At 49.5% G+C, this 286657-nt stretch overlaps 1 protein-coding gene and 1 long non-coding RNA gene across 41 annotated transcripts in view; one reads left to right on the top strand and one right to left on the bottom strand.

Annotated features, from left to right (window-relative positions):
* The window catches only part of LOC108589940 (uncharacterized), a 22103-nt gene extending 140 nt beyond the window's left edge, over positions 1–21963 (bottom strand). Inside the window, exons 1-4 of one of the 2 annotated variants that reach the window (XR_004738660.3) lie at positions 21669–21963; positions 5728–6061; positions 2227–2310; positions 1–82 (exon numbers count right to left, since the gene is read on the bottom strand). The exon at positions 1–82 is cut by the window's left edge and continues 140 nt beyond it. This is a non-coding gene — a long non-coding RNA (uncharacterized LOC108589940). Of the gene's footprint in view, positions 83–2226; positions 2311–5727; positions 6062–9487; positions 9784–21668 lie in introns of those variants that run through there. The other variant, XR_004738659.3, reaches the window with a different exon arrangement.
* Positions 21964–152547: 130584 nt separating this feature from the next.
* On the top strand, positions 152548–279296 carry BCOR (BCL6 corepressor). Of its 39 annotated transcripts, none has more exons than XM_078362772.1 (16): positions 152548–152631; positions 252108–252232; positions 253567–253645; positions 254566–257409; positions 258066–258119; positions 258596–258782; positions 264976–265239; positions 265722–265964; positions 266516–266844; positions 267200–267454; positions 272075–272241; positions 273624–273769; positions 274770–274847; positions 275056–275212; positions 276414–276701; positions 279121–279295. In XM_078362772.1, the coding sequence occupies exons 2-16, from the start codon at positions 252147–252149 to the stop codon at positions 279221–279223; spliced, it is 5280 nt and encodes a 1759-aa protein (XP_078218898.1). In that variant the 5' UTR covers positions 152548–152631; positions 252108–252146; the 3' UTR covers positions 279224–279295. The 39 variants fall into 39 exon arrangements, with proteins under 39 accessions (XP_078218898.1, XP_035145549.1, XP_078218892.1 ...); XM_035289658.3 differs by having other exon boundaries at positions 265620–265964; XM_078362774.1 differs by lacking the exon at positions 152548–152631 and adding an exon at positions 183831–183996.
* The last annotated feature ends 7361 nt before the right edge of the window (positions 279297–286657 follow it).

The raw sequence follows: 286657 nt of genomic DNA, 5'->3' as shown, positions 1-286657 counted from the left end.
ATTCCTCTTGCTCAAGGAGGCTGGTCTTTTTGCTCCTTTCTGGCCTTCAACTGATTGGACGAAGCCCACCCACATCATGGATCTGTTCATCAATTTCAATGATAATCTGTTTATCAATTTCAATGTTAATTTTATCCCCAAACACCCTTCATGTTAACACGTAAAATTAACCATCACAGCATCTGCATAAGAAAGAATGTGCTTGCAGAAGGGTCTGCTTAAGAAGAATGTGCATGCCATTTATAAAAGGGGAGCTCAAAGAGACCATGTGTGGCTTGGCCAGCACTGCTCAGGGAAGCCAACCTCCTGACCACTAAAACACTTAGGCTTGTCCAGGGAGGCAGATGGAAATAGATACCTCAGGCATTGAACCTAAAACTGTCTCATTCTACTGCCTTGACTAATCTCACACTCACTGAGCTGACTTCTGCACTGTTTGGCTTTCCTTCTAGCTTTGCCTAGAAATAGAGTTGCCAGATTTAGCAACTAAAATACAGCACTTACCTAAAAAAAAAAAAAAAAAAAAAAAAAAAGGAGGCTTCATTGTTTATCTGAAATGCAAATTGAACTGGACAGCCTGTATTTTAACTGGCAACTCAGCCTACAGGGAAGGTTTGCTGACAACTGACTGGCAGAACTTGGTCCTCCTGATGTTTTCAGAAAAGTACTCAACACTAACTGGCTCACCCTTATAAGTACATTCCACACATATTGCAGTCATCTGTTTATTGTTTGTCTTCCAGCCTGTGAGCCACTTGAGAGCAAATACCGTGTCTTGTCGGTCACTGAATCACAGTGTCACCTGGTATAAACAGTACTTGTTACAATCTCTGCAGTTCTTTTTTTTTTTTTTTTTTTTTTTTGAGACAGAGTCTCGCTCTGTTGCCCAGGCTGGAACGCAGTGGTGTGATCTCAGCTCACTGCAACCTCCGCCTCCCAAATTCAAGCGATTCTCTTGCCTCACCCTTCCGAGTAGCTGGGATTACTGGCATGCACCACCACGCCCAACTAATTTTTGTATTTTTAGTAGAGATAGGGTTTTGCCATGTTGGCCAGGCTGGTCTCAAACTCCTGACCTCAGGTGATCCACCCACCTCGACCTTTCAAAGTGCTGGGATTACAGGTGTGAGCCAACTTGCCCGGTCTCTGCACTTGATTTTTGAAGTAATTCCACCTGAACAATGTGATATTATGTCTGTGTCAGTTAAAACTCCAATTCCAGGGGCAGTCAGTCATTTGCCTTCACCAAAAATCCCCTCTCCAGCTAATCAGCTGGCTTTGTATCAGAAAGACCACATCCAAATGCAAGATCACAAAGGCTCCATCAATACCTGAGGCTTTGCTAATTAGCAAAGTGAAAGTCAAAAACGGATATTCATTGATGAAATTGGTGGCTTGTTAATTAGCATGATGAATGTTAGAAATAGACTCTTGTTCGTGAAATTAGAGGTATTCAGGATCTATGAGTTTACTCGAATATACTGGAAATACTACTCTCCACCTTTAGATAAAGAGATTATCAGAATCTAGCAAGGTCTGTGCCCTGCACCTTAGAGATGGCACCTGAGGCTTGATTTGACCTTTAGTTTTAGAGGATTTCTGGTTCCCTGATGCTTCTGGAATGTTGCATCCACCTTGAGTGACCTTTCATGCAACGGTAGGCTGATAGCTGGGACTTCCTCAAGCCTAGAGAAAAGGTTGCATCAATTGTGTTTGTGGCAGATTGCTAACAAATGCTTGCTTAATAAATGTGGTAGAGTTTGGTCAGATATTTGCTTTTGTGTGAGCTGGTGGTGAGGTTTCTGGAGGCAGTGAGCTAATCTTCACTCTCTTTGGAGATATATGAGTTATTAAGAGATTTTTTTCTTTTTCTTTTTCTTTCTTTCTTTCTTTTTTTTTTTTTTTTTTTTGATGCAGTTTCACTGTCTCCCAGGCTGGAGTGCTGTGATGTGATCTCATCACTGCAACCTCTGCCTCCTGGGTTCAGGTGATTCCCGTGCCTCAGCCTCTCCAGTAGGTGGGATTTCAGGCCCACACCACCATGACCGGCTAATTTTTGTATTATTAATAGAGATGGGGTTTTACCATGTTGGCCAGGCTGGTTTCGAACTCCTGACCTCAAGTGATCCACCCACCTTGGCCTCCCAAATGGCTGGGATTATAGGCATGAGCCACTGCGCCCCATCAATTATTAAGAGATTATCTCTTAGCTCCAAACCCACCTACCTTTATGATGCTAGGGCTGGGATTTTGCAAACCACATTTCTGCTTTGCCAGCTGCTCCCTCTTGGGCTCTGCCTGTAGGAGGTGCTAGAGAGAGAGAGAGAGAGACTTAAGGCTAGAGAAGGAAGAGGGGAGTTTTTTTTTTTTTTTTTTTTTTTCCTTTGGGCTTCTCTGGCTTCTTCCCTTAGCTTCCTGATTCTGTGAGTGGCATCCCTCACACCATGCTTCTTCACTGTGGCAGCAGCAGTTCCTTCCTGTAGCAGCAGCTGAATCCAGCTTGCAATGCCCACAGAACCAGCCTCATCATCTCCCACCCCAGAGATGCTAGCTGGCCAGCTCATCCTCCTTAGAGGTCTGGATCCCACCTCTGTAGGGCCCCTCCTCTGAGCTCAGAAACACCAGCAGTAGCCAGCAAGTGCTTCTTCTGCAGGCTTCTGAGTTTCAGCCCCATGTGATCACTCCTCCAAGCTTCTAGGTTTTAATAATTCCAACTTTCCCCCCTTTATCTCCCAGATGTGGCAGATGCTTCCAGAAATTGCTACCTTCATGATACAATAATAGAGTTCTCTGTTTTGCTTTTTGAGTTCTTTAATCACTAGTCAATAATTCCTTATACTTAGTTTGCTAAGCATTCTCTGTATTAAATTCTGTTAAAACAACTGTTGTGGTTTTTGTCTTCTGCCTCATACAGGAGGCTATATTACCTTCTAGAAAGAACTTTAGGGTTATGCCTGACTAACTTGGCTTAGGTCAGCACTCAACAAATATTTATGGGACAAATAAATGAATAGATGACTGAATTTCTTGCTGTAAATTAATAACGACTTCCTGAGTTTTTAATACCAAGCTTGTGATTTTAATTAACATGAGTCAGTCCCCAGAGCGTTCTTGTTTCTTTTTTTTTTTTTTCTTTTTGTGGAGGCGGTCCCACTATGTTGCCCAGGCTAGGTTCAAGCCAGCCTCCAACTTCTGCCTCCCTAAGTGTTGGGATTACAGGTGTGAGCCAACCAGGGCCACAGCAGGGATAAACGCACCCTCTAGAGTCCTCCTCCAGCTGTTTTCAGGGTTAAATCAGCTCTATCCTGGAGACTGCTCGCCTAACCTAAAAGTCCACTTCCCTCTGAATCAGACATCTTACACAACAAACCACCTGGACTTTCCTGGGGGAGGTGAGGCACCTTTGTTTCTTAACCCTCTACTCTATCCATACACAAAAAGTTAACAGCTACAAATATTTAACATCCCCAGAAGGCATCACTCATTCAAAGAAAGGGAGAGGCTAGCAGATAATGGAGAAACTGTAGAACAGCCCCAGGCTCAAAACCATTACTCCAGAGCCAAGTAAGGCCCCAGTCCCCCATCTCTGCCTTGTTCCCAGAGAGCCCTGTTTCAGTCTTGGTCCCGTGCATTCTTGGACAAAACATTCCATCTTCTACCCATTTGGCAACAGTTATTTGGGCATGAATACCAGGCCTTCTACTGACTGCTGGGGCTACAGAGTTATACCATCTCTGCTCCTATGGAGCTCACAGCAAAAACAAAGAGAGAAAGGGTGCATTGATCACACACTGAAAGGAGCCAGAGGTCAGCGTAATTTCTTGTTGTCTGTGTTGCACCTGGATTCCCCTGGCTACTTCTGTACTGTTTTTGACTATCCCCTGGCTTCAGAGTGCTTTTGTTTCCAAAACCTGTAACTTATCTGGAGGCCTGCCCATGGCTACTGGAGCAACTTTATTGAGGAGAGCTGAAAAATTTCTGGAAATTGACTTGAAAATGTCTGGAAATTTACTCTTCCCCAGGACAGAGCAGTCCTTAGCCAATGGCTGGTAGATGGAGGGATATGAAAGCCCAGCTCCCTTGCCTATGCGTGGGACCCCTCTGAGCTATAACTCAAACTCCAGAGCCCCCTCACCCCCAAGTCAGGCTGAGGCTACCCCCTGCGAGACTGAGATGGAATGCTTGTTTGGATGCTTCCCCACCCTAGGCCACTGATTCATCTGTCTCAGGTTTGGAGCACTGGGGCAGAAGATTACCAGCTGACTTCCACAGGGACCTTCCTCTGTGTCAACTGAGGGAGGAATTGTCAAATTCCAGATAGGAATCCCCCCACTCCCTCTGGCTGGTGTATTTAGACACCAACTTCCAGGCAGCTCTGAGAGCAAAAGGAGAGATTGCTGGTGTGCCCACAGCTCAAAGTCATGACAGATTCCCCTCCTCCCATTCAGTGCCCACCATTATCCACAAGCACTGGGAGGCCTCCACTAGCAACTCCCCCAAGCCCTCAGTCCTGGACCTCTCTGCCTTCCCCTACAACTGTTTCACCCCCAAAGATGACTCTAGAGCAAATCACATATTAATTCAGCTGAAGGGACAAGGAGCCATTACAGATCCCAGGAAAATTCAACAGACAGATTTCAGTGTGTGAATCCAAAGGAATTAGACAGGTGATTTACCTCCCACCTGCTAAGCAAATACCGCAGATAGTTTCTGTAGCAGACAGTATTGTTGTTGGTCCATATCTCCAAGGCCCACCCAGAGGGAAAAAAGTTATCTGCGGGCATTCCTGTACTTGCCAGGAATCCAGTTTCCACTTAGAAGCTGGGGACCTTGGGAAAATCCCTATATTCCTCTAAATTTCAGTCTCCATAGCTGAAAAACGGGAATAAGAACACCTACCTTGCAGGACTATTGTTCAGGAGTAAATCTGATGTAATATGGAGAAATACTTAGACTATGAAGCCTTAGTCAGATATTATTACATGGCAGAGAGGAGTGGACAGCAGGATAAACAATGGAGCGGAGTCAGAAAAGCACAAAGTCTGTGGAGGTGACAGTGAATTACAGAATCAGGATAACTAAAGCATGGGATCTATGTGTGATGATTAATTTTACATGTCAGCTTTATCAGAATAAGGGGATATTCAGATAGCTAATAAGATATTATTTCTGGGTGTGTCTGTGAGTTTCTGGAAGAGATTAGCATTTGAATCAGCAGGCTGAGTAAAAATCACCCTCACCAATGTGGGTGGGTGATAGAGTTTGGATGAGTGTTCCCGTTCAAATCTCATATTGAAGTGTAATCTACAATGTTGGAGGTGGGGCCTAGTGGGAGGTAATTGGATCATGAGGAAGGATTTCTCATGAATGGTTTAGCACCATCCCCTTGGTACTGTCCTTCTGACAGTGAGTGAGTTCTCATAAAATCTGGTCATTCAAAAGTGTGTGGCACTCCTCTCCCCTCTCTTGCTCCTGCTCCAGCCATGTGACATGCCTGCTCCCTTTTTGCCTTCCAGCATGATTGGAACTTTCCTGAGGCCTCCCCAGAAGCCAAGCAGATGGCAGCATCATGCTTCCTGAACAGCCTGCAGAACCGTGAGCCAATTAAACCTCTTTTCCTTATAAATTACCCAGTCTCAGGTATTTCTTTATAGCAATACAAGAACACTCAAATCCAATCCATTGAGAGTCTGAATAGAATAAAAAGGAGGAGGAAGAGCAAATTACCTCTCTCTGTCCTTGAGCTGGGACATCCCTCTTCTCCTGCCCCTTGAACATCAGCACTCCTGGCTCCTGGGTCATTGGACTCAGACCAGGACTTATAACATCAGTGTTTCTGGGTCTCCAGCTTGTGGATGGCAGATCGTGGAACTTCTCAGCTTCCATAATTGTGTGAGCCAATTCCCATGATAAATAAATCTCCCTAAATGTATTTCCTATTGGTTCTGCTTCTCTGGAAAATCTCGATTAATACACCATGGAAGATGTTGCAAGTTAGACTCTCCAGAAGCAGATGATGGGATGACTTTTGAGGTGCAGGATGTTTATTAGAGATCAAGTTCTGGAAGAAAAAAAGAAATGGGAGAAGGCAAGACAGGGCTGACTGAGAAGCTGAACTGTAACGCAGACCCACATAGCTTCAGCCAATCCAATGTAGAGCTCTGGAGCAGGGATCATCGGCAGAAATGCCCAGACTATTAAACCCTTTTATGCTTTCTGCTAAAGTAGTCACCAGGTGTGGGCTGCCCACGGGAGGCTGTGGTCTGGAGTGAGCTGGCTCTCTGCAGCTGAGGCAGATCAGAAGAACTGACAGCTGGAAGCTGTTTGCTTTCTGCACACCCCATGAATAGACAACAAGAACTTTCTTGGAGTCTCGTTCTGTTGCCCAGGCTGGAGTGCAGTGGCATGGACTAGGCTCACTGCAACCTCTGCCTCTCGGGTTCAAGCAATTCTCCTGCCTCAGCCTCCCGAGTAGCTGGGATTACAGGCATGCACCACCATGTCTGGTTAATTTTTGTATTTTCTTTTTAGTAGAGATGGGTTTTCACCATGTTGACCAGGCTGCTCTCAAACCCCTGACCTCAAGTGATCCACCTGCCTCAGCCTCCCGAAGTGAACAAGAACTTTACTGAAGGCAGATTTGGTGACACAACTCTGTGTCTACCACAAGAGGGATAAGGGATAATACCAGAAAAATTGTCATCCTAACCATTAATTAATTCAGTTATCACTCAGAAAGACAGACACAGTCAGCCAGACAACAAACTATCATCAAGGACTTACTATGTACCAGGATTAAACTCAGTGCTATGGAAAGATGCAAAGACAGTAAGACAGGTACCTCCATGGTTTGGATTTCCCCAGAACAGATCCTGTGATAAGAGGATGAGTGCTGGCTTGTGGCTTATTTGGGAGATATGAGAAACACCAGAAGAGAAGTAGGGAAGTGAGACAAGGAAGGAAGTCAGACAATAAATGGCGGGCTTTGCTGGCTACCACTGTGGGCAGCTGGAGCTCATTTCTACAGGTGAACTCTGTGTAATGGCTAAGAGCACATGCCTCAACATTATCTACTCAAGGGCAAGGGAGCTGAGGTAGATAAACACCAAATCCTCAGTCATTGGTTGAGAGCTGCTCTCAGAAGGCAGCTGGTACTTTCATCCTGCCCTGTGCTGCTGGGCACAGAAATAGTGCGTGCTGAAAGGATCTGGGGCACTGGCAGTGGCTGGTGCACTCACATTAAGCACTTTTACAGCCTTCGGGGGGAGACTGATCATCAGAAAAAAAGCCTGGCAAATGCAATGATGAGAGGCATGCTTGAAACACAGGGCCCTCAGGTGGCTGAACACCTGAGCTGAGTCTTTTCTTCTTTTCTTTTCTTTCTTTCTTTTTGTTTTTTTTTTTGAGACAGAGTCTCTCTGTTGCCCAGGCTAGAGTGCAGTGGTGCAGTCCTGGCTCACTGCAACCTCCATCTCCCTGGTTCAGGTGATTCTCCTGCCTCGTCCTCCCGAGTAGCTAGGATTACAGGCACCCGCCACCATGTCAGCTAATTTTTGTACTTTTAGCAGAGATGGGGTTTCACCATGTTGGCCAGGCTGGTCTGAAATTCCTGACCTCAGGCGATCTGCCCATCTCGGCCTCCCAAAGTGCTGGGTTTACAGACTTGAGCCACCACACCTGGTCATGATCTGCATCTTAAAAGGCAAGAAAAAATTGTCTTAGAAGAAGGGGTTTCAAGTCATCCAGAGTGACTGGACATGTCATCCAGCAAGTGAAAGAGGAGGAATGGAAGGATAAGGGAAGGAAAGAAGGTGGTGCTAGATCACACAGAGCCCGAGTGTGGCTTGCTTCTTCCTATGGAAGGATTGGGGAGACTTGCTGGGATTGTAAGCACAGGTAGGTCATGAATCTTATATACTCTCTAGATAAATTACTTTAGGTACAGAATAAAAAATGGATTCAAGATAAAAACATGAGGACAGGGAGCCCCAGAGAGAAACTGTGAAGGCTGAACACAGGAAAGTGGCCATGGAGAGACAGAGAAGGTGACAGAATCAAGAGAGATGAAGAATACACAAGGCCTAATGCTAACAAAAGAGGAGTCCTAGGAAGGCATCTATGCTAGTCTTTGTTTCCCATGCAGTGTTCTAATCAAACTTCTCAACTTTCTACCACACCTGGAGGGACTATTTATCTGGGTCCAGGATATAGGAAGGAGATTTTCGTAAGTTCTATTACAGCAAGATCACAGCCAGAAACTGGCTGTGGGTAATTAAGGTGCAAGTACCAGTCTTGTGTTATTAACCTGAGAACATTCCATGCCCAAAGTCAAAAGGCCTAATGTCTTGATTTAAATTCATTTTCGATGAGAAAATTCACCAAAACTTATTTTTCAAGGTACTCAAAATGTTAGAAACTGCTAGTCGGTTAGAGATAGTCTTTTCAGTTGGTGGCTCACCATATCATTTTTAGCTCCTTTTTTTCTCCACTGACCTTTTAATCCTCATGGCCTGCCTACACTACAGTGTTTGGGTTGCTGTTGCTCTTTTTTCCTAACAGACCCCAAAGCAATTCATATCTCATTTGGGTAGGGTAGGAAGTAAAGATGGTCATGGTATTCTTGTCTTTCCAGTCTGATATATTGGTAAGGTAAAAGTCAAAAGTAAAAACTACCCTGAAAGTTGCATATACCCATTCTTACTTGCATCTCACTGATCGGAACTTAGTCACATGGCTATATCTAGTGGCAAGGAAAGTTGAGAAATGTAATTTTTATTTTAGGTGGCCATTTAACCAGCTAGAAAGCTTAGCCTTCCTTTTAAAGAGGAAAAGGGGGAGAAGGGATATTGTGGAGCAGCTGCAAGTCTCTGCTGTTAGCTATTGCTTCCTAATCACCCCAAAACTTAGTAGCCTAAAACAACTACCTTTTTACATCCCACAGTTCTATGGTTCAGGATTTGGGGCTGCAGTACCTTGACTGGAGCTGGAAAACGCAAAATTGACACACTCACATGTCTGATGGCTCATTTGGGGTGGTTTGCATGGCTGGGGCTCATTGAGATGGTTGGCCCTCTCTCTTTTCATGGGGTTGGCCAGGTTCACTAATGTAACTGGGAATTTGGCTCTCCTCCTAAGTGGCTTCTGTCTCCAGAAGGTTAATCTGAGCTTCTTCACATGGTGGCTGGAAATCCCCACCACCATGGCAAAAGGGGAAGCTACCAGAACTCCTAAGCCCTGGACTTAAATGTCTCACATCCTCACCCAGACACAAACACATATGTCACTTCAGCCATATTCTGTTGATCAGAACAGCAGATTCAAAGGCTGGAGATGTAACTCCACCTCATGATGGAAAGAGCTGCAAAGAAACATTGCAAAGGATGTGAACACTGGGAGACGTGGTTCATTGGGGGCTGTTTTTAAGAACCTACCACACTGTAATTGGGGGTAACATGTTATGTTTGATCTGTCATTTTACACTACTTACCACTGTTTATAAACCATTCCCACAGAGACTGAGCTTTTCCTCTTGAATTCTATAGTAAATACTGGTGCCTTGATTTGGTTATATGTGCATAGCATGAGGATCTGCAAGAAATCAGGAACTGGAATAATCAAATGGAAATGCAAGAAATGAAAAACACTGCTGTTCCTTGGATGGGCTCATCAAGAGACTGATACAGCTGAGGAAAGAATCAGCAAATTTGAAGATAAGTCGGTGGAAATTATTCAAACTGAAACACAAAAAGAAAAAAGTAATAGGAGAAAAGACGTAACAGAACATCAAAGATCTGTGGAAAATTATTGAACAGTCTAAAGTACACGTAACTGAAATCCCAGAAGGAGAAGAGCAAACAAGACAGGAGAAATATTTGAGGGAATAATGGCTGAAAGTTTTCCAAAAATAAATGGCAGGCACCAAATTATATATCCATGAAGCTCAGAAAAGACCAAGCAAGGTAAAACAAAAACCAAAAGCAAAACCCAACAAATAAACAAAAATCTAGGTATGTATATCATTTAAACTACTGAAAACCAACAAAAAGAACAATTATAAAGGCACTCAGAGAAAAAAAGGCATATTGCATAAGTAGAACAAAGATAAGAACCATGGCATACTTCTCATCAGAAACCATACAAGTCAGAAGACAATAAAATAACATCTTCAAAATGTTAAGCAACAACAAAAGGATACATCAACCTCAAATTCTACATCCATCAAAAATATATTTTAAAAGTAAAAGAGAAATACTTCCTCAAACAAAAACAGAGAATTTATTGCTGGCAGAACTGCTGTATAAGAAATGTTATAGGTAGGAGGAATATGATATGATACAGATACTTGGATCTACACAAATAAACAAAAAGGGCTGGAAATGAAACAAATAAAGGTAAATAAAAATTAATTTTAAAATGTTTAAATTGCTCTAAAAGATGACTGTCTAAAGCCAGCACAGCAGCAATGCATTGTGTTTTTATAGAATATGTAAAGGTAGTGTGGGATGGGGGAAAGAATTGGAAGTACACTCTTTTTTATACTATATATGAAATAGTATATTATTTGAAGGTAGATATTGATTAATTAAATATGTATATTGTAAACCCTAAAGCAACCATTTAAAAAGTTTTTAAAGCATTACATGGCTTAACATACTGTCCTGGATTGTCTGTCAAAAACTTAGCACCATTTTTTTCTTCTACGGTCTTCTATCACAGTATCTGGAAGCTTGAAACTACATTTTCCAGCATTCCTTGCCAAATGGGTTACCAGTTAGATTCTATCAATGAGAAGTATCGTTGAGTCTCATTATTCACACTAGTTATGATCTATTCAATTCTCAAACCACTGAATTAACAAATGCTGAACAATTGCTCCTAGGGGAGATATGCAGTTAGGTTCCTGCAAGCCTCTGGTCGAATATTTTTGTGAACCAGTCCATATGTAACCTTGTCTTTTGTGTGTTTCTATTTAAAGACATCTTATTAAATATATATAGTTGGTACATTTACATTGAACTCATAGCCAACAGCCCTATAACTCATCTTGAACAAAGCTTTCTCTTCTTTTTTTTTTTTGAGACAGAGTCTTGCTCTGTCACCCAGGCTGGAGTGCAGTGGTGCAATCTTGGCTCCCTGCAACTTTCACCTCCGAGGTTCAAGGGATTCTCGTGCCTCAGTCTCCTGAGTAGCTGAGACTACAGGTGCCTGCCACCACACCCGGCTAATGTTTATATTTCTAGTAGAGACAGGGTTTCACCATGTTGGCCAGGCTTGTCTTGAACTCCTGACTCAAGTGATCCACCTGCTTCGGTCTCCCAAAGTGCTGGGATTGCAGGCACAAGTCACCACACCTGGCCAGAACAAAGCTTTTTTAACACAAGTTTCCTCCATAAGGCACATCATTGCATTCTTGTGTTTAGGAATGCTAGACAGCACAGCAGCACTCCACTTGGGGGCCATTTTAAACAGTAAAATCACCAATAAAAAGCACAAAAATGTGAAAAACATGGCACTAGCCAGGCCACCAAAATAACACTTGTTTATAGTACGAGAGCTCAAATTAGCAGGCAGAGAGGTGCCTTATTCACCTCAACCGGGAACATGGGCTTTAGGTGAACTCAAGTTTTTTGCAGCTCTTTCCAAGAGTGACTGTGAATGGACTGTGAGTATTGATTTTGGGGTTACAAATCAATGTTAGTGAGCAGGTGAATTTGCAAATATGGAACCCACAAATAATGAGGATTGACTCTACTGACACAAGACCTGGAAGGCTGGAGAGGCAGAAGCCACAATTATTTTTGCTTCTCCTGCAACAGCAGACAGACGCAAGGGGCACAGGAAGCAGAAATTTCACAGCTACTTCCAGGCATTTCCCCCAGAATCAGCTACCTTGGTCCCTCAGGCCGGCGTGCTCTTTCTTCACTGTACTTTCTGATGCTCTGGAAGTTTGGAGAAAATCTGACAGACTTTTGCTTTTCCAGCTCTCCCAACTGGTTTGCAAGTACCTAACCTTCAGTGTTAAATCCCTCTCTATTTGAAATTCCAAATGCCATCTGTTTTCCTGACCGAATCCTGACTAATGCACATTCCCTTAGAAAACATACAGCTTGGAGGAAGATTGAAATAAGTATTAAATGTCCAACTAAGTACAAGTTGTCACAGCTCAAGATTTGCCCCATAAGGCTGGGTGTGACCTGATTCAAACTCAAGGGCTTTACCAGTCACTTTAGCCTCTTCATCACAGAGGGGCATGCAATGACAGAAGAGCTTTGTCTTCGAAAGTGCTGGCCCACTTCCTATTTATATTTTCCAGGGTAAATCCTAATCTGAGGCTGCTAAGACACTGAAACCAGGATTTGTGCGCACCTGATTTACGAAGGAAGTGCTTCCAGAACAGACCAGTAAGCCAGTCAAGAAAACAGGACAGGGAAGAGAAGAAGCCAAGCCAGGGCACACACTCAGGGGAGTCCCAGCCTCAGCCTGATACTGCAGATGAGCTCTGGAGTGTAAATTACACTTATGTGTTCATCCTGACCCCGGCCCAGGGAGCTGGGCTTTCATGCTCCTGCACAGTTAAGTCACTGTAAGGGCCATCCAAATTTTCAGGTGTAGACAACATGGCTCCATGAGCCCAAGGGCAGGGCTCTGAAGCATTTCACATGGGCAGGCTGTTAGCAGCAAATGCGCGGAGGAGTCAGAGAAGAGTCACACAGAAATCATCAAAAGGAACCAAAGAGGTCTGTGCGAAATACAAATGTGTCTTCTCTACCCTTTATTTCATGAAGTAGAGAAAAGGCAGAAAAGCAGGGTGATGAAGCCCCAAAACTCGAAAGCTGTGACAGAAACTAAGTTGACCCCTGATATCCACTTTTCTTAATATAGAAGCCCTGGTTGTTAGCTGAGTCCATGGCTGCCCAGAATAGAAACCGTATTTTCCAGCCTCCCCAATAGCCATGTGGAGCCAATGTGGGTTGAGAAATTGATTTGGGTATGACTCCCATGAGGACTGTTTAGAGGAAGGGAGGCCCTTTTTTAACCCCCTTTCCTCCTGCTGCCTGAAGTGTGGTCCTTAAGGCTGGAGCATAAGCAGCCATCTTGAACCGTGAGGCAGAGATAGGGTTGCCAGGTTTAGCAAATAAAAGTATTTACTTTTTAAAATATCTTACAATGTTAATACTTCATTTAATTTTAAGATTTCATGCTTGGGACCAACCTGGGCAAGAAGGCAAAACCCTGTCTCTACAAAAAATACAAAAATTAGCTGGGCATGGTAGTGCACACCTGTACTCCCAGCTACTTAGGAGGCTGAGGAGGGAGGATCACCTAAGCCCAGGAAGTCAAGGCTGAGGTGAGCTGCGATTGGGCCACTTGCACTCCAGCTTGAGTTATAGAGTGAGACCTTGTCTGAAAAAAGAAAAAGAAATTATTTGATTATTTAATATTGCATGGGTCGCATACTAAAAAAAATTATTCGTTATTTATCTGAAATTCACATTCAACTGGCTGTCCTATATTTTATCTGACAACCCAAGGCAGAGATCATGTGTTGAAGATGGTAGAGTAACAAGAAAGAAAAACTTGGGTGGCAGATGGTTATGGAGCTGTTGTAGTGGAATTAGACTGTATACCTCAAAACTTCGTGGGTTTGGGGGGTTTTAGAGACAGAGTCTCGCTCTGTTACCCTGTCTGAAGTGCAGTGGCACAATCATAGCTCACTGAAGCTTCCAACTCCTGGTCTCAAGTGATCCTCTCTCCTCAGCCTCCCAAGTAGCTGGGACTACAGGCACATACCACACCTGGCTACTTTTTAAATTTTGTAGAGACAGGATCTCACTGCGTTGAGATCACTGGCCTCAAGTAATCCTCCGACCTTGGCCTCCCAAAGTGCTAGGATTACAGGCATGAGCCAGCGCACCTGGCCCTGAATCTTTGTTTTTGTAAGAAAGGATGTCTATCTTGTCTATGCCTTACTCAGATTTTTTTTTTCCTGTCTCTGACAGCTGAACCCAATCTAATAAACACTAGCTCTGCCATGAACTTATTGGGTGACCCTGGTGATATGGCTTGGATGTTTTTTGTTCCCTCCAAATTCTCATGTTACAATGTGACCTCCGATATTGGAGGTGGGCCTGGTGGGAGGCGTTTGGGTCATGGGGAAGGATCCCTCATGAATGGCTTGGTGCTGTCCTTGAGGTAATGAATGAGTTCTTACTCTATGAGTTCACGCAAGATCTGGTTGTTTAAGAGAGCCTGGCACCTCCCCCCCGTCTCTCTCTTGCTCCCTCTCTTGCCATGTGATACATCAGCTCCCCCTTTGCTCTCTGCCATGATTAGAAGCTTCCTGAGTCCTCAACAGGAGCAGATGCCAGTGCCATGCTTTTTGTACAACCTGCAGAAACGTGAGCCAAATAAACCTCTTTTCTTTATAAGTTAGCCAGCCTCAGGTATTCCTTTATAGCAATGCAAAACTGACTAACACACCCCAGGAAGTTACCTAACCTCCAGGTTAACATCCGTTAAATGCGAGTGATCATAATCCACACCTTAGAGGGCTGCTGTGAAAATGAAATGCTGCAAGCACCTCAAGTGGTCAGACATGGCTGGCAGGCCTCGGTAAGTGTTTGCTGTGATTGATTCAGTAGAGTCCTCCCTCACTTGCAAATATGATCCCCAGCTCACCCCCACTCCCAACAGCATTACTGCACAGCATCCTGGCTTGCATTTTTGCCCTTGAAGACCACATTCTATCTTCTCTGATGGTCAAACGCCTCCTGATGTATTGAACTACCTCTTGGCCTCAAGCACTGACTCCTTAGGAAGTGGCTCCTGAATCTATTTCTTCTCAGTCTTGTGGGGTCAAAGACACACACACACACACACACACACACACACACACACACAGAAACTGTGTCTGAATGTGCTACATGAAGTCTTCAACAGTCTATCTTTGCTTAGAATTAGACATGAGAAAAACCACTAGTGCATTCTTGCCTTCCTCTAAATTTAGAAATCTGAAAACATTGTTCATTATGTCAGATATTTGGTGCCTTCCTGTGGGCCTGGAGATTGAGAATTAAATCTCGACATTTCCTTGCATGAGAAGAGTGTATGGAACATTAGACAGCAATCCCCAGGGACATTTGTACTTATAAGACAAGATGTTTCTTGCAAAGGGGAACCAACCAAACCAGTGTACAATTGCAGGCTTCACAGCCACTTGCTCCAACCCCTGGCTGCCTGCAGGCATCTGTTTCCAATATTTGTACCGGTTCTATGCATAAGCCCATTCAAAGTCACACAAATTCTGTCCAGAAAGCAAGGAAAGAACCCACTCAGGTCTGACAACTTGTAGCTTTCCTCCTGTCCACGTATTCTAATGGCCTGATTAGCAATTCTATTGTATTTAATTTGCACCCTGGGTAATTCACTGTCAGCCAGAAGAGCCATCAGCTTGAAAAATGGCACCAAAATTAAAAACCAATAGTCAAATTTCAGTTGGAATGGGCTCTCCTGGCATAATGATGAAGCTGGATTAACTAGAGTCCAGCCTGCTAAGTGCAAACATTTTAGTTACTAATATGCTGCTGGGGAGTTTGAGCCCTGGCCTTTCTGCAGCGTGGGAAACAAGCAGCCAAGTTAGAAAATTGAGAATGAAAAATGTGTTGGTTCAGTCAAACCGTCAAGTCAAGTGGCTGTTTGCCATCTCCTAGCCATTGCGATGGTTTTACTTTATTTTCTTTCTCTCCCTCTCTGTTTATTTTATTTTATTTTATTTTAGAGATGGAGGCCTTTCTATGTCGCCCAGGCTAGTCTCGAACTTACTGGGCTCAAGCAATCCTTTTCCTTCGGCCTCCCAAAGTGCTAGGTTTACAGGTGTGAGCCACTGCCCAGCCTATTGTGATGGCTTTAAACATGTCCACAAATTCTATGGCAGTCCTCCCATCAAAGGGTGGAGGAGTCTAATCCCCTGCCCCTCCCCCAAAGCTGGCCTTCTTGATTCACGTGGAACAAACAGAATACAGTGGAAGTCATGCTGCTTCCAATGTATCACTTGGAAGTGAGTAGGTCATAAAAGGTGATACAGTTTTTGTCTGATTCTCTTTCTTGGAAGCCCTGAGCTGATATGTAAGAAGCTCCATTTTCCTGAGCCGCCATCTTGGAAAGGTCATGTGGCAAGACCACATAGAGAGGAGGCCCAACGAGCCCCCATCTGTTTCCACGCCCAGCAGTTTGAGTCTTCCCAGCCTAGGAGGCAGACGAGTGAGTGAGATGACTCCAGCTCCAGCCACCAGGACTTTGCAACCCTAGAGACCCCTAGTGAGAATTCCCAGTCAATGCCCAGATTAGTAAGAAATGTAAGCGACTGCTACGATTTTAAGTCACTATTTTGGAGTGGTTTGTTGTGCAGTAGTAGATAAGACCACCCAGCATCCCTCAGTCTTCCTGCTTCTGCCTCTTGGTGGCAACTGAGGCCCATAGGGATCCCTGGTCAAGTGAACCCACCTCACATCCAGCCAAATCTCAGATCTACCCATTGTCTCCATTAGCCTGACCTGAAACTGAGCAACTGAGCCAGGAGTCACAGGAACAAGTCTTCGCCCTACTGTTCGCTCCCTTCTGGAATTTTCCCCCACCTACGTGCCAAAGATTACTGTCTATCCCATTTGGGAGGCATGTCCTAGTTTGGGTAATATGGGGTAAACACATGCTCTGACCCCTGCTTAGAGAAGCTCATGGCCAAGCTCCTCTCCCTAAACCCCCATTCCCAGCAGCTAAGATCCGCATCCCCACCAACACTGAACATCATAAAGAAGCAGGAACAATGTCACCATGCTGGCAACCTCCAGGGTCCAGTAGTGACAGACAGCATCCTACAGATACTCTGCTAAAAAGTCCCCTCCCCCCATGCACCCCTCCACCTGATTGTTCTTGGCTGTGAGTCCTGTTACCTTCCCTCAAGTCTTTGACCAAAGCCTTCCAGAAATCCCTTTCCTATGGGGGTCAGCTATTGTTGGTTTCAGCTGCTTGAAACCAGGAACCCTAACTCAAAGCACCCTCATCCCAGCTGTGCCCAGTACACGAGTCTAAAATTAGTAAGAGGTAGTGAACTGCTCCAGGCCTCACTAGGGAAACCATTAAAGTTACCAGGGTCCAAGACCACAGTGAACCCCAGTACATGTTCCCTTCAATTCACCAGCTTTGGCATGGAAACTAACCAGAGATAACCTTTGTAAATGACATTTATTCTAGGGTTATACAATGTTCCACAGGATTATCCAATATAAATGTCTGTATTCTATCTAGACAAAATCTCCCTAGTAATACACACACCACACACATGCATATTCCTTTGGGTTAGAGGTAAAAGTCCACAGCACCTTAGCCTCTGGGCAGGTACCTAAGATAGTTCATCACTGTCTCATAGGTCTGTGTAGCAGATGCCATCATCATCATTGCCTCTTACAAAACCCCTTGCTCTTACCTTTTGAGTGCATTCAGGCCCAGCTTCCCAGTGGCCACCCCTGCATTTCTTCATCTGGGGACTTCCACCACTTGCCAAACCACTTTGCCTGCCCCCGAGGCAGGCTGGAAGTATGGGAGTTAATGCCCCTGAGAACAGCCCCAAGGAATGACCGATACAAATTGGTCGGATAAACACTCCAGCCTCCTTACCCGTCAGGTGGCATAACTCGGAAGCCTGTGTTTTGCACTGTCACCCTCAAAGGAAAGGAGTCATACTCGCTGTCTTAGTCTGCGAGGGCCAGCATAACAAAGTACCACACAACTGGGGGGCTTTCACAACAGAAATGTATTTTCCTATAGCTCTGGAGGCTGGAAGTCTAAGATCAAGGTGTCCACAGGGTGGATTCCCTCTGAGGTCTCTTTCCTTGGCTTGTAGATGGCTGTCTTCTTGTGTCTTCACATGGTCTTCCCTCTATGCGTGTCGGTGTCCTAATCTCTTCTTACAAGGACACCAGTCAGATTGGATTAGGGCCTGACCTAACAACTTCATTTTAATTACCTCTTTAAAGACCCTGTTCCCAAATGAGATGACATGAGGTCCTGGGGGTTAGGACTTCAACATATGAATTTGGGACAGGGGACAGAGTTCAGCCATAGCAGTTACCACAGGGGCACCTGGCTTGATCATGCACCCTTCGTTAGCCATCCTGCCTTACACCTCATGCCCCTGCTGGTGTTTCTTTCTCCCAGGCTTGCTTCTGGGAAAACCCAAATAAAGACAGTATGGACACTGCCTCCCTTGCGCCAGCCCCTGCCTAGGCTGTCACTGTCACTGTGGATCAGATCTACTACCAGATTGTCATCATGGTAAGTCTGGAGTTCCCATACAGCCTATACTCTGTGCTGGGAACAAGTGCCATGAAGCTCTAGGAGCTCAGGCGTCTTATACTTTGCAGTAAAGAATTCCCTGTATGTGATTGGTTCTCTTGGCAGTTTTGCTCTTCACAACTTCGCTGTGATTGGCTACATGTAAATTAGCTAAGCCTAGTGCATTGATCCTAGTTATGATTAGTGCACATGCCGGTTCTGCACCACACACCCACCCAGCTGGCTGTAGGTTTGATATGGATATGCAGATTAAGCAACCCTAATTTGTTAGTGCTGATAAGATGCTGGACACAGACAGCCGTCCTGTGTGGTGCTGATAAGGTGCTGAGACCAGAACCGAATTTATACTCTCACAGACTCCCACAGAGACCATCCCAGCACAGTCAGGAGCCAGACCCACTGGGTTGAGAAACGGTGACAGAGTCAAGACATCTGGGGGCCTGGTGGCATTTCCTACCTTTATATTGGGTGGTTGGGTGTCACCTCACTCTAGCCTGCCAGTGTGACTCTCCTGATATTACCTTGTTCCACAGCACCACCACCACCACCTCACAACTGCGCCACATAATACAGTTTACAGAATGTCTCCTCCTGCCTCAGCTCCTTTGTGATGAGCCTGCAAACTGATGGAACAGAAATTGTCATCATCACATCATCATCCTTGATATATTTCTATTTTACCCCTCAGGGCTCAGAAACTCTCTCTGTCCCACAGCTCAGGGGCTATGTTACTGAAACTAGAGTTGTAGCCTCTGGTGTCTACACCTGGTCCTCTCCCAGTTGCACTGTTGGGGCTCAGGACACACCACCCCAAAACATGACTGCAGGAAACCAGAAAATGCCACCCCAAAATATACCTCTTTGGCATATTGATTATTTCAAGCTGGTTATTTTGAGAAACTGCAGACATAGTAGTAGCTCTGAAAAACTCCTATTTTGTAAAGGACATTTTCATTAGTAATGGCATCTGTAGCAGGAAGAGAGCTGCTCAACTTTTATGTCCTGAGAGACTTCTATCTGCCTAACAAGGCAACCTTTATTCTCCGGACATTTCTTCTTCTCACTGGCCCAAAATTTGTCTCCAGCACCCCCTCCAAAAGCCCGGAACCCCTATTCCTTTCTGTAGCTCATGAAATGATACAAGCTTCCATCATCTGGCCTTCCTTTGGGTCTCATAGCTTTATGGGACTCCTGTGCAAATGTTCGTAATTAAAATGTTTTTTCTCCTGCTAATCTGTTTCATGTCAGTTTAATTCATAACCCAGCAAAAAAATCTAGATGGGTGCATGTTGTGAACTGAACGCGAGCCCGGGAATCTCGTCCAGCGAGAGGGTCCCAAACCTGGAAGAGAGCGCTCGCCGGAAAAAAAGCAGATAGAAAAGGCGAGGTCTGGAGGGCTACATGCGCTATGCTCACGCAGCAATTTTTTTTTTTTTTTTTTTTTGAGATGGAGTTTCGCTCTTGTTACCCAGGCTGGAGTGCAATGGCGCGATCTCGGCTCACCGCAACCTCCGCCTCCTGGGTTCAGGCAATTCTCCTGCCTCAGCAATTTTATTTTTGCAACGTGTTTCACTATATACTTTTCTGAAGTTAAAGTTGTTTATGCCAGATCAACATACTTAAGTTACAGTAAGCAAGTTACGCCCAGTAAGTAAGTTAAGCCCAGTAAGTAGGCTACGTCCAGTAAGTAGGTTACGCCCAATAGGTCAAGGTAAGTAAGTTACAGTCACGCCCTGTAAGCTATGGTAAGTAAGTTACAGTTACGCCCTGTAAGCTATGGTAAGTAAGTTACAGTTACGCCCTGTAAGCTATGGTAAGTAAGTTACAGTTACACCCAGTAAGTTACGGTAAGTTACCAAGTGTAAATACTTAAGTTAATATTTTACAATGAAGGTAACAAGGGTCCAAAATGAACACAATCAAGCAATAAACCATAAGAAGCCAAAAGTGGACACATTGCCTCCCAAGTCCTCATATCCATAAAGTAATGTCTATTAATTATTTAGAATAACATAGTCCCTCTCTCGGTTCCTGCTTTCCCTCAGCTTGACTCCCCCAACCGGGGATCTGTGTCAGGGCTCAAGCTCACCATATGGCGAGGCCCATTTCCTAGGGGCCTCACACAGGAGCGATCCCCACAGGTCTCCCTTAGTTCTCCCTTTTGTTTTTAGATGCAACTCAAAAAGTTTGAGCCGCAATTGTTGAAGGGAGAACACAAGGCGAAAGAGTACCGGGAGAAGGAAATTGTCATGAGTCCAAATTCCTTGTAAATGGGCCTTAACAAGAGGCCACTGTCATTTAGTGTCATTATAAGGAATATTAGTCACCAAGAATAATTACAGTTTGTTCCAAAGCATTAAGTTTTTCAATTTTCTTATCAACATCCATTTGAGTTCCCATCATCCTACCAAGGTCCAGAAACGTTAAGGAACCCCAAAACCTTCAGGCATTTGATCATCTCATCCATGGTGATCTTGTCCGTGATCTCTTTTACACCCGGAGGGTAAGCAACCTTCCCGTCGGCACTCACAATGCCACAGAGGGCAGTGGCAGGCTTGGGCTGTGTGGTGAAGTCCATCCTGGGGGACAACTTTTCTTTCACAGTCCTCTACCAGCCTCTCCTCCTCAAGCGGGCGGAAGGTGCGTCAAGCACTCGGGTCTCTGTCAGGTGGTTGCGCCGCCCTCCCTCGTGGGGTTGCACACAAAGCGGCTCCGCGGGTCCCACCACCGCCAAATTCCCAAGGGCCGCCACTGCCGACTTCTCTCTGGCTGGGCCAGGGCCACCGTCGCCTTCGCTGACTTACTTCCTGCCGAGCTGGGGCGGCCGTCTCTGCTGACTTCTCTCTGGCCAGCCCAGGGAGCTGCGCTGGGGCTGGCGGTGCCGAGGAGCAGCCGCCACAGGAGGAGACGCGGGGCGAGTGAGCGCTGGGCCCGCCTGCCCGCACCTCACACCGACCTGGGTAGCCTCCTCGGACCTGGATGCCCCTCGCAGTGGCGCGCACTCGGCAGTCTGTGTCCCGGGAGCTAGCACCTCACACACACACCAGCCAGTCACGTGAGTGGCGCAAGAGCACGCGAGTGGCGCAAGAGCACACGAGAGCAGTGCATGCTCCATGCTCCCTCAGTTTTAAGTTTAATCTCAGAATCCACAACCCACAGACAAAGCTCACGCACTATGTGCACAAATTCCTCAACAGTTTTAAGTTTAATGTCACGACCATGTGACTTAATCATATGTTGCAAAAGCTGTCCAATTTATGCTCTTTAGATTCTATTTGCCTCACGTTTTACTCCAGATGAAAAGGTTATTCACTCACTTACTCTGCAGCTTCACCTCTATAGTTTGTAGGCATCACGGTTGTCCCTCGTGTCCAGGCCCCACGTTCCGGGCGCCAGCTGTTGTGAACTGACTCGCCCCACATTGGGCGCCAGCTGTTGTGAACTGAATGTGAGCCTGGGAATCTCGTCCAGCGAGAGGGTCCCAAACCTGAAAGAGAGCACACGCCGGAAAAAAAGGAGATAGAAAAGGCGAGGTCTGGAGGGCTACATGCGCTATGCTCATGCAGCAATTTTATTTTTGCAATGTGTTTCACTATATACTTTTCTGAAGTTAAAGTTGTTTATGCCAGATCAACATACTTAAGTTACAGTAAGCATGTTACGCCCAGTAAGTAAGTTAAGCCCAGTAAGCAGGCTACGTCCAGTAAGTAGGTTACGCCCAATAGGTCAAGATAAGTAAGTTACAGTCACGCCCTGTAAGCTATGGTAAGTAAGTTACAGTTACGCCCTGTAAGCTATGGTAAGTAAGTTACAGTTACACCCAGTAAGTTACGGTAAGTAAGTTACCAAGTGTAAATACTTAAGTTAATATTTTACAATGAAGGTAACAAGGGTCCAAAATGAACACAATCAAGCAATAAACCATAAGAAGCCAAAAGTGGACACATTGCCTCCCAAGTCCTCATATCCATAAAGTAATGTCTATTAATTATTTAGAATAACATAGTCCCTCTCTCGGTTCCTGCTTTCCCTCAGCTCGACTCCCCCAACCGGGGATCTGTGTCAGGGCTCAAGCTATGACACAGGTGAGGTCCCATTTCCTAGGGGCCTCACACAAGATCGATCCCCACAGGTCTCCCTTAGGTGCAGGGAAGAATTTTTCCTTCCCCGACAATGCCTTGCACCCTGCTTCAACAAACACGTGGCTGGCAATGCTGAGGCAGCCCCAGTCTCCACCCCCTCTGCTCCACGTCCTGGGGAGTAGCCTGGGCAAGGTGGGTGGAGTGGTGCCCCCGGACTCTCTCGAAGGTTCTGCAGCCTCACTCACACACCAGCCTGATTCCATCTCTCCCCAACCCCAGTGTGGTTTTCAGTTAGGGCTTTTCCCAAATCCTGACCTTGGCCTCGCCTAGAGGTCCAGCTGTTTCCAATTGCAGGAGCTGAGGTGGGGGTGGGCAGGAAAGGTCCTATTCCCACCAAGTCTCAATGTAGCAAGGAAATGGCAGGCCCTGACAGAGCTGTGCTCAGAGCACTTTGGTGCCTCAGATGGATTTATTCAAAGTTCATAATTACCCTGAAATCTCCTAAAATGAAAACATGATTGAAGAATTAAACCTGGTAAACAAATTAGTCAGAAAGAAAACTTCCGCATAGCAAATGACAAAAACCAAAAAATCCAATCCAGCAAGTGAACGGGCTTGCACTGTAATTGGCAGCCGGCATTGCACACAAGCCTGGGCCCTGGCAAAGGCAGGACTGGGGAGCAGCCGGCCCCTGCTGCAGGGGAGCCTGGACCATGGGAACGCTATGGTCAGTCAGGTGGCCAGGACCTGCAGAGGGATGTGGCAAGAGCCTCTAGTGAGCCACAGCTGCGTGGGAAGTTGTGGCTGCAACTGGGCTCCACTGAAGCCCACGTTCAGGGGCTATGAGCCTCCCTCCGGCCAGGGCTGGAGAGAAGACAGCTGTGGAAAGCCCAAGAGATGCTTTCTCAGGCTGAGACGGACTGCTTCTCTTTTCTGTGCCCCTCTCCCCATCTCATCCCTCAGAACCACCGGGAATTGGGCTGAGGGGAGGGTCTACACACAAGAGATCTTCTTTCTTTCTTTTTTCTTTTTTGTCTGTGAATCAGATCTATTTCTCAGGAGCCACTAAACCCCAGTTTGAGGCTTTCTCTCTCCCAAACAGGAGGGGTGTCCTGGTTACTGTTGCTGTGTGACAAGCTACCCCCAAACAAAGTGGCAGAAAACAATCATTTGATTAGACTCACAGATTCTGTGTGTCAGGAATTCAGCCAGGGGACAGCAGGGACTGCTTATCTCTGCTTCATGATGTCTGGGGTCTCAGCTGGGAGACTCTATGGCTGAGGGTGGGGCTGGAATCATCTGGAGGTCTCTTCACTCATAGGCCTGGGGATGCAATGCTGGCTGTTAACGGGACCCCAGCTAGAATTGCAGATCAGAACACCCACAGGGAAACTATCTGGGCAGTGGTGGGCACCTGTAGTTGAAGCTACTCGGGAGGCTGAGGCAGGAGAATTACTGGAACCCGGGAAGCAGAGGTTGCAATGAACCAAGATCGTGCCACTGCACTTCAGCCTAAGCAACAGAACAAGACTCCATCTCCAAAAAAAAAAAAAAAAAGAAAGAACACCTACAACTGACCTCTCCATGTGACCTGGGTTTCCTCCCAGTGTGGTGGCCACAGGGCAGTCAGATGGCTCGTATGGTAGCTCAAAGCTTCAAAGGCAAATGTTTCCACAAAAAAGGCAGTCACTGCCTTATAGTTTCTGAGCCACCATTGGAAGTCATGCAGCATCCCTTCGCCATGCTCTCTGGGTTACAAGTGAGTCACAAGCCCACCCAGATTCAAGAAGAGGGGCACAAGAAGATGCCACAAGAAGATGCCACATCTTCAAGAAGATGCCACATTTTGGTGGGAAGAATTTTAAAGAATTTGTGAGGTTTAAAACCTACGACAAGGAATTCCTACTGGTGCAGCTCCTCTTGGCAAGATCCTATCACACTGCAGTGACAACTGATCCTTTTTCTTGGGTTCCAACCCCTGTTCTGCCTCATGGGATCTGCAGTGGGCTGAATGGTGGCCCTGCAAAACCTATGCCCGTGTCCTAAACCCAGAACCTGTGCATGTGACCTTATTTGGAAAAAGGCTCTTTGCAGATGTAATTAAGCATCTTGAGATGAGATGATCCTGGATTATTCGGGTGGGCTCTAAATCCAATGACGGGGTCATTACAACAGACATACAGAGGAAAGACACACAGAAAGAAGGGGGCAAGAAGATGGAGGCAGAGATTGGAGTGATGCAGCCATAGCCACGAAACACCTGGACCCCCCAGAAGCTGGTCGAGGCAGGGAAGGACCCTTCCCGAGAGCCTCCAGAGAGGGTGTGACCCCACCAACACTGTTTCAGACTGCTGGCCTCTGGAACAGCGAGAGAATCCATGCCTGTTGTCAGCCACCCAATCTGGGGTACTCTGCTCCAGCAGTCCCAGGAAATGAATACACCATCCATGGAACCCTGGCCAAGTGGCCTTCCTTCACTGAGTCTCAGTGAAATGGGGATAAATGAAATGGAGATAAAAATAGTATCTGCCTCCTTGGGTGGCTGGGAGGATTAGGGAGATAAGCAGTGGAAAGTGCTTAGCCCAGTACCTGGCAGTATTCTAGCGTGGTTGTTACTAACACAGTCCAGAGAAACAGATGGAGGGCCATTAAAATGAAGTAAAAACAGATTAGAAAGACAATGGAATGAAACACAAAAGTGGATGATGCCGTACCTACTCTCTCCAAGAGTTCTGTGCCCCCTGCCTCAGACTCAGGTGTGCCCAGGACCACAGGAGCCACTCCTTCACAACCATGTGGCCCACCCTGCCAGCTCTCTCCTTCGCTGCCTGTCCACAAGGATGCTTCTCTGTTCCCCTGGCCTGACGGTCCTTGCTGGTGTGGTCGCTGCTGCTGGGCACTCTTAGACCCTGAGGTGTCTGCAACATCTTGACTCCCCACCTAGACCGTCATCATCTCCAGGGCAGGAGCTCTGCTTCTCCCTTTAAGCTATTAATGCCATTGCCATATAGAGCAAACACAATTATCAAAGCTGGATGACGGAATCATGGGAGATCAGAACATTATTCTGGCTACTTAAGTGCATCATCTTAACTTTTCCATAATAAAGCACTAAAAAAAAAATGCCAACTGTCTCAGGGCAGGTTCCTCAGGAAGCAGACTCAGAAGTGGAGTTTAAGGGGCAGGGGGGTTATTAGGGAGATTGGCACCATGGCCTGGGAGACGGAGAGAAGAGAGCAGGATTGGACAGAGGGAGCTGACAGCTATGAGGCAGGCTCAGTGACGAGCCTCTGCTGACCGCCAGACCTTGGGGAGCCCCGCAGCTAGAATGACCCTCTAGAGTTGGGCTCCTTTCCTACGGCTGTGGAACAAATGACCACTTACTTCTGGGCTTACAACACATTTATTCTCTTATAGTTCTGGAGGTCAGAAGCTTAAAATCAAGGCATCAGCCGGGCTGATTCCTTCGGGAGGCTCTCGGGGAGAAGCTGTTTCCTTGCCCTTTCCAACTTCTAGAAGCCACCTGCATCCCTTGGCTCATGGCCCCTTCTTGCACCTTCAAAGCTAGCCATCACATTTACTCTGACCTCTGCTCCTGTTGTCATGTCTCCTTTTCTGACTCTGATCCTCCTGCCTCTCTCCCTTATAAGAACCCTTGCGGTGACATGGGGCTAGCCAGGATAATGCCAGACAACCTCCCCATCTCAAGATCCTTAACTTAGTCACACCTAGAAAGTCCCTTTTGCCCTGTAAGGTAACAAACATATTCACAGGATCTGGAAACTAGGACATGGCCATCTTGTGGGGAAGGAGTAGAAATTATTCAGCCTGCCATAGAGTTGTCCAGATATGCCCAGAAGTGACTAAGCCTTTATTCCCCCATATTAAAAGGTCACTGGAAGGGTATGACATTCAGGAAGACACTCTCTGTAGATGAGACAGACCCTTAAGGTCCCGACAGCTGGAGGGAGCCTCTGAAAGCATCCCTGCAAACTGGGACAGCAAGTCCTTCCTTGAAGGGGGTCTGAGCGGTGCCTCACAGCTCCTCCTGTAGCACTCCAGCCCGAAATCCTAGCACAGGAATGAACACCAGGTAGGCCCTCAACCTTGGGCTTTAGGTGTATAAGTCGCCACCAAGAGGCTCACCCTCAGAGGACTCCCCAGGAATAGATCATAGTGACAATGGCACCCCCGACCGAGCAATGCCATCTGCCCAAGACCTGCACCAAGCCTGGTGCTTGCACCACTTCACTGAGTACCCACCCCAACCCTGTTACTCTTCTGATTTATTTGTACAGAGAAGGAAACCAAGGCTCAGGAAGATGAAGTCCTTTGCCTGAGGTCACACAACCACAGTCAAGGCAGGACTTAAACCCATGTCCTTCTCGATGTCCAACACTATGACATCATCCAACCGAAGTGTTGCAGCTATGCATGGAATGAACCAGAAACTCAAAGACCAAAAGGGTCCCTTTCACTGTCACTAGGCCTTGCCTTGTCAATCTGGATATGTCCTCGTGTGACTCTGCCAAAATCTCTCCAGGTGGAGGGTGGTCCTCATCCTGTCCCCACCTCACCAGCTGGCACAGAGAGCCACACCAGTGTCTTTAAGAGATTCTCATGTATTTCTGCTGGGAATGAGAAAAGGTGCAGCAACTGTGGAAAATGGTGTGCCAGCTCCTCAAAAAGTTAAACAGAGAATTACCATATGAGAAAAAAAGGATTACCATATAATCCAGCAATGTCACTTCTGGGCATATATCCCAAAGAGCTGAAAGCAGGGATTCCAACAGATATTTGTACACTCCTGTTCATAGCAGCATTATTCTTAATAGCCAAAAGGTGGAAGCAACCCAAATGTCCATAAACAAACAAAATGTGGTATATTCATACAATGGGATATTAGCCTTAAAAAGGAAGAAAATTCTGAAACATGCTACAACACAGATGAATCTTCAAGACAGTATGCTAAGTGAAAGAAGCCATGGGCTGGGCACCGCGGCTCACGCCTGTAATCCCAGCACTTTGGAAGGCTGAGGCAGGCAGATCACCTGAGGTCAGGAGTTGGAGATCAGCCTGGCCAACATGGCAAAACCCTGTCTCTACTAAAAATACAAAAATTACCCAGATGTGGTGATGTGTGCCTGTAATCCCAGCTACTCGGGAGGCAGAGGCAAGAGAATCGCTTGAACCTGGGAAGGAGGTACAGGTTGCAGTGAGCCAAGATTGACCCAGTGCACTCCAGCCTGGGCAACAGAGAGAGACTCCATCTCAAAAAAAAAGAAAGGAAGAAAGAAAGAAAGAAGCCAGATACAAAAGGACAAATACTGTATGATTCCACTTATATGAAATACCTAAGTGGTCAAGTAGACATGGAGCATAGACTGGAGGTTACCAGAGCCTGGGGGAAGGGGGCAGCAGGGAGCTTCTGTTTAAAAGTCCCGAGTTTCTGTTTGGGAAGGTAACAAAGCCCTGGAAATGGATGACGCCAATGGTTGTAGGACAATGTGAATGCTTATGTTACATATATTTAACAACGCTTTAAAAAGAGGTTTTTTTTTTTTTAATTGAGACAGAGTCTCAATAGGGTGGGAATCAATTGGTTTCCCTTTGACTCATATCAGCATCCTCCTTGGCCACAGATGGGCCCAAGGGCCCTCTGGCACAGTGGTACAGACACAGGGGATTCTTGAAAAAATTGTGACAGATGTGGTAGGTGCCTAAGCATACGCCCTAGGTAGTCACTTTCATATCTCCAGCTGTTTGCATCGGGGTGGCCCTGGCTGCAAGGCAGGCTGGGAGGGCCAAGGAATCACCAACACCAGGCAACAGCCCTTAACTCATGACTGATGGGACAGGAGGATAAATGCCCCAGCCCCCTCACCCCTCAAGTGAGACAACTCTGGGCCAAATTCCTTGCTGATTCCCAGGGGATCCCTGGCAGGATTAAGGCTGTTTCCCACCTGCCATTCACTCGCCCTCTACAGCTTTGCTTCCCTTCCTTATCTCTGTCCCCTGTGCCCCTGCTGCTGTCTCTCAGGATCACGTCTCAAATAAACTCCTTGCACTCAGGGTCTGCTTCTCAGGGAACCCACACTAGGAAGAAATACAGCACAGAGAACATATTAGACTTGCTCCGGTGAAATCTCAGGAACTAGATACATGGTTGTTGACATGTGAAGCCTAGTGTATTAGTCCGTTTTCACACCGCTATAGAGGACTACCTGAGACTGGGTTAAACTTATGAAGGAGAGAGATTTAATTGATTCACAGTTCTTCAGGCCTAACAGGAAGCATGACTGGGAAGCCCCAGGAAACTTACAATAGGCCGAAAGGTGAAGGGGAAGCAAGCACGTCTTACCATGGAGGAGCAGGAGAGAGAAAGAGAAAAGGGGCAAGTGCCACACACTTTCAAACAACCAGATCTCATGAGAATTCACCCACTGAGAACAGCAAGGAGGAAGTCCGCCCCCATGATTCAATCACCTCCCACCAAGCCCCTTCCCTGACACGTGGAGATTACAATTCAACATGGGATTTGTGTGGGGACAAATGCATCTTCAACTGCCATGGAAAAGGAGATGGGCATTTCTTCTCTTTCACTCTTTCTGCCTCTCACTCTCCTTTATCTCTTCAACTTCATCTCTGCCACTCCCTCCAGCACATTCCACAATACAATGCCCACTCATTCTTCGAATTACTTATAGTTCTCTGCTCTATCAAGTTTCCATTCCTTTCCCCGGGTTGTTTTCTCTACTGAAATGACCTTTCACCCTTTGTCCACCTGGAAATCTCCTATTCAGCCTTCAAAACCCATGTCAGATATCCCTTCAGGAAACCTTCCTTGACTCCTTGCATCCCAGGAAGTAATTTACTCCCTCCACCTGTCACCTCTGTGCTTCTTCACTTAGTGTTGTCATTGAATTTGTTTCTTCTCTCCAACAGGACACCCTCCCCAACAACAACACAGTGAGCTCCTTGAATGAAGACCCTGCTATACTTGTAGCATCTGGAACACACAATGCTTAACACATATTAGAAACTCAGTGCTGAAACTTAATATTGCTTATTCCCCTTTTATTCTGCATGAGAAATTTGAAACATATGTATTAGAAAGATAATCCTTTTACATGCCTGTAACCCCAGCACTTTGGGAGGCTGAGGCGGGAGGATTCCTTGAGGTCAGGAGTTTGAGATCAGCCTGGCCAACATGGTGAAACCCTGTCTCTACTAAAAACACACACACACACAAATTAGCCTGGCATGGTAGTGGGTGCTTGTAATCCCAGATACTCGAGAGGCTGAGACACAAGAATTGCTTGAACGCGGGAGGCAGAGGTTGCAGTGAGCCAAGATGATCCCACTGTACTCTAGCCTGGGTGCCAAAGTGAGAGTCTGTTTCAAAAAAAAGAAAAACAAAGGTAATCTTTTTAAGACCTAAGTTGGATCATGTCACCCCATTTTGCTCAAAGTAAAAGCCAGAGTCCTGACAATGGCCACCAAGATCGTATAATAATCCGCTGCAGCTCTCACCTCTGCGCCTGCATTTCCCATTTTCCCTCTCCCTCTGCCCCAGCCACACTGACCTCCTTGCTATTTCTGAGGCATTCTAGACAATCCTGCCCTAGGGCCTTTGCACCGCAGTTCCCCTGCCTCTGCCTAAACCACTATTTCTCCAGATAATTAGTCTAGTCTACTTTCTTACCTCCTTCAAGCCTTTGTTCCGATGTCACTTCTTCTTCTTTTTTTTGGGACAGTCTCGCTCTGTCACCAGGTTGGAGTGCAGTGGCACAATCTTGGCTCACTGCAACCTCCACCTCACGAGTTCAGGCAATTCTCCTGCCTCAGTGTCCCGAGTGGCTGGGACTACAGGCGCATGCCTCCACACCCGGCTAATTTTTGTATTTTTAGTAGAGACAGGGTTTCGCCATGTTAGCCAGGCTGGTCTTGAACTCCTGACCTCACAAGATCCATCTGCCTCAGTCTCCCAAAGTGCTGGGATTACAGGCGTGAGCCACTGAGCTGATGTCGCCTTCTCCATAAGACTTCCCTGACCACCCTAGCAATACACTCACCACCCCTGGCTCACTTGCCCAGTGCCCCTTTCTTCCTCTTCCATCATTTTACTTTTGTCTGTAGCACCTCTCTCCTTTTTAGCAGATGAGAAAAGTTACTCAGTGATTACGTCCTGCTCCCACTCCATGAGAGGTGAAATCTTGTATCCATCTTGTTCACTGATATATCTCCAGTGACTGGACCAACTCCTAGCACATGGTAGGCACTTACTAAATACTTATTCAATGAATGAACCTAGGTTATCCATCCCTCTTGGATTAGAAAAAAAAACCAGTTTATCCAAAACAGTTTCATGGAAATGAAAGTATAAAAGCGGCCAGAGCCCCCCATTTGTCTGCCTCCCACCCCAGGAAATCTCAGAGTAAGGGTCTCCTTCTCCCTAGAGTTTCTACCCTGAATGCTCCTCCATCTCCCAGACAACTGTGTTCTTTTTTTTTTTTTTTGAGATGGAGTCTTGCTCTGTCGCCCAAGCTGGGGTACAGTGGAGCAATCTCAGCTCACTGCAACCTCCACCTGTCAGGTTCAAGCGATTCTCTAGCCTCAGCCTCCTAAGTAGCTGGGACTATAGGCAAGTGCCACCACAGCTTGCTAATTATTTTTATTATTTTGTATTTTTAGTGGAGACAGGGTTTCACCATGTTAGCCAGGATGGTCTCAATCTACTGACCTCGTGGTCCGCCCACCTCGGCGTGCACCTACCTCGGCCTCCCAAAGTGCTGGGATTACAGGCGTGAGCCACCTCACCTGGCCATGACAACTGTGTTCTTACAAGGAAATTCTTCCCTCACAGACACACATTATCAACGCCCTAGCAGAGCCCGGAAAACTATGGTGTTAAGACAGAGGGACGACAGCCCCAGGAACAGGCCAGCCAAGACCCCCATGGCCTGTTGGTGGCAAGGAGGTGTCCTGTCCTGGAGTGTCCCCAGTAATAAAATCACCTCCCTTTTAGTTTGGGGGCTTTGCTGCCTGCACAGCCTAAAGAGGAGCTCATCAACAGCAGAGGGCACGTTCTGAGCAATTAAGGAAAGTTCCACAGGTTGACAATAAGCACTTACATGGGAATGCCTACCCTTTTCAAAGGAACAAGAAAGAATTCTCTTAATGATCCCTCCCTTCACTGGGTGAAGTTCTAGGCAACCAGGCAGGACCTGCATTTAATTAGATACCAGGAGAGCGTGATTCACCGCCCATCACTTACAAGCATATCAAGATTTCAGGTTTTGCAACTGAGACTCGAAATGAAACTGTTTGGGTTTCTCAGACCTTGCTGCAGCGTGCTGGCTTCAGCTTCGGCTTTGAGAACTGGTGATTTAGTAAACAACTTGAGCCGGGGGAACCCAGCTCCCCTTCACCAGCAAGACTTGCCTGGCCCAGCCTGGGGAGCAGAGGCAGCAGCTGGAGAGCAGGAATGAGAGCAAGGAAGGATTTCTGAGCGTAGAGGACTGCAGAGATGGTGGGGGGGGATGTGGGTGGCGGCAAGGGGATGGCTGGCCCATCAAAGGGCCCCCTCAGGCCAAACCCATGGAAAGGGCTTTGATCTCCTAATCACATCTATTTATCTTGGGTCCAGCCTGAGACAAAAGAACCACCCTGAAGGGCTGGCCTTTGAGGGCAAGCCTGGCTCCTGAAGACTGCTCCAAGCTCCAAGCTGGCTTCTCAGTGGGTTATTGAGACCTTGGGCAACCAACAAGGCGAATCCGGCATCGCTGAGGTCCAGGGACCCAGAGAGCTGCCAGCAGCGAGAGGGGGAGCGAATACACTGGACCCAGGCCTGGAAAACCAAACATCATGGCCAGACCTGAAAGTGACAGCCAGATGCAGAGGAGACAGCAGTACCATCAAGGGGACTTAATTGTCGTCAAAGACCTCCGACTGTGGGTATTGGAAACTGGGGACTGAGAGGAAAAGAGAAGCAGAGTTCCTAGGTCTTTCATTCACATCTCAGCAGCAGCAAGAACAGTAATAGCACTTACTTCATGTCTGCCACTGTTCTTAACACTTTCCCTTTATTAACCCAGAGCTATGCTATCATCGTACCCATCTTACAGATGAAGAGACTGAGGCACGGAGAGGTTACGTGACTCACGCGTGGTTACGCAGCTGACATACGGTTCCGTTTTCTCCTTTCCTGCCTCCCTGACCTCTGAAATGGAGGGGCAGAAACAGGACCTCATGGACTCAGGCTCTTCCTCTAAGCTCGCTGGTGTCTGAGTGCTCATTTATTTTGTCAAATGTGACAACAAACCTCTGCCCTAAAGCCCCCAGCACAGGGGTGTTTCGAAGCTGGAGAGGTACCGAGAATGTGAAAGTGTTAATAACAATCAAACCAAAGTGCTAGGCAAAGTGGGTCTCTTGTTTTTTTTCCTCTTCGGACTCCTCTTGGCTTCCTGCAAGATCAAAGTTATGAGAGGGGTGTGGTGGGAGTGGCTTGAGGAGCAGAGCTGACTGGCCGAGAGGGGCTTGAGGTGTCATGAAAGGCGCTGGGGCCTTTTCCTGGCTAGGAAGGGGCTGTGAAGCGACTCTTCTTTTAGGACCAAGCAGGGGAACCCTTCGTCTTCTAACTCCAGGAGGCGCCATTCACATAGGATACAGTGCTAATGGTGACTCCCGGAGTCATTCCACAACCCCGCTGGACTAGGTGCGAGAAACTTCTAGAAAGGACACTTCTGCCTAGGGAAGAGCGGCAGACCTGACTGCGGCCCCTGGGCGTGGGGAGCAGGAACTGAAAGGCCTTAGGTGTTGGGGCTGGGGGCCGTGGTAGGGAAAGTGCAGAGGCTGATGGAGGAATCTGGGGAGGCCAGGGCTGGAAAAGTGGGGTGGAGGCAGGCGTTAGAGACAAGATCAGGGAAGCCCCTTCCCCCACCCTTCACCCCCCTCCCCCGCCCCCGCCCGGGCTGTGGGAGGGAGACCCTGACCACATCAGGGGTGTGTGGCGAGGAAATGAGGCCTCCTCAGGAACGAGCTGCAAATGAGAACCGTATGGAGTTTCGGGATCCCCGAAGGAACACAGGGAAAGGATACAGTTGCGTCCATGGGAAAGTTATTATCATCTCCGCTGAAGTTAAACATTCGCGAGGGTCTGCTTTCCATCTCCTCCGCCTGGGAGCCTGGAAGGGGGAGGCGCGTCGGGGGCTTGTCAGGAAGGCCTGGCCGGTCACATTTTCCGAGGGGAGTCAGGGACAGGGAGAGGCTGTTAGAGGCAGCCAGGGCCCCGGGGAGGTCCTCTCAACCTCCAGCCTGTGCTCCTGCCCTGTGTCTGGCTGGCTCTTTCTCCAGTGCTCAGGAATCCATTCTCCTCTCTCCTCTCCTGGCCGCGCTCTGCACGGGTGTCGGGCTGGGCTTCACCTCTGCAAGTACCTGGGCAGATGGAGAGGAGGAGGAAGGAGAGGCCCTGGCCTCCGAAGAGGAAAACGGGAAATGGGGGACTCAGGGAGTTTCAAAGGAAGGGCTTCGGGCTTCTGGAAAATTCTCCCTCTTCTCAAAATATACTAGAAATGGAAGTGAGTCAGGCGGAGCGACGGGAGGACCGTCTTCCAGGTGTTGGGCTCACCGGTCCTTACTAGTGACCTTTGAGATAATAAATCTGCCTCAGAAAATGATCTTCGTGCTGCAGCTGCCCTTAGAAGTCAGAGAGAAGGTGGACTTTCAGGTTTCACGGGAAACAAGGAGGACACCTCAGCCTCCAAACCTTCAAAGCTCGAGCACCTTCTCAGGCCCCTCAGAGGCCCCTGCCTCAGAGATGGCTCCCTTCCTCCTCCTCTACCCAGGGATTTGTCATTCCCTGAGCACAGAGGGCAGAAGACTGCCTGCCTGCCTGGCAGCTCCTCCCTACCCTCTGGCCTGTATCCTCATTGAAGTTTTCTCTCATGAGTAAGAATGAGAAAAGGCAGGAGATTTATAAAGGCTCTTTTCTTTTTATGTTTTTTAACTTTTTTTTTTTTTTTTTTGAGACGTAGTCTCACCCTGTCACCCAGGCTGGAGTGCAATGGCCTGATCTCTGCTCACTGCAACCTCTGCGTTTCGAGTTCAGGCGATTCTCCTGCCTCAGCCTCCCGAGTAGCTGGGATTACAGGCACACGCCACTACCCCTGGATAATTTTTTGTATCTTTACGGGGTTTCACCACGTTGTCCAGACTGGTCTCGAAGTCCTGACCTCCTGATCCACCTGATAAAGCCTCTTTTCTGACACTCCATTTCTCCTGCTTTTCTGGACAGACAAACATCCACCTGGGTGCCAGTGAGGATCAGTCCAAGCCAACAGTGGCCAGCCTCTGAGAGTCTCCCAGGCACACCCCCAGGGACAGGAAGGAGACCTCAGTTGTGGTGGAGCAGACGAGCTGTGAAACCCAGGCCCTGGCCCCAGTTCTGCTCCCTCCCGGCTGTCAAGCCATGTAACCTCTCAGACTAGTTTTCTCACCTGTTAAGTTGAGGAGAGTAACACTCAGGATTAGCTGACAAAACACATGGAGCCCATGGAAGGCGCACGCCAAATGAAGTTTCCTCTTCCATCTGCACCCCTGACTCTGGAGCAGCCCTGAGGAGACATGGGCATTGAGGACTGGCATGGAAATGAACTGGCACTTGAGTTCAGGTGCAACTAACAGAGACGTAACTACAGAGGCTTACACAAATTTGAGGTTGTTTTTGTTGTTGTTGTTTGTTTTTTCTGTTTTTTTTTTTTTTCTGTCTTTCTGTCATCCATGCTGGAGTTCGGTGGTGCAATCTCGGCTCACTGCAACCTCCGCCGCCCAGGTTCAAGCGATTCTCCTGCCTCAGCCTCCCGAGTAGCTGGGACAACAGGCGTGCGCCATCATGCCTAGCTAATTTTTTTTTCTTTTGTATTTTTAGAAGAGACAGGGTTTCACCATGTTGGCCAGGCTGGTCTCAAACTCCTGACCTCAAGCAATCCGCCCACCTTGGCCTCCCAAAGTTCTGGGATTACAGGCGTGAGCCACCGTGCCTGGCTAAATCTGAGGCTTAATGTTTCTCATCAAATGAAGTCCAGAGGTGGGCAGTTCGGGGTTGGTATGGTAGCCACCAGGGACCCGTGCTCCTTGGATATTTGTTTTGCTTTCACCAGCATGCGGCTTCCATCCCCAAGACCGGGTTAGGAAGAAGGAGAAAGCAAAGGGCAAAGGGGATCCTCCCAGCTGAAGGAGCCTCTTTGAAGATCTACCCTTATATATTGCCAGCCACTGCTAAGCTTCAAGTGAGGCTGGGGGTATCGTCATTCAGCTAAACACAGTGCTGCCCCTAATAAAATCCAAGGGGGACTCAGAGAATGCAGAGCTGACATTCACAGGTATAGTGGGATAGTTGTTAAAATATTGAAATATTTTTATACTGATGGTTAATGGTCCCTTCCCCAAGCCTCTCCTTCAATATCTCTCCTTGTGGCTCGGGTCCCTCCTTTATCTCCCCATGACCCAGCAACAGAAGGATGAATGCCAGGCCTGGCAGAGGGCTCAGCTCTAAGCAGGCATCTGCTCTGATGGGCTGTTGCCTATACTATACAGGGCCGAAATCTTTGAAACATCACCCTTGGAAGAATGGGTTCCAGGCAAGTGAACGGCTCAAATGATCGTTTCTAGGAGCTTCTCAGGAAAAAATGGAAAAGAAATGAGTGATAGCTCAAGGACACAGCACTTCTACTGAACAAGGCCTGGTCTGATCTCTACGACAAAAGCAACCCTTAGAACTGGGTCCCATGCTGCAGAGGGCCCTGCTCTGGCAACTCTAGTAAGGCAAGCAGTCTACAGGACCAGAAGGACACCGGCCTGGAGCCATTTTCCACTCTGGACATGCTCTGGGATCCTAGGACCCAGAATCCCTGCGTGACAGCCCTAGGCCTGCTATCAGGGGATTCCCAGGCCTCCCCATGTCCCAAGGGCACATGTCACTGTCTGTTCACACCCTGTCTTAGTCCTATTCTGCTGCTGGAACACAAAATACCTGAGTCAAGGTAATTGATAAAGAATGGAATCCTATTTTCTCACAGTTCTGGAGGCTAGGAAGTCAAAGGTCAAGGCACCCATAGATTAAGTGTCTGATGAGAGCTGCTCTCTGCTTCCAAGATGGCACCTCTTGCTTTGGCCTCCCAGAAGGGACAAACAGCTCCTTCACACCTCATGAATGGGTCACAGTCCCATTCATGAAGGCTCTGCCCTCATGACTTAATCACCTCCTAAAGGCCCCACTTCTTAATGCCATCACACTGATGATTAAGTTTCAACATATGACTTTGAGAGGGACACATTCAGACCACAGCCCACCCTTAGGTCAGAGTGGTAGCCGAGGCATGACTGTTTAGAGGGGGAGTGTTTGGGGTAGACAGGGGCAAACAGACAGAGTGGAGACAATTGGGCTGGTGCAGGGGCTGCATATATGCACATAAGGCCTCTCCCAGTGGGGGACAGAGCCTCAGAGGCAGGAGGAGAAAGGGGAACAGACAGGGGCCAGGGGCCAGCTCTTCCCACACTGCTGTGCTCCCATACAGAACCATGGGGGAATCTGAGAAGTCTACATTCAAACCTGGCCTTTCCCATCACTGGGAAATTATATTCATCAATAGATTGGACTTGATGGTTTGGAAGCTTGATTTTAGTCTTTAAATATTCACAGATATGGTATGTGGGCTTCTGGGTGTACTCTTGGCCTGGACTCCAACAAAGTTAAAGGCGACCCTGTCTGAGCTGATCATCCATTGTAAGTCTGGTCTTTGTATCTCTGGGGAGGGAATCATCAGAGTAGGGGGCACACCTGGATGGAGTGAGCCAGAAGTGAGCCCAAGCAGCACCATCAAGGCAGCCACGGCTCAAAACCCCCCACCCTTATTTTCCTATCTATTGCAAGAGCCCTGGGCGTTCCTCATAGCATTGGGAAGCAGGACTGCAGCTTTAAACGTCTGGCGTCGTGTTTGAGAAACATCTCTGCAAGCAACATATAGGGAGCATCTTCTAGGTGCCAGGCTACGGGGATACAGGCAGCATCAGCAGCCACCATTGCCACTCCTAGCAGAAGAGGTGGAATAATGAACCATCAGCGTCCACTGTCAAGTCTAGGTTTGGACTGCCATTGGAAGAGTGCTGTGTGTGAGGTTACTGTGGGTTAACCAGACAGATAGCACCACAGGCAAGAGGGCCCTGTGAAAAGAGACGTCAGATGTAAAGACCTCAGGTCCATCTCCACAGGAAGCCTCCTTCACTGGTGAAACAGAAATCAAGAGCCTCAGGAATGGTCTCAGACCTGTGCCTTTCCCCACAGGAACTGCTGCAAGTAGCACTCTCCCTCCATCTTTCCAAGCAGTGACTGGCAGACTCAGAGCATGGCACAGTGGCTCTGAGGAGGACCTGACTTTCTTCTTGGACTTGTCCCCATTCTGCAGCTCAGTCCTCCCCCCCAGGAGTCCCAGGTGCAGCACCTCCCTATCCCCCTCCATCCTTTTATTTTTAAAATTTGAGACAGTGTCTTGCTCTATGGCCCAGGCTGGAGTACAGTTGCGTGGTCTCCACTCACTGCAACCTCTGCCTCTTGGGTTCAAGCAATTCTCATGCCTCAGCCTCCTGAGCATCTGAGACTACAGGCACGTGCCACCATGCCTGGCTAATTTTTGTATTTTTAGTAGAGATGGGTTTTTGCCATGTTGGCCAGGCTGGTCTCAAACTCCTGACTTCAAGTGATCCACCCGACTTGGCCTCCCAAGTGCTAGGATTACAAGCTTGAGCCACCACACCTGGCCCCACCTGCATCCTTTAACACCAACATCGTTCTCTTTCCCTGAAGACAATTCCACTGTGCTTGCTTTCTGAAAAGAGGTCACAACTGAGACCAGCCACACATACCCAAAAACCTGCAGTCCCTGGCTCCCAGGGACTAAGAGTCATTCCCCTAAAACTCTACAGCACACTCAATGCACTGGCACAGCTGAGCATTCTTTGGGGGCGAGGGTCCGAAATTTTCATGTGTCTCCCTGCAAACACTCAATGATCTCTGATTTCTTGTGGGTAAACACTTTTTAATATATATATTCAACTGCCATTTTCAATGAAAATTTTCTTTTTGCTAACTTTTAAAAGTGTGTTATAGACCTGGCACAGTGTCTTATGCCTGTAATCCCAGCACTTTGGGAGGCTGAGGCAGGTGGATCACTTGAGGTCAGGAGTTCGAGACCAGCCGGCCCAACATGGTGAAACTCTGTCTCCACTAAAAATACAAAAATTAGCCGGGCATAGTGGTGTGTGCCTGTAGTCCCAGCTACTTAGGAGGCTGAGGCAGGAGAATCACTTGAACCCGGGAGGCAGAGGTTGCAGTGAGCTGAGATCATGCCACTGCACTCCAGCCTGGGTGACAGAGTGAGACTCTGTCTCAAAAAAAAAAAAAAAAGGTATATTATAAAACATTTCATTGCTTTGGAGAAGTAACTAAGTTTAGGACAGCTAAGGGATAGATGGGGAGAGAGAGAGCACATGAGATCGGGGGTTGGAGGGGACGGGGTGGGGGGAGAGAGAAAAATACCACTTCCTAAGAGAGAAATATCACTTCCTAAGAGATGCTTCACTAACACCCCAAACAAAATCCAGACCCTCTATTATCTTGTCTCTTGGCATCCAGTGTTTTTCCTTCAGAGCATTTTCTTGATTTGTAATTATATATTTACTTAGAAGGTAATTTGTTTTCTGTCTGAGGTTAACGACTGTGCCTGTTTTATTTAAATCAAGCGTATACCCATTGTCTAGCACAGTTTAGACACCCAGGAAATGTGTGTTAAGTGATGTAATGAATTATTTAAAGGGTGGGTCAAAAAGCAAGATTTTTAGAATTTGCAGAGGGGTGATATTGGCTTCCATAGGCTCTCCAACCAAATGCAATTATTGGTTGTGATTTTACCCCAACAGAGAAGATCCAAGAGGAGGCTGATATTGCTCTGAGCCCTAACTATTCACCCAAACTCCTCCTGCCCTTCTTCCTAGCTGTCCCGGTTGTAATAGCTGTATAACAAATTTTCCCAAGACTTCGTGGCAAAAGGATAAAAATAGTTATGGCAACCAACTCACAGAGCGAATGACAGGGACAGCTTGTCAGAGACAGCTATTCTGTGAGATCTGGAGCATCAGATGGAAGACATGGAGGCTGGGGGCTAAAGAATTATGTGGATTATCAGCTGGAGCTTCAGTTCTTCTGGTGATGCCCTACCTCTCCATGTGCACTGTCTGCTGGGCTGATCTGGACTTGCTCACAGAGTGGTGGCATTGGCTGAGTTCTAAGGGAGAGCATACCAAGAGCAAGAGAGAGCCAGGTGGAAGCTTAATCATCTTTTATTTATTTATTTATTTATTTATTTATTTATTTATTTATTGAGATGGAGTCTCACTCTGTCGCCAGGCTGGAGTGCAGTGGTGCGATCTCAGCTCACTGCAACGTCTGCCTCCTGGGTTCAAGCGATTCTCCTGCCTCAGCCTCCTGCATAGCTGGGACTATAGGCACACGCCACCATGCCCAGCTAATTTTTGTATTTTTAGTAGAGACGGGGTTTCGCCATGTTAGCCAGGATGGTCTCGATCTCTTGACCTCGTAATCCACCCACCTCAGCCTCCCAACGTGCTCAGATTACAGGCGTGAGCCACCGCGCCTGGCCCTGAATCACCTTTTATGACTCAGCCTCAGGAGTCACAAAGGAACACTTCTACCCTACTCTATTCATCTTGGCAATAGCAAAGTTCCACCCAGGATGAAGAAAGAGGCTTCAGACTCCACCTGTTGATATGTGATACAGTTGGGATATTTGTCCCCACCCAAATCTCATGTTGAATTGTAATCCTCAGTGTGCTGGAGGTGGGGCCTGGTGGGAGGTTTTTGGATCACAGAGGCGGATCCCTCATAGCTTGGTGCTGTCTTCATGATAGTGAGTTCTCATGAGATCTGGTTGTTAAAAAGTATGTGGCATCTAACCTCTGTGTGCTCTCTCTCTCTCTCTTTCTCTCTCTCTCTCTCTCTCTCTCTCTCTCTCTCTCTCTCTCTCTCTCTCTCTCTCTCTCTCTCTCTCCCCCTGGCATGCATGCCCACACTCCTGCTCTGGTTATGTGATGCGCCTGTTTCCCCATTCCCTTCTGCCATGATTGGAAGCTTCTTGAGGAACCCCAGAAGCAGATGCTGCTATGCTTCCTGTACAGCCTACAGAACCACAAGCCAATTAAACCTCTTTTCTTTGTAAATCATCCAGTCTCAGCTATTTCTTTATAACATTCAATAACGGCCTGACACAATGGGAGAATGTCATGGTTCTAAAAGAACATGTAGGACTGGAAATATTATTGTGGCCATTTTGAAAAAATAAGATCTGCCACATGCCCATCATCAGCATGCCAGTCCTGGGCCTCATGCCCTCAGATGCCCCTTCCCTGCCCTTCCCCTTCTCTGTTCTGTGTGCATGTTTCCTGGCATCCAACTGCATTCAACAACTGAAGGCCTTAGAAGGAGACTGTAGGACAGGAGGAAGGGAAAAGCCAGGGTATTTCTTCTCATTGCCTTTGGCCTCAGCAGCTAGAGCGCCTCTGTGAACCCAGACCCCAGTGGACAGGCTCACAGCATATCTAGCTTCTGCCTGCTGACTCCAGCTGCTGGGCTCCAGTGACCTGGTTCTTCACAAAATCCCTCCAGCTTTAGGGTGATTGAAGCTTCCTGCAGTTACTTATCTCTGGATTGTCTCACAGTCTCCTGTTTGCCTTTTCAGGTTTTCTATCATATGTGTAAATAATTTTGTGCATTAACTCCCATCAAAATACCTAGAGTAGTTTCTGTTTTCTGGACTGGACTTTGACCAATGTAAATAGCAAAGACCAATGAGTGCTTGCAGGAGAGTGGAGAATTTGTATCAGAAACCCTGTGATCAAGCCTTGGCTCCATCTGTCACTCAGATTGATTCACTTTGAAAAATGTGTCTTTTTTCTTTCTTTGGAGAGAAATCCAAGATGGCCGTCTAGCAGCAGCTCAGAGTTGCAGCTCCCAGTGAAGGCGCAGGGAGTGAGTGGATGACAGACTTCCAGGCCAATTTTTGTTGCTTATGGACCAGGAGATTCCCAGTGGAGGAGCCCCACAGGTTGCCAGTGCGACTCTTTTGGCCGGTGCGGCTGCTTTGCCAATGTCCCGGCCCAGCGGTTCTCAGTGTGGAGTATGCGGGACTGGGTGCCCTTTTAGTTGGCGTTTGGAGCTCCGAGAAGGCAGAGTCACCCATCCAGCTGATTGGGAGGGGGACTGAAGCTGGGAGCCAGACCCGGAGATTCCCAGGCAGAAAAGCACCACGAATCTCAGTGCCGCTGTTTCAGCCAGCGCAGTCACCGCACGGGAAATTGCATAGATCCCAGCGCCTTTTCAGTGGGTGACTGGGGCACCTGGGAGAGAATCGACCATTTAATAAGGAAAAGAAAAAAAGGGAGTTCCGAGGCGGGGAGCCAGGTGATTGGGTTCAGTTGGTCCCACCACCACAAAAAAACAGTAATTGGAAACCCTGATGGTTGAGAGTTTCACAGCAAGCACAGCTGAACCCTGAGGGAATCTGTGGGGATCGCTCCCGTGTGAGGCCCCTGGGAAATGGGCCTCGCCATACAGTGAGCTTGAGCCCGGACACAGATCCCCAGTTGGGGGAGTCGAGCTGAGGGAAAGCAGGAACTGAGAGAGGGACTATGTTATTCTAAATAGTTAACAGACATTACTTTATGAATATGAGGACTTGGGAGTCAATGTGTCCACTTTCGGCTTCTTATGGTTTATTGCTTGATTGTGTTCATTTTGGACCTTTGTTACCTTCATTGTAAAATATTAAGTATTTACACTTGGTAACTTACTTACCGTAACTTACTGGGTGTAACTGTAACTTACTTCTCATAGCTTACTGGGCGTGACTGTAACTTACTTACATTGATCTATTGGGCATAACCTAATTACTGAAAGTAACCTACTTACTGAAAGTAACCTACTTACTTACTGGGCGTAACCTACTTAATGGGATTAACTTACTTACTGGGCGTAACTTAGTGGGCGTAACTTGCTTACTGTAACTTAAGTACGTTGATCTGGTGTAATCAACTTTGACTTTAGAAATGTATATAAGGAAACATATTGCAAAAATAAAATTGCTGCTTGGACATAGCCTAAGCCAGCCCTCCAGACTCCGCTTTTCTATTTTCTTTCACTTCCGCGCACTCTCTCCCTCAGGTTGAACGAGACATCTACGTTAGCGGTCTTGGGGACTCCTGCAGGTCGGTAGTCCCCCGGCAGACGTGCTGGACCCCGACAGAACCCAGGAAGGTCCAGCTCTGTGGGGGTGGGGCGTCCGCTGAAGGAAAACAAAGAAACAGAAATAACATCATCACCAACAAACTGGACGGCCACTCAGAGACACAATCTGAAAGTCAGCAATTACAAAGATAACAGGTGGATAAATCCACAAAGATGGGAAGAAACCAGCACAAAAAGGCTGAAAACATCTAAAATCAGAACGCCTCTCCTCCTTCAGGGGATCATAGCTCCTCATCAGCAAGGAAACAAGGCCTGATGGAGAATGAGTGTGATGAATTGTCAGAATCAGGCTTCAGAAGGTGGATAATAAGAAACTTCTGTGAGCTAAAAGAATATGTTCTAACCCAATGCAAAGAAACTAAGAACTTTGGGGTGAAAAAAGGTTTGATGAAATGCTAATGAGAATAGACAATTTAGAGGGGAATATAAATGAATTAATGGAGCTGAAAAACACAACACAAGAACTTCGTGAAGTATGCACCAGTTTTAACAGTCAAATTGATCAAGCAGAAGAAAGGATATCAGAGGTTGAAGACCAACTCAATGAAATAAAACGAGAAGACAAGATTAGAGAAAAAAGGATAAAAAGGAATCAGCAAAGTCTCCAAGAAATATGGGACTATGTGAAAAGACCTAATCTACATTTGATAGGTGTACCTGAATGTGACAAAGAGAATGAATCCAAGCTGGAAAATACTTTTCAGGATATTATTCAGGAAAACTTTCCCAACCTAGCAAGGCAGGACAATATTCAACTCCAGGTAATACAGAGAACACCACAAAGATATTCCTCAAGAAGAGCAACCCCAAGGCACATAATTGTCAGATTCACCAGGGTTGAAATGAAAGAGAAAATGCTAAGGGCAGCCAGAGAGAAAGGTCAGGTTACCCACAAAGGGAAGCCCATCAGACTCACAGCAGATCTCTCGGCAGAAACCCTACAAGCCAGAATAGAGTGGGGGCCGATATTCAACATCCTTAAAGAAAATAACTTTCAACCCATAATTTCATATCCAGCCAAACTAAGCTTCACAAGCGAAGGAAAAATAAAATCTTTTGTGAACAAGGAAGTACTTAGAGATTTCATCACCAGCAGGCCTGCTTTACAAGAGCTTCTGAAAGAAGCACTAAACATAGAAAGGAACAACCAGTATCAGCCTTTCCAAAAATATACCAAAAAGTAAAGAGCATAAACATAATGAAGAATTTACATCAACTAATGGGCAAAACAGCCAGCTAGCATCAAATGACAGTATTAAACTTACATATATTATTACTAATTCTAAACTTAAATCGACTAAATTCCCCAAGCAAAAGACACAGACAGGTAGATTGGATGGAAAGCCAAAACCCATTGGTATGCTACATCCAGACCCATTCCACATGCAAGGATACACAAAGACTCAAAACAAAGGGATAGAGGAAGATTTACCAACCAAATGGAGAGCAAAAATAAATAAATAAGTAAACAGCAGGAGTTGCAACTTTTGCCTCTGATAAAATAGACTTTAAAGCAACAAAGATCAAAAGAGGCAAAGAGGACATTACATAATGGTAAAAGGATCAATGCAACATGAAGAGCTAACGATCCTAAATATATACACTCCCAATACAGGAGCACCCAGATACATAAGACAAGTTCTTAATGACTTATAAAGAGACTTAGACTCCCACACAATAATAGTGGGAGACTTTAACATCACATTGTCAATATTAGACAGATCAATGAGACAGAAAATTAACAAGGATATCCAGGACTTGAACTCAGACCCGAAACAAGTAAACTTAATAAACATTTATAGAACTCTCCACCCCAAATACACAAAACATACATTCTTATCAGTACCACATCACACCTACTCTAAAAGTGACTACATAATTGGAAGTAAATCACTCCTCAGTAATTGCACAGCATTTCACAGGTTTAAAAAAAAAAGAAAATGTGTCTTTCTCCTTGGTTCAAAAACAGCAAACTTAAGAGTCTTTGAGGCCCATATGTTCATAGCCAGAATTTTCAATTTCCTCTTCAGACATTTAGAGTAGTTATCTGATAGCTTTTCACATTCTTGAGTGTACTTTGGACCCACAGCCAAGAATCACAGAGTCAAGAACATTGGCCTGACAATGTATGTGATGGCATATGATAGCCCATCTCCAGGATGGCCACTGATCCCACCTCCTGTTATTCATGCCTTTGTGTATCCCTTCCCTGACCAATAGGATGTTGTGGGAATAGTGAGTATGACTTCTGAGGCTGAATTATTAAAGACTTTGTGGCTTTGGCCCTGTTCTCTCATGGATCAACCTATCTGGGAGAAGCCAGCTGCCATATTGTGAGGATGCTCAAGTAGCCCTACAGAGATGCCCATGTGATAAGGAACTGAGGCCCCCTGCCAAGAGCTGTGTGAGTGAACAATCTTGGAGGTGAATCCTTTGGCTACAGTCTTCAGATGACAGCAACGCCAGCCCACATCCTGGCTGCAATATCATGAGAGACCCTGAGCTAGCACTATCCAGTTAAGCTGCTCCTGAGTTCCTAATCCACAGAAACTATGAGGTAATAAATGTTTGTTTTGTTTTAAGCCATTAAACTTTGATACAATATGTCATACAGCAATAAACAACAAGTACAGTACAGTAACATTATAATCAGCTCCAAGGACAGAAACATTGCTATTGACCCCTGGAAGGTGGGCATCCCCACATCCAGTAATGTATTCCAGACAGATGAAGAAGCCAAACATTAGAACCCTCAAAAAGTACTAGAGAAAAATACAAAATAAGTTTTTACATTATTGGGGTGAGAAAAGCCTTCCTAGGCAAGCCATGAAATCCAGAAGTCATGGAAAAGACTGATAGATTTAACTACATAAAAGCAAAACCTTAAGCTGGGTATGGTGGCATGTGTCTGCAATCCCAGCCACTTGGTAGGCTGAGGCAGGAGACTTGCTTGAGCCCTGCAGTTTGAGGCCAGCCTGAGCAACATAATGAAACCTTGTCTCTTAAAAAAAAAAGGAAAACCTTGTGTATGAAAAAAGCAGCATAAACAATGTCTGCAATAAATGACAGGCTGGAAGAAACTGCCTGGAGAAGATAAAGGTAAACGTCACCATGTATAAGGAGCAAGTTTTATTGGGGAAGTTTTCAAGTAAACACTCGGCAGCATGAGGTATAACCCATTGTGATCCAGGGGAGCAGCCCAGGCCTCCCCACCCTGGTTCATCATCTTTTAATTGTGTAAGCTTGGAGTGGCTTTACATACAGGAAATAAACAGTCAGAACATGGGAGCAAACATATTTGAAAAAGGAGAGCCCTCTGTCCAGAGCAAACTTGGGTTTGTCACAGCCACTCCAACTAGGAGGAAGAAGGAGCTCTCATCTCAAGCAGGCAACATGAGAAGGGTTCTGGAGTCATCAGTGGACCATTCTGCTTGTCACTCTACAAAATGTTTGCAACATACATCACAGACAAAATGTGAATATCACCAATAAGCATAGAGTTTCTATAAATTAATTAGAAAAAGTCTCATAAGAAATAAGCAAAATATAGGAACACAAATCACAGATGAAGAAGTATAAAAGACCCATAAACATACAAAAAGATGCTTGATTTTGCCCAACGATAAGGAGAATGCAAAATTAAAACCAAAATGAAATACTATTTTTAACTTATTTGATTGACAGAAGAATGTAAACAATTTACAATAACCAGTGTTGGTGAGAGTAAGTCGGTTCAACATTTTTTAAAAAGCAAGCAATTTGACAATATCTCTTACAGTTATAAGTACATAAATCCTGGGCTTGAATGGAGAGTGCAAACCCTGATTTTGAATTATAAGATGTCAGTACCGACAGGAATTCCAGAGCCCATCCAGCCCAAAACTAGGGCCACCATCAGTGAGAGGTGTGCCCGCACCAGAATGCACTGCTCTGACTTCTACATTAGGGTCCTCTCCAAGTGTTCAGCGAGGATGATGTAACACAGGCAAAAACAGTTATTAGTCAAAATTTCCAAGAGGCAGTAACCTCTTTTCTTTTTTCATCAAATCCAATTCAGTTTGCCAATTCCCTGAGTGACCTTGGGGAGGTTGCTCCTCCTCTCTGAGCCTCATTTCCTTATCTTATCAAGGGCTTACTGTATGCTTTGCACTGTCCTTGGTGCTTTACATGTGTTAACTCATTTAGTCCCCGACTAGAGTCCTGTGATGCGATGACAATGATTGCTATCCGCACTTTACAGATGAGGAAACTGAGGCAGAGGTTAGTAACTTGTCCAAGATCATACTGATAGTAAGCAATGGAGTCAGTTTCAAACTGGGGCTATGTGGCTTCAAGTGCATGCTCCCAACCAGTAGGTAATCCTGCTTCTCACGTGGCAAGGTTGTGCTACATGCCCTCTAAGGTCCCTTCTGGCACACATGTGTTAAGGATCTACCCATTTACCTCCTCTGGAATCAGTCAGGGAGAAACCAGAGCTAAATTCTCTTATGTAGGTACAACAAGAATGACAGAATGTACCCAGTGCCAAAGACACAGGCCAGCCACAGCCCTCTCATCTACTGAAATTTCAAGGTCAATTTCTTCAAGTCCCTAAGAAAATCCTCTCTGAATGGCGGTGTATCCTCCTGCTTTCTGGCACATTTTGCAACTCCAGACATCACGGAAGCAGCCAACAGGCACCATCAGAATCCTGAAAAGAGAGAAAAATGTAGGGGGAAGGGTAGCGATGATAGAACTTGCCATTTTTAATCCATCCATCTCTGTTGCTGTTTCTCTCAGTGTCTGTTCTTTTGCATAAAGGGTCTACTTTTCCAAATGTGATTTTTAAACTGCAACAGAGAAAAAACAAAATAAACACAGAATGGTCGGCCGAGGGCCCGCACTTTCTATTCCCTGGTTACAAAGTAAAATTAGCTAGCTGGTGGCCAGGGCCCGGAGATTTATTTTGGTCTGAAGTCAACCCACAGATTAACAATATTGGCAAGAACTACATAGGAGGGGAAAATATTTTGGACAAGGCTGCATATGTTTGCAGATACATCATCTCCCTCTGCGCAATGGCCAAGGTTACAGAGAATAGGAGCCAGGAGCAGGCTGCCTTGTCTCCCTCCTGTGACCCTTCATTCCCCTCTGCACGATGCCAACACATGCCCTCTGGGAGCAGTTGCACCATGCTCCGAAGGACACAGGGAAGGTAGACAGGGAAGCACACTCCAGATCTGCTAGAAGAGGGGTTTGTTCATCTTTTCTTTCTTCCTTTCTTCCAAGGCCCATGTTCCATTCCAAGGGTAATTCTCAAGCAACAGCTATTTCCGGATTCTCAAGGAATAGCAGAGGGTAGTGTCAAAAAAAATTAGCCCAAATTGGAAATAGACAAAAGAGATTATTGGGTGTTCTTCCAGTGCAAAGCTGGGTTTGCACTCTTGATTGCCCCTGTAGGGGCAAAGGTTAACTTTTACATATTTGTCTGATAGAAATGCAAATAATTTCCAACCGGGTCATCTCATCCTAACATTCTTCTGTTAAATTGCCTATAAATCCTAGTTCCTCCCATTCTCATGGGGATAAGTTTTAACATCTTACAGGTTTCTTCATTAATTAATGCGCTAAATCAAATCTTTGACATGTGGTCATTGTGTATTTGCACGAGAGTCAAGTTTTTTAAACCTTTTGAAAATTCTATTTTAACAAAAGAATGTTTGTGTCTGTTGACATGACATTTTTCTCCTGCCTTCTTGTTATGCCAACACAAGCCCATAGGCCAATATCCCACACTCCTCCTGGTGAACTCCAGATACAGACAGCTGGCAAGCATCCCTGCCCCCAGACCTGGAGATGTGGCTGCAGATGAAACGCTAGTCTCTTTGCCCACTCATCTCTGCCTTTCACTGGAGTGTGCTGAGCCTTCGAGGAACAACCACGGGTAGAGAGAAGTTTCCAGGACACACAGGAATCACAAACCCTCTTCTGTCTTCAACATGTTCATGGGATTGGGGAAAGTACGTCATCAATTCTTTGAGGAAATTTTTTGTATCCTTAAATTGGGAGTAGTCATTTCCACATTGCATATCTCACAGGGGGGTTTCTAAAGGGCTTTTCAAACTTTCATGTGCATATGAGTCACTGGGGGATCTTCTTAAAATGCAGATTTGGATTCAGCAGCCTCCTGGGTGATGGTGACGCTGCAGGCCCTGAGGCTGATGTAAGAGCCTGACCTTCAAAAACCACAGGGGACAGCATAAATATACTGAGACACTCTGGGTCATTACCATTTACACTTAGGACTCCACTCTCACATGGCATGGGGCTCAAAGGTCTGAAGAAATACCAGGAACCACCAGCTCCTAAGCCCTAAGCCCACCACATGCCTGATCTCAAGCATGATTTGACCACAAAGAAAACTGAGTCCCGGAGAGGTGGCGTAAACAGCCCAGCACTAGTCACATAACGATGCCGACTTTTGCAGCCAGTTCTAGCTGAGCCCTAATCACACTACCACACAGCTTCCTCCCTCCACCACGACCTTGCAGGGCTAGGCTCCTGGGCCAATCTGTAGGGGATTCTGAAAGTGAAAAGGCAGAACTCATCTCCTTTCCATGTGGTCTCCATTCTCCTTGATTCCCTGGATAATTCCTTGAGTCTCTCACTGAAGCTGCCAGAGAGAGGGAGGGAGGGAGGAACTTTCTACTAACTTCAGAGTAGAAAAATGCTATTAGAGAATCTACTATTTGACTAGCTTTGTTACAGGAAAGGGGTCTCAACCTAGACCCAAGAGAGGGTTCTAAGTCCATAGAGCAAAGTGGAAGCAAGTTTACTAAGAAAGTTTATTAAGAAAGCAAGTTTATTAAGAAGGAATAAGACTGGCTACCCCATAGGCAGAGCAGCCCCAGAGCTGCTGGGTGCCCGTTTTTATGGTTATTTCTTGATATATGCTAAACGAGGGTTGGATTATTCACGACTCCTCTTTTTAGACCATATAAGGGTAGCTTTCTGATTGCTATGGCATTTGTAAACTGTCATGGTGCTGGTGGGAATGTATCAGTGAGGACGACCAGAGGTCATTCTCGTCGCCATTTTGGTTTTGGTGGGTTTTAGCCGGCTTCTTTGCTGCAACCCATTTTATCAGCAAGTCTTTATGACCCGTATCTTGTGCTGACCTCCTATCTCATCCTGTGACTTAGAATGCTTTAACCATCTGGGAATGCAGCCCAGCAGGTCTCAGCCTTATTTTACCCAGTCCCTATTCAAGATGCAGTTGCTCTGGTTCAAACGCCTCTGACAGCTCAATCCTTGGTCTTTGAGGGGAATGTGGAAAAATTCAAAGACCCAAAATAGATTCCTGCCCTCAAGGAAATTATACTCCAAAGGAGAGCTATCATGCATATGCGTTACTGCAATGGGAATTCAGATCGGTCCTGCCAGGACTTTTGTGTAGGAAATACCTCTCTCATCTCTGCAGGATCCCTGTTTATCAGCAGAACTTCTGGTCTGTAAAGATAACCCTTCAGAACTTGCTTTTACTGGACTGGGAGTCGGGGAGGACAAAGCAGATGGCGGATGGGGGCGGGGCTGAGGGGGTGAAGGAAGGGGAATGAATGGCAATTAGTGTTTGTTTCAGTAGATGGTGTGTGCTCCTAGGGACCCAGGAACTGGGTGCTCCTTTGCCAAATGTAAATATCAAACCAATAAATGCTAATGTAGCATGAAAAAGTGCTGATTTGGGAGAAAGTTCCAATCATTTACAGAGCTTGTCGCAGAAAGTGCTTAGGTGTTCCGGATGCAAAGAGAGCTGGGGAAGGAAGTAAGAGGCTGGAATTCATAGTTCCTCTCTGGGTCCTGGTATTACCCTGGCCACCTATTCCTGGAAGAGGAAACCAACAAAGAGGGGCATGGTAGGGGGAGGGGAGGTCCTTGCAGTGCAGTGAGGGCAATAAACAAGACAAAACCAGAAAGGTGAGGTCAAGTTCATGAACATCTGGCACCAGAAGAGGGAGAAAGCAGAGAGGCCTGTTATCAAGTTCTCTGTGAACTTGACACTTGCCTTGATGGGCCTTTGCTTAAGATCCTTGTCGTCCTGATGGTCTGACTTCAGGGACCTGTTTCTGATTGATGGCTCTGATCTTGCTGTCCCTCTCCTCCACTTTCAGTCGATCATGCTACCCACACTCCTAACACACTTCTCTCAGGATCCCCCACCCAAAAAAACAAGATGCTTGCAACTTCACCTGAAGCCTGCCACACCTGCCCACCTCACAGAGGAGCTCTGCAAATATTTGTGAACTGGATTCAATAGAAATAGCTGCTAAGGAAGTTATGAGACTAGAAAGCATGAAAGTGTGTTGGAGAGAAGACTTGACTAGCTAGGGGTTAGGACCACTGGATTCCAGGCCTGGTTCTGCCATCTCCTTGGCCTGAGAGAAGATACCCGACTTCTCTGAGCCTTGAGGCCTCAGTGGCTTCATCTGTAAAATGGGGATAATTCCCACTGGGACAATTAGATGAGACAAAGATATACGTGCAAGTGCTTGGTAACCTGCAAATCTAGAGAGTCATTACTGCGTGTTTCTCAGCAGAGTCAGTTGCCTAGGAGACAATCCGCAGTGGAGACCTCACCCAGACAGGCTGCAGCCAGACTCCCTGTGTGAATGACATCATGGCCCAAACTCTGTCGGGCCCCAGGCTTCCTGGAGTCTCTTTCTGGTCCCAGGACACTGAGTAAACACCGTAAGCCTCCTTAAACACAGCTGCCTCTAAACATTCAGAGGGAAAACCACTCACCCACCCGTCCCACCTCCTCCCCTCTAATCTAATCTGGACATCTAGTCTGGTCAGATTTACATCTAAATATCTCTCCCCAGTGCCTCTTTCCTTCCCTTACATCATCTCTTTCTCAGGGCTGAGGCTTTGGTTCAGCTCTCTGCTTCATTTTCTTCCCTCCAGCCCCATTTTCCTTCTGTGGCTGCCTCAATTATCCCACTGCCCTTCTATTGGCTTTAACCCAGCCTTACCTGGCCCTGCCCTCACAGCCCATCCCTGCTGTTCAGCAGCCCCAGTACCTGTTCCTTATCTTCCCACTCTAGGGCCTTTGCACCTGCCACTTAACCAGAACAGCAACTCTGACCAGTCCTTCTTGGCCTAGCTAGAACACTGGGCCCCTCAGCTACCCTTGGCAGGATGTGAGTTCTTCCCATATGCTCTCTCCTCTCTCTCAGGGCACACACAGCTCTTTGCCTTGTGGAACAGTTATTTGGGTTCCTATGAACGTGGACTCTCTAGAATGCACTCAGAAGGCCAAAGCTGAGTTCGAGAAAGAAAGTGTCTGGAAAGGAGGGGCAGTGGGACCTGATACTTGGTAGGCCTGAGTTTTCTCTTTCCAATCAGGTTCTTCCAATCAGAGGTATGTGGATCTTCTTTAAAACCTGAGGTCAGGCCAGGCACGGTGGCTCACACCTGTAATCCCAGCACTTTGGGAGACCGAGGCAGGTAGATCATGAGGTCAGAAGTTCAAGACCAGCCTGGCCAACATGGTAAAACCCTCTCTCTACTAAAAATACAAAAATTAGCTGGGTGTCATGGCACGCACCTGTAGTCCCAGCTACTTGGGAGGCTGAGGCGGAGAATTGCTTGAATCTGGGAGGCAGAGGTTGCAGTGAGCTGAGACCATGCCATTGCACTCCAACCTGGATAATATATTGAGACTCCATCTCAGAAAAAACAAACAAACAAACAAACAAACCTGAGGTCATTGCCAACATAGGCAGAGTCACCAAAAGACCTTGCAGAAGAATGTAAAGAACTAGGACAGAATACTTAAGGCAGCTCTCAGTCTTCGGAACCTCACAGAATGCTCTGAGCCAGGCATCAGGCTGGGCTCTGGAGATTTAGCAGGACTAAGACAGATGCAGATTCTGCCATCATGGAGAACCCTGCTCTAGGGGATGCCAGCCACCACGCCTGAAGGACACTTTACACAGACCTGTGGAGGGCCCATGTGCGGAGAACAGAGGCCCTCAGCCAACAGCCAAATGAGTGAACCACCTCTAAAGCCAAGACTTCAGAGAACTGCACCCCAGCCAACTTCTGACTGCAACCTCTTGGGAGATCCTAAGCCACACTGCCCAGCCAAGCTCTGGATTCTGAGTCACAGGAACAAGGGGAGTCTTTTTTTTTTTTTAAGACTTTCATTATTTTAAGCCACTAAGTTTTGGGGTGATTTGTTACCCAGCAACGTCTAGTACTGTGCTACAGATAATTGGACTCAGGTTGGATAAGGTGTGGAGAAGTCATTGTTATATCATGATGGCAGCTACCATCCCCTGAATGCCCACTCTGTGCCAGCCATTGTGCTATAACTTGACACACTGTACATAACCTGCTCCTTACAAAGATCCTGAGACAGAGCTTATCCTTCCCAATTTAGAGATAGGGCACACAAATGTCAAGCCACTTGCCCAAGGCCACACAGTCAGTAAGTGGCAGAACTCTCTCTGGCACCACCCTCTGGGACACTGTCCTATGGGTCTGTGTGAAGAACCACCTCTCCTAGATTCATCTCTTCCTCCTCGTGTGTCCCCATCGGCTTGGGCTTGGGCCAGTGTCTTAGTCTATTCAGGTTTCCATAAAAAATACCATTAACTGGGTGGCTTAAAAACAACAGAAATTTATCGCCCACAGTTCTGTAGACTGGAAAGTCCAAGACTGAGGCACCAGCAGATTCAGTGTCCAGTGAGGGCCCTCTGTGTCATAGATGGTGCCTTCTATGTGTGAGGACATGATAGAAAGGACAAATAAGCTCCCTTGGAACTCTGTTATAAGGACACTAATCCCATTAGGGCAGAACCCTCACAAACTGATCATCTCCCAAAGGCCCCATTTCTTAATACTATTGCACTGGGGATTAGTATTAACATATGAATTTTCGGGGGACACAAACGTTTATACCATTGCAGCCAGCAAGCTATGATTAGGACAGAGCAAGCATTGTCTAATGAAGATAGCTCTGTAGGATGGATGCCCTGGGCCCAAATTGCTCCCACCCCCACTGCTCCCACCCATCAAAGGCAAAAGCTTTAGGAAATTGGCATGCATAGCAAAATGTATTTTCCAAGAATAGCTATAACAATATCATCCACCCCATGTCCTCTTCTACAATGTGACATTGACATTCTCCATTGACATGGAGAAATGAGATCTGTGTCCCTTTCTCTTGAATCCAGACAGGATTGTGACTGCTTCAATCAACACAGTGGAAGTTCCCAAGACTGGGTCATAACAGCCCATGCAGCTTCCACCATCTTTCCTGGAACAATCAGACTTTAAGCCCTGAGTTGCCATGTAAGAAGTCCCAGTATGCTGAGGCTACCATGCTGTGAGGAAGCCCAAGCTACATGGAGAGGCCACCTGAAGACTCTCCAATCCATAGTCCAAGTGTTTGACTAGTCCAGGCACCAGACATGTAAATAATGGAACATTCAGATGACCTCAGCTCCTAACCATCGCATCATCTCTGATCTTTAAGTCTTTCCAGCTAAGGTCTCAGACACTGCAGGGCACAGTCAAGCCATCCCCTATTGTGCCTTGCACAAATTCCTGACCCAGAGAGTCCATGAGCATAATGAAATGTTTGTTTGAGGTCATTGAATTTTGCAGTAACTTGTTACATAGCAACAGTAACTGAAACAATATACCATAAGAAATGAGTAGAAGGTTAGGTCAGTAGGTCCCCCAACCTACATATTCAGACTTGCCACCACAGCTTCTCAGCTCTGAAACCCAGAAACCTTTATCCCCCTTATATTAACTGTCCCCACTTACCACTGAAAACTGAAACCACATTATTCCCTCTCCCTGGGATTCTCGCCCCCCAAATGAACTCCTTGCACAATGACCTCCCACATGAAATGAGGCCGACCTATATAACCAATAAGATGGTGTAGAAATGATAAACTGAGACTTCAAGGTTAAGTGACAAAAGACATTGTTGGCTCAGTCTGTCTCTCTTTTCAGTCACTTGCTCTCAGGGAAGCCAGCTACCATGCCATAAGGGCACTCAAGCAGTCCCATTGGACGGGCCCACATAGCAAGAAACTGAGCCCTCCTGCCAACAGCCAACACCATTGCACGGTCTACGTGAGCAAATCACCTGGAAAGTGGATCCTTCAGCTCCAGGAAAGCTTTCAGATGACTGTTGGCAGTGCCGGCCAATATCCTGGCTGCAACCTCATGAGACATCCCAAGCCAGGACCACCCAGCTAAGCCACTCTCAAATTCCTAACGCTCAGAAACTGTGAGATAATAAATGTTTATTATTTTAAGTCACCAAGTTTTGGGGTAATTTGTTATTCCCTGTCCCTATGTTAAACAATACCAGGACCAGGCATACGTTCCTGTCCCCATGTTTAAATAATACTGAAAACAAGCAAAAATAACTTCGCTACTTGTCCTAAGAAATATTTGCTTCTGGAAGATAAGATGGAACCAACTAAAATAACTTGTCAAGACCTCCAGCTAGCTAGCCAATCAAGACTTACTACAGGACTTTTGCCTTGCTGCGTTCACCAGCCGAAAGCTATTTCTTCATAAACCCTGCCCAATCCAGACTTCTTGCCTTGAAAGACCCAATTTGCAAATCACCCAGTCTGGGCTCTAAAACACTATAAATACATGTCCCCAGTTTCCCCACTTTGAGACACTAGTAACATTCTGTCAAGGGGGCTCTCTCTTACTAAAGCAGGTCTAATAAATTTAGCACTGCTTGATTTTTTCTGGGTCTTTTTTGGGGAGTTGATAGTCAGCATTATATACCCTGCAAACTGGGATGTCCACTTTTGGGTGTTCTGTTTGTTTGTTTCTTTGTTTCTTTGTTTGTTTTTAGAGACAGGGTTTTACTTTGTCACCCAGGCTGGAGTACAGTGGCTCGATCATAGCTCACTACAGCCTCAACCTCCTGGGCTCAAGCAATCTTTCTGCCTCAGCCTCCCAAGCAACTGGGACTAAAGATGTGCAACACCACACCCAACTACTTCTTAAAAATGTTTAGTAGAGATGAGGTCTTGAACTCCTGGCCTCAAGCAATCCTCCCACCTCAGCCTCCCAAAGTGCTGAAATTACAGAAGTGAGCCATAGTTCCTGGCCTTCTTATGGATTTTATTTGCTCATCTGTCTCTGTGCCATCCACTTGCTCACTAGCCACATGTGGCTACTTCAATTGAAGCTAAAGAAAATATAAATAGGCTAGGCACAGTGACTCATGCATCTAATCCCAGCACTTTGGGAGGCCAAGGTGGGCGGAGAGGAGGTCAAGAGATTGAGACCATTCTGACCAATATGGTGAAACCCCATCTCTACTAAAAATACAAAACTTAGCTGGGCGTGGTGGCATGTGCCTGTAGTCCCCGATACTCCGAGGACTGAGGCAGGAGAATCGCTTGAACCCTGGAGGCAGAGGTTGCAGTGAACCGAAACTGTGCCACTGGACTCCAGCCTAGCAACAGAGCAAGACTCTGTCTCAAAAAAAAAAAAAGAAAATATAAAATTCAGTTCCTCAGTCACACCAGCCACATTTCAAGTGCTCAGTAACCACATGTGGCTGGTGGCTCCCCTATTGGACAGCACAGACAGAAAACCTTTCCGTGCTCATGGAGAGTTCTACCGGACAGCATTGCTCTGGGGGAAAGTGGGTCATTTGCTTCAGAGGATGGCTGCCCCCAAGGAAGCTCTCTGAAGCAGACAAGTTGGGGGGTGGCTGCAAACTGAGGGCTGGCCGTTTCCCAGAAAAAAGTGGACTGCCAAGCTGGCCCCTTATGGGCTCGACACGTGTCTGTAGGCATGACTCCACCAGGCAGGCTCTTCCTCCTCTGGTCTGCAGGAAACCATCAAGCTTCAGACTCATGGTGCACACAGGCACGCTTATTTCTGGGAGTGCACGTGATTTCCGCAGAGCAGCCCTGGCTCAGCTGGGAAGGAAGATAGATGGTCTGCAATCAACACACCGCCTCCCTCAGCAACCCAAGGGCCTGCAGCTGCGCTTGTTTTCTGATTTCAGGTCTGAAAAGTGGCCTGCTGGCCATCAGAACCTCCTAGCCAAGTCTCCTGGGTCCTTGTCATCCCCCAGGTTGGAGACATGGGGAGAAGTCATAGAGGAAACCATGGCTCCCTGTGTGGTACCCCTAGAACCAGGACTGGGCCAAAGTGTGAATTAGAAATTAATCAAATTATCGGACATTTTTCCTTTCCTTTTTTTTTTTTTTTTTTTTGGCTTTGAGAATTTTTCTTTCTTCCATGGTAACTCTTCCTCGTTGGAGAATGTCATTTAAAATAATTCTGTCTTTAAAACTGTGGGATGAGGGAAAGGAAAATGTCACCTCCAACCAGGTCTTCACCATGCAAATCAAGGACATTTCAAAATGCTGGCAATCTGCTAGGGGACTTCAAAGGTGTCCAGGTCCAATTACACTTCATTTGGGGTGCGAATTGAGGAACTCTGGGGGAGGTGGCCCGGGTGGAACATGTCAGGGTCGATACTGTGGTAATGAACCTAGGCCTTTGTTCCTGGGAGCCCAGCTGCTGTCAAGTGGGCTGTTTCCTGAAGGGCGGAGGTGTTTCTGTGTCCCCTGCCAGGTGCGGGGAAACAGGGTAGAGACTGTCGCTGCCACTTAAAACAAATCATTTTGGGGTGAGCTTTTCTTTCTCTTTGCTTTTAAAAACCAAAGGTTGATCACAACTTAAAATGAAAGGGGGCGGGGGGAGCCTGCAGCCTAGGTCAACATCGAAATCTTTTCAAGTGCTACAGATAGCCACACTATGGGCCTCATACAATTTGTTTGAATTGGGGTCTGGAGAATTACTCTTCTCTAACTTATGACTTAGGTGCCGCCACGACTTCGGTGGCAGAATATGTTTGGATGGACATGGGAAGAGGACTGAGGAGAGAGACCCTTAGCATTCATTCTGGAATGCTTTAAAAATAACGTTTTTTTAACAACGATTTTGCTTTTGCTAGCTAGTTAAAATGGAACCGGCTGGCGTTACGGGTTTGGGAAACTCAGCCCTGTGTGGGCAAGGCTGATGGCTTAAGGGCATTCAAGAATGATTCATGCAATTTCTTCCAGTCCAAAACACCCCTCAAAAAGACACAACATATTCAGAAACCTCAAACAAGGCTGGGTAGGAGGAGGTCTGCCGGGTAGATTCCTAGCAGGGTGTGTAAGAGCAATCAATCTACTGCAAGTGCAATCGGGATCAAAAGCCGGCCTCTCCTACTTGTTGGGATGCTTATGCAATTCATTATTTTACGTCCTTGGTTTCTTTTTTCAAATGCAGATATTCCAGAAAGGTAACACATTCAGTTACTCACACCTTTCAGTTACTCACACCTTAGTGCAAATGCATTCATCAGAAACTTTTTTTTCTTTTGAGACGGAGTCTTGCTCTGTGGCCCAGGCTGGAGTGCAATGGCGAGGTCTCCGCTCACTGCAACCTCCGCCTCCCGGGTCCGAGGGATTCTCCTGCTACAGCCTCCTGAGTAGCTGGGATTACAGGCACCTGCCACCACGCCTGGCTAATTTTTTGTATTTTTAGTGAAGGCGCACTTTTACCATGTTGCCCAGGCTGGTCTTGAACTCCTGACCTCGTGATCCACCTGCCTCGGCCTCCCAAAGTGCTGGGATTACAGGCATGAGCCACCATGCCCGGCCAAGAAACATTTTAAATGGCAGCGGAACCTGGGTGCTGCTGCCTGTGAGCAGGGAAAAAAAGTGCAAATGCTGGAGCCACTCCCTGCAGATGCTGTTTTCTAGGGTGAAGCCCTAGCATGAGTATTACTTTTTAAAGCCCCCCAACCGATTGTCAATATGTAGCCAAGTTGAGAACCCCAGGATAGAGAATTGAGGCTAAAAGAAGATGGAGGAGCGGAAGAGAGAAAAGAAAAAACAGTTCCTCTTTTTTTTTCCCCCTTTTTTTAGAGGGTGGGGGCGGTCTTGCTCTGTTGGCCAGGCTGGTCTCAAACTTCTGGCCTCAAGAGATCGTCCCGCCTCAGTTTCCCAAAGTGCTAGGATTATAGGCGTGAGCGACCACACTCGGCCCACATAATAGCTCTAATGAAAGACCCAGGTTTGGCCGGGCGCGGTGGCTCACGCCTATAATCCCAGCACTTTGGGAGGCCGAGGTGGGCAGATCATGAGGTCAAGAGATCAAGACCGTCCTAGCCAACATGGTGAAACCTGTCTCTACTAAAAATACAAAAATTAGCTGGGCATGGTGGTGCTCGGCTGTAATCCCAGCTACTCCGGAGGCTGAGGCAGGAGAATCGCTTGAACCCGGGAGGTGGAGGTTGTAGTGAGCTGAGACCGTGCCATTGCACTCCAGCCTGGCAACAGAGTGAGACACTGTCTCAAAAAAAAAATACCCAGATTTGAGTCCTGGCACTTCACTTGCTGGTGGCTTGGTCCTGGTAAAGCTACTTATCCCCCTCTGAACTGCATTTTCTTCATCTGTTAAATAGGGATAATAATAAACAGTGACTCTCGAACTTGAATGAGCATCAGAATCACCTGGAGGGCTTGTTAAAACACAGATCCACAGGTCTCAGCCCATCTCCAAAGAGTATGACTCAGTCAGTCTGGCTTGAGCCCCCAGCATCTGTTTCTAACAAGCTTCCCAGTGATACTGCTGGGCCAGGACCATACTTCTAGAACCACTGATATCAGGGACAATTGAGCTGGTTATTATTAGCGTGCAAATTTAATCCACAGATGAGGCCCGAAGGCAATGGCAACACCGTGTTCTCTCTTAAAAGGGGTCAAGAGCCAAATAGGGCTTGAACTTGCACATGAATATTCACAAGGTTTCAGCATTTTGCTGCGATGCAGCCCACATTCAAACTTGAGGCCGAAGCTACCAACGGACCATTATGGAGAGGACTGCTCCAGAAGCAGACTTGTAGCTGGTCGACAAAGACCCACTCACCTTAGAAAAAAGCATCCCTGCCCTATGTCATTCCAAAGAAGCCTGGCCTGGTCTTTCTGGAGCCTGCTGTGGGCTGGGACCTGGTCACTAAAAGCAGGTGTAACTGATTAAAGCTGCTGTGTCGCCTGAGGGGGTGAGCCGGCCCTTCTGAAGCACAATTTACACTGTGAAACCACGAAGGGTGGGAGGAGCAGGAGGGGGCACATTTCCTCTTTAAAAATGCTCAGTCTTTGAGCTGATGCTCAGAGCAGGGCTGGCCTAGGCAAGGGTTTGAAGTAGGGATGATCACTACTGATCACTACTTGTCTTTTTTTTTTTTTGAGACAGAGTCTGGCTGTGTCTCCAAGGCTGGAGTGTAATGGCGCAATTTTGTCTCACTGCAACCTCCACCTCCCGGGTTTAAGCGATTCTCCTGCCTCAGCCTCCTGAGTAGCTTGGATCACAGGCATGCACCACCACACCTGGCTAAGTTTTGTATTTTGTGTGTTTTTTTTTTTCTGAGACGGAGTTTCGCTCTTGTTACCCAGGCTGGAGTGCAATGGTGCAATCCTCCCTGGTTGAACCTCTGCCTCCTAGGTTCAAGCAATTCTCCTGCCTCAGCCTCCCAAGTAGCTGGGACTACAGGCGCATGCCACCATGCCCAGCTAATTTTTGTATTTTTAATAGAGACGGAGTTTCACCATGTTGGGTAGGATGGTCTTGATCTCCTGACCTCAAGTGATCCACATGCCCACCTCGGCCTCCCAAAGTGCTGGGATTATAGGCGTGAGCACTGCACCCAGCCACTACTTGTTATTTATCTTCTATTCCCATCTCAGCCACTCACCCCTGCTTCTCCTGTCCCACAGCCTGGCCTCCTTGTGTTGCCAGCCTGGGATCACTGCCCATCTTTGCCCCAGACTACTCCTACCTCCTCCTATCAAAACGCTATCAGGTGGAGAGCAGGGGCTCACACCTGTAATCTCAATACTTTAGGAGGCCAAGGTGGGAGGATACTTAAGCTCAGGAGTTTGAGAGAAGCTTGAGTCTCTACAAAAAAATTTTTTTTAATTAGCCAGGTGTGGTGGAACGGGCCTGTAGCCCCAGTTATTCCACTCATATGGGTTGCATCTTCCATTTGAGGGCCTCTCACCCTAAGTCCCACAGTCACCAGTACCCTAGCTTCCAGGACAAACCTGGATGATTTCCTCCCAGACTTGCCCAGATTATTCTGGCTCACCAGTGCTTTACATTTACCTGGCCACAGCTGAGACATATTCCCTCCTCCCTGGACCATGCAGTCTGGCCCACCCCACCCCCAGTGTGGGTCACCTATGATGATGCCCCCCAAAACGGTGACAATTCAAGAGTGCCTGCTTCTCTAGGGTCTAGGCTTTGGGGGCCCAATTTATCACAACTTGAAGTTACTGTTTTAAAATTTATCTTATTTGTTAATTGCATCATCTGTTAACACGATATATCGCCAGGACAATCACTGGCGATCTTGTTTACTGGTAAAGCACCAGCCCTAGCCCAGTATTTGGAACATTTTGATTGCACGTATGGGTGGATAGCTGAGTAGGTGGATGGATGGATACAGGGATGAAGGGAGGGAGGGAGAGAGGGATGAATGGTTGGATAGATGTATAGATAGATGGATGGTTGGATGGATAGATGGGTAGATGAGTGGGTGGAAGATGGGTGGATGGATTGGCCCCCACATAGACGCGTTTACTTCTCCTGTAAATACCACAAACCTAGACCAGCAGTTGTCAAACCTTTAGGTCTTGCAACTCCTTGACTTACTTATTTATTTATTTTTTTGAGACTTGCTTTGTCGCCCAGGCTGGAGTGCCAGTGGCACAATCTCGGCTCACTGCAACTTCTGCCTCCCTGCCAGCAGCTGCATGAGTGAACCTGGACGTGGATTTTTCCCTGGCTGAGCCTCAGAAGATCGCACCCCTGGAACACACCCTGATTAGTCTCCTAAGAGACCTGCCTCAGCCTCCCTAGTAGCTGGGACTACAGGCAGGCGCCACCATGCCCGGATAATTTTTGTATTTTTAGTAGAGACAGGGTTTCACCACATTGGCCAGGCTGGTCTCAAACTCCTGACCTTGTGATCTGACCACCTTGGCCTCCCAAAGTGCTAGGATTACAGGCGTGAGTCACTGTGCCCGGCCAGACTTTTATTTATTATCGAGGACTCCAAAATGCTTTTGGCTATATTGGTCTTATAAATATTTCCCACATTAAAAATGAAAACAGGAACATTTTTAATATTTATACATTGATTGATCTAAAAATAACAATCATGAATATATTACACGTGTGGTGGGCAGCCTCTAAGACGATGCCCAGTAATTTCCCACCTTCTGTCACCCACACCCTTGAGTAATTCCCTCCCCTTGAACACTAGCTGGACTTACAGACTCACTCCTAATAGATCTATTGTCCTATAGGAAGGTGGCTTCCAAAATTAGATTATAAAAAGACTGTGCCTTCTGTCTTGGGTGCCCTCTTTTCTCTCTCTAGGAGGAGCCAGCTGCCTTGTCACGAGGCAGCCCTGTGGACAGGCCCTTGTAGCAAAAAACCAGGCCTGCCAGCAGCCGCATGAGTGAACCTGGACGTGGATTTTTCCCTGGCTGAGCCTCAGAAGATCGCACCCCTGGAACACACCCTGATTAGTCTCCTAAAAGACCTGAGCCAGAACCACCCAGCTAAGTTGCTCCCAGATTCCTGACCTACAGAAACCGTGTGAGATAATAAATGTCTGTTGTTTTCAGCCATTACATTTTGGGGGTAACTTGTTACACAGCGATGGATAAAATGCATGGTAACGTCAATAGCACAATTTTATTTTAAAATAACCCTATTTTCCAAAACAAACCGACAAACAAGTTTCAGGAGAAAAGAGGCATCGTTTTACGTTTTTGCAAACCTCTTCAATATCTGGCCTAATCGAAGACAGCTGCTTCCTCATAGTGGCTTGGGCACCCACTGTGTTGTGATATGTTGTTTTTGTTGAAGAAAATCCAGCCTAATGGAGCTTTGCAGTTAGAAAAGAACAGTCTGAAAAGGGCTCAGGGAACCGCAGGGATCCTCAGACCACACTTTGGGAACTGCTGACCTAGACAATCATAGACCCCAAAAGATTCTAATTCTAGGGCCCTCACTTCCAATCTTGGTTTCCTGTTTGGGACCTTTGCCATTTCTCCAGGTGCCCGAGCGACTTAGTGGTGCCGGAGGCCACCCAGGAGGTCTGGCACCCCTTCCAAAGGGGATAAGGTCCTCCGAGGCCTAAAAGCAGAAGACCCTGATGAACTAACTCCCAGTCTTGGCTGTGTCATGCCCAAGATGTCACACAGAGTGGAGAGGATGCCTCTGACACCCAAGGTAAAAGTTGGGGCATCTGGAGCTGGGGAGGGCAGAGGGGCTTGTTCTCTGCACGGTGAAAGCTTCTGGGACACTGGGGTTTGCCAGATCCATGGGGATTTCCCCTTCTCCTCCCCTTTCCTGCGCGTGTCCCACTACCCTCACCCCCCCGTGAAGTTTAGGGCCTGTTTTCAGCCCAAGCCGGTCTAATTTTCGCTGCCTAGCTGGTCAGAAAAACGCACGCAGCTGTAGCAAAGCATAAAAATAGCTTCCTCCGTGACCAATTTCTTCCCACTTCCCTTTCTCTCTCTCCATGCTCGCCTCCCCGTCCCCACCTTCTGTGGAAGCAGGAAGGTCCCTGGAGAGTGCCAGCACTACTGAGACAAGCCATGCGCCCCGGCTTCCCTCCCAAGCAACACATGTTCCTGGTTCTATTTTACCCTGGCCCCCCGCAGGTTCGCACAGGCTTCCCTGGGGACCGGGCGTTGTCAGATGGGTCCCCGCAGGCCCAGCGTCCGTCCACCTCGCTGGGCAGACTTTCTCTCCAGCGCACAGCGCCCCAGACATCTGCGCGCCAGGTGCCTGCCAGCGGCACGCGGGTCTGGGGTCCCAGCCTCGCCCGGAGCCAGCCAAAGGCCTGCCCGCGAGCGATCCGGATCTTCTGGCACCTTAGAGGTTAAATGGGAAGCCTCCAGCTGGAAGGAAAAAACGCCCCGATGCTATGCGCGGAGGCTCCAGGCGGTGTCCCCAGCGTCCCGGGCTTCCTCCGCGCAGGGCGGCTGTGCGTCCTGGAGGCGTCCGCGGCAGAAGATGGAATCCAAAAGTGGGAATTCGTCTTTCTAGTTTTGAAGCAGGAGCAGACAATCAAACCTGCAGCAGCTCAGCTCCCCAACGCGAAGGTCTAGCCAGCCTTAGGCGGGGAAGCGTTTCTAGAAATGTCTACGCCCGGAGCCACCAGCGGGAACCAGGAACGCGGGGTATGGCCCGGACCTGCCCGGCTTCTCTTCCCTGAGCCTTTGGGACCATGCCGGAGAGAGGACAGGCCACCTATCGCATTTCAGGAGTGGCTTGTAGGGTTCAAGGGCCGTTTGCCTCCCTCTACTGCAGTTTGGAAACAGAATAAAGCGCCCTAGCAAAGCCTGGCGAACTTGTCCAAACCACACAAAAGTTCAAACCACAGAAACTCCAACTGGGCACCGAGCTCAGGGCTGGATTTATCTGTCCCCAGAGGGCTTTGCTCTGCCTCGCAATTGATTAGGGCTCCTGAAAACCATTGAAACAATTTGTCTCGCCCACCCAGCCTCAAGCCCCTGACGGACTGGAGTGGAGCCTGGATTGTTCTGGCAGCCAACCCCAGCCCAGATTCCACCCAGCTTGGCGGCGCCCAGGGCCACCTGCCCGGCTCCACACTCCACAAAGGGTCCCCATTTTGTGGTAGGAAATAGAATGGCAGAGAGCAAGAGGGTGAGAGACGGGGAGATGAGGGATTTGGATCTACGAGGGGACAGAAGCATTGTGTCCACTGAACAGGGTGGGGGGCTTTCCAGGAGCCCCCTTTACTTTCACGCACTCTCTCCAATTCTGCGTTCCACTCCTTTCTCTGCACCCGGAGCCCTGCAGCACGGGTGGCCCAGTCCTCAAGCCCAGCCTTGCCTTTTGAACTTCTTCCCAAGCAGCCTGTCCCTGTAGAATTTACATACTCTCAGTTGTTTTCTGTGGAAACTCTTAACTTAGGAGGCCAATGCCACGGCCATGAGAACATTCTTCACCACAGAAAGCAAGATCCTTTTGTCCACCTGTTCTTCAAATCTGATCGGAGGGGAAGGAAAGGTTTTGTAAATAATCTTGTGGAGATTTCACTGGGAGGAGTCAGGAATTAAAGAGTGTGCTTTTTTTTTTTTTGAGACGAGCCTTGATTTGTCGCCCAGGCTGGAGTGCAGTGGCACAATCTCCACTCACTGCAATCTCCGCTTCCTGAGTTCAAGTGATTCTCCTGCCTCAGCCTCCTGAGCAGCTGCGATTAGAGGCGCACATCACCACGCACAGCTAATTTTTTTTTTTTTTTTTTTTTTGAGACGGAGTTTCCCTCTTGTTACCCAGGCTGGAGTGCAATGGCACGATCTCGGCTCACCGCAACCTCCGCCTCCTGGGTTCAAGCAATTCTCCCGCCTCAGCCTCCTGAGTAGCTGGGATTACAGGCACACGCCACCGTGCCCAGCTAATTTTTTGTATTTTTAGTAGAGACGGGGTTTCACCATGTTGACCAGGATGGTCTCGATCTCTTGACTTCGTGATCCACCCACCTCGGCCTCCCAAAGTGCAATTTTTTTTTTTTTTTTTTTTTGAGACAGAGTCTCACTCTGTTGCCCAGGCTGGAGGACAGTAGCACGATCTCACCTCACTGCAACTTCCGCCTCTCGGATTCAAGCAATTCTCCTGCCTCAGCCTCCTGAGTAGCTGGGGCTACAGGCACATGATACCATGCCTCTGACACCCAAGGTAATTTTTGTATTTTTATTATAGACAGGGTTTCACTATATTGGCCAGGCTGGTCTCAAACTCTTGGCCTTAACTCATCTGCCTGCCTCAGCCTCCCAAAGTGCTGGGATTATAGGCACGAGTTACTGCGCCCAGCTAATGTTTGTATTATTAGTAGAGATGGGGTTTCACCATGTTGGCCAGGCTGGTCTCAAACTCAAGTGATCCGCCCACCTCAGCCTCCCAAAGTGCTGGGATCACAGGCGTGAGCCACCACACCCAGCCTAAACGGTGTGCTTTAACATGAATTAATAGTGATCATGGTGGAGCACAGTCACAGACAGGGGAGGATCTCTGGCAGCTGACCTTCTGGGCTCACACCACGAAGTCCATCATCCTTCCCAGCTGCCTGTGCCATGCCTGTGGTGCCAGTCATTGCTCTAGTGGTAGGCAGGAAGGCAGAATTCCCCCAAATAAGTACAAGGACCTGATGAGCCTTTGAAATCAGGCGACCCACCCAAAGAACCTGAATTCTTTCACGTTGTTTCCTGCCCCAGCAACTCTATGTAAAGCAACTGGCTGAGAGCTTGTACAAATTAGGGTGGCTTGTCACAGGGTTTCTATCACATTTAGTCACCTCTGAAAAAAGATACCCATTTTTGGAAAACACCTAGCATACATAAAGGACTTTACCATCTTGTTTCATTGCATCAATAATCTTGTGAGCAAATGGGGTTACCCCGATAGCAGTTGGAGTTCAATTGCAGGAAAGGGAGAACCTCTCCAGCTATTTTTTCTTTTCTTTTTTTTTGAGACGGAGTTTCACTCTTGTTGCTCAGGCAGCAGTGCAATGGCATGATCTTGGCTCACTGCAACCTCCACCTCCTGGGTTCAAGTGAGTCTCCTGCCTCAGCCTCCTGAGTAGCTGGGATTACATGCATGCACCACCACACCCGACTAATTTTTGTATTTTTAGTAGGTACTGGGTTTTGCCATGTTGGCCAGGCTGATCTCCAACTACTGACTTCGTGATCCGCCCACCTTGGCCTCCCAAAGTACTGGGATTACAGGCATGAGCCACCGCACTCGGCCAAACCTCTCCAGGTATTTTAAGCAAGATGAGATTTAACACAGGAAATTAGGTGCTGACAAAATTATTGGCAGGGTGCAGGGAGCAGTCTCTGGGCTCCCCAAACAACCCCGCTGAACTGGTCCACCAAGATTGCTGCCATCTCTGCCACTATCAGAAAGGTGGGGTGCAAGGGAGCCCACCTCGGGAAATGTGAATTTCCTGAGTATATACCATAGCTGCGATCCAAACATCAGGAAGCCACTGCCCCGCAACCCCTCTCAACACCCACAAAGCTGGCAACCGAGGAAACACTAGAATGTTGTTTCACACACACACACGCGCACGCCCCTCCAGCAGGTACCGCCAGAGCAGCACGCAAGAATGTAGTCTCTGCCTCACATCTGCCATCCTAATCTCACATGAGTGCATCTAACTGGTAAAACTGAGTTCTCATCCATAGTCTCAGCTGCAAAGGTATCTGGGAAATGCAGTTTTTAGCCTTCCAGTCTCTGCAGTCGGCGGGGGCACCATAGGAAGGGAGGCTGAGTACCTGCCACCATGCCTACATTTTGCAGATAAGAAAACTAAGGTTCAGAGAGGTTAAAGAACATGTCCAAGGGCATATGGCTGGTAAATCGCAATCTCTCTGACTCCAAACCCTGTCCTTTCAACCATTACATTGAACCAACAGCCCGTTCCATTCGGGGCTTTGGCAGTCTTGGGGCGTCCTTTGGCCAGATGGCTCACATGACAGCAGAAGCTAGCACACACCTTCTGCGTGCTCAAAGGCTGGACAGCAGGCCCCGGCCTTTGAGCACGCTGAGTTGTGAGGCCCGAGGGTTGTGAATAGCTTATCTCAGGTTGACAGAGAAGCCTCTTTTTTTTTTTTTTTTTTTTTCTGAGATGGAGTCTCACTCCGTTGCCAGGCTGGGGTGCAGTGGTACACTCTCAGCTCACCGCAACTTCTGCCTCCTAGGTTCAAGCGATTATCCTGCCTCAGCCTCCTGAGTAGCTGGGATTACAGGCACATGCCACCATGCCCAGCTAATTTTTGTATTTTTAGTAGAGATGGGGTTTCACTATGTTGGCTAGGATGTTCTTGATCTCTTGACCTAGTGATCTGTTGCCTCGGCTTCCCAAAGTGCTGGGATTACAAGCGTGAGCCACCACGCCTGGCCAGGAGACTCTTAATCGAACCCAGGATTCCTAACTGCATGTTGTCTACTCCCTGTCCTCACCCCCACCCCCTGACATTGACATCTGGAGGAGAGGGAAGATACACGCAGGCTGCCTCCGGAAACGTGTTTTCTTCGACACTCAGCAGCCATGCATTTTTCCAGGTGAGGTACCTAGCTTCCAACCTCTCCTCCCAAGTTTGGAGAATCCTTTCTTTCTAGTTGCCTCCCACCAGAGAAGCTGAAAATGCCAGGTAGGCACTTTCCTAGCCACCATTGCCATTGGCATGGGCTCCTGCCTTAAGCTCAACCCATTGGATGCCCCCATCAAAGGCCTGGAATTGGAAGCTGGTAATACAGAGATGCGAGGAGCATAGAAGTCCATTCTGGTGGATGGTGGCAGTCACCAAGGCAATGGCATTCCATTTCCTGGGGTGGCAGGGACCATATCCACGTCCCAAGGTGGCAGCGAGGTCGTCCCTAGATTGGCCTGACTTTGGTCGTAGTCCTGACTGCTGTGCCGCCTCCTTGGTCTGCTCACGGAACTGGATTCTTCAGCCCTCTTGGTTATTTTGTGAGTTCCCCAAGATCCTTTTGATAAAGTCCTTTCTGCTTAAAGAAGCCAGAATTGTTTCCTGTTGCTTGGAGCCAAGAGCTCTGGCTGTTACAGCTGAGCCGCTAGATTTTGCCTGGCTTCCCTCAGCAAGACCACACAGGACACTGCTAATTCCTGGATCCCTCAGGCATACCAGTCCACTTCCTGGGAGCTCCCCTATCCCAGGACCTTGCCCTGCTGATCTTATTTTAAGAGAACTGGCGTGGTCTGACAGAGGGTCCCACATCCATCCTGGACAGCTGCATGGTGAAGCTCCTGGGCCCTATCTCACACTCTCCCCATCGAAGGCTTTCTCATTGACCATGACTTTTCCCTGGGCACAAGTGACAGCCCCTCCCTCCCCACCCCCACAGCTCCCCAGAGTCACCAGTTTGGCATCCAGAAAACATTTCCGCTTTCTCCAGAGACCTTGCTCTGTCAGCCTTCACTCCTAGCTGAGGCAAAACAGCTGTGAGCCCTGCTCAGACTGCAAAAACGCAGGCTGGGGGCACTGGGGCCTCTGCAAGAATGATGGCTGAAAGCAGCACCCCAGGTTCAAGGCTAGGGCTTTGCCGTCAAGATAGGGTGTGAATAAATGGCTTACTCTCTTGGGGCCTTGAAAAACGAGGAGAGTGAGGCCCTAGCCGGAGCAAAGCCAGCACTGCTCACTTTCAACACTGAACTAGGAGCCGGGAAGGACTGTGAGGAGGGCGTTCCTCACCTAAGGTTGGGGCCTGGGATCAAACCAGCGGGCGGAATTGCCCGAGGCTTCATCCAGTCAGAGGCAGATAGGAGCAGAAAGGGCTTGGGTTCCCACAGGCAGCACCATGGGACCAGCTCAAATCAGCTTCTGGCAGAGTGCAGACGGGTCAGGGGAGGGGGCCCATCTCAGGGGACAGCCCAGCCGGTAGGCAGACCGGAAGTCCACTGGGATAACAACAGCTTGTAAACTTGGGCTTATCTCAAGGACGTTGTCTTTGTTCTCGTGATCCCTTGCTTTCCCAATAAAAGTACCCTTGAAAATTGAGCTGAGGCGCAGAAGGGCATGGGGGTCATGAGGCCCGAAGAGCCAGGCTGCTGCTGCAGGAGGGTCAGAAGGGATGGGGCCACCACCAACCTGGCTGGGACTCTGGAGGAAGCAGGGTTAGCTCCCTGCTTCAAGGGTAGGGGAGCAAAGGGCAGGGGGAGTCCAGCAGAAGAAGGGTGCTTCACCCCCCTCTGTCTGGAGCAGGAGAGGTACGATGACAACATCACAGAGAGTACCAGGGATAGGGGTGGGCTGGAGACAAGATGGAAATCACCGAACCACTAGGCTTAGGCAGTGGAAACACAGACGCTGGCCTCAGCCAGTGCTTGAGGAAGGAGCATGGATCCGGAGTTAAGCAGGCTAGGGTTCAAATCCCACCTATAGCATTCAGTGGCCATGGCATCCGAGGCAAGCCTTTGTGGCTAGACTGTTACATAGGCAGCCCGCAAGGAGCCACACCTCCCACATCTCGTGTTGACTCTGAGTTTGCCCATGCGACTTTCTTTGGCCAGTGGAACATCCATGAGCATGACGAAAAGCAGAGGAAGGATAAGTGCTCACATATTGAGGCTTGTCCTCTTGGAACACTCCCTCCTGAAGCTCCGCTACCATGCTTGAAGAGGCCCAAGCCAGCCAGATGAAAAGGTCATGAAGAAGAGAGCTCAGGCCACCCAGCCAATAGCCAGCACCAAGGCCCTAGTCATGTGAGAGGCCTTCTTTGACCTTCCAGCCCAATCTAGCTGCTAATTGATTGTATCCTCATGAGAACCCCAGCTGACACCACACGGAGCCCAAGAACTACTCAATCTACAGAATCATGGGAAATTATCATTCACTGTCATTTTAAGCCACTAAGATTTGGGGTGGTTTTGCACAGTAAAAAAGAACTGAAACGCTGGTGAACCTTTCTGAGCCTCAGTGGCCCCTCCACAAAATGGGGAGATAATATTTGCTGCCAAAAGTTAGGAGTAAATTTAAGACACAATAACGATCATTTATGGAGTGCCTGCTGTGTTTCAGGTACTGTGGGAGATGCAATATGTATGCCATTTAGAGCAGAACTCAGAGGGGTTGAGTAACTTGTCCAGGTGGCCCAGCCAGGGGCTCTAACCCAGGTCTCTTGGGTTCTAACCACTATGGCCTAGCAGGGCATCTTCTATTGGCACCGATGAATGGATGACCTTCCAGGGAAGCACCAAACAGTCACACCTTTCTAGAGCTTTGTCACTGTCAAGTGCTTAGAGGAAGGAGGCAGGAGGCATGCTCATAAGGCTGGCATCAAGCCCAGGTCCCCTTGAGGGTGGATTAACATGGCTCCATGGGGTGGTCAGTCCTGTGCTCTTGGCCCTGCCTCTGTGAGCCCTGGATCACAAGGGATGACAGAACTCAGAGCAAATCCATTTTCACTTCTAGGAAAACAGCTAATGGGGATCAGTAGCACTGTGGTCACAGCCAAAAGGCAGCTTGTTTCTCAAGAGACAGGAAGTGCCTCGGCCAAGGGTGCCCTGCCCCCACCACTGGAGTGCCTCAAGGATCCAGAAGCCAGCCATTTGTCCCTCTGTGACACAGCTCTCTCGATACACACACACACACACACACACACACACACACAACCGGAGGGGAGGGAGGCAGTGACTGTGTGGGGGGAGGGGGTGCCTGGCTTACAATGGGGTGGGTGTGAGGCATGACCAGAGGCCCCTACCTCAGAGGCAGCTGAATGTTACAGGGAGGCTCCCCAACTGCCCAGAACTGGTGAGTGACAATGAACAGGGTGGCAGAGGGTTCTTCCCTTACCCTCAACCTTACCCCAAGCTGATGGCGTCACTCTCCACTCTCCACCCTAAGGCAGAGGTCCAAGGTGAAGTTGACGTGGGGGCCCCCCAGCTGATCAAACAGATCCACATCAGCCTCCCAACTGATCCACATTCTCTCCTTTCCTTGATTCTACCTATCTGACCGAGGAATAATTTTTTTTTATTGCATTTTAGGTTTTGGGGTACATGTGAAGAACATGCAAGACAGTTGCATAGGTACACATGTGGCAGTGTGATTTTCTGCCTTCCTCCCCTTCACCTATATCTGGCATTTCTCCCCCTGCTATCTCTCCCCAACTTCCCACTCCCCGCTGTCCTTCCCCATTCCCCCCAACAGACCCCAGTGTGTAGCGCTCCCCTCCCTGTGTCCATGTGTTCTCATTGTTCAACACCCGCCTATGAGTGAGAACATGCGGTGTTTCATAAGAGTCTCTTGCTGTCATGCAGGCAGGCATGCAGCAGTGGTGCCATCTTAGCTCACTGCAGACTTGAACTCCTGAGCTCATGTGATCTTCAGAGTAGCTGGGCCCACAGGCGTGTGCCACTATGCCCAGCTAATTTTTTGTATTTTTGTAGGGACAGTGTCTCCCCCAGGCTGGTCTCAAACTTCTGGACTTAAGGATCCTCCCACTTCAGCCTCCCAAAGTGCTCAGAGTATAGGTATGAACCACCACTCCCGGTCCCCAAAAGACTTTCACCTTTAAGGGGTCCCTTTCAGAAGTGCTGGCACAAGGTACGATTTGTGGGACAAGCTGATCCCAAAGTACATTGCTGGAGTGATCCCAATTTTGCTTAAAATTATATATTTATATATAAATATATAAAAATGACTGGCAAGAACCACCTGAAAATATTGACAATAATTACCTCCAAGTGGTAGGATGTGGTTTTTCCTTCTTTATATCTGTCTTTATCTTTGACTTCTATGAAGGGCATGAATTGCTTCATAATCAGGACATAAACTGTTATTGTCTGTGCTGCTTTTTTTTTTTTTTTTTTTTTTTTTTTGAGGTAGAGTCTCACTCTGTCACCCAGGCTGGAGTGCAGTAGCACAATCTCAGATCACTGCAACCTCCACCTCCCAGGTTCAAGCAATTCTCCTGCCTCAGCCTCCCGAGTAGCTGGGATTACAGGCACCCATCATCATGCCTGACTGATTTTTTTTGTATTTTCGTAGAGACGGGGTTTCACCATATTGTCCAGGCTGGTATGGAACTCCTGACCTCAGGTGCCGCCTCAGCCTCCCAAAGTGCTGGGATTACAGGCGTGAGCCACCACGCCTGGCCATTTGTGCTGCTTTTACAAATGCAAGAGGCTTAGAAAAGTCACACCTTAAAACCCCTCCCACCCAGCACCTTCCTTTTTGGTTCACACCTGGATTGTCAGCAAGTGGCTCAGGACACATTAGTTTTCAAAGAGGGTAGAGATGGGGGAGAGATGGGCGGGGAGCTACCGCAACCAGGAAGGCAAAAAGGGTGGGGTCAACGAGCTGGAGCCTGCGCAGTGAGTACCTAGGGCTGTTCCCACGCTCCTCTGGGCTGGAGAGGTTGTTAGGATGGAGGGCCACCACTGCCTGCCTGGGGTGGGGATGACAGGAAGCCCTGAGCTGGAATTAGCATTGAGAGGCCAGGCTCATGCATGCTTCCTGGGTTCACACATATAGTGTCAGTCTTACCTCGAATCCGAGTGTGGATCAAAGGAGTTGAGGTGGTGCATATTCAGTGCTTAGTACAGCTCCTGGCACACACTAGGTGCTCAATAAATGCAATTATCATCATTAAGAACGAATGCATGCCCATCAGCACCAACTATCTTGGGTGAGCCCAGCACCTCTCTCATCCTGTGCCAGAAAAAGGAAAGAGCCCTGCCCCATTCCCAGCCAGTGATCTCCTGTCTTGCCCCTCATCAGATCCTACCTTCTTCATAGCTGGATACATTTTTTCCTACCCTTGGAGGAATTTCTAGGATGGGCTGTTTTTGGCCAAAGCAAGCTGTGCATTGTGATGGGTGACGAATGCCCAGATGATGCCACCAAAGGCCATTAAACGGCCCCAGATGGTTGGGGGTGTTTGTTTTGCTTCCCATCCACTCCGCTTGGAGCTATGCCAGTACCAATCCAGAGTGGAAGCCAAGTGTTGCAGGAAGGGCCTTGCACAATTAGAAATGGGGACGTTCCCCCAGGCAGAGGAGTGGGGCTCAAATTGAACTTTTCTGCCCTCTTGCACTTTCAGGCTTACAGGGTCCAGTTGCTCTCTCCCTGCTCTAACTCACACACTTACTCCCAGGAAAGAGTTTGAGGTAAATCATTTACACTTTAGTATGAATTCAAGTGTCAAGTGTCCCAGGGCCTTTGGTTTCATCCTGGAATGAAAAGCTTTATTCTTTTCCCCTGAAATGCTACCACATGGGGGGTCTTTGGCCTTAAATAAGAAAATGGAAGATCAGGCATGGTAGATCACACCTGTAATCCCAACACTTTGGGAGGCTGAGGTGGGTGGATTGCTTGAACTCAGAAATTTGATACCACCCTGGGCAACATGGTGAAACTCTACTTAAAAAAAAATAGAAAAACATTAGTCAGGCATGGTGGCCCCAGCTACTTCAGAGGCTTTGGTGGGAGAATCACTTGAGTCCAGGAGGCAGAAATCAGAGTGAGCTGAGATTGTGCCACTGCACTCCAGCCTGGGCAACAGAGCAAGACTCTGTCTCAAAAAAATAATAATAATACAAAGAAAAAAAAGAAAATGGAGGCCAGACAAGGTGGCTCATACCTATAATCCCAGCACTTTGGGAAGCTGAGGTGGGAGGATCACTAAAGCCCAGAAGTTTGAGACCAGCCTAGGAAACAAAGAAAGACCCCCCCCCATCTTTATGCTAAAATGGTAGAAAGGGCCAGGTGCAGTGGCTCACACCTGTAATCCTAGCCCTTTGGGAGGCCAAGGCAGGCAGATCACTTGAGGTCAGGAGTTCAAAACCAGCCTGACCATACAGTGAAACGCTGTCTCCACTAAAAATACAAAAATTAGCTGGGCATGGTGGTGTGCACTCCTAGTCCTGGCTACTTAGGAGGCTGAGGCAGGAGAATCACTTGAACCTGGGAGGTGGAGGTTGCAGTGAGCCAAGCTCATGCCACTGCACTCCAGCCTGAGCAACAGAGTGAGACTCTGTCTCAAAAAAAAAAAAAGTAGAAAGAGAAAAAGAATAACACAGGGCTCTAAAGTCATAAAGGAAAAGATGGACAGATGTGACAACACAAAACTTTGCAGCCAAGTGTGGTGGCTCATGCCTGTAATCCCAAGACGTTGGGAGGCTGAGGCGGGTAGATAACTTGAGGCCAAGAGTTCAAGACCAGTCTGGACAATATAGCAAGACCACTCTTTAAAAAATCAAAATAGGCTGGGTTTGGTGGCTCACGCCTGTAATCCCAGCACTTTGGGAGGCCAAGGAGGGCACATCACAAGGTCAGGAGTTCAAGACCAGCCTGGCCAACATGGCAAAATCCCATCTCTACTAAAAATACAAAAATTAGCCAGGCGTGGTAGCAGGCGCCTGTAATCCCAACTACTCAGGAGGCTGAGGCAGAATTGCTTGAACCCGGGAGGCAGAGGTTACAGTGAGCCAAGATCACAGCATTGCACTCCAGCCCAGGTGACACTCTGTCTCAAGAAACTTGTGCAGCAAAAATGCCCCATCAACTAGAGGTTGCAACCCCGTGTCCTGCAAATGCAACCCAGCCCAAATAGGTGGTGTCTTTTATAGCGCTTACAAGTTTTTGAACGAGTTGCCAGCATTCTGACATCTGTAATCCCAGCACTCTGGGAGGCCAAGGCAGGCAGATCACCTGAGGTCAGGAGTTGGAGACCAGCCTAGCTAACATGGTGAAACTAAAAGCACAAAAATTAGCCGAGCATGGTGGTGCACGCCTGTAATCCCAGCTACTCAGGAGACTGAGGCAGGAGAATCACTCGAACCCAGGAGGCGGAGGTTGCAGTGACCCGAGATCGCACCACTGCACTCCAGTCTGCGTGACAGGGCGAGACCCTATCCCCCCAAAAATAAAAATAAACTAAATTGGAAAATTTCTTGTAAAAATCCATATCTGTAGCATCTCCTGAAAAATCAGAAGATTTGGCATGCAGGTTTCCACCTTCCCACCCAGCAATGGTTGGCTGGAGCCCAGTGGGGGCTCCCGATGGCAAAGATGCCCTCCACGCCTGCTCCACTCATTTGTGCTGCTTGCCCAAGATTTGCCATAAACAAAAGGAGAAAACAAAAGACACTTTAGGAGACCACATTTGCTACACATCCAACAAAAAGTGAATATCCATTATATATAAACAAGAAACACGCAAACGGTTCAACAGAAACATGGGGAAGGGGAGACTGTAAACGGGTAAGTCATAGAAAAAGAAATCCAAATGTCCAATAAACATGAGAGATGCTCAACTCGCTGGTGACCAAAAAATGCCAATTAAATTGAGAGGATCCTTTTTTTAAAAAAAAAGCCATCAAATTGGCACAAAATCAAAACGCTTTCCAGCATCCGCTATTGGCAAGGATGTGGGGAAAAGAGAACTTGTGTGTGTTAACGGTGAGCGTGAAAACTGGTGCAATCTTTTTAGGAGGGTGATTTGGCAGTTCCAGTCATTATTTGAATTATATATACCTTTAAAGAAATGTAAATACACTTTTTATTGAAGTACAGCATGCCTATAGAAAAGTATACAAATTGTAAGTGTGTGTGGCTCAGAAAGTGAGCACACTCATGTAATCATTGTATAGCTCAAGATGGAGGACATTATGACTTCTAGCCAGGCTCAGTGGCTCACGCCTGTAGTCCCCAGCACCTTGGGAGTCTGAGGTGGGTGGATCACTTGAGGCCAGGAGTTCAAGACCAGCCAGGGCAACATAACAAGACCTCGTCTCTACAAAAACTAAAAATAAAAAATTAGCCAAGAGTGGTGGTAAGCAGCTGTAGTCCCAACTATTCAGGAGGCTGAGGTGGGGGGATCACCTGAGCCAGGGAAGTTGAGGTTGCAGTGAGCTGTGATTGCACCACTGCACTGCAGCGACAGAGCAAGACTCTAAAAAAAAAAATTAAAAAATATAAAAAATATATTTTAAAAAATATTATGAGGCCAGGAGAGGTGGCTCACACCTGTAATCCCAACATGCTATTCTGGAGGCTGGGGCAGGAGAATCCCTTGAACCTGGGAGGCAGAGGTTACAGTGAGCCGAGATCATACCATTGCACTCTAGCCTTCGGCAACAAGAGTGAAACTTCATCCCCCTCTCAAAAAAAAATTAGCTGGATGTGGTAGCACGCATCTGTAGTTGCAGCTATTTGCTGAGTTGGAAAGATTGCTTGAGCCTGGTGGGAAGTTGAGGCTGCAGTGAGATGTGACTGTGTCACTGCACTCCATCCTGGGTGACAGAGCAAAACTTTGTCACACACAAAAAAAGAATACATGTCCAAGGGTGTTTATTGTAGCATTAAAAAATAGTAGAGTCAGGCCAGGCACAGTGTCTCACACCTGTAATCCCAGCACTTTGGGAGGCCGAGGTGGGCAGATCACGAGGTCAAGAGATCAAGACTAATCTGGACTACAGGGTGAAATCCCATCTCTACTAAAAACACAAAAAAATCGCTGGGCGTGGTAGTACACTCTTGTAGTCCCAGCTACTCCGGAGGCTGAGACACAAGAATCGTTTGAACCCAGGAGGCAGAGGTTGCAGTGAGTGGAGATGGTTCTACTGCTCTCCAGCCTGGGTGACAGAGCAAGACTCTATCTCAAAAAAATAGATATAGGTATGGTGTGATTCAATGTTGTAAACAAACAAAAGCTGCAGCAGCACTTTGGATGTGGACATTTGCATGCATTAACTATTTGAAAGACCTGTTCACATAGGGTCTAGGGAAGCGGAAGGCCTGAGGGAGGAAGAGGAGTGAGACTTTACATGTATTTCACAGATCTCACACTCATCTACTTTTCTCTGCCCTCATTGCCACTGTCTTGTATTAAGTCACGATACTATGACCTCTGGTCTTGAAAACACAATGGTCTGCTACTGGTTCACCTCTTTTGTTTTTGAGACAGTTTGCCGTATCACCCAGGGTGGAGAGCAATGGTGCAATCTCGGCTCACTGCAACCTCCACCTCCCGTGTTCAAGCGAGTCTCTTGCCTCAGCCTCCTGAGCAGCTGGGATTACAGGCGAGCGCCACCATGCCTGGCTGATTTTTGTATTTTTAGTAGAGACGGGGTTTCACCATATTGGCCAGGCTAGTCTCGAATTCCTGACCTTGTGATTTCCCCACCTCAGCCTCCCACAGTGCTGGGATTACAGGTGCGAGCCATCACATCCAGCTTCTGGTTCACCTCCTAAGTCATCTCTACCATCATCAGCAAGGCGGAAGACAATCTGAGGAATGCCCATGGAAATACTGGCCTCAAGAGTACACCATCGACACTCTAACCCAGGAGTCAAGAGGCCATGGTGAGACTGTCCATGACACAGTGTCAACTGCAAAAAGTATCTTGCACAAAACGAGGCAAGATCCCATTTTTAAAATAAATTTTTAAAGGTTAAAATAGGCTGGGTGTTGTGCTTATGCCTGGAGGCCGAAGTGGGAGGATCACTTGAGCCCAGGAGTTTGAGACCAGCCTGGGCAACATGGTGAAACCCTGTCTCTACAAAAAATACAAAATTACCCAGGCGTGATGGCATTTGCCTGTAATCCCCAATCTCTACACAAAATAAATTATCTGGGTGTGGTGGTGCACGCCTATAGTCCTAACTACTTGGGAGGCTGAGACAGAAGGATTGCTGGAGCTTGAGAGGTGTAGGCTGCAGTGAGCCATGATGGCACCACTGCACTCAGCCTGGGCGACCAAGTGAGACCCTGTCTCAAAAGCAAAACCAAGTTAAAATAATATGAGTGAACACACATGCACAATGAAATATTTGGAAGCCGGGTAGCACAACATCTCTCGCTCACCACAAAGCTGGTGACACCTGGGGAAAGGACTCTACCATGGCACCCCCATTACCTTGCACATATCCACGTGGGCCATGCAGGCAAAGGCTTGAACTGCAGCTAATATGAGTCTTGGCAGAACACAAGAAGACAGGAGGCCTGTGAGGAATTGCTCAGAGGATATCTTCCACTCGCCTCCTGGAGCAGTCTGCTTGGGCTGCTGTAACAAAGTACCATGCACCGTGTAGCCTCAACAACTGATGTTTATTGTCTCACAGTTCTAGAGGCTGGAAGTCTGAGATCAAGGTGTTGGCACGGTTGCTTCCTTGTGAGGACTGTGAGGGAAGGATCTGTCCCAGGCTTCTGTTCTTGGCTGTCGCCGTGTTTTCACATGGTTTTCCCTGCGTGTGTGTCTGCGTCCTAATTTCCTCTTCTCATAAGGACGCCAGTCAGATTGTATTAAGGCTCACCCTCACGACCTCATTTTTAATTTAATCACCTCCGTAAAAAGCCTGTCTCCAAACACAGTTACAGTCTGAGATCCTGGGGGTTAGGACTTCAACTATGAATGAATGGGGGAGGGGACACAATTTAGCTCCCAACACCTTAGAATCTCTCCTTAGAGACTATCAGGAGACAGTTTCTCTTCACCTGGGTTCTGAGGAGGTCTGAGGCTTCCTGCCCCACCACCTGATAGCGTGGCAGGCCTAGTTGGATACAGCCAGTCTAGAATGAGCCCTTTGGCAAGGGGGCAGCCCTCAACTTCTGTGGCAGGCATCCTGTCCCTTTTGTGTCAGGGTCGTCCTTTTTGGTGTGGGACAAGGACCCAGGAAAGCTGGCACCTTTGGCTAATCTTCCTTTCACTGTTTTTTTGTTTTGTTTTGTTTTGTTTTGAGATGGAGTTTCACTCTGAGCCAGGCTGGAGTGCAGTGGCGTCATCTTAGCTTACTGCAACCTCCACCTCCCAGGTTCAAGTAATTCTTGTGCCTCAGCATCCCAAGTAGCTGGAATTACAAGCACCTGCCTCCACACCTGGCAAATTTTTGTATTTTTAGTAGAGACGGGATTTTTCTATGTAGCCCAAGCTGGTCTCGAACTCCTGACCTCAGGTGATCCACCTGCCTCGGTCTCCCAAAGGCTGTGATTATAGGCGTGAGCCACTGCGCCCGGCCTCCTTTCACTGTTTATGTGAGTAATGACTGTTGGAATGTAAAAACGGCTACTGCATCTTTAGCAGCCAGATCTCCCAGGCCTTGGTCTCAGCTTTGCCTTGTCTTGTATGTGCTTGACAATAGACACTGGAACGAGCTGCAAAAACAAAAACAAAAAATCTTGCTACCAGAGGTGGGAGAAAAAGGAAAATAGGAAGAATGGCTCCGAATTCTGAGGCCCCCTGCTCACCCCCATTCCCCAACCGCCATACCCCCACCAGTACCCAGCCCTCTTCTGCTGGGGTTGCACAGTCCTTGCCCCAACTCTGGCTTTGGGGCCTCTGTAATTTGGACTTGCTTGCCATTTTACAAATGAAGTAACAAAAGATAAGACACAACTATATGCCAGTATATGTGTGCATTTAACTATTTAGAAGAGTGCTTTACACATGAACGAATAGGATCCATAACCCTTGGGGAAAGAGGGTGCAGTGCAGGGAGGGGTGGGGAAGAGATGCTAACATTTTCTCCATATTTTATGTGACAGGCCCCACAGGCGAACTGTCAAAGGTGGGAAGACTGGCCTCTAATGGGCAGAATTGAGTCCGCTCACAGTTCATATCCTGTACAGGCTTCAGGACTGCCAACCCCTGCTCCAGCAAATAAGAGTTTAGACAGGTGCGGTGGCTCACGCCTGTAATCCCAGCGCTTTGGGAGGCCAAGGCGGGCAGATCATGAGGTCAGGAGATCGAGACCATCCTGGCTAACATGGTGAAACTCCATCTCTACTGAAAATACAAAAACTTAGTCCCAACTGCTCAGGAGGCTGAGGCAGGAGAATTGCTTGAACCCGGGAGGCAGAGGTTGCAGTGAGCCGAGATCACACCACTGCACTCCAGCCTGGGCAGCAAGAGTGAGACTCCATCTCAAAAAAAAAAAAAAAGGAATTTAGCTGAGGGCCAGTGGCTCATGCCTATAATCTCAGCACTTTGGAAGGCCAAGGTAAGTGGATCACTTGAGCTCAAGACTTCGAGACCAGTTTGGGCAACATACCAAAACCCCATCTCTACAAAAAATACAAGAAATTAGCTAGGCATGGTGGTGCATGCCTGTAATCCCAACTACTGGGGAGGCTGAAGTAGGAGGATTACTTGACCCTGGGAGGTCGAGGCTGCAGTGAGCTGTGATTGTGTCACTGCACTCCAGACTGGGCAACAGAGCAAGACTGTCTCAAAAAAAAAAAAAAAAAGTTTAAAGAAATCAAAACTACAACAAGATACTACTTCATACCCATTAGGATAGCTGTTATCAAAACAAAACAAACAAAAACACAGAGAATAACAGGTACTGGCGAGAATGTGGGGAAATTGGAACTCTTGTGCATCGCTTGTGGAAATGTAAAATGGCGCAAATGCCACGGAAAACAGAACAAAAGGACAAATGCTGTAGGATTCCACTGACGTATCTGAGGTCCCTAGAGTAGTCACACTCGCAGAGACAGAAGTGGGATGGTGGCTGCCAGGGGGTGGCTGGGAGGGAAGGGGGAGTTAGTGCTGAATGGGTGCAGAAGTCCAGTTTGGGAAGAAGAAAAGATTCCGGAGAAGGATGGTTCTGCTGGTGGCACAACAACGTGAATGTACTTGATGCCACTAAACTGTGCAGTTAAAGTGGTTGACATGGTCAGTTTTTCACGCCTGTAATCCCAGCACTCTGGGAGGCTGAGGTGGGCAGATCACTTGAACTCAGGAGTTTGAGACCAGCCTGGGTAACATGGTGAAATCCAGTCTCTACAAAAAATACAAAAATTAGCTGGAAGTGGTGGAGCATGCCTGCAGTCACAGCTACTCAGGAGGCTGAGGTGGGAGGATCACCTGAGCCCAGAAGATCAAGGCTGCAGTGAGCTGTGATCGCACCACTGCACTCCAGCCTGGGTAACAGAGTGAGACCCTGTATCAAAAAAAAAGATGGTAAATGTTGTTATGTATATTTTACCACAATAAAACATGATATAAAATGATCTCTTCTAAAGTAAACTTCATACTACACACACACGCACTCACTCACACACATACACAAACCAGTCAACTAAAGATTTGAGAGGTTTTGCTTTCTCGAGATGGAATTTTTTTAAAATAGAGTCTCACTCTGTCGCCCAGGCTGGAGTGAAGTAGCACGATATTGGTTCACTGCAACCTCCACCTTCCATGTTCAAGCAATTCTCCTACCTCAGCCTCCTGAGTAGCTGGGATTACAGGCATGTACCACCAGGCCTGGCTAATTATTTTCTATTTTTAGTAGAGACGGGGTTTCACCATATTGGCCGGGCTGTTCTCAAACTCCTGACCTTGTGATCCACCCGCCTCAGCCTCCCAAAGTGCTGGGATAACAGGCGTGAGCCACCGTGCCCAGCCACCACTCCTTCCTTCTAAGTGTCGCAGCAGTTCTTCATTCACGTGCATCTTCCAATGTGTCTACTTTACTGTTTCATGTTAATGGCGTTGCATGGGTGCATGTCTTCTCTCCTTGACTAGAAGTTCCTCAAAGGTAAAAACCGATTCTTAGCCTCCTCTGAACCTCTTTAGCTCTGACATCAATGTCTAGTACATTGCAAGGGGTATATGCATCCAGACAATGGAATTTTATTTGGGGCCAAAAAGTAATGAGCTATCAAGCCATGAAAAGACATGGAGGAAACTTAAATACCAATCACTAAGTGAAAGAAGCCAACCTGGAAAGGCCATATGCTGTGTGATTCCAACTATATAACATTCTGTAAATTGAAAAACCATAGAGACAGTCAAAGGATCGGTAGTTACCAGGTGTTATGGGGCAGAACAGGAGGGACGAACTCCAGTAGCAGAGGGAATTTTTTTTTTTTTTGAGACGGAGTCTCGCTCTGTCTCCAGGCTGGAGTGCAGTGGCGCCATCTTGGCTCACTACAACCTCCACCTCCCTAGTTCAAGCAATTCTTCTACCTCAGCCTCCCAAGTAGTTGGGATTACAGGCACGTGCCACCATGCCCAGGTAATTTTTGTATTTTTAATAGAGACAGGGTTTCACCATGTTGGCCAGGATGGTCTCAATATCCTGACCTCGTAATCCACCTGCCTCGGCCTCCCAAAGTGCTGGGATTACAGGTGTGAGCCACCACGCCCAGCTGCAGAGGGGATTTTTAGGGCAGTAAAGCTACTCTGTGTGATACTGCAATGGTGATTATGCATTTGTGGAAAATTGTAGAATGTATAACACAAAGAGCGAACCCTGATATAAACTATGGACATTAGTTAAGAAGTGTCAGCATTAGTTAATAAGTATCAATAGCGGTTCATCAATATTGAACCAATATTGTAATGCAAGATAGTAATAATAGCAGAAACTGGGGCGGGGGGTACTACATAGAAACTCTAAATTTCTGCCCAGTTTTCCTGTAAACCTAAAACTGCTTTAGAAAATAAAACCTATTGGGTTGGGCATGGTGGCTCACATCTGTAATCCCAACACTTTGGGAGGCTGAGGAGGGTGCATCACGAGGGCAGGAGATCCAGACCATCCTGGTGAACATAGTGAAACCCCATCTCTACTAAAATACAAAAAACTAGCAAGGCATGGTGGCGTGCACCTGTAGTCCCAGCTACTTGGGAGGCTGAGGCAGGATAATCGCTTGAACCTGGGAGGCAGAGGTTATAATGAGCTGAGATCGCATCACTGCACTCCAACCTGGCAACAAAAGGAGACCCCGTTTCAAAAAAGAAAAGAATATAAAAACTATTAATTGTGTGTGTGTGTGTGTGTGTGTGTGTGCGCGCGCGTGTGTGTGGAGGGAGAGAGAGAGAGAGAGACATAATCCAGTGAATGATGTTGGTTCATCCTCATGGACACAGCCAGTTATAAAAAAGCTGGGAATATTTCCCCAGGACTGGTGATTTACAGCTCAGTAAAACTTAGCTGAGAGTAAATTAAAGCTTCTCCTTCAGCCTGGGCAACATAGCAAGACACCATGTCTACAAAAAAAGTTTTAAAAATCAGCCAACCATGGTTGTATGTGCCCGTGCTCCCAGCTACTTGGGAAGCTGAGGAAGGAGGATCACTTGAGCCCTGGAGGTCAAGGCTGCAGTGAACCATGATTGCACCACTGCGCTGCAGCCTAGGTGACAGAGTGAGACCGTGTCACTAAAAAATAAAAATAAAATAAAAATAAAAATTAGAGGACAAGTAAGCATTTACTTGTGAATTAAAATGTATGCACAAAATTGCTAAATTTGCTCCTAGGTGTGTGTTTGTGTTTCTTTATGTTTCCCCCTAGTGTATCATGTTTTGTATTTAAATCTTAAGTAATTTTCAGAGAACCAGAAAGTGTCCTTAATATGGTATCTGCTGTCCCCTTTCTAGGCCATGTCAGTTACCCTATTGCTGCAAATCTGGCTGTGAGTCCCCCAGCCACTGGCAGACCCTGACCTCCAAAGGGAAGGAATAGACCATGTATCACTTGGCTTCTTTTGGAGAACTAGGAAAGGGAAAAGGAAAACGTCCACCATTACAGCAGTATTAGCTCCCTAGAAAACAGTTTCTGGGCTGAGCATGGTGGCTCATACCTCATACTGAGGGAGGCTGAGGTGGGTGGATCACCTAAGGTCAGGAGTTTGACACCAGCCTGGCCAACATGGTGAAACCTCATCTCTACTAAAAACACAAACATTAGCCAGGCATGGTGGTGGGTGCCTGTAATCCCAGCTACTCAGGAGGTTGAGGCAGGAGAATCACTTGAACACAGAAGGTGGAGGTTGCAGTGAGCCGAGATTGTGCCACTGTACTCCAGCCTGGGCGACAGAGCGAGACTGTCTCAAAAAAAAAAAGAAAACAGTTTCTGGAGAGATACTGTTCAGGGAACTGCACTGCAGAGAGAAACACAAAGGCTCTGATGTCAACAGATATTTATCGAGAAAGTGTTCGACCAAAAGGCAGTGGGGCGGGACAGCTGTTCCTGGCAACCACTTTGTTTCTGTGATACGGTGATAGACCAGGGCAGACACACATCCCTCGCCTGTGTGCACCTCAGCGCCTTCCTGCCCCTCCAAACCTACGATGCGCGATGTGAACAGGTTGAAAAATCTCTTTGTATTTTCCACATATCCAGCCTTCTTTTGTTGGCTTTAATGGATCTGCAGCAAGCAGTACTAACTAATGTTATTTTCTTGGCATTAAGGCTCCTGACCTCGGGGTGCAAATATGCAGAAAGGAGAGGCAAATTAGTGTCTTCAGCCGGTGGTCCTGACACTCGGGTTTCAGTAGGCGCTTCCTGCTGCTCGTGGCTCCCAGGTGATTGTGCTTCTCAGCTTCATGTGGCACCACCACCCCCTATTTCATTTATCATCCTCTCCCTCTGATGCCAGCTTCTGATTAGAGGGTTAGAAAATAAGCCCTGGGAGGGAAGTAATTACTTAAGTGGGGGACAGAGAGGCCAAGGAATGGCTTGGCAACAGCTCCATGCATTGCGAGGGTCATTACTGCAGGCCACGGTGACCAGTGGTGTCTTAGGTCATGTTCCCTGGAAGCAGAGAGCCCTGGACAGGGATTTTTGTGCAAGTGAATGATAAAGGAGGGAGGGCTCTCGGGAGATAAAGATGAGGATGGAGAGAAGCAGAGCAGGGCTGAGGAAGGCAAGTGAAGATGCGAATTTGGCCAAAGTCTAGCCTCAGCCTGGGGGTGGGGGGTGGCTCTGGAGCATGAAGGCATCATAATGACACTCCTCCCCACAGTTGACACAAGGCAGCCAGGCTGCCCATGAGGGCAAAATGAGGACCTAAGCCCAAGTGGTCATCTCTGGGTGAGACCAATAGCAATTCCCCAGAGAAGGTTGATGCTGGGAGCCTCTGGTCTGGGGATGAACGCACTGGCCAGTACAGGGACTCTGGCTGGACACCAGCAGCACCCACGAAGGGCTGGCCTCTCAAACGACAGCAGAAGAGAAGTAGGATAGACATATGAAACAGCTCTGGAGGCCATGGGATGCTCTGAAGCTCCTTCCAGCTGCCTGTCGCTGGAAGGAATTAGACAGGGAATGGCCTCCACTCACGTGGGTCTTTCCAGGCAGTCACAAGCAGGATGTTTGGGCTCAAAAAAGACCCAATCTGAGAATGTCACTGATAACTACAATTTGTGACCCTACTGTCAAATGCTGGCCTGAGAGACCTAAGGGGCTCCACAGAAAGCTTCCAGATTAGCTCAGCTCTCATAACAGTAGCAAGGGTATAGCTGCTACTCCGCCAGGTGTGATTCTAAGTGCCTTATGTCTGTTAACCTAATTTAATCCTCACAGCAACCTTGTGGGTGAGGTGTTATTACTTACCCTCCCCATTTTACAGATGGGGAGAATGAGGCCCAGAGAGGTTAATTAACTTGCCAGAGTTACACAGTTGGCAGTAGAATAGCCAGAATCTGAACCTAGATGGTGTGATTCATGTGGACAACACCATCACTCTGCTGTCTCTGGCTGTTCCTCTAGCAGGTGGGGGTGGGATGGGGCAGTGTTGACAGGTGCTAGAAGGCAGGAGACCACCCTGGATGCTTTTAGAGCAGTATTTTCATAAAGCTTCGCATACATCAGTATCGCCTGTAAGGGATTGTTACGATACAGGCAGTCCAGAGGCAACTCTGTAAGCCCCACAATGATTCAGATGCAAGTGCAAAGGCCAGGTTCAAATCCTGGCTCTTCCACTTACTACCTGTGTGACCTTGGAAATGTTCATTAACCTCTCTGACTCAATTTTTCTCAACTCTAAAATAAAAGTAGGCCAGGTGTGGTGGCTCACGTTTATAATCCCAGCACTTTGGGAGGCCAAGGCAGATGTATTGCTTGAGCCCAGGAGTTCGAGACCAGCCAGGACAACAGTAAGACTCCCATCTCTATTTATTTTTTAAAATAAAATATTTAAAGGCGAATATATAATAATAATACTTTTTAAGATTTTTGTGAAGTTTAAACTGTGAATCACGGTTGTGTATATTAGGCAAAAGTCCGGTAGGCCAAACTATTAACAGTGGATATCTCTGGGAAAGGAAATAAGGTGGGGGCATAAAGAAGATGGGGGCGGCCCTGTCGCTCGGAGCGTCTGGCCAAATACAACCAACTCATGAGGATCAAGGAGGTTCTTGGGGACAAGGCTATATTTGCTGGACGAAAGTTCCGCAACCCGAAGGCCAAGTGAGAACCAGGACTCCACTGGACAGCCCAGGTCTTCCAGACCTGCTTCCTGAAATGAACACTGGTGCCAACCAAAAAAAAAAAAAAAAAGAAGAAGATGGGGGCGGAATGGGAGAAAAGTTCACTGTTGTTTTTGAGAACGGAGTCTCACTCTGTTGCCCAGGCTGGAGTGCAGTAGCATGATCTTGGCTCACCGCAACCTCCATCTCCTGGGTTCAAGCAATTCTCCTGCCTCAGCCTCCCAAGTAGCTGGGATTACAGGCATATGCCACCATGCCCAGCTAATTTTTGTATTTTTAGTAGAGACGAGGTTTTGCCATGTTGGCCAGGCTAGTCTCAAACTCCTGACCTCAGGTGATCCATCCACCTATGCCTCCCAAGGTGCTGGGATTACAGGTGTGAGCCACCGCACCCAGCTGAAACGTTCACTTTTTACCCAATGCAATAAATTTTAATTTTTTATAAAGAGAACATATTCAAGTATCAAGCATAGAAAACTTAGTTAATCAAAAACAAAAAGGGCCAGGCATGGTGGCTCACATCTATAATCCTAGCACTTTGTGAGGGCCGAGGCGGGTGGATCTCTTGAGGTCAGGAGTTTAACAGCAGCCTGGCCATCATGGTGAAACCCCGCCTCTACTAAAAATACAAAAATTAGCTTGGCGTGGTGGTGCACACCTGTAATCCCAGCTACTCCAGAGGCTGAGGAGGGAGAATCACCTGAACCCAGGAAGAGGAGGTTGCAGTGAGCTGAGATTGCACCATTGCACTCCAGCCTGGACAACAGAGCGAGACTCTGTCTCAAAAACAAACAAACCAACGAACAGAAAGATGAAATAGAATCGTCTATAGAGAGTGTATAGCACATAGTAGGTGTCCAATCAACAGCGGCTGCTACTAGTGGTATCATCAACCACAAACATTTGTTGAATGCCTATTATGTGCAAGTCATCATCTTTAGTCTCCATCAGGAGGCAGAGAAGCACAAGGCAATGCCCCTGCTCTTACACATACAAAAAACACCCCAAACACCCAATGAGAATGTTTACTTTGGATCCAAAAAGTGCTATAGAGAATAAGGACTTTGAGGAGCTGAAATGAGAGATCATTTCCAGCTGGCCTCTTTAGGGGAGGTGGGGCTTTAGTCAGGCTTTGAAAAAAGGGGAAGATTTCAATAGACAGAAAAGGGGGGAAAGAACATTCCGATGTCACAAAAAGAGATTCGTTCAAAAGGCAAAGAGACTTGCTAGGCATGCGCAGAAGATGCTGAGTGGCCATTTGGCTTGGCTTGGCACGGCTGGTCTGCGGGATGCGATCATGCTGGATCTGAGGCGGGCAGCGGGGGCCTGTCATAGCTGGCCTGCCCTCCCTCAGCTGAAAGAACACAGTCTCTGGCTCCAGCCCTTCCGGTGGTTGGAATGGACTGAGGCCAAGATGGATTTTCTTAACAATTCTTGACCCTTGTGGACTGAGCCTGGAATAGAAAGCAAAGTAGCCACAAAGATTTTAAAAAAAAAGAAAGTCGATCCTCTCCCTGAACTGCTCTGTTGCCCAAGTATGCAACAGCCTGCACAGTGAATCATGCGTGCAGAATGGAGGGTGTGTGTGTCTGGGTGCAACATGTGCATATGCCACGACGTGTGTTGTGCAGGAGGACTGCTTCAGAAGATGCATGCTGTAATGACCCGCGGTATTTCCTGTGATTGTGTGATATACTGCATTGAGTTATGAGTGTTGTGTGTGCTAACCACATCCCTAAAAGCTCATCTTTCCGAGCAACTGGGAAGACAGCAGAGGAAAGCCAGCAGCCAGCAAATTTAGCATCCATAGAGCGTGCCATCTGCCTCCGATGGTCAGTATCAGGTGCCACAGAGGAGTGTGAGGTGGTCCAGGCTGGCAGTGTGACTATGAGGCCAGTTGTTCAGGCAGGGCATTGAGGTGGTCGGGAATAAAGCTGGCAGCATTTAAATTCCCGACAGTCCAGCATTTTCCCTTCATCAGCAAAGTCCCACACCATGGGTGTGCATTTGGCTGCCTGAAAAATGTACCCCAGCGTCTTCCTAGATCTGGTCCCTGTGTGTATATACACAGTGTGTATAGAGAGAGCCCAGAGATAAACACTTTTTTAAAAAGTTAAACCTTGATTAGCTGAATACCATGAGGCCTTGGGAAATTGAGTTTAGGAAAAATTTGGATAATTGGAACAGCGTATAATATCAAGAATGTTAAATACACAAGTAAGCTGAGCACGTGACGTTTATGGCAAGCTGTGATTAAAACGAAGTTTCTGATAATCAAAGTTTTAATGGCAGAGGCTCATTTGAATTTCTTCTGTATAAAAGGGAGATTAGATATCATGTGCATGGAATATCTTGTGATACTTTCCATTCTTCTCAGCTCCAGTTGGGTCACATAAATGCTTTTTAGATACTTATTTCCTAAGAAGTACCCTGTCCTTTGGTCTGCCCCAAACTAGCCAAAACAGGACTTGCCGCAGATGTGTTTATCAGATTGGGCTGCGAACTTGAGGAGAGGAAAAGTCTGTCTATCGTCTAAGTAATTTCAAAATCAAAGCCATCCCAGGCGCACCAGAAGCCTAAAGCAGCCAAGAGATAGGCCAAGTTTATAAACTTCCATAATATGTTTATTGCAAGGATGGCAATTACCCAATCTCCCTGCCCTCCTGGGTCTTAGATCAGAATATTTCCACAAAAAGAAATCTGTGTTTGACTGCATTTAACCAGTCGTAATTCCAGATGTCTGTAATATTCTAACCCCAGGCATGGGGGTGGGAGGATGATGTTGGAGCTTCTGATAATTCTGTTGCATTCTTGTCCTGCTCCACTGTGTGGTGGCATGTCTAGTAGGGCTGTTTGTCCCTCCTCCCTCTCCCTAACGATCAGGTGGCACAGGAGCAGTCATTTTATTCAGGGGGAATGACCATCCCCAGGCACAGGCGGACTTTTCTGACCACCTCTGGAAACCCAACACGTCACATCAGAGACATAATTTCTTAATGAAATGGCTGGAGTGTAACTAATTTATGTTAAGATGGAAAATGCTGACAGGGCACAAAGGCCACTTGTTTCTGCTGTCGCAGGGAACACATGTGGGCCACATCAGTCAGGAATGAATCAGACCAGCATTACAGGGCAGTCTGCTAAGAGAATTGCCTCCTTTGGCTCTCCTATAAAGTGTTAAAGATATTTACTGTGTGCGTACATGCGGCCCTGCTCGTTGGAACATGAACTTGTGTTGAGTTCCGTCATTTGTCCCAGACCCCTTCCTGAGCATGAATAAGAAAAGCAGGATTGTTCTACAGAATCATCATTGAGATTTACTCTACCCTTCTCTGTAGGGCTCCTCTGGCAAGCATTAAACATCACAACATCCCGTTAAAGGGAATCAAGCTACTCATTTCACATGCAGTAAGAGTCACACACAAATCTTACCTTGGTGACACCTTGTTTGTTTGTTTTTTGAGATGGAGTCTTGCTCTGTCACCCAGGCTGGAGTGCAGGGGCATGATCTTGGCTAACTGCAATCTCCACCTCCCGGGTTCAAGTGATTCTTCTGCCTCAGCCTCCCAAGTAGCTGGCACTACAGGTGTGCGCCACCATGTCTGGCTAATTTTTGTATTTTTAGTAGAGACAGGGTTTCGCTATATTGGCCAGGCTGGTCTCAAACTCTTGACCTAGTGATCCACCCTCCTCAGCCTCCCAAAGTGTTGGGATTACAGGCATGAGCTACCTCGCCCAGCCTCTTGGTGACACCTTATAGCCATCAGGATAGGTTTTTTTCCCCCCAGCAAAGCGAGAGTGAGCCACGTTGGTGAACTCAACCTAAGGCTTGGGTGTAATGTGGCCAAAGAGGTGAGGGCTTCTCCTGATCCATCATGGGCTGTGGGTGGAGCCTTTAGGTCTGGTGCCTTTGTCCTCTGCTTAAACCTGGGTTGAGAGGTATCAGTCATGCCCAGCAGAAGAGAAAGTGAGAGGCAAGAAAAGTTTCTGCACTAGTCACTATGCCAGAAGGTCCCCAAGGTTGGGGGACACACACACAAAGTGGTAAGCAAGAGAACCCTTGGAGTGGCACTGTTAGGGGCTGACTTAGTGTCTCCCTAAATTTCTAGGTTGAAGTCCTAACCCCCAATACTTCAGACTGTCACCTTATTTGGAGATAGGGTCTTTAAGGAGGTAACTGAGTTAAAAATGAGGTCATTAGGGTGGAGCCTAATCCAGTGACCGGTGTTCTTATAAAAAGGGAAAATCTGGATACAAACATGCATAAAGAGAAAATAAAACGTGGGCCAGGCAATGTGGGCTCGAACTCCTGACCAACATAGCGAAACCCTGTCTCCACTAAAAATACCAAAATTAGCCGGGCATGGTAGTGGATGCTTGTAATCCCAGCTGCTCAGGAGGCTAAGGCATGAGAATCACTTGAACCCTGGAGGCAGAGGTTGCAGTGAGCCGAGATCACACCATTGCACTCCAGCCTGGACGACAGAGACTCCATCTCTCAAAAAAAATAAAAATAAAAGAGAGAGAGAGAGAGAGAGAGAGATGCTGTGAAGAGTCAGGGAAAAGACAAGCAGAGGAGAGGAGGCCTGGACAGACACTTCCTCACATCCCTCAGAAAGAGCTAACCCTGCCCACTTGTGGATTTTGTACTTTGCACCTCCAGGAACCATGAGGCAGTAGATGCCTGTTGTGTAAATTACCCAGTCTGTGATACTTTGTTACCGCAGCCCCAGCAAACAAATACAGACAGGAAGAAAATATCAAAGCCTCAGAACTTCCGTTTAACTCACTGTGGTAGATTGGCTTATTGATCCCAATTGTTTACTCACGAGGAATAGAATGAATCTTTTTTATTGTGTAACTATGCAGTGCCTCCCACTACCAACGGAATAGTCTTCTGCACTCCAGTGAAGCTGGGCTCAGTCACGTGCCTTGTTTCGCCTGATGGAATATTCACAGACAAGGCTTGCAAGTGGGCACTTTAAATGAGTTGCACCTTGTGGTCTGCCCTCTGGAGCCTCTGCCAGGAGAAGAACGTGTCCTGGGTAGCTGTGGTCACATCAGCCTGATCTCCAGACCTGCACAAAACTTGCAACCTAGAGCCAAGCGCAGCCAAGATCAATCAAATCCCTCAGTCCTTCAGGACCACAAGCAAGTGGGGGAAAGTGCTGATTGTTGTAAACCACTGAGTTTTACAGTGTTTCTTATGCAGCATTATTGGAGCAATAGCTGGCTATTACGGTCCAATACGGACCATTGCAGATTGACCCTGGTCGCTTATTCAGGCTCTGTGTCAGCATGCAGCATCCAGTATGGCACGCAAGGGATGCCGAGGGAAGGGTGGGAGGCCCAGAACTTAGAGGAGGCATTGACAGCATCCCCTCACACAATTTTTCACTTCCAGCAAATGGCCTGCTATGAGTACCATGCTGAACAGATTTACGGATTATATACATTATCTAGCTCTAAGTCAACTAATCATCACAAAATGGGCAAAGGGCTTAACACGGTTCCTCTAAAGAAACGGTGGCTTGAAGATAACATTGTGGACACAAGCACAAGCAAGGAAGAAACTGACAACGTTTGCAGTTCTGTGAGGATGAGTGAGAGCTCTGCAAGTCACATTATGAGCCATGAGGCCTATCTCACCTGATTTGAAAAAAATGTACGTTTTGAAACTTTCAAAAATAACGAAGATAATTTGAAATGTGGATTATCAACCTCTATTCTTAGCAATGGAACTCAAACGCGCATGTGCACACATGCACACACACACACACACACACACACACACGGCCTTGTGATCTAGTAGACATTAGCACATGAATGTAATTTATAAATAAATAAATATACATATAGTGGAGAGAGTGCTAAAAAATGTTTCACTGGGCTGGGCATGGTGGCTTACACCTGTAATCCCAGCACTTTGGAAGACTGAGGCGGGTTGATCACCTGAGGTCAGTAGTTTGAAACAATCCTGACCAACATTGCAAAACCTGGTCTCTACTGAAAATATGAAAATTAGTCAGGCATGGTGGCGCATGCCTGTGATCCCAGCTACTTGGGGGGCTGAGGCAGGAGAATCACTTGAACCCAGGAGGCAAAGGTTGCAGTGAGCCGAGATGGCACTGTTGCACTCCAGCCTGGGCAATAAAAGCGAAACTACGTCTCAAAAAAAAAAAAAGTTTCACTGTTGGTGTTGACAACACTTGAAAGTGAGATCATGCTATCAAATAGATTTTTTTTTTTTTTTTTTTTTAGAGTTGAAGTCTTGCTCTGTCACCCAGGCAGGTCTTGAACTCCCAGGCTCAAGCAATCCTCCCACGTCAGCCTCCCAAAATACTGGGATTACAGGCATGAGCCACTGTGCCAGTTCAAAGATTTATGAACTTATCGTGTGCATTGATTTTTTTTTTGAGACGGAGTTTCGCTCTTGTTACCCAGGCTGGAGTGCAATGGTGCAATCTCAGCTCACCTCCACCTCCTGGGTTCAGGCAATTCTCCTACTCAGCCTCCTGAGTAGCTGGGATTACAGGCACGCACCACCATGCCCAGCTAATTTTTTGTATTTTTAGTAGAGACGGGATTTCACCATGTTGACCAGGATGGTCTCGATCTCTTGACCTCGTGATCCACCGGACTTGACCTCCCAAAGTGCTGGGATTACAGGCTTGAGCCACCGCGCCCGGTCCCTGCGCATTGATTTTTGTTATTGTTTAGTGTTGAGGAGTTGTTATTGTGCTGTCATTGAAAATGAAAAAGACCTGTTCCATAGAAGCAGAATTTTTTGTCCTCACCTCTTTCTAAAGCCTGAGAGAAAGAACGATGTCACGGAAAAAGCAAGGATGTACCATGGAACCATCCAGAGCCTGGAGCTGAAGTCTCTGTGGCAGAGAAGGTGCCCTGAAGCACTCCCTGCCCCAGGCTCCTCCCAGCTTCATTAAGTCCTAAAAGAGTACACTATTCCCTGGCAGCAACTCCAGCAGCACCATCTCGGGCATGGAGACCATGAGATGGGCCCTACTCTAAGCCCCAAGAAGTTGAGGCTGCAGTGAGCCATGATCATGCCACTGCACTCCAGCTTGGGCAACAGAGCAAGACCCTGTCTCAAAAAGAAACAAACAGAAAGGTGGATTTGTGGTTTGCAGATGGAGTGGGGACAGTGGTTGCCCCTGAGGTCTCCATTATGAATAATTCTCTTCAAATTCATGGGAAGCCACCCATACCTGGGCATTTCTGTGAAGAGACTGAGGTAGAGAGGATGAGGAGGGCTGTGTTGGTCAGGGTCCAAGCAGGGATACAGATTCTGTATTGTGCAGTAAGGGCTTCGAGCAGGAGTTAAGACTTCACCCTGCACAATTCTGGGAGAGTGTAGGAGATGAAGGGTCTTAAAGGAGAAGTTGGGCATCAGAAAAGATTCATTAGCCAGCCCTCCAGAAGCCAGGTATGCTCAGGTGCCTGAGTGGGGCTCAAGGAGAAAAAAGCCCGTAGAGACTATGGCTCTGTGTCTGGTGGTGGACTGTGGTGGCTGTGGCTCAGTAGGGCTGGTAGCTGGGGAAAAGAGTTGGATGCAAAGCAGGAGAGAATGACATGCTAGCACCTTCCAGCACCTTCTGTCTTTCACTGCATCTAACCAGATGACCAGAGAGGTGTCACAGCTGCTTCTCCTCCACCTTCCAAATGTTGTGCAAGTTTGTTTTCTGACCAGCACTAATCTGGAGCCATAAAAGTAAGTGGATTCTGGGAAACATGCTCCAGATTAGGCAAGGTGACACGATACAAAACCACGACAGGAGTCAAGGTTTGAACTGATCAACAAAGTGTCTCCCATGGCCCCGTTACACAGCTAGTTTAGAAAGGAAGACTGTGCTGCTAGTCCTCAAATATTTCTTTGTCCCAGGATTGACAGGAAGACTTGGCTCAGGAAGAAAAAGACCTTTACAGAGTAACATCTTCCAAACATCACCGGCAGGTCAAACTCAACACTATCCTTATGACTCGCTTATCACTCAAAAAGAATGATTTCAGCTTGAGAGACCCAAAGAGAGGAACACAGCTCAGGGCTTGTAGCAGATTGCATTTTCCAAAGATGGCCACTGTTATGAACTAAACTGTGTCTCCCTCAAAATTCGTAGGTTGATACCCGAACCCCAATGTGACTGTATTTGGAGACAAGGTCTTTTGGGCGGTAATGCTGATTAAGAGAGGTCGTGAGAGTGGGACCCTAGTCCAACAGGACTGGGTATCCTTATAAGAAGAGACACCAGAGATCTCTCTCTCCATGCACACAGACAGGAAAGGCCATGTGAGGATACAATGAGAAGGCGGCTGTCTACAAGCGAGGAAGAGAAGCCTCATAGGCACCAACCCTGCTGACACCTTGGACTTCTACCCTTCAGAACTGTGAGAAATACATGTCAGTCTCTTAAGCTGCTGCATCTGTGATATTTTGTTGTGGCAGCCCAAGCAAACTAAGACAGCTACCACAATCTCCCATCCCACAGACTCTTCTTTCGATATTACAATGACACCCCAATGACAATGGCCCTTCCAGTGGTGGGGTCTATACCTGCTCCCCTTGAACCTAATCAAGACTTCATGACTGCCTGGGCCAATAATAGAACATGCCAGAAGTGAAGCGATGTGACTTCTGAAGCTAGGTCATGAGAATGCCATATACCTTGTTGCCTGGAACACTCATGCTTCCATGCCATGAGGAAGCCAAGAAGCCACATGGAGAGGCCACATGAACAGGCTATAGTCAACAACCCCAATTGTGGTCCCACTGGACAGCCAGCATTGACACCAGACTTGTGAGAGATCAGATCACAGAGCCTTTGGCTGATTCTGGCCTCCAGCCTTTGAGCACTCCTGATCCTTTAAGCCACTCCAGAGAATGCTCCATGGAGTGAAGACAAATTGGGCTCTGCCGAGATCAGATTTGGGAGCAACATGTTACCAAAACACCAGGGGTTCTGTCTAGGTCCTGCTGTTCCTGCACAGGAAGCCAATCACTGAAACAAGTATTGCCAAGGAAAAAGGTTTTAATTGGGTGCTGCTGCTGAAGAGATGGGAGATAGTGTAAAATCCATCTCCTCTGTCATTCCAGCACTTTGGGAGGCCAAGACAGGTGGATCACCTGAGATCAGGAGTTGGAAGACCAGCCTGGCCTAAACGGCAAAACCCCATCTCTACTAAAAATATAAAACTAGCCATGCATGGTGGCAGGCACCTGGAATCTCAGCTACTTGGGAGGCTGAGGCATGAGAATTGCTTGAACCCGAAAGGCAGAGGTTGCAGGGAGGCAAAATTGCACCATTGCACTCCAGTCTGGGCAACAAGAGTGAAACTCCCTCTCAAAAAAAAAAAAAACAATTCATCTCCTTGGCCTACTAAATTTAGAGTTTGTTTAGCAAGGAAGAAATGTAACTATATGTGAGAAAACAGGAACTCAAGAGGGGCAAGAAAGCAATCATGATTAATGAGGAGCCTGGCATTTCATTGTCTGAATGTGATGATCTGGTCAGTTTCAGTTCTTTGATACTTTTTGAGAGACCTGGAGGTCCTTTCCTGAGGAAGCAACTCAGATAAAACAAATAAAGGTTTCCAGCTTTAAGACCAGAAAGGTCCATTTCTATGTTTATCAAAAAAAAAAAAAAAAAAAAAAAAAGCTGTCATCTGGGAGTGGTGGCTCACGCCTATAATCCCAACATTTTGGGAGACAGGTAGGTGGATCACTTGAGGTCAGGAGTTTGAGACTGGCCTGGACAACATGGCAAAACCCCATCTCTACTAAAAATGCAAAATTAGACGGGTGTGGTGCTGTGTGTCTATAATCCCAGCTACTCAGGAGACCGGGGCAGAATTGCTTGAATGGGGGAGGCAGAGGCTGCGGTGGGCCGGGATCCTACCACTGCACTCTAGCCTGGGTAACAGAGCGAGATTTTGTCTCAAAAAAAAAAAAAAAAAAAAAAAACTGTCTATGGGACTATTGGGTTTGTTTCAAAACTAAATGATTGGTGTTTCAAGACACTAATTTTGGGGTGGTTTATTATGCAGTAATAGATAACCAGAACACTGGTCATCCAGGAGAGTATCTGAGGGAAAATGGAGCCAAATCAGTATATATCTGCTTTACCTCCTTTGCATGGGATTGTGGTGATTTCAGGCTGCCAAACTGAGCCAAACCTCCAGCATCAATACAGCGCCACAGGCAGCCAGATGAGTGTTTCTCCAAAGATCGCACCCACTTAGACAATTTCTGTTCCTCTTCAGGCAGCTCTGAAAGTCTTCCCAAGGAGATTTTTTTACTATGATAAATGTTGATCAAACTCTGGACAGAGTTTAAAGAGGGCATATGTGCAGAAAGAAAATGGTAGAATCAGGAGGTTGAGCTGGAGGCTAGAATAATTAAAGGTTAAACTCCAGGTATGCATTTGGTATTTATAGAATTTTCCATGCTTGATGTGAGGGTTTTAAAACCAGACTGAGCAGGGAAGCTCTTTCAGCTCTGAAAGGAAGGAAAGGATTTTAGCACAAGGAAAGGAGCCTGCCTAGTTCAAAGTTTTATAAAGGCGGCATAATTAAGCTACATTGCTGCTTCAAGTGATACTGTAAAGGTGAAGCGGACTGGGCGAGTAGGCTGTGCAGAACAAAACAAAGCCAAACCAAACACTTTGTTTCCATACCAGGCACCCAGGGCTGTCAGCAGGGGTCTCTGGGTTCTCTAAAGCTGTTGTATGCCTCTGTTGCTCCCTGCAACCTGGAAGAGCCTAAGTCTTGCTTATATCACTTGACATGGGTGGAGGCAAGTCCGGGAGGTGGGCGTTCCTGGTGCATTACGGGTGCTACCCACGGATGTGCATGAAGGGCGTAGGTGAAGGCAGAGATAGCAAGGGCCTGGCACCCAGCTCACCTCCCTGGCAAGCCTCTCAGCTACTCACTGAAGCTGAATGCAAACTCATCGGAATTCACTTCTGCTTTTCTTTTAAGTTTCTTCTTGCCTCCTATTTTCCCCGCTCCTATTTTCAGCATTGAACTTCAGAAAAACTTCCCTCTGTCATTCAGTTTGTTATGTGTTTTGTCTCCTTTTGCCTTCCTGGAGCTTTGATAGGGATGGGATGGGGCTGGGGGAGGATCAGAGGAAAGCAGCTCTGTAAGGGGTGTCTGTGCTGTGGGCTCAAACTGCTTCTCCCAGGAGAGATTTCCAAATATGCCCCCCTTTAATCCAGGCATGTTGGCACACATCTGTAATCCCAGCTACTCGGGAGGCTGAGGCAGGAGGATCACTTGAGGCCAGTAGTTCAAGACCAGCCTGGGCAACATAGCGAGACACTCCTCTCATTTAAAAGAAAATATCACACAAATATATCCCACTCCAAACCTTTTTGAGAGGATGCAAAGGTCTGTTAAGAGTTGTCTAAATGGGCCCTTCATTTCTTCCTGAAAATTGAGTTGCTTAAAAAAAAAAAAAAAAAGGCTGGGCATGGTGTCTCACACCTGTAATCCCAGCACTTTGGGAGGCCAAGGTAGGTGGATCACTTTAGGTCCGGAGTTTGAGACCAGCCTGGCCAAGATAGAGAAATCCCATCTCTACTAAAAATACAAAAATTAGCTGGGCATGGTGTTGCATGCCTATAATTCCTCAGGAGGCTGAGGCAGAAGAATGGCTTGAACTTGGGAGATGAAGGTTGCAGTGATCTGAGATCATGCCACTGTACTCCAGCCTGGGTGACAGAGGGAGACTCCGTCTAAAAAAAGAGAGTTACTCAAATGGACTATTATGCAGCTATTGAGAAGGATGATTATAAAGACTGCATGGCAAACTGGAAAAAGGCAGAAATGCTATAACATTAAATGAAATATCAGAACTCCAAACTGTCTAAGGCACCATCACAGCTATGTCAAAAGTGTACTACCAGCAGCAGAGACTCAAGCATACAGCACTATTCACAGCTGCAAAAAGGTTAAAGCGACCCGAGTATTCACCAACAGATGAGTGGATGAACAAGCCATACAATGGAGTACTATTTAGTCTTCAAAAAGAAGGAAGTTCTGACACCTGCTACAACATGGCAGAACCTTGAGGACACTGTGCTAAGTAAAATAAGCCAGACGGAAAAGGGCAACTACCGTTCGGCTCCACTTCTATGAGGTACCTAGAATAGGCAAATTTATAGAGACAAAAAATAGAATGGTGATTGCCAGGGGCTGAGGAAGGGGACATTGGGGCATTAGTGTTCAATGGGGATAGGGTTTCTGCTTGGGAAGTTGAAAAGATCTGGAGACGGATAATGGTGATGGTTGCACAACTTTGTGAATGTACTTTAATGCCACCAAACTGCACTTCAAATGGTTAGGGTAGTAAATTCTGTGTTATATATCCTTTACAGTCAGAAATTAATTTTTTAAGTGGACAGGCAGGTTGGTGATTGCCAGGGGCTGAGGGAGGGGGAATAGGGAGTAACAGCTTAATGGGTACAGGGTTTAATTTAGGGATGGTGAAAATGCTTTGGCACTAGAAAGAGCTGATGGCCGCACAACACTGTTCATGCGCTAAATGCCGTAACTGTTCACTTTTAAACACTTAATTTTGTGTTATGCCTCAGTTTTGTGTTGTTTTTTAGAGACAGCCAGACTGAAGTGCAGTGGTGCGATTATAGGTCACTATAATCTCAAGCTCCTGAGCTCAAGCCATCCTCCCACCTCAGCTTCCCAAGTAGCTGGGAGTACAGACACGTGCTACCACACCCAGATAATTTTTTTTTTTTTTGAGATGGAATGTCACACTGTCTCCCAGGCTGGAGTGCAGTGGGGAAATCTAAGCTCACTGCAACCTCTGCCTCCCAGGTTCAAGTGATTTTCCTGCCTCAGCTTCCTGAGTAGCTGGGACTATAGGCACGTGCCTCCACCCCAGGCTAATTTTTGTATTTTTAGTAGAGATGGGGTTTCACCGTATTAGCCAGGATGGTCTCCATCTCCTGACCTCATGATCTGCCCACCTTGGCCTCCCAAAGTTCTGGGATTGCAGGCATGAGCCACTGCGCCCAGCCCACACCCACCCAGACAATTTTTTTAATTTTTCGTGGAGACAAGTTCGACCGTGTTGCCCAGTCTGATTTTGAATTCTTGGGCTCAAGTGATCCTCCCGCTTCAGCCTCCCCAGGGTGCTGAGATTATAGTTGTAAGCCATCGTGCCCAGCTTGCCTCAGTTTTTTTAAACAGTGGATTAGGAGGAGATTGGAAGGAAACATGGAAAAACGAAAGCTGTTTCATGTGTTATGATGGGACTATTAGTGAATTCATTTTGGTTTCTGAAAAACTTGTTGAAAAACGGGACTGTTAGTGAATTCATTTTGGTTTCTGAAAAACTTGTTGAAACCCAGTTTGTACAGTGTATTCCTTTATGCACTTAAGAAAAACCTGTCAGGTAGAAATTCTATCATAAAAAAAAACAGACTTAATCAACTAGTAGAGAAAAACTTCTTACTTTTTCTGAAGACTTCAGGGGCAAGATTGTACCAAGAGAAAAAGTGTAAGAGGGCTGTGCGTGGTGGCTCATTCCTGTAATCCTAGAACTTTGGGAGGCCAAGGTGGGCAGATCACTTGAATCCAGGATTTCAAGACCAGCTGGATAACATGGCAAAACCCCGTCTCTACAAGAAATACAAAAATTAGCCAGGAGTGGTGTTGAGAGCCTGTAGTCCCAGCTACTCAGGAGACTGAGGCAGGAGGATTATTTGAGCCCAGGAGGCAGCAGTTGCCACTTCACTCCAGCTTGGGTGACAGAACGAAACTGTGTCTCAAAAAAAAAGTATGAAGAAAAAGAAATTGACAATACTGCTTGTTACTTTTAAAATACGTACTGTGTAGCTGGGCGTGGTGGCATATGCCTGTAATCCCAGCTACTCGGGAGGCTGAGGCAGGAGAATCACTTGAACCCATAAGGCAGAAGTTGTGGTGAGCCGAGATCACGCCACTGCACTCCAGCCTGGGTGACAGAGCGAGACTCCATTTAAAAAAAAAAAAAAAAAAGAATGCTTCTAAAATACATATTATATGTCATATATTTATTATTAATAATTGATATATATTAATAATCAAAATACAAGAGATGGCCAGGTGCAGTGGCTCACGCCTGTAATCCTAGCATTTTGGGTGGCCAAGGCAGGAGGATCACTTGAGGCTAGGAGTTCAAGACCAGCTTGGGCAACATGGCAGAACCCCATCTCTACCAAAAAGAAAAATACAAAGATTAACCGGGGTGTGGTGGTGCACGCCTATAGTCCCAGCTACTCAGGAGGCTGAGGCAGGAGAACTGCTTGAGCTTGGGAGGCAGAGGTTGCAGTGAGCTGAGATCGGGCCTCTGTACTCCAGCCTGGGTGACAGAGCAAGACTCTGTCTCTGTCTCTCTCTGTATATATGTATATATATATATATGTGATCTGTATCTATAGAGACCTGTAGAGATAGGTCTTTCTCTCTATATATATGAGATATCACAGTATTTCCTCACCAATCAATCAAAAAAATATTTTTAGTATCCATGGTGTTCCCAGGGTGATGTTGGTCCTTGAAGAAAGGTCAGAGATGGCTCTTGTTTTTGTGGCGTGACGCTGTAGTGCTAAGTCATGTGATGCTGCCTGTGAGTGCATAAGTCAGAGAGAAGCCGAAGCACACATAGGGAATGAGGGGTACCTCATCTGGACTTTAAGGATTGGGCAGGCAAAGTGGAAAGAGGTGTTCTTCTAGGTGTGAGGGAACAGGCAGGGGCAGGAGCGCCAGTGCCTTTGATCAGGAGAAGGGAGATGAGAGCAGGGTGGTTTGTGGAGGGGCTTGGGGCTGCCAGGAGCAATGCTTGGCTTCTGAGCAAGTGATGAGAGCCTTATATTAAGAAGTTTGTTCTGCCAAAATGACAGTAGGCTCTAGATCCTTTGCCCTTGTACCCAGGGGGCCCAAATACGCTATAGTACCAGAGCCTCCAGCCCCAATTACAGTAGTAGCAGCACAGAGCAACTTTGAAAACCCTGTTCTCTCATTGACGGTTTATAGTTCCTCGGCCCCAAAGGCAACACTTTCAGAGAATAACAGTATGTCTAGTTAAAGATGGAGAATTAAGACCGGATGTGGTTGCTCACGCCTGTAATCCCAACACTTCGGGAGGCCAAGGCAGGCAGATCACCAGGTCAGGAGTTCGAGACAAGCCTGACCAACATGGTGAAACACCATCTCTACTAAAAATACAAAACTTAGCCCGTCACGGTGGCGCGCGCCTGTAATCCCAGCCCGGCTGAGAATGTGCATCTCTTAGCAGTTTCCACTTGCAGTTGATGCTGCCCATCCCCTGAGCACACTTTGAAAAGCACTGCTCTAGAGGGAAGTCTGAAATCGGCAAGTCTCTTCCATACACATAAGCTTCCCCTCAGCTTTTAAGTGCCCTACTGTAATATGTGGACTGGTAACTGGGGGTCACCAGGCATTTAATCTAAGGAAAACCTCTAACATACATGATCAAGACCCAAACAAGCAGATAAAGCAAGCTGGAGGAAACAGAGACTATGCTGAGAAATGTAAACTACACACACACACACACACACACACACACACACCCCTATCTATCAATAAGGTCCCAGAAGAGTCATTATTTTAATAGCAGTAAAAAGCAGCATTCAGGGAATATAAAGGAACGTTCGGAGAATAAAAATTGAGTTATTAGAAATTTAAAATATGACAGCAGAGATGAAAAATTAACTAGAAGTATTGGAATGTGACGTTGGGAACATTTCCCAAAAAGTAGAGAAAAGAAAATGAGATGAGAAATAGAAAAGTTTTTAAAAACATGATTAGTCTAGGCTGGGCACAGTAGCTCACACCTGTAATCCCAGCACTTTGGGAGGCTGAGGCCGGCGGATCACTTAAGGTCAGGAGTTCGAAACCAGCCTGGACAACATGGTGAAACCCTGTCTCTACTTAAAAATATATACGGGGTCCAAAGTGGCTCCCGCCGGAGCTCATGGCGCTCGCGAAGGCGAGGTCATCAGTTCAAGGCTAACCTGAGCAACCTCATAAGCTCAAACTGATTGACAAAAAAAAAAAAAATATATATATATATATATATATATATACATACATAAAAATTAGCCGGGTGTGGTGGCAGTTGCCTGTAATCCCTGCTACTCAGGAGGTTGAGGCAGGAGAGTCACTTGAACCTGGGGGGCAGAGGTTGCAGTGAGCCAAGATCAGGCCACTGCACTCCAGCCTGAGTGACAGAGTAAGACTCCGTCTCAACAACAAGAAAAAACAAAAGCAACCAGTCTTGATTGGAGCTACTCAGAAACCTCCTGGTAAGACAGCCCCAAAAACAAGAACCTGTGTGTTAGGACACAGTGAGATGAGACCCGGTACACTGTGAGAGCATTTGCGCTGCAGCAATCTTCTCTAACCCAGCGGCAGACAGAAGGTGAGAGCAAAGCTCAGTTACCACAACCCAGCTGGAATTCCGACTATCTGTGCAAAGATGAAAAGGCCTGGCTCCCACCTCTGCCTTCCTCCACCAGCAGCCACATCCTCATGCATATTTGGGAAGACAAAATTCTGTGGGCCAATTTTACCATACTAAAAAGAGAAAAGAATCATCCATTTTCCAACTCCCCTATCATTATTTCAAATGGTGTCAGAGTCTCCCAGTGGGAAATTCCAAATGTCCAAATCTGGACACTGTCACGTGTGGCAGAGAAACTGGTCATTGGCAATGGTCATTGCTCTGTTGAACAAGAACTTGCTGGAGGAAAATTAGATGCCACAGATTTCTTGTTCATTTTCTTATAGGGAAGGTTTTTGCTGTTACACCACAGCGTGACAGAATGTGTTTGCTGGCTAAGGATTTTTCACTCCTGCAGTGATTTATTTGAAGTTGAAATAACACCAAAATGGAGAGCAAGTGGTTCCACTGTAAGCTCTGGTAAGTGCAGGTAAGCGTCTGTCACCTTATACGTCTCCCTTCAGTAGAATTTACTGCCTTTAGTGATTTGCATTAGGTAGCGCAATCTCAGTCAGTCACTTTCATTGTGTAACATGTAGGACCAATCAGGATAGATAGAAAAATTCTCAACAGGTTAAAATAAATAACAAGGCCTTAGAAATAGAAATTCCATTTGACCCAGCAATCCCATTACTGGGTATATATCCAAAAGACTATAAATCGTTCTACTATAAGGACACATGTACACGAATGTTCATTGCAGCACTGTTTACAATAGCAAAGACCTGGAATCAACCCAAATGCCCATTGATAATAGACTGGATTGGAAAAATGTGGCACATATACACCATGGAATATTATGCAGCAATCAGAAATGATGAGTTCGTGTCGTTTGTAGGGACATGGATGAATCTGGAGAACATCATCCTCAGCAAACTGACACAAGAACAGAAAATGAAACACCGCATATTCTCACTCATAGGTGGGTGATGAAAAATGAGAACACATGGACACAGAAAGGGGAGTACTAAACACTGGGGTCTATTGGGGGAAAAGGGGAGGGCCAGTGGGAGGGGGAGGTGGGGAGGGATAGCCTGGGGAGAAATGCCAAATGTGGGTGAAGGGGAGAAGAAAAGCAAAGCACACTGCCATGTGTGTACCTACGCAACTGTCTTGCATGCTCTGCTCATGTACCCCAAAACCTATAATCCAATAAAAAATTTAAAATAAATAAATAAATAACAAGTCCTCTCTATGGTCCAAAAAACTATATTCTGCACCAAAAAAAATCTCAGCCATCACTCCATGGCAGTGGTCGCTAACCCTCAGGTCGAGGACCACTACCGGTCCATGACTTGTTAGCAGCTGGCCCGCCCAGCAGGAGGTGAGCAGTAGGCAAGTAAGCATTACCACCTGAGCTCTGCCTCCTTTCGGATCAGCAGCGCCATTAGATTCTCATAGGAGCATGAACCCTATTTTGAACTGTGTATGTGAGAGATCTAAGTTGCACACTCCTTATGAGAATCTACTGCCTGATGATCTGAGGTGGAACAGTTTCATCTCAAAACCATTCCCCCACTGCCCCACCTTCCTGTCTGTGGAAAGATTGTCTTCCACGAAACCAGTCCCTGGTGCCAAAAAGGTTGGGGACCACTGCTGTACGGTATAATTGAGTCCTCCAAAGAAGAATACAGCTTTGTATTCCAGGCTTTGGCCCCACCCTGCTTCCTGCCACTCACCCTTGACCTAGCAGCCATAATGAGCAACTGCCCCAGCATCCCACTGTGAGTTCCTTCTGTAAGTCTGGAAGATTGTCTCCAGCTTCCCAGTCCACTCCCAATGCATCCCCTCTATCCAAACCAGGGATCGCTTCCTGACTAAGCCCATGCCCAGGCCAGCAGCCCCCTGCCCCCATACCCTCTTATGTAGGCATCCTCCTCCCACTGTTCCAAGACTGCTCACTGCTCATCTCCTCCTAGACCATGGCCAAAGGAGGGTGGAGAATATAGATTATTCATCTTGGAATCTGAGCAACTAGCACAGAAGCTGGCATCAAACAGTGATGAATAAATGCTTGATGAATGAATGCGTAAGTGAATGAATAAATAAATGCATGAGGGAATGCGACCTAGGCGTTTTAGTAAATGTCACACAAACTTATTGCGTCATGTGAATGCCAAAAAAATGCTAATACCAAAGGCTTATGGTGTCCATTGAGGTGTGTGAGCAACATTACAACTTTAATTTCTCTCTTATTATTTACTAAGAACTAGACATACAATTGTAATGTAAGTATTAATTGAGATTAATTCCTTTTTAACTTGTAGATTCAAATCCATGTGAATAGCTTCCATTTATGCTTGCCATTGCAGACTGCCACTCACGAAGGCCCTTATCTGGTCCATAAACTGAGTCGTGGTCACAGGTGGCACTTGCGTGACTCTAGCAGAAGAGTTAGAATCCTGCTTCCGCCTCCACTATCAGCATACTGTGACGCATTGCAGCTTACAGGTGCCTAGTGATGCGGATTTACTGATCATATGACCTAGTTTTAACTTAATTCCCAGATGAGCCATGGAGCTTAAAAAGATTCCTGAGAAGAAATCATGTGTTAAAAATAATAATAATGGCTGGGCGAGGTGGCTCACTCCTGTAATCCCAGCACTTTCGGAGGCCGAGGTGGGTGGATCATGAGTCAAGAGATAGAGACCATCCTGGCCAACATGGTGAAACCCCATCTCTATTAAAAATACAAAAATCAGCTGGGCATGGTGGCGTGTGCTTGTAATCCCAGCTACTCAGGAGGCTGAGACAGGAGAATCGCTTGAACCTGGGAGGCAGAGGTTGCAGTGAGCTGAGATTGCTCCATTGCACTCCAGCCTGGGTGACAGAGAGAGACTCCATCTAAATGGAAATACACACACACGCAGTAATAATACAAGCACGCCCAAACAAGATGGAGGCAGAGCAGATGTTTTGCCCAGTATGAGCTCATTGTTATTTTTTATTTTTTGACACAGAGTTTTGCTCTTGTTGCCCAGGCTGGAGTGCAGTGGCGCGATCTCGGCTCACCGCAACCTCCACCTCCTGCGTTCAAGTGATCTGATGCCTCAGCCGCCCAAAGTGTTGGTATTACAGACATGAGCCACCACACCTAGCCGTATGAGCTCTTTATCAGCCACATTATGAGGCAAAAACAACCATAATCTAATCAGATCTGAGATGAAACCAGACCTCAAGTTGAAAAAAATCAAAGGACAGTTTGAAACACTAGCTTCCAATCACCATAATTTTAATCAGCCTGGCCTTGTGTGTACGTCATATGTTGGGACTATCTGGTGAACGGCAGAAGCCTCCAGAATCCTGGAGGCTTAACCATAAATAAATACATCAGATTACAAAAGAAACCAGTGACATTGAAAGCAATATCAAATGATTAAAACAAAGTTGTGATAGATTAGAAAGACATGTGCTGCTTTATTAAATCATTGAATAACAAGATCCTGTAGCAGGTCTAATAACTACAATCATTTCATAGTGTTGATGAGCATAAATGACATTTCAAGATTCTGCAACAATGGGAATATGATTTTTGATTTTTTTTTTTTTTTTTTTTTTTGAGATGGAGTCTCCCTCTATCGCCCAGGCTGAAGTGCAGTGGTGAGATCTTGGCTCACGGCAACCTCCACCTCCCAGGTTCAAGCAATTCTCCTGCCTCAGCCTCCCGAATAGCTGGCACAGGCTCATGCCACCACGCCCGGCTAACTTTTTTGTATTTTTAGTAGAGATGGGGTTTCACCAGTTGGCCAGGCTGGTCTCAAACTACTGATCTCAAGTGATCCACTCGCCTCGGCCTCAGTACGTGCTGGGATTACAGACGTGAGCTACCACGCCTGGCCGGGAATATGATTTCGATCAGGGACAAACTCACAGGTACTGCTAATACTACTGTGGCTTGTAAAAATGAAAATGTCATTTTCCTCCATGATTTCTATCCTTGAACCTCAGGTTAACAGCCCCCTGGTCTAGAGCAAGGTAATGACTATTGGTCCTGTTCCTCACAACCTCACTGCCAAGTGTTCTGTTCAAAATCATTTTTTCAAAAGATCATAATCAAGGCTGGGCATGGTGGCTCACGCATGTAGTCCCAGCACTTTGGGAGGTCAAGGTGGGAGGATCACTTGAGCCCAGGGGTTCAAGACACCAGTCTGGGTAACATGGTGAAACCCCATCTCTAAAAAAATTATAATAAAAAAATTAGCTGGGCATGGTAGCATGTGCCTATAGTCCTACCTACTTGAGAAGCTGAAGTGGGAGAATCACTTGAGCTGGAGAGATCGAGGCTGCAGTGAGCCATGATTGCACCACTGCATTTCAGCCTGGGCGACAGAGTGAGACCCTATCTCAAAAAAAAAAAAAAATAGCTGCAGGTGGTGGCATGCACCTGTAATCCCAGCTACTTGGGAGGCTGAGGCAGGAGGATTGTTTGAGCCCAGGAAGTTGAGGGTGCAGTGAGCTATGATTACACCACTATACTCCAGCCTACGCAACAGAGTGAGACCTTATCTCTAAAAAAAACTAAAAAGTTAAAAATAAAAAAAAATATGTATTATAGCCAGCCCTTAACGGCATTAGCAGTCACACATAACAACATTTCTTACAAACTGGCACAAAAATTGTCGGGCAATCTGCTCTTGTAACTTAGTGAAGTGCCAAGTCTCTGCCCTTAGGCATGCCAACAAGTACCTTGCATGAAAGGTACACTGGGCACAGATGTGACAATATGTAAGTGGCAGGATTCAACTAACCCTCCAGTTAGAACAGGTTCAGTGTCTTCTGCTGGGTAGCAGGCCAAAGGAGTAAACAAAATCTGTGGCCTGGGACATGACAACTGACTGTTTGGTCTTCTAGATTCATAGATCTGCTTCTGATAATGGCAGAGGTGGTGCTACGGTATTTTAAGTCAATCCCTATGTCTTGAATATCAATGAATATTTATTTCTAACATTCTTTTGTTGTTGTTTTTGTATTTTTGAGTTGGAGTCTTGCTCTGTTGCCCAGCCTGGAGTGCAATGGCATGATATCGGCTCTCTGCAACGTCTGCCTCCCAGGTTCAAGCGATTCTCCTGCCTCAGCCTCCCAAGTAGCTGGGACTACAGGTGCATGCCACCACACCCAACTAATTTTTGTATTTTCTTTGTTTTAGTAGAGACAGGGTTTCATGGTGTTAACCAGGATGGTCTCGATCTCCTGACCTCGTGATCTGCCTGCCTCCACCTCTCAAAGTGCTGGGATTACAGGCGTGATCCACTGTGCCCTGCCTATTTCTAACATTCTTTATGCTTATTGGTGAACCCACTGGCATAGATTTCTCTATTTGTGTATTTGAGAGATGGAGTCTTGCTATGATGCCCAAGTTGGTGTTGAACTCTTGGCCTCAAGAGATCCCCCTGCTTCAGCCTCCTAAGTAGCTAGGATTATTGGCATGAGCTGCCATGCCTGGCAACCCTATAGTATAGATTTAGATAGCTAATGTGCTTGTGCTAGCTGTGTCTGAAGTGTGGATTTCTGTTTTGGGCTTTTCAGATGCTAAGTAGGCATTCTTCATTAGGGTGTTTTAGTGTTAACTCACCTCTTTGACAGTACAGATTAAAGCAACAAAAATGCACATACATGTCACACAATCTATACTGAAGTACTTCGTTATGGATTGAACTATGTCCCCCTAAAATTCATAGGTTAAAATCCTAACCCCAATGTGATTGCATTTGGAGACAGGGCCTTTAGGGAGGTAATTAAGGTGAAATGAGGTTGGCCGGGCACGGTGCCTCAGGCCTGTAATCCCAGGATTTTGGAAAGCTGAGGCAGGTGGATTGCTTGAGCCCAGGAGTTTGAGACCAGCCTGGTCAACATGAAGAGAACACCCCCTTCCCCATCTCTACCAAAAATACAAAAACTTAGCTGGGTGCAGTGGCAGACACCTGTAATCTCAGCTACTCAGGAGGCTAAAGTGGGAGGATTGCTTGAACCTGGGAGGTGAAGGTTGCAGTGAGCTGTGATTGCACCACTGTACTCCAGTCTGGGTGACAGAGTGAGATTCCAACTCAAAAAAAAAAAAAAAAAAAAACAGGCCAGACACGATGGCTCATGCCTGTAATCCCAGCACTTTGGGAGGCTGAGGCGGTTGGATCACCTGAGGTCAGGAGTTCGAGACCAGCCTGGCCAACATGGGGAAACCCCATCTCTACTAAAAATGCAAAAAAAAAGTAGCCAGGCGTGGTGGCAGGTGCTTGTAATCCCAGGTACTTGGGAGGCCGAGGCAGGAGAATTGCTGGAACCTGGGAGGTGGAGGTTGTAGTGAGCCCAGATTGTACCACTGCATTCCAGCCTGGGCAACAGAGCGAGACTCTGTCTCAAAAAAAAAAAAAAAAAAAAGGGAGGCTGCGGTGGCTCACACCTGTAATCCCAGCACTTTGGGAGGCTGAGCTGGGTGGATCACTAGGTCAAGAGATCGAGACCACTCTGGCCAACATGGTGAAACCCCATCTTTACTAAAAACACACAAAAAATTAGTTGGGCATGGTGGTGCACACCTGTAATCTTAGCTACTTGGGAGGCTGAGGCAAGAGAATCACTTGAACCCAGGATATGGAGGTTGCAGTTAGCCGAGATCCCGCCACTGTACTCTAGCCTGGTGAAAGAGCAAGACTCTGTCTCCAAAAAAAAAAAAAAGAAAAAAGTTACAGCTGAGTTGGACCTTCAGCCAGGAAGGAAGACACCATCTTGGAAGCAGATCCTGCAGCCCCAGCTGTTCGACTTTTCTCAGCTAAAGTCCCAAACATCATGGGACAGAACCAAACTCTCCCCTCCATGCCCTTGCCAAATTCCTGACCATAAGAATTCGTAAGTTGGTATTTTGGTTATTGTATGCCGCTAAGTTTTAGGGTATTTGTTGTGTAGTGATGAATAAGGGGAAGAGGTACTCTTACCGAAGGGAGGAGGATGGAAGCTGCATAGGCAAAAACAATAGCAGAGAGTGGATTTGCCCTTTGTTTCCACAGAAGGTTCTCTGCAAGATGTGGCCTGTAGCCACATCTTAGTTCCTTCCTCCTTCCTGGCTGGAATGGCAGGACCAGCTATGTGGGTGCATGAGCCACACAGGGCACTACACTCAAAAGGTCCCTGTGTTTGGTTGAATGCTCTGCTGTACTGAAATTCTTTTTTTTTCTTCAGATGGAGTTTCACTCTGGTTGCCGAGGCTGGAGAGCAGTGGTGCAATCTCAGCTCACTGCAACCTCTGCCTCCTGGCTTTAAGTGATTCTTCTGCCTCAGCTTCCTGAGTAGTTGGGATTACAGGCATGCACCACCATGCCTGACTAATTTTGTATTTTTGGTAGAGACAGGGTGTCTCCATGTTGGTCAGGCTGGTCTCTAACTCCTGACCTCAAGTGATCTGCCACCCTCTGCCTCCCAAAGTGCTGAGATTATAGACATGAGCCACTGAGCCCAGTATGAAATACTTAATAATCTTTTTTTTTGTTTTTTGAGACAGTCTTGCTCTGTCGCCTGGGCTGGAATGCAATGGCACGATCTTGCCTCACTGCAACCTCTGTCACCTGGGTTCAAGTGATTCTCCTGCCTCAGCTTCCCGAGTAGCTGGAATTACAGGCACCCCCACCATGCCCGGCTATTTTTGTATTTTTAGTAGAGAGAGGGTAGGTTTCACCATGTTGGTCAGGCTGGTCTGAAACTCCTGACCTCGGGTGATCTGCCCACCTCAGCCTACCAAAGTGCTGGGATTACAGGCGTGAGTCACTGCGTCTGGCCTTAATAATCTTTTAAACAAGGGGCCCTGAATTTTCATTTTGCACCAGGCCCCACAAGTTATGTAGCAAGTCCTGGCTGGAACCTGAGCAGCCATGTGGAACCGCTGAACCATAAGATAACTTTAGGAATGGAGGACACACAGCACAAAGATAGAAGGATGTAGAAAAAGTCTGAACCTGGAAGAATTACGTAAAGAACAGCTTACCATATCAGTCTTGGATTGCCTTCCTCCGACTTTTATGTGACTAGATTTCGATCTTGTTTAATCCACTGTTATTTAGGGTTTTCAGTCATGCACAGTTGAAACTGATCCCTACTGATGCAATGTGGGAGTATGAACTCTGAGTCCCCTGGTTTCCATTCCAGAAACATAGCTGTCGACCAGCTGCGGTGGCTTGTGTCTATAGTCCCAGCAGTTTGGGAGGCCAAAGTGGGAGGATCACTTGAGCCCAGGAGTTCAAGACCAGCCTGGGTCACAAAATGAGACCCCATCTCTACAAAAAAAAAATGATTTTTAATTAGCGTGGTGTGGTGGCACGTGCCTGTGGTCCCAGCTATACAGGAGGCTGAGGAGGGAGGATCACCTGAGCCCAGGAAGTTGAGGCTGCAGTGAGTTGAGATCATGCCATTGCACTCCAGTGTAGGCAACAAAGCTCAGAAAAGAAAAGAGGAAAGAAAGAAAGCTACTGCAGCAAAGACTATGCTTTCCTACCTCCCTTGCAGCCTTGGGAGAGATGGAGTCTCTCTCTCCTTAGCTGGCTTTGTGGAAGCAAGCAGCCATGTGGGGAAATCCCATGTGGCCTCAAGGAGATAAGGACGACAGCCTCCAACCAACAGCCTAGTGAGACCCTAAATTCCAGGGTGTGGCCATGAGACTAAATTCTGGTCAATGGGATGCAAACAAAAACTTCAGGAAGTTTCCTTACATGGAGATCTTGTGCACCCCTTTTTTACCCCTTCCTCCTTCCTGCTGGCTGGAATACAAGTATAATAACCAGAAATCTACAACTATCTTGGGTCATGAGCTACAGCCCCTGCTGAGAATGTAAGAGCCATATGACTGAAGGAACTTGAGTCTCTGACAACTTTGTGAAGCCACCCCACCAGCTTTGGACTGCTAGCTCTGGACTTCTCTTTAGAAAAAGAGAAATAAACTTCTCTCTCTTTGTTTTTTTTTTTGTTTTGTTTTTTTTTGGTTTTTTTGAAATGGAGTTTCCCTCTTGTTGCCCAGGCTGGAGTGCAATGGCGGGATCTCAGCTCACTGCAACCTCCGCCTCCCGGGTTCAAGTGATTCTCTTGCCTCAGCCTCCTGAGTAGCTGTGATTACAGGAGCCCGCCACCACACCCGGCTAATTTTTTTTTGTATTTTTAGTAGAGATGGAGTTTCACTATGTTAGTCAGGCTAGTCTCAAACTCCTGACCTCAGGCAATCCACCCGCTTCGGCCTCCCAAAGTGCTGCGATTACAGGCGTGAGTCACTGCGACCGGCCAAAAAGCCACCATTATTCATGGTTTCTAGTTCCTTGTATCCTAAACTGATTCAAGCTGATACAAATACAAATCTAGGGCTTTGGTCTCCCGAGGCTACAACTTAATTATAAATTGGTTCTCAAGTATCTTTAGGTTTTCTTTTCTTTTTTTTTTTTTTTTTTTTTTGAGGCGGAGTTTCGCTCGTTACCCAGGCTGGAGTGCAATGGCGCAATCTCGGCTCACCGCAACCTCCGCCTCCTGGGTTCAGGCAATTCTCCTGCCTCAGCCTCCTGAGTAGCTGGGATTACAGGCACGCGCCACCATGCCCAGCTAATTTTTTGCATTTTTAGTAGAGACGGGGCTTCACCATGTTGACCAGGATGGTCTCGATCTCTTGACCGCGTGATCCACCTGCCTCGGCCACCCAAAGTGCTGAGATTACAGGCTTGAGCCACCGCGCCCGGCCTAGGTTTTCTTATTTAGACAATAACTTTTTTCTTTTTTTCTGAAACAAAGTCTCGCTTTTTTTCTGAAACAAAGTTGCCCAGGCTGGAGTGCAGTGGCACAATCATGGCTCACCACAGCCTCAGACTCTTGGGCTTAAGCAATCCTCTGCCTCAGTCTCTCAAGTAGCTGGGACTACAGGCCCATGACACCAAACCCAACTAATTTTTTCGTTTTTAAAAACCTTTTGTAGAGACAGGGTTTCCCTCTATTGCCCAGGCTGTAGATAAGATCTTAAAATCTTTTGTAATACTTATATTTTTTAAAGTAAGCTTAAATAACATGGTAATGACAACTTATTCAAGGGAAATAGATGATTTTTTTTTTTTTTTTTGAGACAGAGTCTTGCTCTGTCGCCCAGGCTGGAGTGCAGTGCCAAGATCTCGGTCCACTGCAACATCCGCCTCCCCGGTTGAAGCGATTCTCCTGCCTCAGCCTCTGGAGTAGCTGGGATTTCAGGCATGCGCCACCACTCTTGACTAGTTTTTTTGTATTTTTAGTAGAGACAGGGGTTTTACCATGTTGGTCAGGCTGGTCTCAAACTCCTGACCTTATGGTCCATCCTAAAGATACTTGAGAACTAATTTATAATTAAGATACTTGAGAACTAATTTATAATTAAGTTGTAGTCTCGGGAGACTCTCAAGTAGCTGGGACTACAGATGCCAGCCACCACGCCCAGCTAATTTTTGTGGTTTTCGTACAGATGGGATTTCACTGTGTTGTCCAGGCTGGTCTCAAACTCCTGACCTCAAGATATCTGCCCACCTCGGCCTCTCAAAGAACTGGGATTACAGGCATGAGCCACTGTAGCCGGACCCAGATGATTCTTTTTTTTTTTTTTTTGAGACAGCGTTTCACTCTTGTTACGCAGGCTGGAGTGCAATGGCGCGATCTCGGCTCACTGCAACCTCCGCCTCCTGGGTTCAGGCAATTCTCCTGCCTCAGCCTCCTGAGTAGCTGGGATTACAGGCACGTGCCACCATGCCCAGCTAATTTTTTGCATTTTTAGTAGAGACGGGGTTTCATCATGTTGACCAGGATGGTCTCAATCTCTTGACCTTGTGATCCACCCGCCTCGGCCTCCCAAAGTGCTAGGATTACAGGCGTGAGCCACCGCGCCCAGCCGGATGATTCTTTAGTGACTTCTCTCTGCCTGGAGGCTGTGAGACATCTGCTCTCTAGGCTTGCATTAACTTCCATCAACACACTCAGCTCTGACAGCTCTGAGGGGACTCACTCACCTGAGTATTAGTTATCTAATGCTGCATAACAAGTCATCCAAAACTGTAGTGGCATAAACCAACAATAACAATGTATTCTGTCTCTTGATTTCTGTAGGTCAGGAATTCAGATAACCTACAGCAGGGATGGATTGTCTTTGCTCACAATGTTTGGGGCTTTAGCTGGAGGAGTTGAAGCTGGGATGCTGGACAATATATTTCCATGGTGGCTCACTCACTTGGCTGGGCGTGAGGGAGTAAAAATGTAGTGATTAGAAGAGAGTGAAAGGGGCCAGGCGTGGTGGCTTCCATCTGTAATCCCAGCACTTTGGGAGGCTGAGGCTGGTGGATTGCCTGAGGTCAGGAGTTCAAGACCAGCCTGGCCAACATAGTGAAACCCTGTCTCTATTAAAAGTGAGGGAATCTGTGGGGATCGCTCCCGTGTGAGGCCTCTGGGAAATGGGCCTCGCCATACGGTGAGCTTGAGCCCGGACACAGATCCCCGGTTGGGGGAGTTGAGCTGAGGGAAAGCAGGAACTGAGAGAGGGACTATGTTATTCTAAATAGTTAACAGACATTACTTTATGGATATGAGGACTTGGGAGTCAATGTGTCCACTTTCAGCTTCTTATGGTTTATTGCTTGATTGTGTTCATTTTGGACACTTGTTACCTTCATTGTAAAATATTAACTTAAGTATTTACACTTGGTAACTTACTTACCGTAACTTACTGGGTGTAACTGTAACTTCTCATAGCTTACTGGGCGTGACTGTAACTTACTTACATTGATCTATTGGGCATAACCTACTTACTGAAAGTAACCTACTTACTGAAAGTAACCTACTTAATGGGATTAACTTACTTACTGGGCGTAACTTAGTGGGCGTAACTTGCTTACTGTAACTTAAGTACGTTGATCTGGTGTAAACAACTTTGACTTCAGAAAAGTATATAAGGAAACATATTACAAAAATAAAATTGCTGCTTGGACATAGCCTAAGCCAGCCCTCCAGACTCCGCTTTTCTATTTTCTTTCACTTCCGCGCACTCTCTCCCTCAGGTTGAACAAGACATCTACGTTGGTGGTCTTGGGGACTCCTGCAGGTCAGTAGTCCCCCAGCAGACATGCCGGACCCCAACATAAAAGTACAAAAGCTATCCAGTTAGGCCTGGTGGCTCACACCTGTAATCTCAGCACTTTGGGAGTCCAAGGCGGACAGACCACAAGGTAAGGAGATAGAGACCAGCCTGGCCAACATGGTGAAACCCCATCTCTACTAAAAATACAAAAAACTAACTGGGAGTGGTGGCATGCACCTGTAGTCCCAGCTACTCAGGAGGCTGAGGCAGGAGAATCTCTTGAACCCAGGAGGTGGAGGTTGCCGTGAGCCGAGATTGTGCCACTGCACTCCACCCTGGCAACAGAGCAAGACTCCGTCTTAAAAAAATTAAAGTAAAATTAAATAATAATAATGACAAAGGTAGTAGGCCGAGCAAATCATGGGCTCTCCTACCCATGGCTTTTGAGGAAGGTGCTAACCAAGAACAAACAGTGAAACAGATCCAGTGATTTACAGCTAAGAACGTGCACTTTGGAGACAAACGGTCTCAGGTTCAAATTTTGCCACTTAGTATTGTTGTGACTGGGAACTCCCTGAGCATTTCTCTCAGGTGAAGATTAAACAGAATATGACAGGTAGGTAATAATGATGGCAGTACCAATGAGCGTGTTTAGAGCGGCTCCCATTAAATGAGTGCTTACTCTGTTAGGTGATCTCACCAATCACTATACTGAGTGATCTCATCCAATTTTTACAACAGCCAAGTAGATGGGTACTACTAACAAATGTACACTTAAAAAGAAAAGAAAATAATAAAGAGATTCAGGATATGTCTTTCCTTCCCATATTCATTCACTATGGATCTGGCCTCATCATCACCACCATAAGAATAACCATCATCCCCTGGGCACGATGGCTCACATCTGTAATCCCAGCACTTTGGGAGGTTCAGGTGGGCAAATCATGAGGTCAGGAGTTTGAGACCAGCTTGGCCAACATGGTGAAACCCCGTCTCTACAAAAAATACAAAAAATTAGCTGGGCATAGTGGTGGGCAACTGTAATCCAAGCTACTCCGGAGTCTGAGGCAGGAGAATCGGTTGAACCCGGGAGGCAGAGGTTGCAGTGAGCTGAGATCGCTCCATTGCACTCCAGCCTGGGCGACAGAGTGAGACTCCATCTCAAAAAAAAAAAAAAAAAAAAGGGATATTCCCACTCCCCAGAAGTTGGTTGCACGCAAGACTTCTACTTACAATCTATTGGCCAGAACTTCATCACATGGCCACACCTAGCTTGCAAAGGAGGGTGGGAAATATAGGAGTTTTTTTCTTTCTAGGAGGCCATGTGCCCAGCTAAAATTCTATTAAAATGTGGGGGGTGGGGAGGTAGTTATTTAGGGACGGCTAATGACCTCTGCCATGGGGTTCTTCCAGCTTGTTTGGAACAAGAAACAATTCATTCTCTATGTCAGTGTGTAACCTGGGCCTACCTTCCCTTCTGAGTCAGAGGCAGCTTAATAAATAGGATTCAGAGCCTTGCAAAGCCTGGTGACTAAGTAATCACTGGCCTGGCCTAAATCACATGTATCCCTTACTAATGGTAGGCTGGAAGGATGAAAATGAAACTCAAAAGCCAGGCCCGGAACACATTCATGTTCCCTCTCGCTGGTTTGGTTCACTGATTAGCCCGTTAACTGTCAAAGGTCTGGGTTTCCTCTGGCTCCTGTCCCTACTGAAATCCAGTAAGGACCAGATGTCAGCCACTTTGTTGGGGACGTCCTCTTGAGGAAATACCTGGAACTCCAGCAATGCACAGTATTAAACTTGTTCAATTTTAGAGAGGATGTAGAATAAATAAGCTTTTAACAATCCCCATAACTCTGCCAGACTACAGAGGTTTTCTCACCCACCAGCCCTGGGCTTCTAGGTGGAGGATGGGCCTTCACAGACTCCACTGCTGAAAGGAAAAGGAGAATGTTTGACAGGCTTTTATGGGAGGCAAATGCTGCCAGGAGTTTAAGCCCAAATAGACATTTTCTTCGAATGCTTGACTCAGTGGTTTAATTTTTAAATACGGCTGTAGTTGGTAGAACTGAGATGCAAAGAGAAATTGCCATTCCCTGATTAACCCTTCTAGCCACTGGATGCCACTACTGATTTGCTTGGTTAACCAAAATGCAAAAATGCTTTACTATGGGGCCTTGGGTGGATGGGGATGCATAGCCTCAACACAGGAGTACTTTGGGCCAAGCGTGCTGGCTCACGCTTGTAATCCCAGCACTTTGGGAGGCCGAGGCAGGTGGATCACCTGAGGTCAGGAGTTCGAGACCAGCCTGACCAACATGGTGAAACCCTGTCTCTACTAAAATTACAAAAATTAGCCGGGAATAGGGGCTGGCACCTGTAATCCCAGCTACTCCAGCGGCTGATGCAGAATTGCTTGAATCTGGGAGGCGGAGCTTGCAGTGAGCCGAGATCACGCCACTGCACTCCAGGCTGGGCGACAGAGTGAGACTCTTGTCTAAAAACAAGAAAAACCATAGAGTATTTTGGTAAAGCAGGAAGTGAAAGTCCAAAAAAACGTCTGTGTATATATATTCCCTTAGATGTATGTTGGTTATTTTTTTTCTCCTGACTTCCTCTCACCATCCTTGATCTTTCTCTCTTAATGAATTTCAGAGGAAAGCTTTAAGTACTGCTTCAAAAAATTACAATGTTTTCTAAAGTCTTCAATAGCTCTCAAAAAGAAGAGAAATATGCACAAACTCTATTGCTCCATGATGTTTGCAATAATTTATATATCATGTGATCATCATCAATACAAATGTTTGTAAAGTGCCTACTATGTGCCTGGGAAATATAAAAATAAACAGGCTTCCAGCCAGCAAGGGTCTGATATTTTCATCTCCCCCACCAAAGATGATGGAGCATGGCCATGTGACCTAATCCTAGACAATGGGACCTGAAGTAAAATCCACTGATACAATACTCACAGAGAAGGCAGTGCCAAGCTCTCTAAACTGAGCATGTGGTGCCTGGAACTGCTTCAGTTGTGTTTAGACCATGAAGAGTCACCTGCAATAAGCCAAGTCTAGCAGAGCAGAGATGGAAAGCCCCTTAGTTTCTAGACCTCCTGGAAACCATCCTGCCTCAGGAATTCTTTTGTGAGATAATAGTCTCCTTTTGGCCATGTGCGGTAGCTCATGCCTGTAATCCCAGCACTTTGGGAAGCTGAGGAGGATCGCTTAAGCCCAGGAGTTCAAGACCAGCCTGGACAATATGGTGAAACCCCGCCTCTACTAAAAACTTTTTAAAAAATTAGTTGGGTGTGGTGGTGTGAGTACTCCCAACTACTCAGGAGGCTGAGGTGGGAGGACAACCTGAGCCTCTGGGCTCCTGAGGTGTAGGCTGCAGTGAGCCATGACTGTGTTGCTGCATTCTAGCCTGGGTGACAGAGACCCTGAATCAAAAGGAAAGAAGTCTCCTTTTCTTCAAGCCACTTTAAGTTCAATCTGCTGCGCCTTGCAGCTGAAGGCGGCCCATCTGATGCCCTCACTGTGCATACTAATTGCTTTAAAGATGTGAGCCAGTGTTGTAATCTTGGCTCACTGCGATCTCTACCTCCTGGATTCAAACAATTCTCTTGTCTCAGCCTCCTGAGTAGCTAGGATTACAGGTACACACCACCACACCCAGCTAATTTTTGTATTTTTAGTAAAGACTGTGTTTCATCATGTTGGTCAGGCTGGTCTCGAACTCCTGGCCTCAAATTATCTGCCTGCCTCAGCCTCTCAAAGTGCTGGGATTACAGGCGTGAGCCACCACGCCTGGCCGAGGAAGACATTATTAAGCCCATTTGAGGGATGAAGCAATGGAGCCTGAGAGGTCGATACCGCATCCAAGGTCACACTGATGGAGCCATATTTTAAACATAATCAGTGCCCCACGAATACCGGATGGGAGAATGGCCACCCAAGCATGGGGTGCAGCTGAGTGGCTGAAGGGCACAGCCCATCTTGGGGCCCAGAAACACAACCCTGTGTGAGGCACACCCTGTTCCAATCCTCAGAACACACCTTCACTGCCCAGCCTAAGCATCTTCAAATTCATCCCCAATAACGTTTTTCTGTGTGTGTCACCGAAAATCCACTAGTCAAAATCCAGCTTGAAGACTACCCTTCCATCCAGGAAGTGCTTCCTAAGCTGTAACCTCAGCTTCCCTTCTTGGAGTGCGGTTTGTTCCCTGACCCCAGCACACGACAGCTCTGCCCTCTTCCTCCTTTTTAGCAGGAAGAGGAAACAGTGCTCTTGCACTCAGCACCCTGCCCTCCAGGAAGAGCCTCAGTTATGAAAAGTAATCGCATCCAAGACAAAGGCTGTCCAGCGTGGCTCCGCGTGGCCGGCTGCACTGAGATTCAGGGAGCTCGGTTTCAGCAGTCCTTCACGCTCCCCAGCCAAATGGAAAGCCCACGCAGCAAAGTTGTGTTCGGCGTCCATTACATTACAGTACTCACTGTTCAGCAGGCACATTTCTCTCTAGCTGGTGACGCAGCTCGGAACCAGGATTCACCTGGCGCCGACAGGCAGCCGATCCCTGCCAGCTTCCCGAGGGCGGTGTTCTAGGCGAGGAAAATTGCTCCCGAGATTGCTGAAGGCCCCTGGGGAAATGACAAGGAGAAATTAATCTTCCATTGCTAATCTCCCCACGTGGCTGTTGCCTGCAGGAGATGGTCTCCCGGCTCCTGCAGGGGGTGCCTAGATCCCTCCACACTCCCTTTGGTACAAACAAAATACTCACAGGTAGATGTTGAATGAAGGAAACCAGCTCTGCGGTTTTAGGATGTGCAGACCACATGTGGAGATGAAGAACGGACACGTGACTTCCATCCTCATCATCACCATAGCTAGTTTAATTAATCTGCACCAAAGGCCCCAAGGACTAGATATGATTATTTTCATCATTTTACAGAGGAGAAAAATGAGACACAAAGAGGCTAAGTAACTAGTTCAATCCAGGCTGACTGGTTGGCAAATATATGCTCACAGTCCCAAAGCAATAGTGCCTCTCTAAGGACAGGCTCTCTAGGGTGGCTTCCGTGTGGCTCCCCAGCTGAACTGTATGCCGTTGGGCAGGACAGGTCATCTGTTTCCTTGGTATTTCCCCTAGCTCAGAGTCATCTAGGTTCTCAGTGAGCACTAGTTAACAACTATACACAACTCAGTCTAAAAAAGCCAGAAGACTACTTTTCATGGGCTTGCATTCTAAGCCAAAATGAGACAGAAAGTAAAGAAGAAATATCACTCACAGGGGAATCAGGGTATAGTCCCCCAAATGTGGGTAGATCATTTTCATTTTCCTTCAGGGCTTGCTCCCTTTGTAAATCTAAGTGAAAAAGAAGGAAACAGGCCAGGCACGGTGGCTCACGCCTGTAATCCCAGCACTTTGGGAGGCTGAGGCGGGTGGATCATGAGGTCAGGAGTTGAAGACCAGCCTGACCAAGATGGTGAAACCCGGTCTCTACTAACAATACAAAAATTAGCCGGGCACAGTATCGTGCGTCTGTAATCCCAGCTACTTGGGAGGCTGAGGCAGGAGAATCACTTGAACCCAAGCGGCAGATGTTGCAGTGAGCCAAGACCGCGCCACTGCACTCCAGCCTGGGTGACAGAGTGAGACTCCGTCTCAAAAAAAAGAAGGAAATTGAGACTGGAAAGTGAGTGAAGAAGGCCTTCATCCATAGACTTGCCAGTGGTCTCTAAAGCTGCCTGTAGTCCTTACACTTGAAGTTCCAGAAGGCAAGAGGTGGACTGCAGCTTCTCCAGCCCTGCTAATCACCCTAAGGCAGCATCTACAGGGTGCTTGTGCATCCTGCTAGTGAAATGGAATTCTGAGAGGGGAAAGAAGAGAACTGGGACTCTGAGGCTGTGCTGTTCCAACATTTGCTGGCCTGTTACAGAGAAGTCTGACTTACTGGCTCCATTACTAGGAAATCTGTGAAGCAGCTTCCACTAACTCTGGCACCCTGAGCAACTCTATCAGTTAAGAATGCTTGGCCGGGGCGAGGCATGGTGGCTCACTTTGGGAGGCTGAGGAAGGTGAATCACCTGAGGTCACGAGTTCAAGACCAGCCTGGCCAACATGGCAAAACCCCATTTCTACTAAAAATACAAAAATTAGCCGAGCGTGGTGGCGGGCACCTGTCATCTCAGCTACTTGGGAGGCTGAGGCAGGAGAATCACTTGAACCCGGGAGGTGAAGGTTGCATCTCACCATTGCACTCCAGTGTGGGCGACGAGCAAAACTCCGTCTTAAAAAAAAAAGAGGCCGGGCGCGGTGGCTCAAGCCTGTAATCCCAGCACTTTGGGAGGCCGAGGCGGGTGGATCATGAGGTCAAGAGATCGAGACCATCCTGGTCAATTTGGTGAAGCCCCGTCTCTACTAAAAATGTAAAAAATTAGCTGGGCATGGTGGCGCGTGCCTGTAATCCCAGCCCAGCTACTCAGGAGGCTGAGGCAGGAGAATTGCCTGAACCCAGGAGGCGGAGGTTGCGGTGAACCGAGATCGCGCCATTGCACTCCAGCCTGGGTAACAAGAGCGAAACTCCGTCTCAAAAAAAAAAGAATGCATGGCTAGGCACAGTGGCTCACGCATGTAATCCCAGCACTTTGGGAGGCCTAGGTGGGCAGGTTGCTTGACCTCTGGAGTTCAAGAGCAGCCTCAGCAACATAGTTAAGCTCTGTCTCTACCAAAAATACAAAAAATTAGCCAGGCATGGTGGCTCACACCTGCGGTCCCAGCTATTCGGAAGGCTGAGGTGAGTCGGGGAGGAGGAGGTTGCAGTGAGCCGAGATCACAACACTGCACTTCAGTCTGAATGACAGAGTGAGACCCCCATCTCAAAAAAAAATGCGTTAGGGTGCAAGGAGCTGAGAGCTCCATGAACAGCATTCTGAACATGCATCAGGGTTATTTTTCTCACAAAAGTCAAGAATGAGATTCAACAGATGTGAGTTTGGTGACTTAAAACATCAGGATCAGCATTTCTGTGATTCTTTTGGCCCAAGATGGTCCAAAACATGGCTGCTGCAGCTCTTGCATAGTGTGATGTCATGATAAATATTTCTTTTTGTTCACAGATCTTGGCTTATAACTCCATCGCCCTTGTTCCAGTCTTTTGTTATATTGTTGGGTGTGTTGAGCCTCAGATATGCCCTTCTGCCTTCCTTCCGCCCTAATCTTTTCCTACCTTTCTGATTGTGGGTCTTAAGACTCTCTCATGACAGATTCGGCACCCCCATACCCTGGGGGAAGAAATGCTGATGTCATGAAGCTTTCATAAAAACCCAAGAGGACAGGGTCCAGTGAGCTTCCGGATAGCTGCACACATGGAGGCTCCTGGAGGGTGGCTCATCCGTGGAAACTCCACATCTCTTCTCCCATACCTCGCCTACATGCCTCTTCATCTGTATCCTTTGCAATATCCTTTCTAATAAACCGTTAAACGTAAGTAAGTATTTCTCTGAGTTCTGTGAGCCACTCCAACAAATTAATCAAACGCAAAGAGGGGGTCACAGGAACTCCAACTTGAAGCCAGTCAGTCCGAAGTTTCAGAGGCCTGGATTTGCAACTGGTGTGTGGGTTGGTGAGGGGCATTCATGGGGACTCAGCCCTCAACCTGTGGAATCTGACCAATCCCCAGGTAGATAGTGTCAAAGCTGAATTCAAGAAGACCTGGCTGGTGCCCACTGCTTGGTTTGTGGGGAAGCCCCTCCCACACTTGGTCACAGAAGTCTTCTGTGTTGACAGTTGTGGGTGAGAGTAGAGGAAGAACATGGTTAGAGACAGTTTTCTCAACACACACGGTCAAGGCAGGAAGGGGGAGGGGGAGATGGGGCAGCACCAAAAATATCTGTTCCTTTTCTTCTTCTTTTTTTTTTTAAGACAGAGTCTCACTCTGTTGCCAAGCTGGAGTGCAGTGGTGTGATTTCAGCTCACTACAACCTCCACCTCCCAGGTTCAAGTGATTCTCCTGTCTCAGCCTCCTGAGTAGCTGGGATAACAGGCACACCCCACCATGCCCAGCTAATTTTTGTATTTTTAGTAGAGACAGGGTTTCACCATGTTGCCAGGATGGTCTCGATCTCTTGACCTCATGATCTGCCTGCCTCCGCCTCCCAAAGTGCTGGGATTACAGGCGTGAGCCACTGTGCCCAGTCTATCTGTCCCTTTTCTAAAGAAGTGAAATCTTCCCAAGAAACCTTCCAGAAGACTCCAGCTAATGGCCCAATAGCTGGCAATGAGTCCTATAGCCACATATAACTGCAAAGAAGGCCAGGAAAAGTGGGCATTTAGCCTTTGCTCCTCGTATGGCAGGGGTAAGCAAGTAGAAGAGTGACAATGCGCGTTGGTTTTGGTTACCCTCAACCACCCGGAAGCAGAGGCTGAGACTGGGACTTGGGTACGGATAGCTTATTTGGAAGACAGGCCAAGAACCACAGTGAAGGGAGTGGAGGAGGCAGGACGGGGACGAGAAACCAACTTGGGGTGTGTGTGAGCAGGTGGCCACCGTGGGCAACTGGGACCTGCCCCACTGAGGACCTTCTGAGGGGCCACGTGGAACACGCCTGACAGCCTGTCCCCCTCAACACCCAGCTCAGGAAGTCTGGGACATGGATCCACAGACTCCCACCCCACTGCTCCAGGGTTTCTCCAGCCAAAGCTGTTGGCTCCGTGGCATTTCCAGCAAGCTTCCTCCTGCCAAAGAAAGCCCATAGGCAGAAAAGAAGAGGCATGTGCTGTGGGCATTCTAGAAACTCCCGCAGCTACAGGTGAGCTGAGAGGTTGGCTGAGGGGATGCAAGGATGGGCATCAATAGTGCCTGCCACGGCCACTGACACCAGGTACCAGTGAGTCATTTGTAGTGGGTGGCCTGTTTTCCCTCCCTCAAAGCCCAGTGCTCAGTAACCTCGACCCTGCCTTCATCCCCCTCTCTGCCAGGTCCTTCTCTATATCTACACCCTCCCCCACCCGCTTACCTTCAGATAGGTCCTTTGGTACAGCACAAAGAATGGGATGAATAATTCATGTAATAATATATATCAATAACAATAATATGTATAGATCAAGTCGGGAGGATTGCCCGAGCCCAGGAGTTTGAAATCAGCCGGGGCAATGTATTAAGTTGGCGTAAAAATAGTTGTGGTTTTTGCCATTCACTCCGGCCTGGTGGACAGAGCAAGACTCTGCCTCGAAAAACAAAGAAAAACCACATTTACATGTCTCTTTATTGTTCACCAGGAACTTATGTGTATTATTTTGTTTAAAACTTAACTTTCTGCCAGGCCCAGTGATTCACGCCTATAATCCCAGAACTTTGGGAGGCTGAGGCAGGTGGATCACCTGAGGTCAGGAGTTCGAGACCAGCCTGGCCAACATGGTGAAACTCTGTCTCTACTAAAAATACAAAATTATCTGGGTGTGGTGGCACACGCCTATAGTCCCAGCTACTTGGGAGGCTGAGACAGGAGAATTGCTTGAACCTGGGAGGCAGAGGCTGCAGTGAGCTGAGATCATGCTACTCCACTCCAGCCTGGGCGAGACAGAATGAGACTCCATCTCAAGAAAACAAACAACTCATGGACCAGGCACCGTGGCTCATGCCTGTAATCCCAGCACTTTGGGAAGCCGAGGCGGGCCGATCACCTGAGGTCAGGAGTTCAAGACTAGCCTGGCCAACATGGTGAAAACTTGTCTCTACTAAAAATACAAAAATTAGCTGGGCATGGTAGTCGGCACCTGCAATCCCAGCTACTCGGGAGGCTTAGGCAGGAGAATCGCTTGAACCTGGGAGGCGGAGGTTGCAGTGAGCCGAGATGGTACCACTGCACTCCAACCTAGGCAACAGAGCAAGACTACCTCAAAAAAAAAAAAAAATCACATTTCCTAGAGAGGAAGCAGAGGCTGAGAGAAATGATTTGCCCAGGGATATTCAGCTATTAAGTTGATTGTACTGAGTACCTTCTAAATATTCATACTTTAAAGATCAAGCTATTCCTACCTCCCCCATGAATATTTGTGTTGAATGGACTTTTTAACAAAAGAAATCATTTCAAGTTGTGGGAATCGTGGGCATTGAGGAACCTGCTCAGAAATAGGTTCTAGAATAAAATCCAAACACTTACTTACCCTAGCCAACAGGGCCCAGCGTGATCTGGCACTTGCCACTTTCCTTCATCATCTCAATTCTCTCCTCCCGTCCACCTGCCCCCACTTCCACATTCTTCACCAATTACACTCCTGTCCACTGAGCAGACCACATTCTTCCCTGCCTCTGAGCTTCTGTTTTTGCTGTTCCCTCTGCTTAAAATACTCTCTCCCCTGGTTCTATTATTACTGACTGACTCCCACAGAAGCTCTCAGGTTAAATGCTACTTCTTGTGGCCAATAAGACATGTCCCTAAAAATCCATTATTCCTTGAGAACTTCTCATTTTTCACTGAACACATGATTTGCCAGCATAAGGCCTACATTTCCCAGTTAGATGTGACTCTGTGACAAAGTTCTGGCCAATAGGGTGTAAAATGAAGGATTGGTGGGGTACAGTGGCTGATGCCTGTAATCCCAGCATTTTGGGAGGTCAAGGCAGGAGGATAACTTGAGGCCAGGAGGTCGAGATCAGCCTGCGCAACATAGCAAGACTCCATCTCTACAAAAACTACAGCAATTTTTCAAGCGCAGTGGCTCACACCTGTAATCTCAGCACTTTGGGAGGCCTGAAGTCAGGAGTTCGAGACCAGCCTGGCCAACATGGTGAAACCCTATCTCTACTAAAAATACAAAATAAGCCTGGTGTAGTGGCACATGCCTCTAAACCCAGCTACTCGGGAGGCTGAGGCAGGAGAATCACTTGAACCCAGGAAACTCTGTCTCAAAAAAAAATTGCAGCCATTTGCCAAGCATGGTGGTGTGCACTTGTAGTACCAGCTACTTGGGAGGCTAAGATGGGAGGATCACTTGAGCCTAGGACTTTGAGACTGCAGTGAGATATGATAGCCCCACTGCAATCCAGCCTAGGCAACAGAGCAAGACTCTGTCTCTAAAATAAATAATAAATAAAATTTATTAATAAAAATAAAATGAAGCATTGCCTACAATGTGCAGTAAGTGTCCTTAATGAGAGCAGTCTTTCTTTCGTTGCTGCTGCATCTTCCCTGCTGGTTGAAATGGGTACCAGAAGGCTGGAGCTCAAGCAGAGGGTATCAAGGGTGGTTGCAAGCACATCGAACATGGTGCCAGAGCCAGAGCAGCTACAGTCAAAGAGGCCTTGGGGCCTTGAGGCCAACAGGGCTCAGGGCAGCCTCCAGCATTCTCAAGCATGGGGAAATAGAACTCTACAAATTTCGGCTGGGTGTGGTGGCTCATGCTTGTAATCCCAGCACTTTGGGAGGCCATGATGTGTGGTTCAAGACCATCCTGACCAACATGGTGAAACTCTGTCTCTAATTAAGAAAAAAAAAAAACAAAAAACCCAGAATGCACTGAGAAGAGAGGTTGTAGCAGATTGTATTCTGAAAGTGGCCTTGCCATTATTTATGACCACACATCCTCTCCCAGAACCTTGCCACTCCCTCCTCAATAGGTGGGGTCTATTTCTCTCACCCCTTGAAATTGGGCAGGCCTTTGTGACTATCTTGACAAACAAAATGTGACAAAAGTGACACTACATGATTTCTGAGGACTGGGTCATGAAAGGCAAATTGGTTTCTGCCTGGCTCTCTCTACTCTGTCTCTGTCCACTGGCACTTATAACTCAGCTGCCATGCTATGAGGAAGCCCAGGCCATAAGCAGGTGTCATGTGTCCCAGATGACAGCCCCAGAGGAGGTCACAGATGACAGTAGCATCAATTGTCAGAGAAAACCCTCAGTTGATCCCAGCACTCACCCTTCAAGCCATCCCAGCTGACAGTATGTGGAGAAGAGATAGCTGTCCCCACCAAGCCCTGCTCAAATCACAGATTGTATGAGAAAAATCGATGTTGTGTGTGTTTTAAGCTGCTGAGTTTTGGAGTGATTTGGGATGCAGTTGGAGATAGATACGGGGACAGGCAGAAGTCAGTGAGTACCGGTGGGGGCAGGTGAGTCCCTTCCTCATGCCAGGACCAGGGCTTAGCCTTTGATTGCCCCAGGGGAGAAGGAAAGGAGGAGGTGGAGGACCAGCGAGAATCCCATTTGCCCTGGGACTACCTTTAAACTGGCAGCACTTGAGGTGGTTAGAATTGGCACACTTACCTCTTCCATCGTCAGTGGAAATGGAGACTCAAGAGCCAAGTTTAGTTTCAGGAAAATAAAGAGCATTGCTCTTTGCACACCAGAGTTCGTGACCAAGCAAAAATTCCCAGCCACTTTACAACTTGAGGCAGGGACACTTGCAAACACAGCTTTGATTCGAGCCCCTGAGCAAACACTAAATTGGGGCATACCAGGCTAGCTCTGCAGAGGCGTTTCCAGTTGGAAACCATGATTTAGTGGTCAAAAGTCATGGGCCCAGGAACCAAGGGGGCGCCTAAGTTCATTCCTCTAGTATCTCCAGCCCACCTGAGGCTTCTCAGGGGAAGGATTAGTGTTGAGCCAAGGCCCTATCTCCATGAACAGCCCCCATCCTCAGGGCATTCCCAGGATGTGCACAGCTGGAGCAAGGGCTGGAGGAAATCTCTGGTTGCAAAAGAGCACTAGAAGGTGCAGGCTGGACCTCTTCTGAACAGTCTTGCGGCTCCACCTGTTTATTGAGCAGTTCTTGGCAGCTGCTCAGAGGGTCATATGCCAGCCTCATCACTTTGTGGACAATTCAGGCAGAAGGCGGCGGGATGGGCCAGCTGTACCTCCAGGCTTCTCCAGCCTTCCAACCCTGACATACATGTTTTATGACTCAAGAGTTTTGGGAAGAAAATCTTGCCTCAAATATTCCTGTTGCAATCTACATCTCGAATTTTCACAAAACCTATTTTTTTACTTTGAGATAGCTGAAACAGAGAGTCTGTCCCCAAATGTCTTTGGAACTTTCTGGCTTACTCTGTGTCCAAGTTGAGCAGTGTTATATTTTCCTTTTTTTCTCAAACAAATTAGGTGCATATTCTCAGGAATAACACATGGTTGCCATTAAGGCTCGTGATGTTTGGGGTTTGGTGCAAACCCACATTTTATCCATTGAACTATTTCTTGTTTCCAAAATAGTGAAAAGAGCTATACAACACAAAAGCAATTCCATGACTAACTTTCCATCTCTGTCGAGCAGTGATTAAAAGTGGAAAATAATACAAGACTTAGGTTTCTTTCCGGAAAGGCAAAAAGAAAAGGAAGTTTGTTGGGATGGTTTTTTTGTTTTTGTTTTTTTAACACCATAAACTACCAGGAGGAGAAATGGTGAGAATGCTGGGGGTTCCAGAAAGTGCAAGAAGCCGAAACAAGAGGCCTTTTTCATGAGGGGCAAGGGTTTGGTGATCACTAAAATCCTCGAAAAATATAAGGTGTTCACAACCCGGATACTTGGTGTCATTGTTTAGCCTCTGATGGCTCACTCACCTCCAGTAGAATCTAAGAGACTCCCCAAAGGTCTAATCAGGGAGGACAAGAAGTTGGTGGCTGAGCACTTTCTGTTCTTAAGAATTTGCCAATCAACCCTACATGATCTACCCTTAATTCCCCGAGGAGTTTTTAAAAAATAAGTTTGAGGCCGGGCGCCATGGCTCATGCCTGTAATCCCAGCACTTTGGGAGGCCGAGGCAGGTGGATCACCTGGGGTCAGGAGTTTGAGACCAGCCTGACCAACATGGTGAAATCCCGTCTCTACCAAAAATTTAAAAAATTAGCCAGGCATGATGGTGCATGCCTATAATCCCAACTACTTGGGAGGCTGAGGCACAAGAACTGCTTGAACCTGGGAGGCGGAGGTTGCAGTAAGCCAAGTTCCAGCAAGGGTAACAAGAACAAAATTCTGTCTCAAAAAAAAAAAAAAGTTTGGCTGGACATGATGGCACACACCTATAGTCCCAGTTACTCAAGAAGCTGAGAGGTAGGAGGATCGCTTCATCCAGGAAGGAATTCGAGGTTATGTGAGCTGTGTTCACATCACTGCACTGGGCAACGAGCAAAACTAACTCTTAAAAAAAAAAAAGTATTTCTCAGCTCCTCTATATTTATTCAGAAACTTCCCTTACACCCTTGCCCTGTTAAACAACAAAATGAACTCAACTTAAAGGGCCAGGCACGGTGGCTCACACTTGTAATCCTATTACTTTGGGAGGCCAAGGCAGGAGGATTGCTTGAGTCCAGGAGTTTAATACCAGCCTGGGCAACATAGTGAAACCTTGTCTTTTTTTTTTTTTTTTCTTTTTTTTGAGACGGAGTTTTGCTCTTGTTACCCAGGCTGGAGTGCAATGGCGCGATCTCGGCTCATCACAACCTCCGCCTCCTGGGTTCAGGCAATTCTCCTGCCTCAGCCTCCTGAGTAGCTGGGACTACAGGCACGCACCACCTTGCCCAGCTAATTTTTTTGTATTTTTAGTAGAGACGGGGTTTCACCATGTTGACCAGGATGGTCTCGATCTCTTGACCCCAGGTGATCCACCCGCCTCGGCCTCCCAAAGTGCTGGCATTACAGGCTTGAGCCACCGAGCCCGGCCTGACCCTGTCTTTTTTAAAAAAACAAAAAACAAAGAACTTAACCTCTAACGGTGGCACATACCTGTAGTCCCAGCTACTTGGAGGCCGAGGTGGGAGAATCACTTGAGCCTCGGAGGTCAAGGTTATAGTGAGCCCAGATCACACCACTGCACTTCAGCCTGGGTGACAGAGTGAGATCCTGTCTCAACAACAACAAAAATAAATTAATTTTAAAAAGGCCAGGCACGGTGGCTCCCAACTATAATCCCAGCATTTTGGGAGGCCAAGCTGGGTGGATCACTTGAGTCCAGAAGCTGGAGACCAGCCTGGGCTACACCGAGTCAGGGTGGATGAAAGAGGTTTTAGGATAGCTAAATGACTGTGGGAGGACTGCTCCAAACTTATTTTTAATTTATTAAAAATATTTATGTATTTATTAGAGGCGGGGTCTCGCTCTGCCACCCGGGCTGGAATGTAGTGATGCACTCGTAGTTCACTGTAACCTCAAACTCCTGGGCTAAGCGATCCTCTTACCTCAGCCTCCCAAGTAGCTGGGACTACAGGTATGTGTCACCATGCTCAGATAATTTAAAAAAGTGTTTTAGAGATGGGATCTCACAATGTTGCCCAAGCTGGTCTCATACCCTCAGCCCTCAAGGTATCCTCCCACCTCAGCCTTGAGAGTAGCGGGGATTAGAGGTGCAAGCCACTGCGCCAGGCTGAAGAAATAGTTCAAATGAGAATATCTATATCTCTGCCAATCTCAATTCTCATAGTAAAAATATTCAGCATCCAAAGAATTGTCAAGATAATTAACCTGTTTAATTCCTGGAACAGTAAATACTGCTTTCTGTTGCAAGACATAGAAACCTCCACTGAACTGGATTAATTTTTTTTTTTTGAGATGGGGGAGTCTCGCTCTGTAGCCCAGGCTGGAGTGCAGTGGCAGGATCTCAGCTCACTGCAGCCTCCACCTCCCAGGCTCAAGTCATCTTCCCACCTCAGCCTTCTGAGTAGCTGGGACTAGAGGCATGTGCCACCATACCTGGTTAATTTTTGTAATTTTTGTAGAGATGAGGTTTCGCCATGTTGGCCAGGCTGGTCTTGAACTCCTGAACTCAAGCCATCCTTTTGCGTTGGCCTCCCAAAGTGCTGAAATTACAGGCGTTAGCCACTGCACCCGGCCCCTGGCTTAAATATTGATTGGAGGATGGATTGGTTCACATGACCTAAGAGTCCAGAGGTATCTTACTTCAGACAAGCCTTGATCCACACCATAAAATCCCCAAAGCCCTTGCACCGTCTCAATTCACTGCTCTGCCTTCCAAGGCTCAGGCTTCAGTCTCAAGTTTGCTACCTGAGGCAGACACTATTGATGCCCTGTCCCTTATCCCCTTGGCCTACCTGAGTTCGCCTGCAGCTGTGATGGACATTTTGCTGTACTCTGACAACTTGCTGCCTCAAGCACCTACTTCTCTCTGATGCTCTGCCTGATGCTTTCTCTTGCACCAGGGCAGCTGGTTCTACTGAATGCAGGGAATTGATGCTGGGGAGACATCCCCTCTCCCTGCAGCTACAAAAGTGGCTTATTATATTTCTGTTGGACTGCACTGCTGTGGATTCTTTAGCAAACTACAGCCTGTATGCTAAATCTGGCCAGCTGCCTGTTTTTGCAAATAAAGTTTTATTGAAAAATTGCCACACCCATTCTTTTATATATTATCCGTGGCTGCCCTACAGCAACGGAGTTGAACAGTTGCAACAGAAACCATGTGGACTGCAAAGCCTAAAATAGTTATTCTTTGAACCGTTATAGAAAAAATTTGCCAATCCCTGGTAAAAAATATTGGCCCTAAAAATATCGCTAGGCCAGCCAGGCAGGGTGGCTCATGCCTGTAATCCCAGCACTTTGGGAGGCCAAGGCAGTCAGATCTCTTGAGGCCAGGAGTTTGAGACCAGCCTTGTCAACATGGCAAAATCCTGTCTCTAATAAAAATATAAAAAACTAGCCAGGCATGGCGGTGCGTGCCTGTAGTCTCGGTTACTAGAGAGGCTGAGGCACAAGAATCATTTGAACCTGGGAGGCAGAGGTTGCAATGAGCCGAGATCAAGCCACTGCACTCCAGCCTGGGTAACAGAGAGAGGCTCTGTCTCAAACAAAAAAAAAAAAAGAAAGGCCAGGAGCAGTGGCTCACACCTATAATCCCAGCCCTTTGAGAGGTCGAGGCAGGTGGATCTCGAGGTCAGGAATTCAAGATCAGCCTGGCCAACATGGTGAAATCTCATCTCTACTAAAAATACAAAAATTATTTGTGCACGGTGGCATGTTTCTGTAATCCCAGCTACTTGGGAGGCTGAGGCAGGAGAATCACTTGAACCCAGTAGGCAGAGGTTGCAGTGAGCCGAGATCTCGCCACTGCACTCCAACCTGGGCTACAGAGGAAGACTCTGTCTCAAAAACAAAACAAAGAAACTCCAGGTTGCATAATTCTTACTGGCTTTCAAAAAAGAAGAAAGTTTGGGAGTTTTGGAGGAATATATGAAAAATATATATAAGAATTGCATGTGCACATATGTGACTAGTGTGTATGCATGTGTATTTGTGGTGAAAAAGGGAGGATGGCAGCCATGTTGAAATTAATGCATACAGCAACATGGACACTTCAGTAGGACTTTGAAGTCCTTGCTCTCAAGTGATGACTGATCCAATGTGATTTGTTTTTTTCTTTTTCAACTTTTATTTTAGGTTCAGGGGGTACACATGCAGGTTTGCTACCTGGGTATACTGCATGATGCTGAGGTTTGGGGTATGAATGATCCCATCACCCAGGGAGTGAGCATAGTACCCAACAGTTAGTTTCTCAACTTTTGCCACCTCCCTTCCTCCCTGCTCTACCAGTCCCCAGTGTCTATTGCTGCCTTCATGGCCAAGAATACCTGATATTTAGCTCCCACTTAGAAGTCAGAACGTGCAGTATTTGGCTTTCTGTTCCTTCATTAATTCACTTAGGACAATGTGATTTTCAACTAAAATAAAAAGTATTTCTAACAAGCTTTTAACAACTTGCCAAACAGGTATAAAAAAGATTGTTATTGGGCTCAAGGTGGCAAAGTAACTTGTCCAAAGTGACATAGCTTGTAGGTAATGGAGTCAGGTCTCCAGTCTTTTACAGAAAACCATCTTAAACCTCCAAAGAAACAATTGAAAATGTTGCTAAATAAAGTAGAGGTGACGGAATGTAGCTATTATTTTAGCCTGCACAGAATATCATACCCCTTCTTTTGATTCCATCCCCATCACCCTTGGGGAATACGTTCAGCCATGAGGCTCTGGTGTGGCTGGCAGTAATGATATCCCCACCTACCCCTCAGGAGTTAACACATCACCTAAGTGACAGTTATCCCACTTCCTCCTGGACAGAGCTATTGTTGCAAGGGGCAGGTCTATGGTCCAATCTTGGTCAATTGAAGAACCGTCCCAGTTTTCTTTCTTTCTTTCTTTCTTTCTTTTTTTGAGACGGAGTCTTGCTCTGTTGCCCAGGCTGGAGTGCAGTGGCACGATCTCGGCTCACTGCAACCTCTGCCTCCCAGGTTCAAGCGATTCTACTGCCTCAGCCTCCTGAGTAGCTGGGACTATAGGCGCCCGCCACCACACCTGGCTAATTTTTGTATTTTTAGTAGAGACGGAGTTTCACCATATTGGTCAGGCTGGTGTAGAACTCCTGACATTGTGACCCGCCTGTCTCGGCCTTCCAGAGGCCAGGATTACAGGTATGAGCCACCGTGCCCAGCCGATGTTCCAGAATTTTCTAAAGAGGAAGTGGAAGAATAGCTATGAGAGTGACGTCCTGGGTTCTTTTCTTCTTTCTTTTCTCCTTCCTTCCTTCCTTCCTTTCCTTCTTTCTTTCTTTTTTTCCTTTCTTCTTTCTTTCTTTCGACAGGGTCTCCAAGGCTGGAATGCAGTGCTCATTGCAGCCCCAAACCCCTGAGTTCAAGTGATCCTCCCACCTCAGCCTCACAAGTAGCTGGGTCTATAAGTACATGCCACCATGCCTGGCTAATTTTTTTTTCTTTTTTGTAGAGACAAAGGTCTCATTATTTTGCCCATGCTGGTCTCAAACTCTAGAGCTCCAACGATCCTCCTATTTTGGCCTCCCAACATCCTGGGCTCTTTATTCCATTTATTATTGCCATCTAACAAATTATGTCAAAGCCCAGCAGCATGAAACAACCATTTTATCATGCTCCCAGATTCTGTAAGGGTCAGGAAGCCTTACAGGGCACACAAAGAAGGCTTGTGTCTGCTCCCCAATGTCTGGGGGATCTGCAGGGAGGAGTTGAAGGCCAAGAATAATTGGATGACCCATGGCTGGAATCATCTGGAGGCCTCTTCACTCACATGTGGTGGATGATGCTGGCTGCTAGCTGAGGCCTCAGCTGGGGCTCTAGGCCAGAACACTTTCATGTGGCCTCTCCATGTGGCCTGGGATTCCTCACAGCATGGCAGCCAGGATGCCAAAGGCAAAATTCCAGCAGACAATGCAGAAGCTATTTTATCCTTTATCACTCTGCCTTGAAAGTCACATGGTGTCACTTCCACTGTAGTCACAGGCCTACCCAGATTCAAGGGCAGAAAACACAGACCCCACTATGTGACTTGGAGTTTCCAAGTCACATTGTAAGATGAGCATCTGGGATACGGGAGAGACTCTTGCTGCCATCTTTGGAAAATGCAATTTGCCATTCTCTTGGTAGCCACGTCCTCTGCAAGAACAAGGTCAACTGCCTCAGGGAGAGGGTATGGGGAGAAGATCTGGCAGGTGTGTGGTCCCCTGTGCCAACATCTGAGGCCCTGGCTCCCACAATCACTCCTCAGATTTTAGAAGCTACCCCAAAACATTCCCAGCCATCTGACCCAAAAGAAATCCTTTGGGTCATGAGTTCTGGCTGAAAAAAATAATTGTTGATTTTGAAACTCAGAATATTTAATTAATTCATTCATCCAACAAATAGAAAGGAAATATATAACAAGGTAATGCACTAAGAACTGGGGAGGGAGACAGCACAATGAGTAAGACAGCCCTGACCCACAAGGAGTTTGCAGACTGTGTTAGTCTGCTCAGTATGCCATAAGAAAATACCAGGCCAGACATGGTGGCTCACACCTGCAATCCCAGCACTTTGGGAGGCCAAGGTGGGTGGATCAATTGAGGACAGGAGTTTGAGAGCAGCCTGGCCAACATGATGAAACCCTGTCTTTACTAAAAATAGAAAAATTAGCCAGGCATGGTGGCATGTGCCTGTAATCCCAGCTACCTAGGAGGATGAGGCAGGAGATTCGCTTGAACCCAGGAGGCAGAGGTTGCAGTGAGCTGAAATCATGCCACTGCTCTCCAGCCTGGGAGACAGAGCAAGACTCCATCTCAAAAAAAGAAAGAAAGAAAGAAAATACCAGACTCAGGGGCTTAAACAACAGACATTTATTTTCTCAAGTTTCTGAAGGCTAGAAGTCCAAGATCAAGGTGTCAACAGAGTTGGTTTCACCTGAGGCCTCTCTCCTTGGCTTGCAGACAGCCGCCTTCTCAGTATATCCTCACATGGTCTTTCCTCTATGCAAGCACCCCCAGTATTTCTCATGTTTCCAAATTGTTTCCTCTCATAAGGACACCAATCGTATTGAATTAGGTCCAGCATTAACAGCCTGACTTAATCACCTCTGTAAAGTCCCTATCTCCAAATAAGTCACATTCTGAGGTTGGAGCCTTGACATATGATGTTTGGGGAGACCCAATACAGGATCCGAACACTAGTAGCAGCATATAGCCATTCTTATTTTTCTGGTAACCTGCCAGGATCCACAGGCTATTAGGGATGATAATTACAGGTGACTGGAGTATCGTTCAACAAATATTCACTCCCCCTCCCCTCCCTCTTGGTGTGCCTCCCTGACCCATTGACTTTGGGCTTGACTGTGTGTCTTGCTCTACCCAACGGAACGTGAGCAGATGCATGACCAGCACAGGTTTTACATGTGCCTGCACAGTTTGGCCTGCTTTTTGCCCTCCATTGGTCTTCCAGAAGAAAAGAACAGTCCAGGAAGCTGCTGGTCCAAGGGGAAGGACAGAACACGTAGAGAAGACGTGGACTCAAGTCACAGCGTGCAGCCAAACTCAGCCAAGAGCAACAAAACCCCAGCCGACCTTCACATCAAGGAGCAGTAAATCCAAGCTTGAAGTCACTGAGTTTTGGTACATTTAAAACTGTTGTTATGCAGCATTATTGCAGTAATAGCTAACTAATTTAATAAGTAATAAAATAAATGACTAGGGCCGAGTGTAGTAGCTCATGTCTGTAATCCCAGCACTTTGGGAGACTGAGGCGGACAGATCATTTGATGTCAGGAGTTAGAGACCTGCCTGGACAACATGATGAAACCCGTCTCCACTGAAAATACAAAAATTAGCTGGGCGTGGTGGTGCAGGCCTATAATCCCAGATGCTCGGGTGGCTGAGGCGGGAGAGTAGCTTGAACCCGAGAGGCGGAGGCTGCAGTGAGCCAAGATTGTGCCACTGCACTCCAGACTAGGCAACAGACTCTCTCTCAAAAAAATAAAAATAAAGGAAAAAATGACTATACCATGTAGACAAAAAGCTTTTTTCTATATGCTGAATTGGATTTTATCAAAGATTTCAAGTAGACTTCATTGTTTTCTAATGGTTAAACAGACAGACATAAATTATTTTGATTATCTACCATATTTGACAGGGAGGGGAAGTTTTTCCCAAGCACATTGCATATGTTTTTACTCTCAAGAGGATTATTACTGTTCCTAAAGCAGTAGCATCGTGCTAAGTGCTGACCTAGGATCCCAGGAAGTGCAGTTCATGCCCAGAAACCTTAATACTAGAGTCACCCAAGGACCATCAGGCACATGAGGTTATGAGCTAAGAATGTTTTGAATATGTGAAAGAGTTGGGAATAAATGTGCGATTATGCTGGTGATTAAAAGCCCTGGTTAGGCCAGGCGCAGTGGCTCATGCCTGTAATCCCAACACTTTGGGAGGCCGAGGCAGGCGGATCACCTGAGATCGGGAGTTCAAGATCAGCCTGACCAATGTGGAGAAACCCTGTCTCTACTAAAAATAACAAAATTAGCTGGGCACAGTGGCGCATGCCTGTAATCCCAGCTACTTGGGAGGCTGAGGCAGGAGAATTGCTTGAACCCGGGAGGCGGAGGTTGTGGTGAGCCAAGATCGCTCCATTGCACTCCAGACTGGGCAACAAGAGCGAAACTCCGTCTCAAGAAAAAAAAAAAAAAAGAAAAAAAAAAAGCCCTGGTTCACATATCGTCAATCTCAGGTATGAGTCCAAACATATTTCCAAACTGAAATTTCTCAAAACTTGAATAGCCCTGGGATGTCCACATTCTCATTTCTTTTCTCTTTCTCTCTCTCTCTCTTTTTTTTTTTTTAAAACGTAGTCTTACTCTGTCACCAGGCTGGAGTGCAGTGGCGAGATCTCAGCTCACTGCAACCTCTGCCTCCCGGGTTCAAGTGATTCTTCCGCTTCAGCCTCCGAAGTAGTTGGGACTACAAGCATGCAGCACCACGCCTGGCTAATTTTTGTATTTTTAGTAGAGACGGGCTTTCACCATGCTGGCCAAGACAGTCTCAATCTTGTGATCCGCCCGCCTTGCTCTCCCAAAGTGCTGGGATTACAGGCGTGAGCCACCACGACCGGCGCCAGTTTCTAATCCCATGAATCTGCTCCCCAAATCGGAGGTGTGTCTTAGACCCAACAGGGTTCAAACACTGGTAGCAGCATTTAGTCATTCTTATTTTTCTGATAACCTGCCAGGATCCAAGATTTATAATCAACTGCATGGTATTTTGAACATTAGTTGAAATTACACTTTATATGGTCTCTAGATCATCTGTTTTATTTCATTTGGGTTCACCCGTTTCCATTGCATCTATAAGCAAAGGTCACGACCTCTTTTGAAAAGGGCTCAACGGAAGGGAAAATAGCAAGTCTACGTGTTGAAGTAAAAGAATTTGGTTCATAAAATAAAACTAAGGCGACAGAAGGCAAAGGGAGTTTCCGCTGTTTGAAAAGGGGCTTTCTCAGCACAAGCTTGGAAAAAAATGTTGATGATTTATGCAAATTAGAGAGGAAATGTGCCCCGAGGGATCTTGGCACAGAAGCTCAAGTCGGAATTCTGGATTCGAGGCTGGCTGTGTCTCCAATTCACTCTGTGACTGGGGCTGAGCCATTTAACCTCTCTGTTTCTAAATACCCTCATCTATAAATGCAGGCTAACAACGCTGTTCTTCCTGCCCCTGAAGGGGAGGCAGTAAAAATGAATGAAATGTCGGGGAATTACTTCTAAGAGCCATCGATTAGAAAGAGAGCATATGGTCTTAATGAGAGCTTGTTTCTACCACAAATTTTTCCCAGTTCCGTATGATCACTATGGCTAGAGTGCTGCAGAAATCAACCTCTCTTTTCAGCTCTCTTCACGTGCCGCTCTTAAAATCACAGAGGTCTTTAAAGCAAACTCCTGCTTGCTCTGGGTGTGTATTACGAGGCTGCGGCTCCTGGCTCTCTTCTACACAGAGCCACGCAGCCCAGATTTGTCGAGAAGGTGGGGATTTAAAATATTCTGCCCCATTGTCAGACCATGTGTTGGAACATGTGTCAGATCACGTGTCTTGATCATTGCTTCAGAAAATATGGTCGCTCACACCTTCATGGGAACGGAAGCACCTGCTTGCTTCCTAAAGTCCTCTTTGGAAATGGGTGGGAATAAGCAATAAAGCTGTAGCGAGACCAGTTGATGGATTGAGAAGTAGATCTATAAATGCGGAGTGGGGAGGAAGAATGCTCATTTGACTCAAACATTGCCGCATGCCAGGGTGGGGAGGGGCGGGTTATCTATTTATTAAGTAGCTAAACTGGGTTAAACACCGAGGATACAGAAGGTTACAGGAAAAAGTTCCTGGTACAGAAAGTAGTAGACATCATCCCTGGCCTCAGCCGCTTGTAGTCTAGTGGGAGAGAGAGATGGGTAACAGCTGACAAGCTGAGAGCGTGCTTTTGTGCTGTAATGAGAGAAAGAACAAGTGGGAACTCCAGGAGGGCTTCGCAGAGGTGGTGACACTATAACTGAGGATCGAAGGATGAGCAGGAGCTCAGCAAGGGAATTAAGAAGGAGTAGGCGACCAGGCTCAGTGGCGAGCACCTGTAATCCCAGCATTTTGAGAGGCTGAGGCAGGTGGATCATTTGAGGTCAGGAGTTTGAGACCAGCCTGGGCAACATGGTGAAACCCGGTTTCTACAAAAAAAAAAAAAAAAAAATTAGCCAGGCATGATGGTGTGTGCCTGTAGTCCCAGCTACTCTGGAAGCTGAGGTGGGAAGGTTGCTTGAACTCAGGACGTTGAGGCTACAATGAGCTGAGATTGCGCCACTGCACTCCCACCTGGGTGACAGAACAAGAAGACCCCGTCTCAAGAAAACAAAAAATAAAGAAGGAGGAGGCTGTTGGGCACGGTGCCTCACTCCTGTAATCCCAGCACTTTGGGTGTTTGGGGGGCCAAGGTGGAAGGACTGCTTGACCCAGGAGCTGGTAACTAGCCTGGGCAACACAGCAAAATCCCGTCTTTACAAAAAATTTTTTTAAAATTGGCCAGATGACCAGGCACGGTGGCTCACGCCTATAATCCCAGCACTTTGAGAGGCCGAGACAGGCGGATCACCTGAGTTCAGGAGTTCGAGACCAGTCTGGCCAACATGGAGAAACCCTGCCTCTACTAAAAATACAAAAAAAACTAGCCAGGCGTTGTGGCTGTTGCCTATAATACCAGCTACTCAGGAGGCTGAGGCAAGAGAATTGCTTAAACCTGGGAGTCGGAGGTTGCAGTGAGCTGAGATTGCGCCATTGCACTCCAGCCTGGGCCACAGAGCTGGACTCCGTCTCAAAAAAAAAAAAAAAAAAAATTGGCCAGATGTGTTGGTGTGAGCCTGTGGTCCTAGCTACTCGGGAGGCTAAGATGGGAGGATTGCTGGAGCCAGGGAGTTCAAGGCTATAGTGAGCAGTGATCATGCCAATGCACTCCAGCTTGGATGATAGAGCAAGATGCTATCTCAAAAAAAAAAAAAAAAAAAAAAGGAAGCAGGCATTCCAAGCAGAGGGAAGAGCCTGTGCAAAGCCCTTGAAGCTGTGGGTGCCCACCCATATTCCTCCATCCACCCTGGAAGACACCTGGAAAGACTTCCCAAGTACAACAAGGACTTCCTGTTACTCCATCTGAGGATGTTCTCTTGGCTCAGAAGCATGCTCAACTAGACACTGTATGTGGGGGCAGATCCTAAGAGCTCAGTGTCCCAGAAAAAACCCTCAACTCATGAGGAATGGGAACAGTGATGTGCTGGGGCAGCAGTACTAGCTCTGGAGAGCCAGATTATTAAATATTTGGAAAAGTACGGTGGCTCACTCCTGTAATCCCAGCACTTTGGGAGGCCGAGGCAGGTGAATCACGAGGTCAGGAGATGTAGACCATCCTGGCTAACATAGTGAAACTCTGTCTCTACTAAAAATACGAAAATTTAGCCGGGCATGGTGGTGGGTGTCTGTAATCCCAGCTACTTGGAAGGCTGAGACAGGAGAATTGCTTTAACCAGGGAAGCAGAAGTTGCAGTGAGCCAAGATCGCACCACTGCATTCCAGCCTAGGCGACAGAGTGAGACTCCCTCTTAAAAAAAAAAAAAAAAAAGAAAGAAAGAAAATTTGCCAGCCAACTGCTAAACACTGATAGCCCGGAATCAGCTCTAGTAGGAATATTTATACCATGGCTATCGGCAAACACTACAAATTGGGACTTTTACAATTCTACCAGAAAGCTGGTTTATTAGCACACCCCTGTGTGGGAGTTGGTGGATAAATACTCCTGCTTCCTCACTCCTTGTTGGGACAGTCATAAAGGGTGTGCTACACAGGACCCCCAAAGGTCACCAGCAGAACTGAACCCCAATTGCTCACATAGGTAACCTGTTCACAAATGCACCCTTTACTAGCCTTCCTCCCTGCTCTGTCTTAATTCCCATCCCCTCACTGTGCTTCCTGGGATTATCTCACTTATGCTCAAAAACCCTTGGCTCAGAATCAGCTTGTAGAGGTACCCGAATTAAGAAAGGCATAGAAGTGAGAACATGGCACATTAGCAGTGAGCAGCAGAGTGATCATGGGGGCTATCCGACCACCACACAGAGGATATTAAACTTAGTCAAGGTGTCTCAAGGTCTTGGAAGAATTTAAACTGGGAAAGGATGGCAAGATCAGCTGTGCATTTTAGGAAGGTCACCCTGGAGGCTGTGTGACAGATGGATGCAAAGGGAACAAGACTGGAGGCAAGAGAGCTGAAGACTAGGTCAGTGAGAGTCCAAGAAAGAAATGATGAAGGTGTCAGACAACCAGAGGAGATGCCATCCACACAGAACACGATGGAGCTGTGCTTGCCACAGCACTGCTTGTGGACAGAACCCTAAGCATGCCTGGGTTCTGTAGGAACAGACACCTGAACATCAGACTGAGAAAGAAATCCGGAGGGTGATGAGGAGGACAGACACAAGGAGGGCAGTGTCAAGGAAGCCAGAGAAAAGAGGATATCAGGGAAGAAGTGTGACCAGTGTCACAGGCCAAGGAGAGGTGATTGTGAGGAGTAAGTAGGTAAGGGTTTAGTATCTGATATAAATTTCTCATTGAATCCTCACAATAGATTTGCTACATTAAATTCAATGACCTTGGGCCTGGCGCGGTGGCTCATGCCTGTAATCCCAGCACTTTGGGAGGCAGAGGCGGGCAGATTACGAGGTCAAGAGATCAAGACCATCCTGGCCAACATGGTGAAACTCCATCTCTACTAAAATACAAAAATTAGCTGGGCATGGTGACCTATGCCTGTAGTCCCAGCTGCTAGGGAGGCTGAGCCAAGAGAACTGCTTAAACCCGGGAGGCGGAGGTTGCAGTGAGCCGAGATTGTGCCACTGCACTCCAGCCTGGTGCTTAGCAACAGAGTAAGACTCTGTCTCAAAAAAAAAAAAAAACTCAGTGACCTTGATGAATTCATGTATTATTTTTTTCTGACAAAAATGCCTTTCAGAATGAATTCATTTATTAATTCTTTTTTTTTTTTTCTTTTTTGAGACAGAGTTTCACTCTTGTTACCCAGGCTGGAGTACAATAGCGTGATCTCGGCTCACCGCAACCTCCGCCTCCTGGATTCAGGCAATTCTCCTGCCTCAGCCTCCTGAGTAGCTGGGATTACAGGCATGTGCCACCATGCCCAGCTAATTTTCTGTATCTTTAGTAGAGACGGGGTTTCACCATGTTGACCTGTATGGTCTCGATCTCTTGACCTCATGATCCACCCGCCTCGGCCTCCCAAAGTGCTGGGATTACAGGCTTGAGCCACCGTGCCCAGCCTCATTTATTAATTCTATTAGTTGAATTATAGGTTCCTTGGTATTTTCTGTGTACACAACCATGCCATCTGCAAATAATGATAATTTAATATCTTCCTTTCCAATCTGGAGACCTTTTATTTCTTTCTCTTGCTTTATTGCAGTGGCCATGACCTCTAGTATAATCATGAACAGAAGGAATGATAGCAAGCATTCTTGTCTATCATTGTTCCTGATCACAGGGTGACAACTTTCAATATTTTACCATTAAATATATTGTTTGTTGCAAGTTTTACGTATACATATTCTTATCAGATACAGGAATTTTCATTCTCTTCTAAGTTTGCTAAGCACATTTACCATGAATGAATGTTAAATTGTATTTACGGCTTCTGTGTGACCTCAGAAAAGTTACTTAAACTGTAAACTGTAAAATGTCCTACTGCTTTGTGTTAAAAATACCTGGTTTTAAATTCCATCTGTACCATTTTTTAGCTGTGACTCTGGGCAATTTAATTGAGCTTCCTCTTATAGAAAATGCAGATAATTATAGTAACTCCCTCATAGGAATCCAAGACTTTTCATAAGTTCAAGAGCCCAAAAGGCTGGTTTTGAACCAGGACTAGGGTTTAACATCCAAAGCCCAGGTGGTTAGCTTTCAGATAATCTGCAGAGGCTGATGTTCCTCAGAGGTTTTCCATCCCCTAGTCCCCACCAGGATTTGCTGGAACCCTTCTGATGATGAATGGGAATAGATCCGAACTCTCCCATCCACAGTCACACTTTGCCACCCAGGACTAAAGGCACAGATTTTACGAATGTACTGATCAGTCCACTGTGATAGCCAGTCTCCAAAGATGCCCCTTCATTAATGACCCATGCCTGTTGGTATTCACACCCTTGCATAATGGCCTGATTTTAAATCTGGGTAGGCTTGTAACTCTTTTGTAACTAAGTGAATCAACAGAAGTAATACTGCATGACATGTAAGGCTAGCTTCTGTCTTGGTCTTTTGGTTCACTCTGCAAGATCTGGGCCACCCTGGAAGATGTGCTGCTATCCTAAGATCACCACACTGGAGAAGCCACGGATGGGAACCACATTCTACAGTTCCAGCTGGGCCCAGACTTCCAGCCTTCCCCACCAAAGCAGCACATATGTACATGAGGCTGATTTGGCCCCGTCCAGACCACATCCACCACCTGAGTACCACAGAGTGACTCCAGTTTGTTGGGGTCTGGCACGTCTGCCAGGGGACTACCAACCTGCAGGAGTCCCCAAGACTGCCAACGTAGATGTCTTGTTCAGCCTGAGGGAGAGAGTGCACGGAAGTGAAAGAAAATAGAAAAGCGGAGTCTGGAGGGCTGGCTTAGGCTATGTCCAAGCAGCCATTTTATTTTTACAATGTTTCCTTATATACTTTTCTGAAGTAAAAGTTGTTTACACCAGATCAATGTACTTAAGTTACAGTAAGCAAGTTACGCCCACTAAGTTACGCCCAGTAAGTAAGTTAATCCCATTAAGTAGGTTACACCCAGTAAGTAGGTTACTTTCAGTAATTAGGTTACGCCCAATAGATCAATGTAAGTAAGTTACAGTCACGCCCAGTAAGCTATGAGAAGTAAGTTACAATTACACCCAGTAAGTTACGGTAAGTAAGTTACCAAGTGTAAATACTTAAGTTAATATTTTACAATGAAGGTAACAAGGGTCCAAAATGAACACAATCAAGCAATAAACCATAAGAAGCCGAAAGTGGATACATTGCCTCCCAAGTCCTCATATCCATAAAGTAATGTCTGTTAATTATTTAGAATAACATAGTCCCTCTCTCGTCGACTCCCCCAACCAGGGATCTGTGTCCTGGCTCAAGCTCACCGTATGGCGAGGCCCATTTCCCAGGGGCCTCACACGGGAGCGATCCCCACAGATTCCCTCACCAGTTGACCCCATGTGGAACAGAAGAGTCATCCATCTTTGTCCCGCTGCAATTCCTGACCCACAGACCATGAGATATATTGACATGGTTGCTACTTGTTGGAAATAGATGCTCGTTGAGGCAAAGAAAAATGAGCACTGAGACAAAGGATCTCTCAGCAATGCAATTTTTACTTCCCGGACTGCAGGAGGGGCTACTCTCACTAACCATGGTGCCACAAGGGTACAAAGAGCAAAGGAAAACACACAAATTTATCCCTTACGCATTTGGGGTCGTCCTTACTGCTGTGTCTGATCTCCGTTGCTTGGAGCCAGACCTCACAACCTAAACTAAAACCTGATTGGCTAACAACCTAAAACGTTTCTAAACAGATAAAAGCAACGGAGAACTGGGACATGCCTGTGAGCACGACCAGCACAGATATCTTGGTTAAAGTACAAGGACATAGAATGTACTACATGCCTGTAAGCATGGCGTGTCTAACAGCTACATACGATAGGGCTTAACGAAGAGTTATTAGAACACTTATTCTTTAACAATAAGGGAAACGTTAGAAAGGAACTTTTCTACTTCCCACAATTCCCCCACCACCTCTGCAGGCCCAAGGCCACTGCCTGCAGCCTCCTTTGTCTCCATACTAATTTTTCTTTGTGACACCGAGTATCTATTCCCAACACTACTATAAACCACTAAGCTTTGGGACTGTTTGTTGGGCAGCAATAGATAACTGGAATATCCACCTTATAGGTTTAGTCTTTAGTCTAGAAATGCACTAAGCAAACTTGTCCAGTGCTCAAACCTATGACATCCATCTTATGCAGCCCTATTCTACCTACTGGAGTTAGCCAGATTCAGATAAACAGTATTTAAGTATCAAGAAAACAGTGTGAGAAGGAAGACATTTCACTCTAAATTTCCTGCATACTTTTGTGCCTTCAATCCTTCTAGTAACAAGAAAGGGCCTGGCGCGTTGGCTCACGCCTGTAATCCCAGCACTTTGAGAGGTTGAGGTGGGCAGATCACTTGAGGTCAGGAGTTTGAGACCAGCCTGACCAACTTAGTGAAACCTCGTTTCTACTAAAAATACAAAAATTAGCTGGACATGGCACCGGCAATCCCAGCTACTCAGGAGCCTGAGGGAGGAGAATCGCTTCAACCTGGGAGGTGGAGGTTGCAGTGAGCCAAGATCATGCCACTGCATTCCAGCCTGGGTGATACAGCGAGACTCAGTCTCAAAAACAATAACAACAAACAAGAAGGGGCATAAACAGATAATCCTAATTGCAATTGGTAACACTGGCACTACCATGTCCAGTAGTATTTTAAGGCTGAGGAATCAAAGGCTCAGAGAGAATAACTAACTTGCCCAATGTCACACATTAGTTAAATGCAAAGTTGAGGCTGGAACTGCAAACCAAGCTCTTTCTTTCTTTCTTTGGTCTTTATTAGGAAACTTTAAGTTGGCAATCAGGGAAATCCATTCAATGGTAGCACAAGGAATAGAAGGGAACTGATTGGAGGAACACAGGAGCAAAAGGGCAGCCAGGCTTCCCAGGACCAGGACCCAGGCACCGAAACCGCATCAGGAGCCTATGTTTGCCCTCTTTCTGGAGTGAAATGTTTCTGAAGGAGCTCTACTGCACTTCGGCTTAATTCTTCCTTGCCTTTCTGCAGACTGGCTTTCCCTGGCCTGGCATACACAGACTCAAACACAATGGCTCTGTGGTCAGAACAGACTACATAATCTGCAGAGCTCAGAACAAAATTAAAATGCAGGGCCGGCCAGGCACTGTGGCTCATGCCTGTAATCCCAGCACTTTGGGAGGCCGAGGTGGGGTGGATCACCTGAGGTCGGGAGTTCAAGACCAGCCTGACCAAAAAGGAACAGCCTCATCTTTACTAAAAATACAAAAATTAGCCGAGTGTGGTGGTGGCATGGCCTGTAATCCCAGCTACTCGGGAGGCTGAGGCAGGAGAATCCCTTGAACCTGGGAGGCAGAGGTTGCAGTGAGCTGAGATTACGTCATTGCACTCCAGCCTGGGCAACAAGAGCAAAACTCGGTCTCAAAAAAAAAAAAGTGGGCTTCAGACCAAGAAATCGTTCTCTCCTTCCAGGCCCACTGCCCCAGTCTATGGCAGGCAGCCTCCAAAAAATCACAACTTTCGTGCTGGGATGCTGTGCACCTGGTTCAGAGGTGGGGGACGGGCCCCTGCCAAATGTGTTGTGGCCCTGCTAGCCCGGGGAGGGAAGGGTGCCACCTTGTCCCACCCCAAGATGCCATGAAGCACATCTGACCACAATCCTGATCTTCTCAATTTCAGCACCAAGGCCCCTGGGAGGGACAGAGGGCAGCAGCAATCCCAAGGCCACAGTGGTTTGTGGGAGGCTGGGCAGGGATCAGGGCCCTCAAGGGACTGGGGAGTGGGGATCTGAGGACCCATCTCAGACAGGTGAGCCAGGAAGCAGCAGGAGGTAGGTCTCTGCATGAGCAGAAGCACCAAGATTCTGGTGTATGCTTCACCTCATCAAACTCACTTGCAAAACACACATCATTTTACTCAGAATTAATTAATTAATTAATTAATTAATTTATCTATTGAGACAGAGTCTCATTCTTGTTGCCCAGGCTGGAGTACAATGGTGTGATCTCGGCTCACTGCAACCTCCACCTCCCGGGTTCAAGTGATTTTCCTGCCTCAGTCTCCCAAGAAGCTGGGATTACAGTTGCCCACCACCACATCTGGCTAATTTTTGTATTTTTAGTAGAGATGACGTTTCAGCATGTTGGCCAGGCTGATCTCGAACTACTGACCTCAGGTGATCCACCTGCCTCGGCCTCCCAAAGTGCTGGGATTACAGCCATGAGCCACCACGCCGGCCCAGAATTTCAAGATGGCAGCTACAGAGCAATAACCCCAAGCATGGGGCCCATGCGACTGCATGCTTGCCCATGGAGCCAGCTCTGTCCTGACTAACCAGCCTTCTCTCTCCCAATCTACCGCTCCCAGGAGAAAAAACTGAAGTAGCTCATCTGGTAGTAGCTACAGCTACACAGAAGCTGTTGACATCTCAACCCCCAACGACAGGGGTGTGAACCAGGACTAGACCCCAAAAAGTCTCTACTGAATCTTCTCTACAGATATGGTTAATGTTCTCATATTCTCTGTGAGACTAGGAGCAAAAGTGGCCAGTTGCTTACACCAATATCCACCCCTGCTCTTCCTTCATCATTTGAGATAACAATGTACCCCAAGCTAAAAGATGACATTCCTCAGTGCCGTGAACTGAATGTTCGTGTCCCTCCCAAATTCATATGTTGAAATCCTAACCCCAATGTGGTGGTATTAGGACATGGAGCCTCTAGGAGATAATCAGGTCATGAATGGCATTAGTGCCCTTATTAAAAAGACAGGAGAGGGTTTGCTTGTGTCCTCTCTCTGCTGCTTACTACCAGGAGAGGATGTGATGAGAAGATAGCTCCAGCAGGCCCTCAACTGCCAGCACCTTGATTTCTTTTTTTTTGCGGGGGAGAGGACAGTCCCACTCCAATGCCCAGGCGAGAATGCAGTGGTGAGATCTCGGCTCACTGCAACCTCTGCCTCAATAGCACGATCAAGGTGCGATTCTCAGCACCTTGATCGTGATCTTGGACTTGTAGAACTGTGAGAAGTACATGCTTTTTTTGTTGTTGTTATAGTTTAAACCACCCAAACTGATCATTTGTTATAACAGCCTGATCTTATTGAGACATGTAGCCTTTCTTGCAGCAAGAGGTGGCCAGGCTGGGCACAGTGGCTCATGCCTGTAATCCCAGCACTCTGGGAGGCTGAGGAGGAGGATCACGTCAGCCCAGGGGTTTGAGACCAGCTAGGACAACATAGTGAGAACCCTGTCTCTACAAAATATAAAAAATTAGCTGGGCATGGTGGTCCCAGCTACTTGAGAAGCTGAGGTGGGAGGATTACTTGAGCCCACGGGGTCAAAGCTCTAGTGCGCTGTGATTGCACCACTGCACTCCAGCCTGGGTGACAGAGCAAGACCCCGTCTCAAAGAAAATAAAGAAGAGAAACAAAGAGGTAGTCAATGAGATGTAAGTGGAAACCATTGGGTGGGACTTCTGAGAAATCTTCATAAAAGAGGCTGACTCAGCTGGGAGTGCTCCTTTCCCTCTCCTTGCTGCTAGGACTTAAAGCAGTGGGTGGAATGATCAGATAAAGGAGATGAGCTGGGGGAGAGGTGGGGCCCAATGGTTTATCGAAGAGTCCAAAAGGATCTGAACTAGGGTAGTTGGATGAGGAAGAGGACAGGATAGATGCTAAGGAGATAGACACTGCAGGATTTAGGGACTATATCCTCTACCCTGTTTGCTTGTGTGCCAAGAAAAGTAGAATGTAAGCTCCATGAGGGCAGTGACCATATCTCTTGCTTACCATTGCATGCCTAGTACAGTGCCTAGCATACAGTAGGTAATCAGTAAATGTCTAATCAATGAAGAATGAATGAAACATGCTCCATACATCCCTTGGGAGCTTTACTCCTAATTGGAAGCAGGTTCAAGGGGACAAGAACATCCATACCTCAGGGGCCCCTTGTACCCAGGTAATGATTCCTAAGTATGGTTTCTCTTGCATTGTGTGCACCCATCATCCCCATGCTCAGACCCAGGCTGGAGTTTCTCAGGCCCTCAATGAGACATAGGAGTACCTGTGTGCACCAAGCTTTTCCCAACACTGGCTCCTGTGTGGTTCGAAGGCCAAGTTCATGCCACTGTTTCCACAACATCACTTCCTCTGCAGCATGAGAAAAGAGGAAGAACACTCGCTATGTGACTCTGCTCTTCCTCCAGGGAAAGCACAAAGCTGTTGGAAACAATAAAAGCAGCCCTGTGTAAAGGGGAGACTTTTGTCTGTGTGGTCAGGGGTTGCTGCGCCTGCGACTTCCTGCAGGGATATTTGGCAGCTTCACAGATAAATAAATGCTCACATTCAGAATGACCAGCCTAGAACACTTTTATGAGCCTTTTCTCCTCCCCAGGCTGCACACAGATAATAAATCAAATTAGCATCCCAAACCTCCGGTTTACCATCACTTGTCCAGTCCCCTCGGCATGAGGGGTGAGTTTGGGGGAGGCTGTTCTCAACTACAACCAAGCAATGTGGGATTGAGGCCTGTGGCCTCCTTGGGAATCATCAGATGCTTCCAACCTGGGCTGGCCACAGGTGGAGGTCATGAAGTCTTGCTGGTCACTCCAGACCAGGCTGTAAAAGAGGCGCAGAGGCCAGGTGCGGTTGCTCAAGCCTGTAATCCCAGCATTTTGGGAGGTCGAGGCAGGCGGATCACGTAAGGTCGGGAGTTCCAGACCAGCCTGACCAACATGGTGAAACTCTGTTTCTACTAAAAACGCAAAAATTAGCCAGACATGGTGGTGTAGGCGCCTGTAATCCCATACTTGGGAGGCTGAGGCAGGAGAATCGCTTGAACATGGGAGGCAAGGTTGCAGTGAACCGAGACTGCGCCAATGTACTCCAGTTTAGGCGACAAGAGCAAAACTCCATCCCCTCCCCCCCAAAAATATGTGGCAGTACAGCCTTATAATCAAGATTGGGTTGTAACTTGGAGAAAAAAAAACACATCCTTATAATCAAGATTGGGTTGTAACTTGGAGAAAATATACATTTCCATTTCTCGGTTAATAATCTTAGGAACATGAGCAAAAATAGATAACTATGAGGGTGGGGAAAGAAAAAAGGAAGGAGTGAGGGAGGGAAGGATAATAGTCAATAGGTATTGGATGGATCAAATTGGAAAGGAGAAAGTTCACTTTCAGGTAACCTGAAGTGGAATTTGGCCTCATTTCAGATTGCCCAACTAGTGACACAGGATAACTGGTAAGGTTTAGAAAATGAAGTAGGGCGGCCGGGCACGGTGACTCGTGCCTGTAATCCTGGCACTTTGGAAGGCCAAGGTGGGCGGATCACGAGGCTGTCTCAAATAAAGAAAAGAAAGAAGGCCAGGTGTGGTGGCTCACGCCTGTAATCCCAGCACTTTGGGAGGCAGGTGGATGATGAAGTCAAGAAATGAGACCATCCTGGCCAACATGGTGAAACCCTGTCTCCAGTAAAAATATAAAAATTAGCTGGATGTGGTGGCATGTGCCTGTAGTCCCAGCTACTCGGGAGGCTGAGGCAGGAGAATCGCTTGAACCTGTAAGGTGGAGGTTGCACTCAGTGGAGATTGCACCACTGCACTCCAGCCTGGCGAGAGACTCCATCTCAAGAAAATGAAGTAGGGAGAGGGGAGATTTTCTAAACTTTACACTACCTACTCCCAATATGTGGTATGAACATCTACTCTATTGAGCTATCTAAATATAAGTGGGTTTGTTTGTTTTGAGACGGAGTTTTGCTGTTGTTACCCAGGCTGGAGCACAATGGCGCGATCTCGGCTCACCGCAACCTCCGCCTCCTGGGTTGAGGCAATTCTCCTGCCTCAGCCTCCTGAGTAGATGGGACTACAGGCACGCGCCACCATGCCTGGCTAATTTTTTGTATTTTTAGTAGAGACGTGGTTTCACCATGTTGACCAGGATGGTCTCGATCTCCTGACCTTGTGATCCACCCGCCTCGGCCTCCCAAAGTGCTGGGATTACAGGCGTGAGCCACTGCACCCGGCCCTGTTTGTTTTTGAGACGGAGTTTCGCTCTTGTTGCCCAGGCTGGAGTACAATGGCACAATCTTGGCTCACTGCAACCTCTGCCACCCAGGTTCAAGTGATTCTCCTACTCAGCCTCCTGAGTAGCTGGGATTACAGGCATGCGCCACCACGCCTGGCTAATTTTGTATTTTTTAGTAGAGACTGGGTTTTTCTATGTCCGTCAGGCTGGTCTCGAACTGCAACCTCAGGCAATCCGCCCGCCTTGGCCTCCCAAAGTGCTGGGATTACAAGCATAAGCCACCTCGCCTGGCCAAATATAAGTGTTTTTAATGCATCCTTTCTTGGGCCACCAGAAGGACAGCACAGAGCACCAGAAGTAGCTCTCCAAATCACAGATGTGGTCCCATGGACTAGGATCGCCAAGCTGTCGGTTAAAGTAGATGATGACTGTCTACTTCGAGATGCAGCCTCACAGCTGGTGAGGGCTGCAACTCTGAAGCCAGCTGCACAGGGTGGTCCGTGAATTAAAAACTAACCACAGAACTGTAAGCCACACTCCCCCAAACCCTGACCAGCCCATACGGAAGCCAAGGAATCACGTTTGGTGGGTGTACACTCCTCCTCTGTTGCTTATGTGTTCAGAATCACATCGATTGCAGTTCCAGGCTGCCTGACCCTGAGCAGAATCCTACAGAACAGGAACAGGGTGGGAAAAAAATGGCTGAGACCAAGTTGAAGCTGCTTTGGCTATGTGCCCCAGCGAGTTCAAAGGACTACCAGGCTGGTTGACTAGGGGGTAGGGGTAGAAGGTTAATATATTTTTGAATAAGAGTTTCCTGTTACCTGCAAACACTAAAAAAAAAAAAAAAAAAAGCCAAAAAAACAGCTAGAGGTTTATTATGGCAAGACAATCCTCTTGGGAAGAACAATGGTTAGGGTTAGGGCTGTTTCATCACTTGTCAGTGATTCTGTCAATCATTTATTTGGACACCCATTCATTCCACCAATATTTACTGAGTGCCTACTGTATACCAGCTACAATGTTACACGCAAAATATAAACCTCAAAAACAAACACTGGGCTTTGTAGACAGGTCACAACTATTGATACCAAGGTATGCACTGTTAACATACTTACAGCATATGTTTAGCCACCCTGAACTCAGAGACCTGGGTTCAAATCCTCACTAAGTCACCTACCTAGCTCGGTAACTGAGCTTTACCCAATTTTACACGACTGATCTTTCTTTATGCCTCAGTTTCTCACTCTGTAAAGTTGGAGGGCTTGTGAGGAACTTAGCACAGAGCATGGGAGTGGGAGCTACCATTATTATTTAGTGCAGTCCTCCCACCCCAACTCTGCCTGGTGCCACAGTCCACCGCTTGGTGGTATTTTCGAAGCTGGCCAGGCCTTCTGCTGCTGACCCTGGAAATCGGGTCACACTAGACAAGGCTGCATGTGCGGGGAGAAGGCGGGGTGGGGGGGGGTTCTTGGCACGCGGCTGCTAGCCTTTCCCCAAGGCCTCAAGATAGTCTAAAAACTCACCTCGGAGGAGGGGAAAGAGTGTGAAGTGGCTCTTTCGATTTGAGACACCCCCTCCCGGAGAACTCGCCCCCTCCCCGCCAGCCCAGTGCAGAGTGAAATCTAAGAAGCCGCGGCTGCTGGGTTTGAACGGAATGCCGGAGTCGGTGGAAGACGGAGCTGGTCGGCCCTAAGGTCAGCGAGTTGTTTTGAGTTCTCGTACCCGGAAGGTGGGGGATGGGGATGGGGAGCAGGGAGTAGAGGACGCCAGGGCCCCCGAGAGACCCCGCGTCAGAGCAGAAATTGTTTGTGCTCCGGAACAGGCAGCTCAGCGGAAGCCGCGACGGGGGCGGGTCACGTGCGGCGGTGGCGGCGCAGCTGGCAGGGGAGCCAGGCTGGGACAAGGGCCGGGCCGGGCGGGGGTGGCGCGGGGCGGCGGTTCTCGCCGCGGAAGGTGGAACCGGCTGACTCGGGGGGCTGGGAGCGAGCGGCGCCCGGAGCCCGGAGCGAGGGAGGCGCACGAGTTATGGAGGGACCGGTGTGGGAGCCAGGGCGCTCGGAGCTCCGCATGGTGCGGCACGGGCGGGACGAGGAATCACGGGCGAGGGGGGCAGGGACACGGAAGAGGGCTCCCCGGGAGAGAGCGGAACCGACACGGAGGCTGTGCGGGCGTCTGAACCCCAAGAATGGAGGCGCCGCTCTTGTAGTCGCTGGCCTTGTTTTCGTCTTGCACGCAAATCCCGGAACGACCGGAGCCTCCATTCCCCCCCGAGTCCCAGGGGCGCCCCATTAAGCACAGGGGAGGGTGCGTCCCGCGGGGCTGCTCCGGGAGGGGAACGGTGAGGCCGAGGCCGGGGAGAGCTGCGAGGTGGCTCGCGGGGTTGCGAGCCGGAGCGGGGCTGCACACCACACAAACAGCCTCCCCTTCCCCGGAAGAGCGGGCAAGGGAAGACTTGGACTAACTCGGGGGCTCCCCTGGACTGTCGGAGCCAGACGGGGACCACGAGGCTGGAGGGGGTGCTATAGAGAAACCATCGGCCCCACCTAGAAGACATAGGTGGCCTCGTGGCCGGTGGTGAGGGATCTCACGCTTTCCCAAAGTGGCGCGCGCTACTCCAGCGTGGGAGGGAAGGACAGAAACTTGGCCATTTGCCAGAACCCTTGAGGACGCCTGATTTTAGTGTCCACCCCGCCGCTCCAGTGGCCCAAAATGTACTCCCTTCCGTAGTTCAAGAGGTTCAGATCTGAGGCCTGGAAGAGTAGGGTAGCGTGGTATGGCCTCAGATGGGAAACCCACCCACGTTCTTCTCAGGTGCCACGCGGGCAAGGCGCGGAACAGTTTTCTTGCAAAGTTTCCCGCCCCTCACCCCAGTTGAGGAAGGGCGGCTCTTCCGGAGGTGGGGGCGGGGAACGGCCTCGGAGCGGGGAGTGGTGCTAGTTCCTCTTCCCCGCGACCGCTCGGGCCGCCGGCGTGTTCGCGTCCCTAGACGCTGCGTCCCAGTTTGCTACAACGTGGGCTCGGAGTCGTGGCAGCGGGTGCTGTGCAGAGTCTAGGACGACGCGAGACGCCATTTGCATCACCCCCTCCCTCCTGCAGGTTGGCAGGGGGCGGCGGTGTAGCCCGCCGCGGAGCGTATTCCTGGCAGTGACACTGATTAGATGCTGTGTGGATACGTGCACAGAATCGGGGTGGGCCTTCACCTCTCCGGTGCGCGCACACTTTGTTGGAAAAGTTACGGGTTACCCCCCTCTCTCGCCTCACAGCTGCTGTCTCCAGAGCGGAATTAGACGAGCACATTTGCTCTGCCGGAGGGAGAGAGGATCGCGCCGGCGCGGGGAGGCCGCCGGGCCCGGGTCGCGAAAATCCAGCCCTGGCTTTGCGTCGAGCTGCTGAATGCCGCGCTTACGCGCGCGGGGCCAGCCGGGGCCTGGTTTCCATCTGCCCCTTTTGCCTCCGTGTTAAGTTCGCCGGGGAAAACCCAACGATCCGTGCAGAGCCCCTCAGAGGAGAGCCCCCGCCCCCCGCCCCCCGTATACCCCCAGCCCGATCCCGACCGATGGAAAAAATGACAGTATAGGTCAGAGCAGGCTACCCGCGAGTATTAATGCGGGCGGCCTCCGTTCCCGGTGCTTGGGGAGGATGGGCTCTTTGCCAGGAAACCGCCGGAGGAGGAGCCATGAGGGCCGCCTGCCCCTTCCCGGGCTAGAAACCGTGGATTCTCTGAGGGACCAGACAAATGTGGTCAGACAGCTGCGGGAACTTACCCCATCTAAATACAAGTTGTCCATGTATATTCCAAGCAAGATCATTTTTGTTTCAATTTAATACACGTTGAGTCAGTTAGAAATACTCTTGAGAACTGGTCAGTCGGTAGATACGAAACTTGCTCTTTGCCTGGTACTAAATGTGTGCTGAGGAGGTGCGGGACTGAGCACTATCGGCGCAGCCAGTGTATGTCCTAAAAAGACAGGGTGCCCTTTGCGTTCCACCTTCCAGGACCGTAATTAATAGAACGCGAAGAGAGAATTTATTTTAGTTGTAGTTTCTATTTGGCGGTTGCTTACTCCTTACAAACTCCTGCCTGGGGTTGTCGGTACTTAGTAATAGGCGGTCCTGCGTGTTGGCTTTTAGAGCCCACGTTTTTCTCTTGGCTTTTTATTTTCCTGAGTACACGCTGCTGGGTGCAGGGAGGGGGCAGCCCAGAAGTGTGCTGCCGCCGCCCTCGGCGTCTCACTTGCGCATCACGCGGCCTCGGAGGAGGGGAAATGAGAACTCTCCGGGTGGCGCTCGAGAACTGGAATTCTGATTTAGGACTGCGGGTTTGTTCCGGAGGCTGGCTGGGAGCGGCTTCTAGGGGCCGGAGGCTGTGAAGGGAAAGCCCCAGAGGTGACCCTGAGGCCTCAGGAGCAAACTTGGAGGGGCTCGTGTTCTTTGTCTTTCTCGGGGCTGGCGCTTGGCACGCACAGTTTCGATAAGGATCTACTGAGAGCTAGAGCGCACTGCCAGCACATTTCAGTGATTAGGCAAACGCCGGTAGCCACTTAAGGCAAAGGCCATTTGCGTTGTCTTTGAAAAGGAAAAAGCTGCCTCACCTAATGAATTATGGGTGACCCTGGAGAGGCCAAGCAGGGGAGGCTGAGGCCTCCTTAGGCTCTTATTTGCCGCAACTCCTCCCCTTCGTGCCAGAGACCCCATTTCAAAGGTAATGGAAAGCCTTTTGAAATTACAAGTCTGACCGATTCTGTCTGCAGAAGTAGTGCTTGCATCTGTGCGTCAGTGACAGTGGCCCGACAGCGGCCCAGGGACAAGGCCTGCCATACGCCAGCTCTGGACCAGTGTTAGACCAAAGTACACCCCCAGAGAACAAGGTTTTTGGCCAACTCCTCCGAGAACTGATTTAAGGAGGTAGCCTTGTGCCATCAAAAAAGGTGGCGGGGAAGAGAAGGCTGGAGGTCCTGGAAACCAGTCCTCTTCCCCAGGGCTGCAGGGAGAGGGTGGGTGATGGTGCCTGAGCCCTGACCCAACTTGCCCTTAATCCAGTCTAAATGAGCACCATTGAAGAGGACTCTCCTTCCTATCCACCACACACACACACACACACACGACTCTCCCTCCTATACACACACACACACCTACCTTTAAAGGAAGGTGTAGTGGAGACTGAGCGCATTTGGCCTTTTTTTAGTGACCATACAGTAGTGCCCTTTCCACCCTGCCAAGACCTCTGGCTCCATGTAAGCCTCCAGGAAATTTAAACTGGAACTTGTTCTTACTCCCTCCCCATCCAGTGGAACGGAGTAGCTGATCATGGTAACAAACACATGTAGCATTGCAGTGGAGGCAGAGTTCTAAGCACCTACTGTATGGAGGCATGTTATCGTCAGAACAAGCCTATGAGGTAGACACTAGCGTTGGCCTTGTTTTACAGATGAGAACTCCAAGGTTCTGAACTGTCAAGCGGCTTGCCCAAAGCTGCACAGCTTAGGATAGGGCCTTATGATTGACCAGAGGGGTAGATTGGGCTGTGTTGCTTCTCTAGCCTTTTGTAATGAAAGTGAGCTGTTTGGAGAGGACTGCCTGAACCCCAACCTTCCAAAGGAAAATAGGAAGAGACTTAGAAGGCCCAACATTTGGCCTTTATTTTGCAAAAGAAAGTTCCGGAGAGTCGTACAGAGGCACGTTCCTGTGGCCCCTCCGCGGCAAGGAAGGGGTCAGGGAAGGCAGTGCCAAGGCCCCCCAGCCCACCTAGCCTCAAAGCATCCGGCGGTCACGTCCACCGGAGGTGACTGGAGACTGGGGACAGCCGATTGCCAAGGAACTCCTTATCGCCCAGTGTCAGTACTCCCGGGTGCTGGAGCTAAACGTCCGCCTGCGGGGGCGGCTGGTTCACACCAGCCCCCGGGCTCCCGACGCGCCCTTGCGCTCCACCCGCGGAGCTGGCTAGATGCCTGGCAGGGGCTCCGAAGCTCCGAGCTCCCCACCGCTTGTGCCGCCAGCTGGAGGCCTGGAACCCCACGGCCCAGGACTGGAGAGCCCAGTTCCTCAGTCAAGGTTGGGACTGCTGGTTTCCGGGTTGCTCACGATCACTCTCCCCTAAACACCCGTCCAGCCCGGGCACGCGCGCAGGCACACACACACAAGGCTTGCGCGCAGCCCGCCTCCCTAGCCTCCGATTTTCCTTCCTCCTCCCGGCTCGGGCGCTTCGGAAGCCCGTGGCGCTAGTGTGCTGCACCAGGGAAGAGTCCCGGTGGGAGAGACCGCACTGCCCTCTTTCCCCCCAAGGTCTGCGCGCACGCTAGCACCCTTGCGGCGCACAGTCAGGCCTGTGGGTTCCCATCTCCCCGGGAAGTGACGGCTGCTGGCTAGATCCTGTTCGCTCCGTATTTCGCCATGGCCCGGGGGTCAGAGGAGAGGGCCGGGCGGTGGGGCCTGCGCGTGGAGGAGGGTGACGGTAAATCCCCTCTCCCGCGACGGTGGCTGAGCCTCTGGCCACTGCTAGTGGGAGTCTACCGTACTCGCATTGGCCGCAGCTTGACGCCCCTGCGTGCCGCGGGCCGGTGTGGGTGTCCCCATTCCCCCAAGCCTTTACTTTCAGCTCGAGAAACCTAATGGATCTGCGGCTGGGCTGGGCTGGGCAACGCATATGCCCAGCTGCCCTGGCTACCCCCACGCCCGGAGGGGCCCAGGCTGGCCTGGGGGCTGGGCGACCAGGTCGCACTTGGCCGCGTTGAGAGAGGCTCTGTGAGCCCGAGCCCGCCGCCGAGGCGAGGGAGGGAGTGCAGCAGCCCGCGCGCCTCAAGGCAGAACACACGCCTTTCCCGGAACCTTGAAACCCAGGGGAGTCGCTGCCATCTTCGCGTGACGAGCAGCTAGACGCCGGTGATTAAGTGTTTCTTTCCGGCTCCCTCCCGGGTTGCGGCTCTCCTCCTTTCCACAGGGCTGGAAGAATAAAAACCTGGGGAAAAACCACACACAACTGCGCTGTGGTCTCGCTCGCCATGTCCGCACTGGTTTTCCAGGGTGCGCCTACGCGGGACGCTCCCTGCCCCCCTACTCCACGCCTGACCGGGGGTCGAGGGCTGCATGCCTGGGTTTCTATCCGCTCTAGCGCAAATCTCGGAGTTTGATGGGGAGGGGGCACACATTGCTGAAGCCACCTGACCCCCATTTTCTTCACCATCTCTCCCCCCCCAGGGGATTAAACCTAAACACATGAATCCCCCACCCACACCCGGGACTAATCCTGCTGCGCCTCCTGGGATTAACTCAGCTCACAGGTCCATAAAACACTTCCGGCGCAGCCAGAGGGTCTGTCTGCAGAAACACTTTAAAATTGTCCTCCCGGGCCTGGAGTCGGAATTGACTGGGTGAGCGAAGTGAGTAAACAGACAGTTGTAAGAGACAATCCCTGAGGTTTGCAGGCTGTGAAAGGGGCTGCCTAAAATATGGGCTGTCCGGGCTGCCTGTAGCAGGAGGGTGGCCCGGGTCCTAGCAGACAGATCCCAGAAAAGGATGCAATATTTTCTAAATGACATTGACCTGGAGAAAGGAGGGTGTGCGCAGGAGCAGGCAGGTTTCACCTGGCTTCTGGCTCCAGTTCAGTGAAGAAGACGAGCTTCCAGAAATTGTGGGGGCGAGTGGCCAGTCTCTTCATCTGTAAAATCAAACAGTAACACCTACTCTGCCCCCTTCGGATGGGTTTCTGAGGACCAAAGTGTGAAGGCACTTTGTAAATGCAGCCTGACCCGCCAGCTTCACTGTGGTCAATGTTCAGTCTCATGCAGAAAAACCAGTGACTTACCGATTAGAAAACAAAGTCAAAATCAGCCCTTTCTCAAATCCACGCAACAATGTTCGAGATAAAGGGAACCCCAAAGCAGCCTAATATTTTGAACCTCCTTTTACATCATTTCAAGATAAGTTTCTGAAGTAATGAGATAATCTTTGGAATGTTCTAAGAAAAATCTGTCCAAAACGGGGGGTTAATGGGGAAGAAAGGGAGGCTTTAAATTGGGTCAAATCACATTTTAAGAAGGCCAGCAGAGGTGGCTCACGCTTGTAATCCTAGCACTTTGGGAGGCCGATTCAGGTGAATCACCTGAAGTCAGGAGTTGGAGACCAGCTTGGCCAACATGGCAAAAATCCGTCTCTACTAAAAATACAAAAAAATTTAGCCGGGCGTGGTGGCCGGCGCCTGTAATCCCAGCTACTTGGGAGGCTGAGGCAAGAGAATTCCTTGAACCCAGGGGGCAGAGGTTGCAATGAGCCGACATCGCACCACTCCACTCCAGCCTAAGCAAAAGAGCGAAACTACATCTTAAAAAAAAAAAAAAAAAGAAAAGAAAACCGGAAGAAGAATATAAATTCATAGTAGCTTCCTGGCTATATCCCCTTCTGTTAGTCTGGAGAGCAGATGCCCGTTGCTAGCCACTTCCTCAGACCCAGGACCCCGGAAGGAGGTCTTGACTCAGGCCTGGTCAGCTAGGTGCAAGGTGTCGGTATCTGGGATGGGGACAGTGAAGAAAGGCGACCATTTTGCTTTAACTGAACATCAGAAGACCTAGGCCTGCTACTGCGTCTTGAAGGCCTGGAGTTGTTGAAACTGTGTGGGAGGGGGTGCCTCCTGACCTTCTTGCCCGCAGATGGGCTCACTCAGCGTGACTGGCCCCAGGTGGTGCCCAGGCGCGCTGGGGATGAGGCCCAGGCTGCGCCTTCACCCTGCATCGTAGATAGCGAGCAGGGGCCTCCGGCTGGACCGCCCACCCGCCTTCCTCTCCCTTCCCTGGCCTTGGGGCTTGGACCAGGGTTAACCCTGGTTTCTCCTCCACCCCACTGCCCCTCGTGCAGCGCCCTCTCGCCCTGGCTCCCGGCCCAGATCCCGAGGCCTCCCTCGCCCTGCAGTGTCGGTTCTTCCCCCTCGTGATTCATTTAGCAGCGGTGCAGAAAGCCTGTTTACCTCCGCAGCCCTGGGCGACTCGATCTGCGTAAAAAGCCCCAACGCCAGCGCCGACCAGTAGGGGGGGGTTGTCCTATAGATTATTTCTCCTCCTGGTTTTTGTTTTTTTAAACCAGAAGGCTTGGTTGGAGAGGGGGTGGGGTGGTGTGTTGCTGCTGTTTTTTTAAAACACTGTATTTGAAAGAGAAACAAAAGCCGCACAAAAGCCGTTTAGGAGGTACCAAGGCAGTTTTTACATATAAAAAGTGCAGCGAATACCAAGGGGCCCCCAGCAGTGATAAACTAAATGGTTGGCCGATTTCGACAATTAGCAGTTAATCTGTTATCTGCTATCAGCAAACAAGTTTTGAGGCTCGGAGGACACCGAATTCCTGTTCCAGTCGACAGCGTTGTACTCGAATCTATTGAGCACATCAGATGCTCCCAGTTTTTCTTAGAGCGAATCCAGCTTTAGCAAACATGGGTTTCCCAGGTTGGAGGACCTACTTGAACCAGAGAAAATTATCTTGGGCAGCCTAGAAGCCTCCGCTTGCATCGCCCCTCGAGCCCGAGCTCATCTGTTTGGTTCAGATTTCTCCAAATCGGTTTTCACTCCCTGATTTCGCGGACCTTCTAATTTTGCACGTAGTAGGCCTTCGATAAATGTGCACTGAATGGCAGAAACTAACGTCAGGCTCTCGTCCGGGAAGACGGCCTGACGTACGGCTTAGCCCTCGGAACCCCGATTCGGGTTCCCAGAGCCCCCGGGCCGCCGCAGCCTTCGCTCAGCTTTGCCCTGCGCGGGCCAGGGCGGGCGGGGGAGGCCAGGAGGCACGAAGCGCCTGGAGCCTGCACGATGATAAATATTGCGCAGACAGCCCATAAATAATTTGCATTATGTTCAGCTGACAACGCGGGGCGATTAATTTTAATAGCTACATATTTGCCTGGGCTGCTGCTTTCGTAGGCCCCGTAATGAAAGGCGAGAGGCGGCCCTGGCTCTGTGCTCGCGGTCCCGGAAGGTAGCCGGGGGTGCGGGAAGGCCCGATGCGGCGTCTCCTCCAGGCAGCCCCCCGGGGATCCCCATCCCCTGGGCCCCCCTCTCGACTTCCGTGCAGTGCAGAGGCGAGGTGTGCGCGCACTGCCGGAGCACCCCCGAGGCCTCGAGCAACAGGAGCCACCATAATGACGCACATTTGTCTGTGTGGGGAGAGCCACTTGTGGACTGGAAGACCCTCCACGTGGCTTTGTGCCCCACCCGGACCAAGTCTGGAGTTTCAGGCTCCACTTGGGCTGGGAGGGGGTGTTTGCCGCCGCCAATTCGCAATGGGCCCCAGCTCGGCCGAGACTTTTCCGCCATCCCGGCAGAGACAAGGGACAAAGCCCGGCTGCCCACCCGTCCTCTCCGAGCGTGTAGGGTCCTGAGTCCTCCCACGCAGCAGCTGTCCGGCGCTCCGCGGAAGGCCCCCACTAAAATGCTTCCTGAGTTCCTCTATGCAAAGGACCGCACACATAAAGGATGGAAGAAAGGTTTTGGTGGAGCTCTTTAAAAGAGGGGGCAGGGAAGGAAGCGCGGCCAGGAAGGACGCGGCCGCCGCGGTCCCGCGGTGGCCGGGTGCGCGCGTGTGCGTGTCTGTGTGTGCGTTTCGATGACAAAGCCCCGCCGCCGCCTGCAAGCTCCTGGCTGCCAGAGCTCTGGTGGGGGAAGGGAAAGGGAGGAGAGGAGCCAGCGCTCCCGTAGGTAGCGGGGAATCGTAGCTTCTCAGGAGAAAGAGTTCATTCATGAGCTGTAGGAGCCCGCTTGGCCCGGCCAGGTGGAGCCTCCTGAAGCCAACACCTGTGTATTTTCCTTTTTGGAAACAGCCGAGCCCATAGATCATTACCATATTTTAATTGCTTTTCGCAAAGGTCATCTCTAATTATGGGTTGCGAGGCGGGTTGGCCAGGGGTCCGTGGCCCTTTATTATCTGTGTGGGTGGGTGTGTGTCGTCGGTGAGACAATGCGCCAGCTCTTATCAAAATGCCAATCCGAGGGTGTCCGTGCGCGCCTGCGAGGCGGTCACGACGTGCTGGATCCACGCAGACCAGGCTGCGTGCACAATAAAAGCCGAGCAGGCGGCGGAGGGCCGCGCAGACCCACGGGTTTTCTTTTTAGAAACAGTGGTGCGAAGAGACTTGACAATAATAACACGCAGCAGGATTAAATCAGAGCGGGAATACGAAAATGTATTTTCGTTTCTGGAACCGCGGACTGTGTTTAACCCATCCGTTCCTCCCCTCCCCAAAGTGTTTTGAGCCCACGTGGAGTTCCGGGCAGGGACAGGTGTGGGGCACGGAAAGGCTTAGGATTGCCCGATGACGTTCCAGGGCAGCCACGTTAATTTCCTATTAATCTCTTCCCTTAATTCAGCATGGTTGTCAGTTACAGGGACGTGAAACATCCTTAAAGATGTCTGTTTCATCGGAAACAATACCTGGCTAGTTGAAAAGGGAGAATGCAAACGTTGAGGTTTTTTAACTTTTTAAAGTTTGGATCGCCTTAGTTTTTAATCACTTTCAGAAACCCTTGTGGCAAAAGCCTATTTTAACTTCCTCAGAGGGAGAAGAGCAGTTGAGAGGGTAGATGGAGGGTCAGGGGTTCTTGGAAGGATATTTTGGAGATAGAGGGAGTTGGAGATCAGTGAAGAGCTGTGGGTCACCGGTGGGCAGCAGCTACTCCGAACTTGATTTTCTCAAAGGAGCCTGGCATTTCTGAGCCACGAGGCTGTGTCTGGGAGTTGGGCCTGACAAAGCCAGAGGCTGAGGTCAGGAGCCTTGGAGAGTTGAGAGTTTTGTACTGGCCCTGCTTCCTGCCTGCCCCCACACCTGGCCTCCTGGCCTCACCAGCAGCCAGCTCTGCCCTGAGGAAGGTAGAGCCAGATGACTGGTCCAACCCCCGAGAGACCGCCTGGCTTTCTCCTCCCCTGTAATCATAACCAGATGCACTTAAGAGCCTTTCATCAGAGGAAGCCCAAAGCCCTTTAACAGGCTTCAATAAAAGCCTTTCGAGGGCCTACCAGCCTGCTCAGCGTCGGGGCCCCTGTGCCCATTTCCCAGCTGAGCCAGCCTGGGGCTGCAGTCAGGATCTAGCCCCTCCCCTGGGGCCCCAGAGGCCAATGAAGTGTACTCAACCACGGCAGCCTCTCCAAGCAGGTAGGGTGCCAAGATTCCTGCCAGGTGTGTGGGTGCAGACCCTGTTAACAGGAGGAAGAAAGGCATGGGAAGGAAGCCAGCAGCTAGTGGCTGTCTTAAGGAAGGACAAGAAGGAGCAGCCTTGTGAGAAGAAACCAGAGGGGCTGGGAAATAGAGGTGGAGTGAAGGGGCAGTGATGTTGGAGATATTCAGAAGGGCTCCCATGGTACTTCCACCAACCTGAGTTCGGAGCTCAGAGCTGCTATCCCACTGTGTTGCAAACTGTGAACTCCTCCAGGGGAGGGACTATCTTATTTACCTTTGCAGGCCTAGCCCAGGACCTGGCACAAAATAAGTAATCAAAATGGGAGATCATAAGCTACAGGAAAACTCTGGAGCAAGATACATCTAGGCTTGAGATGGGAGCTCTGCCTCCACTGGTTGTGTAGCCTATCTGAGCCTCAGTTTCCTTATCTGCTATGGATATGAGAATGCCTACATCAAAAGATTGGAGAACGATTCGATGAAGTAGTTGCATGTGAAGCACCAGAAGTTTTCAGTAAATATCGTGCCCTAGCTGGGTGTGGTGGCTCAAGCCTGTAATCCCAGCTACGCAGAAGGCAGAGGTGGGAGGATGACTTGAGCCCAGGAGGCTGAGGCTATAGTGAGCTGAGATTGTGCCACTTAGTGACAGAGTAAGACTCTCTCTTTCAAATAAAACAAAGCAAAACTAGATAGATAGTAGATAGACAGATATAGCTCGTGCCCTTGCTCTTGAAGAAGTGAAGAGAGGATTTGGGTTGATATTGTTTGAATTGTAAGTAGGAAGGTTTGTGTTACACCCCAGCTTGGCACAGGTCTCACTGACCTAGGATTTGGGTCAGAAGAAAGAATTGCTTCTAAACTGTATGAATTGGAGCCACAAGACCCCACTGTCTAACAAGGCAAGTAGCCCCAAAGCTGTGAACCTGGGAAGCCAAGCCAGCCTTGGTCTCAGGCTCTGGGGAAGAGGCAGGTCCTAGACCCTTGGACTCTCCTGCACAGGGTTGAGTTGTGGCTGGGCCCTATTAGTACACTGCGGGCCAGGCTGCTGCAGATGAGTGGCTGGTACATAATCCCAGTTGTTCTGGCTTTCTGTGGTCAGGAGGAGAACTGCCCCTTCACCCTTGACCTCTGCTCCAGTAATCATAGCTGTATTTTATCTTTGGCGGGTTCATCCCCTGGCATTTGGCAGGGCCGGCAGGGGAAAGGGGGTTGCCTGCATCTCTTTGCTCTTCCTCCTATTCTGATCTGCTCAGTAGCTCCCCACCTCTCACCCCCTACCCTACCCGACACAGTCTGGCGTGGTTTTCTCCCCACTGCAACCTGCTTTATTGATCATTTTTGCCTGTTCCCTGGTTGCTCTGCTTCTTTGAGAGTGGGAGTAAGACCTGGGCTCTCCCCATTCCCCTCCTCGATCCTCCACATACCAGATGTCTTGCAGCCCCTCCTCTGGTCTCCCTGAGCTCGGCACTTCTCCAGGAGGGCAGCCTGAGGGTCAGGGTCCCTGGGCCACCTGGGTATCTGGGGCCTGTGAGCGCCTGGCTCAGAGAAGGAGGAAAGGGTGGGGGACAGAGGCCAGCTGCACTGCTGCACACTCCTAGCTGTGTGAATGGAAACTCCTGCATTTGCTGTGTAATACAAATCTGCTAGTCGGGGTCAGAATGAAAAGGTGTGGGATTTGTAGGGGAATTGGGAAGAAACTGAAGTAAGCTACCACTTCTTGCATAATTCATCTCTCCCTATCCCTGAGATGAGCACCTTTCAGGAGAGGCAAGAAAAACAAGAAGAGAAGGGAGAGCAAAACCAGCCTAGTGGAAATACTTGGCCCCTCTTCCTTTCTGCCTAGGGAAATGGCTCCCTTGTGCAGCCAGTGTAGGTCAGGAGGGGACCACAGATAGGATCCTTTATCCAGATCCTTCAGGGGAAATGTAAGATCAGATTTGAGGAGGACACAGGTCACTGTCCTACAGGGATTTCAGAAAAAACAAGACATTGTGTTATCAAAGGTGGGGGATTTGAGTTATGATCAGAAATTTCCTTTTTTTTTTTTTTGTAAAATGAAGTCTTGCTCTGTCGCCAGGCTGGAGTGCAGTGGTGCAGTCTCGGCTCACTGCAACCTCCACCTCCTGGGTTTAAGTGATTCTCCTGCCTCAGCCTCTCCAGTAGCTGGGACTACAGGATTACGCCACCACGCCCGGCTAATTTTTGTATTTTTTTGGTAGAGAAGGGGTTTCACCATGTTGGCCAGGATGGTCTCGATCTCCTGACTGCATGATCCGCCCACCTTGGCCTCCCAAAGTGTGGGGATTACAGGTTTGAGCCACCGCGCCCGGCCCAGAAATTTCCATTTATTTATTTATTTATTTGTAGAGATGGGGTTTCTCCACGTTGGTCAGGCTGGTCTCGAGCTCCTGACCTCAGGTGATCCGCCCACCTCAGCCTCCAAAGTTCTGGGATTATAGGGGTGAGCCACCACACCCGGCCCAGAAATTTCCTTAAAAAAAAAAAAATTTCCTGCCCGCCACACTATTGTTTTAACAAAGTTATCTTCTTCCATGGATTTAGCAATATGTTATGAAATTGATCTCCTCCCCTAGAGCGTGTCAGCTGCAAGGGAGCTCAGAAGCAATTGAATTCTGCTCCTGGAATCTGTGGGTCCAGAATTTGGTGAAAAGACTCAACAGCTGGAGACAGGGAGCCTCCAGAGGCGTCTTCACTTGTATGTCTGGCTGTTGGCTGGGACCTCAGTCATGTCCCATAGCAGTACCACAGGGCTGTCCATGTGGCATAGGCTTGTCCATGTCCACAGCATGGTGCCTTAAGAGTAGTAGGACTTTATGTTACAAAGCGGCTGCTCAGGGCTCCAGAAACCGGCATTGCAGGAAATAAGGCGGAAGCTGCATCACCTTTTCTCATCCACCCTTGAAGTCTTGCAGCCTCACTTGTACTGTATTCATTGGTTGTGATTGTGGTCACAAACCCACCTAGATTCAAGGAGAAGGGACAAAGATCCTAATTCTCACTTGGGAGGAGTGTCAAAGAACTTGTGGCCACTCCTGGGGGTGGGAGTGGGGGTGGGTAGGTGGTCGGGGAAACCATACCAGGCACCTTTGAGAGCTAAGCTTAATTAGCAGTGGCTCTAAACAGACTAGTCTATGTTGTGAACTGAACGCGAACCCGGGAATCTCAGCGAGAGGGTCCCAAACCTGGAAGAGAGCGTGCGCCGGAAAAAAAGGAGATAGAAAAGAGCGAGGTCCGGAGGGCTACATGCGCTATGCCCATGCAGCAATTTTATTTTTGCAATATGTTTCATTATATACTTTTCTGAAGTTAAAGTTGTTTACGCCGGATCAATGTACTTAAGTTACAGTAAGCAAGTTACGCCCACGCCCAGTAAGTTACGGTAAGTAAGTTACCAAGTGTAAATCCTTAAGTTAATATATTGCAATGAAGGTAACACGGGTCCAAAATGAACACAATGATACAATAAACCATAAGGAGCCGAAAGTAGATACAATGCCTCCCAAGTCCTCATATCCATAAAGTAATGTCTGTTAATTATTTTGGATAACATTTAGTTCCTCTCTCAGTTCCTGCTTTCCCTCAGCTCGACTCCCCCAACCAGGGATCTGTGTCCGGGCTCCAGCTCACTGTATGGCGACGCCCATTTCCTAGGGGCCTCACAGGGAGCAATCCCCACAGGTCTCCCTTAAGTCTACATTGTAATAGGGGTTTCTACCCTCAAGAGGCCTCATAAATTATATGGGGGGCAGGGGAACTTGGAGAGCTAAAATTAGGCCGGGTAAAAGACATAGAGCCTATAAAACAAATATGGATTTTAGGAAAATGGAAACTATATCGAGACAGCTGTTTCTATGAGCTTGTCCAGCGTGGGAAGGATTGAGGGAGAATCCACTGGTGGGATCAGATGGGTTTTTGGCTCTTCTGCATGGAAAGGGAAACAGGTAAAAGATTAACATTCTATCTGCCACCATTCTTAGCCCATTGTCTTGGGGAAGATCTGGTAACCCTTCATCGCTCCCAACAACATGATTTTCACTATTGCTTTACAAGTCACCTCCCCCTCTAACACCAGTGTAGCGCTATCTTTATATGGTACAAAGCTAGGAATGTAGTCACTGCATTTCCCAAAGTGTGTATGGAAAAAAGAAGAAATTACTTTACTACTTACTATTTGTGCCCTCCCCGAGGTGTGGTTTTAAATATCCAGCGTGGATAGTGTTGTGACTGAAAGGGCCTGGGTACATCTCTAGGGCCCCAGGTTCCCATTATCCTTGTCTCTAACCCCTGAATGGAGAGTTTGACTTCTAATTTCATGCTAGGGCTTTCACAGGCAACATAATTGTATTTGCCTCTGCCTTTGATCTGCTATTTGATCTGCTATTTTATTGTGGTTCGACTAGGAGACAGATAGAAACGTGGTGGAAAACATGATTTTGTTTTGCTTGGGAATTGGCAGTTATTATTTTCTGTGGCTCCCTTAACATGACCCATCTTCCCTAAATCCAAAATCTAATCATTTTCCCATTTCTGAAAATCCAAAAGGCATGTGTACCCTCTGACCTGCTTTCCTCTTCCCTCCTGAAGATTTCATTTTCAGCAAGGCTTCGTGGGCATGAGGTTCAGATTTTAGATCTCAATGCAAATTGAAGCCCCAGAATTAGTGGAGTACACCCGGGTGAACTCCACCACACCTGCCCCTTTCCTGACCTCACTGCGACTTCCTGGGATGTATCTGGTTCACCCTAGCCTCCCTTGAGGTGATTCTAGGTCTGCAGGGCCAACTCCTATTCTGGGACCCAAACAAAGAAACCCACATTCAGCAGGTGGGTCAGAACTAAGTGACGTTCAGGGGCTGGCCCTTGAAATAAGCTGGCTTCTCAGGCAGGGTCACTGGATCACATTGTACAGTTTGTGTACTGCACAAAGGCCTATATAAGGTGTATATACACCCTCTTTGTTTTGTTACCTCTCATCTGCAGGCACTGGTTCATAAGTTACCAGGTCCCTCCTAGGCTTTATTTGGAGTGTAGGTGGGAGAAGGACAGGAGTGTCACCCTACATATGTGTCTTGTTTAGCCACCAAGGTGGGATTTGATTTTTGAGGAGAGGGAGTTTCTTTCTTTTTTTTTTTTTTTTTAAACAAACATGGGGTTTCACCATGTTGGTCAGGCTGGTCTTGAACTCCTGACCTCAGGTGATCCACCCGCCTTGGCCTCCAAAGTGCTTGAGCCAGCACGCCCGGCCAAGGAGAGGGAGTTTCTTTGGCTTATGAATATGAAGATTTTAAGGTATATTGTTCACTGCAGACCTTTATGTACTTGGTGTAGGTGTTTGAATGTAAGACCCTAACATTGGTACAATAGAGTTTGCCATCCTTATAAGCTACCTGTGAACTAAAATTCAAAATAATGTGTAATGAATGAGGAAAATTTGCATTAAGAAGCGGAGAATCGGCTTGGTGTAAGCTTGGTGGCTCACACCTGTAATCCCAGCATTTTGGGAGGCCTAGGTGAGCAGATTGCTTGAGCCCACGACTTCTAGACCAGCCGGGTCAACATAGCAAAACCCCTTCTCTACCAAAAAAATACAAAAATTAGCCAGGCGTGGTGGTACGAACCTGTAGTCCCAGCTACTCTGGAGGCTAAAGTGGGGAGAATCTCTGGAGCCCGGGAGGTGAAGGCTGCAGTGAACCCAGATCACACCACTGCACTCCAGCCTGGGCAACAGAGTGAGACCCTGTCTCCAAAAAAAAAAAAAAAAAAAAAAAGCCAGGTGTGGTGGCTCACGCCTACAACCCCAGCACTTTGGGAGGCCTATGTGGGCAGATTGCCTGAGCTTAGGAGTTCACAACCAGACTGGGCAACACAGTGAAACCCTGTCTCTACTAAAATACAGTAGAAAAAAAAATAGCTGGGCATGGTGGTGTGCATCTGTAGTCCCAGCTACTTGGGAGGCCAAGGCAGGAGAATTGCTTGAGCCTGGGAGGCAGAGGTTGCAGTGAGCCGAGATCATGCCACTGCACTCCAGCCTGAGTGACAGAGCGAGACTCCATCTTAAAAAAAAGAAAAAAAGGTAGAGGATTATCTGAAGAAAGCAATTCCAATCAAAATTAAACAACTCCAAAAAGGAACATTTCTAGTGTCAGTAATGGGCTGGTTGAGGAGGTCTTTGGGAGATTTCTTTTTATTGATTTTTGTTTTTTTTTTTGAGACAGTTATCTCGCTGTGTCACCCAGGCTGGAGTACACTGATGTGATCTCAGGTCACTGCGACATCTGCCTCTCAGGCTGAAGCAGTCCTCCTACATCAGCCCCCTGAGTAGCTGGGACCACAGATGTACGCCACTACACTTGGCTCGTTTTTGTTTTTTTTAGTAGAGACAGGGTTCCACCATGTTGCTGAGGCTGGTCTCAAACTCCTGAGCTCAAGCGATCCTTACACCTCGGCCTCCCAAAGTGCTGGGATTACAGGCATGAGCCACTGTGCCTGGCTTGTATTTCTTTACTCAGTCATACTTGCCCAAAATTTATGAAGCCAAATAATACGTAAAGGCCTGGTACAAAAAAGCAGTCCTCTGTGGGCATCTCCCTCTTTACCTGTTTCTTATTTCTAAATAATATATAGATGTGGCCTTCTCTTAATTCATGCCATCTGGGTGAGGTGGCTCATGTTTGTAATGCTAGCATTTTGAGAGACTGAGGTGGAGGCAGGAGGACTGCTTGAGGATAGGAGTTTGAGACCACCCTGGACATAGTGAGACCCTGTCTCAATAAAACATAAAAAAATGCTGGGTGTGGTGGTGCATGCTTGTAGTCCCAGCACTGTGGGAGGCTGAGTCAAGAGGATCATTTGAGCTCAGGAATTGGAGGCTGCAGTCAGCTATGATCGCACCACTGCACTCCAGCCTGGGTAGCCAACCCAGATACTGTCTCAAGAAAGAAAGCAAGAAAAAAGTAGGCTGGGTGAGGTGGCTCACGCCTGTAATCCCAGCTCTTTGGGAAGCCAAGGTGAATTGATCACTTGAGGTCAAGAGTTTGAGACCAGCCCGGCCAGCATGGTAAAACCCCATCTCTACTAAAAATACAAAAATTAGCCAGGTGTAGTGGCTCACACCTATAAAGTTACTTGGGAGGGTGAGGCATGAGAATCCCCTGAACCCAGGAGCTGAGATTGTGCCACTGCACTCCAGGCCAGCCTTGGTGACAAAGTGAGACTCCGTCACACACACACACACACACACACACACACACACACACACACACAAAGGTAACCCATGCCAACCGTCTGATGGTAGAGGGGGATTTCAGATCTCTATACTATACTTTCCCTTCTCCATTCTTGCCATAGCACTAGAGCACAATGTCTTACTAAATTCATATCCAGTGTTTACTTTGTAACCACATATATATAATTCGTTTTTGGCTGGGCGCAGTGGCTTACGCCTATAATAATCCCAGCACTTTGGGAGGCCCAGGTGGGTAGATCACGAGGTCAAGAGATTGAGACCCTCCTGGTCAACAAGGTGAAACCCCATCTCTACTAAAAATACAAAATTAGCTGGGCGTGGTGGCGCATGCCTGTAAACCCAGCTACTTGGGAGGCTGAGGTAGAGTTGCTTGAACCCAGGAGGTGGAGGTTGAGGTAAGCCGAGATCGTGCCATTGCACTCCAGTCTGGGTAATAACAGTGAAACTCCGTCTCAAAAAAAAAAAAAAATTCATTGTTGAGTGAAATGAGCTTCAGTGATTGCATTTCCTTTCTTTTAGGATTTTTTTTTTTCCTGGAGTTAATAATTGCCTCACTTTTATATTTGCCTAATTTTCTTTGAGCTATGACTAATTTTCCCATACTGTCCAACCTCTGTACAAATAATCTCTGGACAATTTTGTGCACATCCAAATCTTGAAAACCATCTGCAAATAGGCTGATCTTTCTTGTTTTGTGTTCATTTTTTAAATCCCCATTTTCTTTAAATCTGAAACCTTTTTCAAAAAGTTTCCAATCTTCTGTTTAGTTTTATTTTCTAAAACTTTTATGAAATGTAGTGGGAGTTTTTACTGATTTCAAATGGGGTATTGTATTTTAGTGGAAAATTTCGTCTCTCCCACCCAGCTAATGTCAAGAGCTGAGAAATGAATCCAGAGTTTCTGATATTTGATATTTCGCTTAGTTGAAATAAACTTTCATCATTTTTCCTAAACAACACCTTTCAGAAGTAATGAGTGTTAGCCCCAGGAACCCTGGAAATATTTTGTAATAGTAAATCTTTACTCTCCCCTGTCCCCTCGGAACTGATTCTACATTTTTAGAAATAAAAGTTATTTCTAAAATAATTAGCCCTTACCCAGGTTATTTACTGCAAGATTCATGCCCTTTATTTACGTTCATCTCACGGTGCCTTTTATTTGTGTTCAGTCATTTACAAGTCTGCCTTTCCAACTAGATTGTAAATTACTTGAGGGGGCCAGAGGTGTCTTTTAAAAATTCACTTTTGTACTTTTGGATTCCCCTAGGTCCTAACACAGCGCCTCGCCCTTAGCAAGCTCTCCATAAGTGCATGTTAAATTCAAAAAGTGGACAAATAAAGTTCCAGTCTTCTCCAATCAGGAGCTCAAAACCGTGGTAACTTTCAAATCCTCTCTGGCCCCAAGAGCGCCCTGTGAACGGCGGGGACTGTGCGCGGGCCTCGCCCCGCACCCCCAGCTGCCTCCGCAGGTTGCCGCTGCGGACAGAGTTCTGGGGTAAGCGGGGAGAGGTGATCACACGTTGATCATCGCAGGAGTCCGGTAACCAGAGGTCGTTTCTCAGGATTAAGATCCACTTCGGCGTTTCGGGGAGAGGCGACACCACAGGCCACGCTTTCACCAGGGAAGGCTACCCCACTGTCCCTGGCCTGGGGTCAGCGTGGCCCGCAGTGGCGAGGGGGGCCTCGGGAGGGAGCGCCCCTCGGCAGCCCGGGAACGCCCGTGCGGCCGCCCCGGCCCGGCCTGCGGCTCTGCGGTCCCACCGCCGGGGGCAGCGCCGCCCGCGCAGCTCGGCCAAGATGGCGGCCGGCGTGAAGCCGCCCTCGTCCGAGGGAGAGGCGGCGGCAGTCCCCAGTCAGCCCCGGCGGGCGCTGTGTTCCCAGGCGGGAAGCTGCTCCCTCTTGACCCACGGGGACCCCGAGGGCCCGGTCCTGCCACTTCGCCCAGACAGGCCCCTTGCTTGGAACCCTACTTGGACGGGCCTTGGCTGGGATCGGGACGGCCAGGAGGATGGCTGCCTGGCCAGACATGGTGGACAGGGGACCACTGGGTGCCAGCCCCACACCCAACACATTTCCTCCAGCCCTGGGACACCTCTGCTACGCAATTTGATGATATCAGTAACCGCAGGTCGGGCTGCATGCCCGGTAAAGACACAGGGCTCACAGCTCTCGAAATCAGGAATGTCTTGGAAAATCTGCTACTTCTGGTTATGAAATCTACGGTATTCTCTAGTAAATGCAGTAAAGGCTACAGAATGTGTGCGGTGCCTCACATTTGCTGTGACATCGGTATGCGTGCTGCGTAGGCTGCCTTCCTCCTAGGACACTCCAAAACCTGAGGTCCAATTTACCAGAAATGGCATTGATGAATGCGGTGCATTCTGAGTGATCTCCCGCGGGGTTTAGGTTGGGAGGTCAGAAGGGCCCCCAAAGGGAGCAGCTGATGCAGGTAGAATCACAATGGCAGAAATCGAGAAGTCCCCAGAAACGCTTCCCCATTACCCTTTGTAAACTGGGTTGACACCTCCCACCGGTTCAAGGTTCCATCCAAAGTTTACATGTTGCTTATCAGCTCAGCTTGAGAGGCTGAATGTGAACTTTTTGGTTTTGTTTTAGTGAAATAAAGTCGTTCTGCATAACATTTGCACCGGCTTGTTATTCTTATGGAAAATACTTCCTCCACCTACCCTGGGCAGCAGCCACACCAGCCTTTACTTCCTTCTGCAGTCCCTCTTTTAATTACCTCTCTCTTGCTCCGGTTTAGGCAGCCCCCGGCACTTTGTTCAAGTATAGCAATAAACCCAAGGCTGGGCCTAATCCTCTGTGGTCCTGACCTTCCCCACAGCGGGCCTGGAGTCTGGAGGGCCTTCCTGGTCCCCTGATTAGGGCCAAGGACGCAGCTTGATGTGTTTTGTTTGTGTTTTCTCCCCTCTGCACACTTGGTACTTTTCAGAGTGCTTCACTAAAAAATAAATCAGATAAAAGAAAAACTTCAAAGCAGCCCTTTGGAGCCAGGCCTCCGTGAGCTGGGGTCACCCCACCACCAAGCCCACCATTCGATTTCTAAACCGTAGCCAGGACCAACGGGTTACTGCGCTGACCTTTTGCACACCAATTCCTCTCCTAGCGCTAGCTCGGTGGCCAGGGAGCCTCAGCTGCACCCACCTCCTGCCGGTCCAGTCCCGACGCCCCTCCCGGGACACGCGGTAACCTTAAACGGCACGCCAGGCGGCTGGCCGAGCTGGTTCGGTGACGACTCCCTGGAGACAGCAGCTTCGAGCAGCAGGCCCCAACTGCAGCGCAGCTGAAGGAGTTAAGCTGCCCCAGGCGTGAGCGGACCCAAGTGGGGCCTCAACAGGAGAGAACCGTCGGGGGACCCCGGGCAGCCTCAGCCTTAGGATTCCCAAGTCGCAGGGGAGAAAGGGGAACTCGCCTCCCAAAGGGGCTGTGTGGGGGACCCAGAACACCCCTGTCAGGGGTTAGGAAGACGCCTTGAAGCGGGGCCCAGAGTGAGGCTTCTGAAGTGGGGTTGGGGGGAAAGAGGCGGTGTGCCCTCAAGGCCACCCGGTCATTAAAGGCGCTTCTATACAGTACAAGCAAGCTAGCAGCTGTAGCACCCGACCCTTCGACTCCAGCGGCCCACGGTGCAGGTAGGCAGGGGAATAGAGGCTCTGCGTGAAGCCCCAGGTGCCCTAAGGCTACCTCCTCATATCCTGCCGCTGCTGTGCTGTCCCAGCCCTTCGCCCCTCGCCTTAAAAAAAACCCCGCCATGCGGGCTAGAACCTACGTTGCACGGGCTCCTGACCCCGGCTCGCCAGGCTCAGCCTAGTCCGACCCCGCCTCGGCTTCACAAAGGCCACGTGCGGCCAGGGCCAACAAGGAACGGCCACGACTTAGATCTTTAATTACGCTAGGAGTCCCTACCCTCCCCCTCAACCCATCGCCAGCTTCCAACCCTTTAATCAATTTCACGATATTAAATATTAATTTCCTGCCAGCCACGCTTTCTCAGAGGAGGGGGAGGGGATGGGCAGGGCAGCTCCGAGGCTGGGATGGCTTTGCAGGGTGTAACCACGACAGCAGGGCGCGGAGGACGCGCGGACTCAGTGACCTGTGCCCGGAACTCTGAGCCACTGGGTTTTCGCTCTGTAGCTGGGGAACTTGGAGTGTTCTGAGCGCCCGGGTGCAGGCCTCCAGGAGGGGCAGCGAGGTGCGCGAAGAGTCCGGTGTGCTGGGCGACCGCTTCCTGCTCCGCACCCCCCCCACCCCAGTCGCGAGTCAGCCTCACGCGGGCCCGCGGCGCGCTGCGATGATGGATCGCGCCTGGCGGGGGTGATTTGGTGTTGATCGCACATTATCACTGGCAGGTTGGACTGGCTGCTGATGGACGACTTCTAGCGGCGGCGGCAGCAGCGTCTTCAGACACCGCGCTGGGACTCGCTCGCTCGGCTAGGGTCTCTTCCCCCCACCCCCGCCACCTCCCTACTTCCAGGCATCAGGAGGGCCTGGGAGTCTCCTCGCGCCCAAGGCCGCCCGCTCCCGTCTGGGTCCGGGTGTGGGCTGTTGGCCGAGTGAGGAGAGGAGCCAGGACGCCTCTCCCACTCCTCCTTCCCTTGCCGCCTGCTCCCCACCCCCTTCCTGCTTCCCCACCGAAACCTGGAGGCCCTGGGTCACTTCGCGAGTGATATCCACGCTGCCTGACCCTGGCCGCGGGGGTGCAGACTCCTCGGCCCCGAAGCCCCTGACCCTCTCCCCTAGTCGCAGCAGCCGCGGCACTGCGGTGCACCCCTTCTCGCCTCGTTTAGAAGTGCCTGCAGATACAAAAGCGGTTTCGTAATGCCTTCCGTCTGCGAGAGCCGGAGGACCTTGGCTGACCTTTCGAAAACTGATTGCAACTGCCTGTTAACAGCCCGTACTGACCGCACTGAGCTGAGCGGAGGACAATCATTTAAGTGACAGACGGCGAGGTGGCCCCGGCTCAGTCGAGCGGCCTGGTTAAGCCCGCCCCGCCCCTCCTCCGACGCCCCCACCTCCCGCAGCTACTCCCCCAGCCCCGGGCGCACTGCGGGCCACGGCGAGCGCTCCGGCGAGTGGGGAGGACGCGCGCGCGCGCGCGCGTGTGTGTGTGCGTGCGTGTCCGCGATTACCGGCCGACGGGTTAACCCTTTGCCGAGCAGCCGGCCCCTTTGAGGCCGAGCGCTGCCGGCTTAATCTGCCATCTGCAAAAGAGGAATGAATAAAAGGGCCGTCTCCGCCGACTTTCCCTAATGGATAAACTCTACCCTCCTAGCGTGACCCAGGCTGCGTCCCTGCTGCTGCTAGGGAAAGATCCCGACCTTTGGCTCTTCTGCCGCGGCCCTGGGTCTCCTCCCTGCACTCCTCTCCCTTTGCACAGGCACAGACACAAGAAACAGCACGAGGGGTCCAAAGGCTCCCAGAGACTCGCGGTGCAGTGGATGTGGGTGTTCCCGGTGTTTTCTGTTTTGGAAACTGGAGAAAGATGGGAGGGGGACGTAGCGAAAAGCCGAGGTGGGGGAGGGGAGGCTGGTGACAGGGCACCTCGGGCTTCGCTCGCTCCCTCTCTCTGGAGAGATCGCCAGCTGCTCTCCAACAGGCAGCGCCCTGAAATCTATTTAAAGAGAGGGAAAGGGGAGGAGAACAAAGCGGGAGGAGGGGGACGGCGAGCGGAGCCTGGGCGAAAGCGAGCGAGCAAGGAGGATCCGCTGCTCCGCGGGCACATCAAGCGCTCACATCTGTACACTCCGCGATCGATGGGGAGAATGGATAATATTTGTCAGCTGCAGACCTTTCTCTTCCCGGTTCCTGGGGAGGGGAGAGGGTGAGGGAGGGGGAGGGGCGGACAAGCCAGGCGAGAGAGGCCGCCTCAAGGACAGCGCGCTTCCCGCTGCAGCCACACGGAAACCCAGAGCCATGAAAGCCAGGGGATTTTTCTCTTATTATCATTATTAATTATTTTTTATTATTCCACAGCAGCCAGCGAACGCTCGGTGGCGCCCCTCCCCCGCTCGCCTGCCGCCTCCCTTTGTTGATTCTCAGCTGCGAGCGCGGCGGGCCCAAGCCGCCGCCGCCGCCGCCGCAGAGCAAGATCTGCTCTTGCGCCCTGGGTCGCAGCTGCGGCCCAGGAAGCCCGGGCTGCGTCCCCGCCCCCTGCCCCCCACGGCGCGGCAGCCCTGGCACCCCCTCCTCGCCTCCCGCCCCGAGGCCAGCCCACCCTCTCCACTGCCTCTTGCTGCGGTTACGCGTCCCCAACTCAGAGCAGAGGAGCTGGCTGTTGCGGCCCCGAACGTCGGGCCGCGCGGGGACTTTCGCCACCCCCTAACTCCCGCTCTGCACTGATGCCGCTGTCCTTGCACATGGTCTTCATTTTGCTCACTAGCGGCGTGCTTCCTCTCGGCTCCTCTCCTCGGGGCTTTTCGGAGGGATGAGGGAGGTTTAGAGGAAGTTAGAAACCCAGCGAGCCCAGGGGAAAGGGGGAAAACCCTTGCTCTTAGTCTCAGCTTCCGAGTCTGAGGGAGCGCCCCACGGGGGTGGGGCAGAACCTGGGTGCTCTCCCCTTCCTGGGATGCGGGAAGGGCTAAGTGAAGGGTGGCGGTCGGAGGAGCGACAGATTTGCTTTTGCTCATCCACTTTCCTGCTCAGACCGGCCTGGGTAGCGCTGACCCGGCACTCTCGGCAGAACCCGGATGGGAGCAGATTGGACAAGCGGTCATCAAAGAAGACCAAAGACATCTCCGGCTGTCCCCCACCCTCGGGCTTCGGATGGGGTTGGGGGTGCCCCCGGGCCTTTGCTTCCCCTAGAACCCCCAGGTTGGAAGCCCAAAGCCGACGCCTCACAGACCCGGGGTTCAGGCCACCTCTCTAGGGCGGAGGTGTGCAGAAAGCTCTAGTCCGAGTTTACTTGCGGCCTGGCTACCCCTCCCCTCGCCGCTGTCGTCCCGCGATTCCGGGCCAGCCTGCGGTGGCGTCCCCGACTGTTTCGCGGTCCTGGGCAGGGCAGGAAGCTGGCACGGCCGCCGGCTGGGCAGGCGCCACTTGGCTGGGCCGGCCGCTCGCTGGAACTTGCGCGGCACCTTCGCGCCGAGTCGAGTTCCTGGGTCTCCAGCCTGGTCACCCTGAGCGGCTTTAGCCCCAACTTTGGCCATCGACCTCCCGCGGAAGTGTCCCTATCTCCTCCTCTCCGCCCTCTCGGCTTTTCCCTTCCTCAGTCTGTCTCAGGAGCTCTCTAACGCAATCAACCGCCCTTCCCGAGATTCAAAAAGAAGTTTTGTGTTTCCCCGGGGGCAGCAGCCTAATGCTTCCCTTGTTTTCCGGAACAAAGCAGACATTCAGTGAGGAGGGGGCAGGCGCTGACTCCCTCCCTCCCCGCAGCACCCCGCACTCCTGCAGGTTCAGAACGTTGGCTCCGGGGCCCGGGTGGCGTGGGGGTGGGGCGGGGACCTTCTTTCTCTAGGCTCGGCCACAAAAGCCTCGCTCGGTAGCCGGAGAGAAAGCGGCGTGGTGTTTGGGTGAGGTTCCCAGACCGGGCGGGGAGGGCGCGCACGCGGCTGTTTACAGTGAGCCTGTGCTGCTGGAAGCTCACCCGCCGCTGCTTGACAGCGTGGGGCACCCGCCAGCTGCCAGCTCAGAGGAGATGCGCAGCGGCGAGCCCTCCGGCACTCCACTCGAGGCTTCCGCAGCGCCAGGGCCATGGCGCGCAGGGAAGCTCCAGGTCTCCAACCTCCAGTTCCACCGGCCCACTTACCCCTCCCCCCAGCAATGGCCTGGATCGGGTAGTATATCAAAGGGACTGGGGTGGGGGGTGGTGAAGACCGCACTAGGGGCGCTCAGGGTTGTCGACGCGCCTGGGTTCTGAGCAAACCCTCCGCCCCCGCCAGTCCCCTTGCAAGACTAAGTTCTCTGGCCCGAGTGAGCGCAAGACAAATACTCTCGTGACTTGGAGGTGTTTCTCCCTCGGGATAACGCCTTGCAACCCCACCTGCCCCAGCCCACCCTGCCCAGTGGACTTCCCTCCACCCCACTCCGTGGGGACCGCTGCACTAGGTGTGCCCACGCGCGCCAGGCCTTCTGTTCGGTGCAGCACTGCCTTAGATCCCGCTCCACCTCTTCCCCTTTCCTGGGCCTGTGGCCTGCCCCTGGCGCCTCCAGCGCGGCCTGAAACTTGATCCCATGTCGAAAGGACAGTGTGTAAACACCAGGCGCGCTCCGAGAGCCCGCGGGAGGGGCCGAGCGAGGGCCGCCGAGGCAGCTCCCAGGCCCTGCGCCCCCTCCTGCCTGCTCGCCCTGGGCACGATCCGCAGGGGCGCCGCTTCGCTCTCTGCCTCCCCAGTTGGCTTAGCTAATTGGAGCCGCCGCCGCGAATTTTCTAGATCGCAACCGTTCACTCGTGGCTGCCTGCGCCTCCCCTCCCCCTCCCACAGCTGTTATCTCGGCCGGCAACTTGGTGGTGGTGGGGACCCGTCCCCCCGCTGATCCTGGCCTCATGCTCCGAGTTCACCCCAGCAGTTGGGTGTGTGTGTGGTTTTTTTCGGGATGTGTGAAGGGAGGTAGAGTCTTATCGGAACTGTGAGGCTTCATGCCAGAATCCAAGGCTGGGGTACTAGCCAGAGGATCCTCCCGGCAGAAAGCCATGGTCCTCCCTGTCTTACACCAGGAGGTAGTGACAGCCCCAGAGGGGCTCCAGGAACAACTCTGCTGGCAACTTCTGTTCATTCCAGGAAAACATCACAGAAGAGTGAGGTGATGGGAGGCAGAAAGGTCCTACCTCCTGCTTGCCCCCAATCCCTGTCCACACTTGGGCATTTGGGACTTAGTGTGTAGGTTTCTCCTATAGCAGAGCTCACCTGCACCTTGGGCCTACTCCACCTACAGGCCACAAGACTGCTTTTCTTCTTGATTTGGAGTACTTGGTGGGTGGGTGGGGGGGTGTGCCACCCTTAGTGGGTTCTGGAGGTACAACTCCCCCAAGCTGGGTCAGTTCTGAACTTGTGCCGGGAGGCCCTCTTGGGTCTTGGTCTTCCCCCGCCACCCCCAGCCGCAGCCTCCTTTCCCCTTGGCCAGCTGTGTCATGCCCTAGCCACGAGTCTATGTTAGCTGAGAATTGTCCTCCCATATGGATCTGTAAGAGGCCCAAAGCTGGGCCCCATGGCTGAGGTGGGAAGAGATGAAGCAGTTTGCTGGTGCTGGACTCACAAAGATATTGTTGATGATGCCAGAGCAGTTCCCAGTCTCTAGCATTGCCTTAGAACAGCTTTTCCTCTCAGTAGAACTTTTGCTAGTGGGTTTCACAGGCTCAGGGCCCAATCCTGTAAAAGTAGCTGCACTCCCAAGCCCGGACACACATAAATACACACAGGCAAACTCCCAGGAGGCTGGGTGTAGGAACCGCACCAAGGGGATCTGCAGCAGCTGGAGAATGTCTGCTTTTCCTGTGACAGTTCTGAGAAGGGCGCCTGTTCCCTCCCTTTGATGGTTCTCTGACAACTGTTAGGGAACAAAGAGTGGAGGCCACGGGCTCATTAACTGTCATTTTCCAAAACCTCTTTCCTCTGCTTCTAACTTTTGCCCAAATTACTACTTTGGGGTTTTCCTGAGGTGTTCTTGCCATCTATTTATAACTAGAGCAAGATTTCCAACTCAATCCTTATTGATTTTAACTATGATTTTAAAAAAGGGAATCTATGAAATCATTATAATTTGGTGTCTAAGGTGACATTTCAGTAGGTCAAGTTCACGTAGTTATTGGCATCTAAAATCCCCCTGGCCTTTCCAATTGGATAACCTGTGTCTCCCACTGTCAGTTTCTCCTCCCTTTCTGTAGTGGAAAAAAATTTATTCCTCTCAAAGATGTTTATTCTCCTTCACTCCTACTCCATCAGTCTGTGAGAACTTTGTTTCTGTTTAGGTTAGGGTAAGGTATATTTCCATGTTTTGATAAAGAAGAGAGTAATGCATGTTCTTTTTCAGGCCTGAAATGATAATTATGCTTCCTGGGAGCTTGCTCTTCTCCTGGCTGTTTAACAGACAATCTGGATTCTGGCTCTGGAGCAGGAATGCTTCGATGTCCCAGCCTCCCCCTCATCCCCTTTCCTCTGTCACCACTCAGCCATCACCAGGCCTTTAGGCGGGTCACACGGCCTGAGGATTTCTGTTCTGAAGCCTGGGAGTGCCTCAGAAGACTGCAACTCAGAGTCTGGTATCACGCATTCACATTTCTTTTATGGTGCAAAGCATATTTGGAGCCATTGGAATTCCTGTTCCATCTCTCTGAAAGCTTATGCCAAGAGCTCCCCATGGGGCCTATGTTGATGGATGTCAGAAGGCCCAGGGAGGAGTGAGCCATCATGGTGGGAAGAGTTGAGTGCCTGCATGTAAGACTCAGACTCGAACCAAAGCAAAGTGCAAACAGCAAGGAAGAAAAGCAACTCTGTGCACCTGGCTGATGCCCTGCTTGGAAACAAACCGTAACTCCCCACCCTCCCATCTCAAAGCTAGTAGAGCCTAGGGGCGAACCATTCCTTTGGCCTCCCTTTAGCTCGACTTGGGAATGGCGCAGTTAAGCATATCAGGAAGCTGAGATGCATCCACTGCTCCTCACTTCCCCTGGCGCTGGGCTCAGCTTGGCTGAACTTGCTGTTCCTGTCTTTTTAGAAGAGCTGCTTGTGTTCCCAAAGCAGGATCGCACTGTGCTGCCTCCCCAGGGGTCCCTAGCTATTGATTTTTAATATCCGTGTTCAATATTGTGTATTAAACATTGAATCCATGCACAAGAGGATGTGATGCAAATCACCAGCCGTGCCTGAGACTTTAATAGTTGTTTTATTGCCCGGAAACCACAGTTGGACGCAAGGCATCCTGCAACCGAGGCTGGGGGGCAGGGATAGGCTGACAAGAGGGCTGAGCGGAGCAGAGCAGAGGATAAGAAATCTCTGAAACAGGCACTGCTGTAGGCACAGCCAGGCACTAACAGCTCCCCCCAGGCAGGCGGGTGGGGGGCCCGGCTCCAGGCTGCTGTGGAAAGAGCAGGGGCTGTTGTGTGAGACCCGGGCAGAGGAAGAGGTGTGGGGCTGTGCTCTTCCTTCCTGGCCTTCCCTAACTGGACTGTGCATTCCTGTCCAGCAGCCCTCCTTCCCCTCCATGCAGATGCTCACCCAGACACACATACACAACCATGGAACAGGAAAGTTAACTTTGGGGCAGGAAACCCCAGGCCTTGGGCCTCTTCCACCACTCCTAGCTCCGTGACCTTAGCACAGACCTTTCTCAAGCTGCTGGGCCCCATTTCCCTCCTTTGCCAATGGGGGTGATGCTATCTGCCCTACTTCCCTCACAGCCCTGGTGGTGAGGCCACGCCGCGCATGAGATAATATTCGGGGAAAAGGCTTTTGTAAACTGTCAGGCCCCACGTAGGCAGGCTGAGGGATTAGTGCTGGCTTTCCCTTTATACTCCCTCTCTCCTGCAGGCTGTGTCTCCTGGCTGCCTTCTTTCTCTCTCAGACGAGCCTCCTCCCCCATGAAGGGCCCTCTCCTCTGCTTCCTCCGCCACCTCTGCTTGATCTCCCAGGCTTACTGCTTTGCCTGGACTCTGCATTCAGGCTAGGCAATCCGGTTTGGAGGAGGCCCAGCAGGGAGAAAGGAAGGGTGAGAACGACTAAGTGTGAGGTCGGGGTAGGTGCAGCCAGTGTGTGCAAAGCCAACAGCCTGGGGAGGGAGGAGAAGCACACTCGGTGGCTGCGGCTCTGGGTTTCGAGGGGCCGTGGGGAGGGGCAGTGGGTGGGGGCGCTGATCGGGCCTGTGCGGGAAATGGTGGGGGGGTAGTCGAGGGGAACCTGAGTCTGGGAGTCTCGCTTCACGTTAAGTTGTTCCTGGTTATGGGAATTCCGGCTTAATCCCAATTGCTGGAAGGCCAGGGTGTGGGCAGTGCCTTCAGGGTATTGCAATTGGGAAGGCCAAATGGAAATGCGGTGGAAAGTGGCAGCCCTCCAGCGCAGCCGAGTCAGATAAACAGTTGCCCGAGGCCCTGGGAATGGAAGCACCAGCTCTCTCTGATGGCCTTGCAGGCGCCCTGAGAAAATTTCGAGCGCCTCAAACCGGCTACCTTTGTCCTGGGCTCAGGGAGGGGCAGAGAAACTAGAGGAGTCTGTATTCTTGAAGACCACCCTGGGGACCCCACTGTCTGCTGGGAAGTCCCCAGCCAACTGTAGGCCCAGGCCCGACAGAGACCAGCTCTGGCAGCAGGTCCTGCCAAGAGTCTGTGTCCACGTCCTAAGGCGAGAGAATGGGGCTATGCCAGGTTGGGCCTGGCTGTGCACGCCTCCGCTTCGGGACTCAGGCGGCTGCTGCTGCCTGCGTTTCCGGGTCTGCGGCGGAGCCTCCCTGGTTCTCTCCTCCCGCTTTGTCTTGCTGCCAGCTTCTCGCCAGTCCTCGCCAGTCTCCTAGGTCAGCGGGTCGCGCCCTGCCCCTCGGTGTGCGTCTTTGAGCACATGTGCTGGTCTTCCTGCAACCCGGGTCAGCTCGGCCTCTTTCCGCGGGGTACTTGGCTTTGCCTTTGGATCGCTGCGAGTGTCCACTTCTTGAGCTCCCTTCCTCCCCACCTCGCCTTGGCCAGACGCATCCCGCGCTTGGCGATCCCCGAAATAGAAATATCCCCGGGTTTCTGGTTTAGCTCCACCAAAGCAAACTCAGGAGGGATTGGGGTATCCCTCACTGCGTTTCCCGCAGCTCTCAGCCCTCGGCCGAAACTGGTGGGGTTTTTTGTTGAGTTTTGTTTTGTTTTTTGAATGAGACCTACTTTGCAGAGTTGAGTCGGAACATTTCTGCGGCAGACCTCGAGGTCTGTGGCGTTCTCCCAACTTTCACGACTGTAAGCCCCCCAAAAGAGAATTTGGGAACATGGTTCTGCCGCTGACCCGAAAGTTGGCGGGACATGTGGGCTGGGACGAGAGTGTCCAGAGTGCACATGCCTGTGCGGATCGCAGGGACTCTCGGTGGATTAGCCTCCAAAAGCGGGAAAGCGCCGCGTATGGGTGCTAGGGCTGGGGTCCAGCGGGGACCTACAAACACCCCAGGCGGCCGAGCAGGTGAAGGAACCGTTCCGAGCCCGCCCCCTCCTCCCGGGCCCGCACGCCGCTGCCCTTTGCAGCCGAAACAAGGTCCAACTCCTTGAAAGTAAACTTGCCGCCAGGGGACAGGGGCGCGAAGGAAGGAGGGGGCCGACAGCGGTGTCTGAGTTGGGGAGACCAGGAAGGCTTGTGTCAAATTTCAGCCCCTAACGACACTGGGTGGCGAGGTGCCAAGGCCCTGGGAACGGCAGCGGGGGTTCTGGGTGAGAGCGACCGCGCCGCGGGGCCCAACTTGCGAACCCTGAGGCACCCGCAGGGCCCAGGGAGACCGCGGGGGCGGGGGCGGGGAGGGGGCGCTCCGAGAGCCTCCTGAGCTGTGCGGAGCGCAGGCATCTTCCGCAATCCATTCATGCACTGAAGCGCGTGCAGAGCTGCTGATCGCTGCCATTGTTACTCGCGGGCGGTGTGGGAGCTGAGCCTCCACTCTGGCGAGAGATAAATGGCCTCTGACAGCCCCTCCTCGTCAAGAGAGCTCCTCGGATTTCACCGCGCGGCGGCTCTCAGGTCTGTGCCTCGCTCGCTTCCCGGTGAGAACCTTTAAATCAGCCTCCCGGCCCTCCCTCTTCCCGGACACTGTCCCCCGCCCGCTCAGGCCCCGGCAGGGCCCCGGGCGCGCTGCGTGCAGTCTCGGGGGCGTCCTCCCCACCTGGGGGGTAAACAGGGTGGGGGGCTCAGGGGGGACCTCCGGACTACGAGGGGAGGCGCCGGGCGCCCCAGCCTCGGCTCCGCGCCTCCGCGGGAGCGGAGCCCCGCGCCCCGCCTCCGCGCCCACAAGATGGATCAGGCTACCGTGCGGAGAGCGGGCTGTAAATATTTAAAAAGTCTCTCGCGCGCCGGCGGTAATGGCTTTCGCAGTCGGAATGTGTGCTAGGGGAAGAGGAAGGGCGACGTGTACTGTGTTGCAGGGTGGGGAATTGTTCCTACGCTTCCCCTTAGGTCCGGGGTAGGCTGCACATTCAGGCTTCCCGATTTCCCGCCCTACGCCTCTCCGCCGCCGCGTCCCACGATAGGGTCGAGAAGGCCAGTCTACAGAGAACTTGAGCATAGCAGGGCGACAGAGGCCTGGTCGAGGTGACCCCGGAGCCACCCTCCCCACCAGGGTCTTCCAAGCTTCTGGGTAGCGACTGGTCCCAGACCCCTAATCCAGGTCCGCTTCTCGCTGCTGCACAGGGGAGGGCGGGAAACGCAGAGATTGGCGCCCCCTGAGTTTGAGTGGTCGCAAAAGCCTGGGCCGGGGTTTTTGCAGAGGGGGCCTGGACCCTGTTTGTGCCTTTGCTACCCTCCCCAGCCCCTCTTAAACCTTGATCGGCTCTCCAAGAGACCCCCCACCCCCATCTGAATCTGAAAGTAGCTTTGGGGCTGCTGGGACCGAAACCTGGGAGGAGGCAGCACGGAGAGAATGCGGCAGGGAGGGGGTAGCCCCCAGGCTTAGTGGAGGTCACACGTGGACCTGAACGGGGACTCTTTTGCCTCTCTGGTGAGTGTGGGCCTGGGATCTTTCAGGCCGAGCCTTGCCGGATGGAGGAGATGGGGGAGGGGGATTCAGCCTTCTGGATCGTCTGGGAGAGGCTTAATGGGCCCACCACAGGGTGTGTGCCGGGTGAGGCTGTCGCCTTTGCCAGCGGCCACTCCCTGGTGGGGCGGAGAAGCCGAGTTGCCCAGAGCTGGGGCGGGCCGGGCGCCGCGGGTTCGCGCGGAAGGTTCCAGGGGTGTGGGCCCAGGCCGGAGCTGTTCCCCTGCGCCCTCCACCCCGTGGGCTCTGGGACTCGCCAAAGTGTGGGTGCTGGTGGCGTGTCAGGGCGAGCCGACCTGCTCTCCGCGTTCGAGCGCTGGGAGCTCCCGACTCCTGGCAGCTCCGTGCACTCCGCTTCCAGGGGCTTGTGTTGCGCCCTTCTCGCTTGTTTGTCTCGTGTGAGCCTCGTAAACCGCCCTGATTTATTACCCAGACTAAATGCTTAATTTGTGAATATGAAACAGATTAAAAGGGGCGGGGGGAGGGGGGTTGAGGTCGGCATATTTTAGCAATCAGACCAAAGCAGCCCGGCAGATGTTTCAAATTTGTCGACATTTTCAGGCTCATGTGGAAAGCTAGCCAGAGTGGTCAAGAGGTCCTTTCTCCTTCCTTCAACCTGAGAACTTGGCAGTGATCAAAAGGAGGTGATTAGTAGCTACAGAGAAAAGACACCAGCAGGCAAGGAGTTAACAGAGATTGAGCTGTTCACCTCCAGGATTGGGATAGGGGGGAAGGGGGGTCAGAAAGGCAAGCTGATCACAAAGGCTAGGAGGAGTCCTGCCTAAAAAGGCTCAAGTCCTGAAAGCCAACTCTGAAAAACAAAGTAGAGGTCCGTTAAAAGTTAATTCAGTAAATGAACTTCATTGGTGATAAAACAAATAAGAAAGATGGAAACTCCAACTGAAAATAGCCAAAAGATAATAAAAAGAAATCGCTTTGATGTGGCCTGAACATGTGCCTGCATCTTTGGGCAGGTCCCCAAAAGGATCCACCTAACACAGGCTTCTCCCAAGTACCCTCTCCCTTTGAAGACCCCACATGTATAGGCAGTGATTTTTTTGGCGTTTGTCATTTTGGGGCAACTTAGCACATCAAAGGCCAGCACCGTTTTGTTTTCAGCTCCTCGGTTCCAGCCGCCCAGTGAAGCAGATACAATTTCTATAAATTGGCCTTCTCCTCCAGGTTTCGATTGATCATCACCATATGAGATTATTGAAAGTCTAATGTCTTATTTCACTTTCTCCAAGGGGTGAGAAGGGGAACCATTTATTGGAAGTCAGGCCACGTGAAGACTCTGGTGTTGTGCAATAGTAATTTCCATTAGCCTGGATTTATCAGCCTCCTGATACTGCCACGCATCTCCTGCAGGTTCCCTTTAACCACCTTCCCCTCCTCCTCCCCCTCTAGGTCTCAGCATCTGTCCAGGTTAACAGGTAGAGTTCAAACCAGAGCCTTCCTATTGGGAAGGAGAAAATGGCTGATGACCAAAAATTAGGAAACAAAATTTTTGTTTTGTTTTGTTTTTTCGAGACGGAGTCTTGCTTTGTCACCCAGGCTGGCGTGCAATGGCGCGATCTCGGCTCACTGCAACCCCCGCCTCCTGGATTCAAGTGATTCTCCTGCCTCAGCCTCCCAAGTAGCTGGGACTACAGGCATGTGCCACCACGCACGGCTAATATTTTTAATTTTTCATAGACACGGGGTTTCACCATGTTGGCCAGACTGGTCTCGAATTCCTGACCTCCTGAACCACCGCGCCTGGCCAAAAGATGTGTTTTTTAACATATATGTTATAACTCAAGAATCCCCTCTTTGGCCTTTGTTTTCTACTCCAAAGATTTTTGTTCTCCTTTGGCCTCGATACCATCTTTTGTTTCATTAAAGTTGATTGTGGTTCCTCTGTCTTGTCCCCAGCCAGACAAAGGCTTAGGGAAAGTCAAAGACCATGTTAATTATATGTTTCTTGTAAACTGACTTTTCATTTCCCCCTAACACATTTAGTTGGCTTGGTGTTTAGTTTAACACTCAACTGCTGCAAATATGCTGCTTAAAAATGCTGCTTTTATTAAAACAAATAAATGAATTCAAAGACCTTTCTAATTTCAACTCACGTAGGCTAGAAAACAGAAGAGAAAACTGAAAGCAAGAGAGAGGGAAAGGCGGCGGGGAGGGGAGAGAAAGGAGAGCAGGAAACACACACACATACACACACACACACTCAGCATTCCTCCTGCCATCCCTCCGGAAGCCGTGTTAAACTGGTCCATACAATCGTCCCTGGCTGCCCCCTGCAGCTCTCCAGTCCTCCTGGATTTTCTATCACTTGGCGCCTAAGGCGATCATTAGCTGAGAATGGACAACCTCCTCTACCTGCCGGCTGCTCGTCACTTACCATCTGAGGGAGGCTGGCCCCATTTGCTCAACCCGAGAGGGGTCCTTGGTTTTTGCCCCTGGGTGCATTGGTGCCTAATTAAACTCTATCCAGAGCAACGTGCACTAAATATACGTAGGCTGAGAGGAAGCTGGGAGGAAAAAGCAGTCATTACCTAGGAAGAGAAAGAATCTTTGGAGAGAGAAGAGGAAGAGACCCCTGCGATGGCACTGTCTATTTACCCTCAGCAGGGCCTTGGAGTGCACGTTCACTCGTGGGCTGAAATCAAGGACAAATGGAGATTGGGAAAAAATCCACAGCCTGGACATATCTGAACAGGGCCTATGTCACCACAGGGCAGGAGGGAGGTCTGCTGTCGCTCCGGACAGTGCTGGTTGCAGAAAAATGACTTGAGTGCCCTTGTGGCATCGGAGTTATTGCTCATGTACCACAGGCCCCTCATACGCAGGAGCTGAAGCTGTATAAATGGCCGTGGGGACAGAAAGGAACAGATGTGACAAGACTCTAAGGACTAGGTGTGTGTTGTGAAGCCAAACAGACTGTGGAGGAGCAGCTGAAGACAAGAGACCCTACTAGCACTGGGGCCCAGGCAGGATCGAAGTGTCCCGCCCTGGCACTAAAATGATAGCCAGCAAACAAGAGTGTGTGCAGATGTCATACAAGAGCCACCAGGACTTTCATGGAGCCCCATTTAACCCAGTGGAGGAAATCAGTTGAGAGGGTGAAAACACTAGCTCAGGGTGACATGTTAGTGGCAAAAGTGAGACCAGAACGGAGAGCTCCTGAAAACAGCCAGAGGAAAAAAATGACTTCTGGTTAGAGAAAGATCCAGAGTGCTCTTGGTCACTGAAGAGGCCTGGTAGTTTAGTCATTTGGCATTTATTAAGCGCTTGCTGTGTGTAAAGCGTTATGCTGGGCATCAAAGGAGGCTACCGGCGCTATGAGCCCTCAAAGGACTGAGCAGGAAAGACGCTGCCCTTTATATGTGCCTGGTGACAAAGGCCATGAAAGACAGTGGGTGAAGGGGCTGGGGAAGGGGAGGAGAAAGCCACCCACTCTGGGTTCCACTTTTTTTGTTGTTGTTGAGACGGAGTCTTGCTCTGTCGCCCAGGCTACAGTGCAGTGGTGCAGTCTCTGCTCACTGCAACCTCCGCCTCCCAGGTTCGAGCAATTCTCCTGTCTCAGCCTCCTGAGTAGCTGGGACACTACCACGCCCAACTATGGGTTCCACTTTTGAAGACAGCGGTTTACAGGTGGGCATCGAGGCCAAAGCCCATGCCACCTGTAGCAGTGGACCCCTCTGTGTCCTCCCCAAGCCAAGCCCTACCTGACTAAGCAACTGGGCCTGTGAGATTGTCCTCCCAGCGATGGTGGGGTGGAGAGAGGCCATTGTCGCTTCCCCTTCCTTGGAGGTCCTGACTTTGTTGCCCTAGGCAGGCCAAGAAACTTATTCTAATTCGAAAGAAAGAGGGAACTTTTCTAGCTAGAACACCACACACTGCAGTTCTCGCTGTTGCCCTGAACAAGCAGAAGAGCACAGCTTATCCCCAAAAGCTCCTGGACAAATGTGGGCTCTCTGGAGGAGCTGGTAAGGGAATACTCCTTCCCTTAACAAAACAAACCTGAGAATCTCCAAGGTTTAGCACTGCATGTGGAGTCTCCCAGCAGAGAAGGGGGCTGGCTTAAGCGCTGCCTGCATTCCACCTGCCCCTTGGGGCGCTCTCAGTGTGATCACAGGTGCCCTTCCTCCAGCCATCTGGCCTTGGCCCAGCCTCTGCTCTTGGTTTCCCTAAGCAGAGGCGAAACACGCTGGAACCTTCAAAGCACATTCCTAAACACTAAGGGAGAGCTGTGGGGAAGTGAAAACAAAGAGGCCAAGGAGCTCTGGAGCAGTTCAGCTTCCAGAGTCTGTGGGCCAACAGGGCTGGCCCAAGTTCAGTCAGACTTCCTGGCTCTGGGCCAGCCAGAGCTGGCAGCATGCCCTCTTCAGCCCACTACTCAGGCCCCATCGCCCCCCAAAAACCTGGGCACACCCCAGAGCAAGCCCAAGCCCCAGGAAGCCCTGCTGCCCCTTGGCAGCCTTCTCAGACCTCCCCCTCCCCGTTCAGGTTGTGGGTTGCTAGCTCCAAGAGCCAGGGAATGGCCTCCAAAATCCCTTCACCCAGAGCTTCCCAAGAGTGGGTTGCCAATGTGTCAAGACGGGGATCCCCCAGCCCCTCAGAGTGGACCGGGGGTGGCCCAATCCCTTGCCTGGCAGCTTCAGGCCATGTTGGGCAATTGTGGACACTCCGTCACTGTTTAATCTTGTGCAACAGAAAAATGTCACATTTTGTGCTGCGAATCACTGCTCATTCGTCAGAAGTGTGGCATCTACGCTCCAAGAGTTACCCACACCTACGAATAGGAAGGGTAGTGGACCACGTGGTCCTTCATGGACGGCGAACATAGCATAGTCAGTGACTCAACAAGCATTCGCTCAAGCCTTTCTTGTCTGTCCCGAGCTCTGCTTGTGGCTGTTGGGGGTGGCTCAGGGAGACCCCCGGTTAACAGAACCCAGGCCCCTCCTTAGAGAACATAAAGTCTTCCCAAGAGGGATAAGTCCCATGGAGCCGAAAACGTCATTGTGCTTACACTAAAACCAGGAGAAAGAGCAGTTCCTGGTATTACTCCTTAGGCATAGATTTTTTTTTTTTTTTTAAGACGGGGTCTCCATCTATCTCTTGCCAAGGCTGGAGTGCAGTGAGGTGATCACGGCTTACTGCAGCCTCAACTTCCCGGGCTCAAGTGCTACTCCTGCCTCAGCCTTCCGAGTAGGTGGGACTACAGGCTCGTGCCACCACAGCCAGCTCATTTGTCTTTCTTTTTTTTTAATAGAGACTGGGTCTCACCACGTTGCCCAGGCTGGTCTGGAACTCCTGGGTTCAGGTGATCTTCCCACCTCAGCCTCCCAAAATGCTGGGATTACAGGCATGAGCCACTGCACCCCACTTGGGGATAATTTTTTTTGTTTTAAGCCAAAGGGCAGTTGGTGTATTTCTGCCCACTTTACACTTAAAGCTGAAAAACCAAAGACTCCCTCAAACTCCCAGCGGCTGGCCTGCTGAATGGGACTTGGAAGCTGGGAGTTCCATGCTTTCTCTCCCAAGGCTCCGCCCAGGTGACATTAAGTTCATGGCAGATGTTATGGGTAACACCTGCACTTGGCAGAAAATTCTAAGGCTATAAAAGGATGTTTGGTACTCTCCCACCCCCTTTTCTCAGTCACTCAGTTTGCCACTCTGAAGGCAGTGACTGTTCCCAGTTTCTTGTTTACCCTTCCCAAGATAGTCTATTAAAGCAGATTTTTTTTTTTTTTTTGAGATGGAGACTCACTCTGTCGCCAGGCTGGAGTATAGTGGCACGATCTCCGATCACAGCAACCTCCACCTCCCAGGTTCAAGCGATTCTTCTGCCTCAGCCTCCTGAGTAGCTGGGAATACAGGCATGTGCTACCACGCCCAGCTAATGTTTGTATTTTAGTAGAGACGGGGTTTCCCCTAATTGGGCCAGGTGCGGTGGCTCATGCCTGTAATCCCAGCACTTTGGGAAGCCAAGGCGGGTGGATCACCTGAGGTCATGAGTTTGAGGCCAGCCTGGCCAACTTGGTGAAACCCCATCTCTAAATATATATATTTTATAATCAGCTTCAATAGGCTGGGCATGGTGGCTCACTCCTGTAATCCCAGCATTTTGGAAGGCCAAAGCGGGCAGATTACCTGAGGTCGGGAGTTCGAGACCAGCCTGACCAACATGCTGAAACCCCGTCTCTACTAAAAATACAAATATTAGCCGGGTGTGGTGTTGGGCACCTATAATCCCAGCTACTCGGGAGGCTGAGGCAGGAGAATTGCTCAAACCTGGGAGGTGGAGGTTGCAGTGAGCCAAGACGGTGCCATTGCACTCCAGCCTGGGCGACAGAGCAAGACTCTGTCTCAAAAAACAAAATTTATGTTGAAAAAAATCTCAAACCCACAGAAAACTTGAAAGAGCAGTACAATGAACACCCATATATGACGGCAGGTTTTCAAAAGCACTATATTTATTCAACACGCCTACTCTTGGAAAGAATTCAAAACCCCTTCAAAGATCTGAATTAGTTTATCTTAAAGTGTTACTTAGGAGTACTTTGCCCTCATAGACATGATGCCTGCTTGTTCATTCCCCTCCTTCCAGCCCCCAGCACCTTATTAGTGTGCTTCATGCATAGTGGGCATTTCCTAAAGCTTGCGGGATTCAATAGCGAAAACTATGTCATAGTTAGTGTGGGGAAGCCAGACTGCCTGGGTTTGAAAACTAGCTCTACGACTTGACCAGCTGTGTGACCTGAGGCAGTTACTCTCACCACCCCACTTCTTCTATCTGTGAAATGAAGGGTAATAATAGAATATATTTAATGATGTTGGGAGAATTTGCTGATGGACATAAAGCATTTAAAATAGTGCGTGGGCCAGGCATGGTGGCTCACACCTGTAATCCCAGAACTTTGAGAGGCCAAGGCAGGCAGATCACCTGAGGTCAGGAGTTCAAGAGCAGCCTGGCCAACATGGCAAAACCCTGTCTCTACTAAAAACACAAAAATTAGGCAGGTGAGGTGGCAGGTGCCTGTGATCCTAGCTACTTGGAAGGCTGAGGCAGGAGAATCGCTTAAACCCAGGAGGCGGATGCTGCAGTGAGCCGAGATCACACCACTGCACTTCCAGCCTGGGTGACAAGAACAAGACTCCGTCTCAAAATAAATAACTAAGTAAATAAAAATAAAATAGTGCCTGGCATAAGTGCTTAATAGGTGTTAGGACACTTGAGGCTTAACCATATTTGGTATTAACTTTGCTTTGGTGATTGTATGTAAGTCATTTGGCCCTGAGTTGATGGCCTCGTGAGTTTTCGTTGGTAACCCAATAAAGCCCAAGGAAACCGGGAATGTGGCTTCATCATGGTCCCTTGCCTGATAGGATTGCCCATGCTTAGCACATAAGTGGCAGGAGCTTCTTGTGGTCAGTTTCCACACTCATGGAGAGTTTCTAGCCATGCTTGTTTAAAAAAATATTTGGAGGGAAAGTCTCCCCACACCCACTTCCCTTTTACAGCTCGGCTAGTTGCTGCCCTGCTTATAGAACCACCTTGGAAGAAAGAGCTAGCATTTGCTTTACGACTGACTCGTTAACAAGATCTTCTCCCTCAGGGTGAAGCCTAGGCTCACAAAAACCTGAGGTCACAAAGTCAAGGGTTAGAGAGAGCAAGTAGGTGTGACCCCAGAAACCCTCACTGTCCGGCAAGCCAGAGAGAGTCTCGCCCCCCACCCCCAGACAAAGTTGTCTGGAATGTTCTTCACATCGGAAGTGTTGAATGGTGGATGTCTTAAGAGCCAGAGGCAAGAGAAAACTGGGGAAAGAGAAAGGAATTTGTTTATGTGTTTTATTTTCGAGATGGAGTCTCACTCTGTTGCCCAGGCTGGAGTGCAATAGCGTGATCTCCGCTCACTGCAACCTCCACCTCATGGGTTCAAGTGATTCTCCAGCCTCAGCCTCCTGAGTAGCTGGAATTACAGGCATGTGCCACCATACCTGGCTAATTTTTGTATTTTTTTAGTAGAGATGAGGTTTCACCATGTTGGCCAGGCTGATCTCAAACTCTTGACCTCAGGTGATCTGCCTGTCTCGGCCTCTCAAAGTGCTGGGATTACAAGCATGAGCCACCGCGCCCGGCCAAGAATTTGTTTAAAGGTATACTTTGCTCTGTGCTATAAAAAATACTACACCTAATGTTAGGCTTTGACAGCTATAATATCTGACCTTGACATTGTGGTGTTTCTGCCATATAATTTAATTAACGTGTGATGCCGGCACAATGCCAGAGAGTCAAACATTCTGACAGCTCTTGGAAGCCACATAAGTCCCTTTGAAGTTCCCCCCAGTTAACTGACACACAGAGAAACCTCCTAAGGTTGAGGACAGCCCCTGATACAGTATGTAGAAATGTAGCTGCATCGTGGTTCTACTGGAAGCCACCTGCTGGTTTGTCACAGTTCTGGAGGCCTGCTGTGGTTGGTTTCTGAGGGCCCCAGCCATCAAGAGTGGCTCCTTGGGGAAGAAGAACTCATCCTTCATCAGGGACAAAATTGGGAGGTCTCCTGTTTGCAGATTTGGCTCCAGAAAATGTTTTCTTCTTCCTCAACTTTGCTTACTGCAAAGTCACTGAGCTGCACACAGAAACGTAAATTAGACAAGAGGCATATTAACTAAGGAGACACAAGACCATATAAATCCATTCTGCACATCATTATTTAACACCCACCATACACCTACCAAAGCTTTGGACATTTATAGCAGGAACAAAAACAGTATCTTGGACATCATAAGACTACATTTTACTGGGGAAAGAAAAAGTACATGAGCAATAAAAATACAGAATATTGCAGGTTTTAATAAATACCTGGAAGAATTAAGAACGGTATGGGGCTAGAGAGAGATGGAATGTTCTTTTCTGTAGTTAGTTATTTTGATCTACAGCAGGTAGAATGAGTATTCTTTTAGATGGTAGATTATGCAGTATGAGTCTTGGGTTGGCGGAGTAATGCGCTGAGGCAACATATCAATAACCTCTGGCCACAACACTGTTGTATCACAAACCACCACAAAACATCAGTTTGGGAGGCCGAGGCAGGCGGATCACGAGGTCAGGAGTTCGAGACCAGTCTGACCAACATGGTGAAACCCTGTCTCTACTAAAAATACAAAAAATTAGCCAGGCGTGGTGGTGCACGCCCATAATCCCAGCTACTAGGGATTACTGAGGCAGGAGAATTGCTTGAACCTGGGAGGCGGAGGTTGCAGTGAACTGACACTGCACTCCAGCATAGGCAAGAAGAGAGAAACTCTGTCTCAAAAAAAAGATCAGTAAGCTCTTATTTCTAACATACGAGTCAGTAGATCACCTGTGGTTGGTTGGTCTAGACTCTGCTTAACAGGGCTTGACTCCAAGTGTGGATTGAATCTAAAGCTGTTCCATGTGTCCCTCAGCTTCTAGGGACAAGTGGGGTACCTGAGATGTTCTTCTCGTGACAGTGGCAAAAGTGCAAGAGGTGGAAGTGCAAATGCAATGACTCTTAAGTCCGGGACTCAAAATTTTGCACACTGTTACTTCTGCCTAAATCTATTGGCCTAAAGAAGTCACGTGGCCTGACATCCGTGGGATGGGGAGGCACGCTCTACCTCTAAAGGGTGTGGACACAGGGCCGGGTGAAGAACTGGGAAGGGTAATACAATCTGAAACAGATGGTTCAAACCCAAACTATGTATCTCTAGCTATGACATTTATATGTATAAATACATATATCAAATGATAAAACCGCCCTTGTTGAAACCTTCTGTTTTAGATTAAATTTAAATAAATCCATGCAATCATTACATTACCGTCCCGGAGATGGTTTATGATGGCACCAGAGGATTCTGGTTCACTGCCGCCAATCTCAGGAAACCTGGAAGTTGGGCCACCAGACATCCCAATGCGGAGAGAGAAAAAGGCCATGCAGGTCCAGGCACAGTGCCTCACGCCTGTAATCCCAGCACTTTGGGAGGTCAAGGTGGGCAGATCACCTGAGGTCAGGAGTTCACACCAGCCTGGCCAACATGGTGAAACCCTGTCTCTACTAAAAATACAAAAACTAGCCGGGTGTGGTGGTGCATGCCTGTAATCCCAGCTATCAGGAGGCTGAGGCAAAAGAATCGCTTGAACCCGGGAGGCAGAGGCTTCCCTTGCAGGGAAGGTACAAGTGGGAAAGATCAGAGGAGCCCCAGATGGAGCAAGTTTCCTTGCTTGCCTCTAAGCATGTCTTGGAGTGGCACAGATGTGGCATAGGATCCAGGAGGTGTGACCCCTGGGCCTCACTCTACCACCAAATAGACCTTTAGCCAGTCTCACGGGCTGTGCAGGACACACCTTCATCTGTTGTATGAAGCTATATGAGCTGGCTAGAGATTCCTGTTCTTCCTTGCAGCTCCTTTACCCCCCAGTTCTGCCTACCTTCCTCTTACTGTTCTTGAGTAATGTGGGAGGGATTCCTAAGTGTCTCCGCAGAAAGCGATGACTTCTAATTTTGGGCCTCCTTTCAATGAATTCCTCCAGGGCTCTGCAGTCAGCCAAGTACTGGAACCTAGCCCTTCCCTTTAGGAAGGAAAGCTCTTGGTTCAATTGATTCCGACAGTTAATGGAATCTCATCACCATTGCCCAGAGTGATTCTAATCAAAGGAGTCCACCGTCTAAAAATTCAAGATAGCAGCATCAAGGTTTACCTCTTGTAAGCAAAGAGACTGGGGCACTGGGGGAGATGTGTTTTATGATGAGGCCCCATGTGGATTCAGCCTGTCTCTTATTTGGGAGAATTCTGGCTTCATCTCCAAAGGTGTGTGAGTTGATCCATCCTCTGTAACTAATCCTAGCCTAGAACCGGGAGGGGAACTGCGTTTTCTAATTTTCGGGTTTTGGTGTTTTCCTTTTTGAGATAGGGTCTCATTCTGTCACCCAGGCTGGAATGCAGTGGTGTGATCGTGGCTCACTGCAGCCTCAACTCCCACCTCAGCCTCCCAAGAAGCTGGGATCACAGGTGTGTACCACTACGCCCAGCCAATTTTTTATTTTTAGTGGAGACAAGGTCTCACTGTGTTGCTCAGGCTGTTCTCTAACTTCTGGGCTCAAGTGATCCTTCCACTTTGGCCTCCCAAAGTGCTGCGATTGCAGGTGTGAGCCACTGCACCCGGCCTGGCCATGTCTTTGATCTATAAATAAGAGTAGCTTTGGGAAACTGAGAAAATAAAAATCTGGATCAAGCGTCAAGTCCTTTGATCCCTCTCTGATCTGGTCCTGGTCTGCCCCTCTCCTCTGGTTCCACAGCTGCCAGAGAGCACACCCACGGTGCAGCCCAGTGAGTCCCCCTGCCCACTCATGCCCTCCTGATTGTTCTGCCCTTGGAACGAGCCTCAGCCTCTGAGCCCTGTGCCTGGAGTGATCCCTTTGCTCACCCTGACTCCCAGCTCCAGGCTCCACCTCCTCTGCAGAGCCCCTCCCAAACTGCTAGGTGGTTACATTTCAGTCTAATTTTCCCAGATGCCTTTGTGCTTATTGTCACAGACACAAAACTTATCATTTGGTTGCTCTGGAATGGTGTTACGCCCTATCTCCTCGGTTCAGTTGTAAACTCTTAGAGCACAGGGACCACAGAGCCTACCGACGTGTTAACACACAAGAGTGTACTTATTGGTCGGATACCCTCCAATCGATTTCTGTCTTTTAGTGGTGTGGGAGTAGAAAAGACTTCCCAGATGTTAGGGCCAAGAAGGGTGAAATTGAGGCAGGGCTCGGTGGTTCACGCCTGTAATCCCAGCACTTTGGGAGGTCACGAGGTCAGGAGTTCAAGACCAGTCTGGCCAACATGGTGCAACACTGTTTTTACTAAAGATAGAAAAATTAGCTGGGCGTGGTGGCGCACACCTGTAATCCCAGCTACTCAAGAGGCTGAGGCAGTAGAATCGCTTGAACCCAGGAGGCAGTGGTTGCAGTGAGCCAAGATTGCACCGCTGCACTCCAACCTGGGTAAAAGAGCAAGACTCCGTCTCAAAAAAAAAAAGAAAAAGAGAGAGAAAGTTGAAGTTGAGATCAGATCATGAGGGATTTTCCGAAACTGCTGTATTTTGAAGAAAGCCTGTTGGTCCCCTCAAGTTGTCTGTAATTACCTGGCTAAGCAATGGGTTTCACTGTCCGGTTCACGCACTGACTGCCTCAGGGTCACCTGGGGTGCCAGTTCAGAATTTGGAGTCCTAGCCCCACATCTGAAAATACTGACTCAGTAGGCCTGGGGTGGGGCCTGGAAATGTCTATCTTTAACACGCCACTGCTTACTCTGATGCCCAGCCAGGTTTGGAAACTAGTCGAATCTGAAAAGAATGTTCTCTTCTTGGAAGTGAGAAAATGTCAGGGGGCACCGTGAGAAGGGGCTATGATTTGGATTCTGAGAAACCAGGTTTGAGTCTCAGTTCTGCCACTACCAGGTGTGTGACCAGGGGCAAGTTATTCAGCCGCTCTGCACCTCAGCTTCAAGTGGGAACACCACGGATCTGGGTTTTTAATTGTGTAGTTTTTTTTGTTTTTTGGGGTTTTTTTTTGAGACAGAAGTCTCACCCTGTCGCTCAGGCTGGAGTGTAAAACTTCGATCTTGGCTCATTGCAACCTCTTCCTCCCTGGTTCAAGTGATTCTCCTGCCTCAGCCTCCTGAGTAGGTGGGATTACAGGCATGCGCCACCATGCCTGGCTAATTTTTGTATCTTTGGTAGAGATGGGTTTTCACCACGTTGACCAGGCTGACCTCCAACTCTTGACCTCATGATCCGCCCACCTCGGCCTCCCAAAGTGCTGGGATTACAGGCGTGAGCCACCGTGCCCAGCTGGATTTGTTTTGATTACTAGTGCCATGCAACAAATTACTCCAGAACTTGGCCACCTTAAACAGCTCTTTGACTGGGCATGGTGGCTCACACCTGTAATCCCAGCACTTTGGGAGGCCGAGGTGGGCTGATCAGTTGAGCCTAGGAGTTGGAGACCAGTCTGGGCAACATAGCGAGATCCTGTCTCTACATAAATACAAACATTAGGGTGACAGGATTCCTCGAGCTCAGGAGGTCGAGGCTGTGGTGAGCTGAGATCCCGCCATTGCACTCTAGCCAGATACTTCTCACTTGGAGTATCTCATTTGGTTACAGTCACACATCAACAGGAGCTGCAGCCATCGGAAGGATATCCAAGATAGTGCACTCCTTTAGCAATCGGTTGATGCTGGCTAGTGGCTGGGAGCTCTGCTGCTGTTGACTGCGGCACCTATGTTGTGACGCTCTGCCATGGTGGTAGACTTCTTACTGACTTCTCTCAGTAAGTGCCCCAAAAGAGCCAGGAGCAAGCTGCATGGCCTCTTCTGACCTTGCCTTACAAGTCTCAGAGTGTCACGTCTGTTGTGTTGAAAGCAGTCACAAGCCCACCCCGACTTCTAGGAGTAGAGACAGAGACCACTCCTCTTGGTGAGAAGAGTGTCGCATAACTAGCAGGCATGTTTCAAACCACCACAGTATGTCGTGGGCTTATTATGAGGATTCAGTGAGATGATCTTGCTGAGGTGCTGGGCAAACATGAGTTCCCCTTCTCCTTTTTTTTTTTTTTGAGATGGAGTTTCACTCTGTCTCCCAGGCTGGAGTGCAGTGGCGTGATCTCAGCCCCCTGTAACCTCCGCCTCCCAGGTTCAAGCAATTCTCCTGCTTCAGCCTCCGAAGTAGCTGGGATTACAGGCGCCTGCCACCTCACCTGGCTAATTTTTTTATGTAGTTTTAGTAGAGATGGGGTTTTACCTGCTCCTCTTGGCCAGTCTGGTCTCAAACATCTGGCCTTGTGATTCACCTACCTCGGCCTCCCAAAGTGCTGGGATTGTAGGCATGAGCCACCATGCCCATCTCCCTTCTCCTTCTAATTTGAGGCCTGGAAGCTCAGGGTAAAGCCAGTTGCCAGGTGCCAGGTCTCCTATCGCTTGCAGTTGTTCATGTCTACTTGGCCATACGAATGGGGAGAAGGAACCGTTTTTCTCAGTTTCTAGTCATTTCTAGTCCCGTTGGATAGTAAATGCAGGGTGGCACTACGGGCGTCTTCTCATTCGGACCAGCTCAGCTCTCAGGAGGTTGGGTTGGCCAGGTCTCTGTGGTTCACTGCCATCCTCGTGTCAGACTTACCCACGTGCCTGATCTTAGCGCAAGCTCGTTGGGCTCCGAATGGAACACCTGGCTGAGGACTGAGTGTTTTCAGGTCAGACAACCTGGTTTGCAGCCTGGGAGGCTCACCTGTTGGAATGGTGGCTTGAGCGGCAGCTGGAGAGAAGGAGCTCTGCTTTGGTGGATGTGGGTCTTCTGTCTCACGGTCATGAGTGGGCCCCTTTTCTGACCTTGCTTTCTTCAACTCAGGTCTGGAGACAGTGGAGGAACTGAGGAAAGGTCACATGGAGACCACTGGGGCCGGTGCTAGCTCCCCGGGGAAGATGAGGGTGGTTTGCATTATAGATGGCCCAGGATGAGGAGGCATTAAGAGGGAGGCTGGGTTCCAGGTGGTGCCAGAGAGGGTAGGATTTGCCAAATAGGGTATCATGGGAAGGCAGGACAGGGAGGAGCCATTGTGTGCGTGCTGCAATTTGCTGGCATTTGTGGAGGGGGCTGTATGCCCCTCTGACCTACACCTTTATTCCTGAAAAAGGCAGTTGGGGCTGGGCTTGGTGGTTCACGCCTGTAATCTCCGCACCTTGGGAGGCCGAGGCGAGCAGATCACCTGAGGTTGGCAGTTCGAGACCAGCCTGAGCAACATGGAGAAACCCCATCTCTACTAAAAATACAAAATTAGCCGGGTATGGTGGTGCATGCCTGTAATCCCAGCTACTCAGGAGGCGGAGGCAGGAGAATCACTTGAATCCGTGAGGCAGAGGTTGCAGTAAACCGAGATTGTGCCATTTGTACTCCAGTCTGGGCAACAAGAACGAAACTCCGTCTCAAAAAAAAAAAAGAAAAAGGCAGTTGGGGCTGTGTTTAGCACTCCGAGGAGCCTGCTCTCTCTGGCCCTCCTCCTTTTCCTTCTGGGGCTCCTGAACCTCCCGACTAGCACCCCTCCCTTCATTACCACCAAGCCTCACATGCAGCGGCTGCCTCGCTCAGAGCAGATGAGGGTAGACTCAGAGCTGCATGGCAATGTGACACATGATGGGGCTCCTTCTCTGTGCCCGACACCTAGCCGAGGGCTAGAAATAGTCACACGTCTTCACGATGTCACTGATGAACACACACCACGGGCCTGAGGGAGTGACGTGCGAGTCAGCACCCCAGAATCCCTGGCAGGGCAGGTCTTGGAGGATCGGGAAAGCCAGGGGAAGCCTCCCAGATTGAGTCATTAGGCTAAGTCATAGTGCGGGCTGCCCGCCTGTCACGTCTCCATGCCTCAGTTTCCTCATCTGTAAAAAGAGAGTAACTAAGTGCCCACCTCATAGTGTGGCCATGAGGAGGGAATTGGGGTGCGCCCTTCTTTTTTGAGACGGAGTTTTGTTCTTCTTGCCCAGGCTGGAGTGTAATGGCATGATCTTGGCTCACCACAACCTTTGCCTCCCAGGTTCAAGCTATTCTCCTGCCTCAGACTCCAGAGTAGCTGGGATTACAGAAATGCACCACCATGCCTGGCTACTTTTTTTGTATTTTTAGTAGAGGCGGGGTTTCTCCATGTTGGTCAGGCTGGTCTCGAACTCCTGACCTTGTGATCTGCCCACCTCGGCCTCCCAAAGTGCTAGGATTACAAGCGTGAGCCACTGCGCCCAGTGGGGTGCACCCTTACTCAGGCTGCTCTCCCTCTGTTGAAGATTTAGATGAGGAGGGTCAGGGAAGGAGGGCAGGTGCATGGGGAGTTGCTGGGGCAGAGGAGGCAGAGTCATAGAGGAAAAGGCCCAGAGAGAGGTAGAGGAGGTGCCTGCTGCATGGGTGGAGTCTGTTCTTTTTTTTTTTTTGGATGGAGTCTTGCTCTGTTGCCCAGGCTGGAGTGCAGTGGCATGATCTTGGCTCACTGGTTCAAGCAATTCTTGTGCCTCAGCCTCCCAAGTAGCTAGGACTACAGGCGTGCACCACCATGCCCAGCTAATTTTTGTTATTTTTAGTAGAGATGGGATTTTGCCATATTGGCCAGGCTGGTCTCAATCTCCTGAGCTCAAATGATCCGCCCGCCTCGGCCTCCCAAAATGCTGGGATTACCGCTGTGAGCCACTGCACCTGGCTTCTTCCCCAGTATTCTTGCTACTTTTTTTTTTAGATACAAGGTTTTGCTCTGTCACCCAGCCTGGACTGCAGTGACATAATCATAGCTCACTGCAGCATCAAATTCCGAGCTTAAGTGATTCTCCCATCTCACCCTCCTCAGTAGCTGGGATTGCAGGTGAGAGCCACCACCCCTGGCTAGTTTTTAATTTTTTTTTGTTTTAGAGACAGGGTCTCACTGTGTTGTCTAGGCTGGTGTCAAACTCCTGGGCTCAAGGGATCATCCTGCCTCAGCCTCCCAAAGTGCTGGGATCACAGGTGTGAGCCACCATGCCTAGCCAACAGACTTGCTTCTGAGACTTTTGGATAGAAACCCTTCTAGAGTATGTTTCAATGGAATATATCAGTTTGCTATTGCTGTGTAACAAACCACTCTAAACCGTAGTGGCTTAAAGCAACAAGAATTTCTTCTGTCACAATTGGGTAAGTTGCCTGGGCCGTTCCTCTGCTGGTTACACCTGGGTTTACTCATGCAGCTGCAGTCAGCTAGCCAACAGCTGTGGGGAGGTCCAAGATGTCCTCATGAATAGTCTGGCAGTTGGTGCCAGCTGTCAGCTGCAGTGAACTGCCACTCTTCTGCCTGTGGCCTCACATCCTCAAGTATGTGAGATTGGCTTCCTTACAAGGCAGCCTCAGAACTGCCTGAGAGGGTGAAGCAAGGTCTCTTAAGGCCTCGCCTCAGAAGTCACACAGTGTCACTTCTGGTGCATTCTATTGGTCAGAGCAAGTCACAGTGCCCGCCCAGATCCTTGGGGAAGAGATGGAGATTCCACCCTGCATTAGTCTGCTGGGGCTGCCACGACAAGGTAACATACAGTGGGTGACTTAAACAACTGGAACGTATTGTCTCACTGTTCTGGAGCCTGCAAGTCCGAGAACAAGGTGTCAGCAGAGCTGGTTTCTTCTGAGATCTGTCTCCTCGGCTTGAAGATGGTCACTTTCTTCTTGTGTCTTCACATGGTCTTCCCTCGGTGTGTCTGTGTCCTAACCTCCTCTCTCACTCTCTCTCTCTCTCTCTCTCTCTCTCTCTCTCTCTCTCTCTCTCTCTCTCTCTGACAGGGTCTTGTTCTGTCACCCAGGCTGGAGTGCAGTGGTGCCATCTCAGCTCACTGCAACCTCCGATTCCCAGGCTCAAGCATCCCCCCATCTCAGCCTCCGGGGTAGTTGGGACCACAGCCACACGCCACCATGCCTGGCTAATTTTTGTATTTTTAGTAGAGACAGGGTTTCTCCATGTTAGCCCGGCTGGTCTTGAACTCCTGGGCTCAAGCCAACTGCCCACTTTGGTCTCCCAAAGTGGTGGGATAACAGGCGTGAGCCACCACTCCCAGCCAGATGATTCTTTTGTTGTTGTTGTTGTTTGAGGCAGAGTTTTGCTCTGTTGCGCAGGCTGTAGTGCAATGGCGTGATCTTGGCTCACTACAACCTCTGCGTCCCGGGTTCCAGCGATTCTCCTGCCTCAGCCTCCTGAGTAGCTGGGATTATAGGCACATGCCACCACGCCTGGCTAATTTTTTGTATTTTTATTAGAGACGGGCTTTCATCATGTTGGCCAGGCTGGTTTCGAACTCCTTACCACGTGATCCACCCGCCTTGGCCTCCCCGAGTGCTGGGATTACAGATGTGAGCCACCACTGCCGGCCCCAGATGATTCTTTAGTGACTTCTTCTGTCTGCCTGGAGGCTGTGAGACATCTGCTCTCTAGGCTTGCATTAACTTCCGTCAACACACTCAGCTCTGACAGCTCTGAGGGAACTCACCCACCTGCGTATTAGTTATCTAATGTTGCCTAACGAGTCACCCAAATATGTAGTGGCATAAACCAACAATAACAATGCATTCTAAGGGCCGGGCGCAGTGGCTCATGCCTGTAATCCCAGCACTTTGGGAGGCTGCGGTGGGAAGATCACAAGGTCAAAAGATCGAGACCATCTTGGACAACATGGTGAAACCCTGTCTCTACTAAAAATACAAAAATTAGCTGGGCGTGATGGTGTGCACCTGTAGTCCCAGCTACTCAGGAGGCTGAGGCAGGAGAATCTCTTCAACCCTGGAGGCAGAGGTTGCAGTGAGCCAAGATCACGCCACTGCACTCCAGCCTGGCGACAGAGTGAGACTCTGTCTCAAAAAAGAAAAAAAAACCTATTCTGTCTCTTGATTCCTGTAGGTCAGGAATTCAGATAACGTACAGCAGGGATGGATTGTCTTTGCTCACAATGTTTGAGTCTTTAGCTGGAGGAGTTGAAGCTGGGATGCTGGACAATATATTTCCATGGTGGCTCACTCACTTGGCTGGGCATGAGGGAGGAAACATGTAGTGATTAGAAGAGACTGAAAGGGGCCAGGCGTGGTGGCTCCCGTCTGTAATCCCAGCACTTTGGGAGGCTGAGGCAGGTGGGTCACTTGAGGTCAGGAGTCCGAGACCAGCCTGGCCAACATGATGAAACCTCATCTCTAGTAAAAATACAAAAATTAGCCAGGTGTGGTGACGAGCACCTGTAGTCCCAGTTACTAGGGAGGCTGAGGTGGGAAAATCACTTGAACTCAGGAGACGGAGGTTGCAGTGTGCTGAGATCACACCATTGCACTCCAGCCTGGGCGACACCATAGCACTCCAGCCTGGGTGACAGAGCGAGACTCCCCAGTCAATTTCTCCCAAATCGGCCACCTTCTCCAGGCAGCTATTAGAGCTGCTGCCCTTAATGCATCAATCCCTGGCACACAGCAGGCTGCAGGGACCACCTCCTCTGCCTTTGCCACCTCTCTTCCCGCTTGTTCAGCTGGCCTTGAGCAGACTGTGTAGATGGCCTTCCAGAACAGGACCAAGCAGGCAGGCCACATCTGCTTTTATCCCCTCCTTCCCTCACCCCACCTCACCCCTGCCATGCATACCCCTCCATCCTCTGTCTGACTCAACGATCCCCACAAGATGCCTAGAGTGTCTTTCCCAGGGCAGCCTCCCTTAAGGCTATGTCTCACTTATTTTCATAGCTCTGTACGTACATGTAGGGGGTGTTTCTGAAGTGTTTGTGGGCCAGGCACAGTGGCTCCCACTTGTAATCCTAGCACTTTGGGAGGCTGAGGCGGGTATATCACTTGAACACAGGAATTTGAGAAAATACAAAAAAACACCAAAAAAATTAGCCAGGTTGTGGTGGTGTGTGCCTGTAGTCCCAGTGACTTGGGAGGCTGAGGTGGGAGGATGGTTTGAGCTGGGAGGTCAAGTCTGCAGTGAGCCACGATCTCGCCACTGAATTCCAGCCTGGGTGACAGTGAGACCCCCGTATCAAAAAAAAAAAAAAAAAAAAAAAAAAGAAAAGTGCTACCGAAATAGAATTGATTTCAGAACCTTTTTAAAAAAAAAATTGTAAGGGCTAGGTGCCATGGCTCATGCCTGTAATTCCAGCGCTTTGGGAAGCCGAGGTGGGCGGATCACTTGAGCCCAGGAGCTTCAGCCAACATGATAAAATCTTGTCTGTACAAAAAATACAAAAATTAGCTGCGCATGGTGCATGACTGTAGTCTCAGCCACTTGGGAGGATTGCTTGAGCCTGGGAGGCAAACGTTGCAGTCAGCCAAGATTGAGCCACTACACTCCAGCCTGGGTGACAGAGTGAGACCCTTCCTCAAAAAAAAAATTGTATGTAGAGATGGGGTCTTGCTATGTTTCCCAGACTGGTCTTGAACTCCTGGCCTCAAGTGATCCTCCTGTTTCAGCCTCCCAAAATTCTGGGATTATAGGCATGAGCCACCCTGCCTGACCAAGAGTTCAAAGTCTTTACAGTCCCCTTAAGTCCATAGCTCACCATATTCCCCTGCGTTCTCCCAAATCCCAGTTACAGAGAGGCCAGTGGAGATTCTGAAGGTGTCTCCTACAGTAACTTCTCTGGTGCTCATTCTTTCCTTCCCAAGGGCCCTGGCCCTTTCCCAGAATTCATTACGTGGCAGCCCTTTTTCACCATGTGGCATTCTTAAGAGCATGTGCTTTGAACGTTGAGCCTGAGTTTTGCTTGCTATGGATTGGTAGAATGGTAGTGCTAGGAGAGAGGAAACATTTCTGCTTCCTCTGAACCCTCTTACACACATGAGTGCACACACGTACACACACACACCAGGAAAGCTTCTCTTCCCCCAGCCCACGTCTCCTCCCAGTCTGTGCTCTTGCACTTCCAGAGCCAGAAAAATGCAGGAAAGACGCAGCTGCAGATGTAGCCACCCCAAGAGAAATCAGAAAGTGTGGAAGAAAACAAGAAAAAAATGGCGTGGAGTTGGGAGAGAAGAAATGCCATGTTGTTTGCAGCTCTGCTGTGCATGCAGTACTGCTGAGGGAGGTACCCTTGGTGACACTGGAACGGGAAAGGCTCACAAAGCTGACACTGGTTGCCAGAGCTGTGGTTCTTCAGGGCAGTCCAACTTCAGTTCTATCTCTGAACACCAGCAGGAATTGATGGTGAATATGCAGAAATCTTCATCCAAAAAGTATGCTTAGTCCGGGTGTGGTGGTCATGCCCATAATTCCAGCACTTTTGGAGGCCAAGGTAGGCAGATCACTTGAGATCAGGAGTTCCAGACTAGCCTGACCAACATAGTGAAACCTCATTTCTACTAAAAATACAAAAATTAGCCGGGCATGGTGGTGCACGCCTGTAATCCCAGCTACTTAGAAGGCTGATGCAGGAGAATCGCTTGAACCCAGGAGGTGGAGGTTGCAGTGAACCAAGATTGTGTCACTGCACTCCAGCCTGGGTAACAGAGTGAGATTCCATCTCAAAAAAAAAGGCTGGGTGCTGTGGCTCACGCCTGTAATTCCAGCACTTTGGGAGGCTAAAACGGGTAGATCACCTGAGGTTAGGAGTTCAAGACCAGCCTGGCCAATGTGGTGAAACCCCGTCTACTGAAAATACAAAATTAGCTGGGTGTGGTGGTGCATTGGCTGTAATCCCAGCTACGCAGGAGGCTGAGGCAGAATTGCTTGAACATGGGAGGCAGAGGTTGCAGTGAGCCAAGGCCACGCCATACAGTCAAGCCCAGGTGACAAGAGTGAAATTCTGTTTTGTTTTGTTTTTAAAAAAGGTGCTTAACTGACTGCTGCACCCCTACTGACTCTACACCACACTTCCCTCCACAGTGCGCTGTTGGAGCGTCCCTGAGACCCCTTCTCAAGCCTTGTCCTCACTCCTTGCCACTGCACACAGAGCTTGATGGCAAGCCAAATATGATATCTCCTTGAAAGTGAGAGAAGCAGTTGCATTTAGAAGAGGAACTCACCTAGGGGGTTGAGGAAATCGTCCAAACACAGCTCTCTAAATCCCCATGGCCCTGTTTGTAAGCTGCCATCTGACCAGCAGTGGACATCTCCACAGTAAGGTCAATAAGTGCCTGAGACTCTCAGGCCTCTGAGCTGCCCCAGGGACCAGGAACTAGGTCAGAGGTGATAACGGCTCTGCCATAGCCAAAAGCTTCCATCGTGCCAAGCAGTTCCAAACTGTCTGGCTTGTCAGCCAGGCCTGGGGCAGTGGTGGGTAGCAAGAGTGACGCTCGGCCTTGCCCCAAAGCTTAAGCCTTTGCCATAGCATACTCCACTTGGCTCTGTGCTAGTTGACTGCCTGGAAATACTGTAGAAAACATCTCTCTCCTAGCGGTGAGAGATCTAAGCCCCAGTGACCTGGGAGTTAAAATTTTCAGGATGGGTGACCGAAGGCTGCTAAAAATATCCAGCCACAGTCCCGACCACAAGCCAGTTAACGCCCCGAGTGGCGGCTTCCATGGTCCTTCGGGCATGGGAGGAAGGAGCCGACTGGGCAGCTGGTGCTTGTGGAGTCCCTCAACTGGAACTGCGCAGGCACAAAGTAAGGAGCAAACATTAAAGAAAACCAACCACCCGATCGTGCCCTCAAGGAATAATCTGAGAAGGGAAGACAATGACCTACCTCAAGGTACTTACTGTGCATTAAGAGATCAAAGCGGCTGGGTACAGTGGCTCAGGGCTGTAATCCAGCACTTTGGGAGGCTGAGGTGGGCTGATCACGAGGTCAGGAGTTCAAAACCAGGCTGGCCAATATGGTGAAACCCCGTTTCTACCAATAATACAAAAATCATCCAGGTATGGAGGTGCGTACCTGTAGTCCCAGCTACTCAGGAGGCTGAGGTAGGAGAAGCGCTTGAATACAGAAGGTGGAGGCTGCAGTGAGCCGAGATGGCGCCACTGCTCTCCAGCCTGGGCAACAGAGCAAGAGTCTGTCTCAAAAAAAAAAACCAAAGCAAGGACAACTATGCAGAAGGGAACAGTCTCTGAGACACCAAGTGCCAACAAGGGACCCCAGGCTGGCTTCTCATAGCAAGATCAGGTAATTCTTGTGGCCTGGCTGTTGGCAGCTGGACAGAATGCCAGGCAGGCCCAGCGTACGCATTCCACCTTCGAGCCCTCATTTTCCCCATCTACAGAGTGAGGGGTTTGGAGTACTGTTTCATGAACATTTTGGGTGTCTGAGGCCCCTGGGACTCTGATGCACGCACCCCTGGAAAGTGGACACATACACCGAGGGCCACAATTTTCATAGCTTTTCCAGGAGTGCCCGGCCCTAAGTGGATCAGCCCCAGATCTTGAGTGAAAGCTCTGAGGTTTTGGTATAGAGGAGAGAGTGTTCTTGGAGGGCTGAAAGCGGCTGGGAGGAGTTGATGGAGAGAGCAGGATTGAAGGATGGGCAGAACTGAGATCGCGACACCTTCATTCAACCAATGCCACGAGCTTCAACTGTCAGCAAGCCCAAGGGATGGATGTGGCGGCAAAGAGACCAGAGAGGATCTGGAGTTGTTTCCAGCTGGAGAGACAGCCCATTCTGCTCCAGCCGTTCGCTGTCCTCTTCCTCAGATTGACCAAGGTCAGTCCTCCTTCAGGGCCTGTGCACTTGCCATTTGGCTGCCTGGAACTCTCTTTCCCCCACACTCATGCAGCTGGCTCCTTTTCAGCTCCAAGGCAATTTTTCAAAGAGGCCTCCCAGGCCATCCTGGCTAACGCTGCCTTCCCTCCCTCTACTCTCAGCCACACCGCTGTTTCATCTTCTGTGTGGCTCACGTCATCATCTGAAGTTACCTTATTTGCTCTGTTTATGGTCTATCTCCCATAGGATACCGACCTTGTCAGTCCTGTTCTCCACGGTGCCCTGGCACCCAGGACAGTGCTTGGCACAGAGTAAACAACTGCCAAGTTCTCGATAAACCAAATGAAGTAATTATAGCCCTAGATGTCTGAGCACGGGGGAGGCCTGTGGTGCAGGGGAAAGGCAGGGTGGTTTGAGAGGGTGAGGCTGAGCGACTAAACTGGTCTGGATAACCGTTTGGGGAAGGCATCTTGGAGGAAGTGCTGTCTGAACAAAGTTGTGAATGACTAAGTGAAGGGGGTGGAGGGATCGCAAATCTAAGCCAGCCCCTGGGCAATGCCTGGATGTGGAAAGGGGCTGGAAACTGAGAAGGCCAGAGCCAAGGTCTAAGGGGTGGGGCCCAGTGGGCTGGCTGAGGGCTTTTATCTTTATCTCAATAGTGAAAGCCACTGGAGCATCCTAGCTCTGGCTACAGGATCAGCCCCTGCTTACACTCTTCCTCCTTTGCAATTTGGCCACCCTAGAATCCTGGTTTTTCCTTAAACACAGCAGGCAGTCTCCTACCACAGGGCCTTTGCATGGGCTGTGTCTCTATCTACAGTACTCTCACCCCAGAAATCTTGGCTTACTCCCTTGGTTCTGTGAGTCTTTGCTCACATCTCATTTTCCAAAGGAGACCTCCCCTGAGCACCCCTAATCCTGCAAATCCTTCTCTCCACACCCTGCCTTCCAGATGCTTCTTTCCTGCTTCCACCATTCTTTCTGCAGCATACATCACTGTCCACCATCCAAGGTAATTCTGTGACCTCTTACCTTCATTGCTTACTGCGCATCTCTCTCCTGGAATACAAATATCCCTGAGGACAGGTATTTGTTTTGTTTCCTGGGTGTGCCGAGAGCCTGGAGCAGTACCTGGCACCCAGCAGCAGTGGATACTTGTGGGTGTGGGTGTGGTTGTGGCTGATGGATGCCGTGAAGGCCATGGACTGCAGAGTGGCAGAAGCAGAGGAGGGTCATTGCCATGGCGGAGGTGAGAAGTTGTGCTAGGTGGTGCAGGGTGCTGGGTGTGGGGGAAATGGATGAACTCCTAAAACTGCACAGAGAAAAGAATGAATTTGGTAAAGGGTCAGGTTAGGGGAGTGCGACGATTGAACAGGTCAAGGGTGATTCTCAAGTTTCTGGAATGTATAACCAGGTGGTTGGCGGGTACCAGGGAGAAGAAACTTGTGTTTCTGTTTTGGATTTTTCGTTTTTTTGAGATGGAGTCTCACTCTGTCGCCCAAGCTGGAGTGCAGTGAAGCAATCTCAGCTGACTGCTCACTGTAACCTCCGCCTCCCAGGTTCAAGCGATTCTCCTGCCCTAGCCTCCTGAATAGCAGGGGTTGCAGGCACAAGCCACCATGCCCGACTAATTTTTGTATTTTTAGTAGAGATAGGATTTCACCATGTTGGTCAGGCTGGTCTTGAACTGCTGATCTCGTGATCCGCCTGCCTCAGCCTCCCAAAGTGCTGGGATTACAGGCGTGAGCCACCGCGCCCGGCCTTGAGAAGAAGCAGTGTGAAGGGGAGGAAAGGAGAAGGGGCATTCCTGCAGAAGGATATGCATGGGCTGCAACGGGAAAAGGCTGTCTGTTCTGAGCATAGTGAAAAATCCAGTTTAGGCTGGAGTGGAAGTTCCTGCAGAGAAGGTGAGGAAGACAGGGTGGGGGCCTAGCCCACTCGTTACTCCTGCCCACTCCATGCTTTCACTCTGGAAGCTTGGGCCATGCCTAGGGCTGCCGTGATGAAGTGCTGCCAAGCCTCCATGCCAACCAGGCACATCCGCCTGGCGCCTCACTCTCACCCCCCTTCCTCCCAACTGTGGAGCAGAAAGTTTGCTTCTATTCATGTGATTTTATTAATAGAATTTGCTTCTTTGCTGTCTCTAGAAACAGCACACTGCCCTCCTCCTGACCCCCCCACTCAGCTCAGAGCACCCCCACACTCCTGATATAAGGTCATCTGCCCAGAGTGTACATGCAGTTTTAAGACTGATTCCTCTCCGGTTTACTTTTGTTTGTTTGTTTATATTTTTTATTTTATGGAAGTACAGCACACAGATAAGTGTACAAATCCTAAGAGTACAGCTTGATGAATTTTAACAAGCAGAGCACACCCATGCAACCAGCTTCCGGATCCACCTGCAGTGTTTCCAGCCCCCAAGGAGTCTCACTCTGTCACCTAGGCTGCAGTGCAATGGTGCAATCACAGCTCACTGCAGCCTCAACCTCCTGGGCTTAAGAGATCCTCCCTCAGTCTCCTGAATAGCTGGGACTACAGCACGCCCACCACACCCAGCTAATTTTTGTAGTTTGTCTAGAGATGGGGTTTCACCATGTTGCCCAGGCAGGGCTTGAACTCCTGGCCTCAAGCGATCCACCCACCTCCACCTCCACCTCCCAAAGTGCTGGCATTACAGGAGTGAACCACCACACCTGGCCCATCCTTACTTCTAACACCTCAGATTAAAACCTTTGTCCACTTTAAAACTCGATGTAGGCCAAGTGCCAATGCACTCTAGCTTAGATGACAGAGGCCCTGTCCCCCGACACACACCAAAAAAAAAAAAAGCAAACTCACCAAACTTGATGTAAATGGAATCCTATTGCGAATATTCTCTTGAATATGCGCTTCTTTTCATTTGGGAGCTGTTGTATGTGCTTGTATCTTAAAAAACAGAGTCTTAGGCCGGGCATGGTGGCTCACACTTGTAATCTCAGCACTTTGGGAGGCCGAAGCTGGCAGATCGCTTGAGCTCAGGAGTCCAGACCAGCCCGGCCAACATGGCAAAACCCTGTCTATATTAAAAATACAAAAATTAGCTGGATGTGGTGGCACATGCCTGTAGTCCTAGCTACTCAGGAGGCTGAGGAAGGAGAATGGCTTGAACCTGGGAGGCAGAGGGTGCAGTGAACTGAGATCGAGCCACTGCACTCCAGCCTGGGCGGCAGTGAGACTCCATCTCAACAACAACAAAAACAGAGTCTTCCAAACAGCCTCCCACCTGAGGTGAAAGATCAGGGCCCAGCCTCCCGAGGCCCCTCTAGCCTGTGGCAGTAGAGGCACTAGGGGGTTAGTGGAGACTTTGTGTGGGGCAGAGGACAACATTGGTGTTTTAAGCAAATGACATGTTAAGCATTGTGTTAGATGCTGACCGGATACAAAAGTGGAAGATGTGGTTAAGAGTGGGTGAAGGGGAGATAAGACTGGATCTAGAGTCAGCCAGGTTGTAAGAATATCTTGGTCTGTGCGAGGTGGCTCATGCCTGTAATCCCAGCACTCTGGGAGGCCGAGACGGGCAGATCACCTGAGGTCAGGAGTTTGAGACCAGCCTGGCCAACATAGTGAAACCCCATCTCTACTAAAAATACAAAAAAAAAAAAAAAAAAAAAAAAAAACCGGGTGTGGTGGCGTGTGCCTGTAATCCCAGCTACTCTGGAGGCTGAGGCAAGAGAATCGCTTGAACCCAGGAGGCAGAGGTTGCAGTGAGCCGAGATTGCGCCACCGCACTCCAGGCTGGGCAATAAGAGCAAAACTTTGTCTCAAAAAAAAAAAAAAAAAAAAAAAAAGAATGCCTTGAACTGCAAGAAAAGACAGTGGAAGCTCACATCTGAAGAGGGGACAGAAAGGTCAGAAGGGTTGTGACTCCTGCCTCCTGAAAAGATCCCCTCAATGCTACCCTAAAAGTCACTTTCCTGAAAGGGGTGTCCTTGCCTAAGGGGAAGAGACAATTTAAGCTATATTGTCTCAGCCATCCAGAAAGATTTCTCTGTGCCTGTGTGTGTTAGAGAGAGAGAAGAGAGGGCTGGGCGCAGTGGCTCATGCCTGTAATCTCAGCACTTTGGGACCGCGAGGTCAGGAGTTTGAGAACAGCCTGGCCAAACATAGTGAAACCCTGTCTCTACTAAAAATATAATTAGCTGGGCATGGTGACAGGCACCTGTAATCCCAGCGTCTCGGGAGGTTGAGGCCAGAGAATCGCTTGAACCATCTCAAAGAAAAAAGAGAGAGAGAGAGAGAGAGAGAAGAGGAGGGGGAAGAGAGACAGAGAAAGAGAGACTAAGCAAGACTGTGAACATAGTGCACTTCCTGGGAACCCATCTCTCAAATAGTAGTTCTAGGAAGCCCCATGCCAGAGGGCAGTAGTGCTGGCTTCTGCCTCCATGATGGTGCACTTGGACTTCAGAGAGAGGAGGAGGCCTCAGGGATTGGCAGAGACAGTTGAGAATTTCAGAAGCTGAAGTCCAGAGAGGGTGAGCAACTTGCCCAAGGTCACGCACCAAGGGAGCCAGCATTAGAAAGGGGATCGCGTGTCCCCTCCGTGATTTTTCCATGACCATGTACCACCCTGTCACTTTACAAAGAGCCCAGTGTTGCCACCAAAAGAGCTGAATTACCTCATTTTTGAAAGGCATTATGAATTCAGTTCTATTTTGTGGAATGGGGCAGAGATGTTGTGAGCAGGCATGACATTATAATTCATGTTCCACTTCTATTTATCTTTGCTGGGTTTTGTGTATCTTTGGAAGCAGCCTTAAATCATTATTGGAACAAAGTAGGGAGAAAAATAATAATATGTAATTACAAATGAGGAATAGACCCTATGATCCTATTAATTGCCTTCCCTGCAATCTTTATTTTTGGTATTTTCAGAATAATTAAAGGATTAGGTCTCGATTGGTGGAGGTGGTGGGTTCGCACTGAACTCTAAATAGTAACACCACCTACTCCAGGAACGGCCCATTGTGATCTGCCACCTGGGACGCTTTCAGGGCAACACCAAGGGCAGTGCTCCAGTCTGTGAGTATTTACTCTCTTCTGAGGAGAAACTCTGGCAGCAGCTGGAAAATAAACCCCAAAGCAAGGAAGAAACCAAAGAGAGGAAATACTCAAATATGAGGCACATTAATCATCGGCGTCAGAACTAGAGCAGAGGACCATGGGTGGTTTGAAGAAAGACTGAACCTAAATTATCTTGGAGACTGATCTCTCCTCCATGGCTCATGCCTGTTCCCTGTGCCAGCAAGTAGGGGTCCTGGTGCAGCCACTGGCATGGAACCACCAGGGGAATCCAGCATGCTTTGTCAGAGGACAAGTTAGAGATGACCACCTTCTGTCTGTTGGTCCTCCATAGCTTTTGCTTAGAAAGCTACAGAAAAGGCCTCTCTCAGGGACCTGCAGAGAGACAAATTCATTGCCCATAGTGTCCTCAGGGGACATTATTTGCATGCCAGGATGCAGTGAAGGCCACTGCCTTCAGATCCAAATAAAGCACCCAATTAGCATGAGCCTCTGCAATTGGCAGAGTAATGAAGCTGACCACAGGTGCCTGGAAAGTCTGAAATTTAGTAGCCAGCATTGCACCGAGATGGCAAGGGCTATTATCATGATGGCATGAATAAAGTCTGGGCTTTGGGACTGAGCAGTGAGCATCCAGACAAGCAGGCAAATTAATTATCCTCTAAGCCTCAGTTTCCCCATCTGTGAAATGGGGGTAATAATAGTACCTTTTTTATAGGACAGTTTTCTATATGACATGAGATTATTAATGTGTATAAAGTGTTTAGAACTGTGTCTGGCAGATAGAAAGCCCTTAATAAATTCTAGCTATTGCTCTTCTAGGAGCTGAAGAAAGTTAGTGACTCTCTTATCCTCAAATCCCGAGAGCTCTTCTGCTTCAGAAGAGCTGTGTGATGAGTTCTTCCCGAGTTCTCTCTTCGTGAACTACCTTTCCCCATGGTAAGGGCAAAAATACTCTTTATGGAAGCTGAAAACGGGGGAAAATGTCACCCAGGAATATGAAAGGGCAAGGTAGCTTATAATCTTGCCATTCAGCCATAAGTTCAGGTATTTATTTTTCAAACAGAATCTATTTGTCTGCGGAGGAAGTCCTTCCCTTGAACTTCTTGGCCTCACATTTTTTTTTTTTTTTTCTTTTGAGACAGAGTCTTGCTCCCAGGCTGGAGTGCAGTGGTGCGATCTTGGCTCACTATAGTCTCTGCCTCCTGGGTTCAAGCGATTCTTACACCTCAGCCTCCTGAATAGCTGGGATCACAGGCGTGCGCCACCACGCCCAGCTAATTTTTGTATTTTTAGTAGAGACGAGGTTTTGCCATGTTGGCCAGGCTGGTCTCAGAACTTCTGACCTCAAAGGATCCACCCACTTCCACCTGACCTCAAAGGATCCACCCACTTCCACCTCCCAAAGTGCTGGGATTACAGGTGTGAGCCACTGAGCCTGGGCCAGCCCCACACTTTTTCAAGGCTTACCTGGAAGGAAGGCAACTCTTCATTCAGATGATCAGTTCTTAGGTTTCCATGGTGAACACAGCAGATGAACTGAGGCCTGCTGATCCCAGAAAGAAAGAAACTCCTTTTATGATACTTACTGCACTTGGTGAGTTGCCAGGATGAACCCAGAAGGATGCGATTGCAGAAGCTATGTAGGATTTGGTCCCAGAAATAGTTTGGAGAAACAGTGCATACGCATGAGAGACAAACAATACACCCTATGGGAAAGAGCCTAGGTTTGCAGTCAGGTACAATCCCTGTAAATATGCTCTGCTAGTTTAGCCATGTGTTTTGGTGGGACAGCTCTAAGAGCTTCAGTTTCCTCAACTGTAAAATGTGAATAGTAATACCTAAGCCATAGGGTTATTTTGGAGTGTGAGTGAGATAACTTGAAAATGTACCTGATACAGTAACTGAAATGAACAAAGGTCCTTAATAAACAGTAGCTATTTTTATCACGAAGGAATTATTCATTGTTAAAAGACTAGCTTTGCTATCAAAAGCAGCGTAGTGACACAGCTACTGTTAGAAGTCAAACAGCATGGAATTCAGAGAACTCCAATTGGCCAGGGTCAACTGTGACAAGAACCTACACTTCTGGTTTCTCAAGGAGAAGGACAGTCTCAATCTTCTGCCACTAAGGACCAAATCATTGGCAATAGGCGAAATATTCTAAGAAGGCTCTGGTTTGGGCTTTATCTTGCTCTTGGCTAGGGTGTTCCTTTCTCATCTGGAGATGATACTCTGCAGCACTCAGTAAGGATAGGATTCCCAAGGTCTCCCCACCAGCATGCACACCAGGTTACTTGGCTCCTCTGGCAGAGAGAGACATGTACACAAGTGTCCCATACTCCACGGGCCTCCCCAAAAGACAGTGGCTCCTCCAGCCTCATGCTTCACTTTCCTAATTTCTTCTGCCAGAACTACAGGGCCACTGCCCACCAGCCCGGGTACCCCCATTCCTGTAGTACCCTCCCCACAACTGTCTTGTTCTCTTGAACCTGGTTTGTTCTCTGGCCATGATATAGAATTCTGATTCGGTTAGCAAAACTATATTAAGTGGCCGGGTATGGTGGCTCACGTCTGTAATCCCAGCACTTTGGGAGGCTGAGGTGGGCAGATCACCTGAGGTAGAGAGTTCAAGACCAGCCTGGCCAACATGGTGAAACCCTGTCTCTACTAAAAATACAAAAATTAGCCAGGCCTGGTGGTGTACTGCTGTAATCCCAGCTACTCAGGAGGCTGAGGCAGCAGAATTACTTGAACCTGGGTGGTGGAGGCTGCAGTGAGCCGAGATCGGTCACTGAACTCCAGCCTGGGCAACAGAGTGAGACTTTGTCTCAAGGAAAAAAAAATGTATTAAGTGTGCAATGCTTCATTTATTGTTTATCAAAATTTTTTTTTTTTTTTTGAGATGGAGTCTCTCTCTGTCGCCTAGGTTGGAGTGCAGTGGTGTGATCTTGGCTCACTGCAACCTCTGCCTCTCTGGTTCAAGTGATTCTCCTGCCTCGGCCTCCCAAGTAGCTGGGATTACAGGAGTGTGCCACCATGCCCAGCTAAGTTTTGTATTTTTAGTAGAGATGGGGTTTCACCATGCTGGTCAGACTGATCTCGAACTCCTGACCTTGTGATCTACCGGCCTCAACCTCCCAAAGTGCTGGAATTACAGGCGTGAGCCACCGTGCCTAGCTCAGATTTTTTGGTTTTTAGCATCAATATGTGCTGGGCACCATGCTAGGCACTGGGGTTTCAGCCAGAAACAAAATTCTGAGAACATTATGGAAATATGTACATTGTTGGACCTTGATGAAAGCTTAGCACCTGGTGATGATACAATGTAGCTTTATGAATGATACAGTCTTGCTGCGGGAGATGACCTCAGAGGGATGAACTTACAGAGCCTGTGCAGGAGCTGATAGCAGGCCTGTGTGGTTGCCCTTCAGAGGTAGAGCTAGACAGTGGCAAGCAATGAAGTGACCTTGTTAAGGCGTTTAGGTTTTGTTCTAAGTGCAGTGGGAACTAGTGGGGTAGTGACATTCAACGTTTTTTTTTTTTGAGACATGGTCTCCCTCTGTCACCAGGCTGGAGTGCAATGGCACAATCATGGCTCACTGCAGTCTGGACCTTCCAGGGTCAAGCAATTCTCTTGTCTCAGCCTCCCGAGAAGCTGGGACTACAGTTGTGCACCACCACGCCTGGCTACTTTTTTTTTTTTCTTTTTTGAGATAGAGTCTTGCTCTGTTGCCTGGCTGGAGTGCAGTGGTGCAATCTCGGCTCACTGTAATCTCTGCCTCCTGGGTTCAAGTGATTCTCCTGCCTCAACCTCCCAAGTAGCTGGGACTACAGGCACATGTCACCATGCCCAGCTAAGTTGTTTGTATTTTTAGTAGAGACAGGGTTTCACCATGTTGGCCAGGATGGTCTCAATCTCTTGACGTCGTGATCAGCCCAGCCTGGCCTTCCAAAATGTTGAGATTACAGGTGTGAGCTGCCATGCCCGGCCACTTTTTTTCTTTTTTAAGTGGAGATACAGTCATGATCTTGTCTCAAAATAAATAAATGAAAATAAAAGATATTTCTAGCTGTCACGTTGCGGGTGGACTGGAGGACAGCAAGAGTGGCAGCACGGAGATTGCTGGAATAATCATCCCATATAATAATCCAGGCCCAAGATGGTGGCCTGGCCTCAGGCGGATGTAGGAAAATGGGAAGAAGCAGGCTTACATGATAGACTATTTGGAAGGTAGAATAGGTTAGCTTTGCCAGTGGACTGGAGGAAGGCAGTAGGGAGATGAATGAGAACGGGTGAAGAATGAGCCCCTAGGATTCTGCTTTATGCACCCACCGGAGTGGCTGAGCCATTTTCTATGATAATGTCCTGATAAGACATTAGCTGGGGGAGAAGAGTTGGAGCAAAGGGCAGGTTTTAAGGGAAAAGCTCTTTCCCATCTAAGAGACAGTTTGTCCTGCTCACCACTGTTTCCCTGGTACCCGCTACAGGGCCTGGCATTTATTAAATGCCCCCAAATATTTGTAAATTAATTCCTCTTTTAAGAATTCAGTTGTGGCCGGGAGAGGTGCTACGTTTGTAATCCCAGCACTTTAGGAGGCAGAAGCAGGTGGATCACTTAATATCAGGAGTTTGAGACCAGCCTGGCCAACATGGTGAAACTCCATTTCTACTAAAAATACAAAAATTAGCCAGGCGTGGTGGCGCTTGCCTGTAGTCCCAGCTACTCAGGAGGCTGAGGCAGGAGAATCATTTGGACCCAGGAGGCAGAGTTGCAGTGAGCCGAGATCGAACCACTGCACTGGGCAACAAAGGGAGACTCTGTCTCAAAAAGAAAAAGAATAATTCAGTTGCAGGCATGCATGAGGCAGTGTGGCAAAGGCAAAGTGATTAGGACCACGGACTCTGAAGATAGGACTGCCTGGATTTGAATCCTATCACCATCATTTTCTAGGAATGTTCAGTAACTTCTCTGATAGGTTTCCTCATCTCGGAAAAATGTAGGTAATAACTCTGCCTACCTTATAGGGCAGTTGTAAGAAATAATAGTTAATTTATAGAAAGCACTTCGAAGAGAGCTTGAACCTAAGAGGCGGCTTGATGTAAATGCTTGCTATTGTTATTAAGCTGGATGTAGATGCCAAGTTGAGATACCAAGTTTGAAGTTTGATATGTGGATTTGGAACTAGAAAGAAAAAAAAATGTTAAGAGTCATCAGCAAGTAAGTGGTATTTAAAGCCCATAAACCTGGATGAGATTGGTGGGGAGGAGGGGAAGGATCCAGGCCCAAAGCAACTGGTAGAGCACAGAAAAGCCCACAAAGAAATTGAAAGAGAGACGCAGCTGGGATGAAAACCCTGTGAGCAAGCAGCTCAAGGGACCAGTGGTCATGGCATATTAAATGCTTCTGGGAGGCCAAGGAAGGCAAGGACTGAAAAAAACACCCTCCCCCACCGGTTACAACAAGGAAGTAACCAGTGATCTTGAGCACTTTCTGCAGAATAGCCAGGGAGGATGGTGGCATTGAGGAGTGAGATAAATGACCATGTATCTATACAGTGAAATTCCACCAGCCTGGGAATTGACAAGGCCTGTCTTCATGTGCTCCTAGAAAAGTAAGATATAAGTTTCATAGGTGAGGTACAGAACAGATTGTGCAGTGTGTTCCCATTTCTGAAAATAGACCAGAGGACATCATATGTACAAAGAAACTGGGGAGAGGAAGGGGGCACTCCTCAGTAGTGTTGGAAATCTTTAATGCACACACAAATATGTGTCTGTATTCCCCCCTACTTTGTTTTTTACACAAACTGTAGCTGATGGTACACACGTCTCTGTACCTTATTTTTTTTCTTAGCTGTAGACATTGGGGGTCTTTCCATATCAACACACAGAGCAGATCTTCTTTATTATTTTAACAGCTACAGAATATTCCATTGTATGCATATGCCATCAATGTCACTGCTGGCTATTTAGGTTGTTTATAATTCTATGCTGTTATAAACAAAGCTGCACTTATCCCAATGTCTTAAAATAACTTCAAGACTAGCTGATTTTTTGAGTGAACATGAGGTAAGCCTAAAGAAATTCCACATGGCTGGCGACACCTCTTTTAAGAAGTCCAGCCGTACAGAGAAACAGATAACTAGGGAACCAGCAAAGGAGATATGGGGTTAAGAAGGGGCATTCTATTTTTTATTTTATTTATTTATTTTGAGACGGTGTCTCTCTGTCTCCAGGCTGGAGTGCAGTGGTGAGATCTCGGCTCACTGCAACCTCTGCCTCCCAGGTTCAAGCCATTCTCCTGCCTCAGCCTCCGAAGTAGCTGGGACTACAAGCATGTGCCACCATGCCCAGCTAATTTTTGTATTTTTAGTAGAGACAGGGTTTCACCATGTTGGCTAGGATGGTCTTGATCTCTTGTTCTTGATCCACCTGCCTCAGCCTCCCAAAGTGCTGGGATTACAGGTGTGAGCCTCGGCGCTGGGCTATAAGGGGCATTCTTAACATGGGCGATGCTTCAAGCAACGAAGTCTAATGGGGCCTTTCAAGAAAGGGTACCGGGGGATGAGGCAGCCAGGAGAAGCCTCTAAGAAGGTGATACTTTAGCAGGTGTGAAACGATGACTTAAAACAGTGTGAGGTCGTATGCTGGGTGCTGTGGGAACATCATCAGGATGGATGGACAGACACTGGCCTTCGGTAAGTTTCAACTCCAGCAGGGAAGCCGTGCTGTTTCACAAATTAGCAGCAATATTGTTAGAAAGTGGTTGATTCTCTTAGAGGTACAGGATCGACAAACTTCCCACCAGAGTCCCTGATGGTGAAGTCTGTTCAGAGTTCCAGAAGTTCCCTGAGTTCCTGATAAGACATTAGTTGGGAGAGAGGAGAATATTTTGCCTGCAATGTTAATATTTTTCCCCCATAGGGATTCAATGACATGCGTGCCCTGGAAGGTTTCAAAAATTGGCAATAAATAAATAAAAATCCCAAGAAGAATTTATATTCCTGATGGCTATGCTGATGGCCTTGTGAATTTTATATTTAATCAAAAGCACTCGAATGTCTTTTTTTTTTAACTATTGAAGAGCCATTTAAACGTCAACATAAGTGATTCCCTCCCAAACTGCTGTTTATACATTACTTCCCCTAATAGACCATAATGATTCATAAGGAGGCATTTCTCGCCTCTAAATTGTAGGCCTATTGAAATATAAATTAAGATGATAAATAATTTGACCTTACCTGAGAGCACTAGGTATTTACACGTGTCAAATACGAAATTACCCTGAACATCGTGGTCCCTAAAAAGGCAGCCTTCCTCTCCCGGGTGAATTCACTAAATGAAACGGGTTTATACATTTCTCTTAGAGTGTGGAGGATGGAGAGGGGAACACACAAAAGAACCGGCCCAGGGACCTGGCCGTCCTCGCCCTCCAGCCTTCTTCCCACGAGGCCTGGGGGGGCCGCGGAACACACTCCCCTTCGGGGACAGGCGGGTGCAGGCCGCCCCCGCGCGCTTCCCGCGCTCCCCTCTCCCCCTCCTTCTGCGACGCCGCTGGAGTTTCAAAACATGGAGTTTCCACAGGAACTTTGCCAGGCCGAGCTCGCAGCCCTCCCGGGCTTCCGCAGCGGGATTCGCCGAGTCGGCGGCGCCGCGCGGCCTCCCCGTCCCCCATGCCCTCCGGGGAGCCGCCGACACGGCGGCCTCGGCCAGCTCGGCAAAACCGCTCGGCGGCTGCAGAACCCGGGAAGGAGTGGGGCTCCGCACCCCCGCCGACCCCACACGGGCCCCAGAAGGTGGCAGCCTGGCGCCCTCCGCGGGGTCTGCGCCGAGTCCGTCCGCTGGTTCTGTTGGCTTGGCTCCGCCGCCCGGGGCCGAGGCTGAGGAGCCGGGGTCGCCGGCCGTGGCGAGCGAGGCTGGGTGCCTGGGCCGCCCGCACTGGAGTTTTGTTTTGAAACCCGGCGTGGGGGAGGGGCAGCACCTTGTCAATGAGAAATTTCCTGTTCGTAAGACTTCGCTTGCAGTTTCTGTCCTGCCCTTGACCTGACAAGTGGATCTCGGCTGCGCGAGTCCCCAAGAGTCGAGCCAGCCGCGCCAGGCGCGTGCGGGGGTGGGGGCACCCGTGCCGAGGCTCCGGGAGCCCGGCTGAGCGGGGCCGACGCCTGCCCTCCCGGTTCCCGGGCGCACCCGGGATCGCAGAGCCGAGTGGTGACTAATCTGCGGCTCCCGGCCTCTTGGCGCGCAGCCCGGGCTCGCCTCTCGCCCCCTGGTCTCTCCTCCTCCCCGCCGCCCTCCCGGCCCTGCCGCGCAGCGCTCCGCCGAGCGAATCGTGCGGGCCAGCGTCGCCGCCGCGGCGTTCCCGGGAGTGTGGGAAGCGGGTCGAGGAGGGTGGCTCCGGAGCCGTCTCCAGTCGGCCTCTTTCGACCGGGGCGCGAATCCATTTGTGTTACCTTCCCCTTAAGCACTTTGATCAGCGTTTTCTACTCGCCGCGAAGGAGCCAGAGCGAACCGAGGCTTTTAACTCCCTGTGTGCCGGCCCCACAGTGGGCTCAGGGAGGAGGGTGCCGCAGGGAGATTGGTCGACACGGGGTGCGATCAGTTTGGTTTGGCAAGCCTGAACCAGGAGGAGCCTGGCCGGATCCGAGGAGCTTGACCAAGGGTGGGACGCTCTCCGGGGGAGAGCAGGCCGCTGAGGCCCGAGGCGGCTCGTTAATGTTCAAGCCCGCCCAGGGGAAGCGGGGTAACCCGACCTGCCTGGCCAGGCGAGGTGCGGGCTTGAAAGGCCCGGCGGGTGGAGACTTGTGGAGGGGCCCGGGTGGGACCCGCCTTCACGCACCCGGTTCGTGGGCGTGTGGATGGCTCCTAACCCGGGTGGGGGCCTTGCGCTCGCCCCGTGGACTCGGCTCAGGCCGCCGCTCCCTCCCCTCACCCAGGCCTCGCCTGGGAGTTAATGATTGATTTACTGGCTCCGCGCGGCCGGCGCCCTCCCAGCTATTTGTCCAAGCTGAGGAGTTGCTGGCGAGCAGCACCGAGGCCAAGAGAACGGGGGTCGCCCGGGAAGGGAAGCCACGCTGCCGACGGGAAGGAGAGGCCACTAGATTAGCTCCCACTTGGCGGCTCTAGCTGTGTCAGGGCGAACCCGCAGGAGGCCGGGCGAAGGGATCATTGGGAAGCTCCACTTGTAAATGGGTTGGCAGCTGGCGATTAGGCCGCCCGATTTTATGAGTCATAATGGGCCGCCCGCCTGGCCCTCAACCTGCTCGCTGTGGATCCGGCGCGCTTGGGGCCCAATTGGTGGACCATTCCGGCCGCGCAGAGGGACATGCTTCGGGGGGCCCAGGCCGCCGAAGGCGTTGCACAGGACTTTTCTCTCATTTCTCGTAGAAGACAACACAAACACCCTAAATCAAACCGCTCCGACAACCGAAGGCTCCACACAGACACATCAATAAGGATTTCGCCTCCCGCGTACAAACGCACAGAAACACTTGTCCTATTTTTATGCAAATGACACCACACAAATAGATCTTGCAGGCCCGGGAGAGGGGCGGGAGGAGGAGGGGGGCCGCCGCCTCAGCCGTGGGGCTGTGAGAGGGGAGGGGGCGCCAAGCCTGCACCCCAGGGCCCGCGCTGGCTCAGGCGCAGCGGGGCTGGCACTGGCCAGGCGGCCCGCCCCGAGCGCAGTGGCTCCCTGCCAGCGCCGCCAAGTCGGCCGCGTCCCCAGGCTGCCTGCAGAGGCGGATTAGGGAAGGAGCGAAGCGAGCCTGTGACTAATCGCGGGGCCTCGGACCGGAGCACCAAGGCCATGTGCGACTGACAGGACCGACACTAGCAGAGGACACGGCGACGCCTCGCTTAATTGCAGGCTTAAAAAATTGCCGCCTGAGCAGCTCTGGCGCAGAGAGCCACGTCTTGCGCGTCGAGCTAGGAAGCGCGCGCGTGCGCGCGCGCGGGCGCGGGAGTGGGGTGGGTTGGGGGTTCCTGCTCTCTCGCCTGGAGGAGGGAACGTTGGCGTCTCCTGGACCGAGGGACCTGGCCCTCGCATACCCCACTCTGCTGGGTCGCCCCGCCCCGCGTGTAGACCAAGTGTGGCTGAGCCCGCCCGGAGAGTACGATCCAGCCTCCGGGGCTAGGTTTCTAACCCGACCCTTTCCCGGTAAAGCCGACGTTTCCCCGCTTTCGCCCTAGATCCTATACTGGAGGAGGCTGTGCAGTTGGGGGTGAAAGATTCCAACAAATCCTTAAAATAAAAACCACACGCACGCAAGAAACACTTTCTCTTCCCTCCCTTTCCTTCTCCACCGACTGATACAAAGCCCCGAATGGCCAAAGGGAAAGAGGCGAGTAGGGGCTGCAGGGAGCGAGGTCATTGAGTGCCAAAACCTCGGGGCTCAAAGACAAGCACCCCGGGCTCTTCATTCCCGGTCACAGTCTCTGTAGACCAGACCTTCCTGGAGCGCTGGGGCCTCTCGGGGGCGAAAGGAGAAGCGTTGGGAGGCCGGTGGCTCAGTGTTGGGGAGGAGGAGTGGGAGGGAGCGGAGAACCCAGCGAGAGAAGTTTCCACCACGGTCTGGTCGGCTGCTGCCAAAATCCCCGGACCCCTCCCCGCCTGCACCGCCTTCCGTTGCCACCACAAGTTTGGTTTAACGAGAGCTCGGGACAAAAGCAAACGTTTTCTATAGACCCCGAAAACAAAGAGGAAAGAGACGCGCGGGGCCGCGGAGAAGCGGCTGCTAGCGTAATGGTGCCAGGCCGAAAGCAGAGCATTAGAACTGCAAAAGCCGCGCGGGCGGGAGGAAGTGCGAGGCGGGAGGCGGGAGGCGGGAGGCGGGAGCGCGGGGAGGGCGGGCGGGGGAGGGGCGCTGCGCCATGTTTCCGTGTCACCCGCCGAGTCGCCGGCGCTGGGCTCGGCCGCCGGCTCCCGCCTGCCTCCGTAACAGCAGAAAGCGTGCGATTAGCAGCCAGACAGGCGGGGACTCAGGGCCCGCGGGGCCGCCGCACACGCCGCCCGCGGCCCGGGCCCGCGCCCCCCCGCCTGCCGGGTAATCATCCTCCTCGCTGCAGCGCTGTGTGCACTCTCATTAGAGCAGGGAGGCTTTTCTCTGCGCACTCGCTCCGCTCCCGCTGGCAAAACAACGCCTTTCCCGGCCGGGCCGTGGGCCAGGAGAGTAGGGGAGGGTGGGACGAAGGTGGGGGGTGGGAGAGGCAGGGCAAGCCTTGCAGGTCAGCTCCGCCGCCCGATCTCCTCCGGACACGGAGGAGACGAGGAGCGTCCCTCGGCCCTCCCCTAGGTGGAGTGGCAAAGTCCGAGCCCGGCAGCCGACCCTACGTCCCTACGTGGGGAGGGGAGAAAGTGCCGGTGCCGCCGTGACCTACTGGGGTCCCCCGCCGGAGGCTAGAGTAGGGTTGAGGGGGAGATGAGTGTGTCTGAATTGGAGAGCGGGGGCAGACACCCGGAAGGCTCCCAAAACAGGTTTTGCCCCATCTGTTTTGCGAACGACCTCTTCAGGCCATAAGCCGGATCCCAGGGGTGGCGGCCTTTTGACCTTCGAAAGGAGACCCGGGCCTCCAGCAGGCCCTCTGGCTTCGCGCTCTGTCGCCCGGAGTGGGTGGGAGATGGGGGTGGCCGAGGCTCGGCTGCTCCTGGCCCTGAGCTTCAGAGCCCTATTTTTTCCTCCGCGATCTCTGCACACAACAGTAGGCAGCCTCTCCCAGCACCACGCTCCCAGCTGCAGGGTCTGGGAGCAGGTGTTCCTGCCCGGCCGGAGTGGCGGCTCCGAGCCCCTCCTGCCCCAGCTGCGGGGCTGTGCGCGGTGCGGCGGGGGGGAGGCCTGCTTATCGTGGTAGCAGAGGGACAGGAACATCTCATCGGACAGCAGGAAGGGTCCTCCCGGCTTACACCGGGATACCTCAGGGCGCCGGCCGTCGCCTGGGGCGAGGAAAGATCAGGGGTGACGCGCGGCCAGCCCTCGTCTGGAACAGCCCTGGGGCCAGCGGAGGCCGCTCGGGGCGGCGCGAGGGCTTCCGGTCCCCGTGACTGCGGCGGCGGCGGCGGGGCGGCCGCGAGGAGCACCCTACCCCGGCTGCCGCCGCGGCGCGGCTCTCGGAGCGGCGCCCTCTGTGTCTGGCAGCGCCGCCTTCGGCTTGCGTTGGGATGGGGACCGCGGGGTGGTCTTGGCCCAGCCCCCACGGGGAACGGCGGGGAGGCGGGGGCCAAAGGCCCCGCGGGAATGGCCGCGCGCTCCCAGCCCCCCTCCACGCCACCGCCGCTGATATGGCGGGCACGTGAAGCGCAGCTCGGCGCCCCGGCGCCAGCCTGGGAGCGGCCTGCCCCGCCGGCTCAGCTTACCCGCGGGCCCAGGAACGCGGAACCGAGCCTGGCCGTGCCCCGCGGAGTCTGCGGCCCCGCACCCCCTCCCCGCCTGCGCCCGGCCTTGGGGCCGCGCCAGGCGGCTCGCCCGAGGGGAACTCGGGCTGACTAATGGGACGCGTGTGGGCCTTACGTGAGGCCGGGCTGTCAGCGGATGCCCGCTTGCCCGGAGCTTAGACTGCGGCCAAGCTTTTCGGGGAAGGGCGAGAGGAGGGGTTTCCCCACTGGGCGGTTTCGGCTCCCCAGGGACAGTCCGGCCGGGGCAGGCCCCAGGCTTTGGTTCTTGCAGCCTGGCCTGGAGATGGCAGAGTCTGCGTGTGCCTGGCGCCACGGTGCCGACCCTCTTGGGGACGGGGTGGGAGCCTCGGGGCTGTGGGCTAGAGGCTAGGTCTGGGGCGCCCGCCTTGATGTTTGCGCTCTGGGGCTAGCCACTGGGCTGGGGGGAATTTGCAGGCCGCCCTGAGGTCGTGGAGTTGGATACCAAAACCTTCCTCAACAGTCTTCCGGAAACCCCTTCGTGAAATTCCTGTGCGGAAAGAAGGATTTCTAAAACTCCCCGAGGGTCCGGTTCTGTAGAACTCGGGTTCTAAGGAGTGTGATTTCCTTTTTCTCCCTTTATAGGGGCCTGTAAATGTCAGAAGAGTTTCTTCTTATTTCTTATTAATAACCACCTTATGTTGACTTCGTTATATGACCCTCCGAAGTATAACTACCTGTTTAGTTTCAAGGCAGAGTGCGATGGCGAAACCTCGACCAGTAACTAAGAGAAGGAAAACCCGGCCGCGAGCTTGGGTTGGATACAGGATAAATCCTCATCACGCATCCCTGGTTTTATTCAGCCTAATTACACTCGTAATCCAGCCCCCCACGAGAAAGCTCGAAACCCTGCAGTCGAGGTGCGACTTTTCCTGGGGAGCCCCGCCAATGGGGAGTGGGTTGTCGGTGGAGGGGAGGTGGGTTTTAAATGTCACTTCCAAATGTATGTTTTCCTTCAGCCTCTTTCCTTTTTTCTTTCCTTCCTCTTTCTTTCTTTTCCTTTTTTGATGCAGTTTTCGAAAAGAGCATTTTTTTCGAGATAAGAAGTGACCGATCAAAATCGCTGAGGGGAGGTTGTAAGCAGCCGCTTTGCCCCAGCTTAGCGTTATCTTATCTTTCACACTTGCATGGCGGAAAAAAAATTGGCTTATCTTTATCCCCACCCCCTTCTCGCCTTAATTGCTAAAAAACACTGGTGTGTTAAACCGGGAGGAAGGAGGTCTCTGGATTGTCAGTGGAAAAGGAAGATTCAAAAATGTGGGCTCCCGGGAGAAGCAAGGGTGGCAGAATTTATTCTCCGCTCCCCCCCCCAAGCCTCTCCAGTACAACACAGAGGGTGTAGTCCAGGGTGGAAGGAAGGATGGTTCAATTTTTTTTTTTTTTTTTTAAGAACAAAATCTGGGGATGGCCTGGGGTCGGGTGACTTCCCCAGGCCTCGCTTTCTGAACTTCTCCCCTCCTTCATCTCTCAAAAGCTGCTGGTGGGTCTGGGTTGAGGCCTCTCACTCTGCCTTCGTCCTCCCTCCTCTAGACACAGCCTCCTTTTGGGGAGAGGGGAATGCAAGGCTGGGACGCATAGCCTGCTGGAAATCATTAAAATATATGCGAGTGTCTGCAAACACACACTTTTAAATCATGGCGTTTCCCCTCCACGCTGGTCTATTTAAACTCCAGAGCGAGCTGGATCTCCTCCCTCTCAGTCGTTTGTCTGTGTCAGCGACAGGCCGCTAATGGCCGGGCTTCCAGGCGCTGTGCATTATGCATTAGCCTCCTCCCTCCGCAGCACACAGAAGGTTCTGTCAGGCCGCGCCACACAAACCACCCTGAGCCCCCACCCCACCCCCCGCACTCACTGCCGGGGCTTCGCGGCTGCTAACGCGCTGGAAACGCTGGGATGGAGAGGGGGATGAGCATCGAGAGCAGAGTGGTTCGGAAGGTGGAATGGGAGCGGGTGAAATGTGCCGAAGACTACGCCGTTTGGAATCCCCAGCCCGTTGTGAGCCCCAAAGCTGTGCTCTTGGCTGCGACCTTCTCGAAGCAAACATCCCGCTCAACTCACCTCTGTGACTGACTTTGTTGGGTGGCGGGGGGCGCGGGTCAGAGGTATTTAGAGACATATCAGCACTGCATTCCCTTCTGCTGGTCCGTACACACCTTCCTGCCGCAGGCGAGGGACTGACAGGGCCTTCTCCACCCCTCCAGTTCGGGAGTGGTATCGCGAAGGGGTTTGGGGTGGTGCGATTTCGCAGGGACCTGGTGGGAGTGGAGGAAGGAAGCTGGATACAAAATGGCTGGGGCTGGAGGCCGGCACACTGGGTCCGAAGGCGAGTGGTTGGTAGTTCTCCGCCCCCTCTCTCTGCGGTTCCCACTCACTGCCCCCAGCCGGGTAAAATATGCGCAGGAGGCGCCTTTCTAAATAAGCAGCGGAGGAGGGACGTGGCGTCCGGGTTTATCTGCTGGAGCATCCGGCCCAGCGCGGCGGCGTCGAAGTCTCTTAAGCCCTTGCCGAGCGAAAGACACGGTCTCCCAGAAGCCTCCTGTATTTATGTCCATTTGGTCGACACCCAACCACCCTGCGGGCCCCCATAATGTACAGGCTAGTTTACCCAAGCGTGCCTGAGTTCGGGGAGCTCAGGGCCTGACCCAAATCAAGCCCAGACCAGAAATTCCGAGACGGTTGCTAGGAACCACGGAGAGCGTGCGCCTAGGGCCTTCCTCCCCCAAACACCCAATAACCCTCCAAAGGCCAGGAAGAAGAAAGAGCAATCAGGTTCCACCTGGCGACCGTTAAGTCCAGCAGTCTTTAGCCCTGGGAGGCAGCTACCTTTAGATGTTTCCAGATGAGTGAAATCCTGGGAGAAGGATGGGCCTCCTCTTGTTACCTCGTTTAAGTTTCAGGGGGGCAAGCCAGCCGTGCCTTGTGCTTGGTGGACGGGGCTGTCGATCTTCTTTAAAGTGCTATTGGATAAGCCCAGAGTTCTTGTGACAAGTGACCAGAAGACTTTAAGTGTGAGTGTGTTTTAAGAGAAAGACTACCTCACATGTAAAAAAATATATGATCTGTACTCATGCAAGTCCCACCTGTTCCAGTACCAAATGTCATCCTCCTGAGAACAGCCTCCGAGGAGGGCCACTGGAGGGAGGCCTACAGAGCTTTATGATGTGGATCCCACACATAAGTTATAAATGAACCTTGCACACAAGGTTAGGAGGCCAGGGTCCCCTCAGACACAGGATGCCTCTAGGCCAGGGTGGGGCTAGAGGTTTGTGGGAGAAGCCCTAGCGGGTCTTGCAGAGTCAGCCTGACTTAAGAAGGGCAGCCTGGCCCGAGGCCTGTTCCTACCACCGCCAGGTCGCTTGCCCAGTTGCAGGGCCTGGTTAGGCTGAGGTCCAGCGGTTTGTTTTCATCAGGAGACCCTCCCATGGGGACGGAGACTGATGGAGAAGGGGCAGCCCCCGCTCCTCCACTCCGCAGCACCTCTCATTTCAGCGTCTATTTATTAATTTCTTCGTGGGCTGCACGGCCTCCCCTCCCATGAGCTCCCTTGCTCACTCTCTCCTCCTCCTCTGCTTTCATTGAAATCCTCCGCTTGCTGAGTGCTGGGTATAGCGGCCTGACCCCCGGGTCAGCTCCCTAGGGGCTCGTGGGAGGGCAGGGGAAGAGGGGGCAGGAGAAGAGCCAAACCACCCGCACACACTGCAGGCTTGGCGGCATCCCCAGCTCCCTGAGCCCCTTCTTGAGTGGGGACACAAGATGGGACTGCCCTTCGACAGCTTTCTGCCTGTTTTCCCCAGAACAATTCGAACGAACGGGGCCAATAGGTGTAATTTCCCCTCCCGCTCTCTGCCTTAGAGAGCCTCGGGAAAATCCCACATTTTAATTCCCAGTGAGTCACGAATCCCCCCAACCACTCGTGCCTCTTAGGACTCCCTTAATAAGATATTTTAAAAATCCCACAGAGTTGGAAAATGCATCCCTAGGAGATGGAGGAGAAACCCTTTAATCCTACCAGCCTTCGTGAGGATACCGTGTAGGCGAAATACCTATAAAGGCCGTGGGGGGGGGGGGGCGGGGGTTGCAAATTTTGTCAAAGGTGAATTTACTGGCCTGTTTATCTCCAGCATCAAATTTCTTCCGCAGTCAGCCTTCCCCGCGGCCCCTTCGCATTTACAGCACCCCCACCTTCCGATTCATTTTAACACTAGGGCTTTTTTTTTTTTTTTTTTTTTACGGAGTTTCGCTCTTGTTGCCCAGGCTGGAGTGCAATGGCGCGATTTCGGCTCACCACAGCCTCTGCCTCCCGGGTTCAAGGGATTCTCCTGCCTCAGCCTCCGGAACTGTAGGACTTTTAAAGTTAGACAAACCTCTTTGTCAGCAGCCCCGGGAGGCTGTAAGACTCCGAGAGGCTGCAGGCCGCAAGCTTGGTTCCTGGATTTTCTAAAAGTTCTGGACGGTTACATGCGACTTGGAACTCCGAGAAAAGCCTCGGGGCAGAGTTGGGGAGACCAGGGGAGGGGAGAGATGGTGGCTGGGCACCGGGCCAGGGTCTCTGCGGTTCTGCCTAACCCTGCCGAAAGAGCCTGGCACGGCTCCACACTGGCGCAGGCCAGTTCTCCCGTCCAGCCTGCAGCAGAGCGGCCACCTCGCCTGGAACCACGTTCAGAGTTTCCCCACAAATACCCAACTTCAGCCTTCCCGGTTATTTTTGACTTGTTTTGAATAAAAGGAGTCGCTTCAAAAAAGAAATGTTGCTACAACACACAACCAGAGGCCTTTTCTCCAGCTGTGTCTGTAACTCGCATGCGTTCAATCTAATAACTTTTAATGTCTGGCCCTAAAATGTCTTTATAAAAAATAGTTTTATAGCATAATAGCCCAGGTGTCTTTCTGCTTGTTACAGGAGATTAAAAAAATATGTGGGTTAGCTTGCAGAGATATCCACCCCCAGAAAGCCCAGGAAGAAAAAAGCGTGCATTCCATTCTGCAATCGCTGGTCGCGTTCGCGGCCCAGCCCGGCTGGGCACTGCTCGCGGGGGCACTTGCTCGTCTGTCTTTTGCATCAGTTGTTATAAGCAGCTCTGGAGCATGAAGATTTAATTCTGCCGAAGTTTCGGGTTTCAAACGGTAGAGATGTTTCACTTCTGCTTTGAGAAGGGCTGTTTTTATAACTATGTGCTGAGAACTAAAACAGAATGAATAAAATCGCACCTAATACCAGTCCCACAGTCAGTAGTGAGTCTAATTTTTAAAAGGGAAAATATCTGCTAGCTAGAGCTGATTTTGGCCTTGACCTTGACTTAGTAATCAACTTGAGATGCTTTTGATTATTTTTGGCATGGGGACACTCCAGGATATTTTAAAAACTTTCCGTGTGGATTTACAAGCCACCTCCATTTCAGATTTATGTTTCATCGAGCCTGCACCATCTTGTCCTTAGGCAGAAAGAGACACCCACCCCCTTCTCAGCATAAATCCCTAGCGGGCAGCCGAATGGGGTCACCTTTGGCCCCGAAGTCCAGGCCCGCAGTCTGGGTGCGGTTAGTCCGGAATATCCCCTCCCCCACTCCTACCCCTTCCCGCCTGCTTCATGAACTAGGGCTTCTCTGCTCGCCCTTGAGGCTCTGCGATCCGGGGAGGCTGGAACCTCGCTTCTTCGCTTCCCCCTCCCTCCCGCCTGCCCCCGCCCTCCCCCCGCGCCCAGCGCCGCGCCGGGAGCGCTGGAGAAGCTCAATACGTGTCAATTGAATTGAACTGCTGCGGGCGCAGGCTGTACGCCGCCGCCGAGCACCGATCAGCACGACGTTACCGAGTAGAAATTTATGGGGCGAACGGTGTAAGCCAAAAGTTGTTCCCTGACAAGGAAAATAAAACGCGGGAGATAATCTCCCAAGGCCGGGGTGAGGGGCCAGGGCAGCCCCTCCAACCATCCGAGGTGCAGACCGAGAAAATGCTGGAAAACCGGGAGAAATACAGGCGGATCTCCGCTCTCCGACCGTCCCCCCACCCGCCTCCCTGTGCCTTCAAGGGCTGCTCCCCCTTCCCCCCACCTCCAAACAATTCCCACACAATTGAAACGTCCGGGGAACTCGGGCGCGGAGTTCAGGCGGAACGGCCACTATTGCCTGGGGTGGTGTTTTCAGGTAGCTTTTAACACTGAAATGGGAAAGGGTTCCTCCCGGAGGAAGGGGCAATCTAGGGCGGGGGTGGGCGCGGGCGGGCACCGGCCACGCTCCGCTGGGTCTCGGAGGGGACGAGGCCAGGAGAGCGCAGCGCTGGTGGCAAGAGGCGGCGGCAGCGGCTACTGCCGCTGGGGTTTGACAGCTTTGGCTGAGCGGAGTGCGAGGCGCTTTATGGTAATTGCGGTCCTCCACTGGCCTTCTGGGTAGCGAGGGGAGTCTCGGCGCGCGGCTGGGAGAGCCGCCCCCGCCGCCCCCATCCCCTCGGCTCTGGCTCAGCCGGCCGCCCTCGCCGCCGCCGCCGCCCAAGTCGGTCTCCGGCTCGCCCAGGACGTGCGCCCGGGCGGGCGTGCGCAACCAACTCGGCCCGAGCTGGGGAGGGGAGGCAAGGGGCGAGGGGGGCGCCACCCAAGTGGTCCGAGGTTCAGATCCGGAGAGGCCCAAACGTGCGGGGCCGTACATCGTTGACGGCCGGGGAAACTCGAGCAAACCTTTCCTGGGGAATCACCCCGCCCGAAACCCCACCGCGGAGGCGCCGCAGCGGAGGGTGAGCGGAGACTGGGGGAGCTCAAACTTGCGAGAGCTGGAGGCGGCGGCGGGCGGGCGGCTGTCGCCCGAGCGCTGCGCCTGCGGGGGGAGGGGAGGCGGCTGTTGGGAGGGAGGGAGGGAGGTAGGGCGGGCGGGAGGGAGGACGGGCGGAGGGAGGAGGAGGAGGAAGAGGAGGGAACCAGGGAGGGGGGACGCGTTGGGATCGCGGCGTGCGGCGGCAGACGGAGCTTGGGCTCCCAGCGGCAAGGTGAGGCAGAGCTGCGCTCCTCGCTGAACGCGGGCCGAGCTCGGCGGCTGCGGGGGAGACGCGCCGGAGCCCAGACCGCGACCGAGAGCGGGAGCTAGGCGGGCGGCGGCGGCGGAGGGGGAGCCCGCGAGCCGCCGGGCGGAGAGCCCAAGCCGCGCTGTCGCCGCGCAGGGACGACTTGGCCAACACTCACACACACTCACACACACCCAGCCCAAGCGGGCGCTAGCGGCGAACCGTCAACATGGCGCTGGGGCTCCTGCCCGAGCGCGGGCGGCGGCGGCGGCGCGGGAGCTACTGAGCCCGGCCGAGCCCAGTCCAGCTGCGGGAGCCCGGAGGATCGCACTGGGCTGTCGCCACCTGCCCGGAGGCTCCGAGCCCGCCCCGCCCCGCCCCCACCCAGCCCAGAGCCCACCCCTCGGCGGGGCCGACCCCGAGGGCAGCCGGCTGGCTGCAGACGGTGAGGGAGTCGAGCGAGCGCGTCGCCGCGAGCGGGCTGCGGGCAGCCAGGGACCGCAAACTTTGCTGCTCGCCGCGCTTCTCCGGTCCGGCTCCTTCTCCGTTCGTTAACGTCGCCAACCCCCCACCCCTCATACCTCTCTCCACCCACCCAACCGACCCCCGCTCCTCCTCGCCGCCTTGAGTCCGCTCGGGGGAAAACTTCAAAGCGCCGGATCGCAGGCTCCCTGCCTACTCCCCGACCGGGGATTTCAGGTCAGTGCCCGGAACACCTTTTCCCCCGGGAGGCAGCCGACGGGTGGGCTGGTGGGCGGGCGCGCGGAGGGCTGCAGTCGGCCCCCTCCCCCGGGGCCCCCGCCCGCCGCCTACCTCGCGAAGCTTTTGCCTCGCGCTTCCCTTTGGCTGCTTTGGTCGCTTTCGTTTTTATTTCATAGCTATAAGTTATTAAAAATGCAGCCAACCTAAGCGGCCCCGCGTGGGCACCAGGGAAGGGAGGGGGCGCGGCTGGGGACCTGGCGCCTCCGGGGGGGCCGGGAGGAGAGCAGGGAGTTCGCGGAGTGGAAGTTTGCAGCCTGTGTGTGTCTGTGCGCGGGAGCGCGGTCGCCGCTGAGCGCCGCGAGTCGGGCGGAGGGGGGGGAGGTGGGCTGGAAGCTGGGAAGCTGGGTTCGGCGTTAGCTCGCGAGCAGGAAGGGGAGGGCGGCGGGTTGTCGTCTGCTTTCTTTTTCGACTCGGGAAAGAACTGTAAAAAACCCCAGCCGCCGCCTTGTCTCGCCTCTCCGGGGCCGGTCGTTCCTCCAAGTGGAACGACGGCGTGTGCGTGCGCGAGGGTGTGTGGCGGGTGCCTCCAGCCGAGCCGAGCTCGACCTGCCGTCGCTGCCGCGCAACTCGGAAGGGGAGTCTCGTTTTTTCTCGGCTTGCCCCAAAGCGCGAATCACATGGATTTAAAAAAAAAAAAAAACTACTAAGAATTCTAGGAGAGCCAGGGGTTCCGACTTGGCCCGCCCGCCAGCCAGGTCAGACGCTTTGTTTTGTAAATGTTCTTTTAAGATTAAAATCTGTGACCCCCTCCCCCTTCCTCCCTCCTCTCTCTCCCCGACGTTCCGGGTAAGTTTTAAGTTCTCAACCCCCAGGGGTGGGTGTAGAATGTGCCTCTGCGGGGGCAGCGGCGCAGAGGGAGGGCGGGGGCAGGCGAGACCCGGGCCCTCCGCTGGGCGATGGGGAGTCTGGTGGGTAGCCCTGATGGGCGTGTGAAAATCTGCGGCGGGAGGAAGTTGGTCCCACTCGGAGGACGTGTGGCTCGGAGGCTCCAGGCGAAGAGGAACTTGCGTACCGGGGCACGATCCTCAGCCTAGGCGGGGAGGGCAAGGCGCCGCGGAACCCGCGCTCGGAGCCGACGGGCGGCTGTTCTGCAGTGCCTCCGACAACTCGGGGGCTCGCGGCGGCGGCGACGAGCGCCTGGTGTTTATTGAACGAGCCTTGGGGCGCCGTGTGCGGAGTAGGGCGGCGGGAGGCACCCGTGGTCCCGGCGGGCTTCCCGCCGCTCGCACGCTCTAGTGGGCACGTCCCGGGGTCCCGGAGACGGACGAGTCTGGCGTCGTGTGTAGGCCGTGGCCGGGAGAGGCATAATTTGCTGTTAATGAATCTTTTCCAGAAAGTCCGCGATCTCCAGCTAGATGCTGTGAGTGCTCGCGCGCCACGGCGCGCGCCTCCGGCGTCTGGAGGGTGGGGGTGGGGGAAATGGAAGAGCGAAGAAGGAAGGAGGAGGGTTATGTGTATTTAGAAACAAACCTTAAAAAGAAACCAGCGCGCTTCAAATAGGTATTCGCACAGCCTTGCTGCGTCTAGACTAGACAGCTCGGGGTTTTAGCTGTGTCCCCCCCCACTTTTTTCGTTTTGAGAAGAGGCTAGGGGAGGGGTAGTGTGGTATTTGGTTCTAGGGGTAGTCTCTTGGAGAAAGATCCTTAAAATGGCCTGGGAGTAAAAACGCGGAGGAAGTGGCCCACCCCAGAGGATGGTGGGTGGTGGGTGGTGAGTGCAGACAGACTTGGGTGTATTTCTAGCCATCTGACACTTCCTGTGGTACTGGAAACGGACACCGCGGGCCGAAGTCAGTCCTTACGAAGTGTTGGGTTCGGTTTTGCCAACAGAATTGCTTGCGTGGAAGGCATTTAAATTGTCAGCCTCAAAGACTCCTGTACGTGGACACTTAGGGAATACGCTCGCTTCTCGACTCTTCCCACTCTACCCTCGACCTGTTATCTGGTCTGGGTTTTGCAGTGTTGGTTTTCGTGTTTATTTTGGGCACGGTTTTAGCGGGTAGAGCAACGAGGGGAGGCGATGATTAATATGCCGTCCAGGTTTAATCCGAGGCTGGCTTTCGGTGTGCGGGTATACACTGCCACGCACGCCAATTGCCTTGGGGTGTTTAGGGGAACGCGGTTTCGGGCGCCAGGCGCCGGGCCGGCAAGTTGGTGCTGGGGCTCGGCTGGCCCCAGCGCTGTCCTTTGAGGCGCTGTCACCAGTAGGTGACTGAGAGTTAATTAGGAAGTGTTCTCCGGATCAATGGGCTGCACAGCTCATTAGCGATTCTCTCCAGCCCTTTGCAGGGCAGTTCTGGCCCTCCGCCTCCCACACAGGCCGGGGCCCCGCCGTCCCGGCCGCGGAAAGCGCCGCTGGGAAGTGGGGAGGGGCCGGTTGCGAGGGACGGCGGGGAGGCGAGTGTAACTTCGCGGGGCGGCGCGTTGCGTGCGGCGCCTCGAGGCCCGTGCAGCCCGCTCTTTCTTCTTGCCGGCGGTCGCCTCCACTGTGTCTTTAACTCGCTCCCGCTCGCGTCGCTGCCTGGCTGCTCCTCCCCGCCTCCCTCGCCTATCTCTTGTTCTCTAAGCACGACGCCTGTGCTCCCCGCCCAGTTTGGGATTAGACAAGATAAAAATAGGACTGCCCAGTGTGCGGAGCTGTGACTGTGCCCCGGCAGCCGGGCTGGTGGGAGCGCGGGGGGCCAGGGCCGGGGAGGACCCGTGGTGCGCTCCGGGCGGCCAGCGCCTGTGGGTCCCCTACCCACACCCCGCAGGCGCAGTCACGCTCCCTGGGTTCTGTCCGCCGTGAACCGTGCGGGAACCGTGCGGGCCGGGGGACCTCGTCAGGGTCTCCGTGCTCTCGCGGGTGTTGTTGGTGTGCCGGTGATAGATCGGTCTAGACAGGCATGCAGGCTCCCTCTCGGCTGAAGGACTGGGGGTGGGGGGGCGCGGAGACGGCAGCAGACTCCGTGAGCTGCGAGTAAGCTAGCTAGCCTGCGGGCCCAGCGTGCTGGGTGGAGGAAAGGCTGTGGGGGTTTCTCTTAACCCTTTGAAGGCCATGGTGGGGTAGTGTAATAGGGAAAGGGGAGCAAAGAGCCTAGTAGAAATTCCTAAAGGCAGAGTAGCTCTCGGTGGGAAGGAGGTGTGAGTCTGGGCCTAGGGTTTTCCTTTCTCTTCTTGTGTGTGCACGGTCACATCCTGGTGCATCGGGCTCGATTCTTCCACAAACCAAACGCAGCTTCTAGACGATCTAGTTTGACCAGGTAGTTCTCAGTCCGGGAGCTGTGAACACACACAATGAACCCCCTCACTTAAAGAACTGACTTTGGAAGACAGATGTAGACTCAATGTTCCCAAAGAGAATTCATGCGGGTGTTCAAGGACGGGAAGGTCTGCACAGAGCTGTAGGTGGGTGGGGCCTCTGACCATGACTACTGCAGACCGAGGATCTGAGCCTGAAGTGCCCCGCCACCATGTACAGGTATGCGTTGAAGACAGCAACGAGTCTTTGAGTTGTCTCTATATAGACACACTTTTAACCATGAACTTGTGGGGAGTTAGGGATGTGCAAGTAGACGGCCTCCAAAGAGGAGTTGGACACTGATGTGTTATGAGATCCATCATTTGTATACATATATTAGGGGTTATTATTAAATAGGTCTAAAATTTTAATACACTTCTGCAAAAATTTGTCTAGTTCTTTCTAGAGCTCGAAATGGGTGGATGAGTTACCCACCCATAAATAACTCATTACTAACATTCCAGTCTCCTCCTTCCTTTAAGAGTTTGTGGTCTTAAGGGATCCTCTATTTACATTTCAGCTGCAAACCCATATTGGTCTGGCCTAGGAAAGAGCCACTTTATAGGCAAAGCCAGAAGAATGGCAGTAGTAGGAATGCTCAGATTAAGATGTGCGCCTGAATGACATGTGCTGAGACAAATCAAGACACTTGGGCTCCGATGCCCAAATGGAACAAGAGATACATAAGAGATAAAGAACTGGCCGAGGGGAATGTAAACATGGGTATGCAAATACAGAGATGTATAGCGAGAATTCGGAGAGAAAAATCCCAGACTTCGTTGAGCTGGAAACTGGGGCAGAATTTCTGTAACTGCGTTCCAGAGACAATAGCCCATTTAAAGGTGTGAAGAGGGTCACTTGGAAACACAAAAAGCATTCATATGCATACATCCATGCTTAGATACACAGGCTGAATGACAAACGCTCCTCCAGGCCTCCCGAAGACTTTACTGCCGAATGACTGAGACCGACTTGGGTACGGAAGAGTGGACCACACCACCACATTCACACACTTAATTCACAGGGAAATAATGTGTCTTTGGCCTGAAGGAAACTGAGGGCCAAGCTAGCAGCCTAAAGGGTGGATGGTGTGCAGTGAGCTAGGATTACTTCTCGTTATAGTTTCTTTCCCTTCTAGGGGTGAGGTGGAGCGGGCAGCGGGTTGGTGATGAGCAGGTAGGAGGCTTTCTGAAGAGACTTTGAGTTCCTGACCTGGAGTGGCTGGATCGTATAGGCACCCGGGAAGTAGCTTTCCACTTTGTGATCACGAGGAATGGCTCTTGCACTGTTGGGGTCCAATCTGCTAAGGTGGAACAGGGCCTCTGTGGGCTGGGAAGGAGAACAGGAAGACGTGCGGCCTCTGGGAGGAATCAAAGGAAGGTATGCTTTCATTTTTTTTTTCTGGAAGAGATCGTGGCGGGGACGGCCTGTGTTGGGTGGATTAGCAGGCGCCTCGGTGACCCCAGACGCGCACGTAAACTCCGGCTACGGTTTGGTTTGCCCGCGGCGTCGATTTGCTGCGGTCCCTCTTTGTCTAAGCCCAGCCGGGAATTCCAGCTTTATTGGGAAGACCGCACTTGGGTGGAGCCCGCGCGGGTCCGAGTAGGGCAGGCTCCCGCCGCACTGGGCGGGAGGCTTGCAGGCCTCAGGATGGTCCTCTGGAGCCGCGGGCAGCCCTGAGAATGGCACCCCGGGGGTTTCCTCGAGGGCACCGGGCCCGGAGGACCCGGAGAGGCGGGGCGGGGCAACTTCGTGGGTCCACCTCGGCCGCCGCGCCCCACCCCTCTCCTGGCGGCCGGAGGCCGAAAGGAGCTCTCACGGCCCTTTGTTAGGCCCCGAGGTCACACCCGCGGCCTGGGGGCCGCCGAGGGGTGGAGGAAAGCAGTGCTGCGGGTCAGCAGAGAACCTTCTTCTCGCCTCGGTGCCCCCGCCCATCTTCTGGAACGGACCTGGTGGGGACCTCGCCCAGAGCAGGGTGGGGAGGCCTGGGCTGGCACTGGCCCGCCCCGGCTTCTTTTGCCAATGTTTATGGCCGACGGGATTCCGTCTGTTTGCAAAACCGGACGCGCTACTGAGGCCTAGGCAGTGGAGCCAGGAGAAGCCGCCGGGGCAGGAATAAATGACCTCCCCCGGCTGCCCGGGTGGTAGCCGAGCCGCGTTCGTCGCGCCGCACTTGGCCAGGGGCGTCCACTGGTCTCCAGCCCTGCCCGACGGCTTTCTCTGGTTGCCCTCAACACGTTCCTCAGGAAGGGATATCTGACTTTTTGTTGGGTGGAGTTCATTAACGATGCCTTTCTGCTGTATTTCTGTAGAAGGCTCCCTTTTGGTGCGCAAGCTCACCTCCAGGTGTTTACAGTCGAGGGTCTCAGGAACGGGGTTCCTCACTCGGTCATTGTTTTAGAGCTGTGTCTCCCCAGCCGGCACCCACGGGCTCGGTTTTCCATGATTAGAGAAGCAGGGAAGTCCTCTCAGAGAAGATCCTGACAGCATAAAAAATAATTTGATCTAAAGGACAGTTTCCAGTATAATCTCATTATGCACCACAGACTCCCGATGTTATTTTGTGGAAGGCGGACAATGATCAATTTACATTGACCCGGGGCTGGGCGAGCTTTTAGATGGTAATTGCCATATTGATTTGCATGCAAAAAGGAGACCTGCTAAAATTAAAGACCGGAAGCTAAATTAAACTAAATTTATTGTCTAGGTGCAAACCAGGGGAACTGTTGGGGGATGGGTCGAGTCTCGTCTGGGTGCCAGGGACGGAGCAGGTGAGAGGCCCTGGAGCCTCCGAAGGTCATAACTTTGGAAGCGATCTTTGCCCAGGTGATTTCATGTGGGGAGGGGGAAGCGTTTAGGAAAAAAGTTATAAAAAGACAATTTTGCATTGAAGTCGCTAGGATCTTTCAATGCTAATAGGAAGTTAGAGGGGGAGGAGAGGTTTATAGGGGTCTTCCTGCACCGTTTCCGGCGTCCCCCCCCATTTCTATTGTTCTGCCTGGCCGGGCGCTTGGAATCGTGCTGAAGACGCCAAAAATCTCTTGCATTTGAAGAGTTAAAAAAAAAAAAAAAAAAAAAAGGCAGCGCGTCCACCCCCTTCCTGTCTTGCTCTTCCCCCCCTTCCCGGAGCGTTAGACCTTTCGGAGAGAGCGCATCGCGGGCAGGCCAGAACCGTTGGCGCTGTAGGGAGTTCCTCCTCCCGACGCTGGCTTGGCTGGAAGGTGTTCGCTTCGGGAAGCCGCCCTCTCCAGGTGGCCAAAGTAGGCGGGGGTGGGATGGGGTTGAGGGAGGCGGCTGCCGCGGCCACCGTCTAGAGCGTAGCCCCGTACTGGGTGGGGGTGATCGCCTCCCCGAGGGGTTGGGAGGGCCCGCCCCGCCCCGAACTGGGTGGGGGCAGGGGAGGGCTAGAAACCCTGCCGGTTCGCCAAGGCCGGAAAGTTTAAAAAAGAGGAAGAACGCCCCTTGCAGAGGGCTGGACTGGAGCCCAGGGGCTGCCGACCTGCGGGGGCGTGCTCGGCTGGCTAGCGGGGTGAGCGCCCCGGCGCCGCCGTCTGCCGTCCGTCTCTCCCGCCGCCGAGGCCCCTGCACACCCGGTCGCACTGCGGAGCCATTTCGCACATCCGGAGCTTCAGCGTCTGGAAGAGTAACCAGTCCAGGGTCGCGAAGCCGGAGTGTCCGGTGCCCCGGCCCGCCCTCATCGAGCGGAGCCGGAGGTGGCTTTGGCAGGCTCTGCAGCAACGGGTGTAGGTAGTTCTCAGAGCATCTGAAAGCCTAGGAAAGGCCCGGAAATTGGGGTTGAGTTGGGGAGGGGATGTTGGGCCTGAGGTTTGCCACCAGGCTCTTTTGGAAAGTTCGGGAAAGGACTAGATAGCCCATCCCCCAGCTTGCGCTTTTGTGGGGACTCTGGGTGGCCCAATAGGACATCTTGCTGGCCTCTTCCATCTTAATTTCCTCTTCCACACTACTTTGTTCCCAGGGGTTTTTCCTTTAAAACCCTAGGAAAGGTAGATGGAGGAGCTCCCTCCAAAGGGCTTTTGCTCTATCTAGATAATTTGATTTATTGCTTTATGTGGCAAAACGGGTGGCACGCCTAGCTCCTAGTACCAGTAGTCAGCACTTTTCCCAGAGACCTGAGAGGAGTCGACCTACCTACCCCTGACTATTCTGGGCTGCTGGGAGGAAGGGAAAGGGGAAGTTTGTTGAGAGCACTGGTCTTACACCAGGGTGTAACAGTGGAGGGCGATTTGGAGGATGTAGGGGGAGATGGTGAAAGACTGAGTGGACCTAGAGATGACTAGATGTGGGAGAAACTGGGTTCGAGGCTCACTGTAGACTAAGTAACATAGGTTTTAAACACTCTACCTCCTTGGGGTACACAAAGCCTAAGGAAGCTTTTAAAACTTACTCGAGGAGACTGTATGTGAAAATCAGGATTTCAAATGGTGTAATTAGACCAATAATTGGCTCCTCTCCGCAACTCCAGGACTGAGTTTGACCGTGGCCCATTTTTTACTAGCTGTGTGACCTTGGGGGCAAGTTATTTATGGCCTCTGAGCCTCGGTAAGTTTCTTCATTTGTAAGACTGGGAATAATTATCCACCTTTAGGATCTAAATAGAATACTTGGCACATAGTAGGCCCCAAGGATTAATAATTGCTTTGAATGACTTGTCATGTTTCTATAGGTTGCTCCTCCATTCCCTGCTGCCCCTGAGACCCCTGAGACTTGGCCAGGCCAGTGTCCTGGGACGCAAGGATGCAAATTCAAGCTCCCCTAGGAGGGTATTCTTCCAGGTTCATCTTCTAGGTTCCTCTTTCCGCCATCTGTAGTTGGCATTCTGCCTTTTAAAGGATTCCATATGAAAAGACTTGCTCCCCACCCCCCGGCCACGTGGGATCATCATATGGTTAGGAACTGATTTCAAAACCGGTTTCTAGGTGCCCTTTGGCAAGGGTTTCCTGGCATTATTTGTGGGGGGAGGACCATGGGAGTCAGAGGGGAGAGGGGGGTGGCCTGGTGCAGAGGCCAGAGGTGCTGTGGTTTGTTTGATAGGGATTAAGTCCGGATGTTATGAGCGCTCAGTGTGGTTTTCAATAAAGTCTGCCAGGGATTGCTACTTTTATATCGATATGTATTTTAAAAAATTACTAGCATGAGAAGAAAACCAGACCTGTATGGATCCAGGCCGGTAGTAAGCTACTGTGATCAGGTTTCCTACTCGACTCCCAGAGGGGAAGTCAGTGTTTGATTGAAGCTACACTTGGTTCTTGACTCTCAGGGGATGCCTGCTCTGAAACAGGAGCCCTCCCTCCCTTTCTCTCCTCCTCTCCCCCTCCTCCTCCCTTTTTTCCCTTCTTCCCCTAAAAGCCTTTGTGCTGAAAGAGCTTCAGTAGGCATGAATCCCTGGTCCCTCTCTAAAGAATGCCTTACAGCCTTTACTGACATTGTTTTGTGAACAGTGGGTTTTATGACGCCTGCAGTTCCCCCCCGCACCCCCCCCAATTTTAGCGCACGATTTTAAAGGTAATGTGTGGACAGGATGGGCCTAGCTGTGATGATTGCCTTAGTGTGTAGCCTAGGCTGGGCCTGGAATCTGGAGACACCTTAACCTTTGCCCTAGGGGCCCTCGTAGAGGGTGAAGGTGGGGAGCTGGAGGACTGATTGTTTTTGAGGATCTGTTTGTTTTCTCCAGCCACTGAGGCTGAAGGTGGAGTTGGGCAAGTCTGAGTGTCTGTTCCAGCTTTGGGTCTGATTTAAAACTTGGTTTAATTGGAGAAACTCCTAGGCATTTAACAGTTCTGTACAAATGCAAACTTGAAATAGCTCGAGGCCTACGTCATTTAGGAAAGAATAAATGAAGTACAGAAATGTCCAAACTATGTAAATCCTAGAGTTGTCTGCCCTCCCATAAACACATGACAAGTGACAAGGCATTTCCAGTCAAAACACCCGTGGAACCAGCAGCCTCCATCCTTTGTATTTATTATTTTATTAACAGCATTTTACACAGCATTTAACAAGCACAGCCTGCCCGCTTTGCACCAGGACTCTAAGCAGACGAAAGGGTGGAAAACGGATGGAGGTGGGGGAGGAGTGGTTGCTAGAAGAGACCAGCTAGAGAAATCTCATCAGATGGGAAAGGTAAGTAGCACGGGGGTTTATTTCTACTCGCCAAAAGGAAGACAGACACAGGGATTTGGAGGAAGAAATCCCCTCTCCCATTCCAGGAGGAACGTTGTACAGCTGTGATATGTCTGGTCTCAGCTTTGATTCCAGAGGGTAAAACAGGGTATGTTTCATGATACTCTGCCCATCAGTTATTGGTGATTTGCAAAGAATAAGTATTTGTCTGCTATCATTATTCTATATCCTGCTGGAAAGTTTGTAACGAAAAGTAATGCCTTTCTTAAGTCATAAAATGAGCCTTGTATGCTTATTTAATTAAAATCTATTTAAGGACCGATTAGGCGTGTAATTTGCGCTAATAATGACGATTATGGAAATGTTCAACTTAACCAAAAATCATAAAGGAGACATTTTGATCAGTGGGGCGGCCAGTAAGTATTCAGTGAGTTGGGCAATTTCCGAAAGACAAGAGCAGGCATTCCGCTGAGGGCTGCAGAAAGTGCAGACCCGTCTTGGCCTCTGTGACATGGCATGGAGAGGGGCAGACTGGGATGTCCCGGCCCCAGCCCGGCCAGACCCCACTTTGCTGAGCATGGAAACCAACCCTTTGAGTCTCTACAACCTTTATTCCCATGATGCTTCCCTGAGCTTCCAGAAGGAGTAAACTCTCCGAGAGGGCTGATGAGCCACACGGAAATCTCTGCGAAATGGCGGTGCTCTTTTGCTTTAACAAACAGCACTGACAAACGCATGCTTCCTTGGCTAGCCTTGGCTGGAGCCTGGAGGGGTGGGGGGAGAAGGGGTCCCTTGTTCCGGAGAAACCTGCCAGCTGCTGGGCTTGGTGCGAAGGCAGTGAAGGCAGACACAATGCTGCTGTTGTTGGTTTGATCTCTAACTGTGGATTGTTAGTCTGGCTTTAACTATGTGGTAAGGGGGGAATGTGAAGGCTGTTTACAGCGAGTGCAAATAATGTGACAGCTGTTGGCGCGCGAGCAGCGCTGCGCCTCCTCAGCACTTACACAAAGCGTGCACTATGCAGGCCCGTGGACGAGCTGCCGAGGTGGCGGCCACTTTCTGGCCAGCACGTCCCTAGATGAGAGAATGCTCCGAGGCATCCCCGCCCCTCATCCCCAACACACATCTTTATGACTTCCCAGGATTGCGGTGGGGTGCAGGATGGTTTGTGTGTTGTGGTTTAGGGAACCTGTGGTGAGGCAGAGGTGGTGGGAGAAAGCCCACGGGGCCATGAGTGTCACTGTCCTGGAGGGGTTTGGCCAGGATCCCGTCGAACTGGGTCCTCAGCTGTTTGTGACAGAGTTTTTAAGATTTGGGAAAATAACTTTTAGCCCTAAGTAAGCTTGTTGGAAAGAATGTGTTATTAACTGAAAGCTTTCTGGAAATTGCAGAGGCTCTGAAGGCCGTTGTTCCCCTCTGAAATGGCCCTGTTATTCAGACAAGTTAGAGACAGACGGGTGCTGTGTTCTGAGCACTCTGCACTGTTTCCAGCTTGGAAATACAAGTGTGCAGGTTCAGTACCCAAATAGGGGGTGTCGTTGGGGTGGGGGAAGGGGTGTCATTGGCTTTCGATGACCCACATCCCTTAACCTTTACTCCCAAGCCTTCCCGTTTCAAGAGCGTATTTGCCTTCAACGGTGGGACGCAAGGGTGCTGTCCTGAATCCTGCCCACAGCACCACCTACTCTGACTTCATCAACTAGATGCCCACAGCCACAGGCTTTCTCTGAGTTCCTGGTACCCTGCCAGGCCCTGCAGAGAGGCGCCAGGGTGGGAGGGGGAGCAGTTGGTGGCGGCAGTCACCCACTAGGCCAGTCCTAGAGGTGTGCGGTTGGCCCAAGCAGGTAGACAGGATGGCTAAGAATGTGGGCCTGCCTCTGGACTGTCCTGCGGCAAGCTGAGTGTAAAAATTCACCCTCTCCCCCAGAAATCCCAACGTTGAAGCCTTCCAAGCCCTGGCACCTGCCTGGTCCTCCCTGGGTTTTGGAAGATCATTTAGGGCTGACATAATTCTATATTCTACCCTTCTGTGTGCAACTTTAGCCTCTGGGTGGACAGCGTACAGGATATCTGCAAATCTAGTTCATTCTCTTCTGCCCCCCAGCAGCCCGCCTCCCCCAAGTCTCTAAGTTTTAACGTGGACTTCTACATCTAGTTGGGTTTCCGATGGGGAACTGGGAGATGCTTCTGGAGTGAGACATGAACTTCGGTGCCAGTTCTATAAATTGGTCTCTTTTTATGACGTGTGCCATTTTCTGTAGGAATGTTGCTTGCAAAACGAGTTTCGCCTTGGAGGAAAGGCGGAAAGATAAACAAGCCTGCAACGCCAAAACACTGGCAGTCTTTCCCTCCTTCCAGCTCTCTTAAAGCAGCCGGGCTGTATTTCCAGGATTAGACTTGTGCATGTGAGGAGGGACTCGTTGGCTTTTTTTCCCCCCAAGCAAATGCAAATTAGAGAAAAATAATTTTCTTTCAACGATATGCAATGTATTAGTCACTTGTTATCGTGCTCCGAGGCAGGCCTCATTTGCGCGTCTGCCAGCTCGCTCACATCTGCTCCGCACTGTTCGGGCCATTTTAACCTTGGCGGTGTCGTGTCTAGTCCCACGGATCAAGGAGGAGTAATTAAGCCTTGAACAGCTACAAAAATTCATGGGCCCCCATCTCTATCTCGGTTGTTCCATGGCTTTGTTTTGGGTGCTCTGAGTTCCACGCCTGAGTAGCAGACACGGGATTCCTATTGTTCGTTGTAAAGAAAGTGGGTGCCCCTCTCCTTCTCTGACCCTCATTCCTAGCTTTTCTGGGACTCCCAGGCTCTGCACAGTCATCGAGAGACTTGCTTGCAGATCACAGGACCTCTGCATTTTACTCATCTTTTATACATTAAAAGTTCTTTTGTGCTTCCTGTGTATACTAATGATAGCTGTTGTTATTAGCCTTATGGTGTAGTTTGTTCCCTTTGGTGGTGGGGGGTGGCAGTGACGGTGTTCGAGATTTACTCCTGCAAAGCCCTGGTGAAAACAAAGGTGCACTGACACAGCCTTTGGAGGCCTGGTGTGGAGCGTCTATTCTGGATTTGCCCCCAGGTGGTGTAGACTCCCAAGTGGGGACCCAGTTCTGTAGGGACTAGACCAAAGTGGGCAAGTGATTTCTTTTTCCGTGGAGGGGGGGAGAGTAAAGAGGGATTCCTGGCTTTTGACTTGGGTTTCTGGTGCTAGGCGGCCTCCTGTGAAGGGACACCTGTTTGTAAATTCGCCCTCTCTTGAATACATGTGGTTCCCTGACTCCCCATGTGGCAAAACCATGAAGGAAAGTGAAAGGAACAAAAAGCCGGTGGGGTGGCCTAGACAGACCTTCCGGGTAGAAGGGCAAGTGTCCCCTGTTGGCCTGTGAGAGAGAGGTGGGGGCACCTGACCCCGAGCCTTGGGCTCTGTCTGGAGGAGGGGAGTGTAGCGGGCAACCCGGGGTTATGGTAGGTCCCTGCAGATTTCACCCCTGGCCCCAATCCCCGAGATTCGCACCCCTCCCCCGTTACCGTATGCGACTCTAGGCTCACATGTTTGTAAGGGGAGCATTCAGAGGAGCACCGCTCTAGTCTGATCAGAAGGGAACCCAGAAGCATGGCGAGGAGGGGTTTGCAGCGCCCACCCAAAGTTTCTTTTCGTCAGATTCGTTGATGGGGACCGAAGGTGCGGCGGGGCCTTGGGAAGGGGCACCACGGAGAGCGCGCCAGGCCGCAGGGTCGGAGGGGCTGCCTAGGGTCGGGGACTGGGGAGGTCGGGCCGCCTCCGGGAAAGACTGCTTGAGTTCCTGGAAGGCTCCGCGAGGGCGTGGGTGTGTGCGGTGGTGCGGCCCCGCGCGCTGGGACCTCCACGGAGGAACGGCGAGGAGGAGTGGGCGAGCCCTGAGCAGCACTGGATGTGTGTGGTGGGAGAGAAAATCCCTTTGTTGCCAACCGATCGCACTCCGGGCTGAAGCGCCTCAGCCTGAGGAGGGGGCGCTCCTCTCCCTTTCTTCTTCGCTGGGGCCAAGTTCACTCCCCGCCAGGGTGGCTCCCCGTTCATACCCGGGCGCCCCGGGAGGAGGCTGGGAAGGTTCTGGGTGTTCGAAGGGTCTGGGCCGGTGAGTTTCCCCTTCCCCCTCCGTCTTACTAATGCAAAACTTGGAGGTGTGGGCAAGGACGCTTCTGCCGGCTATGGCTACAGCTGTGGCTTGGAGTGTGCCAAGAGGCAGCACCTGGGCCGGCTGGATCACTTCCCTCACCCCCAACTCTCTCGGTGGAGGGGGTCCGGAGGGGCTGGGACCGGGCCAGCGACTTCCCTGGACCACACCCCTGGAAGCCTGCGGTTTTGCCTCTCAGGGACCTTGGGGGGCAACCTTGGGGTCTTACTCTGCAGCAGACCTGGAGGACCCACCCCACACTGCACATCCGGAAGAGCTTTTTCTTCTCATCTCCCACCCCCACACACCCCACCCCCACTTTTCACATCCTAAAATAGGAACTTCTTCACCCCTCCTTTCCTTGACACCAGGAGCACAGCTCTGCTGCTGTGACGCAGTCTGTGTTTGGAGCAACCCCAAGAAGGGCTGGCGGGTGGTGAGCTTTGGGCTTCTGTGAAATCTACACAATTCTGCTGAAGGTCACCCCTCCCTGCTCGGACCCTCTCTGTGTTGCTGCCTCAGCGTCCCCTGCAGGATGAGGTGGTACTGCCCCAAAGAAACTGCGTGATACTGGGGCTTGTTACACAGTATGTTCAGTGGAGTCAGAAGCTATTTAGTGGGGTTAAACGTGGCCAGCACTAGCTATTGCCAGGCAAAACTCAAGTCCATAGTGCAGCTTAATCCTTTGGAAAACACAGTGCCAAATATTTACAGAGGGGACCAAGGTTGGAGAGGTTCAGCCACCTGCCCAGAGCCACGAGGTGGGTCAGGGTGGGAGCTGGGAGGCTGTGGTGACCATGTCCTCCACAGAGAACCAGCCACGCAGTATCAAGACCCCTCCCCTGAAAAGTCATCAGCCCAGAGGACCCCAGCACACTGGCTGGGACCCCGGATGCCTGCCTTGCCACCTGAGCTGGAAGCCCTTGCGAACCTGTCCAGTCCCTCTGGCCACTAACTGGAGAGCTGACAGTGGGGGCAAGGGGAACCTAGTGAGAGAGATTCTGGAGAAAAGACCCCAAGATGGGCCGCCCTCAGAGCCTGTGTGGACAGCAGGGAGGCGTGAGCAGAATTAGTTTGATGGCCATGCTTTCCATATTGTCAGTGCTACTTGACAAGTGTAATGTGCAGACTTTAACTGAGCGGCGCCTCAAGGGTGGGGGCAGTGGAAAGTGGCCTAGTGCAGGTGGGGCCCCGGGGGAAGGAAAGGGGCCAAGGCTTGGGACCTGTGGTCTCCGGTCACGTCTTTTCACAGGAGGCGGCTGTGCCTCTACTCAGGGATGCCAAGGTTGGAGTGATGGCTTCTGATCTTGGTCCCTTGAACCCCTTCTGCCCATCAGGCCCTTCTCCCCAGTGTCCAGGCCAAGCTCGAGTACTCTTCATCAGCACCCTTGGCTGTAGAGTGAATGACTACTCAGAGTCTGTTGAGGGTGACCCAAGCTCTCCTCTTGAGTTTCATTTCCACAGTGCTAAGAGCTGGAGACCACACAGTATGTAGTGTGAGTGCCTGCCTCTTGCAAGCCAGGTCTCTCCACTTGGCCCTGCGTGTTCCAGCAGGCAGCTATTCCAGTACCCAGTCTGTTTTTTAGAAAGCACATCTGACCTCTTCTCACCCATTTTTCCTCCTCATCCCTATCCAGCATCTTTGCCCGCTTCTCTCCACTACTAGAAAAAGGGGTTAAAACCCAGATCCAAGGTGCAGCTTCGCAGCTCACAGTGGAACAGGTTGGTGCTTGTAAAGTGCTTTTCATGAGTGACTTCACACATCTTGGCACTTCTGGAAACATAGCCTGCATTTGGAAGAAGTGGGGGCTGGAGGTGGGCATTGAAAAAATAAAAGCAAACAAGCTTCATCTGTAGTTGCAAAGCACCCTGTGGTGCTATTTGTCATTGAAATCAGATCATTTGCTTTCTCCATCATGTTCGGCTGCCAAGGGTCAGCCACATCAGTTTCGACGCACTTGGTCTTAGAGGTGAAAAAGGCCCCAGTTATTTCAACAGCAGCTTCTAGAAGTAGGGTTCAATGTCCCTATACTCTGCCTCCCAGTCTCTTTCTGTTTCTTACCCCAATGTCCTCTTTGTTGTACATCCAGAGAAACCACGGTGGGTGTGGGTAATGGTGACCCCTGTTCTTCAGCAGAAGCTTGGTGTGAGCCATTTGGGCCTTTGCGAAGGAGGCCTCTGCTTTTGTGGGTTTGGATTGCTCTTGTTCCTCACCCAAGAGGAGGACCTCCTGCCAGCCAGGGCCATTGCTCTTTGGCCCTTTCCACTCCTCTCCATCTTTGCCCAGGAACCTGAAGAGTTAAAAGTCTTTAGCTTGTTGCAATGAAGTTATGGCTGGCAGTGGCGCCGCTGTTTGTTCAACAGACCTCCACTTTTAAACAGTTCACAAAAAGTTCATGGGGCAGCTAAAGATTATAAGTGCGTGTGTGTGTGTGTGTGCGTGTGTGCGTGTGCACGCATGTGTGTAGTCTACAGCAGGATCCAACAATGCGTTCCCTCCTTTTGCTTTTATGTTCACCCCCTTCCTCCACTTTCCTCCCAAAACACACACACACACACACACACACACACACACACACACACCAGTGAACCGCTCTGCTGGCCTCAACCCTCCGTCTGACCCTGTGCATGTGAGAACACTTCGTTCTGATGGCTGGTGTCATTTATCTGTGCACCATTAATACTGAAAGCCTTGAAGGAGGAGCCCTGAAGAAGGGGAGATGCTTTGAAAGCACCCATAGACCCAGATGCCTCTAAACTGCAGTCACATTTCTGCTAAGTCCAGGTGGCCTTTACTGAAGAAAGGCCCTTTGAAGGGAAGCAGCCACTGGCCTTTTTGGGCCTGGGCCTCAGTGGAATGATTCTGTTTCCCAGGAAGGTGCTGGGAGATCCCTTGCACAAGGTGTCTACTTAAGGGAGGTGGGTAGGAGGCGGCTTTTTAAAAGGGGAGGCCAGTTTTTAAGAACAGAGACAGCAGAACATTGAGGTTTATTAGGCACACGCTTCTTCTTCCCTCATCCTTTCCTTGGGGATTTGATTGAGTGACCCTTTGGCTCATGATGTCATTTCTGCATTTCATCGTGGCACAGTAAGGGGATGGCATGGTGCGGTCCCGCTAGTGCAACCGGATGACCAGGACACACTGGCACCAGGCAATGGTGCTCCACCTCCATTATGCTATCCAGAATGTCTTCCTTTGGTTAGAAGGGGCAGCGGGGCCAGAGAAGGGACACTGACACTGCATTGAATGTGCCTTGTGGTCTGCCCAGCACTAGTGGTGGCCTTCCCCACTTGATTTGTGTATTGGGAAGATGGAAGAAAGGCCCATGAGCCCCCAACAGAACCTTCCCCAACAGCTGAGTCAGTCTTCTGGGGGCGCTGTGGCTAGCCCGTTGAAAGAGCCACTATCTGGAGACCCTTCCTAGAGAAATAGCTTTCCAGAACCCCAGCCAACCTGATGCCTCTGCAGATTTCTGCCTCTTTCTTGGGCCCTTTCCTTCTCTTCCAGCCTCATTGTTGAGCTCTTAACTATACGTGGTATGTCGGTGCATGTGGATTTTGATTAACAGACGTTGTTCTATGGATGGGGGATGATGGGGGATGCTGGTGGACAAAAGACCTGGTTAGGACAAAGAAATGTGGAAGTACAGTCCGGCTTTGGGATTCCGTCCCCCCAGGTATCCTCCCAACCCCCACCCTCAATCACTCTCACAGAAGAGTCCCAGGACCTGGTGCCTCCGACCCAACCGACCTGGCAGTCTGCTCTGTGTGCTAAAGTGTAAAAGCAAGCATTTGCATATTTTTTCCTGCTAACAAAGGAAATGTGTCGACTTAGGGAACATTTGGGCTTTCGGAAACTGTGTGGGTGGGTGTGTGAGGGAGGAGAAAGAAAAGTTCCCCTGATGATCTGCACGCCAATTATTTCACACCCGGGTTTGGGTCCCGTGGAAAAATGCCATGGCCAGTCCGGACAAGGGACACTGAGATGTGTTTGTGAGCAGGGAATTGCCGAGGGCCATCAGTCCCAGGCATTAAAGGCTCCCCTACTTATTAACCCAGCATTTAACAGCAGGATATGGGCTGAAGCGCAGTCAAAAGAAACGGCTCAACCTCCAAAGAGCAATTAAAATCCTGCACGAGGATAAATCACGCGCCGTGATAATCCTGTTAATAAAATGCAGCTTGTCCTGACCCTTCACTCATGCAGCAAACTAGAATGTGATGTGGGTGGGGGTGGTGGGCAGAGAAGGTAAGAGAGGGTAGGAGGTGGTCTGAGCTCCTCTGCCTTGGCAGCCTCCCCCTCCCGGGAGGTGGAAAATGGGTGGCTTCTGCTGGCTCCCCATGTGCCAGCGGCTCAGAGCCCATCAGCCAGGGCTGCTAAGACTTCTGTGCTCGCTAATGATTTCTCGTCCCCGGCGAGCAGGCGTCATTGAATTACTCAGCTGCCTCCCTCTGCAGCTCCCAGGCAAAACCACCCGGGTTAGGTGCTTAATCTAATCCAGGGCTCTGGTGGGGTGGCTCACCAGCCCACCGACTCTTTTTCACTCTCAATCTGTAAGTTACACACACGACAGCCTTGGAAATTCAGCCCTAGAAATGCATGTAGTTTGAGACCTGGACCTGCCGCTCACCTCACTGTGGTGCCGTCCACACTTCTTGTACCCTTTTGGCCCCAAGAAAGATGAGTTGTGTGCCTCTCAGTGATGCAGCATCCCTGAACCTATTGTCACAGCCTCCCCTTGGTGAATCAAGTCTTCTCTACCTTCTTTGGTGAATCAAGTGGCAGGAATGAATGACCACTGTACGCTTTCAGAGGCTGGGAAAGGGGGTGGACGGGTGCTGTGGTGTGCCCTGGATGCATTCTGTGCCTTGGATGAGGCTGCCTGTTCGAATTAAAGTTCTTTCCCACCCCCAGCACCTCCTGCCAGGGAAGCTGCATGCCCCTCCGCAGTCCCTTCAAGTCAGGTGTCCTTGGCTCCCACACCACTGTAGACAGCAGGCACAGCCTGCCTTCCCAGTCTGCATCCTGTATGAATCACCTAGAAAGAGGTCTTTTCTAGCTCCCTGCTTGGCTCTGCTTTACTGAACCTCCTGGGATTTTTTTTTTCTCTCTTTTTAAACAGACTAGACGCTTGAAGCAAAGCTGCCATCCAGAAGACGACATGCTCTCAGCAACCCCCCTGTATGGGAACGTTCACAGCTGGATGAACAGTGAGAGGGTCCGCATGTGTGGGGCGAGTGAAGACAGGTGAATGTGCCCACCTGGGCTGGGCCTGAGGGGAGTCCTGGCCCCTTCCCCGCCCATGCCAAAGCCCCCCTCACCTTCTCACAGCCACCGTGGGCCCAAAAGGGGTGGAGGAGAGAGAGCTCCTGCCTAGATGTCCGCCCTTGATTTACAGTTTTAACAGGCAACCTGGCTCAGCGAAGCATTGCCGCCCTTTAAAAGATTAGCCCCTAAAGCGGCCTTTCAGTGCACTTTCGTCCTTAATTTATTATTTCATATTTATGAAGGAGAATTAATCCCAGTCTATATGCTGCTTTAACTCTAAATGTCAGGAGTGTGGGCCCAGGTGGAGCAGCATTCGATGTGCTTTTAAAACAAATAGTTTGCTCAGTAATAAATGGGGAGAGAGCCACCCTCTTCCTTCATTGAAGCCCGGAATCTTTCATTGTCCTCTGCTGCCTGTTCCAGGAGGCCACTGGCTCCTGCTTTTGGTCGCCAGACAGCTCTGTTCTGCTTCTTAATCAGTAATTTTGGAGTGTGGGGTGGAAGCAGCTAAGCAGTAGATGATTGAAGCTGCTCTTCGGGGTAATGAGGAAACTTTTCCTCTGCCTCTTGTCAGCGATTTTTATCCTGGGGATTTGGAAGTTGGCACAAGCACTTTCTTTATCGATGCTCTCTGATAACAAGTCCCAGGGCAGCCGCAGCAGCCTGGCACAGACGTGCAGCTTCCTCTTCAGCCTGGAACAGCTGACATTTGTATGATACTAGTGTGTATCCCCCTGTCATTTTGACAAACGCAGTCAAATATGGCTTTTTTATCACCATGGAAACCAGTTTCGTAAGACATGGTCCCTAACTTTGTTTTGGGAAAAGTTTTGAAAGCCTGCCCTCCTGGGTAACATGGAAGTGGTTGATGAGGCGGCCAGCCCGTAGACTCTAGCCTTCCCGCCCCCTTTGGTATTTGGCTGTGTTACTACTTCATGTCTACCCTCCAGGAGAGTTTATAAGGGTTGGCTGGGACAGCTGAGCTCAGATTGGCCTACTTGGCCTCTAGAGAAAAAGATCTTGGGGGAGAAGTGGTTGTGCTTGATTTCCGGCTTAGCTGCCTTGGGGACATTGTATTTTCGAGTCACGTCCCCACACATGAAAGGCTTTGCGTTGCCTTTGTTTTTCCTGGTCAAGTTGATTCACCATTTGGGGGCAACTTTCAATCTCGGCCATTGGCAGCGGGTCGGGGCGGAGGGTTGAGGACAGTTCTCAAAATCTGGTTAGTAGAGATGGGTCTCTTCCGGGTAGATATATGAAAGATGGATTCAGTGAGGAATGCTTTCATAAAGTTGGTATGTCCTTTTAAATAGGAAAATCCTTGTAAATGATGGTGACACTTCAAAAGCCAGACTGGAACTGAGGGAAGAGAATCCCTTGAACCACAACGTGGTAAGAGAAATGGCTTCTGTTGATGTAATATCTGCATATCAGTGATCTGTAATCAATCGTATTTATTTGCATGCCATTAGAGGGTGGGGGTTGGGTGGAGGTGTCGGTTCAGAGTGGGGCTGAGTCGGAAGCCTGTGTGACAGGACAAGGCACCCATCCAAGCTCTTCCTGTCTTGCCTTCCTGCCTTGCCATACATGTCCCTGTCCCCTAGTGACTGGTGGGATGTGTGCTGTCTTTTCTTCCACAAGCTGCATGCCACATCAGTGCTCCCAACTGGATAAATTTCCAGCCTGCAAGTAGCCCCTTAGGGTTTACCTTTCTAGTAAAATACAAAACATAGGACTGTCACTTCAGACACAAGGGAGAGGAAGTCAGAAGACACAACCACAGTTTGACCCATGGCCTCTTTATTGATTTGGAAATCAGGCTGCTAAAGTCCTCTGTTCCCGTTGTCCCACCGAAGATTGTTTTTTGTTCTGTTCAGTCATGCCTTCTTGCACCCAGGGGAAATGAGGCAAACCCCCACCCCCAAGCCTGACTGGCCAGGGAGGGTTAGTGTGAGTTCTGGACCCCATAAGGGTGATGCTCAGAGTTTTGGAGTTGGTGTCTTCTCAGTTGTAACAAAGAATTTTTGCTGAGAAGGTAAAAATCTTTAGTTAATAGATGACTGAATTAATGTATGGGCCTCCAGTCCAAAGGGTCCAACGTCTTCCCTGCTTCCAGGATACTACTTGAGAGGTGAGGAGGCAGGCAACAGAGGGGTTTGGGAAGGGGAAACACCCCCGGAAGCCTGTCTTTAACCCTTTCTGCTTGAATGTTAAGACTAAGGTCATGCTGAGCTAGTTGGCAGCATCTTTGGGGCGGGTGCTGCTGCTTTGAAGGAGTGCCCCAGTAACACCTGTGTTGTTCTTCTGCAAAGGTGGATGCGAACACAGCCCATAGGATCGATGGCCTGGCAGCACTGAGCATGGACCGCACTGGCCTAATCCGGGAAGGGCTCCGGGTCCCCGGAAACATCGTCTATTCTAGCTTGTGTGGACTGGGCTCCGAGAAGGGTCGGGAAACTGCCACGAGCACTCTAGGTGGCCTTGGGTTTTCTTCGGAAAGAAATCCAGAGATGCAGTTCAAACCGAATACACCCGAGACAGTGGAGGCTTCCGCCGTCTCTGGAAAACCCCCTAATGGCTTCAGTGCGATATACAAAACACCGCCTGGAATACAAAAAAGTGCTGTAGCCACAGCAGAAACACTGGGCTTGGACAGGTCTGCCAGCGACAAACAGAGCCCTCTGAACATCAATGGTGCTAGTTATCTGCGGCTGCCCTGGGTCAATCCTTACATGGAGGGTGCCACGCCAGCCATCTACCCTTTCCTTGATTCGCCAAATAAGTATTCACTGAACATGTACAAGGCCTTGCTACCTCAGCAGTCCTACAGCTTGGCCCAGCCGCTGTATTCTCCAGTCTGCACCAACGGGGAGCGCTTTCTCTACCTGCCACCACCTCACTATGTCAGTCCCCACATCCCTTCGTCCTTGGCATCACCAATGAGGCTCTCGACGCCTTCGGCCTCCCCAGCCATCCCACCTCTTGTCCATTGTGCAGACAAAAGCCTCCCATGGAAGATGGGGGTCAGTCCTGGGAATCCTGTTGATTCCCATGCCTATCCTCACATCCAGAACAGTAAACAGCCCAGGGTTCCCTCTGCCAAGGCAGTCACCAGTGGCCTGCCGGGGGACACGGCTCTCCTGTTGCCCCCCTCGCCTCGGCCCTCACCCCGGGTCCACCTTCCGACCCAGCCTGCTACAGACACCTACTCGGAGTTCCACAAGCACTATGCCAGGATCTCCACCTCTCCTTCAGTTGCCCTGTCAAAGCCATACATGACAGTCAGCAGCGAGTTCCCCGCGGCCAGGCTCTCCAACGGCAAGTATCCCAAGGCTCCAGAAGGGGGCGAAGGTGCCCAGCCAGTGCCCGGGCATTCCCGGAAGACAGCGGTTCAAGACAGAAAAGACGGCAGCTCACCTCCTCTGTTGGAGAAGCAGACTGTTACCAAAGACGTCACAGATAAGCCACTAGACTTGTCTTCTAAAGTGGTGGATGTAGATTCTTCCAAAGCTGACCACATGAAAAAGATGGCTCCTACGGTACTGGTTCACAGCAGGGCTGGAAGTGGCTTAGTGCTCTCCGGAAGTGAGATTCCGAAAGAAACACTATCTCCTCCAGGAAATGGTTGTGCTATCTATAGATCTGAAATCATCAGCACTGCTCCCTCCTCCTGGGTGGTGCCTGGGCCAAGTCCTAATGAAGAGAACAATGGCAAAAGCATGTCACTGAAAAATAAGGCGTTGGACTGGGCGATACCACAGCAGCGGAGTTCGTCATGTCCCCGCATGGGCGGCACCGATGCTGTCATCACTAACGTTTCAGGGTCCTTGTCAAGCGCAGGCCGCCCAGCTTCCGCATCACCAGCCCCCAATGCCAATGCAGATGGCACCAAAACCAGCAGGAGCTCCGTAGACACCACGCCATCCGTTATTCAGCACGTGGGCCAGCCCCCAACCACTCCTGCCAAGCACAGTGGCAGCACCAGCAGCAAGGGCACCAAAGCCAGCAACCCAGAACCGAGTTTCAAAGCAAATGAGAACGGCCTCCCACCAAGCTCTATATTTCTGTCTCCAAATGAGGCATTCAGGTCCCCACCAATTCCCTATCCCAGGAGTTACCTCCCTTACCCAGCCCCTGAGGGCATTGCTATAAGTCCCCTCTCCCTACATGGCAAAGGACCTGTCTACCCTCACCCAGTTTTGTTACCCAATGGCAGTCTGTTTCCTGGGCACCTTGCCCCAAAGCCTGGACTGCCCTATGGGCTGCCCACCGGCCGTCCAGAGTTTGTGACCTACCAAGATGCCCTGGGGTTGGGCATGGTGCATCCCATGTTGATACCACACACGCCCATAGACATCGCTAAAGAGGAGAAATCAGAGAGGAGGTCCCGGTCCCACGAGAGAGCCCGCTATGAGGACCCAACCCTCCGGAATCGGTTTTCTGAGATTTTGGAAACTAGTGGCACCAAATTACATCCAGAAATCCCCACCGACAAGAACCTAAAGCCGAACCCCAACTGGAATCAAGGGAAGACTGTTGTCAAAAGCGACAAGCTTGTCTACGTAGACCTTCTCCGAGAAGAACCAGATGGTAAAACTGACACAAATGTGTCCAAACCCAGCTTCGCAGCGGAGAGCGTTGGCCAGAGTGCTGAGCCCGCCAAGCCATCAGCTGAGCCGGCCCTGCAGCAGCACCGAGATTTCATAGCCCTGAGAGAGGAGTTGGGGCGCATCGGTGACTTCCATGAAACTTATTCTTTTAAACAGGCTCCGGGCCAGCCAGTCTTCAGCGTAAGCAAGGACAGTGTTCCGGCAGGTACCAACAAAGAGAACCTAGGGATGCCAGTCTCAACTTCATTCCTGGAGACCACTCTGGGAAGCGACGGTCCTGCTATAACTTTTGGTAAAACCCAAGAGGATCCCAAACCGTTTTGTGTGAGTGGTGCCCCACCAAGTATGGACGTGACCCCCACCTATACCAAAGATGGAGCCGATGAGGCCGAATCAAACGATGGCAAAGTTCTGAAACCGAAGCCATCTAAGCTGGCAAAGAGAATCGCCAACTCGGCGGGTTACGTGGGTGATCGATTCAAATGTGTCACTACCGAACTGTATGCAGATTCCAGTCAGCTCAGCCGGGAGCAACGGGCATTGCAGGTGAGCCCCTTTACCTGAATTTCAGTAACCTTACTGGTTGTCAGTTTTTTAATGTGTAAAGGGGATTGGGGGAGTATGGTAGGGCAGGGCACCAGGCAGATTTGGTGAATGAGGCTTGTAGTAATTTGAATGTATGCAATGTGGCCAGTAAGAGAACGTGAGTGGTAGCACTGAGGCGTGTCTGGATGCTTCAAGTTATTCTGTAGATTATAAGGGAACTCCACTCGAGGGCTGATAACAGACATTTTAATTATTGTGAAGGGTATCTAAAGACTGCATGACTTTTACCTATCAATTGCTTTGATTTCTCTGCCTGTAAGATAACAAATATACCTAGAAGTGCTGCTTAGAATGCCTTACTTGATGCTTGGTGGAGATGTGTAGCAGCCGCATGTCTGTGGGATTCATGCAAATTTTTCACCAAAAAGAAAGGAAAAAAAAGAAAAAAGTTTGCTTAAAGGGATAGTGTATGTATTTAACTTGCTAGTGAATTATGATAGATGTTGTATAGGAATTTCCTTAAGATATTTTACTTTTAATTAAAAGATGAATAAAGCCAAATTGTTTTGCAATGTTAAGAAAAAAATTGGTTTATGCTTATAAAAATGGATGAAGTTATCTAAATGATCCATTGAGTGCCCATTTTAATTACATAGATGGAAGGATTACAAGAGGACAGTATTTTATGTCTACCCGCTGCTTACTGTGAGGTCAGTTCTTCAAATTTTTATTACTAGAATCTTACATAAACCTTTTGAGTTAAATTTCATTTCCAAATATACCAAGGGAAGTTTGTGGGCCATGGTCGTCTTTACTCATTGTGCATTTTGTTTCTTTCCTGTTGTGTTTTTGTTTTGTTTTCTTTGCGTTGTGTTTTCGTTTTGTTTTATTTACCTTCAAAAGAGAATGTCTTTCTCTATGCATTAGTGTATGTGTGGATATACATACACACTGCATATATATCTATATACATATGACTTTATGAATAAAGAATGTGTGACTACTTACATATAGATACTCTTAAATTGTATCTGTTACACTTTAAAATATCTGAGTTATATCTCATAAATTGTGGTTGGTTTTGGGCACACTTTTCTTTGAAAATACTTTCCTTTAAGGTAAGGCAAATGAAATAGCTTTTATGGTAAGGCGTTGTGTTTTTTTTCCATCTCCATTCTCTTTCTAGCGTGCAATGATGCGCTTCTCAGAGTTGGAGATGAAAGAAAGAGAAGGTGGCCACCCAGCAACCAAAGACTCCGAGGTGTGCAAATTCAGCCCAGCCGACTGGGAAAGGTTGAAAGGAAATCAGGACAAAAAGCCAAAGTCGGTCGCCCTGGAGGAGGCCATTGCCAGCCAGAATGAAAGTGAGAGATGTAAGTAAACCTGCTTGTGGTGGCCTCAGGTCCAGCTGGCATCTGCGCAGAGAAATGGGCTGCTTTTGCCATGCATGGCATGCAGGGCCGATTGTCCTTTTGAATGGTGGCAACCAGGAACGAGGCGTCTGTGAAAGATTGTTTCCCGGGACACATCTTTTTTTTTCCAAAGAAGCACTGATCCTAGAGTTGATAACACTCTAATATAACACAATGTAGCAGAGGTATAGCAGTAGGAAATTTGGTGTAGGGACAAGTTGTATTTTGTGGCAGTGGAATGACACTTCCCAGCCGTCTCCTGTCCCACCCTCGTGGTGAGTCTGATGTGGAGTGGAGAGTCCTTACATTCTCCCTCCAAAGGCATAGATGTTGTGGAAGTAGGATGAATGTGGTGAAGGCACCATAAAGACAAGTGTAATGATTTACCGTGGGGGGTGGAGGAGAATTGGCCACAGAATCTGAGACAGCCTGGAATGCCTGAGGGGGGACTTTTCCCACTGGACAGCAGGCACCTTACATTTTGGAGGGGAAATGGTGTGATGAGAAAGCTGGCATCTTCCTCAGGACACTCTCTTGGGTCCTTACAGCAGACCCCCCCCACCCCACCAACAGGCTTGGCTTTGGGATTTGCCCATGAGTCTTCCAGAGTGCCAAGATGTGTTGGCAGCAAGTGGAGAAGGCTTTTCTGTTTATTTCTTAAATGTGCAAGCTTGAAGCTTTAGGTCTGCTTGCGACATGAGAAACCTCATTGGCCGAAGGGGAATTAGGGTGGACACTTGGAGATGTTGGGTGTGTTTGAGAGCTCCCCACTGTGGGCCGTCAGAGGTTGGACATTCGCAACACAGTTCCCCTGCGCCTGGCAGAGTTTGGGAAGAATTTTGAGATCAGGGAGAGTATGCTTCTTGCTACCTGGAGCACACACCCCTCCTTCCACTCGCAGCTCATCCCTGCGGGCAGACTAAGGCCACCCACCAGGCTCCTGGGTAAGTTAAACCGGGACTGATTTGTTGTCATTGCTGAAGAACACAGTTTCTGTTGCTAGTAAGTAGTGGCCTTACCCAAGTGGCAGGGGCTCAGTGTACCTGAAGTTGCTCACTCTTCCTCAAAGGGTGGCTATATGGCAGCGGGAGGTCCAGGCCACTCTTGGGTGAAGTGGCAAAGAAGCCTTCCTCCTCTCTGACGATAGCTGCCAACTCACTGCCTCCCTTCTGAGTTACCTCGAAACACCAGCTCTTAGGAAGGTTGTCAGAGGGACCTGGGAGAAGTGGGCAAGGCCGAGTTGAGCGGGGAAGGCCCTTCGAAGAGGGAGAGTGCCATACATGAGAATCCGTCTTTGTTCTGAGTATATGGCTGGGGGCCTGGAGGAAGGGACAGGAACTTAGCCAAGCTTCCAGTCTTGCTGTTGCTCTGTTTTTTGAGTAACATGGCCAGACCCTCCATTCACATCTCAGTAACTCAGTGTGGCCAGTGGGACCAGAGCCCAAGCCCCAGATGATTCAGAAAGGCCTCCCTTTCCCCTTCTGCAAGTCCCTCCAAGCTTCATACCAACAGGCTCTGTTCTTCGAGCACCCAGGACAGGGCCCCTCGAGCCATAAGTCACCACGTAGTGCTCCTCAGGTAACGAGCTATGGTAAGGAGCGGAAGAAGGGTTGGGGAAAGACGAGGGCCCTATCTTAAAGGCTGGGGCGCCACTGGTCTGTGGTTGATCAAGAGGATGACCCTAGAGAAACCATTGTCCTTGCTGCTGCCACTGCCATCTCATCCAGGGGACAACAGGCGCTGGATCCATTCGGCTGCAAATTCAGTGGGCTGTCTCGGCCATCACGTTGCTCATGGATATTGGTGTGACCCAGAGCCAAGCTGTGAGCATACAGAAACTGGGGTGGGAATATGGGGCAGGCAGGGGTCACAAAGAGGGTAGAAGATGCCTCTCCAAAGCCTCTCCCCTCCACTCCTGCAACACCAGTAGCTTCTGAGATGGCAGGTGCTGCTTGTGTCACTTCAGCCGCCTGCATGTGGGCGCATCTTGTTGGGAGGGCTTAAGAAAATGGAGTTAACTGGAATACACTGTGCTTAGTATTTTCATTGACTCTTGGTGATAGTATGGGTGGCTGAGTTTTTCATTTAGAAATTGAACAAATGAGTTAGGAGCATCCCCAAGCTTGAAAGTTTATTAATAGGAATGACCAGTGGCGTTTTGAAAACGGGGTAGAGAGCACAGAGGCATTGAGCTCCTCCTTCTTTTTTGTTTTGTTTTTAGTTTGATTCTATCGATTGATTTACTTCTGTTGATACATATTAGATGTTCATATTTGCCCTTCTTTCTTAAATTCGGGTGTCTGTTTCCCTTGGCAGCACTTGGCTTATGTGGACCTAGGACTCACTCAGTGGCATTGCCTGAGCAGGAGATGGAAAAAGCATGAGTGAAAGTGAAAGGTTTTCATGGGGCTTTTTGGCTCAGAAAACTTCTCTTCTAGGACTATGTGCTTTGTTAACTACTCTTGAGTTTGGGCAGACAGATGGCTACCAGTGCCTCTGCTGGGTGGGGGTAGAAGTTATAACATGGTTAGCCTCTGCTGGAGGTGATGTTGCCTGAAAAGGCAGTAGATGTCATGGGCAGTCCTCAAAAATTTCAGTCCTCTCCCATCTTGTTTAGGGCTTACTGGGCAATAGTTACAACTGGTGAAGTTGCTTTGTTGCCATGGTGACTTGTGTTGCCATGGCAATGCTATGAGGTATTGTTATGGCATAACCATCGTAAATTATGGGATGTATGTGGTGTGCCTTATAAGACCACGATGTAGGGAGCAAGTGGTAGATGGTGTAGGGCTCAACCATGTTCATATTCACATCAGCCTAGATCTCATGACCAACACATGGCATTCCACACATGGCATTCCACTTATAGAAGGGCCGGAAGAAGCTGCAGTGGAGGAGGAGCAGCCTAATGGTTAGGACCCCTATCTATCTCTCTATGTCTGTCTTTCCACCCGTCTCCTTTGCCCTCTAGGGTAATTTCTGTGGGTAGTGGTAAGAACAGCCCCATTTGAGGGAGGTCCAAGTGAAGTGTACAGGAAATGACATGGAGCCTCTCTGCCATCGCTGGTTGCCAAGGCAGTCAATGTGGGTGTTCTTCGGGATTATTACTGACCCATGGAGGGAAACCCTAGCATCAGGTTGGGGGCCTTCACTGAGGGTAATTCAGATGTTTGCCTTGAGAGGCTCAGGGGTTGGATGAAGCAGGATGGGCCTCGTTTGTGAAAAGATCCTCTTGAGAATGGGCAAGAAAGCATCTACACTGTGTGTGAGCAGGCATGATTTCAGTGAACCCCAGATGTAGCAATGGAGGGTTCCTGATAATAGTTCTGGACTACTGAGGGGGCAGACCAGCTGAATGGGGAGTGGTGGGGACTTAGAGGAGGCGTGTGTTTCACACCCCTTGTCCTAGTCTGCTGGCCTGCCCCTACTAGGCAGCTTTTCCCGGATGGGAAGCCCCAGAGGAGACAGATGGCAAGGCCTCCCCATGTCTAATGGGAGTGCTCCCTAGCAGAGAGACTAAGTCCCCAGTCAATCACTGCGTGTTGATGCCAGCCTGTGAAATAAGTAATCACATGTCTTCTACGTGGCTTTCTGTGGACAAAGATAATGGCAGTTTAGGCATAAGGCCAGGTAGGTGAGATATAAATTCATTTCACTATTAGGAAGTTAGCAGTGAAGGGCAAAATTTCAGTGGAAAACTTTCTCCTTGAGAAAGATGCCTTAGACTTGATTGAGATTGCTACAAATACAGGTGGCTGTGTGAGACCAGGAGTTGAAAGCTGTGGAAGTCAAATCCAAAACACTAGGGTTGAGAGATTCCTTTTTTTTTTTGAGATGGGGTCTCGCTCTGTCACCCAGGCTGAAGTCCAGTGGCGCGATTTCAGCTCACTGCAGCCTCCGCCTGCCGGGTTCAAGCGATTCTCCTGCCTTAGCCTCCTGAGTAGCTTGGAATACAGGCATGTGCCACCATACCCGGCTAAGTTTTGTATTTTTAGTAGAGATGGGGTTTTACCATGTCGGTCAGGCTGATTTCAAACTCCTGACCTCGTGATCTGCTCACCTCAGCCTCCCAAAGTGCTGGGATTGCAGGCTTGAACCACCATACCCAGCTGAGAGATTCTTAATCTGATGTGGTTTTAATGGGGGGTGTGTCTGGGAAGGGTGTCAGGACAGGGCAGTTCATTCTGGGTGGGGCCCCACACTTGATAAGCTGCTGCCTCATTATGACCTAGGAGGGTATAGTGACATAACCCAGTCACCTCTGCTTTCAAACCAGTTGGCTTGAACTATCTCTCCATGGTCTACATTTGTACTTTGCACCTTAATGTACTTTTGTAAGTAATTTCTCCAGCTTTTCTCCTGCTGTACCGTGTTTTTGAAGCCCACCAGGGGAGGTGGCTTGCAGTAAAAGTCCCACTTTACAAGTGAAGGGGGCCAAACTATAAAGTGGTGCTGTTACTGCCAGAGTGGTTAAGAGGGTCACAGAGCAGCCCACCCTTTTTGCATCCCCAGGCCAAGCTGAACACGGTGGTCGCCATGCCTGCTTAGTGGAAGGCTTGGGTAGCTTGTGTGTTTTCTCCTGCTGCTGCCGTGACAAAACACCACCTTGGCCATGTTTTTGGGTGACCCCCAATGCCAGTGTACCTATAGAGACCTGGGGCTGTATTCCATGGTGAGGGTTTGGGTGCCAAGTCCCCAAACCATCCCTATCCATACAGTGCACCATTGTGAGTGAGGATGAGGAGGAACGGTTGGGGAGATTCTACCATTCCTTTGCAAGAGTAGATGCAGCCCCATTTGTTCCCCTTTAAAACACCGTTGAAGAGGAGGTGAATGGGTCCTGGCACCATTGACAGTACAAGCTAGCCCACACCCCGGTAAAGTTTACCCCCACAGCTGACTGCCATGAACCGCTGGGAATACCCCCGAGAGAAGTGGGTGGGGGTGGTCAGGAGTGGGAGTAGTATTTGAAGTGGGTTGGGGAGAGGAAGAATGAGATCAGCGGATGAGGTGTGTGCTTATTTCATCTAGAAACTGACTTGTGTGCCTCCGCTCAGTTACCAAGACACCAGACTCATAACCCTGGTGATGAGCACGATCATTTCAGCCGGCCAAGGGCGAACACCTTAACCTCACTGTGGTCATTAAGTAGTTATCATTTATATTCATTGTGTATTAGAAAAATTGCTATTTCTTGGGCTAGAGCAAAAGTAGGAAGTGATGTTGGGTTGAGATGACAGAGAAAAGCCCCACAGCCCGTGATAGGCTGAGCACAGGGGTCCTGGGACCAGCACTTTTGCAAGCGCTGGCCTGGCATGGGGAAGACACACCAACAATAAGGGGATGTCTGCAGATGCCTGCATGTGACAGAGGGTGTGAAGAGGAATGTCAGCTGGGTGACCAGCATCCCCATGGGGGTCCCCCTGTGTTGGACAGGAAATGGGGACAACCCAACCCATTGGTTTAACATCTTTGCATCCAGCAGATTGAGTTCTGTGAAGTTTTCTCTGAATTCGTGTATGTGTTAGGAAACTGTGCCTTTGGCTTTGCCAGGCCCCTCATCCCGGCAGCCTGGGTCTGCCTGGGTTCCATGCCTCCCTCTGGCCTGGACTGCAGGCCCAGAGCCCTCCAGGAGGGAGGGTTACTTCTGCCCCCCAAGGACCTGGGCTTTCTTTCAGCGCTCTTGTCTCCTGTCCCTCTTCATCATTTCCCCAGTTGGCCTAGGTGAATATTGGTGTTATCCTTTCACGAGATGACATTTTGGGGATATTTGGTCACTTTATCCCATCAGCCTGCCATTTATTTCAAAATAATGACCTCAGCAACTGTTTCCATAACGATTTTTAGGTCAGCCCCGGCATGGTTGCATCTTCTGCTGAAAGAAAGCACTATAGTGCTTTAAAAAACGTAGAGTTGACACCCCATCTTTCTTGGTTCCCTTTGGCCCCAACTGTAAGAAGGAGAAGGGGAAAGAGGGTGGTGCGCACCACACTCCGCTCTACTCACTGCTCGTCTTCAATGTACCCTTCCTCTGAAAAGTTGTGTTTCTGAGGGTTTTGTCCTACCATGTGAGGACCCCAGTGTCCAAAGAAGCAGCTGTCAGTAGCAAATGACCTTCGTGCTTCATTCATGTCCTCTTGTCTCCCTCCCCCAGGCGAGTATAGTGCTGGAAACAAGCACCACGATCCCTTTGAAGCCCCCGAGGACAAAGACCTTCCTCTGGAGAAGTACTTTGTGGAGAGGCAGCCTGTGAGCGAGCCGCCTGCAGCCCAGGTGGCCTCGGACATGCCTCCCAGCCCCACCCTCCGGGTGGACAGGAAACGCAAAGTCTCGGGTGACAGCAGCCACACTGAGACCACTGCGGAGGAGGTACCGGAGGACCCTCTACTGAAAGCCAAACGCCGACGAGTCTCTAAAGGTGAGCCCTGTCCGCTTCGCCCACCTGCTGGGGGGTGGGCCTGTGCATGCGGCCAAAGTGGATGGACAGGAGGTGTGGATGTGTGATGCGCTGCCGCGGTAGACAGTTGGTGAGGGGAAGCCGTGGGGCGCAGCCGTGGAGCGGACCGTATCCATTCCCACACCGCCTCATGAGATTCCCACCCTGGAGCCCCCGGGGGGAGTCACCTGCACCTCCCCTCTCCCAAAGCCAGAACCCAGATGGCCAAAGACTATCAGGGCCCTCCCAAAAGCAGAGACCAGTGGCCACACCCCCCCTCCCCCACCCCATTAGTGATGCTTAAGACAGTTTGTTCCCCCTGAGGGGGCTTTTTGATTAATTTGTAGTTATTTCTCCATTAGATGACTGGCCTGAGAGGGAAATGACAAACAGTTCCTCTAACCACTTAGAAGACCCACATTATAATGAGCTGACCAACCTGAAGGTGTGCATTGAATTAACAGGGCTCCATCCTAAAAAACAACGCCACTTGCTGCACCTTAGAGAACGGTGGGAGCAGCAGGTGTCAGCAGCCGAAGGCAAACCTGGCCGGCAAAGCAGGAAGGAAGTGACCCAGGCCACTCAGCCTGAGGCCATTCCACAGGGGACTAACATCACCGAAGAGAAACCTGGCAGAAAAAGGGCAGAGACCAAAGGCAACAGAAGCTGGCCGGAAGAGTCTCTCAAACCCAGTGACAATGAGCAAGGTATGCAGGGTCAATCCCTGGAGTGCCACCCCTCTCCTGGAGGGTGGGTCATCTACTCTCTGTAGGAAAGGGCTTTTCTAGGAGACCTTAGAAGGCCATAGAAGTGGACTTGAAGGAGGATGTGGCAGGCAGGGAGTTCTCTTTTGATGTCCTTGCCTGGACAGGAAGTCAGTTGGGGTGGCCCAGGGCGTTGCCAGCACCCTCATTCCAGCCTCAGGCTGTCTCCAGTCTCTGGGTCCTGAGCACCCAGACCCAGTGGGTGTGAGGGGTCAGGAGAGCAGGAAGAGCCACCTTCTGTCCTCTCTGCTGGGCCCTTTGAAGCAACTTGCCACTTGGTGTTTTGTGGGTTAACCTAGGTGCCGTTTGAATGTGGTATAATTAAAATATTAATGCTTTGAAAACATAATTGGTAGATCTTTAAAAACTGAAGCCGCTCCAGTGATCAGTGTTAACAATGGGCTTTTCTTCCTGCACTGGCTACAACTGTGTAACGCCTGCTTCTTCTCCTGTCTCCTGCCCGCCTGCCACCCTGTCACCCCCTCCGCATTTAGGCTTGCCTATGTTCTCCGGCTCTCCGCCCATGAAGAGTCTTTCATCCACCACCAGTGCAGGCGGCAAAAAGCAGGCTCAGCCAAGCTGCACACCAGCCTCCAGGCCGCCTGCCAAACAGCAGAAAATTAAAGAAAACCAGAAGACAGATGTGCTGTGTGCAGATGAAGAAGAGGATTGCCAGGCTGCCTCCCTGCTGCAGAAATACACCGACAACAGCGAGAAGCCATCCGGGAAGAGACTGTGCAAAACCAAACACTTGATCCCTCAGGAGCCCAGGCGGGGATTGTCACTGACAGGGGAATACTACGTGGAGAATGCCGATGGCAAGGTACCTCTTGACCCCTGCTTCCCCCTAGGGCCTGTGGGAGCCACATCCCTGCCTGCCTACCAGCTTCCCAGCTTGTGGGGACAAAGCTTTCCTTTTCCTGGACTCCTCCCCCACACCATACTTCACTCCCCTGTCCTAGAGGAGCATATCTTCCGGTGGCCTTGAAGTTTCAAACTAGTAAGAATGAAACTCCTTCCCCCAAACCCTCCTTTGACAAGCACCCTCAACCTCCCAAAAAAGACAAGGAAAAAAACTGTCTCTCCACACAGGTTTGTCATGTGGGGAAGAGGAGGGGAAGCAACCACTGTTAGAAGGACACAGGCTTAACTGTGTACGCTGCCTGGTTTTATGATAGGTGACCGTCCGGAGATTCAGAAAGCGGCCAGATCCCAGTTCAGACTACGATCTGTCACCAGCCAAGCAGGAGCCGAAGCCCTTTGACCGCTTGCAGCAACTGCTGCCGGCCTCCCAGTCCACGCAGCTGCCATGCTCAAGTTCCCCTCAGGAGACCACCCAGTCTCGCCCAATGCCACCGGAGGCACGGAGACTTATTGTCAATAAGAACGCGGGCGAGACCCTTCTGCAGCGGGCAGCCAGGCTTGGCTATGAGGTGGGTCCCTGTGGGCGCTCCCCGGGGTTGCTGGCTGGGGGGCGGGGCCCGAGGGCTGCCGCTGGTGAAGGGAGGGACTTGGAGAGCAGAGCAGAGCGCAGCCCTCTCCACATCAGGGGGCTGGGCCAGTGCTCCAGCAGGATGTTTGTGTTAGCCCCACTCTCTCTGCTGTCTCTTTGGTGGCTTGTTCAATCGCGGTGTGGAAAGAAAGGCCTCTCTGATGTTCAGTTCGTGTTCAGGCAGGTAGGCTGCTTCGGCACCCTCCGGTCTTGCTCACTTATCTCTGATATAAAATCTGACACAACCCAGGGCTTGGCGACTGGGGGAATTTTAATGAGCCCTTTGGATTCTGATTAGCAAGGGGGAGAGAAGTTATTAGCTCTATCTGGGGCTGCCTGTACTGTTTCTGGTGGAGGGGTAGCCCTGTGGGGGTAGTGGGCAGGAAGTAGCTGTGTGGGTCACAGAGGTAGGAGGTGGGATAGACCTAAGGTCTCTTTCTGAAAGAGGGTGCAGTAGCCCCAGGACTAAGGGCTTTGGAGGAGGAACTGAGACTCAGGGCTTTTCCTTCAACTCACTGCTTCTCCTTAGCCCCCCTGCCCATCCTCCTTGGTAGCTTACATTGACGAGCCCCTAAGATCCAAAGTAACTAATTTCACCCTTTCATCATCTTTGTGCAATTGTAACTATATTATTCCTGCTTTCAGATGAGGAAACTGAGTCCCAGAGGCATTAAATGACTTAAACAGATAATAATCCAGCAGCCTGGCTCCAAAGCCGAGTCTCTCCCCATCCCCACAAACCCAGCTCCTCTCCAGGATGAGCTCCCATTGGAATTGCGCTTTTCACAGTTCAAAACCTCCCTCTGCCCCTGTTCATCTCCCCACCACACACTTGTCAGTTGAGATTGTGATGTAATAGCCCACAGGGCAAAGGCATTTTTTATGCTGGCATCAGCTCTCTGGGAGTTGTGGTGAAAATAAAATGCAGCTCAGTAGGCTGAGTGTGAAGTGTGGAGAAGCACCCAGGCGACAGGATCCGCGCTAGCCCATGCTCAGCTATGGGCTCCTGAATTCAGCCAGAGCCCAGGCTCGCATACCTTAACCCTGCCGCAGTCTGCTATGCATTGAGCCTTTCCTGATGGGATGACCCAGCTGCCAGTTTCCCCTGGACCCAGAGCCCACCCTGGGGCATGATTGTGTGGTTGATACCTCTGGATTATCTTTGAGGGAACTCTCTAGAAGGATTTGGAAATTAGCTCAGTTACTCAAAGATTAAACCCAAGCAGCAGCCAGTTTGTTTTGCATAAGCTGAGCCTATCAGGACAGGGTAGATGCAGCGTGCCAGGCAGGGCCACTCACTCCTAGGTATGGTTGAGGAAATGGACTTGTGCTTCCAGCAAACACAAAGGTAAGGGACGGCTCCAGCAGGGTGGGACTCCTGGCCTGGGCTTTGATCTTGGCTTCATTTATCCCAGTCTCACCTTTCTGACTTCAAGAGGCCTTGTGGGTGCTCTAAGGAACAGTTTCCATTTTGGTGGTTTTCCTATAGCAGGTGGGTCTGAGGCCTGTACTAAGGAACACTGATCCATACTTTCTCAGGCTACCAGGCCTTCAGGGAAAGAAGCCTTGAGAATGTTTATGGAAGGACTTTTCCCCTTCAAATATAAATTTCACTATAGAACTTTCCCAGGTCATCAGTTTTGATGCTGAATGTTTTAATTATTAGATACAGCTTTCAACTTTGAATCCAACATTCTGGGATTTCTTTAGTCAGAAATTAAAATGTTAGGAGAATAGTCCATTTAGATGTGGCAGTGTAAACGCTATAAAATAAAAGAACAATTTGCTTAATGGGTTAAGGTGTGGTATGAACGCACAGCTTTGGGAGGGGTTCCCAAAACCCCTCTTTATCATTGTCTTTCGCTTAGCTAAAAAGATACCACATGCAGTATAAAGGCTGCTCAAGCTTTGTTGTCTGTTAATCTGGTTCTTGAGGTTTAGAAACACCCTCTGCTCTTCAGATCTGTAATAGACCACCTGAAAGGCCAGTTACACTTGAACTTTTCCCTGTCAGTTCTTAGGCTAAAACGCCAATGTGGAACCGCATGCTTGCGCATTTAGTGGTGATGGTTAAATTTTCTATGAATCGAATAAATCATGTTTTTAAAAAAGTTAATGAGGCATTTAATTAATTAACAATGTCGGGTTTATGGCCTTTATGGTTACATTTTGCGGTTAATGGCATTCAGCTTATAGCTGCTTAACAGAGAATTGTCCAACAAAAACAGTTTGATTTTGTTTGGGAATGGGCACGCTGCCCTTCAAACACTCCCGTTTCAAGCGTGGAGAATAAACCAAGTAACGTCTTGGGTAGACAGACTTGTCCGGCTTCTTCATTCTCTCTGTTGGTGTGACGAAAGTTGCCACCTATTTAAGATGCCATCACCCTCCCAGCTAGGAGAGTGTCATTAGCCTGCTTGACCCCAACAGAAAATGTGCAAGTGATGTTGGTAATGGCTGGATCGTAGCTGTTTAGCCAGGGCCCTTGATTGGGCCTTTGGAAACTTCCCAGCAGACCCGTTGCCAAAAGACCTGAGTTACAGGTCTAATGCTTCATGTTAATTGAATTTGGGGCTTAGCCTCTCTGAGTCTCAATTTCTTTGAGTGTTGAATGAGAATCATACCACTTTTCCTTCCTGAGATCTCACAGGTCACTGTGGGATATGCCATACGTATTTGGTAGCATCAGAAGTGTTATGGTGGCCAACAGCAAAACATCTGACATGGTGGTTGCGTTACTATTGCCTTGCCTGCCATCCTACAGGATAACAGAGTTGACTTACCCTTCAGCCTCGACATCTTTCATTCCTAGGTTCCCTCGAATCAGCCCTAGTAGTGATTAAGGTTTCCAGGTGAAGGCCGGCCGTAATTGTCAGTAAATAAACCCTGGGTTGATAGGACAGCAGTCAGTGGCGCTCAGAGCTGATCCCTGAGTCACGTGACAAGGCCTCTCCCTGGCTGGGCACACAACTCATTAGTCTACTCGAGTCTGGCTAGTGAGGGCCTGCTAAAAGAGCAGCAGCTTCATGTGGTATCCTGGATACCAATGCTCGGGGCAGGTGGCCTGGGAGCTAAGAGGATTGTGGCCTTTCTGGCAGGTAAGGGCCTGAAGCAAGAGACGCTTCTGTGGGCATGGAGCTGCTACAGTGGCCTGAAGCAACAGGGAATGGGTGGCCAGGGTTACCAGCATGCAGCCTTAGGTTCACAGCGGGAGCATCTAGAACATTCTAGTTAGTGCCCAAGTTGAGTTGTCACCTTTGACTGACGTGTCCTAGAAAGGGCATAAAAGAATTTTCAGAACTCACTTCACGTTTATGGATGGCTCAAATACTGCCTATTTTAGGTTACAGATGAGTTATTTAAGAGTTGCGACAGGAGAGCCTGCTGTGGCCCATCAAGTTCCCCCTTGCCAAGTGGAACATCTGTTGGGCTACCCCACATGTTCTGGCTTTCCCCCCAGTCTTCAGAACCTGAAAGCTCTCTGCTGGCCTTGACTGCTAGGAAAACAGTGTAACCTGTTGCCTGGTGGCAGATAGTGTTCCATGTGTTTGAGAACTTTCTTAATCGAGGTAATAAAACATAGACTAAATTACCGCTCTGCTTACTGGGAGCGGTTCATTTTAATATTTTAACACGCCAAAGAAGTGAGATTAATAACAGTGATTCTCTTGCAAACTGTTGATGTGGAACACGTTCTGCAAAGTGGGAAGGGTAGGTTCATCTTACTTAGTTCCTGAAATGCGTAGGTTGTGGTATGTGGTGTATTAGATTCCTGTCACTAACTTAGGTAAATATGAAATTATATTGATTCAGCCATAAGTGGGGTGGAGAGTGAAGCAAAAAGAGGGCGGGGTTATTAGAAACATTGATGTCATTTGTTGATGATGTGTGTGGTACCAAGAGAGGCACTGCCGCTCAGCTTCCGACTCCTGGTCTTTCCAAGGGGTGTGAGGACCAGCCTAAACTCCCAAGCAGCCTCCTCTCTGTGAGGTGGAGAAATGTTCTCCAGCTCATTGAATCATTCGTTATGCCTTGATTGTCCTTGCTTTTTTTTTCTATTGTTACACATCAACTCTTGCACATATGTCCTTGCTTCTGTCTAAACTTGTGTCGTCATTCATTACTACCTGTTGGATGAACCGATCAAGTGAGGATGTCCTTGTACTTATTCGTGCATCATATGAAATATTAGCAGCCAAATCCCTCAGTATTCACTGTGCCAGGCACTGGGCTAAGGGCTTGTGTGGGTCTCTAACTACAGCTTCTTAGCTGCCCCTGGTAGGGTGCTGTTGCTTTCCTCCAAAGGAGGAAAGGAGGCCTTGGAGAATTTGAAGCATACATCACCCAGGGCCGGGCAGTTGGGCAGCAGACCCCTAAATGGTGCTATCCCTGTCATTGGACGCTTTGCACATGTGTTTGCCCCTCACCAAGACATCCACCGCCTGCCCGAGAGGCAGTGGGTTCTCAGGCCTGAAGGTGTATCTTTGAAAGCTACAGAGAAGTCCACCTTACAAGGTTATTGTGCAGTATCTGATGGTGTTCCTCCCTTCCCTCCCCACAGGAAGTGGTCCTGTACTGCCTGGAGAACAAGATTTGTGACGTGAATCATCGGGATAATGCAGGTTACTGCGCCCTGCATGAAGCTTGTGCCAGGGGCTGGCTCAACATTGTGCGACACCTCCTTGAATATGGCGCTGATGTCAACTGTAGCGCCCAGGATGGAACCAGGTCAGTGATGTGTCTTGTTCTCAGCCTGGCTCTGCTGACACCAAGCTTCCCTATCTGCAGTGGCAGTTCTCAGGGTATGCGGGAAATTCCAGGAGGAAAGACAGAGGGTAACTGTAAGCACACGGACCACTGGGTCCTGCAGGATTGAATCCAGCAGACCTTTGGCAAATGTAGATTGCCATATGTAAAGCAAGTGTAAAGTTCCCAATTTTGGTCACTCCTGTAATATTCCTATGAACCAAAGCTTCTGAAAATGTTGAGGCCTGCATGAATAATTGGTGGTGTTGCTTTTTTTTGAGTCTTGCCCTGTTTCCCAGGCTGGAGTGCAGTGGTGCAAATATATTTGAACTAAAAGTCCCAGGCATACAGAGGGCCAACTGCCCCTCCACTGGTTCAGCAGAACCTGCCATTGCCACCCACATCCCCAGCCGTGGCTCTCACCCTGTCCTTGACTCTGGTTTACTGGTCAGAGACCCAGGTCTAAGTCAGCCCAAGCGTCTTCCTGGTTGTGTGAGTGGGATGCTGCCATGAGGCCGGGCACTGGGGGTTTCCTGACAGTGACAGAGTGGCCAAATGGAAATGTATTTCGTCTTTCACACTTTGCAAATAGCATTCCCTCAGATTGGGCAGAGATCCACCTTCTCCCCGCCAACCCCAACCCCCAGCTCCATGAACACAGGTAGGAGGCCTCTGTACCCTCATGAGAACACACCCCACCAGGCCCTGTTTCCTCTCCCCACCATTCCCTTGGCTTCTGGGCCAGAGGCTGATCACCCATCTGTGTGAGGTCCTGGGGTCAAGCTTTCAGGAGAGTCTCCACTAATCTTTGCATCTAGTTTCTTTTAAAAACAGAGGTGCCTTTTTTTTTTTTTTTTAATAGTGTGACAATTGCTTGTATTGGCTTCCATGATGATGGGATTTCTGATCCCCTGTAAGTTACCTTCGTAACATGGTTCGTAACTGTTTAAATTTGTTGAAACAATGTTTGCGTTTTCAGCTTGAGTTCCTTCTTAGTCCTGGGATTAAGATAGGGTTTGCAGCTGGCTCTCTTCCCTGTAATCCTGGCACTTTGGGAGTTCGAGGCAGGAGGATCACTTGAGCCTAGGAGTTCAAGACCACTCAGATTCAGGCCTGAAATAGTCTCTTCCTACGCCCTGTAAAGGGTTATGGCTTGACCTAGAGCCAATCACTGGAGCTCAGTTTCCCTATCTGTGCAGTGGCAGTGACTGTGCGCACCTCTTGGGTGAAATACTGTGCTTAGGAGGCTCAGTACACAAGGTACACATGCACGTAGCTTTGCCCGTTGGCTGTTAAAGGAGACAAATGCTTTATGAGTAAGTGTGGCTTGCGCGAGCATAATTCTGTTGCGCCTCTCTTCCTAGGCCTCTGCATGATGCTGTTGAGAACGATCACTTGGAAATTGTCCGACTACTTCTCTCTTATGGTGCTGACCCCACCTTGGCTACTTACTCAGGTAGAACCATCATGAAAATGACCCACAGTGAACTTATGGAAAAGTTCTTAACAGGTATGACAAAGTCCAAGAAACGGTGTTATTCAAAAATTAGATGGTAACTCGATAGGATAGATTGGAATTTGACTAGGCAGAAATCATGAAGGCTGGAACTGTAAAGCTTTTTGGACAGCAGCCGCGTGTTTGAACTTTTGTGTGGCTTGGCTTTATTTTAGTGAAGTTAAGTCATCTATTCGCCCTCATGTTTTAAAAGTTTTCCTGATTTAAAAGTTATTCTCATTTTCCACAAATGCATTCTTCACTTAGGTATGGCTTATAGGTTTACATCTTGAGTCTGGGAAAAATTATTCAAACCTTTCATACATGAAATTATTTGGACAGGTTTATGGTGTTAGGCCATCAGATAACCCATTATTTAAGCCCTGGGCTTACAAAACCCCTAAAGCAGAAGCACAGGTTTTCCTGCAGTTAAATTCCTTATCAGACACTTCCTGCCAAAGAATGCCACTAACTCACTGGTGACCCGCCCGTGTTTACCTTAAATTACACTCACTTGTTAGAAGAAGCAGCTTAGGCTATCAAAGAAGAGATACATAAATAGGCTGGGCATGGTGGCTTACGCCTGTAATCCCAACACTTTGGGAGGCTGAGGCAGCAGATCACCCAAGGTCAGGAGTTTGAGACCAGCCTGGCCAACATGGTAAAACCCATCTCTACGAAAAATAAAAAAATTAACTAGGTGTGGTAGCATGCGCCTCTAGTCCCAGCTGCTTGGGAGGCTGAGGCAGGAGAGCCTTGAAATCGGAAGGCAGAGGGTGCAGTGAGCCGAGATCGTGCCACTGCACTCCAGTCCAGGCAACAGAGCGAGAATCTGTCTCAAAAACAAAACAAAGAAGTGATACATAAGTATAATCCTACTTTATTTTGCTGAGAAAGAGGAAGACAGGAAATGACCTGCAGCCTGTTGTGAATGTATAGGAAAAAATGCCACATGGCTCTCCATTTTGTTCTCAACAGTAGGTTTTATCTTGTTTTTTATTTTCTCTCACTCCAGATTACTTAAATGACCTACAGGGTCGCAGCGATGATGACTCTGGTGGCTCTTGGGACTTCTACGGCAGCTCTGTTTGTGGTAAGCTGCATTGTTTGCGCTAGTTCAGTGGGAGGTGAACAAGTTCCAGTCCATGTCTGTCTGGTATGGGTGAGGGAAAGCGGGTGGTGAGCACTGGAAGCAGGACTCACTTGGGAAAGAATCTTGTTATTTAAAGTCCTTGTTGTTGACAACTGGATGTCTTGCTGTAGTTTACTGATTCCTTCCTCTCTTATTTGCCCTCCATTAGAACCAGATGACGAAAGTGGCTATGATGTTTTAGCGAACCCCCCAGGACCAGAAGACCAGGATGATGATGATGATGCTTATAGTGATGTGTTTGAATTTGAATTTTCGGAGACCCCCCTCCTACCGTGTTATAACATCCAAGTATCTGTGGCTCAGGGGTAAGCATGACTATCATGTGGTTGAAAACTAGCTGAGCTGCTCTTGAGGTGACAGGAGTTAGAAATGCCCTTTAAGCAGATGAGAGTGGGTGGGCGAGTGAACTCCTTAACTATCTGTGAACCTCACACAATGCAGTAGATCTTTTCCAGAAAGGGTACGCATCAGCTTCCTTATACCCAGTGTGGTGGGGGGTGGGGCACAGCATGGTATAAACTGCCTTTATCACTAACACCAAGGCTTAAGTCACTCCCCAGGACCCAAAGGAAGTTGAAGTGGGTGACTGGGAACTTTATGGAAGGGTCAGCACCTTGGGTACTTCAATCCCTAACCACTTTGGGAAGGTGTCCTCCCTAGGACTCCCTGCAGCAGGCCACTGTAGGAGCCTTCCCAGGCCTTTGAGATGTACTGGACTACACTGATAAACTACCTTGTATAAGATGAGGACAGTCATTATACATGACACTTATGACATTGGTGTGTCATCAGATTTAGTTAACCCCCTCTGCCCCTGTGGTTCAGCCCCTAAACGCCAGTGACCAATCACTTTGGGTGTACTTGTCAAGAGCCTGCTCTGCTGTGTATTGACAAAGCTGCTTAATGAGTAACATCCTCCTCAGGTCTGAAGCTATAAACATGTATGCCATTACAAACAGTGATCAAATCCTAAAGCATGGTAGGTTATATATGCAAGGAATGTAACACCTTCTCCCAAAAGAATGGAAGGATGGCAGTGAACATGCCTGAATGGAAAGGAGAGACAGCCTTGTGTGTTTCTAATGCTGTTAGTGAGGGTCTGAGGAGAGAAGAGATTGAAGAAGTGGGGCTACACAGACTTAATCCCCCAGTGACTGTTGATAACAGGGCACTTGGATAGGCGTGACCCAAGGTGTGGTCACAGCTGAATGAGCAGGACTTTACCACCAGAAAAGGGAGAAATGAGGCTTACTCGGATGGTCCTCCCTGGATGGACATTGAGTTCAGAGATCCTACTGCTAGAAGTGGTTACTCTCCCTCACCTTAGCAAGGAATGGCAATCAGAGAGTAGGTATGGTGAGAAATGAGGGGTGGGAGCAGAGTCAAAGGAACTGGCCCTTGTTACACAGCTAGAGGCTTGTCAGTTTGGTTGGTAGTTAATATTAATAGTTGGGAGCACTTTTCATTTTACTGGAAACTCAAAGCATTTTCCTTTCTGTTTTGTAGGCCACGAAACTGGCTACTGCTTTCAGACGTCCTTAAGAAATTGAAAATGTCGTCCCGCATATTTCGCTGCAATTTTCCAAACGTGGAAATTGTCACCATTGCAGAGGCAGAGTTTTATCGGCAGGTTTCTGCAAGTCTCTTGTTCTCTTGCTCCAAAGACCTGGAAGCCTTCAACCCTGAAAGTAAGGAGCTGTTAGATCTCGTGGAATTCACAAATGAAATTCAGACTCTTCTGGGCTCCTCCGTAGAGTGGCTCCACCCAAGCGATCTGGTCTCAGAGGACTACTGGTGAGCGAGCCAGACCCGCCATGTACAGTGTGTTATAGTGTTAATCCTTGTGCATATGTGTCATAATACGACTATTTCTGTAAAGAAAGGACACTATTACATATGAAAATATCTCTTCTTTATATAAGAGAAATTACTCCAGTCAGAAGGACTTAGAAACATGTTTTTCTTTTCCTTTTAAACTTTTAAGTCAGTTTTTACGAAGTTGGTATAATGTTTCTTTACTTTTCAGTGCTCACATGCTTTGGGATATGTTTGTTTTTACTTGGAACATTTGTTTCTTTTCTTTTTTAAAGAGAAAAAAAATGAGGAAAAAGAGCTCCACACTTTGACTTAATTTCATACAAAGCTCTGATGACAGAGGCTATGACTGTGTAGTGTGGTTGGTTTGAGGGAGCGAATTTGGGGAAGGCACTTGGTGATATAACTTTGTTTTGTTTACAGAGTACCTGCTCGGGCCAGGTAAATGCTATTGGATGTAATCCAATAGTGTGTAATATAAATTCAAACCATATCCACACACAACAACTAATTGTATGAAACTTTTATATCCTAATTTAAAAGCTGTGAAATTAGTTTTCACGCATCAAACCGGATTGTTTATATGTTTAAACATTTTATGCTCTTATTTAAAGAAGACTTTGAGCTATTTTTTTCTGTACCCTGTAAAATATTGAAAACTAACATAATATGTTGAGGTTGCTCGGAAATGTACATAAAACTAAAATTTTCTGAATCGTGTGTTTATGTTTGAAATCTGTGTTTTAACTTTGTAAGTAAATTCTCTGCCTTTGTATTTATATTTTACAAAAATTTTCTTAAAAGGCAATAAAACTGTTGAGGAAAGGAAAAAAATTGAAGTACCTTGTGTCCTATGTATTTCTAAAGCGTTATGGTTGTCCCTGATTCTTCTTAAATGGTCCTGGTGATCTATTCCCTATAGATAACTTTAGAGCAATTTATGGTCTCTAGAAACCAAAGCAGATTGGAGGATTTCAGAGGAGTTATACTCAGAATATGATTTGGAATCCTATTCTGAAAGCCCAATTCTTGGACATATTTCCTATCTCTCAGCACCTTGTCTTTCCTGTCTCCTTTGATGCTCATACAGGGTTGCATTGCCCTTGGCCTTGACCTATTTCAGTCCCACATCATGGCCAACTCTTTAGGAGTGCTTTTTCCTGAAACTAGGCTTTTTTGGTGTCACTTCTGCAGCCCTTCTGTTGCTTGTCCTGAGAATCAAGGCCAGTAGAGGTGGCCTTTTGTCTGTTCTTGACTTCCCAGCAGTATCTGCATTGGGCACTATCAATTGGCCCTTGATTTCCATCTCACTTGCTTTTGTGCCTGTCCTTCACTATAGAGGCTAGAAAGCTGAAAACTACTTGACTCCCTTGCAGCTAGCTTTCTGAGTGCATATTTGGTTTGGAAGGCAGCATGACATAGGGGCACCTTCCTACTATAGTGGCTGCAGATAAGAAAGTTTGAAGAGACATGCCAGCCAGTTGGAATGACTAGACCAGCGTTCCAGTGTCTGATTTTCATCTTCGTGGGTGATGAGATGCAGTAGTGGTTGTGGCAGTGCAGCTTTCTAATTTTTGGATGACCGCCTCAGCAGATTGTTCCTGAACCCTCTGGATCCAGAGTTGTCCCTGACTCCTGTTCCCCCAGCCCTTCCAAAGACCGTATTCATCTAGGTCCTTGTGTCAGATCAATTGTCTGTGGAATGCCCTCAGTGCTTTCTGATCCTGCATAGAACACTAGGACCACCAAGGAAGAGCAGAGGCTGTGGGGACACTGCATTTGTTAGGCCAGTAAACACTGGCCCAACAGGAAAAGTGAGGCATTGTTGGGAATGAAGAAATTCCATGTGAGGAATGTGAGAGCCCTTTTCTGGGGAAGACTAGGCACCAAATGAAGTTTGGAGTGTATCCTGAAGACAAAAGGCAGCCTACTGTTTTATTTACTAATTTTTCTGATAATAGGAAATGTATACCTTATTGTTTTAAAAATCCGATCATGGCCAGCTGCTGTGGCTCATGCCTGTAATCCCAGCACTTTGGGAGGCTGAGGCGGGTGGATCACGAAGTCAGGAGATCAAGACCATCCTGGCCAACATGGTGAAACCCCATCTCTACTAACAATACAAAAATTAGCTGGATGTGGTGGTGTGCATCTGTAATCTCAGCTACTCGGGAGGCTGAGGGAGGAGAATGACTTGAACATGGGAGGTGGAGATTGCAGTGAGCTGAGATTGCACCACTGCACCCCAGCCTGGTGACAGAGCAAGACTCTGTCTCAAAATAATAAATAAATAATCCAATTATGTCAGAAATAGACACATTTCCCATTATCCCATCCCATCCCCTCCCCCCACCCATGTTAACCACTATTAACAGTTGGCTGAATTTTTGTTTTACAGGAAGTCACCTCAAAAAGCAGTGAGGGGTACTGTTGAAGTGAAAGAAACAGATAGAAAGACCAGTAAAAAAGACCTGCAGAAAAGACTTAAACAAAAGAGGTAGAGTGGACCTGAACTGCCGTGAAAGCTATGAGAAGATCCCACACACCCAGATTAAAAAAATAACAAGAACTCAAGGGCATTTGGCTCTTTGTATTTGGGCTGGAGGCAAAGGGAGAGCCCAAGGCCAACTGAGGTTTCTATCTTGGATGAAGGTCATTCTGTTAATTAAGCTAGGAAAACTGGTGACAGCCACAGGTTCGGGGGTGCAGAAGAAGCTTGGTTCAGGAGACATTTAAGCCTGTAGTTCATGCATTTAGAGGAGCTAGTAGACAGAACAGTTAGTGCAAGAACCTGTTGGAAACATGGACATAGAACTGACTGAGGGTGTAGATGAGATCTCCATGGCTGAGAAAGGTTTGGAGGTAGAGGAACACCCCACCCCTACTCGGGAACTCCCCATGGGTGATAGAACTCACCATGGACAGAGGGGCTGCAGATAAGGACCAGATCACACTCCATGGGGAGAGGCACACATCACCAGATGGTAGGGGAGCTTAGTGTGTGTTGAGAGGAACTCAAGCGCTCTCCAGAGGTTTGAAGCAGTCACGATCGAAGGTCGCCCTGGGCATTGAAGAGCTCTCCACATGTGAAGATGTTAACACAGGTGTGAGGTCCTACTGCGGGTAGATAGCCCATTCCAGCAGAACTCCTCCTGGGGGGAAGGGAGCTCACCATGGGTGTAGAAGACACCACAGGCATAGATGAGATTGCATCGGCCATATAGAAACATGGGTTTAGAAGAGCTCACCAGAGGTACAGAGCAGACCTGTACAGGTCCTCAGGAACTCACCAGCAGCATAGAAGAGTTTCCATGAAGGTCAACATAAGTGCAATGGAGCTCGCCATGGGTACACAGCAGAAGTGGTTCATTCCAATTCTGAAGGTATCCCTGAGGATCAGGGCATGCTTTTCTTTGCCCTGTCCTCCTTCCTCCTGGTTAGAATGTGGCTGCTCTAGCTATAGCTGTCACAACCACCTTGGACCATGATGTATGGAAGTCAAGTGCTGCTGGACAAGTTTGAAGGAGCATGGGTCTTTGCCACCATACCAGCCTTGCCCTACCTGCCATTTACATTTGAGCACAGTATTCAAACCACTGTTCTTTTGAGTTCTCACATTATTCTAGCCAAATCTAACTTAACATGCTTGCTGTCTACATGAACTTGAAGAAATTACTTACCCTCTCAGCCTTGCTTTTTTGTTTTGTCCAAATTAGCCTAATTGTAATAGCAAAACACCCAAATCTCCATCAGTCGGGCACTGGTTAACAGTGGTATACTATGCAACTGTAAAAAGAATTGAGGAATACTTCCTTAACTTGCTTTAGAGTGGTCCTACAATTATTTTTATTTTATTTTATTTATTTATTTTTTGACAGTGTCTTTCAGTGGTATGATCTCGGTTCACTGCAACCTCCACCTCCTGGGTTCAAGTGATTCTCCTGCCTCAGCCTTCCAAGTAGCTGGGATTATAGGCGCCTGCCACCATGCCCAGCTAATTTTTATATTTTTAGTAGAGACGGGGTTTGGGCATGTTGGCCAGGCTGGTCTTGAACTCCTGACTTCAGCTGATCCACCCAGCCTTGGCCTCCCAAAGTACTGGAATTACAGGTGTGAGGCACTGTGCCCAGCCTATTTATCTGTTTTTTTGAGACAGGGTCTCCCCCTATTGCCCAAGCTGGATTGCATTGGTACAGTCATGGCCCACCACCACCTCAACTCCCCAGGCTCAAGCAATCCTCCTGTCTCACCCTCCTGAATAGCTGGGACTACAGGCAAGCACCACCATTCCTGACTAATTATTTTGCTTTTTGGAGAGATGGGAGACTTGCCCTGTTGGCCAGACTGGCCTCAAACTCCTGGGCTCAAGTGACCCACCCACCTTGGCCTCCCAAAGTGCTGGATTACAGGCATGAGCCACCACACCCAGCCAATCAACTGATTATTAATCATTAACTGGAAAACAAGGTGAAGGAAGGTGCATAGTTTGACTTAAAGTATATACGCATATCTGCTTTGTTTAAAAAATGAAAGAATAAAGGCTTTAAAAAATAGTTTTGGGGACAAAAAAGAACAGGCATAAGGGAAAAGAATGGAAGTTCTACTTGAGGATTCCCAGAGTATAGATTTGACGTTGGAATTGACATAATTATAAACCAAATGTCATGCCTAGAAATCAAAAAGCAAAATGCAATTAATAAACCTCTGTGTCCAGTTGGTACCACACAGAAAACTGTTTCAAGTGACACAGTACATTGTTTCATCTCTTGAGGATTTATCCTAAGGACAAAAAAACTGAAAGCATTTTCATAGTTGTTTTCAATAATCTTATCTTTGGTAGTGTCAGTATTGTTATTCTGAGTCTGTACTGTTTGTGCTGTGAGAGAAAACAAAAAGAAATGTTAGTATTGAGAACTGGGACTTCAACATAAGAGAAAGGAGATGAAAATAAAGAATTGTCAAGGTTAAATAAAACATCCAGCCCTGAACATGAATTATAAGTATCACTATGAACTCATAATGTATTAATATTTTATCTTAGAAAAGTTTGTTTTCTAGCTCTGTCCTCTCAAAAAGCCTGGAAACAATGACTGATAGAAATGAGCACCACTAGCTCCCAGACTATGGTTTCTAAATACCTTTTCTCATTAAAAACAACTGAGCTTTCTTTGAGAAATTGTTGATTCCAGTCTGAGGCAGGGAAGAATTGGAAGGGAATGTAGATATATACAATAAGCCAGTGGAGTTCAGCCAATTTGGTGAAGCCCCCACTTCATCAAAATGGGACACTATGCATGAACGGGCATACCTGTGGTGAACGGAAACATTAAGTATGTTTAAATCTACGTGGTCATAGTGCTATGCAAAATAATAAACACATTAAGCCCCTTTAGAGAATGTAGTGGGGAAATCTCATCATTTGAAACTTGGCAAATGAAAGGATATAATTATTCCTGCCTTCTATGTGAAAGGAAATGTTTCTCTTTAAAGAACTATTCCAGTCAAATATATTAAAAAGAAATGATGAAATGTTACCATTTTGCAACTCCTAATGAAATAGATGGTCTAGGCAATGATCATTCATGACTGTCAACATTACTTCCAAAAGGAGAAAACAAAAGTATCCAGGCATTATAAACCTGATGGAAAAATGCTCCACTCCCATGAAGTAGTCATGCCAAAAAAAACTTGACTCTGGGCTGGGTGCAGTGGCTCACACCTGTAATCCTAACACTTTGGGAGGCTGAGACAGGCGGATCACGAGGTCAGGAGATGGAAACCATCCTGGCTAACACAGTGAAACCCTGTCTCTACTAAAAAATACAAAAAATTAGCCAGGTGTGGTGGTATGCGCCTGTAATCCCTGCTACTTGGGAGGCTGAAACAGGAGAATCGCTTGAACCTGGGAGGCGGAAGTTGCACTAAGCCAAGATTGCACCAGCCTGGGCTACAAAGCAAGACTCCATCTAAAAAAAACAAGACGAAAAAAAATTTCACTCTGAAACTGATCAAGCCTTTACACCAACACCGTCCAGTAGAAACATGTTAGTCACATATGTAAGTTACGATTTTTTAGTAGCTACATTTGAAATAGTGAAAAGCAGATAAAATTAGTTTTGTTTTGGTTTTCTCTTTTTTTTTTTGTTTGAGATGGAGTTTCACTCTGTCATTTGGGCTAGAGTGCAGTGGCGCCATCTCAGCTTACTGCAACCTCTGCCTCCTGGGTTCAAGCAATTCTCCTGCCTTAGCCTCTCCTGAGTAACTGGGATTACAGGCGCCTACCACCACACCAGCTTATTTTTGTATTTTCAGCAGAGACAGTGTTTTGCCATGTTGGCCAGGCTGGTCTCAAACTCCTGACCTCAAGTGATCCACCCACCTCAGCCTCCCAAAGTCCTAGGATTAAACGGCATGAGCCACAGCACCCAACAAAAATTAAGTTTTATAATATATGTTGTTTAACTCCATATATCCAAAGTATTACCATTTTGACATGCAATCAATACAGAAACCATTAATGAGACACTTTTGGTTTTACATCAAGTCTTTAGAAACTCCAATGTGTGTTTTACATTTACAGCACTTTTCAACTTGAACTGGCCACATTGCAAGTGCTTAGTAGCTACAGGTTACCATGCTGGACAATGCAGGTCTAAGTTTACTTACCAGTTTACAAGAAATACAAGGGGCAGAGAAACACATTAGGACACTATGGGTTTGCATTCAGCAAAAGCCAGACTGTGAGGCCCTATAAGACACTTGGGGCTGGGTGTGGTGGCTCAGTCAGGCCTGTAATCCCAGCACTTTGGGAGGCTGAGGTGGGTGCATCACCTGAGGTCAGGAGTTCAAGACCAGCCTGACCAACATGGTGAAACCCTGTCTCTACTAAAATTACACAAGAAAATTAGGTGGCATGGTGGTGTCAGGCACCTGTAATCTCAACTACTCTGGAGGCTAAGGCAGGAGAATCACTTGAACCCGGGCGGTGGAGGTGGCAGTGAGCCAAGATCACACCACTGCACTGCAGCCTGGGCAATAAGAGCAAAACTCCATCTCAAAAAAAGGACACATGGCTCAGTTTCTTTAACAAATAAGTTGCAAGGAGGAAAAAACAGAGGAGGAGGAAACCTCTAGACTAAAAGAGACTTAAGAGACACATCAGCAGTTGTAAAGCATGGATCTGTGATTCTGATTTGAACAAACTATAAAAAAGAGAAAAAAATGTAAAATTTGTAAAAACCAAGGAAATAGGAAAGCTGAATATATATATGTATATATATGAATATATATATGTATATATATGTACATATATGTGTGTGTGTGTGTATATATATATATAATTTTGAAATGGGGTTTTTCTCTGTCATGTAGGCTGAAGTGCAGTGGTGCAATCACAGCTCACTGCAGCCTCTACTCCCTGGGTTCAAGCAATTTCTCCACCTAAGCTTCCCAAGTAGCTAGTCCCAAGTGATTCTCCTGTCTCAGCTTCCCAAGTAGCTGGGACTGCAGGTGTGCCACCATGCCCAGCTAATTTTTTTGTACTTTTAGTAGAGATAGGATTTCACCATGTTAGTCAGGATTTCACCATGTCTCCATCTCCTGATCTCGTGATCCGCCCACCTCCCAAAGTGCAGGGATTATAGGCATGAGCCACCACATCTGGCCCAGAACATGTTTCTTTTTTAGAGTCCAAGTCTTTTGGCACTATGTGCTGAAATCTTTATGGATGATAAAATATCTGGGATTCACATCAAAATCATCCTGGTGGGAGGAGAAGATGGAGATGTAGATGAAACAAGTCCTACCAGTAGGTAATTTTTAAAGTGGGAAATGGGTACTTGGAGGTCTCTGAATTGTACGCTTCTCTTTACTTCTGTGTGTGTTTGAAATTTTCTACAATAAGTTATTTTCTGAAAGAGTGCGTCTCAGCCTGGACAACCTGGGGAGACCCCATCTCTATAAAAACTTTAAAAATTGGCTGGGCATCATGGCTCACATCTGTAATCCCAACACTTGGGAGGTTGAGATGGGTGGATCACTTGAGGTCAGGAGTTCAAGGCCAGCCTGCCCAAAATGGTGAAACCCTGTCTCTACTAAAAATACAAAAATTAACCAGGCATGGTGGCAGGCTCCTGGAATCCCAGCTACTCGGGAGGCTGAGCTGGGAGAATTGCTTGAACCATGGAGGCAGAGGTTGCAGTGAGCCGAGATTGTGCCATTGCACTCCACCCTGGGTGAAAAGAGTGAAACTGTGTCTCAAATAAATAAATAAATAGAACTTCAAAAGTTATCCAGGCATGTTGGCACAACTAGAACACACTCCCAAGTAGTAGTTCTAGCTACTTGGGAAGATGAGGCAGAAGAATTACTTAAGGCTTGGAGGTTGAGGCCATGGTAAGACATGATTGCAGCACTGCACTCCTGGGTGACAGAGTGAGACTCTGTCTCAAAAAAAAAAAAAAAATCAACCCAAAACAATGTGTATCTTTCAGGGTTGTGAGGATTAAACGAGATCATCTGTGTTGTACACCTGGCACAATGCCCAACAGATAGTAAACACTAGCATTTAGAAACCAAGAACTAAATGCTTAGATAAATGTTTGGATTCTCCTTTTTAAAAAAAGGTCTGTACTTAAAAAGGGGGTAGTGGATTCTGAAAAGAGCTCGCCTCTCCTTGCACATAGTTTGCGTATTTCTCCAAACTAGAAATATCCAATATTCTTTTTTTTTTTTTTTTGACAGGATCTCACCCTGTTGCCCAGGCTGCAGTGCAATGGCACCATCTTGGCTCACTGCAACCTCCACCTCCTGGGCTCAAGTGATTCTCCCGCCTCATTCTCCTGCCTCAGCCTCCCAAGTAGCTGGGAATCACAGGCATGTACCACCATGCCTGGCTAATTTTTTGTATCTTTAGTAGAGATGGGGTTTTACCACGTTGGCCAGGCTGGTCTCAAACTCCTGACCTTGTGATCTGTCCACTTAGGCCTCCCAAATTCTGGCGCCTGAACAGGGACCTGAGTACGAGAGGTACAGTGATGCACCCCAAATCAGAGGAGACAAGGTAAAGCTGCGGTTCTTGTAGTTCTGGACTCAAAATTCATCTGGAGTAAAAAATGGAGAAGTGTGAGTCCAGAAATCAGTCTGTGTTTTTAATGGTGATGCATGAAATGTTAAGAAATAGAGGTGCCGATGTAAAAATGAAACATGTTTCTAAGTTTTTAGAGATTGTTTACGAATTGTGCCCGTGAGTCCTTGAGGAGGGATCGTTAGATGAATCTACCTGGAGTAAAATAGGAACTAAGATTGAGGAATACACTGCCACTCGTTGATCTTCCCCACAGGCAGAACTGTTACTTTTGGTTTGGTTGCAGCTGCACCACACCGTCTGCCTGCCTTCCTGCAATGCTGCAAATGCTGACACTCACTACTCCCCTGCTGCTCTCTTGTTTCTAATCCCCCTTACTCTTATAAATCTAACCTTGATGATGAAGGGGGCGACTGTAATTTACCACCTTGTGATCCTCTAAAGGAGCCCGATTCCGCCCTCAGAGTCAGACCTGGAGCCGGAAATGGAGGAGCTCGGGATGAAGGGATCAGATCCGAAGTAAAAAACAGCACTTCGGAGAACATGCAGTATTAGTTTGGGGCAGAGGTCACGTTTGTGTCTTTCCTAGGTCTGCCCCCTCACCTATCTGGGTTCCTGAATGCCTGGTCAAGCATGAATTCCCCACCACGCAGTGCAAACGACCTGCTACTCCGTCTTTGTCATCTCTGGCTGACGCCACCTGCGCCTTGCTGACGCCGCTGGACTCACCAAGCAGCTCGATCAGTGAACTTCCAGACTCCACAATGGGGCAGCCCCCTGCCGACATGGGCCCAGATGTGCCACCTGACTGCTGAAGCATCTTGCAAAGAATATTTCTGTTACGATGGGA

This window comes from Callithrix jacchus, chromosome X, assembly GCF_049354715.1.
Source record: "Callithrix jacchus isolate 240 chromosome X, calJac240_pri, whole genome shotgun sequence".
Taxonomy (NCBI): domain Eukaryota; kingdom Metazoa; phylum Chordata; class Mammalia; order Primates; family Cebidae; genus Callithrix; species Callithrix jacchus.
This window is presented reverse-complemented; position numbering and strand designations above follow the sequence as displayed.

Bases quoted from the DNA above. Each gene is read 5' to 3' on its own strand.
- BCOR (XM_035289658.3), top strand. From the start codon at position 252,147: ATGCTCTCAGCAACCCCCCTGTATGGGAACGTTCACAGCTGGATGAAC. The intron at 252,233-253,566 runs GTGAATGTGCCC...CCTTTTAAATAG, and splicing joins TGTGGGGCGAGTGAAGACAG to GAAAATCCTTGTAAATGATG. The intron at 257,410-258,065 runs GTGAGCCCCTTT...TTAATTACATAG, and splicing joins GGGAGCAACGGGCATTGCAG to ATGGAAGGATTACAAGAGGA.